The sequence below is a fragment of the Notolabrus celidotus genome, chromosome 4, assembly GCF_009762535.1.
Source record: "Notolabrus celidotus isolate fNotCel1 chromosome 4, fNotCel1.pri, whole genome shotgun sequence".
In the NCBI taxonomy this organism is placed as follows: domain Eukaryota; kingdom Metazoa; phylum Chordata; class Actinopteri; order Labriformes; family Labridae; genus Notolabrus; species Notolabrus celidotus.
In genome coordinates, this window is record NC_048275.1 from 14,975,523 (window position 1) to 15,223,052 (window position 247,530).

Below are 247,530 nucleotides of genomic sequence, written 5' to 3' on the forward strand. Positions count from 1 at the left end.
CATATTTCATTGACTTTTTATTCCACACTTCTCTTCAAAGAAAAGAAGCAGACCAATCACAGCCTTTTATCCCAGTAATGGCAAACAGCACAGTTTATTGTGCATTGTTGTTAGCAGCAGAGAGACATAACATGCACACAAAACCTCCTCACAATGGAGCCGTATTTGAAGTAAAGCCCCTTTATAGTCAGCCCATTTCATTAATTTCCCCCCATAATGGACTGAATTGATTGCTGGAAAACCTCTGAAGCTCAAAGCATCAGGGCTATATGACCGAAAGCTCAGGAGTCGGGAGGATAAGCAAACGCACAGACAGCAGACTAATGCACAGGGGACGCTTCTCTGAGGTTTACTTGATGAAAGCAGCATCCCTGCAGTATGTTTTCACCCACAAAAGTACAAACAATCAATTTGGTCCAGGGATAAGACGAGGACAGAGGAAGGCCTCTCTCTTCGACCACACCATTTCTCTTAAAAGCAGTTTGTCTTTTCCTGCTAAGTGCTCCACTTTGGAGACGTCCTCGCAGAGCCACAATCAGAATATGTTGTGTTGTTTTTTATCCCTCCACCCACTTGTAGTGCATCTTGATTTTGCCCCTCGCTGCTGTCAAGCCTTTAAGAAATTTATGTAAATTTGGAACCAATACTGTGTTTCTTTTCTCTGCAGGTGTTTGCATCAGATAATTTCTAATGGATGCATGAATATATTAATCTTTAATCTAGTGAGAAATGAAAAAAAAGAGTCCCACTTTATGTCTATAGTGGCGGATGAGCTGTAACACCAAAGTTTGAGTGTTTTTCTCAATCCCATTTGGCTCCACAAACAACATACTCAGTTTTCTTCCTTTTCTTGGCTGCCGATCTTCATCCTTAATATTACAAGAAATTAAAATGAAAGTGCTATTCTACATTGGACCTTTGAATATTCTCAGAATGGGCAAGAGATCCAGGACATTAATTAGTTGGTTGACTTAAGAAAAACAGTGTTTGTCAAATTACTCCAGTGACTCTTTCTCGCCCTTGGCTTCTGTCTTGCTTTCCCTAATGAAGTTGAAAATGTAATGAGCTTAAGAACAAATGAAACTGCTTTTATTTTTGTGTCCTCGGGATTGAATCTGTGAGAATGTGCCAGTGAAGTGCAGTGCAGTGAGATGAACAATGGAGTCCCAGCCTGCTCTTTTCACACTGAAATGCCAACTTTTGGTGTCTGATAATGGCCGGGATGCATTGTGGGGGCTCGATGGATCTGCATTATTTGGTAGACTTGGCTCTATCCATTGTGTGCTACGTTTTTCACCCTGAATCCTCTTTCAAGCCACTTCTTCTGCTTTTTATTCAAAGCATGATGGCAGGAGTCAATTTCTGTGTAATAGGCAGTATTACACAGGTATGAGAAATTATGTGAAATCTGGGCATTTAACTCTGCTGCCCTGTTACAGGATCTACTGCTTCCAGATTCAAAATTATAGACACACTGTGATCATTATTTTGGTTTATGTCACTATTATTCAGACACATTTGTTTCTCTACCTCTTTACTTGCACTATTCCTTACAATTCCCATTTCACCAGGTTCATCCATGTTACAGTATCACTCTGCAAGTCTGTGTTTAAGCCAGGCTAAAAACACATTTTCGAGTTAAAAATTAAAAAAAAAAAACATCAAAAATATCCCTTAAATTTCACACAAAGTATACGGCCTTGGCTACTGAAACAAGTTGTGAAAACTACACATACCACCACTTTATAACGTGAAACTGAAAACTTGTCAGCAAACAGCTGTGAAGTTTACACATCCCCAGTAAACCGTGTCATTCATTTGGATTTTTTTTTCTTGTCTGTTGGCCTCTACTAGCTCATCGAGGACATATCTGTAATGTTCGCTCTTTGCTCAGTTATGTTTCTTGGCTAGCCATTTGCTGTTTTTGTCTACTTTTAAAGGCTGGTTTATACTTCTGCGTCGCCCCTACGCAGCAGTAGCTCGGACATGAGCACTACATACTTGTGCAACGATGTGTCCGTGTCGTGCAGCAATTCTCCGCCGAAACGCTTGAGGGCAGTGTGGTCTCTCTGATAGCCGGTCGCCTGTTTCCGGCCCCGCTACGATCTCTGTTTACTTTTCCACAGCGATTCAGATCGTTTTATGTTAATCTACAGCTGATACATGTTGCTGTTTATCATACAGACATGATTACAGGGAGGAATAGAAAGGAGGAGATGAAATACACAGACGATTTGCGGGAACTCGGAAGTGCTGTAAATGCGGGCGGACCAATCCCAGGATTTGCGGTCCGCATCAATTCTACGGGTAGTTAGATTTTGGAGGAGGTGCATGTCAGCTACATGCATAGGCCTCTGCGTAGGTAAGGGAGCTACGCGGACCCCTGGCGTAGGCTATGCCAACGATTCAATGCAGAAGTATAAATCAGCCTTAAGTGTTGGCATCCAGTGAATGGTCTATTTTCAAAACTTGTTGCTCAAAGCAGCTGAGTCTGTTAAGACTGAACCAGATCAGTAGAGTTGCAGAGTGGGCAACAAATAATGAGCTGAAATTAGTAAGCTAGCTAGCTAGACAGCTAGCAAAGGCAAACATATCTCCAGATTCAGGTAATTACTCTCTGTAGATTTGTCTCTTTCACTTTGTCTTCACATTGAAATTTGATGTGATATAAGAATAGTAATTATAACTACTATTAGATTACAAACAAGTCACTCTTATTAGTGTAGAAAAAAGCTTATTATTGCTCTCTGTTTTACTACTTTTTAACATTTCAAGGCTTTCAAAGGCTTACAGGGTTGTAATTTTGTCCTTCAGTGGACGGCAAAAACAAAGATTTTGGGGAATGCTGGTCTACCTGAGCATGGCAATTGTTGTGTATATGTATTGTGCATGTGGGCTACTATTTTTAATTCGCCACTCCGTACACAGTTTAAATAATGCTGTTAACAATTACAGCTTGCTAAATAAGACACATGCACACAATGAACCACTATGGTGTTTGACATGACTGAATGAATACATACGTTTTCTGGCCTGGTATGCTTATGCAGGTGTTTGGAACAATTTCCGTGCTGTCATGTGGTCAGAGAAATATTCAAAAACATCTGTGGTTGGACAGGGCTCTTTTTTAATGTGAAGATGAAAAACTTCTATGAGTTGATGTCTACTCGTATATAAAAAAAAACTACTACTGCTAGAAATGTAGCTTTGTCCAGTTGTTAGTATTAGCCATTTACAACACAACAGGTACCAGAACTTTGAAAGGACCTTTCTGAAAATGTATTTGTTAATGCAGTTGGACACCTGTTAAAAATGTAAAGCAGTATTTGCCAAACTGAAAGTGAATTCTGTCAAAACAGCTGCCATTGCCACTATAGTTCCCCACTGAGGGAAATCTTATCTCTGCTTCTGCTGGGAGCTGCACCTATAATCATTTTTTACTGTAGCTCCTCTGAGAATAAGGTGGAAAGGGCATCTTCAAAGAGATGATTGTCTTATAAAGAGAATACTTTTATATCTGTAAATTTGCACAAAGCTTAGTCATAAACAAAATGCATCTTCAACCAGAACTTGTCAGGTTATGTTTCATTAAATTACTTAATGGATTTAAAACAAAAAACACATTTAATCTGTTTAGAATATCAAATAAGGTCACGCAATCTGACCTCAGGACAGCTGACAGAAAAAATAGGCCGTATTTGTGCAAAATTTCCTTGTAATGTAAGCCCATCTTTTAGAAAAAAGATTTAATTACAGTCGACACATTTCAGTGAGCTGTCAGACATTTTGATGATGTGGTTGGACTCAGAGGAGGTAAATAGACAAGGGTGAGTCCCAGGAGATGGCTCTGTGTGTGGATGTGTTTACCCCACAGTGCAATATTCAAAGGCGTATGTGTATTCATGAGGATGTAAATGTGTATCATTCCAGTGGTGAACTTTTGACGGAAAGTTAAAGGTAAATGAAATAGAGATAATGTGTCAGTGCTTCTCTTAGCCGACTTATTACAAAGAGCCTTACATCAGTCACTGTTATCAACTTTGGGGTCCCTTAGAAATTAATTTAGATCCTTCAGTTATCCCCTCTGGTTAGCTTCAAAAACAGCGGCAGAAACATGAAAGTGGCTATACTTCTCACATTTCTGATGATTATTCCTCCTCCTTCATCATGTGTTACTCATGAGAAGAAACAAACCATAATTTGGAGGTGTGATTTTTGAGCAAAGGTCCCTTTTCCCCTTGGCTACCCAATCAGACAAATTATATTTGAACTGTGCCATGCTAATGATGCTTTACTGGTGGTGGAGCAAGCAACAGGTTCCATTTGAAGCAGGGATTTAAAAAGCACAAAAAAACGTGCAGATGTGGAGAAACAGCCCTTGTATTAATAGCCGTACTGCTGTAAAGCACACAGAGATGATTCATATCTAAATTGCGAGCTGTGTAGAAAATGTTCAGCCCACCAACATGGTGTTGAGATGCCCATCACGTCCCACTGAAGCACTTTAAACATTTCTCTTCAAAAAACCAAAACAGATTGATATGGAATTTCAAAAGATCGGATTTGGTCCAACAGTCTGAGTCATTGAGTCTGTAATATACACAGTGCATGCTTGAGCGCTTGTGCAAGTGGAGTGTGTAGGGCTGCCTGCAAGCTGATACAGTATATCACAATGACAATATGGCTGCATAGAGGGGGTCTACTTAGGCATCAGAAAGAGTTAAAATCTCAACCTGGCCAAACGGCACCCCACGGAGATATGCCTTTGTAACATGTCCCCTTTATGAATTAGCTCCCTTGCCAAACAAACGTAAGCCTGTTTGATAGGAGATAAAAGACAATAGAAATAGGAAAGAAAGAAGGAAAGAAGGAAAGAAAGAAAGAAAGAAAGAAAGAAAGAAAGAAAGAAAGAAAGAAAGAAAGAAAGAAAGAAAGAAAGAAGAAAAGAAAGAAATTAAGGATAGAAAGAAGGATAGGGATAAAGAGAGAAGAAATTAAGGAGAGAAAGAAGGAGAGAAAGAAAAAGAGAGAAGGATAGAACGGAAGAGAGAAATTAGGAATGGAAAGAGGAGAAAAAAAGGAAAGAGAAAGAAAAAGAGAGAAGGATAGAAAGGAAGAGAGAAATTCAGGATATCTAGAAAGAAAGAGAGAAAGAGGGAAAGAAGGAAAAGGGAAAAGGAAGGAAAAGAAATAGAAGGATAGAAGGAATTTAGGACAGAAAAAGAAAGAAGGATACATCGAAAGAAAGAAAGAGGGAAAGAAAGAAAGGAAAAAAAGAGAGAAATAAAGATAGATAAAGAAAGAACTATTAACTTACACTTGGAAAGAGCGGAAGAACTAAATACAAGTAAGAAAAACAAAATGAAGTAAGCAAAAAAGACAACAATTAGGGGAAATGTAGGAAGAGAAGACAGAAGGAAGGAAATAGAGATGGAGTTAAGTAAGTATTCGGGTAAAAGAAGGCCAGAATGAGGCAAAGTAAGGAAATGAGAGGAAGAAAAAGAGGAAATTAAGAGAGAAAGAAAGATAGAGAAAGAGAAAAAGAAAAAGGGAAACCAAAGAAAGGAAAGACAGCCCCCCAAAAAAAGGATAAAAGGATGACTAAACCCAACTCCTCGGAGGGTGGGAACCAATCTGAAAAATGATTGGTTGGCTTTCCTGGGGCAAAGCTCTCTTTGCTCACATCAATAAAACATAAACATGAATAAATGCGCTGCTTTTGGCCTTCCAGGGTCCTTACTTAATTTCATGTATGCAAGTGAGTGATGATGTGCATGGAAAATTATATTTACCTAGGAGGCTCCAAATAATTCTGGGAGCCATTTTGTGTTTGTTTGTTCTCAGTACTCACATAAATGCACCACTGCACCATGAACTCTTTAGATATGCGTTAAACGCTACTTCATTTGTTGAGTCTTCACGATGTATCTCATGCATCTGACGTGCAAGTTATGACCCTGCTGGTCGCGGCATTAGCATGTATAGCAGTTTCTCCTCATTGACTTATGCCACGGATGCACATCCTATCAATAATGTCGAGGACGTGGGAACACACAGTCTCCAGTGATGTACTCTTGATGTATCCACTTAGGGACAAATCATCCAAACAGTCATTTGCCTCACTAGTCTGTTGGTCCCTGAGGTGGATCTTCACTGACCCAATTCATTGGGTCAGCTTTCGTTAATGAGCCAACTGCACAAACACGTTGACGCCAGTTAAGATGGAGCTCCTAACGACAATTACAGCTTGGTTGCTAAGAGGCTTTCTGTAATCAAGTTTTGTCATGAACAGCTGTTTTTAGAGGTTGCTTGACATTCTCGACGAAATCTGCGAACATTTGATTAAATTGGATCCACGTGCAAAACGTTGCAAATGGTTGAAACCCAATTGAAAACACATTCATGCATTGTTCACGCAGTTAATTTGCTGTGTTAGATATTTGAGTCCCTTTGATGAGGAATGAACTGCCTCTGGTTTGACACTGATGAAATCAATTCCAGATTCAATTTACCCTGTAGTATTTGTAATGTCCCATGACACAGAGTCATTGTTGTAAGCAAAACTAGAACTGAGGAGACAAACGATCAACAGTTTGGAAGAGTTTTTCTCTCCTATCTATTTTTCAAAGAAGGCAATTAGGCCTTACATCACAGCCATTTAACTAAGTCGGTACTGCAAATTGATTCAGACTCCAGCGTCGGACCTTGCAGACATGGTGCATTTAGTTATGCAAATGCTTATCTCTCTGTGTGATTGGTTAATTAACCTGTAATGCAGATAGTCCCAGCCATGCACATTGCCTGTTTGATGGCTAAATTGTGGGTCAATTGGGTTTTTAACATTTTCAAAGCAGACTCAGAGGCACGTCTTTTGTTCCTCAGAGTCTTGTGTGGCTTTTCTCGGTTTAATGACTGGCTCCGCCGGTCCCATAAGGTTAATGCGTTTAAACTCACTGTAATTGAGCTTTTGACCTATCTTTCAGGCTTTTTAAAAATTCGTCATATTATGCCATGTTCCTGCTCCTTGATTGTTATTATCCACCGCTCCTTTCTCTCTCCTTAACTCCCTGCCCTGCCCTAAACTTCCCTCCTTTCCATCCTGAGTTATGAGCATCCCCGTGGGAAGTCATTTATAATGCCATTGGAGTGACAATAATTCGTTTGCACACCATTTCACTCTGCCCTCTGTGACTTGGCAAGCTTTTATGGGCTACATTTTTGTTTCCCCCGAAACACATTGTCCAACCATCCTCAGAGAACATGCAAAAGCATTTAGCCCAAACTGGACCTGGGCTTCTTCCAGTGACTGAAGTAAGTGGCATTATGTCTTCCATCAACAGCTGAAATCAACATTTGTTGGTGCTGCAGCTGAACTACCTCAAAGGTAAAAGAAAAGCGAGAAATAAAAGAAGGGGATGAGAGAGGGTGGTGTGGTGCAGCAACTGTTGGATTGACTGCATTTCTTTTCAATGTTCACTGAACAATTATGTTCAGATTTTGCTGTCATGTAGGTATCATTCCACATGAGGTACAAACATAGTTCTTGACAGCTCGCATGGATTTTTTTTTCACATCCTGCCACCAGCAGACATTTTTTGGTGACATGAGGATCCCTTGTCATTGGCATTACACTCTGCACGAGGCTGATACTTATTAGTAAAAGGATGTAGCAGGCATGTTGAATTCATTCCACGTCATTATGTATGCTTGTGTATGCAAAGGTTTTTAAGTGCTGACTTTGACATGTAATCACACATACATGTTACTGTTATGTTGCAGGTGATCCTGATCTTGACTAAGCTGTATGACTTCAACCTGGGGGCTGTTACCGAGAGCTCACTCTGGAGGTAAGGTTATTTCCAATCATTCTTCTTCCCCATCTAAACAGAAAGGTTGCGGAATTATTGTGAGAATTTTATAAAAATGCAAAAGCACAACCCCAAAAACAATAAGCATAATGTATTCATGGAAGATGCAGTATACTGTAAGTTTGATTTATAGTGTTCCCCTTGCAAGGATATGAGCAATCAAGTTATACTGGAAGCCAATATAAAGTATGTTTTAATAAAGCAATCTGGAGTAGTTCAAAATGAAGCATCCTCCCCTTTGCAGGTCCATAAATAACACAACTGAGAGTGAGACAACCTTTTAAAAAAAGACCCAGACGTGTGCTCTGTCCATCATGAACAAAAAACTCCCCAAAAACACTGTTTCTAAAAGATGAAACACAAGACTTATCTGAGGGATCCTTTGTTTGGCTCTCTCTTTTCTCTGACCTAGAAACTTCCTGATGGAGTTTTTGATTGATTGTCATCTATAACCTTTTGTCTCAGAAGCAATTGACATGCGATTGCCACTGTATAGCTGTAGTAATTCCATTCAGTATATATTGAGAGGTGAGTTACAGTGCCCTGTCAGGTCATAAATAAGAATAGAATTCATTAAGGATTATGCCACAGAGCCCTATCCAGCCTCCGATATGCCTTTTTTCCTCACCTCTCCCATTGCCTGCAGAGAACTCATTTCATTCTGAAATACACACGAAAAAGAGACCATCACTCCGCCAAGCATACAGTTTCAAATTAATATCTGTTTCACCAAAGGCGCTGCTAAGATTTACACCCGACTTGACACGTTTTGAAATCCCATATTGTGTACAGGAGGTCTTCCATCATCAAGGTGTCTGCTTAACAATGGCACCGCGAGTAAATTAGAGTGTACCTCGGGGGCCACGCGAAGCCTCTTAGTAGGGGTATTAGGAAAGCACAAATTTGAATGTTATGAAAAGAAACAGGAGTAAATGATTTTGGCGATAACACAATACATGATTTATGGCTACAGCTACAGGCCACTGTTGGTGGCAAAACGTATTGTGCAGATCAATGGGGGACCTGCAGACACCAACTAAGCTCACATCAAGTCACTTTGTGTTTGGAGATAGCTGCAACAGAAAGCTTCACAATCTACTTACACTTCTTTGGAGGCTTTCTGGAGCAGGAGAGAGAGACAGGCCAATGGGAAGGAGTACTTAAGCACAAATACAAATGTGTTATAGGGGGGAAAGTCTTTGAAAACAATGTCAACAGCAAACAGCACGATTCAGATTAATGCACAGACAATGATAGCAGACACTGGGTATCTATCCAATTATGCAGTGAAATTACATTTGGAGGCACTCAGGTAGAACTGAGAGCGAGGAGAAATATGAAGATTGGGATGACAAACACATCTACCCTTGTCACGGGAGGCGCAGACTTGTAAGGAACAGGCAGTTCTGTGAAGTATCTTTTCATGTCGCGACAGACCCTGAGTGCCTTATTTTATTTCAACACGGGCTGTTTAAGTAATAAGGGCCAAGAAATGGGTCATTTGTTCTCATAAAAAGGAGATAAAAAGCAGAAAATGAATCACATAATTCATCTTAAACCTGTAGTTATAACCTTCATGTTGCTAATTTGTTGCATCACAGCTACCGAATACAAGAAAATGAGGCTAAATAAAAGAAACGGATAAAAACAAAAGGTAATTTTGAGCACTTTTTTGTAATAAATCCACTGTAAAAACAGTTTAAAAGAGGATTTCAAAAGCCAGTAAACCTGGTATATTGTTACGCTGACAATGTGTTCATGACTCAGTGTGTTCTTAGGACTACACTTACACTCTTATTTTTTTGCCCTTTCGACACAAATTACATTTACTGTATACACTGTACTTCTGATTTCCCAAAGCATACCTGAAGCTTACAAATTAAACTCTTACCTTTCAGGCCAGCTGCTGTTTTCATTACATGTCAGTGTAGCATGAAAATCAGCTTTCAGAGACTTGACACGTGTAAAGTGGATGTATAGTCTGCATAATGGGCTTGTCAAGGCCACATTATTCCTAACTGGTGTTTTAGTTGAGAAAAAAGGAAATACCTAATGAAGATGTCAACCTTTTTTTAAAACAGAAAACTTCTCCTGACGTCTGTGTTTTCCACTTGGTTGTCAAACTGTGATGTCTACTCTCTATAAATGCATTTCTTTTGTTAGCAATTCTTTTACAGTGCTCAGCACGGAGGAGTTTTTCAGATTATCCCCTGTGTGCCAGTGCATTACCACACAATCATAAAACACTTTTTAAACAATGTTTTACAACACCAAAGGTACCCTGTGGAGTTTTACCCGTAAACACAGTTAGTATTATTATTTATTACATCTATTTACAGACAATTTCTCTCCTCCCTCTCTCATAGAGCTCTACCCGCATGAAAATGTGGGAGTCTTGGGAGGTAGAGCGTACAGCCGAACCCAGGTGGTGTTTAGCTAGCCTTAACAGGCTTCTCACCCTCAGGCCATCCCATTGGGATGAGTTAAAAGTCTGGCTGTAGATTTCTTTATTAGTGCCCTCAAATGTGAGTTTGAGTCAAAAGGAATAACAACTTTTTAATACTTTAATGAAAGTAGGTTGTGAAATCAAAAAGGGTAAATGTTATTTATTAGTAAATGCACTGGCCACCCCTGCCTATGTGAGAGCCTCAGTTGGGCCACCCCGGTCTGGACACGCCCCTGATCACCCTGACTCTGCGTTGTGACCTTATTTCTTTTCTCTTTCTCTCTCTTTCCCTCCTCTCTACCTTCATGAACATGTGTTAGTCTGGGAGGTAGAGTGTACAGCCTAACCCACGTGTTGTTTTGTTAGCCCCAAACAGGCTTCTCACCCTGGCTTTGCCTTGCCTGTGATCTTTCTTACCTATCTTTCTCTCTCTCTCCCCCTCCTCTCATCTCTTGTAAAAAAAAAAAGAGGATTTGGGGAAGGTAGAGTGTACACCCTAACCCATGGGGTCACACTCAGACAGGCTTAGTGCCCTGGAACTTCCTTCCCTGTCCTCTTCCTAACACCTTTCTACAGTCTTCTATCTATTTTCTGTTTCCTTTCCATGTGTTGGTATAATGGGGGTAAGAAAGAGCTTACATGGTTTTTGGACGCCAACTGTCGAGCCTCCTCGAGGTGTCATGGACCCAATTTGACAAATCACCTGTGGCGAGAGGTGCCCACCTGTTGACCCTGGTGATGAGCTGGCTCCCTGCTCCCCATCTATCCCTACCTATCTTCATGTTTGGATTGTTTGGGACATTAGAGGCTAAGTGGTAGGTTAAGTGACTTATCAGTAGAGCACAAGTATTGGGATGAGGGTATAGCCAGATGAGCATTCACCCTATCATCATTAGAGCATAGATACTTTGTGTTTAATTCAAAAAGTGTTTAATCACCAAACTGCATTGAGTTTATCCTTGAGGCCCTTTAAACCTGTTGAATACATCTCTATCCTCATAAAACATGCAGAGTTGATCCTTTTAAATCTTTGCAAAACAGCATTGTTTACATTTTTCTACATTGTTGCTACATTCCTAGCCAGGTTTTTAACCACTAGTTGTTGATCAGTGGAATAAACTGAAGGATGTCCTTTAGTGTGCCCTTCCCTCTCATTTGACAGACACGGCTAATCTCTGAGGTAAACGTATTTATTTGCTTTCAGTGCTTCTTAACCTTCCACCATTGACATTGTCCTTCTCTGAGTCTTATGCTCCCTGTTTATCCCTTTTCTCTGTGTTTTACAGTTGCACACCTTACAGTATTCATTTGCTTTTTATGCTTGATATGTATCTAATTACCTGCTTGTTTGTTGATGTATGTGTCCTCCAATTTACCAACAGAGTGTTGAATGTGTCCAGCAATGTATAGGGAAGAGCATATCTCCTCTAATCGGAATAGAGGTGCAATTGACAACGTTTGTCTCCAATGTATCCAGGGTATAAGACATTTGAAATTATAGATACATGCACATTGGTATTATGGTAAAAGCTTGAAAAACAATGGCAGCTAAGAGTAAAGCTGCTTAGAAACTAGTTTAGATGGTTTAGCTTGACATCAATATATTGATGCTTTCTGTTTAAAATTTGAGGCAACACTGCCAGAAGAGCACAAGATAGAAACACAATGGGAACCCGCTTATCAAAAAATCTCCCATCAGTGGTCAGAAACTCCCAGGGTTCTTTATTATATCATCCTGTTTACACATAAGAATATCTCAGTAACACAACCTCACCTGGAGAGAATTATTTTATTGATCTTCCACACTGTTTGAATAAATAGCAACATCTTCCATAAGTGTGCTTTTTTTCTGGTTTTTCATATTCTGTCGTTTAAAATTGGAGCATCTATACATGTGAATGATGGCAGGTGTAGTAATGACAGCACATTTTATAGGTATAGTGTATTTCTTTCAGGACATCAACAAAGCATCGTGCAAGAGCGGCAAACAAAGTAATAACATTTGCATGAGGCTAGTCTGTCTCTGCAGGTTCATTTAATAGGCACGATGTTGCCTGAGTGGTTGAAAATCAATCTGAAATGTATGGTGTGCTTTAGAGATGCAGTCACATAAAGAATAACTGACTTGTAGTTAATGGGCTAAAACATGCCACACCACTGATATGGTGCTTTGAAATCAGTCTGAGGCAGGTCTCTAATGGATTTTTTCATCAAACATGCAGTATGCATTTTGTTTGTGTCCAGATCGACTGATTACGGAAGCACCTACACCAAGCTCAACGACAAAGTGGGCTCAAGGACGGTTTTAAGTTACCTGTACGTCTGCCCTACCAACAAACAGAAGGTCAGCATTTCTCTCTTTCCTTTAATCTCTCTGTCTGATCTCCGGAAAGCTTAGTCCCAACATCAAATTACACCTTTTTTAAAATTGCTGCCAAATGACGGTATCTCTGTCTCTCTCCCTCTTCTAATGCTATATCCCTCGTCTGGCTCTCTGTACTTTAGATAATGATGCTTAGCGACCCAGAGGTAGAGAGCGCTGTTCTCATCAGTTCAGATGAAGGGGCAAGCTTTGAGAAGCATACCATTAACTTCAATATCCTGAGCCTGCTCTTCCACCCTGCACAGGAGAACTGGATACTGGCCTACAGTCATGACAGCAAGGTAGCTTCTGACAATGGACCTATTACAGGAAAGAACACTATGTGAAAATAACCTAAGTACTGAAGCCCTGCCAAGTGGAGATGCATCCATACATTTTTAACTCAGTTCTCTTGTAATGACGAGTAGTCCTTGCTTGTTTTCTTAATATTGCTGCTTTATGTCAAGTGATACTCATATCTGCAGAGTTGCAAAAGCACAGAAGAAGTACTGGAATAGACTGACTGTACCTCATTAGTGTGGGTAATGGCAACATGGCATGTCATGGCAGTCAGCAAACCATTGTTTAGTTTTCTAGATCACCAGAAAATTACCCACCTATCACTAGAAAACAAGCTTTGAGAACGTTATAATCATTATCGTCCTATTTTGGGATCCAGAGGATAAGAAGGAAAGTAAGTCAAGATCTCCAAAAATCAAGTGGAATTAACTCGTTATCATAGGAAGACAAAGTGAATAAATTGTATGGATGCTTGTCTGCTAAAGGGCAAATAATCTGTTGTACTGTGTATTTTTGATTATTTATTTTAGGAGTAATTTTTACTTGACTGCGTGAGTATATCCTCTTGACAAAGTCATAAAGAGTGCGTGCTTTCTTTTTTTTTAAAAGAAAACATCAGTAGACCAAACTGTGGCAAAACACAATGTTTTCCAAAACCATAGAAAATACAGTGCTGTCTGATGGTTGAGCAACTTGAAATTAATAAGCAATTAGCATCCATTGAGCTTGTATCATAATGTTACGATGATACACATTTAAAAGGTAACCAATTAACTAGTTTATGTTAAAGGAGACCTATTATACTCATTGTCACCTTTCATTATGTCTGTCTGGGACACCCATAGGGTAGCTTTACATGAATGGCAGCTCAACAAACTTCTAATTTATCTTATACAGATGCATGATTGCACCTCTGCCTTTTCACTGCTTTTCCAGTGATATGAAGTTAGACGCAGCTTGTGGGTGTTACTTTTCACACCGCTTTGTAGTCATGAAAGACCATAAAGTTATGCCTTTAAAGATAACGTCAGAGGCTAGATGTTAGTTGTTCTGTTTTTTTCAAGGAACAGACCCAGGTTGAGACGCGAATCCAGTTTGTATTGACCTTTGTTTAGGAGAAGGAGTCATAGGTGAAGTGGTGAGCATAAACAGTTCTGTTTTGGCTGTTGTCGTCCCAGAAACATGAAGACTTCACTCTTTTTGTGGTGCCTTCGTCTTTGGGAAAAGAAAATAGTTTCCTTCAAAACCAAAAGAACACATGAACTTTTGGAGACATACTGAATCAACAAAGTGCAGGATGGAGGAAAAAGCTGAGTGGCCAAATGGACTTTCCAGCTTCTGGATTGACATGTCCTTGACTTGTTGACAGAGCTGCTGGGTGGGCATGTCCTACAACATTGTTTTCACTAGCAAGGACCACGCCACACAAGGATATGAATTTGAACATGTAATGATTTATTGTGCGTTGTGTAGCCCAGCAGATGGAGACTCAGGATGAGGGTTACGTCTCAGCGTTATCCTGCCGGAGCTGATCTTGATCCCAGGCAGTACCTGGAATTAGACAAGGGCACAGAAGAGCAAAGACAAGTTGAGTAGTAAGGGGATAAGAAAAAGGGTAATTGAAGCAAAGCAAGGTGAGGGAGGGTGGGTTGAAGAGTAACAGATGAACGGTTGAGTAGGCTGGCTACGTTTAAGTAGGCTTGTCAGGGGATTGAGGGTGTGGTTTAGGCGTGGTCCTGCTCCCGAATTTAAGTTAGTACCTTAACTTCATATAATGTGGGCTCAGGCCAAGTCTTGCAAAGTTCTCATAAAGAGCTTTACAGGGAAGCCGGAAAACCTGGGGATTACGCCTACATCTTTGCATCTCATGTTATGAAGCTTTGTCTAGGTTTATTATGGACAACAAACATTGTAACAATATATGTATTTATATATGCATAAGCATAATAGGTCTCCTTTAATTATAGTTACCTGCTGCAATCTGTTAGACTTTTTTTTTTTGCTGAAACTGAAATATAGAAATGAAATATAAAAAGAAGGCAATGTTTAATTCATTTTCAGTGTAAAGTTTACCTCAAAAAATAAAAAAGTTTAACATTATTGAACTTTTAAATTACTAAAGTAATATATGATTGAAAGAATAGCAATGTTTGATTTACTTGTTTTAGCTCTTACACTAGTTCACTCCCTTTATGCCACATAAGCTGCTGTCAGCTCAGCTCTCAGAGTCACACCATCATTCAGCCAAGGATGCTGTAAGATATGAATTACACCAAGTCCATAATGTGTTTTTGAATGAAGGTTTCTGCTGTGGTTGTGATGATGATACTTTAAGTGTAATGAAGATCATCTTAATTTTATCTTGCAGCTGTACAGCTCAATGGACTTTGGGAGGAAATGGCAGCTTGTGCACGACAACGTGATGCTGGGCCGATTCTACTGGTATGATTGCGTGGATCCTATCTCCGAACTGTTCCTCGCACAATGATTGATTGTAATTTGCATAATGATAGTGTTTGTGACCCTGTGCTGTCAGAAGGATCCAGTGACCTCTTGTCAAAATCAGATCTCCCTCTTTGCAGTCAAGCACAAAGCTGATTATATCCGTATCACGTAGGAGGAAGCAATATTGTGCTTCTTTTTCCATAGCCCAAACATGACATGCTGTTTTTTGTTGTCGCTGTCATTTAGTAATCCAGACTGCTTGAGCACAAGCCGGTGAATATTGATGTGAGCCCGTTTATCCCTGTTTGTCATGTTATGTGTCAAATCCAAGTGTCTTTTTTTTTCGTCGGGTAAGAAAGGACACTGGATGGAGGACATCCTCTCCACATGCATGAACAGTGAGACGTTTGATAAATATGACAGCGCAGCGGGAACAGGGGTGCCCGAAACAATGCATTACTTGTGCTCTTGAAACCATCCCTTCACACGCATTATGTCAAATAGTTATTTTTCAGTAAGGTGCTGCTGCCACCCACAATTCCATAACGACACACATTTGTTTTGGTAGATATTTATGGGGAGAGCTGGTGTTTTTCCTCCCCCCTCCCTCTTGTTGTTTTATCTCTTGATGTTTTGCTGAATTGAGATTAATTGCCGCTGGTGTCGTACATTCTATGCACTGACTGATTTACAGCAGATAAAAACATCTTTCAACGGCTCTCACACAATGTCCACCTACAGCTGTGATTCTCACCCCAGCCTCCCTCTTCTTTCTTATCTCATTTTCTTTTTTTTTTTTTTCCCCCATCTTCCTTCACCTCTTTCTACTCCTCTCCATCTTCTCCTCCCTCCCTCCTCTCCTCCAAGGGCGGTAATGGGGCTGGACAGAGAATCTGATGTGGTCCACATCGAGACGCGCATCGCAAAAGGCCGTGAGTGTGCTCCCCTCCTGTCCACTGCAGTAGCAAGACCCACAGGACCCCCTCGCCTCTCATTTAGAGCGAGGTCACAGGGAAGATGAGACCCGTTCTGCTGCTCAGATTGGTCCCTGAAGTCTAGTAAAGCAGAATAGGTGTCTTCTGACAAAAATGGAGAGTTTTAGCGGGTTGATGGATGTTTCTTCTCTTTAATCTATCCCCTGTGTCTCATAGACAAACCTCAACTCTCTCCTTCTAAACAGCATTCTATCAAACCAATTATAGGGTTTCCTGCATCAGAAAATATGCTCATATGCCTCCTGTGGAGAGAAAGAAAGTGTCTGAATTAGTATTCAAACTTTTTATGCCTCACAATTCTAACACAAAAAAAATGGGACACACCAAAAGAGTTCAAGACCACCACAAGACTTGACTGGTCTGATGTCAGCTGATATGAGATGCAAAAGGTCGACTTTGTGTGCTTGTAACTTTGGTTGAATATCCTCTTCATTATTCCTACAATTGCTCAAGCTTAAAGTTTTCTCAGAACTGTGAACTATTTAGCATATGTATACTGTATAGCAGCTCCAGCGCATACAAAGTACTCTTTGGAGGTAAATGGTTGTAATTTACTTTTGATCGATTTCCTTTCACCTCTTTCCAGGCGCCCAGTACGTGAAGTGCAGAGCCCAGCGCTGCACAGAAGCCAACAGACAGTACCTCTTTCCGGGACACGTGGACACTAACTCGCTGGTTGTGCAGGATGAATATGTTTTCACACAGGTTTGCATAGTAATAGAGTACTTCTCTTGATGAAACTAAACCAGATGTCTTCACCTTTTATTTCTCAGAGGCTTGTGTGTCTGTGATTTTCTCAGGGTTTTGTTTTTATTTTATTTTTCTCTCCTGTGCATCCAGTCCATGCTTTTCCATCAAAACCCACATAATGGCTTTCCCTAACACACCTGTTCCCCACCGGCCCGATGTGTGTTTTGATTATGTTTTGTCTGGTTCATGTCAAGGCACGCGGAGTGTGTGAGTTTCCGCACAGACAACACTCACTACTGGAAAAATGTGTTTGTTAGCTGAGAACACACAGCAAAGGAGCTGTGAATAGACAGGTTGGTGTCCTTATTACCGTTCCCTCTGACTTTGACTCCAATTAGACAGCAGCAGTCAGGGTCATTATTAGAAATTTAATTTCCAAATGCCCTCCTCTGTCATTGATTTCCATCCACAGTGAAGTAATTTTCTTTCTGCCGGTCAGCCTTGATGCATTCGGTCATCCCTGTTAGACTCAAGCCAAGTTTCAGCGAAATAGAATATCTAATTATAGTCGTTTTCTTGAGCTCACAGTTAGAAGTAAACAAATCCACACTCCTTCGTTTAGAATAAACACCTCAGAATGTTTTCTGTTTTAATTTCTAATTTATTTATCCGCAGATTTAATCTTTTGATATGATATGATGTTGCAGCAGCAGCAATACTTTAGCGGTGACCTAGTTTCACTTTCAACACACTTAATCCACAGACTTGATTGGAATGGCTGCGATGTAAGAAAGAAAATGTATGAAAAAAATATCACAGTGGGGTTCAGAAATGGTGATTCAATAAAACGCCCAAATTGCATTTAGCTGAGATGAGATTGACCGTCAAGGCAGAGGCAGACATGAGGAAGATGCTGGTGAAAATAACTGGACCCGGGGAGTGTCCGTGTGCAGCTGCGGCGGCAGCAGAGATGACTTTCTTGTGACTTTCATTGCTCGGGGCAGTTGGATTTAACTTGACAAAGAGTAATGAGGTTATCGATTGGGCTACAACGAAATAAGCAGTCTTCAACACCTCCAAAGTCTCTTGGGAGAGAAGGAACAGCCAAGTGCAACATCCTCAAAAATGTGGCCTGGGAAAATGCAGCTCATTGATTTTCGATAGATTATTCCATTAGAGCCCTAATGTAGTGTGTTGGGGGACAAACACCATCCTTCTAGTTGATTAGAAAATAAGCAATCAAGTCGCATTGGCCTGGCTGTAAGTGGATGGGGAAGTGGCAGTGCATTAAGATCTTCAAGACACTGTAGATAAAGCCAACACAATTTTCAGTGCCTCTTAGTTTAGGACTAATTGAGATAATGATAATAATTTCTGTTGTGATTGTAATTTTAATCTTCTTTCAACACTCTGGAAAGCGGAGTAAAAATCGCTAGCGTTTTATCAACTCAGTCATGCATTGAGAATTAATATACCTCCTTCTCGAGAGGTTTGAGCTTCATGTCCTCATTTCACCGCAGAGTCACATTTGGGATGGTGATGGTGTCAAATTCTCTCCCTCCCATCCCACCCCACTTTTTTTTTTAAATTTTCTGGACAGTCTGCATAACTCTGTCTATGCGGGAAAGACTCACTCCCATGAATTTAATCAAAAATGAAATGTGCAAATAAGAGTCACTGACCCAAATGGAGAAAAACAAGGTGCTGGTTAAAGTGACACTAAAATATGTACATGTGGCCTATTTAAAGAGTGATGGAGCTTCTTTGACTTTACTACTCAGGTAACAAAGTCAGGACGAGCCAGCTACTTTGTCTCCTACATGAGGGAATCATTCAAGAGGATGAAATTACCTAAATATTGTCTGCCAAAGGTAAGCACCAAAGTGTCAAAGATGAATTCTCACACAGAAATGTGATGATTGTTTTTGTTTGCATCTCTTTTCTCCCCCTTTTGTTGCAGAAATCAATCCTTAGAAGGTGTTATTGTGTGACGAAATATCACCCGTTATTCAGAAGCACCTCAACACCGAATGGCCTTTTTTTTTTTTTTACCTCCCATGAGCCTATCTTTCTCACCTGTTCTTCTATTACACTTCTCTTTCGCTAATCCACACCCCACTACAGGACATGCACATCATCAGCACAGACGAGAAGCAAGTGTTTGCAGCAGTCCAGGAGTGGAATCAGAATAACACTTACAGCCTGTACATCTCCGACTCTCCGGGGGTCTACTTCACCCTGTCATTAGAGAACCTGAGAACCAGCAGAGGACCTGCTGGCAACCTCCTCGTAGACTTTTATAAGGTGTGTCTGAAGTCTTGTTCATGGTCTGCTGCTGTCATTTCGCATAGAAGAAGTAGCACTTGTCAGACATGTCTGTCACATTTTCAGAGCCCAGGCTCATGTACTTAATAATTTAATTTAAAACCTTTTATTTATTCATGTAAAACTCACATTTGTACATGATTCCAGGGTAAATATACAGTACGGCTCTAATTAAAAAAAAGTTGGGATGCTTTTTAGAATTTGAAAATGTTAGAAAAAATTGAATTTGATGGTTTGCAAATCTACACCCTGTATTTAATTGAAAATATAACAAAGACAGCACATCAAATGTTGAAACTAAAAGACTGTTGTTTTTAAGAATATATTTTGATTTCATATATGATGCCAGCAAAACCTTTAAAAAAAATTAAGACAGTTCATGTTTACTATTGTGTGACATCACCTCTTCTTTTAACAATACTCTGTAAACATTTTGAACGAAGGAGAGCAGTTTCTGGAGTTTTTTGGTTATGAAATCTTATCTGGATCTTGCCTGGTGTAGGATTTCCACGGCTTGGTAGTTTGGGGTCTCCATTGTTGTATTTTTTGTTCCATGATGCCCCAAATGTTGTTGTTTTTTTTTACTTTTTATTTATAATTTTTTCAATGGACACACAACAAGCACACATACAGGAGATGTATTCCCTTTACACTTAATCTTTACATATCATTAATGGGACAATTTCCTATAACTAAAATCTTTGTCGCTAAGTTCTTATCTTATTTCACAATATACATTCATTGGTTATAATGTACATTACACAAGTGTATTTAGGGTAAAATAATGAACTGAAATCAATAAATGCCCAAAATGGTATCAATAGGTGACTAGTCAGGACTTGAGGCATCCTAATTTAGCACTCAGACCCCTATACGGAGCCATACTGTTGTACTGTACTATGTGCAAAATGTGGTTTGGTATCCTCTAGCTGTATAATGGAAGGTCTTCACTGAAAAAACTATTAGCTGGATGGTAGCATATGCTGCTCCAAACCCTGTATATATTGTTCAGCATTAGTAGTGCCTTCCCAGGTGTATAAACTACTTATGCCCATACCATCACAAATACTGGATTTTGAACTCTGCACTGATAACAAGCCAAGCGGTCCCTCTCCTCTGTATAGTGCTGGATGTGGTGTCCATGATTTCCAAAAAGAACGTCAAATTTAGATTTTTCAGACCATTGTAAAGTTTTCCACTTCAGCTCAGTCCTCCTTAAATGGCCTTGAGCCCAGGGAAGTTGTCAGTAATTCTGAACTCTGTTTGTATATATTTTACATTATATTTTTGGTACAGTTTGAACCTGCACTTTGGGATGCAGTGGTGGACTGTTCAGAGACAGTGGTTTTTGGAGGGGATTTTTAGCCCATGCAGTGATTTCCACTACAGAGACATGTCTGTTTTTAATGCAGTGCTGCCTTAGAGCCCAAAAATCCCAGTCAGTCAGTATACGTTTTTAGACTTTTCCCTTTTGTACAGAGATTTCTCCAGAATCTCGGGATCTTTTAATACCATTATGTACTTTAGTTGACGAAATTTCCCAAAGTCTTACGCCGATGAACATTATTCTGAAATGGTTGAACTATTTGCCCACGTAATCTCTCACAAAGTGATGAACCTCTTACTAACTTTACTTCTGAGAGACTTCCTTTTTATATAACCAGTCATGTTACAAACCTTTTGCAAATAAACCCAAGTAGTTGGGAGATGCTCCTACAGATGTTTTTTTTTTTTTTTTTTTAGCATTACACATCTTTTTCAGTGGTCTGTTGTCCCTGTCCCAACATTTTTTGAATCGTATTACTAGCATGAAATGAAGAGTTCATGCAAAAGCAATTAACTCACTTTTGAAAAATTGAAAAAATGTTTCAAAAAACATATTTTTTTCTAATATTAGCTTTTGGTATGATCAATCAACTGAGGTTGGGTGGCTTTGACTAAGTCAAAATGACTTTTCTAATCAGAGATATCTTGAAAATGTAACTTTATTAGGAAAATATAACAAAAAGAAATATGTTTTTTGAAAATGTATAAAAACAGTTATCTATTTTTGCAAATGAACTCTTCCAATTTAAAATGAGCACACATTTTTCATGAAACAATGACATTTTCATGCGATGTTGTCTTTGCACTATTTTTAGATCTAGGGTTTAAATAATTTGCAAACCATCAAAATATTTTTATTATCAACATTTTACAGGGTGTCAAAACTGTTTGGAATCGGGGCGGTATTTAAAATGTAATTATCCCTTATGCTATCAGCATTCTACATTTGTATGAACCTCATTTTTAATGTTCATTAACATTTTATTCATGTGGTTACACCTGGATGAACTTATTGGCATTCTTTGATCCTTTAAAATGAGAAAATCTTAGAATCATGATTTTTAAGGAGCAGTTTCAAGGAACTCTTCATTTTGGTTGCATCAAAAGCAATGTAACCATTTTTCCTCACATTCTTTACCTCAGGAACAAACATCCAACCCAATATTTCAATTAATGGCAAGGTTAAACATTAACATGCTTATATAATAATTATTTAACTGAATAATTCCATTGAAGGTTACGTTAGACTCTGTGAACTGGAAATACTTGGATCCTGTTTATTTGTAATTAAAATATTTGTTATAATAATTCACATTTGATTGAACATTTCAATTAACAGTAAAGTATAGGCAAACATTAGTCTGCCTATTTGTTAGAATTCTTATTAGGTGAACATTTCCAATCACAGCTAAGTTAGACAAGATGAATAGGTCTTCTGTAGGAAAAGAAATGTTGTATTTTTTTCTCACTGAGCTCTCTTTTTTCCTCTGAGCTTTACAGTTGGCACACCTTTAGGACTAAATCAGGCAAAAGTCACAATTTCTAACAGTGTTGCTATTATCCCCACCGGGATCGGTACCTTAGTGATCCTCTCACCTGCTCAGCTACCGTTGCCTGGTTTGCAGGTCGGGATCAATATTAAAAATATCCATGTTGTTTAGCCTACCAATCCAGCTTTTGATTTAGGTGAGGACAGCATCTCCAATATGGTGACCACTATAGGCGTCTAGCCCATTTTTAGGCATGCTGAAGCACCTCTAAACTGAATCCAAGCACCCCTAAAATTTGAGAGATTTCTTTCCTTTTTTTTTTTTTTTTTTTACTGTAGGCTATGTCCTTTTTAGTAAGCTACAAAAGTTTCAAAACCATACAGTACTTGGTTGAAACGCAATATTTTAACAACAAAAATACAGCAGCTCCACCGCATTTTACATGATGTGCATTGCATTTCAAATGAAAGTCCAAAAAATAACTCCAATGTCATTTTTTTGTATTTTTGGTACTCACTATAGGGGGCTGGTTTACTCCAGAAACATACAAACCGTTGTGTGTATATGTTGAGGAGCAGCTGTATCAAAATGAGTTGTCTTTCTTCAGAAATTAGGGTTACCATACATTTCTTTTATGATTCCAATCCATTTCTCTTTTGCTGTGGCTCAGCATTTAAATAGCCTTTATCAGATTTGATGGTTTAGTCACAGACTTTCCCAAAAAGTGTAATACTTTTATTTCACAAATGTGGGAATGAAATTGCATTAGAATGTACAAAACAGTGAAATGTATCTTGCCCAGCTCAGCACCCCTAAACATCCTATCCTAGAATCGCCCCTGGTGACCACCATTGTTTGGCTGCAGAAACCAATGGGAGACATTATTGAGATCACGTTCATGTACTAGACAGTGTATGTCAACAGCATGCTCGCTAAACCGCCTTTGCTTACATTTTCGACAGCAAGAATTCACAGCTTTTGATTCATACACAGATTCATACATTTGACTGTTTGGATGAGATTTTTAAAAAACTTTATTTTCAGGACCAAATCAAGTTTAAGATCAACACAAACCCCAAACCCCTCGCTTTAAGCTGTTCTCTAAAATTAAAAATTGATTATCATGGATTTATATTCTTTGGTCAACTAACTGAGTTTTTCTTCTAGCTGTACTAAACATTATGAATTTGATAGATATGTCTGGAGCATCCCTGAGACATAATTGCATTTCTGCTGTTTTCCTCCATAGGTCGAGGGGATAAACGGCATGTATCTTGCCAACAAACTGGTGGACATTCACATCAAGACTTTTATCACCTACAACAAGGGACAAACATGGGCCCTTCTGCCAGCTCCCGCTGCTGATGTTGTGGGAAATAACCTTCACTGCATCCTGGTGAGCCTTTGGGCAGGAGTGAATAAATGCTTTTATTCATGCAGAATGAAGCTTTTGACACATATCATTCGTCAAATGTTTCAACCTCATCAGCTGTGCTTTGGATACTCTTGCTTTCCGAGCCGTATTTGCTCAGGGCGAAGTGCCAGCTTCAGCATCAGCATCGGCTCGCCTCTTTAAACCCCCTAAACAGCAGAGGAGATGCTTGGCTGGGATGTTCTTATTATGGGTGTGAGCCACAGAGTGTCATTGCCTTTAGTTTCAGGGGTCCAGACTTTCCATTAACCTCTGTGATTTCAATTTACTACCTGTAGTCACACAAGACTAATGAATGTTAGATTACACAGAATCACATTATGAGGCTGTGTTGTTATTCAGCAGGTATGATAGTCACCTCATTCAGTCAGCATGTTCCTTAAAGATTGTTTGAAATCATGCTGCTTGTTCCGTTAATAGCAGGTTACAGTTTTTCTCTGTGTCACACGGATGACCATAATGCTCTTGTCTGCTTTCTGACCCTCCCTTCAACTGCTGCTGCTTGAAAAGCCTTATTGATGTTTTTCACTGCTTCAGTCTGAGAGATGAGTGGAAATGATTTGAATCAATTTCTCCAGTTTTATCAGTGCATCTTGGGGAATTTTAATTACATGCCTTGTTTGCTTTAGAATGAAACAATTCAAATGCCCTTTGTGTCCTCTCAGCCATTTCAGCCTTTTTTTCCAGAGAGAGAGGAGATGAGAAGAACAAAGTATCTTTGTTTTCCATAAATGGTGTCTGAAAGTGTTAGCGCTTTTCTCTCAATGGGGAGGAGAGTTTGAAGGCAAAGCTAATTATAATTGCGCCTGTAAAGATCCTCCTGATACATATTGTCTCAACCTGTTCTGCATTGAATTCTGTTGTGTTGACAGCCATTTTGCTCGCTACATCTTCATCTGGAGATGTCGGAGAATCCCTACACATCCGGACCCATCACCAGCAAAAAGTCTGTGCCGGGCATCATCGTGGCTACAGGTAGAGTTACCCCAAAGGACGGGCGTTTGATTTACAAATTAAGCTGATCAGATTAGAGCTGACACAAGCGGAGGACCTTTGCTAATTTTTCATCGCCAGAGCTCTCAGATAAATCCTTGTCCCAGTGCAACCAGAAAAAAAAAAAAGCTAATCACACAGTGTCCTTTTTCTGTCATTGAAATCAAAAACGGAAACTGCAACTCCTAAATCTCATGTTTTGGGTGGGATGATTGGGCTGCAGGAAGTTATGACGTGCCCTCTGGTGGAAAATGAGGACACACAGAGATTTCAGAAATAACAATTCTATCAGTTGATTGTGCATATAGGTTTGTTATGGAGTCTTTGCTATGTAAATACACACTGAGTGAAATTATTCATGTTTTTGTACTCAGGGAATATCGGAACAGAGCTGTCCTCTACCAACCTTGGGATGTTTATATCATCAGATGCAGGGAATAGCTGGAGACAGGTGAGACCCACTTAAGGTAACATGTTTACCTTAAACAGATTATGTATTCATATGAAAAGTGTGCTGTCATGAGAGGAGCAAACAAAGTACAGAGTACAAGTATTTTATCAGTGTACTTAAGGAGACTTTTCAGCCATCATTACTTTAATAGTTTTCTGACAACATTTTACTTTATCTCCTTTACTTTAACACAAATATCCTCACTTTCTTCTCTTACATTTTAGAAAGAAAGAAGAAAGAAAGAAAGAAAAATACTTTATTAATCCCCAGGGGGGAAATTCAATTTTTCCAGTTGTGTTATTTTTTGGTCATGCTACACGCGCAGTTTGGTGTATATACATACACTTTTATGTACAAACATGCAGTGGACATGCACTTAGGGAGAGATGTCAGAGTGAGGATGCCACCTCGACAGTGCCCAGGCAAGTGAACCAGCAAAAAAAGATTTTAAAAATGATTTTGTAGAGTTGCACATTTAGAATCTGTCTTGATGTCTTGCAAATTTAAGGCAGTTTACAAATTGTAGAAATAGATTAGTGCACTACAGGTGGTAGAACACGTATGTGTCGTGTCTGAAAATTGTGCAAAAATGAATGGGCTTTCTGATGACAAAGTGAAGTGGTGAAAATTTCCAAATAGAGTGTACACTTACACTGAGAAAAGTACTTTGGTTGGAGTTGGTTAAAATCAGCTAAGTTATGTGATAGAGTTAACCCCATCTCCAGCGGGTGTTAGCCTCGCTTCCGTTCCAGCTCTCTGGCCGGTTTCTAAACAAAGGGGCCAAGCTGACTGGCTGGCATCCCCTGTGGCTAATACACTATTGACCAAAACCTCATTCAAGCCCACTTAAAAATATATGTAATTTCCCTCTAAAGCCCCATATACAAAGGCTAAACTCTTTGTTGCAGCGGTTGCTGGTTTTACTCCCAGCTACGTCCCCTTACTGCATGTCATCACCCACTCTCTCTACTACCCACTTTCTTCAGATGTCCTATCTGATAAAGGCTAAGATGCGCAATTAATTACTTAAAAAAAAAAAAATTAACCAGCCAACATTACCAACAAGAAACATCAGAGTATTTGGGGGTAATTATTTTGTTTGATTTGAAGTTTGAATGCTGAGCCATTTGCCTGTCTAATACAACATAAGAGTCACTTAGCCTTGCACAGAAAACACAAGAGGCAATGTTCTCCAGTGGGCTGCTTATTTCTATACTTTGAGTGCATTAAGAATCCTTGCTTCCTCACTGTTGCTTCAGTGAAATAATGAAATAAGGACTCCAACCTTTTACCATAGGCTTACAGAAACAGGCCTCTTTCTTTGTGTTTGAGTAAAGAAACTTTTTTTTACCTTTGACCATTGCAGATTTTTGATGAAGAGCACAATGTCTGGTTTCTGGATAATGGTGGAGCTTTGCTGGCTGTGTTGCATGCAGCCACACCAATCCGACACTTGTGGTAGGTGTATCTATTGTTCAACATTGGCTGATGACATCATTACTGTAGGCAGGGACTGTAGGTGTTGAAGTTGTTCTGCAGTGGGAAATTACCGGGGTATAATTTTATTTTCCTGGGTTTGATGGAGCTTATGATTACGCCTAATGTTTTGAAATGCTGATGGGCAAAGTTTGCCTGATTGCTGTATCAGAACTGCAGCTTCAGAGCTGTCAGAATCATTTCCAATAGAAGAATGTCTGTGTACTCGTGGATGGATATGATGGTTTGAGTGCTTTTATGTAAATGAAAAGTAGAGTCGGGTGGAAATATGAGCCTGAGAATGCCCTCATAAGTTGCTCATATTGTTGGAGCTTTGTAACACCATCCACTTTGATGTCCCTGCTCACTACAGCCCTGTCAGGAGTGATTAAGCTCAGAGAAAGGTGATTTGAGTCCCCCCACCCTCAATCTATTTGTAATGTTACAGCCTGAGTCACATCTTTCTTTCTGTTGTTTTGTCACCTTCAAAAATTTACCTGCACTGGGGAACATTTGTTCTATTGTTCAGTCTGCTGTCGAGATAATTTTTCACTTTGAAGAGAGTCCAAGGCGCTTCATTTTTCAACTCTGGCAAAAGCTAAATGACCTGAAATCTTTTATCATATTTCATTGTGCATTGTTTTTCACTGCTCAGCCTGACTTCTGGTAATGTTTGATGTTGTATGCAAAGAGAAAGCAATATATTTAGCCACTACTGGCAGATAAACATGGACAGATAGGCAGACGGACAGACAGATGTTCTTGCACTGACAGCTGTTGTTTGTTTGTTTTTACTCAGGATCAGTCTAGACGAAGGAAAGAAATGGGACCGGCACAGTTTCTCCCTGGCTCCTCTGTATGTGGATGGAGTTTTAATGGAGCCAGAATCTGACAATCACATTATCACGTAAGTAGAGACGAGTACAGACCAGCAGGAATAAAACTAATACCAGGCTTACAGAATTGAATGAAAGATCCATCTAATTTCCTACAATGAATAGAACTTTTTGTCAAGTGGGTGTTATCTTCTTTGTCCTCATGAATGCCAGAACTAGTATTTTCAGAACAAGATGTTCTGATAATTTGTTGCCACAACATCGCCTGCAAATGTTGTTTCCCTAAATTAGCATTTTGGTAAATTACTTCCAGTTTCTTTGGACACTTCAGTCATCGCTCTGAGTGGCAGCTGATCAAGATCGACTACAAGGGTCTGTTTAGCAGGAGATGCATGGATGGAGATTACCAGACATGGCACCTGCACAACAAGGTAACAGGAATATTCAACGTTATCGATTTATTGTCAACTTCAAGAGATGCACGTTTGCTTGTTGTCACTGTAAACACTGTAGGCATGCTGAATGCATGAACAAATATCCTTCAGTCTCTCTTTCTGCAGAGTCCCCCTCCATCTGGGGATAAAAATAGATCATCTTTTTCTCTCTTTGATAGGGGGAGCTGTGCGTGATGGGCGAGAAGCAGATCTATATGAAGCGAAGGCCAGGGAACCGTTGCATGCTGGCCCAGGACTATTCAAGAATTTACTCCTCAGAGCCCTGCCCCTGCACATCCTATGATTTTGAATGGTAAATGACTTCCACTGACAAGTCTCTGAACTTTTATCAGTAGTGGTCTTTAATTTCTGTCATTATCTATTTGTCTAACAGCTCATTTCCTTTCACTGTCTCATTCAATTGTTCCTAATTGCAGCTTTTTGTAGACATTTGTAATGAAATACAGAAGTTTCAGTTTGCTGAACTTCATCTGCCTCAACATCCCTCTTACAGTGCATATTTACTGGATAACTAATATGACTTTATTCATCAGATCTAATTATAGTTTTTAAAATTGTAGATGGGAGTTAGAAACTTTTCATCGAGCTACTGTAATTTGCATAATGTCAAGTGACTTATTAGAATTCAATTAATAATGAATCACTAAATGAATTTTGAATATCTTTTATCCATCTGTCTGGAATTCTGTTTGATCCTGTTTGTCTGACAATCATGTCTCTAGTTATGGTCTTAAAATATGCCATGAAGCTCAAACTGTGCCTCACTACAAAAGCTTGTACATGCCAGATTATTTGAGTAGTGCTGTTTATCATTTTATGAAGTGGTGTGTGTTTTTTGGCAGTGACTACGGGTGGGAGCGCCAGGTGGATGGGAAGTGTTCCCCTGCTTTTTGGTTTAATCCAAATGGGGCAGCTAAGAGCTGCAGCACCAGCCAAAGCTTTCTTAACAGCACAGGGTAAGTGGCCCTCGATGTTCAATCCATCACAAAACTACGTTATTTCATTCCAACTTGTTTGTCATGTTGTGTAGAACACAAACAAACATAAAAATGCGTTCACTTCCTCAATGGTTCAGAAGAGAAAAAGAAACACTGAAGGCTGGGAAGCTGGAAAAGTAACCTTGACTGTGTCCCAATTCCATAATACATAAAAATGCAAAGTGAGCTTGACTATGCACAACAATTATGATAATAAACTTGCAGATAGATTTATATTGTACACTATACAGGATGGATACAGAATAACAAGTGAGCTACTTCAGTCACGCCCAAATAGGTGTAACCTCAGGCATCTGCTCCTCTTTGCCATAAAAGATATAAAGTAACACAAAGCACGACATCTTCACATAAACATCTGGCTTTCTCTTTTTAATGTGTAACTTACAGAAGCATTGCAAACTTTCTGCCCTCATCTGTTTAAGGAAACCCTGAAATACAAGGTGCATTGTTTTTCCACAATGAAGATTAGTTCTAGCTTATGCTTCATGCCAGGAGTATAAATTTAATGAAAGTGTGAAATGACACTTGTTTGTCCTCTAATTTTATGCTTCCAAGGTATCGTAAGGTTTTATCCAACAACTGTAAAGAAGGAGGGAGGAACGTGTACTCACCAAAGAGGCAGGCATGTCGTCCAAGACCGCCTCGAGGACTCCGGCTCTCCACCAGTCAGGGAGAGCTCAGTGCCAGTGTTGGAATCAACGTTACCTTCATGGTGTACCTAGATGATGTGAGTCCAATCAGCTAAAGGTCACTGTGGTGTTGGTAGAGGCTGTAGTGATGGGTTGGTCCGAAATGTTGGTTAGACTAAAAATATGCACACTGTACACAGTGACAATGCTTCTATGCTGATATTCAGCTGGCATAGTGTCATACCATGTTTACCATCTGGTATCGCAGGATAGCATGCTCACATTCTGTGCAGCCTAAAAGCCAGATCAACAAGGCTAAGGTGTAGCTTCTTTCCAGGAGCTGTGAGAATTGTGAACTCTCTGACCTAGTCTGTGAAGGTTCTCAGTCATCCAGGTCATGGTAATCCAAAGCTTGATCCGTAAGGCAACTGGACTGGTAGAAATTCTTTAAGACGTTTCACCTCTCCTCCGAAAGGCTTCTTCAGTTCTGACCTGACTGGGGAAGAGCTCGAAGATATAAGCCACTAACAGTCGTGGGTGTGTCCAGGAGTCACAAAGGGTCCTAAGTGGGGTTGTTAGTCTAGTTTCTGACAGTCGTTCAGTACCTCATGACAATCGTTAGCCTAGTTCCTGACAGTCGTTAGGGTGATGGGTCAGCTGTGAGTCATTAGTCATATGGTCTCTGGTGTGAGTATGGTCTTACTTGTTTTGACAGAGAATTCAAAACAGCATTGTATGTTGGAAACAAATGGTGTCTTAGTCCACCACCTCTGTTAAGAGAAGGGTGTTCAAGCTTAACATAGATGGCTTCCATTACACTTCTCTGACCTAGGTCTGTTCTCTGCACATTACTGCTGTGACTGCATGCACACATTAATGCACTTTCTCACTGATTTTAAACTACGTTTTTTCAGTCAATTGGCATAGTCAGATCTGTTCATCCTCAGGGAACAATGAATGTCTGTTAAAAATTTTCGACAACTTATCATGATGATACATTATCTGTTATAACACTGAAGAGTTTGAAATCTTGAAAATCAGCTTTTGATACGACATATGAGATCAAGGGTTCCTGATAATGATGATGATTCCTCCTCAGGGGACCTTGAATGTTTGTACCCAATTTCATTGTAACCCATCAAATATTTGTCAGGGTGTTTAACAGTGAGCTAGAAATGCAGCCTTGTGGTGGCCTGACAAGAACAGCCAGTGGATCATTCAGGTACATCCCATGGGAGCCATGAATGTTCACATCAGATAGTTGAGAAATTACTCTCTGGAACACATTTGTGAATTGACCCGCCTTTAGATGATTACTGCCATCTCTGGGGCGACAACATAATAAGCCATTAATTTGTTTTTGATTGCTTGGGTTTTGAGATATTTCTCAGATTTCTGTCTTCTGTCCATTTAATAGGAGTAACTGGAATTTTGTTTGTGCTGGATTAAATAAATCAAAAAGGTTCTTTGCTGCAGCAGTCCTTTGATCTTAGATGTGCGAACACTTTTAATTGGAGCTATTTCCTTCTTTAGAAGATGACCTCTGTAAAACCGTAGAAGGGGTGCTGCGAAGATCTCTGGGACACTCTCCCTGTAAAGACAAGGTGTTACTGATTCTTTGAATGTATCTTTTAATGATATCAACAGTACAAATGGGGCCTTATTGGGCTTTGAACTGTAGTTTTGCAGCAAAATTTCTAAAGGAACAGATTTATAGAAGCACGAGTGAAAACCAAATATATTTGCATGGCTGGACGCCATAAGGAGTTACTAAAATCATGTTTTTTCTTTGTAATGAGTCTAAAAAAACACATCAATAAGGGGAGTGTGTTTGTGATGATTTATCAGTTGGAAAATCACCAGATTCTAAACAGACTCTTGTTACTTTGGAAGCCCTTCATTCGTGACCTCTTTTGCCTCCATTGCTCTCCTTTTACTTTTCCTCTTCTTTTCTCTGTTGAATTTGTGTCTCCTTTCATTCATATTCACCGACAAAGTGCTTGTGACACCTCATAAAGGACATCTCAGGCGGAGCACTTTAGCAGTGGACAGTGCTTACGTCACTTGTATGTGGTGTAATTGAAGTTTCCTGACTTAAGCCGTGGTGACAGAGGCCGTGTCTTCCGGTGTGTCCCTCAGGGAGACTCGCTGAGGACCAGCATTCAGCTTGACTTCGGGGATGGCATCAAGATCACATACTCTAACCTGAGCAGGACCGACGATGGCATCAAGCACATCTACAGAACAACTGGGATTTACCGAGTGTCAGCTTCTGCGGAGAACAGCCAGGGATCTGACAGCAGCACAATATTTTTACACATCACCAGTATGTGAATAAGAAACACCATTACTCATTCCCGCGGCAGCGCTTATAGCATGAACCTCGTTTCTTTCATGGATAGTCACGTCCCCTATCTGCTGAATTTCATTTTAGTCATGGTTGTATTGTCTTTATGCCTTTTAGCCTTGAAAAATGCAAAACTACACACCTGGAGCTAAATCTACATTATCTGTGATAGCAATAACACTATGTATTCCACCTATGTGTGTGTGTGTGAGTGCATATATATGAATGCACACATGTTTGCATATATGTATGGATGCGTTACTGTGCGTGTGTTCCTGCCTCAGGTCCAGTGGAGCGTGTTTATCTCTCCGCTCCTATCGTGACCATCAGGGGGAAGGAGGCTAATCTGACTGCCGTGGTTTGGCCGAGCCACACCAGAATATTGACCTTCTTCTGGTGGTTTGACAACAGCTCCGAGGTGAGAAGCTTCTCCTCCCACTCCTGTTGTTGTTCCAGCCATTTCTGTTCTCCCGCTTTTCTTTTCATTATCCCCGTGCTGTTGTTTGCAAAGTGTAAATCCACAGCGCTTTCACACAAATCATGTAAAATGTGGCTGCACGTGACTATCCGGTGTCTTTCTAGGGGTATCCAGCTAGCAAGGCTGGTCATATTTATTTATCATGTTGATTGTTTTCACAGCAGCACCACCTCATTATGCAGTATGTCAAGGGCTGCATGTACGCAATACTCTATACCAGGCTGAGAGTATGCAGGGTTTTTTCTCTGAAATTCTCTGTGTTTTTTCCTTTTGAAATCCAGCCCATTATAACCTTGGAGGGAAGCATCTCATACACGTTTCAGAAAGAGGGGAAAAACAAGGTCACGGTCCAGGTTGCTTCTGGGAGCACCATCATACAGGATTCAAAAGTTCTAACTGTTAAAGGTGAGTGGGGGAGACAGTCTTCAAAGCTCTTTAATTGGTACGATGCACGTTACATGAATATGCAATACGCTATCTCACAGAAAGTATGATGCCTCTCGGTCCATCCTGCAAGCAGCACTGTGTTGGTGTCAACGTGGACTTATCTAATGAATAAAATGTCATGGTAGGCGAACACAAAATCTTGAGGAGCAATTAACTTCAAGGCTTATGTTGCCAAATGAAAAAAGACAAAACTGCACATCTGATTAATCAACATGGAAACTAGATGTAGCACTCGTACTCTAACAGACTACACATCCCTGTTTTTTCAGAGTTCTTCAGGTCCCTGCTGTTGTCGTTCTCGCCAGCTCTTGACGAGCACAATCCTGACATCCCTGAGTGGAGGGAGGACATAGGGCGTGTGGTACGGACAGCTCTGTCACAGGTACATCACGGCTCTATTGCTCTGAGATCTTTCTCCGAACTATCATCACCCTGTGGCTCTAAGGGTTATGACTATTTTATAGATATGTGCAATACTCATCCCACAGTCATGTTTTATGGGCCATGCAGGAAATATTCTCTTTTTTAAGTTTTACTATGATGTCAGTAAACCCGACTCTCTTGTCAGGTGTGAATTTAATCGAAACAGGTGTCAAAATATTTGCAGTGGAAGAATGTCAGTGTGGAAGTTTTGCCTTCATTGTTATACATTTTTAATTATCAGGTGTCTGGAGTCTCTGAAGATCAGCTGCTGGTGTCATTGTACCCTGGTCTCCCAAGTACAGCAGAGCTCTTTATCCTCCCTGATGAGCATATGTCAAGTGAACATAAGAGGAGCAATGAGGAAGCCCTAGAGACGGTAAGAAACATGATATCTAAAAAATACTAAGTTACATATCATGTGAATATTTATCAAGAATTTTGGTGCCACTCATACGCAATATCACTGTTAGCAGATCACGAACACTAGAAAACTACATTGGTTGATGGCTGATTTTTAGCTCTGGTCAATAGTTAATATGACTTTTTTGGTAGTAGTTGCCACTCAAAGAAGATGTGTTTTTGAATACTCCTCTCCACATATCAACACAAGAACGGATGAAAACGCCTGCAAAAGTGTGTCAGGCCAGTAGGTGGCAGTAATGTGCAGTGATGTCAAACACAATAGAAGATTATTTGGCGCAAGTGTATTGAGTGTCTTCTCCAGCGGCAGTTATTGTAAACACTGTTCTTTAAACCAGGATCCCTCAATGTGGTTAAATGTTGCTTCACTTCACTTCATTTACTTCATACTTCAAATTAGTTTACCTACATGCACATGTGGCTGTGTTTCCTGTGCTGCAATGAATTAAACTGCTGCTACTGATCATTTTGTTAATTAACTGTTAGCTAACCCTAACCCTAACTTTAGAAGTCATCTGGCAACAAAGAAAGGCAGAAAACTAATGAAATACTTATTTGCAGGGTTTTACTTATACTATTTTTGTCTATATTTTTCCAATAATGGGTAAAATAAGCACATTTAGACTACTTAAAAAAAAATAAAAAATCTGGAAGACATCTCGTGACCCCCCAGGGGGTCCTGACCCACTCTTTGGGAACCCCTGCTTTAAACTGTGTATGGAGTGGTAAATTCAAAACTATTGAACTTGAAAAATGTATCCACCATCACACCTCGTTTTTAATAATTATCCCTCTGAACATGCAATCAAGCGTAACTCTGCCAAGCAGATGTAGACAAACCTGTAGCCATCTTGGTGCATGCATAGTACATACAGTATAAACAAAAATTGCCATGCGCAAGTACATAAGCAGTTCCCAAAACTTAATTTCTGCTGTCCACGTGAAAACGACAAAACTGAGTTTTCAAAAATCTCCACCTTTGAATGCATTTTTGAAAACCTTAATTTTCAGTGATCCGAAACCCTTCTAACATGAGGACGTAAAACGGAGAGAAAAAAACCATGTTTCCAAAAATATCCACATACGTATGGAAGATATGTACGGGGATATTGGCTCAAAGACTAAACATATGAAAGCTCTACAGTTAACAGAATACTAACCTACAGCAACAGTACTAAATGGATGTTGTCGAGATTATTTGGTACATGAAATAAAAGTAATAAACAGGAAAAGGAAAAAAAATTAAAGAACAATTTGTTGAAGTTATACATATTTTGTTGAGTGTGTGTGAACCATAGACTGTAAATAAAAATGGACAGCATTGCTCCCCCTCTTCCCGTTGTACGGTTCTGAAGCCAAAAAATCCCTCTCCTGGGCGCAGCCATTGTGCAGCCAGAGACTGTGAAGCCTTTGTAATAAGCTCCGCCCTACAGCGTAACGTCACAAGACGCTGTGTGCCCTTTGAAGTTTCGTTCTAAGGCGGCTGTGAATCAAAGGAAACCCGGAAGTAAAACCCCGTTTTTAAACTCTAATAACTAACGAAAAATAAACTTTTCAGAAAAAAGAGGCCTTGGACACAAAACAGTCAAATACTAACTACATATAATTACAGCATACGGATGTGAGAAACATTCGCACGACGTGTATTTATTTTTTAAAGTTTGACTGCTCCCCCATTCAAATGAATGGGGGAGACAGATTTTTTGACCTATACTGCCGCCAGCCACCAGGGGGCAGTCACACTGCTGAAAGCCTGACCACCAGGGCCGTATCCGGCACGCTTGGTGTGAACATGTTTGAATGCTTCCTCTTGTATTGACTTCTTTACTTATGTTTTATGATATGAACACATTTGTGTGAAGACAAAAGGTGTAAGCGTAATTGTAGTAATAGGACAAATTAACTTATTGACAAAAACAAAAATGTATCATAATAAAATCTTCCACTCGTAACAGATATGCCTCTGTGTGAAAGTGTTCTTTCGAGGAAAGCGTTGGTCAGGAATGCCAGTTCATGATTTGATTTGGGCGTCATGGGGATGAACTCTTGGGAGATTTATTTTTATAAATGTAGACTAAATGTCTTCTTTTTGTTTCATTTTTTAAAACAGATATCAAATATTTTTGTCACTGCCCTGAACCAAGGCCTGATCCAGTTTGAGCTGAAAGCTGATATTCGCATCATTGTGTACATGACTCAGCAAACTTTGGGTAAGTTTGTTTGTTATTATTTTCCCTATGATCTGTGTTGTTTCGTTAAAAACCTTTTCCAGGTGTCTAAAAACATAAAGTTTGGATGCGTTGGTCTTAATTTATGCTAGTTCAGTAAAGTTTGTCCACACATCAAAAGTGAATTTGTTCTGCCTGCTGATGCACAAAAGATAAGCCATGTGTATTTCATGGGATTGTGTGACATTGAGTTCTGCTGTAAGACTGAAAAAATACAAAGACAACAGTATTCCCTGAGTGAGATCAGTGTGATAAAGTATATCACAGGATTTAAATATCTTTCACAGTGAATCAGTTTTGCACCTGAGGCTGTGAGACAGTACCTCTCTTTGAAATCATTCGATCAATGAAATGATTGACAAAGAAGTCATTTCGTATGCGCTGAGGTAATCGGCGGGGTCACCGGGTCATTAGCATATCGCAAAAACGTGTCGATCAAGCCCGCGTGGCTTTACCCTTTTCATCCACCAGCAGATCTGTCTTCATTTGTGTCTGCATACAAAGGTCTGGGTTGCCTTTAAAATGATTCAGAAAGGTCACACATTTCATAGGCTTCTCTCTGAAGGAGACAAAGATGGCCGACAAGGGGAAATACTTTGAATATTGCATCTCAGCATTTAGAAAGCCATGACTATGCATAAGCTAACTGCATGACGGTCCCCAGGGAGAGGCAGCAGACCTCCTAAAGGTTCTTTTTAATACCCTGAGGGGATAACACTCAGAGAGCAGCTCTTCAAACTGTACCTGCTGTTGTAACATGACACAGGGTAATGAAAGTCATCTCCTTGAAATAAGACACGGTTCAGACTGGGGAAAAACTGGTCTAACACATTTATCATGTCTGGGATTTGACATGTCTGTGTGATGTGCTTACCTTTCAGCGCCACTTGTGGATTCAAACTCCATCCACAGTGGGTCTGCCATGTTGATGCTGCTCACGGTTGTGTTCGTTGGTTTAGCAGCATTCTTCATCTACAAGTTTAAAAGGTGCATTTGCTTTAATAAGAGGAAAGACTTCACTGTGATTTAGAAATCTTTTTTCATACAAGTAAACCTCACACAGCTTCTCCTCTACCTCTGTGTCAAAAGAAAAATCCCATGGATCCACGTTCAGACTGAGGACAGTCAGGAGAAGGATCCGGAGGTGATCAGTACAGTCGGTCAGAATGACAACATGACAAAAGTGAAGCTCAGCGAATTTCCCTCGCCAAAAGAACTCATGGAGAAAGAGCTGGAGGCCAGGAGCCGAGGTACACCTGTCATGAATTTTCCATATTCAACATTTTTAGGTTGAGAATTATAACAGCCCAGAATTTTACCACACGTAGACCATACTTTTTATCCATGTGAAAGTGACACCCTCTATCAACAATAATCCCCTCCCTGCTCTGAACCCTTGCTTACATAGCACATGGTGACTGATGCATGCTCTGCTGCAAGTGATCTAAGAGAGAGAGAGAGGTCCTACAGTATCTCCCTACTGTTAATGCGTCAATCGAAGTGCGGTGTCTCTTGTTAAAGACAAACCCTGTCGTGCTACTGTTGTAAAAGTTACATGCAGCTGGTTAATGCCAATGTCATTCTACACCATCTTAGTTTTAGATTGTTGCAAAATACTAAGCTACCATCAAGTCTCATCCATGTGCTGATCACCGGTTGTGATAATGAAATTTTGAGTGAAGATTAGTTTTGTCAAAACATGTGTCACATAGGGGAGAACGGGGTTGGTTGTCACATGGGTTGGTTGGCACACTCGTTATATCTCACCACCAGAGGGCGCTGTCTCTCAAATTGGGGTATGGACATTTCCAGAATTAGGATCAGAGCTCACCTCCATAGTCTTCTCTGGAGTAAGACAGCTGAAGTTGAGGTGAGAGGACTTTTAGTGTTTTTCATGCCAAATTGTAAATATTCAGCTCCTCAGTATTTTTCTTCTCAGGTTTTACACGATGGGGTTATAACAAAACAAGTGTTACCCTTACAAAGTGTGAGGGGAAAGCTTTAGTTTAGATTTTTATTAGCTAGCTAAATAGTTGTTAGATGGTTGTTAGCCTTGATGCTAGCAAAAAATTCCAGTTGGGGTTGGTCGTCACATTCTCTTCAGGGAATTTGCCATCACTTTAACTCAGTAACTGTATGTAGCCTAGTTGAGTAGGCCATTATTATTAGGCTCATTTATTTTGTTCTTTATGTTGTTATATAGGCTGGCCAAAAGATGTGTTTCCTGTTCATGTTCCTTGCTCATTTTATGTTTAAATGCATTAAGTTATGTAGGCCTATCACTTGTCAGTGCAATTAAACATTCAAATTTAGTTCTGCCTTCTTGCCTTCTTTGAAAGATTTTTCCCATTAAAATAACATTGTGACAACCAACCCCATAGTGTGTGACAACCATCCCCCTGATGGGGTTGGTTGTCACAATGTGTCAGAGTGTCTTTGATAGTTAATTGCCTCTTTGTTACAATGAGTTGGAAAATGAGAGGGATACACATTTCAAGCCAACACCTTAAGCTTCAATTTAATGTAGGAATGCCTATTGAAAGATGTTTTAATGATGAGCGATCATCAAAACAGTAAAAAGTGTGACAACCAACCCCGTTCTCCCCTACAGGCAGAGAGAAGCAATAAGAGGTGGTGCGGGACATGACGCTGTGTTTTTGTGCATCATGTGGGAAACACTTGTTACCTGAGTTTGTTTTTTTGGCTTACTTCAGTGCATAATAGCTTTGCTTCAAAATTCATACCAAGACTCAAACTTTAATATCTGTGTTCTACTCAGACTCATAAAACAGTATTTCAAGGATGAGTGTCACTGTGAGAGATACTAATTAACATTTAACTGCCCTAAAAGTCATGACTAAATTCTAGCTACATTCAGTGCAGACACTGAAACTCTTCCAGCCTCTTTTCAAATGAAGTCTCCTCTATGACAGAGGTTATTGTGTGCTGAAGTGTAGATGTTTTTGCAAATTACACACCGCGGGCACAGCTGCAGCATAGTAACCAGATATCAGAATGTCAGGTTAACTTTTTTGATGTCTACAGCTGACATTCGCTGAGACGTCTTTTAGATGAGAACTGTTCATTCCCTGCACACTGCACAGATTACTTGACAGTAGTAGCATTGCTATGCTCCTGACACAGACATGTGGGCTGCAGGCATTTTTTCTGGTCACTCAGCACTTTTGGCCATTCTTCATTTCTCAGCTGTTTTCACCTTTTCCAGAGTTCTTGCTGCTCTGAAACAAATTAACTCTGTTTTGGTTACTTCTGCAATGGTTCATTTACCAAAGGGCAGAGCAGGATAGGACCCTTTGATGTGGAGTTTGATTAAATAAATGTATAACCTGCTGTTTAATGGTTCTATTATTACACTGAGACTCGAGTGTTTATTTGTCATGCACTCTGATTTGAGCTTGAAGACAAAAACACTTTTATTTGAATGTTTAGCTTACTATTAAATCCTAAACACGGACTTTTAGATTAAGTTGTATTACCTATGGACAGAATTCCCCTCTGTGATACATTTTACAAAGGAAAGATGAATCTCTAAAGCCTGTAGGGGTCTTGTTCCAGACAGTTGGAAACATGCCCCCTACCAGAGGCAAAAACATTAACCACTTTTAATTTAATTAATGTCTGGGTACAGTGATTTTATGTGATCTCATTCTAGTCTAATGGCTTTAGAAGCTCTAGGAAGAAGTCTCATGCTCATTGATAGTTTGATCAGTGCAGCAGGAGCTCTGAAATAAGAATCACAGACAAAATGTAAAAAAAAGTTCAAACTAAGTTTGATCATTGAAAGTAAGATTTGACCTGTAGTGCAAATTAAGTCAGAGAGCATCTTTTTTTTACTTTTACATGAATTAATTGTGATTGATTTACATGTCAGCTCACATTTGCACATGCTTCATATAATACATGCAGGGCACTACAAAGTTAAAGAGGTCAGTATTTCCCAAAGTGAAGGACACAATAAAAATGATGAAAAATCTCCTGCTTTATAACCACAGCTCTCTCACAGACACGACTCAGTGTCTTGCCAGACCCCCTCTGAGGCTCATGAGCTGTGAAGGAGAGACGGCCTTTTTTTTTAATGAACCTCGTTTTGATGTAAGCCAAATACATTTAGGACTGATCCTGTATGCACTTATCAAACCTCAAAGAACTCTTAAGATGCTCTGCAGAGACGTTTTAGGGGTAAAACATTCCTTAGTTTGAAGAATATAAAACACATGAATTTTGCAGCTTGCTTCCACTTTCAGTAATGTGTGAGAGTATAGTGTTTAAGAGCAACTCTCAAGTAATCACATGATAATTGCAAGATTGCTTGAATTGCACTTACAAAAAAAACAGCCAATCAGGGACAAGGCTTTACCGCATTCACACCCGTGGTTATACCTTAAAAATCCTTACATTCCACTCAAGAGTCACTCTCTGAGGTCATTTAGGAATAGAGAAACTGTATATCCTCAAATGGCCACTTGAGACTGCCTCTATAATTAAGGCAGTCTGCTTAAACCTTCCTCTGGGCTGAAGTCATGCATGATTAAATCCATGGTAGCTTTAAATGACAGGTGGATGCGGCTAGCTGGCTGGAAGGCATCACCTCAGCTGGTTGAGTATCCCTCCTCACTCATATATGGTCACTTTTAGCAAAAAAAATCCAAGATGGCAGACAAAATCCACTCCTTATATACAGTTTATGATTTTACACTTTGATGCTATCTAAAATATTTGCAACTCGCAGTTTTACTTGACATGCATTTAGTGACCGCAATACATTTTGTGTATAAACAACATATTAGCTATGCTGTTATGTTGTGGGTCAAATTGACCCCTTTTCAAAGTCTATTTAAGGCAATACATGTCTTCCAAACCAGCTAAATGCAGCATAAAAATCTGAGCAGCATGTGACAGAAGAGGTGTCGTGTTAATTTATCAACATCACTTATTAAAAATAAAAATGAATCAAAGTCATGTAAAACTGTTGTATTTATATTTAGTGCTTTCCAATGTACATTAAAAAAAAGTTTTAACATGAATTTGAATGAAAAACGAGTGAGTTATCCTCATTGAACCATGATCTGTGAGAATTAAAGAACACCAATGGACTAAATCTTGATTTAAATGGTTAGTAATGGAGTTAAAAATTAGGTTTAAATACAATGTGGAGTGGGATTTTTTTGGAGTTCTGACACTTTTGGATAATTGAATATGCCCCGGGTCAAATTGACCCAGGTACATTATTGCTGTTCCAGAGAAACAAACATAACAGGAGGGTTAAACAACACTGCAAAAGTTATATGTCAACATAAAAACCAGTAGTGAAAAGTAGACCTCGATATATCACCTCCGTCTGCAGCACCCTTAGCTCACTGTTTTGCTGTTCATCCAATTTTCATAGAAACATATGCGACCCCAGCAGGAAGCTGTTGTCAGTGAATTAGTTTGAAGAACCCCCAACTATGATCCAGCTGCTTAAAACACCAGCCCAGTGAGAACTAACCAGGATTTCACTTTTGAAAGCAGGCTGAACTTAAGCATTTTAAAATTAATAAGAACAATTTTTCAACTGGTGAAAATATGTCTGTAACTTAACACGTCTCAAAACACAGTTATGTCAAACATTTCAAAAACTTATTCTTTTTAGCAATGAAAGGAGGATGTAAAAATTATTTTGACATCTTCCTGCAGAAGTTGAATTTGTTTTTTATTCAATAATCATGAATACTGAACTTTATGTGTTTAGTGACGTTAACAAGATGTTAAGTATCACTTAACAGCCATCAACACCTCCAACTCTCTTGATTTAAAAAATGTTCCTCTGCAGTAAAAAGTGTGATTATTGGTTTTAATTATAAGTTAGAGAGCAGGAGTGATAGAGACTTTAACTGAGGGTCACATTTTTATTTTTAGCAGTGTGATAAATTCAGGTCAGGTCTCTTTCTCACTTCACTTTTTTTTTTTTTCTTTTTTATCTAGCCAATCTGGACTGGCATGATGGAAAACTTCTGTTGAGAATCATGAGACGTTCAAATCTTTGACTGGAACCTTTTAGCTCTCAATGACAAACTGTATCTTATTTTTTACCTTACCAATTGTGAGTCTGTAGTTTTATTTTTTAAGTGTTCTTTTTGATGAATCAACAGCCACATCTTTACTTTGATACATTTACTGCCAGGTTGTTAGTTTAATGAGCGATCATGGAATCAGTGTCACACTGCTTTACTCAAGTACCTGAATTTAAACTACTGACTCAGTGAAGACTTAAAAATGGCACCGCTGAATAAGTCTGCGTCTGCACAATCTGTACGACCCCACTTGTCACTGCAGTGATCCTATCTTATCGGCTCTCCATCACCAGCTCAGCCCTGTGAGGAAAGGCCGTGTTCCTTTGAGACAACAGGGGGCTTTTCAACAGGAACGCGTGGGACGGGACTTTATAATGAAGCTTAAAAGCTTCTACACACCATCTGATCTTCAAGTCAAAAAGATTAGAGACATTACGATTGAGTTGTTTGGTTGATTTGAAAGTTTTAACTTCTCAACAAAATCAATGTCATGTAGATAAACCCAAAACATGAATGACTCTATCTCTGCATTCTGTCTGTAGCAAAACAGGCATCTTGTCATGTGCAAAGCAGCTTGCTGTCCTTGTATTAAGCCTTTGTTTATGTGTTTGCATGTTTTCAGGTGGAATTGGGAGAAATATGGAGAGAATTGTCACAAGGGAGTTTCCAAACTGTACTAATGTCTAAGACATGAGCTGTCACTCAGTAAGTACAGATTGTTGTGTTACAGTTGTGCTGAACTTGTTTGCTTTGCTGGCATTGTTTATTTATTTTTTTGATTTATTTCACATATATAGCTGCTATTGTTCAAAGTCATGTTTTTACTCACATAGACTCAATATCTACTTCACAATACTTGATGAAGATCAGTCCTTTGAGCCAGGCTCCAGGGCCTCTAGTTTGAGGGCGGTGAAATGAAGAAGTTAGTGAAAGTCTACGGGTACCCAGAATAAAAATTAGCTACTTAGCTGTACATTGAAAACATTGTTGTTGTGTTTTTACAAATATGTTATGGTATTTCATGAGATTTTGAAAAAAAAAAGTCCAATTGTGGCTCAATGTTTCATTATTCCTCTTCTAACAAAAACTGTAGAGGAAAACCACAGTGGCCAGCTAACCGATCTGCAATATCTTGAACAATCTTCATCAGGAGAAATGTGCTGCAAGTTAAGAAACGATGCATGCAAGAGAACAAAACAAACGCATGACAGAAATGTACTGCAAATTTTAACATATTTGGTATACAAAGAGTCAAAACAGCTGCACTGGCAGCACACACACTCTGTGTATTAATGATGCAAATTCAGAAAACGTGCTAAAGAAGCATGCTGCAAATCAAGATAAGAAAATGGAAGTGCTCCAGTCCTCTAGGAGGTGCTCAATGGAACAGTATATTAACTTTTTTTTCTGCAGGCCTGCTCTCCATATACAGAGGCTTTGGCCCTTGACGCAGGTGGACTGTGTTCGAATCTATCCTAAAGCTCTGTAATGCATGCCACCTCACACTGTCCTACCTTCTAAAAATAAAGACATAAAGGCCTCAAAAATAAACTTGAATTAAAGTTTTTTAGACTCTGAGTAACATTACAATAACAGAGTTGAGCTTGCTCACTCACTCTGTCCCATCAATACAAATCAATAGTAAATGTTATGTGTTCTAAACTGTTCCACTAAGTGCCCCTAAAGGCCTGGAGCACTTCTTGGTAACGTCTTGATTCGCTGTGTTTCTTCTGTTTGTGTTTTCTGTGTTCTGCTTTGTGTATGTATTTGCAGCATGTTTGCTGTTCATGCAGCTCTTTTTCATGTGTTTCTGACTTTGCATCGCTTCTGGATTTGCAGCACAATTCTCACAATGCAGATTGTTTGGGCTGTTGCTGGTCGGTTAGCTTTATCCACCACCGTAGAGAAATCAAACTTAAAAAGCATTTAAAAGCAGCATGTTGCTGTTCTTCATAAAGTCCTTATCTAAATGAATAAGTACATACAACTCTCAGTACACATAGAAAGGCTTGGTGAGCTTAACTTCATGTATAAGTTTGATAAAGTTCATTTGAACTCAAGTTTAGCCAACTAAGCTCAGAGTGCTCATTTTTTGTAACCAATGTAGTTAAGCTGAACTTTGCACACATGGGCAAGTTTGTCTAAACCTGAGGTGTGTTCAGATAAATTGTCTGTAAGTGTATGTTTTATCTTTTGACAGCAGAAAGCAATTGCACTATTGACTTATCCAAACTAGTTATAAAGTCAACAGTACAGTATTCTCCTGCACTTTAAATGGACCATTGTTCACATGGTCATATGCATTCATTCTTCATAAGACTCTTCATAAGGGTTCATAACTCTTTGAATGTGCTTGAAACACAGTAGAGGACCCTCAAGTTGGAGTGAAGTAAGGGTTCATGATTGAACAACAGTAACCTTGTATTTTGTTTGTATATCTTGTGAGATTTTTTGTACCCTGAAGGGAAAAACCAACCCTTAACAAAAGTAAAAAGAAGCAAAGCTGGCCGTTTAAAGGCAAGAACAAAGTTAATAGATTGTTTAAGTTTGGTCAATATTCCGCTCTGTTGGGTAAGACCTCTCTCTGATCACCCTCTGGAAGAACAACATTTACCGCCCTCAAACTAGAGGTCTTTGAGTTGTAAATATAAACTAATGAATATTTATCAATACATTAAACTGTCAACATTTGACTTTGTGAATGCTCATGAGAAAGACACGTATAGTTCTGCTCTGTAAGATAAAATGGTGCTCTCAATGACTGTTTCTCAGATGATGTTACTCAACACTAATGTGAAATAAAGGACAGGGAAGTCTGGCCTTAGAGGTGGAAACTTTGAAGTAAAAAGCTTGTACATAAAAAGAGATGGAATGTAAATCTATACAGTAGCTTCATCCCACCTTATTGTAAAGTCAACTCACTGCACAGACAGAGTTTTCATGACTTAAAGTGTCACAATGAACTGTTTCTTTTCATTTATTTATTCAATTTCTAACAGTGGCATGCCCTGATAATCTTTGATACCAGATTTAAGACTATATTAGGGTGAGCAAGTGCTGTATATACTCCATGGCTGGTTTTGAAGTTTACTTGACACATTAAACATATAAGTAAACACCTTGTCTAATAGTCTAGTCGTGCAATTGCCGAAAGTTGTGCATGATCTATGATATTGTTCATTTTTGTTGATGATATAAAAATCGTCTTGTTTTAAATCATATTTCTTACTGTGAACAAATTGCCATTTTAAAATTGTTCAAAATAAATGTATTTTTATATGGATCTGTTTTTTCTATGTTCCTACCTAACAGTCTGTGTTGTTGAGGAATATAAGATTATAACATGGTACACACTAATAACGCCTCCTGTCCTTGTTAGAGGATGTCAGGACAGACTCATTTGGCTGTCATTAAATGAGACACATGCGTGTTGTCATGACTTAAACCGGAGGACAAAAGGGTTCATTGAGCTTTGTTCTTACACCACATCCTCAGTCTTATCTCACACACAGGTGTCTCGTAGCAGCCGGTGTATCGGTCTCAGCAGAGCACTTTAATGATTCCACAGAGGCTCTGAAGCTAGCTTTAATGGGCACAAGTGTGATAACACCCATGTGAAGATTCCCATCTGACACTCACACTGAGCTTCATTTCACTCTATCACTTGATCACTCAAGTTGCCAGATACAGATTTAATTGGAACAATTACTGAGGCTGTAGTCGAATGATGAGGAACTGATGGTTTGTTAAGAATGAATGACATTAGAGCGGCTACGTTTCCTTCATCAGATCTGTAAAGAAACAGAATTATCACCCTTCAGCTGGTTAACGCTGCCGAGTAGTGAAGTAACACTTCACTGTCATGTCTGTCCAGCTCTTTGATATTGTGAATAAAGACTTCTAAAGGAACTCTATAGAGGGGATCAAGTGTATGTTTGGAAAAAATATGTTTCATTATACGCTGATGATTCCAGTATGGATTTTGGAGATGTGCCGTGCCTACTTTTAAGGTCTAAGTTTACTGATCAGTATATATGACTGATAGTAGGAGTGATCAGAAAGAATGGGGAAAGAGTTTAGGAACTTAAAGCTGGGGTTGATAGTAAGATTTAGATACACTTTTTGTTATACGGGTTAAATGATCTTTATGTCCAGATGGTAATCAATACATAATGTGTTCTTAGAAAAAGAGTGGAAAAAGCTGCTATCTACAGCCGGAGTAAACCTGGGAAAACACCAACCAATCACCACTTTTGGGTCCCAAAATTTTAAACCAATCAAATCCCGTCCTGCCGTTCTGCCCGCCTCCTGCATGTACATTTCCCCGGCGTGCACTCCCCGTCTCCTGCTTCTGCTTCCCCTGACTCTATTTACTGCCCCTCTCGCTCGACCTCGGGCCTGTCCCCTCTGACCCGATGAGGTGCTTTGCTCTGGACTGTAGTCCGGATCAGAGTCTAAAAAGCTCTCACCACGGGGGCTCTGACAAGCAAAATAATTAATGACATTTAGTAAGTCCTACAGAAAATGTATATGTGTTGTAGCATCCGTCCGGACGCTGTAGGGATGGCGAGCCGATTCATGAACACATTGATCTTTAATAACCGGTCACTGTCGACCGTGACCACGACAACCAACAAAGCAACAATCAATGTTTGAATGAATGAAAAACTTCTCCTCTTGTCTCTCCTCTCTCCCACTCACACACTCTACACCTCTCCTGATGCCTTCACTGACTGTCAACACTGTAGGAATTAAGAAGATCTTCACTGAACACATTTAACAAACAGTAGAGTTGTTACAGTATTATGCGTTACAACTTTTCTCCTGATATCGTGTCACCAGTACAACTGGATAATGCTAGTATGACAGTTGTGAGTACTAACAATAGCCATGTTTGTTTGTGTTTTTATTTTCACTAAGATAATGTTTTGGTGAGGACTGGTTTTGAATCAGTCACGATCATATGTTCATGAATCAGCGGTGCTCGTGCATGTGAGCTCGGGCGTCGTTTTGGAGGAGCTCCAAGGGGAAGGTGGGAGGGGTTAGACGGAGTCTTGAAGACTTGCTATATTCAAATTCATGCTAGTTTTACAAGCCTACCAAGCCCAGCTTTAAACCAACAAAATTGAACAAGTTCATTCTTAAATCAAAGTGGACTTAAGTCCCAAATTGAAAGTAATTCCCCAAAGAAATTCATGAGATATTTTGTTAAGAAGGACGATATAAACAGACGACCCACATTCATGATCATCATTTTATCCTGTTGGCAAAAATGTATGGCCAAAGACCAGATTGATGTGGTCACAGTAACTTTGTCTTTTAACCTGTGGCAACCAAATTCCAACCTTTTCTTCTTCAGTCCATTAAGTAGGTTTGTACCAAATTTGAGGAAAGTCCCACAAGAGGATGAAAAGATATCATCACTAAGACTGGCACAAACAGTGTGGCCAAAATTCATAGTGCCTCCTGCTCAGTCTACCACAAGCATGAAGGCATAAAAGCTGTGCACATTAAAAAGACAAACAGACAGCAAGGTTGGAGGACAGGACTGTACAGCTGATTGGCTGAAACAACTCTTCAAATACAAATCTGTGGCATCAATGCCCTTGTTCCTCTGTTTTGCATTTTGTTTGCCACTTCAACAGCTCCATATCGCACACCAATCTTCATCACTTCAGCAGCCATCAACGCCCCGAGAGTCTTACTCTCGCTCCTGCTCTCAGTCTGAATTAACACCAAGGCCTTTCTCTAACTGCCCTGGGATGTTCAGCGGCGCACAATCAAATTGAACGGTGACAATCACTAATGGATGATTCGCTGCAGCCAGACACCGTAATGTAGCACTCAATGAAAGGAAACATGCTCATCAATTTCACACTGTGGCTAACACAATATTGCTGTGGGTTATTGTTGTGGGACATTTTTCATTCAAGGTGCTGCCCAGACTGGGAAAATCTTCCCTGATTGTGTGCGTGTGTGTTGATTTCCTGGAGAGGGGGGTAATTAAATTGTTGCTCAGTGGGAGAGCCAAGAAACCAGCCCATTAGAATCACTCCAGGCTACTTCTCATTGTCCTGCCGCTGGGCCCCCGTTGTATCATGCAAATAGCTGCAGTGAAACTTCTAGCATGCTAAGCAACACTTGTTAGAGACAAAGAGGAAAAAAAAACTAATTCGTCAAAGGGAGAGAATAGCTGTCGATCAAATCTAGCTATCTGAGTCAGAGTAGTGTAATTTCTCCCTTTATGGAGTCTGTTGATTGACTAAATCAACCCAAACAAAAGTAAAAGCAGCTTTCAGAGACATTGATTTTAACAGACTGAAAAACAGCCAGAAATCTGCTTTTTTTGATTTTACAAATGAGTTTACAAACCAACCACGCTGCATTAATGTTGTGTTTCTGCTTTATTCTGCAACCATGGTTACCTCTGCAAGATCAAATGAAAGACACAGAAACAACCCACTGAATAATCACGTCACTTGTAATGAATGAGTTCTCTAGCTTCAGAGAAACCAAAGAAGTACCAAAGCTCACGTTTCTACCATTTCATTTTTTTTTCCTAATAAAGACAAATTTCAAGTATCTTAAAAGAGGAAAAAAATACATCATGCAAATATGTTCACAATCGTATTCACAGGTTGAATATTGGGATTTAACAGAAACTTTGTTCAATACATAACAAGCACAAAATAAAACTCCTCCGATGTTTGGTGCAGAGAGAGAGAGAGACAGCGTTCACCTGATGACGAGAGCGAGTTTATTTATGCTTCAGGCTCGTTCGCAGGACTGGAAGGGAAGAAGTATGGAGAGGCCTCTAGTCAATTTGTCTTTCTGACATATGATGCTGACAACACTTAAAAAGAAAAGTTTGATGAAGAAGAACTTCAGTACTTATCCCAAAGAGACAGCAGCTGACCAAAGCTCTGCGCGTAGGCTGAGCCTTGTTGACAGCAGATACGTCTTCTCTATCTCCGTGTCCCTCGCAGCCAAGGAGATGAACAAATCCGCAGCCTTTTGTCCGCCGAGTCCTTGGGGGCAAACCTCGAACAGACTGCAGGATCCTCTGCATCGCTGTAAACTCAGGGAATGCCGTGTGGAGATGCTGGTGTCATCATGGCAGATAAACAGTCCGGAATGAATAAAAAAATAAATACAAGGTTGTTTTTCTGACCTATAAAAAGAAATCAATTGAAACTTGGTGTAGTTCAGAGCTGTTGTACTTTCCTCTTTCACAGTGAGATCAGCTGGATGAAAAACAACAATATGAGCAGCATTTTAAACCAAAGAGCACAAGTCTTTTGAATTTATGATGCTATTAAGACAAAAAAAGGTTAATAAATCTTCATAAATAATGAATTAAAATGCAGATCTGACCATTTTTTTACTGCATTACAGCCAAACTTTACTCCTTTAACGCTTGGCTTCTTCAGAAAATGTAAATGAGACTCACTTTTTAGAAACCAGAATGTACAACAAACGCTCCCAGCAACACAGATATGATGCACAAGTTTAAAAGTCATTGCATTCAACAGTCTGATGGACAGTTGCTCAAAAATAAAAAATGAGATGTGGCAACAACAATCCAGAAGCACAGCTTATAAAATGAGGGTATGATCAACAATTATAAAGTTGATTCCAAAGTCATACATAGGCTCATTTGAGTCTCCTGCACAGAAATGACGTCTGTATATACCTATCCAATACATCCACTTTCATTTTCTCTTCTTATTTTTGTACGACATGTATAACATTTTGAGCGGCAGGCGTGATGGAATACACAGATCTGGGACTAGGAGCCCTCCCTCATCTCCTGGATATTGCAAGCTTTCATTTGATGCAAACGTGGTGATAAGATTTACTGATTGTACAGAGCTTAATGAATCTGCTTCCCTCACTGTCTTGCTCAGATAAGCTGTTTCCACAGAGTTAAACAAAGTAAACTTCACAAACACAGGCCCAAAGAACAGAAACAGGAGCATATTTAGAGATAATATCATACATAATGTCCGTTTCTGCCGCTTGATATTTTCATATTTGAGCAGATGCAGCTGTAACCAGCTGAGACAAATAACTTTTACGTCCTCCATTATGGATGTACATTATTTACATAAAAAGATCAATGTCCTTGCAAAAATACAAGTATTTTCAGTCAAAAAGTGTCCCTTTTTTTTTTCCAAGAAGCGAGTAGAAATCTGTACAATCTCCTCAGAGGGATTAGGCAGCACAGTGTGAACTGGTCCATCCATGCATGGGTAGCAAAACACTCGAGACCATTCATTGTGACCGTGGTTTCATAGCTTGCTGGAAGTAACTGCCAAAGAAGATGTATTGCTTTCGAGTCGGTCATAGACTCCCAACATTAAAACACATGGGGCGCTTCATCAGAGAGCTTGATGTCTGTGTGAGATGGCAGGTAGCCTGGCAAGGGAGAAGAAAGGAAACAGACAGAGAGGGAATTTTATGTTGCTATTTGCATACGGGTGTATTTTTGCAGGCAAACACATTTATCTGGGATGGGTCGATTGTTTAGTCGCGGCTGGAGGTAAATCAACTGGAACCTCATAGATATTTCTTGATGAAAATGCTTTCACCACTCCGCTACTTTCCTGATGCACTAATTATTTTATTGGGTCAAATAATTCACCTCGACATTCTCATCACTTTGGCTGGCACTTGATTGTGCTTCACTTACCTTTGAATACTAATACCTTGCTGTGTCAAACCCGGAATGGCAAATGGATAAATATACAGCACATAATAACAACTGTATCCTGGCAACTCGTCTGATAATACTCAGAGAGGGAGAGCAACAGGGGCACTTAAAATAAAGTGAATATGTGGTGTCTCTTCCCTGTCAGCGAGACTCTTTTTCTTGTTTTTATTTGACAAAATAGGTTTGATATACTGTCACCACTTCCTCTGCTGCACTAAAGGGACAATTCACACAATTATAAAAGCAAAACTTCACATTTGTGACACACTCTGCAGATTACTTTGGTTTAATGCACTGAGGTTGTGGTAAATCAATTTCTGGGAATTCTGTCGAAGTGAAATCTAAAATGTAACCACAGAATTGGATTTGAAATATTCCACAACGCTTTGGTCGGAGGTATGGCCACATTAGCACTCTGTTCAGTCAAGCTGGCCTCCATAAGAGGATGTGTTGACACAGTTTTGTCGGGTAATGAGCCTTTTCAGAGCAATCAGCAAACTGTGGTTGTTTTTTGAGGGCCATGTTGCTGTTAGCTATCTTTTAGAGCAGAGTAAGTGGATGGAAAATTGAGCAAGCTAGTTTTTATTTACATGTCATCAAACAACCAGCCAAGAACCAACTATATATCAGGATCAGCATCTGGATCAGCTTTCAAATAATAAATGTTAAGGTGCAAAACTTCAAACACGTTGTACAGCACGAAGCAGAAAAAAAAAATGAAATGCTTGAGGCTGAAAGTTGATCCTGGTTACAGGGCTTCTTTCTCTTATCTCCCAGGCTTCCTCCAAGTTTTTGGCTAACCTAAATGTTTAGTATGAGGAAAGCCAACTCATTCTGCTGTACTAATTAACAAGAAAAATGACTACATTTCCAAACACAGTCCGGCACTGTGTTTCTGCAAATTAGTGAAGAAAAGTTCCCCAAAAGTAAACTCCTCCCTGAGAGTCTGCCAGAGCTGGCAGGAGAAAAAAAAAGAGGTAGAGCATCCTTGCATTAATTATGTTTACAGGAGAATGGGCCCCAATTGAAGATAATGAAATGATGGAAGTGTAATGTGATCATACCTCATACCGGCTGTGAGAACTAAAAGGAGTTCTAAAAGGAGAAACGTATAACTCTGTTGCATTCAGTTGTCTAAAAACATCTTACCATTTAGTAAATATTTTACTATTGAGTGAACTGAAATCATCCCAAATGTTTCCATCAATGTTAAACCCAAAGACATTGTCATTTTTTCAAAGGTAAAAGTGAGTTTCATTTTGTCCTCCCCTGTGTAAAACATTGACTGTATATTAATATGGACAGCGCCTCCATCTCCTCCCATTGTGAGTAGTGAAGCCAAAATACTGCCTTGATTGACATTTTGCACTGGTGGAGCCAAAGGCATTTTCAGAAGCAACTTGGCTGGTGCAGCTGCAAGACTGACATCTCACCCCTTCTGCTAACCGAACACTTAACTCATCAATAAAACAGGAAGGATCTCACAGCAGAACAGATTTTGTGTTGATTGGAAGCAGACACTCATGGCTATGGAGGGTTCAATGACTCTTATGTTAGTGGTTGATACATTTTATCTTGCTGTTTCTCCTCCTCTTTGCTAATCTGGAACAGAACACTGCAAGAGCTGCATTTGTTTGCAGAGCTGTCAATCAAATGACTAATTCAACTAAAATTGCACAAAAAATGAACATTATCACATAATTCAATAGATAAGAACTAACTGATGTCATAGAAAGCATGTTTGAGAAAAGTTTATGTGATTTAAAAAAAAAAAAGTTTTAATTTTCAAGTTTGACTCATGTTTGATCTGTTATAATGAAGGAGGTGAGCTTTATGAACTATATATTGCAACATAAACACAATAAAAGAGAAGCACTTTTCAGTGTTAGTAAAAGATGTTTTTCTTGCCGGACCTGAGTCACAATCACTCTGCAGTTGCTTTTAGGCCGCTACAGGGTTGCTTTCAGGCTGCATGTGGCCCACTAATTGAATAGGGCTGGTCTATGGTGTACACCTAAAACTTACAGTATATGCGATCCAAACAGGTCGAGTAGATAATAGGAATGCAATCTACTTGACCTGTAGCCTGCCATCTTGGAGAAGATATGAACAACAATTGCTACTTGCATGTTTAGGTTGTGAGGTCAGTGTTTCCCAAAACTTCAGTTTGTGCTGTTGATTACAGACCAAATGGAGTTTTTAAAAAACGTCTCCTAGGAAGGCATTTTTGAAAACCTACGTTTCAGTGACTAAAAACTCTATTTACATTGGGAGGTAAGACCAAAACACAGTGAAAAAACCCTGTTTTCAAAAATGTCCACATTCTACGTGTGAATGGGGTCAAGTATGGTGTCACTTTTTAGAGTTGAGTACTTCTGTATGCAACTCTGTATGTATACTAGATAAATGTGTACTAGATCGGCCTGAATTTTTAAGTAAGAGATGGAAGCTCACTATTCATAATCAAGCGCCCCAAAATACATCACAATTCTTCAAACTAGAATAGCTGATCTCGCCTGCCAGCAACATGTACAATACAAATGTAATATATTGAAATAAATACATAGCTATTTAAGTAAGAAATGTTTGAATATTGTTGTTAAATTCTTTATACGGCCCAAAGAGCAAGCTAGCTTAGTCATCGTAACTCAGACCTGATTGTGACTGATGAAGTTGTGTGACGCAGACAGGAAGTGCACTGGTGTGTTGTAAGCAGCATACTCGCCATACAGACAAGTTAGTTTGCTGTATGCAGTGCACACAGTTTGAGTATTTAGTAGCTATCATGTCAGTACATGGATTCGGACTCATGCCATGTTCTGTTAAGAAATACCTCCATGATAATTAAATAGTGTGTTCTGAAGTTATTTTAATAAAATCCCATAAATCTCAGAGATAGATCTATAATAAAAGTACTGCCAGTCAAAACCACTAAATGTAATTAACATTGTGTCTATGGAAATGGAAAAGGCTCCTGTCTACCGTTCTTTCTAAGCCCTCAAGTAGATTAAGGATTATGTGAGGAAGTGTTTTATCAACCCAAGTAATTCTGTAGTCATTTTGAGCAGCACACAAACATTTTGTTTCTCCTGTTTGTTGCTTTAAAAGCTGTTACCACTGACTGTGTGATTACTCTGACAGAATACAAGAGCACATCAAGAACAGATTTTCATTGTCAAACAAAAGAGTCTCAAAATAACAATGTGAATGAACCCTGAATGCTGGAGGAATAATAACCGTATCCTAGAGGAAGAAGCGTTAATACCTCGGCTTTTGGAGTCCAGCTGTACATCCACATGATCCAGTGAGGTCAGCTTGTCCCCCTCAGGATTTGGGACTGCGATCGAGGTCACTGTCGGGATGACCTCTTGTTCTTTGTCAGGCTGCTCCGCCGTGTATGTGTTGATGCCGGGAATCTTCCTGTAGGCCGAATAAAGAAGGAAGAAAAAAAAACATAAAGAAAAAAAGGGGTTTTAAAAATGGCAAGTTAATGGAAAGCTGCCATCAGGTCTGTTTCACTAATGCTTCCACTATGCATAATGTGTCACACACTATTTTTAACTGCTAAAGATGGGAGAGGATTGCTTGAAAGCTTGAAACTAGGGCATTTTGCGTTCCACTGGGCATTGCTCTCTCACTTTCATATTGTTCACCTCAGTTTTCAATCAATTTTTCATCCCCTTCAGATGCACCCGCAATTCTACTTAAAACTAACATCTTGCATTTCTAATTTCAGATCCTCCCCTCGTGATTCTGTGCAGCAGCTGGTGATGTGACATTTGAGGCAGCTTTAGGATCCCAAACTTGATTTCTTAATGTAGTAATTACATCCCAAAAGTTAGAGTTAAGCTATGTTTTACTTTATAATGAGTAAAAATTTAGCAAACACAGAAAGCAAGCCACCCCCCTGTGATTGGCATGGGATTACCTGCAGCACTGGATGCTATTTACTGTATGTCCCTCACTGTATAATATATGTTGTCTCACGACTTATCACCTCAACCTTTCCTGCCATTCTGCAGAGTATGCCTCACCTTGGATGGCTGTGTTTAGCATTTCCGAAAGGTCAAGCCTCACATTGTCAGATAGATGAATATTGATAACTGCAGGACTCTGACACCCATTCAGCTCCGTGGGAGAATTGATTAGACTGTCATTCCCTGTAATATTCTGCAGATTGAGACAGAGGGGAATTGTCTTATTCCTCCAGCTATTATTGTGTCGCCAGTGTCCATAACTCAGAGATAAATGGAAGCTGGATTCCTGTGGAAAGTTTTAAGAGTTCAGCAGTGAGGTGCTCGCCTGCACATAATGGGGCCGGCTCTAAACAGGGCCATTATGCAACACAAACACATTTAAATGAAACAGCAATAACATTTATATTATCATGGATATCTGCAACGATGTGAGTATGAAAATGAGAAGATTCATTATTACACATTTATTCAAACAGTTTCCCTTTGTCTCAAATGTGCCTCTGTACAGTGTTGTGGTACTCAAGTCCAGGACTTGGACTTCAGTCTGACTCGAGTCATGATTTTCATGACTCTTAACTTGACTTGGACTCGGGCATTGATAGAATAGAATAAAAAACAATAGAATGTACTTCATTCATCCCCAAGGGGATAATTCGATGACTCAGACTTGGTCATTGACTGCATTTGGACTCAAGATGGAGAGGAGAATGCTGACTTTTTAATAAATAAACACTTTTATTGTTTGGTTGTTTCTAATGAGCCACAGATAATTGAACAGGTTCCTGCTCAGCAACAGTTCCAGTCAGGATACCCAAAGAGACGTCACAAACCGTGTGTTTTGCTCCCAAAGATTTTAGAGCAAAATCCTGCAAGAGCAGTGAAACATGTTCAGTATGTAATAGAACCTCCAGGAAGAAGACGAGGACAACCTCAAACTTTCACAGACATCTGTCCAGGAAGAACCCGGAAAAGTAAGTGGGATGCTAAAGCTAGCCTACTAAACGGTTGATTATGTTCCTGTTAGCAAGCTAAAGGTAGTGCTAGCAGCTTATGTTAACCCCAAGCGGCAACCTCCGGTCTAATATGAGTGCCATGCAGAAGTGCTAAAAACTGCAGTTCCCAGAGGATCCGCTTGAGGCTGGCTCCGGAAGTACCGGAAACCACATACACACCAATTCAAAAAAGACGATCGTTACAGCAGAAATAAACATGTTTACAGCCTGGTACAAAAGATGAGTGTAGTCTGGATAGCTCATTTCTCGATTGGCACACACTGTACGGGGGGTTCAATTTTTTTCTAAAGCAGCAATTTCGAAGATATTGAGATTACGAATCTTCCAATGAGAGGCACAGCTGACTTGATCAACAGGCGGGAACACTGTAGCTGTTGGCTAGGAGGCTAATACTCCGCCTATTTACGTCACAATCACTCGACAGCAGCAATATGGCTGCCGCCGCCGATTGGCCTCAAAACAGCGCTTCAGAAACAGATGGGTGACGTCACGTTTCCTACGTCCATATTTTATACAGTCTATGAGTGAAACATGTTCAGTATGTAATAGAACTTTCAGGAAGAAGACGGGGACAACCTCAAACTTTCACAGACATCTGTCCAGGAAGAACCCGGAAAAGTAAGTGGGATGCTAAAGCTAGCTTACCAAACTGTTGATTACGTTCCTGTTAGCAAGCTAACGTTTACGCTAGCAGTTTATGTTAACCCCTGGCTCCAAGATGTTATGTTAGTTAAAATACTGATGAACAGTGGGTGGGTAGCAGGTATTTTTTTAGTTAATTGGACGCCTCTAGTGATCTAATCACAGCAGAGACAATGAGTGTGTTTCCCCATTAAGAGGGACGTGATGGTTTCCCTGATATTCTGAATCTCCAGACATGTTGACAGGATCGGTCACAATCTAATGTTAATGAATGAAATGTGTTTTCTACACATCCAAAAGGTCCCGCATAGTCAGCTGAGATTCATAAGGTCATTAGCTTAGAGTTAAACAGTATGATGAATAATAAATTAGTAACAAGGACTCGGCTGAGACTTCGGGTATACTGCTTATTCTTTGAACACGGAAGACTCGGATTGATCTAAAACTTGAGGTTTGGTGACTTGACTACAACACTGCCTGTGTAATATCTTACGTCTAGTACACTCTACCTTTTGAATTTATATACCACAAAGACTGCCAAGCCCATCAGTACGACTGACACCAGCATGATGACTGCTGTGCTGCTGTGGCTGCTGTCGCTGCTGTCCACAAGAGGAGCTTTGAAGGAGAAAGAAGGAAAGAAAAACAGAGTGCACATCAAAACTAAATGAGGACAAATGTGTTTTTCTTATTTTGCAATAATGCAAATTGTGTGACAATCCTATTAAATGACAATGGAGAATAATTGCTGTGTCATTTTTACTGCAAATATTCAAGAAAAATGTCATGAGAAAGTCAACGTCCAATCAACATTTTATGGTTTAGTTCTCTATATCAGGGATGATCCAATCACAATCAGGATGGCTCTCCAGGGAGCCCTGAGCATGTATACTAAAAACAAACAATAAAACATTTGAAGGGTTTTATATTTTCTAGAATCATCAGACAACTTCATCTTCAAACTTAGAAGCAAAAAAACAGGTTTTAATGGAGCCCCATTTGTCCAGGTAGGTGTGTTTGTCAGAAGCAACAGGCTCACCTGGAGACAGCTGCGTGGCGTACACGTTCACCAGCACCCCTGGCTTGAGTGTGAACTGGATGAGGTCTTGGTTCAAAGCACTTAGCAGAACCTGGGAAAGCTGTGAGGAGGAGTGACAGAGCAGACGGGGACTGTTAGCGGTGGCTGCACAGCAATATTCCATAGTCATCAATATTTTAGCCTAAGTCATTTCATACCGCAGCCTGAATTATGAATCAGAATTTTTGCTTCCGTCTAAAGAGGAGCAAACGCTGATATGACACGGAAAACCAAACCTGCTGCTCCGAAACCCCAGCCTGCTTTTAAGAGCACTGGTAACCATATCAGGTAAAGAGGGAGCCAGTGGCTTTTGAAGGAAAAAAATCTGTAGCTGCTTCCATCAAAATCAGGATTTTTTTCCCTTTTTTCATTCTGGATGTACTTATTTTATAGAAGAGGTTTAAAAGTTCACTTAGGCAAAGCTTTTAGAAATTAAACCATGTTCTAAAATCACCAAATTGCTGTTTTAATTTTTCTCCCTTAAGTTCCGCTGCTTTTCACACCTAGATGAAGCAGTCATTTAACAAGAGACCAAAATGCCTTCCCAGAGCCCATTTGAGTCCTTAGCCATGCCTCACTAATTCCATCTCGCTCTTTCTAAAATCTTTCCATTGGTTAAAATTAGACTGCTCTACACAGTATGAATAATTACTTTTTGTTCTAGTGGCATATCAGGGTCAGTAAATCTATTACACATTTTAATAAGCTGCTTCACACACACTCAGCACATGCATGTGTGTGTGTGTGTGGGCACACGCTGACTTAATGCAGCAGTGCTGCAAGTCATTCACTGGAGATGAGAACAGTGAACTGAAGATTTATTACCCTATTGTCTGTGAGGTTCTGCCAGGTAATCAGACAGGCTTTAGATAAATACATCTCTTTAATTCCCAATCCAGGCCGCATGCCCCAGTTTGCCTCCTTTCTCCATGGTGCCAATTATATGATGCATCAATGTAATTAAATACCTATTAACTTAGTTCAAGACTGACTGCGAGCCAGCAAAATGATGTTTACTCGGGATACGTTGTGGCCCTATCCGTTATGATGAATAAATGAGCTTGTTTAGCCAGAGGTTTTAAAAGGAGCTCTGTGTTACTGTTTTTTTCTAATAGCTTTCTATAACTCTCTAAAATATAAGGAGTCTTGTTTTGCTGTAGGAAATAGAACACCGAAGTAGCTTGAAGGTTTATGACAGTCTGTTAACTTCTTAAAGGTGGCATGGAGTCCATAACGTGTACTGAGATGCTCAGTGAATATAATTTCTCTGATGTGCACAGTTTTAAGGCTTTTACATGGGAAGACATTGCCCTCTAGTGTTAATTCTATGCATTACTCTGCAGGGAGCATCACATTCTAAAGTGCATATCTAAGAAAAAGCCTCACACTAAGACAATAAAGCTGCTTTGTTCCATTGTTTGAAGCCTTGGCCTGCACAATGAATTCAATTGATGCTTTGTTTGTTGGCAGAAGAACTCAATTTAAGTTTGTGATGTTTGATTAAACTCTTATAAATCCATAGATACAGTTCTTTGATTGAATGACTCCATAGGGAATCAAAGATTTTCTATTCTGTGATCTAGAGACTAAATGAAATCAATATGTTATAGAGCTCTATAAGATAGGATAGCTGCTGTGTGCCTGCATGCTAATAACAATGCAGCTATTGAACACATACCTCTGTTTTCATTTTAAACCACACCAGAGTTGTATATTTTATCCCAATTACAACAAAAAATGTCCTCCCCTCATTACTGCTGACCTTTTCCAGGGAATAACATAGTGTTTCTCCTGCCTACCGTGCAGCCCGTGGTGTCCATTCATTTCACTGCGGTATGAAAATACATTTGCACAGACGTTAAACTTGGTCGACTTGGGTAATCCATCACCATGAGCATCATGTCTGCATTTATTTTTGTCAAAGTTAACCTTACTGTTGCATGGCAATGAAGTGCAATCCAGCCCTTAAAACGGTGATACCATGCAACGATAATGTAACTCTGACAAGAATAGACACAGACATAATGCTCATTGTGATGTATTGCCACACCAAAACAAAGTTTAAAGTCTCGGCAAGTTGATTTTCATACTGCAATGATATGCATGGAAGCCAATGGCTGTGAAGAAAAGGTTACACATTTAACTAGATTATAAAAATCAACATAGAGGACCAGGAAACTAATCAGTTAAGTAGTAAAGTCAAGTATCTACTCTGTGTGTTTTTATTATGGGGTGAACTCTCAAAGCAACAGCTGGAATGAAAACTTATTCTGAAAGAACTCTTCAGTAAAACAAACTATGCAGAATATCTCCAGCTCATTTGGTCAACATGTTGATCATTGAAACATAAGATTAAAGACAAAAGACAATAATCTCATGATTATACAACTGAACACATAGTTCTAAAGCTTTACTTGGGCGGCTGTGGCTCAGTGGGTAGAGTCGGTCGTCTATCAATCAGAAGGTTGGCGGTTCGATCCCAGCCCCAGCAGTCACATGTCAAAGTGTCCACTGAACCCCAAATTGCTCCCTCTGTTGTTCAGAGGTGTGTGAATGTGAACGAATGAGATTAGCTAACACTGATGGTCCCTCACAACATAGCAGCCTCTACCATCAGTGAGTGAATGGGTATGAATGGGTGAATGTGACAAGTAGTGTAAGAACGCTTTGAGTGGTCAGAAAGACTAGAAAGGCGCTATATAAGTACATGTCCATGTCCACTTTACTTTACAGGCATGCTTCAGCCTCTACATTAAAGCCACTTGATGCCATTTTTCACTCTGAATTGCATTTTATTACTGGTGATAGTTACAGCACTCATCATTGCATACTTTACAAAAGGTGGGTTGGTCTTCTCTGGCTGAAAGGCGTGATTTGCATTTTTACCTGTTTATTTATAAAGCGCTTGTTAGGATGTTACCATCATTCTTATCTTCAATGCTAGTTTGGTCCTCTGGAGCAAAACACACCAACTGATTGGCTCACTCTCCAGGTTCCCAGTGTTCATTCTGAGCTGGGTAGATCTGCCTTTTGAGTTTTTGCACCATCTGCATGGAACTCACTTCAAAGCACTTTAAAAATGAGTGCACTGGTTTCTTTTAATCATTTTAAATCATTAGTTTTAACAATTTTAACCTCTGATTGTACCTGTTTTAACTGACTTTGTGTAATATTATTTCAATGGTTGTAACATTACTTTTAATCGCTGTCTGTTTTTAATTGATCATCATTCTTTTAGGGTTACATCTTTTATTTGCTTGTCATGCATTTTAATGTTTATTTTATATGCTCGTCGTCATTGTAAATGAGGGCTTGCTCTCAATGGTTTTCGAGTTTGAATAAAGATAATAGAGAGAGATGTTTCATTTTTAAACAAAGAGCTTCTTGGATTTGTCTTTTAACTGTTTCATGAAAAAAGAGATTGCACAAAAGATGACGGAAGTATCCAGAATAAAAGTTTTTTAAATCAGCGATTTAGCAAATCCTCTGCTAAAGACAAGAAGACTCTTTCTGTGAAACAGATTACAAAACTATAATATTTGAAGAGAATGTAAAATACTCCAAAAATGGATTTTGTGCTGATTAGATCTCACCTATAACATCTGTTCCTGGAAAAAATAGTCCCTCTTCCACATTAACCCTAACAAGCCACTGAAGTCCCATAAGGTGATCATTTTCACTATGTACGCACAAGTTCTTATCATGTGTGCACAAGTTACTAACCTCTGCTAATGGTTCCACTCACCATCAATGCCCATTATTTCTCATTAAATGTCATAATTTCCTCTTAATTAGCTTCTTGGATGTGTGAATGCTTTTTGTAATGTACTTTAGAGAGTGTAACGCTGAGACTGCTGTTTTGTGTGTAACATAAATGCCCTCTGCTGGGCAGAGTTGAGGAGAGTGTCATTGTGTTTATATATAATTTTCTCTAATTAACTACGTTTGATTAAGTCAGTTTTCTTTGTGAACGTGTGAAAGTGTTTTTTTATCCTTGTAGTATGTTTGATGAGCCGTGGTATTTAATATAAAACACCTTTTTGATTGCATGGGTTTGTTGTGGAGGACTTTCTACTCACCATGTGATGCTTTGCGAGCTAGATCCCAACTAATCTCCAATTATACCAATTTATCTCCATGGTGTAGCAACGTTAGCCAACAGTAAGCTTAATTAGTGCCTTCTGTGTTCAAGTATTTTCATCAGCTTATTACTACTACTAAGAAAAGGGACCTAATATGCTTCTGTTGTTATCAGAACAAACATAGAGACCCAAAGGTGAATGTTCACGGCTGTTTCATCACACATGACAAAAGAAGAGTGAACAACAGCTTCCCAAACAACTTATTGTCTAACTTGGGTGCACAAGATAATAACTTGTGTGTACCAAATGATAACTTGTGCACACTCAATAACACTGTCACCTTTGCAGGACTGCAGGACTGCTTTGTGAAACTCTTCAATTTGGCTTGGAAATATATATAACAATAATCATCTCAACTCAAAAATGTAAAAAGTACTCAGAGAGCACCGAGGGGGATTGCATTGATAAATGCTGACTGACAGATTTCCAAAAGTTTCCGTTTTTAAACAAAGGGATTACTGGATTCGTCCTTCAACTTTTCACATTGGGGAGAGATAGCAGAGAGGATGATGGAAATATCTGGAACAGAAGTTGTTATTTTATATCAGGGTGGGATTTTGGATGAACTCTTGGTACAGGATAATTTTGGCTGGGAGCAAGAGAGCTATTACGCAAACTGCTGCAGGCGAAACCTCCAGTTCAGGACAAAAGAACTGCTTTCTATGAAAATTATTGTGAGGAGAAAAGACTACAATAGAGCAATATGTACAGTATACCTCTTATTAAATGGACTTTGTGCTGATAAGATGTTATTTTATATCCTAGTAAACGAAGAATCTGTTTTCCTGCCAATCCACTCACTAAGTTGAAAATATTTAAAACAATAGAAATGCAACACAAGGTTTAACCTTCAGGTGAAAGAAATGTTTAAACATGTTCTCTTAAAAACACAACAATAAAGCTTGAACAAATAACCCAGCACTGTTGTATTAAAGTAAAGGACATATTCTCCAGGGAGGTTCTCTCTGGAGACAGTCTTTGACTTCCTCAGCTTTCCTTTGTGCTGCTTTAATTATCATGAAAGGAAAAAAAAACCCACACTGAGCATCTGCCAGGGCCTGTTAAAGTGATGTGACAAGGCCGTACCTGATCCAGGTGCGCCCACTTTTCATCCATGGCTCCATGTCTCGCCCTCTTCTCAGGCACAATGAAAATCTCTGCTGTGGTTGGCACACCTGGAAGCACAGTGACCAGGAGCTGATCCTCACTGATTCCTGTGACCTTTAATACAAAACAACAACAGCTCATTAAAAAGGTTCTTTAGTGCACACTGTTGGAGGTGATACTGCGAAAAAGATCCTGAGTCGTATGTATTAATGAGTAAATTTTGTTGCCTTTCTGCTTCACATTTCATTAGCCTCAGCAGCAGTCACTGTCAGGATGTAATGCATGGATACACTGAAACATGCAAGTTCAATTTGACAGTCTTTGGTAAAGGCCAGGGCTTTTAGTGCAGTAGTGCCGTAACCAGAGGTCTGTTGTCAGTTTTCTGGTGTAAACCGAGGTAATATCTGACAAGACAGAAGGTCAAAGTGAATGTTTCATACTGAGGGTTACCGTAGGATATATATAGAGCTCAGTATCCAGGTCTTTTACATAACCTGGTGTAGCTGAGTAAATATTTCATCTTGGAATATTATGCTCTTTAATTCTGGTGAGTGTTCTCAAAACCTGAGTGCAATAATCTCAGCCATACAAGTCAAAGCATTGGGGTATCTAACTGTACTTAAACCTTCTCTTGAATAGATGAGTGAATGTGTTACACAGAGTTATGGTTTAGCTGAACATTTTTTTCAAAACAGCTTAGTTTTAGTTAAAGCTCCAGTAAGGAGTTTTGGTCTGGTTATAAAACTGACAGGGATTTCTAAAGGAAGCAAACAAGACCATCAGAAATAGGACTGGTTATTTCTATATATTTATTATATATGTCTGTCACTCCTGTCATCAGGTGATGTGATTGACAAGATTGCAGGAACAGCCTATATAAGGCAGGATGAACACATGCATGACTTAGACATATAGAGTACAAAACCAGCAAGAGATACATTTTTATTCAACGTTGTGTTAGATATAGGTTTTTCTGAGGGCTTTCACTGCAGCTGACCATGATGCTAGAAAAGAACCAAGTGGCAACCTCCAATGTTGAAAATTTAAGCTAATGAGAAAGTGCACAAAACTGCAGTTCCTCTAGTGTCCACTGGAGGTAATCTTCAAAAGCCGCGACATCCCCATTAGGTCTCATGTAAAAATAAAAAAACAATGAAACTAAAACTAAACATATTTGCAGCCTGGTTCACAAAACTGTTTTGGTTATTTGGCTCGTTTATTTGTGCACACTCAATATTCAGGGGTTAGATTTTTTTCATAGTGCATCTGTTATGTAATGGCTAAAATGTATAAACGTAGCTGCTTTGTTGGGCCTCCAATGTCTGTAGAAACCAATGGCTGACGTCACCGAGAGTACCTCCAAATTTTATGCAGTCTATGAAAGGACACTTTGTTTTTGTTTTCTTTGTTTGTTTTTTTTAAGTTTCTTTATTTGATAGGACAGACGAAGAGAGACAGGAAATGTGGGGAATAGAGAGCATGGGAAGACATGCATGAGATGGTCACGCCCGGGAATCGAACTGGCGACCCCTGCGACAAGGACTGCAGCCTCTGTATGTGCCGCTAGGCCACCAGCGCCCCATATGAAAGGACACTTTGGACATAAAGACCCGTGATGTCAAGTGTCGCCATCTGCTGGTGAAAGATAAACAGAAAGATAAATCTAATATCCACCTAAAATACTCTGCAAATGTATGAAATATATTTTAATAGATGATAATGAAGGAGTTTTAACTAAAAGTTATATTCTTTTAAGGCCTGTTTTTTCGTTTTAACTTACACTCACATGCTAGCTTTTTGATGAACTCATTAATGACAATAACCTTGGTAGCAGGGGGGCTTTAACGTCTGACGCAAGTGACTGGAAAATGATTGACGGGATCTGTGATGTGGAGAGAAGTAGAGAGTAAAAGAGAGAGAAAGAGAGAGAAAGCGAGAGAGGGGGGGGGGGGACTTGCCTCTGCCTGTGTACGTGCATGCTGACTGTGCCCTGTACCCTATTTAAAGAATAACTGCAGATCGTGATTACTGTTGTGGGTGACTCTCCTCCGCTTATGTCTGCTACACTGCTGCTTTTTTCTTCTTTTCTGTTTTTTAACATCTGCATAGTATCTGAGAGGGAAAACTCGACACACTTGAGCACAGTTAGTCTCTCTTCACTGAAGGTTTTGGTCCTCTGGCGATGGCATTCAGCTCTTTAGAGTGCAAATGGCATCTGTCCCTTAATGGCCTTCAGTGTTTTGACAAGTTCAGTTCAAAGCTTGGACTGGTAATAATGATGGTGGGTGATGAGGCGTGTCAGCGTGTAGAGGTTAACAGCTAATTACACAGCAGGGGAGGTCAAAAACACTGCAAGAAGTGAAGTGCAGCACTCAGTAGAAAAGCACATGCATACATTTCACGTGTAGTTTAACCAATAATGGAAATCTCACAGGCTCACTAAAGCAAGAAAAACACCACAAGATGATCCAGCTGAGCCCAATTCCCCCCCTTTGGACAAAGTCATGAAAGGCCCGGTTATGTGACAGCTCTTTAGATTACCTTGCCAGATTTCCTGTGGTGTGAGGTGTGTTAAGAGTGATTTTTTACTTTCCCCCCAACTGCTTGGAATACAATCGGGAGTGTAAGGATTTGAGATTGTAAATCAACTTGTTGAATTTGGCAACAACATGTTTACACAACTGTCCTGTAAAACATACCTCAATCAGAGTGACAAGGAGAGGAGTTGTTCTACCACAATGGATGTACCAGATAGCTTATCAGCATTTATTCCGTCATGTTTATTTACTCTGAAGTCACGTTTGACTGCAAGAGATTTTTTGAGATTTCCAGTTTTGAGAGTCAGGACTCTGGCTTCTGTTAGTGTGTGTTGTGCTGGGTTGACCATAGAGATGCACGATATTGGATTTTTTGCCGATATCTGATGTGCCGATATTTTACAACTCATTTAGCTGATTACCAATATCGATTTTTTTTTTTGGCACACCTAATTGCAGAGATCATCAATTCTCTTCTGTATTGGAATTAGCGTTCGGTATCATGGTGATACTCTTATCACATTTGTTGTGTAATATTCATTTCTTGTGAAAAATAAGAAAAATACTTAATACTGCATATTTATTCATGACAATAGCTTTCAAACAAAATTTATACAAAAAGATGCAGCTTAAAACTTGGATGATGCTCTCCCTGAGACAATCATAACAAAACCCACAACCAGTGCAAATTTGGCCAATTTCATATTTGAAATTGTAAGTAAACCTAACCTCTGTTCACAGGGAACATGTGAAAAGTGCAACTATACAGCAATTTAACCCAAATTAAGTCAAATGGTTTACTCCTTGACAGCAAATGTGCCTAAATTAGTCAGCTACATGTACCTTACAGATTGCTGCTTAGATTCAAATCTAACTTAAAACATGTGTGCAACATGTGTGCAGCAGCCCATTATTTTATCAGTTAATTATATCGGCTGATATCAGCATGTTGGCCGATATCCGCTAGTTCATTTTAAAGCCAATATCTGCTGATAATGTGCCGATAACAACGTGCTCCCCTAGTTGACCATATCGTTGCACTCCACAAACTATAAGAACAAAACTGTTAAATCTGTCATTATTTGTCATCATGTGTGAGGTCTCTCACATTTTTTAAAATCCGTTAAGGTTTTGAAAATCTTTCAGTGTGCCAGGCTTTAGGCAGACACTTGAGTTTTCCTCAGCTGCTAATTGTCAGAAGCTAAGAGAGGTCTTCTAGAGTCTTTAAACAGCGTCACACTCTTCTTCATACTGACCTGAACTGCACAGCTCTTCACCACTCTGCCGATGTCTTCCCTCCACTCAGACACCCCTGGGTTCATCTCATCCAGATTAGAAGAAAAGGCCAAAACCTGGGATCGAAAATAATCTGAAACACAGGAAGAACTCTTACTCAGACATATTGTGCCTCTGCTGTTCAACAGAATAACCAGACACCTCACTCAACTCTTTTAAGGCCACCTGCAAAGAGTGCTTCACCAGAAAATATGGAGGCTTGGCTGGAATGGTAGTGTGTGATTGCCAAATTAAAATTGAGGAACATGACTGGACTTCTTTCTCTCTCATTGTTTGCAGACTTTCATTACATTTTTTTACTTCAGCTGATCATTTTAAAGCAGCTGCATCAAATATATTACACCCTCAAAAAGATGTACAGACTGAATTAAGAGATTTCTTCTCTACCTTGGCGATGTACAATGCAAAAGTGCTTTCTTGCATATATATTTGAGTCCCTCTAACATCATTTTCCACTATTATCTACTGCTTAAATCTTAACTCTGTTCATTTCACAGTATGATATTGATTTTGCACTATAGGCAGCTATGAAATGCATTAATATTCAAGAGAGATGAACTCTTTTATCTACATCAAAGAGAAGCCCAAAAGATATAAAACTTATATTTTGTATTGATCTAATTTCTTGAAGTATTTGGAAAGAATTTAAACAAATTCAATAATAATCTGCTGATTTAGTGTTGACTCTAGTCTTCATCATCCCCTTGATCTCTCCATGACACCCTGTACACCACATATCGTGTAATGTGTGCCTTTTGTGAATGCTTCAGTGTAGCTTGAACTCCTTAATGAGCTCAGTGACCTTGTACTACAGGACTAGTCTATGATGAGAACATAACCACACTAAAGCCTCCAGAATGAAGGATCCCTATTCACCATGAAAGTCGCAGCTTGAGCCTCCTTCAACAAAACCATTTAAACTTGTTAAAAACAGCAAGGTACAAAGCAGATCATTTTTCATTTTCATTTTCAAAGCCCACAACTTCAAGAAAGAGCAGCTTGCTAGGCAACAGCTGTCCTTAAACACATACCTCAAACCAGAGAATACGCACAAATCCACCTTGAGACCTGCTGTTTGCTGGTCACATCACCATTAATTTGGTTGGTGAATTCATACCGACAGAAATCATTTTTTTCCTCCATGGTTGTTTGTTTCTATGCAACAGTTAACTTGCTGTCACACAAAGAAGGTGTGCCTCTAAACTAATCTGATTGGATGACAGGGTAAAAAAAAAGCAGATAGATTCTATTGGTGTGCAGAATGCTTCCTGCCTTAAGAGAAAAATAGGAAGAGAAGACTCCTCTCACTGCAGAAACTGCACTTTATCTTATCGGGGCCAAAATATTTTGTTATTTTATTATTATCAAGATGGAAACAAATTAACTCCACCCACTGATTCAGACTGCAAAAGCTCCAGAAAGTAAAACAAGTACATCTAGGTTATTTTTCTTTAGTTCCAAAGTGCTGATCAACAAAAAGTATTATGGATTTCAAAGTACTGCTCCACTCTCAGTAAAAACAGTCATGTTTGACTCATAGACTGTATAAAATATGGACGTAGTATCCACAACGTCACCCATCTGTTTCTGAAGCGCTGTTATATTTTTGGCCTTTTTGCCTTTACTTGATAGGACAACTGAAGAGAGTAGAGAGCGGGGGGAGACATGCAGGAAATGGTCAACCGGCTGGGAATGGAACCGGCGACCCCTGCGACGAGGACTACAGCCTCTGTATGTGGGGCGCTTAGACTGCTAGGCCACCAGTGCCCCATGAAACGCTGTTTTGAGGCCAATTGTCAGCGGCAGCCATATTGCTGCTGTCGAGCGATTGGGACGTAAAGAGGCGGGCTTTGAGCCTCCTAGTCAACAGCTACAGTGTTCCCGCCTGTCAATCAAGTCAGCTGGGCCTCTCAATGGAAGACTCGTAATCTAAATATCTTCAAAATTGCCGCGTTAGAAAAAAGTTTGCCCCTGTGCAGTGTGTGCCGATTTAGAAATGAGCTATCCGGACTACACTCGTCTTTTGAACCAGGCTGTAAACATGTTTATTTCTGCTGTAAAGATCTGCTTTTTTGAATTGGTGTGTATGTGGATTCTGGTACTTCCGGAGCCAGCCTCAAGCGGATCCTCGATGAACTACAGTTTTTAGCCCTTCCGCATTGGACTCATATTTTTAGACCGGAGGTTGCCGCTTGGTTTGACTACATGATCTATATGTTATTATCCTGTTTTGATGCCGTGTAAGTGAATACAATGTGCAGCTCACCATAAACTGCGACGGTCATCTGATCCTGATGGACAGCATTTCCCACTGCAGCCTGAACAACAACAGTGTGACTCCCCACTGCAGAGAAAGTGAAAGACATCGCTCCATCCAGGGTCACCATAGGCTAAAAGACAGAGACAGAGAGAGAGAGATGAACCGTGATGTGTGAATCTACTGAGTCATTCAGTTACAAGGCAGCATGGTGGAGAATGAGAAAGTAAGGCTTGCCTCTGTTTTGTTACCAAACCACCAGTAATAGGTGACTGTTCCCACATTGCTCGGGCGTAACACTGTCGTGAGGTTCACTGCTTTGTTCTTGACGACCACTGACGGGGCCAAGAGCTGAACCTGCTCAAGTTGACCTTTAGAGAGAAATCACAAAAACAACATCTTCACATTTTCTTAAAAAAAGGCCACATACTGCTTAAAATAATGCTCAGAATTCCATCTGGAGCCACGTATACAGTGATATTTTTGGCCCAACAGTGACCGTCTGGCACACACTGAGTTTGTAAACAGAGGGGGTTGATAGCACTGCAGGAGTGGTTTGACAAGTATCTGTGGATGTTCTGAAAATGTCACATTTGGTATCCATTATAATGAGCTCAATTGAAAGTGGCCACCGCTGATCTTTTCTGTCAATAAAGAGAAGACAAATAGCAGTCTCTGGGGCCAACACAGAGTGAGTCACACTCAAAACTTAGGGTGGGTCTCGCTTTAATGAGCCAATTTGAAGAGATTTAATAAGAGATTTGTGAGCATATTTGCCAGGGGGTTTCGCATTCTTGTTGTCTCTTTTTTCTACAACTTTAGACAAAGGAGAGACATAAAAGAGCAAACCCATTTCTAGCACACAGGTAAGCCTGAATTTAACTGTGTTTTGTTTTGAAGAGGCCTAAAGGGGACAGAGCATTTATTGTGAGGGCTCCAAAACTCTGGAACGATCTCCTCGAGGAGACCAGATCATCAGTTGATACAGTGATCTTCTTGAACCGTACCTTTATTCTAAGCCTCTCCTGTTATTACCTGAATTTTAATTATCTCTTCAATTGAACTCGTTCAAGAGAAATGTCTTTATGAGTTCTTTTAAGTTTTTATTTCTGAAGAATGACTTTGGCCTTTAATTTTATGACCTGTTTGATTTTCCCTGTCTTTGTGAAGCACTGTCACTATTGAATATAACTCTGTAATAAATAAAGGTAAAAGGACTGGCACCAAATAAGTTCAACTTAATACTTTTTTTGATTGTGTCCTATTAGATACTTTATCTCATTTTCTCCACTAGACAGTCACCTTAAGAAAAACTCCATCAAGTGTCCTACACTTAATGGTCATCCAAGAGGACACATTTTCTCCACTGAAGGGGCAACCAGGAAGACACTTTATCTGGATTTCTCCTCAGGAGGGGCAACTTCGAAAGTTTTCTCTGACAATACCAATCTAAAGTTTAGTTCTTTCAGTTTTCTCCACTAAAATAAAGTCAGCCAAGAGGACACTATGGTTTTTCTTCACTGGAACGACATCTTTAGTAGAGTCTTTTTTTTTGCATTTTCTCATTTGAAAGAGCACCACAGAGTGTACTCTGTATGCTTTTCCCTTGAAAGGCTGTTTTAAAGTAGATTTATTAAGATTTCTATAGACAAGCATAACTGTTTTTTTTTTCTTTATAATAAATGGCAATTTAAAGTTAAAGGTTATACACAATGTAAAAGAGACTTTGTATCTCAATGGGACTATTCCTGGTAAAATAAAGGTTAAAAAAAAAAAAAAAAAATGATTATCATAATGAAGCGATAACTTATGAAAGCCCAGTTGTCTCAGAATAACCCATTAAAAGGTATTGGAAGTAAGGATGTACATTTTAGGTATTTTCCGTGATCGATTTTTGGAAATGTTAACGATCAATTATCGATTAATTGATAAAAAAAAAAAAACATTATTATTCTTACGTCAAAAACAATACCAAATAGGTTGTTTTCCCCTTAAATTGTATTTTCTACAGCAACAAAATGCATAAAACTGACTGGATTAAATACGGGCACACGTTTGACACGCAGAATATCAACGATCAGGCTCATTAAAATATTCCCCGCGGACATAATCTTATAAAGTGAAGGCTCATAATACTAACAGAAAAGTACTTCAGACTCACAGCGTCCAGATTTCTGTCTACTCGTTCTTATTGAGAAAAATAAACATATGTATTCGGTCAGGTGTCAGCCGGGAGCGCAACCGGGTCATAATCAGTCCCGCTGGAGAAAAGCCCAGACGGCTCTGATGTTGCTGGTCTGCAAACATAGTGTACCTGAATTTCCCACCTGTCTGTTGCCTTCGTATCCAAAGGTGGGAAATATCCTGTTTAAAGCTGTCAACCTTTGTGTCCGTGTTGTTGTTGGCAGCAGTTTCGTATTAAAGCGCACGTGGAGACCTGACGCACAGCCGCAGCCGCCAGCTGAGCGTCTCCGCTGTGCGCAACACCTTTAGCTGATTCACATCGAAACATGCTTTAAACTTAAAACACCTCCCTGATAGATGAGTGTAATATGAGACCACATGATGTTTGTTCCACGTGACGGAAAATTGATAACAAAAATGTGTGTTTCGAGTAATTTCTTATTAATCGATAATCGATTAATTGTGGTCATCCCTAATTGGAAGAATGATCATATAGTTGTTTTCACTCACAGGAGACGTGGAGGTAGAGTATCACCCTGTCAAAGCCCAGAGTGTTGGCAGCTGTCGCAGAAACTTGGTAGATGCCAACTTTATTGTAGATATGCTTGATCCCGTCATCGATGGAGCTTATGTTTACAAAAGATATGGAGGTCCCATCGCCAAAGTCTACAGTAATACTTGTGGTGGAGCTCAGACCCTTCAAAAAGGAAACAAAATACTGTCATTCATGTTGTAGCCTCAGATGTTTGTCAGCATCCTTGCTGACACAGAACAGCATGCATTTTCTATGATATCTGCAAAAAGGAGGTCAAGTGGTAACTCATGTCACTGCACATTTACTTGACATGCTCCTGCCTGTGCTATGTCTCCGACAGGATCTTAATGTACATATAACACTGAAAAAAGATGTTTCACTCTGTAACAGACAGTATTGTTACTGGATTCATGTGAAGTCAGCACCTCTTCCAGGAAGACCAGGAAAGTGACGTTCCTCTCCAGGGTTGCCACCAGTGTTCCCTCGCTGGTTAGGAGCTGGAGGCCCCTGGGTGCCTGAGTGGGACACTTTTGTCGCCTGGGGCTATACTTCAGCAGCGTTCCCTCAGTGCAGTTGTTAGACAAAGCCTTGCGATATCTGAAATTCATTAAAGACCCCCAAAAGACATGGATGAGTGTAAGAGCAGACATAAAACAAATGAACACACAGGGAGAGATTCATAGACAGTATAATAAAGTGTTTTTCTCTACTTACTCCCACAGCTCTGTCAGTTCAATTAGCCTTTTATCAACAACAGCCATCAGTTGAGAGTGGGCTCATTTGAACTGACTTGGAATTAAACGATATTTAACACCAGCTATGATATAAAAATGAATACCATTACAATCTATCTGTCATTCAAAACACACTTATACTTTTAGAAACTTTGACTTTTTAAATGTTTTTTCAACTGGCCTTCAAACACTGTCAAATACAACATGTGGCATTCAGGTTCAGTTAGTTATTGTGGGAAAAAATACATTCTGTTCAGCCATACAAAAATAAAAGATCTCTTTTGTGTTTACAATTTCATCCTTAACATTACTAGTGGTTCAAATGTTTTCATACAGCTACATTAACCACTGTGAACCTCAGTGGGTATATCTTCCCCCGATAGAGAACTAAAAACATGCATGTGAATATTTTTCACCCATCTTTGCAGATGGTGGGCACTCTGCAAAACACATTTTGACACAGTGAAAGATACTGATGCTGCTAAAGAATACTACAAGATCATTTACACAATAGCCTGTTGATAGAAAAAGTGCTTTCAGAGGATATTAAAAAAAATGAAACTGATTTTTCAATCCTTGTTTCCCCTGGCAGGCTGTTCCACAGTACAGGTGCCCCTATAGATAAGGCACAGTCACTTTTTGCCTTGAGCCTGGACTGTGGAAACAAATTAGAGGGCCATGCTTGACATTTTAAAAGCAGTGCAGAGAAGAAATGTCTTGTTCGTGGAGCCACTACCAACCTATACACATCTCAAATGCAACAAGGAGCCACAAGCAGACTCTTTTTATTGAGTGGAAAAGAACAAACAAGGTATAGAAGCACTGGTTAAATCTTTAAAAATGTGTTCAATCTTTAAAAGTAACAAGTGGATGAAGCTTTCAATCAGGTTTGGTGACATTTAAAGGAACAATGTTTACCTCTGTATGGCTGCAGAAAGTGGATGAAGCACAAGTACCTGATACAGAAGTCAAGGTTCTTGGTTACTTTCCATCACAGCTCTTAAGTATATTAGCACACCTACTTCTCCCTTAGCTCATGCCTATACAAACATATCAAGCGTACCCTGTGGTGTTCAGGAAGCTGTCTCCAGTGGTGCAGTCTCTGAATGTTGCTGAAGGAACGAACCAGAAAGACGGAGTGCAGCTTCCATCAACCTGCCTCTCAAACCCGTAGTCGCTGTTTCAATTGGAACAAGAAGCACAGACAAAGAGGGAGTAATTGGGATTTGTTATCATTTATTTAAAATATCAAATATAATTACAAAGCTCAAACAGAATCATACACAGTAGAGGTGTTCCCTGCTGCAGAAAGTTGCAACAACCCAGCAGCTCGGAGTATTTGAGATTTCATGTTTTATGTATCAAACTCCTGAAGCAGAAAAGGCGTTGTGTGTGTTAGCACACTCTGCAATTATTACCTTGGCAGAGTCAGAGGGATCTGTCAGATTCCTGTCATTGTGTTCAGAGGAAACACAGTCTCAGGAGCCAGAGTTGGAAAGTTTAATACGCCTTATAGTAATTACGTGGTGTTAAGCTTGTTTAATATAGCTGTGAGTGGTGCTCATTTAACACAGGCAAGATCAGAGAGATAAAAGAAAGTGTGAGACAGTGAAGGGACGTACAAGAAGTTCTGACTCATTAGAGACAGAGGAAAACGTCATATCGCTGTGGAAATATTTCACTGATTGTTAAGGATAGACTCAATGTCTTCTATAATCTTTTCTCCGTGAATTTGTGATGTGCTTTCATGTTTTGTAAAATTAGGTTTCCCAGATTATTCCATCCTAATTGTGGCTCAAGAAAAAAAAAAAGTGACTTTCTTTTTGTGGAGAAATTTGTGTCAATCATCAAAGACATGAATCAGTGAACTTTATTACTCCCACTAGGGGTAATTAAAATAGAACATCTTGTGCATAAAAACATAAAAATATGATGTAAACTATGACAAATTTCAATACTTTGAAGCCAGTGGTGTAGTATTTTAGGTCCAGAGGGAACGCTTGAGTCTGATTCAAGTACTAATTTTCAGGACTCGTGACTCTTATACTCGAGGATTGACTGCTTTCTGGTTTTGGTAGATGGAGAGGACCCAAAAAGTATTCAGTGATAAAGACTAGTTTTAATTATAAGGCTCTGATTATTAATTCAGTTTTGAGCAGGGTTGGCACGTGTGTTCACCTGCATGTGTGCTCACATGGCGTATTGCTCAGCAACAGCTCTGATGCTAATAGAGGCTGGATGTGCCTAAACGACAGGTTACACTGGAAAGAAAGTGATTAGATTTTACTTTCACTTTATTTGATTTTCATTTCATTTTTCCCCTTTGAAAAGATATATTTTAAATACTTTAATTTTTTTAGAGTTCTATTGAAGGAATTTTGTATCTTGATCTTGCCTTGTGCGATTTTGTGGTATGCTTGTTAAGTTTTGCTGCACACGTAAAGCACTTTGCAACCTGTTTTTTGAAAAATGCTCTATAAATACAAGTCATTATTAATATTATTATTCTAATGATAAAATGACTTTGGCTGTTTTCGAAACCGCCTACTATACTAGCAGTGCCCTGATTTGGGCAAAATTCAGTATGTAGTAAGTAGTATGTGAACAAGAGATAAATCTGCAGTATGCCAAAACTCCCTGAATGTCGTAAGAATTCGGGAAAATTTCACAGTATGCATCGGACCAGTCTGCCTCGCGTACTGTTTCCCATAATGCACAGCGCTTGTTCCGCTTTTTCTTTTTTCTTCTTTTTGACATTGGGAACTCAGTTTTTAGGTGCTGTGAAAATTATTAAATTAATTATAACCACAAATCATTAGAGAATGCTAAAGAAGCACTTTCTCTATCAGCATGGCTGTTGTTTACATCCGCATTCCAAAACCAGAAATCCAGTGACGTCTGGCTCAGCGTACTGCAGACCAAACCCAACAAAACAGTCATACTACATACTAAATTCAAATGCAGTATGTAGTAGGCAGTACCTACTGCATTACTGAAATCCTCATCAATAGTGGTTTGGGATGCAGGTAACTGAGAGTGCAAGAGAAACCTGCTGTCATCCATCACAGCATAATTGATGAACGCATCTCCATAGTAAGAGAGGCGAGATGCACATTTATGCACATCGCACAGCGCCGTAATTTGATTGATAATTCAAATCTACAGACCTGCTGACAAGATCAGTCAGGATCTAGAGTTAATGAATGAAATGAGTTTTCTAGACATCCAAAAGGTCCCGCAGACTTGGATAATGGGGTTGGACTCAGATACTGAGAGCTCAACTCAAGTTCTTCTTCGATGACTCGGACTCCACTTACGCTTGAACAGCGGAGACTTGAAACTCAACTAGACTCCATGTTTGGTGACTTGACTACAACACTATATGATGCAATAGCAAGTTAATTATTCCTATGCAATTATACTTGCTACAATCACAGTGAACTATAAGATCCTATAGAAAGATACCAGAAATATGATTAAGAAGTTGTGAATTATAAAATATAAATCTTCAAACACTCCTCTTGTTGTGCCTTCGGTGTGCCTTGCAGTCTCTGCCTCTGGAGACGTATAAAGCGTTGTGCACTAGATTTAATGAAGTGAAAGGAGAAGCTGCAGAGCGGGGAACTCACCACTCAAAATCTGCCTCTGTGCACGGGCAGGAGTCTGACATCTGGGAAATATACTGATCTCTGGCCTTGACACACTGAACGTTTGCTTTCAGCTTCTGGAAGATTCTCTTCATTCCCATGATGCACGATTCGTCCTGTGATTAATAATGGATCAAAAACATTTTCAGAGGTTCTTATTCTCTCTCTTTTTTTCTTTTCTTTTTTGGTGCCATCTGGCTTTTATTGTGTGACTGAATCAAAGAGATTCAGTGGAGTTTAATCAATGACAAGAAGCCTGATGTTAGCACCAGTCAGGGAGGAGCAGTATCCTCTTACCCCATTGTGTAGCTGCCATGTCACATAATCTTCAGATGTGCAACGATGTTGGAAAATGGACCGGAAGTCAATTTTTACAAGTTGCCACTCAGATCGATGGCTGAAATGACCAAATATCCTGCACAAACAAGTCAGACAAACAAGGTCAGAAGTGTTTAGTAAAGGGGTAAATGTAGTGGAAAAAGGCTCTGGACATTTGGATAATTCAATGCTCTGACTTTGATCAATGTCCTCATCCAAGTTGGGACCACTCTTCTACATCGTAGGCTAGTGAAAACCCTTTCAAAACCTCATTAAATTAATCCATGTACACTTCTAAGTCATCATCTAGTTTATATCTAGTTTCTTAGGGTGGTAATTAACAAACTGGAGACATTTCAGCTCTTTATGTTTTCTTTATATCTTACGTCATAATTAGGGTGTCCTCTCCAGGCTCCCCGAGCACCCCGTCAACATAGAGTGGAGAGGAGGTGAAGCTATATTTGTCCCAGTTTCTGCCCTCATCAAAACTCAGCCTGAGGGAGAGAACAATGGTTAGATCACAAACAGACCAGCCAAAAGTCAGAAGGAAAAGCCTCGAGCAGGAAAACAATCTCAGCCCGTTTCAAAGAATGTGTGTAGTCCCTGAAAACGATGCGCTCCATCCTCGGAGATCCTTACCAAATATGCCTAATTGGCAGAGGTGTGTGTCTTATGGCCACCAGAGATCCTCCTTGATTCAGGAAAAACACACTGTACTCCTCCTGAAAAACCTGCAGACACGACCAGCTTCACTTTGTCACACCAGAAAACACATTTAAGTCTATACACACAGCATACATCAGTGACAACATAAGGAACATGCATCCTCACTCCTACACACTGAACAAGCAGAAACCATAAATGTTCTTCACACAGGAGTCTCAGTTGTGTGAGTAAACAAATGCATCAAGCAAATGCTGCTTGCTTTGTTGGTTTGCGGAGCTTTTAAAGCCGATGGCAAGACTCTGTATGCTCTTTTTGGTTTATCGGTTTTACAGATCAGAGATGCACATATCTCACACAACAAGCCTTGTGTGTCAAACCTCAATTCTTTAATCCTCTGTAACTGTGTGAAGCACAAGAGCTAAAAAGTGAGTGCTGAAAGTTGGCATTGAAGCCTTGACAGGTTCTGCGTGTTTTATTCACCTATCCTTTATTCAGATGATGCTAGACGAATTTTTCAGCGTGTTCTGTATTAAATCTGAAGTTAGTTCAAGGCTGAGACAACATATAACAAATTAATAAAAGCTCCCTTAGTAAAAAGAGAAACCTGATTGTACTCAGCATGATTCCAAACTTGCAGTAGCGCAGGTATTGTTCAGGTAAGAGGATAAGCACTTATACATGCAGCACTAGATATTATACTGTACCTCTTTCCAGGTGTTTCCAGCATCAGATGTGATGAAAATACTGACATTAGTGCTGGTCAGCTCAGGTCCAACCACACCTGCATACAAAGGTTAAACATGAACAAAGCACATCAGTGAGGTGTATACTGTGTGTGCTTGTTGTTCTTTCCTCTGACAAACTATGGAACAGATCTGCAGGAAAGATTGATCTGATTTTGTTTTGTAACCTGCTGTAAGCTGAAAAAGACAGAGCACAACTTAAGAAGTGGGAGCGATATGACTGAAAGTAAACAACAGTATGGATGTGAAAATCGAAGGTGCAAATCAAATAATCTCCTCACCTGATGCTATTATAATTCCTGGAGCTGTATCTTTGCTGACAATGTTCCCCGAGGTGTAGGGATTCTCTGAGACATGCAGGTGGAGATGTAAAGAACAGTAAGGCTGCAACAACACAAAAAACAAAGCAGATTAATTTGACGTGGTCAAAATGAGATGACGAAAGGTTTGAGACCAAATAACATTTCATAACAGAGAAATGTTGAACTGAGATGTTTTACTGTTATGTCAGAGAAAACTGGGAAAGGAAGTGTTCACAGTTGAAAATATTACAAATGTATTACCATACACCATCAAGCCTCCATAAAACGAAAGTGAAGGAGGTGAATTGTTGCTTTTTATTTTCAATATCAAAGTTTAGATGAATACTTGTGCTCAAAAACTGAAGTCACCAAAGTTCCAGGAGTTAGGATTGAGAATATTAGATCCTCCAGATACATTTTGAGGAGTTATAAAACAGCTAAAGCTACAGAGTGAGAAGAGTGAGGTGGTAAAGATAGGATGTACTGTATATAAGTGCATGTGTACCATGTACATTGAGTTTCAGTTTAAATTATGACATATGTTTGTATGACCCATTTAAGTATATTTACATGTTAAAGATTTTAATCATAGCTGAAGCATGTTTTAGGACTGACATGATCCTAGTTTTAATCATTGACCAAATGTCAAGGTCCTCCTTGTTTTTATGATCTCGTATAACTGTTGTTGTTTTTTTTACTTTCCTAAGATATGTTATTTTTGTGTTTTCTCCTGTAAACATGCGATAAAATAAAGCTTTTTCCTTTCTGCTATGCAAAAAAACCCCAGAAGATAATTCTCTCAATAATAAACAAGAACACATTTACCTGATCAGAATATCATTATTGTATTGATGGTAAAGGGGAGCTTTGAAACAAATATTTGAACTAATTTAACATCTTAAAAATTATGTTGGGGCGCTGGTGGCCTAGCGGTCTAAGCGCCCCACATACAGAGGCTACAGTCCTCATCGCAGGGGTCGCCGGCTCAACTCCTGGCTGGTCGATCATCTCCTGCATGTCTTCCCCGCTCTCTACTCCCCACATTTCCTGTCTCTCATCAGCTGTCCTGTCAAATAAAGGCAAAAAGGCCAAAAATATCACTTAAAAAAAAAAAAAAATTAAGTTGGGTTTTCCAGACAAGAATTGTCCCCAAATACTAAATACTGTCATCGTTCTGGTGTAAGGATTTGAAGTCAGTGAGCGGAAGTATACCAAGCACTAATCTTTGGTTCACAAAACATTGTTAAGTCATGTGTCACTATGATAAAATAGCACAACATAATTTAAAATGGAAAGAGCTCATCTCTTATAGAATAGTGGGATAATAAAGAAACCTTAACACACTATGTTATATTTATAAATGTTACCGCAAATGTAAACGCCTGTTTCAAGATGGCAGCACACACTGTTGCAGCGGCTCTTTGCTGTCCCGTTTTATCGAAAGTAAATAACTCTCGTCCCTTGCTAACTGTAAATATTGGACGTTTGTTTTTATATTATATCCTTTTGTTTATATTTTCTACCTTTTTTATTGTTCTGTTACACACACCTACAATGTCAAACAAAGGCAATTCTACTCTACTCAATAGTATTTTTTAAATTACTGAATTGCTGATGTATTTTATTGTGTCTTTTTTCATCTTGTCTTTATTTTTGTCTTTTATGAATCAACAGATTGCCTGTTTCTTTTGTTGCTGTTAGTTTATATTGTAATGTCATGTTTCTTTTAGTTCTGTTGTCAGGTGATGCATTATTTTTGTCTTTAGTTAATAAAACAAGGCAGAGTAACAGATGTTTGATTCCATTTCATAAAAAAACAATAAAAATATGTTTTATGTGTGCCATATGTTTGATATTTCGTAACCCTCCTGATAGTTACAATAGAATATGTTATTCAGTGCAGCATACAACTATAAGCAGTATGGTCAAATTAAATATATACTCCTTGTTAAACTATTAAAATACATCTACTGCTGCCACAACTTCTTACTGTGATAAAAATAATAGAACAAGTTGATCTAATAATGTCATATTTTTGGATATAGCGTATGTTTTGAGTGTTTTAATAGATTTTTGAAAAGGTGTAAAAATGTACCCTGAGAGATTTTGCCCTCAAGTAAAGTCAATTTGATCTTTTTTACTCAGTATCACAAATATACTTTAGGAGGCTTTACAACCTGTACAGCATGAGACAGCCTCTAACCTTAAACCCAAAACCCTTGAGGTATGTTAAATTATTTGAAAGGTCTCCGCCGCTCCTGACGTTTTCTGGGCTGTACTGATGTGAGACACCGTCGTTGACCATACCATAGCAGGATCCAGTGATGTATTTGTTTGAGCAGATAACAGAAAACCAAATAAGCAGATATTTCTCCTGTCAGTGGCCCACTTACTTGTTCACAATAGACCTTGTTTCCCTGGAGATCGGTTGTTGGAGCCTGAAGAAGGCGCCAGTCTCTCCCCTTGTTGTATGTGATATAAGTTTTCACTTGGTTCTCAACAACTTTATTTGACAGGAACACCCCTTTAATCCCAGCAACCTGCAAACATGAGAGAAAGAGAGAGAGAGCGATGGAGGGAAAATAACAAAAAAGGGATGGAAAAAAACAGTGAATTATTCAGACTTAAGTAAAGCTGAAGGCCTAGTTCGTAGAGGAAGAGATGTCTGAAAGTGATAGCTTTTCTGACAGGGAGCACTATTTTAGACCATCTGTAGGACTCTGCAGAATCAAAACAACATATGGCGCAGCCCTGAGATATTTCTTGCTCTTTGTTTTTATGCACAGACACGCAGTCTCACGTGCAGGGTTCACATTTCTCCCCCATTTAAAGAGCTTAAATCTTTTGTCAATGGCAGGATGACTGTTTTATATTTTCTGCTGGTCAGGTCATTGTTGCTAAATATTTCAGGGAATTTAATGTGTGTGTGGGTCAGTGAGCAGCTACAGTAACCAACGCTGATGGCTTTCAAAGGTGTTTGTTAGTAACAATGTGATGCTTTTACTGCTGGCTGCAGATGAAGGTAATCCAGAGTGATGCATACATGTGCGGTCACTGCAACCTCGTGGTACCTCTGTCCTCTACGCATATAACATATGCAGGGCACGAGTTAAAGCTACTGTTATGCCTGCGTTGTGACTACAGGCTTTAAGTGATGCTGGTGTTTCCTGAATTTATGTATAGATGGTGTGATATTGTTAAGACTGAACCAACTTAATGTGCCTTTGCTTGACACTTTGGCATGAAAAGGATAATAAAAACAGGCAGGAAGGGGATCGGAGAGAGGGACTGCAAAATAAAACGCAATGTAGCAACATCTGTTCCATTATGTGGGGACATCCAAGACATCTGAGCGCAGGGTACACTTAAGGAAAACATGCCAGAAAAATCAAGATTAACTCTTAGAAAGTTTTACGCTGTCTGTTGGTTCTCCTCTTGTCAGAGTCTGTTTAAATTTGTATGGAGCTGTTACTTGAGAGTAAAACCAGCAAAAGGGAACTGTATTCTGGCATCCCCCTCCCCCTTGTTGGAACCACTTTATTCTTATAGTCCGTGATAAAAAAAAAAATGTGAGGAGCACTGGAGTCTTTAAATTGCATGGGAATGTGATTTGATTGATGAATACTGCAAAGAGGTACGTTATTCAAGTGTACAAAGAGAACTATTTTCATTATTAATCAAGCTGTCAAATATTTTTCTCTTTAGTAATCCCAAAAAGCCCAAAAAATAGCCAATTAATTCCAAAACGACATAGTGAGCTCTTCAAAATCAATCAAGAATTTGTTATTCATTTAATTATTAAAGTCCTTTTTTTTTCAAGGAATCATTCTGAAAAAAATCCCAGTTAATGCTACCTGAATGATTGGGTTGTTTTTTTCTTGACTTTATTTTTAAGTATTTAAGTTTGTCAAACATAATCTTAGAGCTCTTGATAATTAAAGCTGACATTGACAAGTATTAAAGGATACATTTAATTATCATGCAGCTCTACTCTCTTTTCGGGAGTTTAAACTCCAAGACAAACAGATAGATAAAAATTTGCAGCAACAAAAAACAGCAGATCTTCAGAGATGACCTTGAAAATGTTAAGCATGCAGAGGGTTAGTGAGGGGTTTTCTTAATCACCGATACTCCAATTTAAATCAATAACTAATCAAAAATACAATCAGTTTTAACTAATGCATGCAGAATTGAAACATACAGAATATGTAGACATGAGTAAAGAACTGCAAGAAAGTGTGTAAGGTTAGCAAAGAAAACATTCATGACCATGAAAACTGTCCCATAAACTGCAGCCGTCACACAACAAGACCAGTGATATCATTGGGACCAGTGTCCCTGAATAACAGCAGGTAACATGATGACAGCACCACCCTAACATCACTGTCGCTTCCCACCTCATAAAGGTCGATCATGATGTTACCCTCGGGTCCTCCGCTGCTCACAACGTCCTCCAGCATCAGGGTGAAGAACAGCCCTCTGGACTCAGACATGTACAGGTTGTACGAGTCGTTCTGGTGCCAGTCCTGGATCGCTGCCACCACCTGGTTATCATCTGTGCTGATTATCTGCAAGTCCTAAACACATTCAGGTCATCAGTAGAAGTCTGTGAGTGGAGAAGACAGCGAGGCAGCCAAAAAAGTAATGATTTAAGGGAGTTCTTTCAATAAAACAGTGTAGGAATGAGTGCACAGAGGCCTCAGAGCTCATGCAGCTAGCTAGCGATTTGTCACTTCTTGACAAGATTCAGTCAGGATCAGCAGGGATTAGACCTCAGGCGTTTCATGCCATGCACTAAAAATGAAGACAGGCTCCATTTAATTTTACAGAACCCTTTATCCAGTGTGAGGAGAGGTAGTGTGTCCTACTCAGGGAAACTTTGACAGAGTACATGGATGGATGGATGGATAGATTGATCGTCAAAACACTGCAGGCTCTAAATCTCTCCTATTGACATGAAACGGCCACTTAAACCACAAAGCCACCCTGCTGTGCTTTTACTGAATGAAAACTGGTGCCAAACAATGTTTTTGTGCAAATGTATGGGACTTTTCTTCAAAGAAAAGCTCTTGGGAGCACAAACTGTGCAACACCAGATTTATTTTCATCAATTCAGTATCTGTTGATACAGAAGGGAGGGCAATTGATTAAAAACCAAGCATGGCTCTTGAATAAACATGAGATCTGAAGATATAATTATGAATGAGCAAATCAGTTTTCAGGAGGGTAATAATGTGGAGTAAACAGTTTAATGGATTTGTCAGCAAACATCATGACTAACTGAGAACAAGCCTACTTAAAATCATTTGAAAGAGTGTTTCACAGCAAAATGAGAGCTGCACTTGTTCTGCAGATTGTCTCTCTGCATGTGCTCGGCTCTCCAAACACTGCTCGCTCTGCAGCAATCTTCTTACCTTTGGCAGTGTGTACTTGGGAAGCTTCATGGGGTAGAAAGCGTTTCTTTTATAGGACACATAATGGACAGACTGGCCACCTATTGGCACCTAGAAAAGCATAATAGCGCAATTTGAGGCTCATCACAATTCAGGTAAATATTCATAAACTTCACTGGGTGTACCAATTGCTGGCAGCATGTTTTAAACAATTAAAACCACCATAGAAACTCTGAGTTTGCCGCTAATTAGGATGTTTTGCATTATGGCAGAGTTTTAGTATAATACACGACACTGTGAGTTCCCTTCCATGCCATCCTTTCCCAGGATAATGGCCCCTTTTAGTTAATGAAAAACATGACTGTACATTAAGATGCGACTGAATGCAGTGGTTTTACGGCTTTTAATTGTCTTTTAATGAAGCCAGACCTTGTAATAAAAACCCACCTGGATGAAAACGTATTCATCCTGAACCACCAGGGAATTAGGGATGATAAATCCAGGGAAAGGCTTGCCCTTGTTTCCATCAGAGCAATTCTGAAGTTTACAAGTTATGTACTGTGACCCTGTGGGTAAACAAGAGATGGGTGCTAAAAATACAGAAAAGGGGGAAAACAGACAACCTTCTGTAGCTCAAAATCAAGGCTTTGCATCACTTATGCTGGTGGTAGTATCCATGGAGGCAACATTTTAGAGGCCAATTCTTATTCTTGCTAATAGATAAAGTAGATAGTGCTGTCCCAGTGCGTTAGCATCAGCCAAATGAGGCAGTCCCCCGAGGGACAGGGCATTAACACACGAGGCCTTATGGAAGAACCCTCCTCTCTGCACTGTGGCCAAGAACAGAGCCAAGTCACAACCCAGCCCTTAAAAAATGAATTAGCTTAATCGTATGAAGAGTCTCCATGAAGCCAATTCAAATGGGGATGTGGTTTTTAATTGGGTTAGCAAAAAGATTAAATCTCTCACCAGTTTTTTAAGGCAGGGTTTTAGGAATTGCAACAAATGTTGGGACAAACAGTACAAACACTATGTTTTCACTTACGTCCATCTGCAACGGTGATCTCCAGGTGAATCATTCCCTGCTCTTTGTCTAAACCCAGTCTGGACCTGTAACATCAGGACAAGTGCAAGAGGGATCAGTTTTCTGCTTAAAGGAAGATGTAAATTAAAGATGACTTCTTGTACATTAATAATACAATCATTTACCCACATTTAGGTTATATATTCAATCTTTTTAGCTTGAGACCACTAAAATAAAGAAGTGCCTTATTTCAGTCATCATCATAGCCTAGCCAAATATTGAGAAGTAGTTTTTTGACTTAGATCTTAGCCCATTATACAATTGATGAAATGCAAATATAAGTAGATAATAGCCGCTTTTATAAATTAAAAAAATTCTAGTTTCTATGTAAAGTAGGCTAAGTGACACATAAAGACAGTATTAACACGTAGTAGTTAACTTCAGGTGTAAGTGTTGCCTAGCTAAATGCACTGATGAGCTAGCATATTATACATTTGTTTGGCTAGCTATGTGTCGTATTACAACTGAAATAATCGTTTTTAAAAGAATGTCAAATTACAAATTACATTCACAAAAGTAACATAGGTGAAAAATTATGAAACAACACACTAAACCAACAGGCTAGCTAAATAGCTTTAGATAGATTAGCTCAAACGCCTGAAAAGCAGCAGCTTGTCAGAAACTAAGTCCTTATCATTTCTACATTTAACAGATAAGCAATTAAATTTACTATACAGCAAACAGGAACCTGAAAGCATTAACTTTCACATCTATGTTCCTTAACTGAGGCCTGTAACGGTTTCAGTGCAACCTGAAGTTTAAGCAGCATTATTCAGGAGCTAGCTTAAAAATGGAAAGTTATTTACAGACAGGGCTGCAAACACAAACGGAGACATTGATTTATGAATACCTGGTGCAACACTGCCCTGAAGGGATTAAAGTATTTCACAAAAGAAATGAAAATACGAGAATGTGAGAGAAGTCTGGGTTATTATTTTGGGATAGAGGACTTGTATTAATTCATCATCATTTTGTTACCTATTGATTTATCGACGGATTCTAGGTTTTGACACCCGGTCTAGGAACCACGAGCATGAAGTACCTCTACATAGGCTTTTAGAGCTGATGGAAAGTACTTGTCTTATTTCTTGTCAATCTCTTGTTAATTATTTTGAACATTAAATGGCTTAATAAGATATCAAATAAAAAGCTTTAACAAATATTGTGCTGCTGTCCTGAGGCATATCTAATGAAGCAGTGCTGTGCAAATAATGATAAAAAAATAAACTAAAAATTACAGAGACAGTTGATAGAATAATTTACCTCACAGTTTTATTTTTCTATTATCTGAACTGCAGTCTAAGTGTTTCACATTAGAGTTTGATTTTCATTTTGACTTTGTGAGGAGACATGGGGAATAAAAGATCTTTACGGTTCTCTGAGGAGCAATAATACAACAAGCTTATCTTTTAACACTGGTCTGACGGACATTTGACCTGCACTGCACTTTATGGCTAAGGTGTACTTAGCCATTTCATTCTCTTTTTTGTAGAGATTCTTCAAGATAGTGGTTAAGTGCAGAGGGACAGGAGTGACCACTTGTATTAATAGCAGCTGTTGTGACAGAAGATGGGTTTCTTCTCATTTTCCATACTGTGTCTGAACTATAATATAGAAAGCCCCCATCCTGCTTCCCTCAGCACTCTGTAATTGCCTCACAGCTCCATCTCTTTTAATGGACTTTCTGTCAAATACTTCATCCAATTCTATCAGCGAACAGCGGGACCTCGCTCTTAAATAAACGCCTGCAGTGTAGCGCTGTGTTCTTCACATAACTAACCCTATGTCTGACTAGCAAGGGTGCCTGTTAACATGTTTTTGTAAATCATGTTTGTCAGATTTCTTCAGATAAGATGAGCAGCAAATGGTGAGATGAAAGTATTTCTTTCAAAGCAGATCTCTGGTGATTTTGGGAGCGTTTTATTCTGGCATGTTTGACTCGGGGTTTACTTATTTCCTCAGACAGAAAGGAAGTACATGTTTGAACATCAGAAATTGGGGTTTTGATTGATCATGCTTTACCAGTCAGGATGAAGCCAACACTGGAGGCGGTTGCCAAAACAACTGCAGACAGTCTTGACTGAATAAATCGACTCTCAAATAATAAATAATAAATGGAAATGTATGGTGTATATTCATGTTTGAAATACTGCTAAACTTTAAACGCACAGCACATAGACTGTAATTTTGAAAATGTCTGAACAGCAGCTCATTACAAAGGTTTTTAGCAAGGGAAATTGTGTATTCCTTGAACAGGGTAATATGTATTTGATATGATTGACTGATTCTTCTTTTAAACACTGTACTGTCAAATCTGTCATGTTGTGAAGGCTGTCCCCTGTGTATTAGAAAAATGATTTGTTGATGTGTTGCAAACCTAATCAACAGACTTGTAAAAGCAACAATCTAGAGCTTTGTGTGAAGCAGATTGTTCTAAAAAAATCAGAGATCAAGGTAGATATCAGTTATCCACTGAAACAGATTTAATTGTTTCCCTGCAGAGAACCAGGCTTTGTTTGTCGTGTGATTGAGGTGAGACTTCCAGGCAACACCCCCCCCATCTATTTCTGATGGGTTATACTTGTTAAATCATAATGCACACTGGAATTGTCTTGTTATGATAGTAAGCTGTTTCTGCTTTTGTCTGACAAATGTTTCCTCACTGCAAGTATACTTTGAGAGTCTTATGAGTCCACATGGAATGGGAATTTGTGTGTGCATGACCCTTTAGATAATAGAATTAACTTTGGATTGATGTCATGCAGCTGTTTTAGGCCATGCAGATGTTCCATGCTTGTAAACTATGGTACTGTTAGGCTGAATTTGACCACAGAATCAAATACACTGAAACAAACAAGCAAAATAGAGAATACTCCTCAACCCCTGTCAAACAAATGTCATCACGTCTTCTCATTTTCTTCACTGTGATGTTGTTGGTGAAGCATGGGGTCACCGTATGCCCCACAGCCTCATGCAAAATCTGCAGAACTATGTACAGCAGGTCACTTTTGTGCTTTTAGTCATGGTTGGAAAAAGGATTTTGTAGCCAACAACGATTAAACAACCATAAATTAAACATTTACTCTGGGCTGTAATCCCTGAACTAGCATTTAACATTTAATATCACTAAAACACTCAAGAGCTCTCTGCCATATCATCAGGCCTGATCCTGTGCACAAGACATCAGGTATCATATTAATAAACTTGCATTGTGTGATGAGATTTGCAATATATGGCGGTATCTAGACACGTTATATATTTTTTTTAAACAGAGTTATTCTATTGGATTAAATATTCATTATGTGAAGCATTTTGTAAAAAAAAAAAAAAGTACAACCTCTCGCACAAAATAGTCATAAATCTGCATCATTAAAATAAATCTGGGTGAAGAATTCAGTAATGAAAGAAACTGTATAAAAATAAGGAGCTGATTTGACTTACTCAGCTTGTTCCTTTACTATAATCAGTAGAGTTGAGAAATAACTGAATACAAATGCTCAAATGCTGTACTCAAGTCTAATTTTGATGAATTATGCTTCTTCACACTTCAACTCTGATGAATATCACCGCAAATTATTGCCTTTTGTGCCACTACATGTGAGTGCTGTTTAATGAATTCTCTTATAATTAGGAGTTTGATTTAACTTAAAACACTTGGGAAGCTCAGCTGAGACCCCCTGCACAAAACAACCTTACTGCACGTGTGCACTGTATCAGTAGTTCACACTTGCTGCAGATCAACCAATAAAACATTACATTTCAACTCAGCATGAACGTGTCAATACCGACCGGAGCGAATGGAGCGACGCCTGTCAGCTAGATCAGGCAGAAAACTCCAGCTACACTGATTTCACACTTATAACATGGGTCATTCTCACAATCACCTGACGAACATTTCCTCCCAATTTGGCGGCCTATGTAAGATGATAGACTTGTCTGCTGTGCTCAAACCCCCCAGCCTCCACCTGCAGACTCAGACCAGGGGGTTTAAGATATTATGTCATCTCTCCTTGAAATGTTGTATGTAAATTTAAACTGCGAGGAGTGATGAGGTCTGAACCTGGACGCCAAACACAAACAATGTTCTCCTGCTGCAATAAATATTTCAAACCATCACAACGTGGAGTTGTCCGACTGAAATGTTATTTATGATAATCTATAAAAGAAAAGGCGCAGCATCTTTCATTTTTGAAACTTGAAGGACATCCGGCTGATAAGATGAATGTGATTTCACCCGAGTTAACATTTAAATACAGGGCTTCTCCTCATGATCAAGTATTTATATTATTGTTGCTGTTTTTATATGGGACAAGGGTTTAAGTATTTCTGGGTGTTTAAGAAACTGCAGACAGTGTTTTTGTTGATTTTACTGTAAATGAGTCGCTGACTGATCAGAAACAGGAAATATTAATGCAGTCTGAGTCTGTGAACCTTTTATTCATGCTACTATCTGATGTTTTTTCTAAGACTTGTAAATATTTACAGACATCTCCCCTCTGCACTACTTCTGTAAACAGACAGCTAAAAATGCATACATATTAATTTATTCATGTAGAATTGTTCCATGCCTGTCTATTATTCATACTGTTTTTTGACTATGTCAAAAAATGCTGCAACATTGCGGCACTTTCTCTCCTAGAAAGACAAACCTCTGCAAAAGACTGATAGTTGAACTCACCAGTAAAATCTGTTGGGGACAACGCTGTCATGCACAAGCTGCCATCTTCTCCCAAACTCGACAGAGACATAGAGCTGAAAAAGAAGAGGAACGCATTACGCAAATGAGTTACAGTACAAGAATATGTTTCCCAGTCAGAATATTCAAGAGAATTATTCCCTGATTTATGTCCAATTGTATTATCAAGCAGCTGTCACATCTGTAGACTTTGCAGCATCAATATGGGGACATTGTTTTGAATACTGCACTGCTGTGCGCATACTTTATGTGAAAATGCATCCATGATGAGAAAATCTGTCAGTTCCTGTAAAGATTCAGTCATACTCTGAAGCCAGGTTTATAATACAGAAAGAGAAAGCAGAGAAAAAAGTGAATTAATGTTGATGCCAAGGAAATGAAGGGAAGGAGGACATAAAAAATATGCTTTCATCTTAAAATCAAAGTGTCTCCTTAAACGTCTAAGTGAGATCTTTAACTAATTGGCATTTTAAAATCACTCATTCAACTGTCATTGTAATCTTCTTTCTTCTCCACAAAGCCATTACTCTCCTTTTTACTGCAAAGTTGGACTTTTGTCCGAGCATTCAAAAGGCCTGTCATCTTGCCAGAATGATTGAGCTGCGAGCATCTTAAGCTGTGAGCTTTACAAGGATAAGCAGCATCATTTTTTACTCATCTGAGAGCTTTATACTTTTAAAAGACATGACAGTCGATCGATAAATGTAAAATGAAACTCAGATTAATTTCAGTTGTGATAAAACCCACGGACGAACTGATGAAATTTCTCTCTACGAAGACGCAGAGAGTGACCGGGAGCCAAATTTCGCCAGAACATGTTCATTTTGACCCTTCGATGGCCTTAAACTAAGCTTTCATCTTCCTCCCTGCTCCATTTATCTCACTTCTTAGACCTTGACTGTGTTTCTCTCTAAAAACCAAGTCCTCCAAATAGCAGCAGGCTGGGGAGGCCGAGTTTGATGTCTGCGGTGCTGAGTAAAGCAGACAGCAGGGTTCTCACACAGAGTAATGGTGTGTGTATGTTTATGCTATTGCAGCTGTGTGTATGTGTGCATTTGTGTGTGAGCGTGTGTTTGCGTGAGTGAGCTTGTGTGAACTGCTTGGGCGTGTCTTCCTTGTTAGCTTTCCCCTGTGCTGTCTAGGACAAATCCTTTCAAAGTAAAAGACTGCAACCAGGCCTTATGACTTTTTAAGGGGAACAGGTGAGCAGCTGTTTGTGTTTCAGCCTTGGTTAGCTTGCTGCTTTTAACAAAATGGATGGTTTACCCAATGAAAACAACCTAGCCTCTTTGTTTTTAAAAAGAAATGAATCTTCTGTCGACCAAACAGACTTGTGAAATAAAATCAAAAGAGATACAATCTGTCAAGCAGCATGTAAGCCACTCACAAAAGCTTACACTTCCATGCAGAGATTTTTTTGATTTGAGGTTTTCCATCACATTTTTCAGATTGTCTTCCATCTTTTTCATGCCATCTGACAGCTACACGTTACCTTTTGGTCGTGGCTGTAAGCCAGGATCCAGTCCTCTTGCTCGGGGTGAAAAAGCAGGCTGAGGATATCAAAGGCTAAGCTGTGTTTCTGATAGGACGCTCCCTCGTCAAGGCTAATGAGCAGACTGCTCTCCACCTCCGGGTCCGTAAGTAACATGATCTGAGACAAGACAAGAAAGGAGACAGGGGAATCAGCGGCCCACCTTGACAGCATCCATTCCACAGGGCTTAGGGTGTTCGTGCTACTCAGAATAGACACACGAGGCAAGCTTCAGCAGGGCTGCTATGTAGTGGAAATGATAATAAGTCTGCTGCACGGTGATAATAATTTATACAATACAGGCAGGATTTTTCATGCATATGGAACTTACCTTTCTTTTGTTGTTTGGACTCACGTACAGGTAGCTCAGGATGGTTTTTAACCCGACTTTCTCATTAAGTTTCTTGTATGTGGTCCCATAATCAGTTGACCTAAAATTCAATTAAAGGGATGAATTTAAAAGGTTGTGGTGGAGAGCAAAGGAGAATAGAGCAACACCTACTAGTTAAGATGCTGATGGTATCATTAAGCATATCAGGCAAGCAGAAAATTGCAACAGCAGAAGTCATGAAGCAATTTGCTAGATGAATGGAGATTTTTTTAATTATAAAAATAAACTAGAATATCCTGTGTGGCATGCAAGCCGAAGAGCAGACCTATTATTCTTATTGTTATTAATGCTATGGGGTAAACACTAATTCTAATCTTTTTGTGTTTTTTTAAACAAAAAAGGATTTGGAGGACACATCTGCCCATTGGCTGAGAAGAAACTTTCTCAACATGTAAAAATGTTGGAGAATAATGGTTGTCCTCCAAAATGGTTCTGCTTTTTGAGCTCATTTTGGATGTCATTCATCCTCTCTCAGATACAATCTGGTCCCAGTTGCTTGGCGACACTTCAGAAAAGAAATTGAGTCAACACATGAGTGGATTCAGGCGGTTTTACAGGTTGTTCTCTTTTCATCTTGAGTATTATGTGGTCATTATTAATTATGATGAATACTTTCAGATGGATTTTCCCTTCTGTTGCGGTGCTATCCTACTCTGAACATTCAACTTTTTCATGCTAAATCTGGATTTCTTTATTATTTTGGTCACTTGGGGGCCGCGATAAAAAGTTGGCTAACAAACTTTACCTTTCAAGTTACATTGCAAACTTGTTAGCAAACACTTGCTCATTTACACTTCCAGCAGACATGGAGCCACATTATCATTCATTTGAAGTCAGCTAGATGTAAGTCCAATTTTCACTCCCTTTTAGCTTTTTTTTTTTTGTCTGTACCAAACCCTGAGGGAAATATCTGGCTTTTAGGCTGATAAATGCTTCACTATGTTCTTTACTTAGCGGCTAACTCTTTCTGTCTCCTGTTAGGTTCTGAACAGGTAGCATGTATTGTGTTTGTAGAGGATTCTCACAGCTGCTTTGACAGGAAATTACACTGTGAACGCTGTAAAACAGAACTAAAACAGGGACGGTGTAGATCTAAAAGCCTAACAATAAGCTCAACTCGCTACAGAGAGCTGCAAAGCCAGTGGGACCTTCAGATTCAGGTTTGTTTTCACATTATCATTTTATAAAATATTTATAATATGGGCTTCAATGAAGGATGCAAAAGAAGAGAATGATCAAGAGGAATAAACAATGTTTTTTTTTGTTCTTTCAAAGAGCCAGGCACAAAGATGCATTTTATGATTCTACGTAACTTTTGTGTGTTTAGAAAGCAGAGCGGTTTAACTTACTGTAAGTGTTCTTTTAAACAACCTGATATAACACCCAGATTACTGTAATCCAAACTGACTTGTTTGGGAGAGTTATGCCAAGAAGTGCTGCCACCAGATATAGATACAGAGCACATAAAAAAGCAAAATTAATTTAAGATGGACAGTAGAGATATGGGTCATGTTTTCAGTAATTATCTTTTCTACATAACGGTAAATTTGGAACATGAGAGATAGCAGATTAAACTATTATATGTTTGAATTAGTGATGCACAACATAAATTGGACTAATAGGTCACTGGATTAATGAAGCAGCATCTTAATATGATTCATTGTCCTGTAATTTTTTTCTTATTATTTGAATTTTGTAATTATAATTGTATTTATTTTATCTTATTTTCTCTCTTTCTTTTTGTCCTTCCTCTCATTCTCATTCTCTGTTTCTTCCTTCCTTTATTTTTCTCTCTTTCTTTCTCTCTATCTTTCTTTCTTTCTTTTTTCCTTCTTTTATTTTTCTCTTTCTCTCTTTCTTCCTTCTTTTATTTTTATTTTTCTTCCTTTCTTTCTTTCTTTCCATAGTGATTAAAATGTGATAGATATTTAAGTATTTTATTTTGAACTGTTGCATTAATAACGTAGGTTGAAAGTATTTCTTTCTTTCTTTCTTTCTTTCTTTCTTTCTTTCTTTCTTTCTTTCCATTTTAACAAGCACTAAAATTCTGTCACAGTAGACGACGGTATACAGAGAAGAAGAGCGACACGTGCAGCCGCAACACTTGTCCTCATCCCCATCTTTGTTGTCACTGTTTTCAGAGGAGGATGTCACATTGCAACTTGTATAGCATGTGCCACAAGTATACCAGGAGGAAAAAGGTCCTCAAATCTTTCTTTAAAATATTATATGTTTGAATTAGTGATGCACAACACAAATTGGACTAATAGGTCACTGGTTTAATGAAGCAGCATCTTAATATGATTCATTGTTCTGTAATTTTTTTCTTATTATTTGAATGTATTGTTTGAATTTTGTATTAATAATTGTATCTGTCTTATCTTTTTTTCTTTCTTTCTGTCCTTCCTCTCTTTCTCTTTCATTATTTCTTCCTTCCTTTATTTTTCTCTCTCTCTTTCTTTCTTTCTTCATATTTTAACAAGCACTAACATTCTGTCACAGTAGGCGACGGTATACAGAAAAGAAGAGCGACACGTGCAGCCGCAACACTTGTCCTCATCCCTGTCTTTGTTGTCACTGTTTTCAGAGGAGAATATCACATTGCAACTTGTATAGCATGTGCCACAAGTATACCAGGAGGAAAAAGGTCCTCAAATCTTTCAAGTCACCTGAAAAGTTTTCATTACAATGAAGATGTATTGATGAAATATGAAGCAGTAGGAGCTTCAGCTAGCAGTTAGCACATTCACAATCTGATCACATTCACAGTCTGATCAACAACAATGTCAGAAACATACGTTGTTCTTCTGACGTTGTCCTGTGAGTATTAGTTTGAGGGCTCAGCACTTAAACATGAAAAAGACGCTGTTGCATGCACAGGAGTGCTACGCTTTACTCCAGAGTCAGAGCCGTTCTTGTCTGTGTGTAAACAGCAGTGATTTCAGTTAGAATTGGTGAGTATAAAATATTAATATAAGCTCACTAAATCTCAGCCTTCTTACCCTCAGATGGGCACACACTGCACATTTTAAAATCAAAGATGTAAAATTATCAGGGATTAATTGTGCAATTTTTGTAAATGATATGATTCAATGTCATCACCCTCGCTAGTCAATACCAGAATTATAGTTGGTTAAATGAGTTATTAATATTTTAGTAATTCAGGCCTGAAAAGGGGATATGATATGTCTGACTAGCCTGAGCAGTAGCTACAGTTAATGATGACTGCTACCAGTTGTAAACAATACAGATGACAGACGGTATCTCGTAGTGCAGCACAATTTGATCTAGAAAATGGAGTTAAGTTGTATGAACGCTGTGTTTGGTTAACCTTGGAGTGATGTGTAGAAGAAGTTACAAAGCAAGCTCAGTCCTGGACCCTGTGGAGGCTGTGTGGTGGCTGACAGGAGAGTTATGGCCAAGCTGTTGTCTCTGATGGACACTTTTTTCTATATATATTCTTGTTGGAATTCTTGTACTGTACACCTTCTTGTTTGCTGCTGTAACTTTGTGAATTTCCCTGTTGCGGGATGAACAAAGGAGTATCTTATCTTATCTTATCTTATCAAACACATGCATGTAGAGATTAACGTGCAGGTACCGAAGGCTGGTGATGCTAGCTCTACTAACAATAGCCACATTCAGTTGACATCGTTTACCCCCAGACACTGTTATCAATTTTTTTTTTAAAGTTATATTTTTGGGGCTTTTTGCCTTTATTCCACAGGACAGCTGAAGAGAGACAGGAAATATGGGGAGCAGAGAGTGGGGGAAGACATGCAAGAATTGGTCGACCGGTTGGGAATCAAACCAGCAACCCCTGTGACGAGGACTGTAGCCTCTGTATGTGGGGCGCTTAGACCGCTAGGCCACCAGCGCCCCACTCTGTTATCAATTTTGAATGAGTTTTTGTTGCCTTTAGACTAATCAGCTAGTTGGAATTTTAATTTCTGTTTATACGACTAGGACATTAGTTGCTTTGGAACATACCTAAAAATAACACCTACAATCTTATCAGTATCAGCAATCAAGAGCAGGTTATTAACAGTTACAAATGTGGGCTCAAAAGAATCCATACTGTGAATCCCTAGGTTTTATTCTATTAATGACAAGGCCACAAACAGAGCAAAGGGGTAAAGTGACTGCAAATGGTTTTAATAATGTATTACATACATGTATTTGTTCTTCTCTTTGTAAAATGTAATACCAGTGTGAAGATCTTACCTCCATAAAGAGCTCTCCGTCACTCTGCCAGAGTTGAAGTCGTAGTATTTGGTCAACATGAGGATCACCTGTGAACAGAACAGAAATGTGACTGTTTTGCAGCAGTGCATAATAAGTGTTGGGAACAGCTTTTATGAAGTGTCACATTGTGAAAAAGAAGTGCACAGTCATCCATGCACACCTATTAAAATCCACTGACAGCTCCACCTCAAATAGAAGCAAACAAAGCACTGATGACATGCCTTGTTTTTCATATAGCTATAAACCTTGTACACGTTCTCTGAGGATAAGCTGATCAACACATGCATGCTAGAATGGGTTTTAAGACCCTGTGGACTACAGGAAACGCTAGCACTAGTAAGCTATGACTATATGAATAAATAAGTCTGCATTAAAATTCTTTTCAGGCACACAGAGACAGACATCGTAAATATCAGGGACATGTCTTCTGAAGCGGATCGTAAACAAGTGTCTTAGATGTATGTGGTTTACAATACACAGGGCTTTACTTAATGTGCATAAAAAGCTGAGGATTTTAAAATGTCTTGTAAATTATAGCTGACATCAAAAAGTGGCCACTGTGGACATTTAATATGAAGAGAAACGATTATTTCTCTGCAGATCTCACAACCTAGATCACATTAAGTGTGACACTGTATGCATGTTGTGAATTTTTGCATGCATCTAACTTGTTTTGAATGTGTACATGAAAAAAATATGTGAACTTCTCTTCAACAGAATGCATTTTCTGCTCTGTTGATGCCATTTAGTCAAACCTTGTCACTCCTTTATACAAACACTGTTGTTCATATTGTGCCCTTCACCACGTACACAAAATGCCTGCATGGTGCAATCATAAAATCTACATTACATTACCCTCTTGGGAAGCCTCTCTTGGCATCTTGTTCAACTATCGTCTAATTATCAAGTGTTATGAGTGTTTGGGGAAACATTTCCTCTAACAAGTACGAGCTCCATCATGTAAACAAGAAATCTGAACTTTTAAAAAACCTTTTTCAGTTTGCAGATATTCTGATGGCTTTCACTAAAAATCAAACAAGTCAGGGCTCCTGATCTCTGCTGGATAAAAGCTGCCTCCTCTTTTGAAACTGTAATTGCTTCAGTGAAACAAAGCTGTAGCGGACACCTGCTGTGCACACATGAGGCTCTCCAAGGTCGCTAATGTAAGGTCGACACCAATATTTAGCTGTTAATACACTTTCAAAATCAAAAAGAGTCTTTTCAGAGCTAAAGCAGTCAATCAGTGTGCAGTGATAGGTTGTACAAAACTGTAAGTCAAAGTGATAAACACAGAACACTCTATCCTCAATACACGCTACTCTCTTTCTTTTTAAACTGACACTGTTAATTTCTGTATAGCTTTACAGGAACACAGTAAAATCTAAATAAGCCTCTACATTTTTCCGGTACATTAAGACACTCTAATTACTCAAAGTATAAACCTTTTATCACGTATACACTTTATTAAGTCGGGCTGAAACAAATGAGTGTTTTGCATTAAATAAATTGGGCTTTGAAAAATCTAACAGCCAAATATTTTAAATCAAACTTCTCAGACCCAAGGTTTCATCTTGTGATGTGTTTTGGATTTTAATACAAATAAAGTATAAATCAACTCTGAGACATGTATTTAAAATGACATAAAAAAACAGAAAAACATATGAAATTTCAAAAGATGTTCTGGTTTGCCTTAATAAAATACTGAAGTAAAGAAAAAAAGCTTTGTTTTTTTACTGCTGAGGTTTCATTATCATTCACATCTACAATTTGCTGAGCTCTTACATTTAGAGGAGTGTCCACGGGTGGCCTTGGGTGGCTTAGGCCACCTGAAATATGACTGGCCTCCCCAGATGCCACCACAAAATCCTATATTCTGATTAACTCTTTGCCCGCTCACAGATGTGACTGATGTATCGACTTACACCAATTTTTAGACTGCTTGTAACTTTCGTGGTATCTTATTTAGCACCATTTCTTTTCTTGGTACCTTAAACTATGACTGTTAACATCTTTAAGAACAGAACATTCAAATGTCCTCACTCTGATGTCTGTAGTTTTTAAAAACAGAAATGTAACTCTGATAGGGCGTCCACACCAAACGCGAATAAAATCATTCGGACGAATTAATTGGATGCAAAGTCAATGCAAAGGCGTGAATCCCACGAATAGCGCTATTCACTTCATTCGCACAAATGAAACGAATTATATGTGCGAATAATTCGTAAGAGTTGATAAATCTGAACTCCAGCGAATCTATTGCGCTGCGATCATCCGTGACGTATGGTGTGATGTACGGACCAGCAGTGATTCATTCATCTGGGATATATGGGACACATTGATTATATCTCTGTGCGGTTTCCTAGAACTTTGTGACTCTGACAGTTTTTATGGGATCAGGAATAAACAGGAGCTCGCTGTGAGGAAAGTGAGTGAGGAGGATTATCTGGTAAGTTGTGAAAAACTTTGTCTGTCACTTGATTCCAGCAATGGGTTATACTAGGTAGATAGCTCTGCCCCTTTAAGCATAAACAGCTTCCCCATCCAATGTCCGCAAGCCCAGCCATGTTTGATAGCAACAGACTGGTGTGGCGTAATAAATACAAAACATTCTCGTGTTTGAATTTGCACGAATAGCGCAATCGTTCGCGTCTTGTGTGAACGTGACATTAGGCGATGGACTGTGTTTATATAGCGCTTCTCTAGTCTTCCAACCACTTAAAACACTTTTACATTACATGTCACATTCACCTATAAACACATCACACACTGATGGCAGGGGCTACTATGTAAAGGGCCCATCAGTGTTAAGTAATCCCATCAGCACCTGAGGCAGTTAGGGGTTAAGTGTCTTGTCCGAGGACACTTCAGCATATGGACAGTGAGACCCAGGATCAAACCACGACCTTCCAATGGAGAGATGACTGACTCTACCGCTTAACCACGACCGACCTGCAAATGTGACAACTTAATGTTGCTTGTGATGTAATTATCAGAAACAGAAAATGTGTGGAAAAGAAAAAAGCCTTTGGGTGTGTGTGAGCACCATAGACTATATATATCAATATGGACAGCGCCTCACTTTCCTCCCTGTGAGATGTGAAACCAAAACGCCACCTTGACAGGCGCTGACATGTTGTGCAGGTGGAGCCAGGGCGGAGGCGATCTGGTCGGTGGAGCCATGGGACAGACGTGACACTTCTTCTGCTAACCAAAACATGCATTTAATGAAGCTATAAACTATCAAAGATCCTCAGGTCAGTACAGTCCACAGCAGCACAGATCCTCGTGTTGATTTGAAGCAGACACTCTTGGCTATGAAATATTCAATAACTCTTGTTATTTTCTCTTACCGCTCTCTGCTCTGAAAATCAGGTAACGAATGCTACAGGAGAGTTGCAGCCTAACGGAACAGTCAATCAATCATCTTTTTAACATCAAATAAGAAAAAAACTGAACTTCTCCATTAAATAAACATTTTCTCACGAAACAGCATAAGACATTTTGTTAGGAAGAACCTTTTGATTCCTCAATGATGATTGGCTTGTGGCATGTGACCCAGTCACCAGAGGGTATCTAAGGCTATGTTCACACTGCAGGCAAAAGTGGCCCAAATCAGATTTTTTGGGGGTCAAGAGACCAGATCAGATTTTTTAAAGGCAGTGTGAACACTGGCCCAAATATGATTCTTTCAAATCAGATTTAGTCCACTTCCATATTTGGTCCTGAATCAGATACAGATCAGATTTTTTTCAATGCGACCTCAGTGTGAACAGCCAACGCAGATTTGATACTTTCACGTCACTTTATAGCGACACGTTACAATTCTGCGCGGTGGTAACCTTGCAAAAATGGAGAATAGCAAAGGTGGAGCAAGTAAATGGAGGGACAGCGAGGTCTTGGACCATATAAGTATATGGGGTGACACTTCCATACAAGCAAAGCTTGAGGAATCATACCAGTCTGTGTTTGAAAGTATATCGAAAGAACTTTCAGGACGAGGACACAGAAGAAAATGAAAAAACGCTGACTTCCTCCATGTTCACGTTTGAGAAACAGCTGCATGTGACGTCACTGATACTGTTCTTTTGCACATGCGGGGCAGTTCGGAGCCGCAAACAGTTCACATTGAAATCGGATACAGGTCACATTATAGATGGTAATGTGAACAGGCAAACAACAAAATCGGATATGAGCAAAAAATTCGAATTGAGCATTAAGCCTTGCAGTGTGAACGTAGCCTAAGAGTTCTGGCTTCACTTGGGATGGCTGTTGTTCTGTCCATTGTTTTGTACAGTCCATGGTGTGTGCACTAATATCATCCTTCCTTAAGTAGGTGCCCCAGATAAGCCACACCAGTTAAGAAAAAAGCCTAAACAAGTCTCTGCTTACATGAACTTCAGCATTTTACGCGTCTGCCTGCACCTTTAATGCATTCATTTATATAAAGTCAATATTAAATCATGTACCACATAACTTTGTTCTAATTGTTAGTTTTTATGCATCTGTGCGACTGCTTGTCTGTGTCTGTTTTAACTGTCACTGTCTGTTTCACAGTGTCGTATCATGTGCCTCATTTCCCAAAAGCCTAACAAGAGACAAGGACTGCAAATTAGCCACAGCTAGAAGTCCAATATACACTGCAGCGATTGCACTTTAATTAGATGTAACAATGCCTACATGTATTCTCCCTGTCAGATAAACTGATAAATAAATAAATAAACAATGTGAACACATTTTTCTACAGAAACTCTTGCTGTTAATAATGTAATAAATTGAAAGTCATCAGTCTTACTTTATATCCAAATGATTTGCCCTCTTTGTAAGCAGACCAAAAAACTCTGACTCTGCTCTAACTTTGTGCTGAACGTATGAAATCCTTTATGAGCGCTAGTTCAGAGATAACCCAGGTAGCTTGTTAGAAACTATGGTGTCCAGACTGGGCTGCAGAGATTTATGGACCTCCTATAAAATGGCCTTTATTCCTTTGAATGTCTCACCCCTCATGGAGACTGTCATACACAATAAAACAACCCAGAGCAGTCGGAAAAATAGGCCAAAATATCTTCCCATTCTGTAAAGCAATTAACTTTATGCATTTACTTGGGACAGATCCAGGGTTACAGTCAGACATAATTTTGCTTATTTCCGGCAAGAAAAGTTTCCAGGAGATGCTAAAAACTGAAAGTTAAAGCTCTAAAGTTGCAGTTATCAATCCAGTGATAGAGCATTCACTTTGTAGATTTTTTGTGTTACGCAGGTGTTTGAAGTGCAGCATGTCTCCTGAGCTTTTAACTTTCTAATTGAAATCTCTGGACAAAAGCTCCTCTTTTCATAATTTCCCAGTTCTCCAGATACTGTCCTAAGTTACCCTGGGAATTTAAATAACAATGCCATATATATTTGCATATTTTCCTCTGTGAATTACTACAATGGTGTCATATTTTGAGGCCAGAAACGACAGAGTGCACAGCCCATTACACTGCAGTGGCGCCAACATATCCCCCCAAACTGGATTACTTGACATCCAGGAGCAAGCAAATTGATTTTTCAACCTCTAATCCTTTGTAAATCTTAAACCTTGGAGGTAAATGGACTGGGATGAATTTGATCATTATGTAAGAATGAATAGAGGCTTAATGGTGACTTTAAGGGCTTAGGGTGAGGAGATTACTGTTGAAAAATGAAGGTGTTGTATAAAGAGGAGAGGTATCATGAAACTAGGGGAGGAGGAGGGGAGGAGGGGGGTTTTGTTATTGAAGGATGAACACCTGAGACAAATGAAAGCAGCGACACATTACCATTCATTCCCACTCCCAGCAACCCCATGATCCAGCCTTATCAGCTGTTGGTATTAAGTTGCCTCATCAATAAAACTGTCATCACATTTAGCCACTGCAATTAAACAGATGGATGATTCCATGAAAGCGATTGTTACAGGAGTTACTGACTGGAATATTAATGGTACAAACAAATCTATCAACACCTGTCACATGTCTGAGGTGCACACCTGACTTTTGCAAAATGCTAAAATACTTAACTTTGGCCCTGACCAGCAATAAATAATAAAAATAAATACACCAAAAGTAGTTCAAGAAAGAAGGAAAGATGGTGAACTTTATTTTTCCCTGGAGTGAATTTCATCCTGCTTCTAAAAGAAAAAAAAAGCCCCCACAAAATAAATGGTTTGACACAATGCAAGACAGTTTCTTCACAGACTAACATCTTAAAAACATAAACGACACATCTGACTACACATTTGACATTGACAACACAATGGCTGAGAGAGAAACTGCAAGAAAGAAGATGCAAAAGAGCTGCTATATTTATAGCACACTGCTCCTGTGCACTTGGGTTAAGAAGCTTGATGGAGGCTGGAACAAAATATAGCCTCAAGCAGTTTGACTTTAACTTTGGCACACTGAGTTTTGTTAGTTTGTTTAAAAAAAAACAAAAAAAACAAGACCAGTGGTGTTAAACTCACTGTCAAAGCCCGTGGATAATCCAGATTAATGGGTGCACAGTATCAAGAGGTGAGGTTTATTTTTAATCTGGGTGAACCAACCGTTTGACATTTCCAAACTCACCAGTCAGCAGGGTAACTGAATCGGAAAAAAGCTCACCTCTTGTTGCAGTGCAAGAAACTGTGAACACAACACAGACCTTATCAGTAGAAGATTATATGGTTGAGTTAAAAAAAATACTGCCTCTAATGTTGTGACAGGTAATGGTCATAAACTGTGTTAAACATGGACGGAACAACAACTCCCCTGAAGTGAAGCCAATACTTTTAGTGCTCCCCTTGGTAACTGACTGCAGAATAGGTCTTAAAGCCTGCCTCCTCTGTTAAAGCAGATGGAACATGGGTTTCAACTAGAAAATTTAACTTCACACAAAGCTCTTACTCTTTGTCAATGCAGTTTGTCTTATCAGGCTGTTTCGAATGCAAGAGTAGCAGAGGAATGGTGAGAGAAGACTAACCAACACTAACACAAGTCATAGAGCTCTCCACTACCAAGAATGTCTGCTTCAAATCATCACAAAAATCTGTTCTGCTGTGGACAGTACCAAGCTGAGGGATCATTGACATTTTATTGGTCAGTCAAATGTGTGAAACTTCACCAGCCAGATTCCTTCTGTGCATGCCTTTGCTCCAAATCAGCAGTATTTTTGGCTTCGATTTTTTGCAATGGGAGGAGATGGAGACGTGTTGTCTGTATTAGTACAAAGTCGATTGTGTAGATGGGCCTGTCAATGTGTTATTATAAATACCTAGATTTAATTCTTCTCCAAAAGCACAGCAGAATATACACTTCAGCTGCAGCTAGGGTTGCCACCCGTACCGTAAAATACGGAATTATCCCGTATTTCACAATTATACATAGCGTCCCGTTTTGAATCAATGTGGGACGCGGTTTGTCCCGTATTTCCAATTTGCCTTGAACGCAGCACCATTCTGCCCGGATTCAACATCAGATAGCTCCCGCCTACTCATAGAGGCAGTTTCTCTGTTTAGTTGGTTGATTTTAGGCATGAGGAATAAGTGCTCACCATTGACTGAGTTAGTGAAAGTCATAGGAAATCAGATGCAAACATGTCTGCGGCTGCACCTGGTACTCTGCCTCGTGCCTCATTGAAACGCAAACGGATGCAAAAACACAGACGTGAGTGGGAAAATTCGTACCTGAAGCATCTGTGGAGGCAGATACAGTAAGCTTATTAATAACTAATAATATATGATTGTTTTGGAAAACCTTGGTCACATGCGCCGTGCTGGGTTCCCAAAACACAACTGGTGGGTGTTGACGGACGAGAGAGCACGGAGCCGGACCGCAGTGAATCGGAGACAGACCGGACACGGATCTGTTGGAAGTCCCATGTTAGGGTTACTCATCAACAAAACTGAAGGTTAGAGATCTAAATCTGAACATGGAAGGTAACATCTCATCAGGTGTATAAATAATCTGTTAACATGATAGCAAGCAACTGGCACTTAAAAGCAATCCTTGAAAGATAAATTTGATCATTTTTTCAGTCTACTTTGCTGCCAACTTAGTTTGATCTTGACCCGCTGGTTTCACCAGATAATACGAGCTGACAGTATCTGCCTGCAACACCTAGAGACTTTACAGATGAGAGCAGTGACAGTGTATCAAAAAATTGCAGTACAGGCAAAAAAATTACAAGAAAAAGTGGTAATAGATACTAAAATGTTTCATGTTCAGCATTCAAAGATGAGGTTATAGCTGATCATAGCAGCTTTAATTTATGTGGATTTGATCTGAAAAGGTATATTGGACTTTGAAATATTGGACTTTGATATATTGCATTAGGACATTCAAAAAGGTAATGCTTTGTGACATTAAATGTCACAACCTAGGCAAATTAAATGGGAGAAAAAGGGTGCTGAACACCTGCTGACAGGATAAAATACACCACAGAAGTGTTGACCAGGTGGCGATGGAAGCCTTTCAAGGAAAAAAAAAACAACACACAGCTTAGCAAGCAAATTCAGACCCCATGGGCCAGAGTGGCAAAAACTATGAAACCCCACTTTATAAAATTTCCACATAAAACAGAATCTAATACACCTTTTATATGAACTGAACTGCTCGTTTCTATTTCATTGTCCATGGCCCTGCGACTCGAGAGCCTGCAGGGAGGCACATCCTCATATAGTTCAATACCACCTCAGTGAGAGACATTATGTACAGAGGCTTTTGTCTGCCACATCAATTAATATCACTTCATTAACAAAGGCAACATTTCCTCATGGACCAGATGTTGTGCTGAAGCGAGGCTGTTTGAAGTCAGATCTGTGGGCTCTGCCATGCATAGCAGGTCACTGCAATCATTAATTATAAAGCAGTGGAAAAACTTTACATACAACATAATGTAAGTTAATGAGAAAAGAGCGAGGAGTATCCTGTAAAATAATGAATTGTGGGTGAGTAGTTTCCAAATGGCTGATTTAATAGCAGATATAATTTACTAAGGAACGGACAGGGATTGACTCTATTCATAAATCATTCTTTTATCATTACAGATTTAGGATTTGGGAATCAGAATTATTTTCTTCCTGAGCAACTCTTTAACCACCACTAATTTATTCCTGCTGGCTTCATCATGACTTACTTATTTGCTACACCCTTGAGTGAAGTCATACATCATACTGAGCGGTTAAAAAGGAGTCCCTAACTTCTTCATAGTTTTCTCTCCACTGGTCACCCTTTTACATATTAGATACTTCAATAACTACTCTTATTTTTTTAAACTGTTTCCAAAGTGACTTCACACCATCACTTCGAGGAAAATGGCTGTCACTCCAATGAACACTAAACCATAACAGTGTCATACCTGTCACATAAATACTCTCTGTAAATATACATGTAAATATACAATGTAACAATTCTCCAAACAGAATTCACATATTTTATTTATTTTATTATTTAACTATCACCTACATATACTTTTTTTTTTAATGTAAAAACGACCTCTGCTACTCTCCACTGCACTATTATCATATTATTTTAGTCTGTACATATTAGTCAAGCCTGTTTGTTGTTCTTTGTATTTATAGCTGATGTTATTGTTATTATTATTATATTTTTATTTTTACTTGTATCCCTTATTCTTATGCCTTGTACAAAGAGAGCACAGTTTACCAAAGTCAAATTCCTTATGTGTTCAAGCCAAGCGGCAACCTCCGGTCTAAAAATATGAGTCAATGCGGAAGTGTTAAAAGCTGCAGTTCATCGAGGATCCGCTTGAGGCTGGCTCCGGAAGTACCGGAAGTCACATACACATGAATGGGAAAAAGACGATCTTTGCAGCATTAATAAACATGTTTACAGCCTGGTACAAAAGATGAGTGTAGTCTGAATAGCTAATTTCTCGACGTCCTCTCACTGTGAGGGGGGTGAATTTTTTTCTAATTCGGCAATTTCGAAGATATTGAGATTACTAGTCTTCCAATGAGAGGCACAGCTGCCTGCAGTAACACTGCAGCTGTTGGCTAGGAGGCTCAAAGCCCGCCTCTTTACGTCACACTGGCTCGACAGAAGCAATATGGCTGCCGCAGCCGATTGGCTTCAAAACAGCGTTCAGAAACAGACGGGTGACGTCACGGATAGTACGTCCATATTTTTTACAGTCTATGGTTCAAGCATACCTGGCCAATAAAGCTGATTCTGAAATAAACTGTTGATGTCCTGGTAAAACGGGATAAGTAAAAACAAGGAGGAGAGAAATGTTCTGAGGAATGGAAATGTGATATGGAAATTTCACTTCATTTGTTGCTTGAAGCACTTGTAGGTTATTTAAAGGACTCCAAGTTTTAAAAACATGTAATTCTTGCCTTTATAAAGCCCTGCTTCAATGTGACTGAAGGCAACATTGTGCAACTATGCCAGATGGTAATACCATTGATCTGTGAACATCAAATAACCTGCATTTTGAATGGACAGCAAGCGGATATTTTGGAGCAGAACGAGCCAGTGTCTGACTTTAATGGACTCCTCGTGTCGAGACAACGGCCCCGTGTGGAAGCAGCAGCTCGGTTGATAAGTCATCTGAAACGACTTCCTTCTTCTTTGGGCTTCTACTCCGGCACCGTTTGCCTCCTCACCATAAATGAAAGGCACAGACTAGTTCAGCAGCTAGGCTATGGCGGCCCGCTGGGCTTAGAAGCTTCAGAATGCATGAGGAGGGGGTCTGATCAATGCAGGAGAGATTAGACAGCGAGTAGGTCGGTTTTTAAACTCAACCAAAAAAAGTCGTCCACCGTGCGAGGATTTATTTTTTCAAAAACTGCTCCTAACTCTTGAGCACCCTGTTTGAAATTTAGAAGTGCTGAGTGTGATAGTAGGAGATAAGTTGCAACCTCCTAATAAAAGTGCATTTCCTCTGACATAAATAAAGTAAAACAGCTGATTAGATAAATATGCTGGGGAAGGTTTTATCTCACCCATATGTCTTGTTAAGCTCAACAACAGTGTTTGGAACCTCCTGATTGCCAAAATGCATCTCTATAAATTTAGCCAGTGAATAAGAGTTATGGTTTTGAATGCGATTGGGTTCTCAAAGCAGCCAGGTCTTGTAACTCATACTGAATAAGCGAGTAATGCAGGTGGTCACTGTAAAATGAAAATGTTCTGTAGCACAAAATGAGGTGGCAACTAAGCAAAGGCCAATAAAAGAGTATTGACAACATGAACCCACAGGAGTTTCTGATTAGCAGATGGAGCACCGAGACACGGACTGAACTGGTTTCAGCTGGGTTACATTTCAAAAAATACAACTAAGGTTTTAGTGTTAGTTTTTGAGACACTGGGAAAACAGTGAGAGCACACACTACAAAGATAAATACTTTTACAACACACAGAGTCTGGTCTATATATGTGTTGGCTGATATTTGATCCATACAGACCTATCACAGTGAATAATTTCAGACCATAGGATATATGTTTTTCCAGAACAGAATATATAATGCAGAAAAAAATGCTGGGGTGGTTTAAGAACTGTGTTTTCACCAAGTTTGTCTAGCAGAGCACTCTTCAACTCCATACTTCAGCCTTAATCTCTCTTAACCTAATCCCTAGTGCAGTAACAACGAACTCGACTCAGCTCAACTCACAATGTGAGGTTCACAACTTGATATAAGAAATCTAGTTGATGTTCAAGCTTCAGAGAAGAGATGCCTTTAAAAGTTTCATTTGATTCAGTCAACTCAAGGTGTATCAGTCAGAACAGCAGAACATTAGATGGGTTTGCATGAACAATTCTAATCAGATTATAATGGGAAAAATGGTCCAATCTGAATAAAATGACTCATATAAACACTGCAACACAGAATTAAACTGCAATTTTGATTTTGCTCATTACTCATCTCTTGTGACTCGAGAATAGATCTCGTGAGAACACTTCAAAACTAGTTGGAGAATGAAATGAGGACCCATTAGACATTTTAAAAGAATGAATCATTGTTTATTAAACATTGTTATTAAACATCATCAATGATATATGCAACAAAACAGTCAGCTTCTCGCCTTCTCCACCACATTGACCTCAATAATCTGAATAGCAATTAATAAGTTGTCATGTTAACTCACCTACTGTTTGTGTTTATCACTTAGGTTCCAAACCTCATCAAACCTTGCTGATTAACTTTACATGCCGATATTGAGGAGTAATGAGATAATATCTTCAGCCCTCTTTAATCAGAGCCTGCAGGTGGGTGCTGTTGAGGTGGTGGGGCTGAAAGTTTGAGCGCAGATTCGAGAACAAAAAGGGACAAAGTCTGGCTTGAAGGTCAAAGTTCTGGTTTATTTGATACAATACACAGCTTTTAAACACTTAACAATACGTCATGCAATCTCAGCTACGTGATGGTCTCCATGATCACCAAGTCAATATTTGGCACATCCTCATCCACATCATTGTCCATTTTAGGCAATGTCCTGGTCCATTGACAATACTGATTAATATTTTACGTCCCAGTTTGTGGCCTTAGACGGATCTGATCCCCACAACATATTCAAAATCCAACAATATATTGAATCTCCCAATAAAAGTTTGAGCGCAGCACTAGTACGAGGCAGCACTGGTATGGTACAGCAGTGGCATTGGCAAAGCAAATGCAGCTGAAATCCTGCAGCTTGAATAGGCTGTCCAATTGGGAATGGCTCCATTTGTGATGTTTTTATTTTGCCCATTTCACAGCCTCACACCTGGGTTACTTTATTTGCTTTTTGATAAGAAAAGGATTGCAAGGGGATGCAAAAGGTACTTTCGCTAGATCTTTCATATACAGGAGTAAATTGAAACAGCTAAAAGAATATCAGCATAATTGTAGAGAGCAATCATCCACTAGTTTATAGATGGTGGACAGCAAACTTGTATGGATTTATGCTGCAACAGTTAGCAAATATACCTTGTCCAGCCCATGCATTGTATTTTTGTGGGAGACACCATAACAGCAAAATCTTCACCTGCTGCTGCCATGTTTGTACACATTTAGCTACAGACATAAGAGACATGAGGTTGTCCAACAAGAGGAGTCGAAGGCAGATAGAAGCACCACTGTTGTTTTAAAAGGGTATCGATTTACATTTTTTATCTGGCTGATTTGAATTGTTCCTTGTTCACAGATTTCCAGGTTTTAAATTTGAGTGCTCCAGCTTTCAATTGTTGTCCATGTCACTCGTCAATTAGCTTGTTAGCAGGCATTGTGGTGAAACGCAATCCACTGTAACACAATCTTAGAACCCACTAGTAATCATCTCACAACATAGTCATGGTCATAAACAGACAGCTGCATGCAAGTACTACCACTACTATCGTATAATCCCCTCTTAGATATAATTTCTCAACATCTACTGCCTTGTCGTCTCTCAAGTTGCAGGTTGGATTGTAAAATATGGCATGCCATGGAAAAATGCGGTAATGACAACTCTGTTTGAGGCCCCTGAACGCATCACAGCTGTGCAGACAGTGGTTCCCCAAAACAGGCTGATAATGAATGATAATTAAGGGGAAACATTTTTTTAAAGTGTTTTCGTTCAAGAAAATAGTTGTCTGAGCAGAGTTTCATAGTAATATATGTGGAAATTTGCCATGTCTGCTGGCACATCAGTAACCATGAGTTTTTGTTCTGTGAAATCAGTATTAGTCTCAAACCCCTCATCAGTAAGGCTCTTACGCATATTTGATTCAAGCAAACAAAGAGTCCCTGCATCAAAAACACAAAGATGACTGTGCAGTGCATTGTTTGAGCCAAACATCCAGGTCCAGGATAAAATCTTTGGCTGATTTTTATGGAATTTATGCTACGTTAGACAACGCTCAGTGAACAAGAAAGGGAAATCCAGGAGGGGAGCACAGCTTGCTTAGAAAAAAACACACACTGCAGGATTTCAAGGCGTGAGAGAACCTCGCCACAGGATGGCTTGGTGGCTTGGCAGAGCTGAACTCAGCCTGCTAGTAGTTTCAGCACAGTGCTGTGCTTTAAATACCAGACGCTCTGTTTATCCATGCAATGAAAGCAACGCCACGTTCAGGAATTCTGTCAGGAAGAATCAATTATTTGGGTTTGGTAGGCTTATACATTGATTTGTGGTGTTGCAGTTCTTATAATGTATTTCATGAATTTATTTATGTTGCTTTAGCCCAATGTGTGATGTTCACTGCCCGAGACAAAATGCTACAGCAACCATCCATCCCCCATTCCCCTCTCCCCTTGCAAGCTGTCCATCATAGCCTTCCACCCAGAAGAGAGGGTAGATGGTGAAGTCCATGTTGACAGTATCGGCCACAGGGTTGTCTGAACATGTCAACATGCTGCATGCAGGAGAATGTATATATCACAGTGTCCAGAATACTGTTGTTTGTGATTGCATGCTGAGGAGGCAGAATCGAGGTGGGTGAGGGAGGAAACTAAATTGAGGAAAAGGTGTTAAAATGAAATTCAATTTAACTATTGATCATATTGAGTCTCCTCTTGCTCCCCCTGAGGTACAAACAAGAGAGGCTGGGGCTGAACAAGCATGATTGCTGATGGAATGGACTGAGTGTCAGCCAAATTAAATGTTGCTGCAGACAGGCTAAGTACAGTTTGTGTGGCAAATATCACATAACTCTTTATGCTAGAGGAGGAACGTTCAGAAGCTGACATATATAGGCACCAAATATTTCATATAAATGCTTTGAAAAGGAGAGCATTTTCTTTAATTACAGTGTACTGCATGCATTCAACACTGCAAAACCATCTATGTTTACCCTGCAGAATTCAGCTTGGACAGATTAGAGTGTTATTTGAGCAAACATGCTTTCAACCTCATTACTGACTCAAAGAGAAACCAAAGAGATAGCAATCACAAAAACTAATTATTTTTTGATGAGTGTCTTTTCAATTTTAATTCTGTTTTTTTCAGGTGGGAGACATTTTGACAATACGACTGCTTTGTTCATTCCTTTGGTTAACTCTGTTCAGAACTTTCACAAATTGTTCACATGTCTAACAATTCTGCGTGTGTCATGATTGCTGAGAAAGACTTGTATTTATTCCGCCTTGATAATGTCACAGCTGAAAGGAGCTTTCAGTGTTTTCATAAAGGAATGGTTAAATGTTTTGGGAAATATGATTATTTGATATCTTGTCAAGAGTTAGATCAGAAGAGGGAAAATGGTAATGGAATTTTATTTGGCTTGTTATATTTTCCAAACTCTCACAAGTTTGAAAGGGCTTCAAGACATTTGCACATTTTTTTTTACACATCATTGTCTGCAGATATTTAACAAAGTTCTACATTTAATACTTCCATATTTTTTGAACAAAGGGCATTTTGCACATCAACATTTTTCTTTTGGTAAGACCAGCTTCCTCCTCAAAAGTAACACAAGTCGGGGTGCTGGTGGCCTAGCGGTCTAAGCGCCCCACATACAGAGGCTGCAGTCTAGGGATGCACCGATCCTACTTTTTAGTTCCCAATACCGATATTGATACCTGGGCTTTGGTATCTGCCAATACCGATACTAGCCGATCCAATCCTGGTATTGATTTAACCATCTCTATTCCATAATGTGAGGATAGAATCATGTTTTGGCAACTTCAGGCTTTTCTGACTTGATGGTGAACTGTACCTGGGTTACAAGTACTAAACCAGAGGCTGGAAATTTCAAGGATCCGGAACAATTACTCCAATAACCTGTCCGCTTTTTCACACTTACTTCTTTGCAGAAGGCTAGCTCACATAAACCTCTTCCTTTGGGCTCCCATTATATTTTTCAGCGCGACTGCCATCCGTTGTAACATTAGCGCTGCACATGTTGCAAGTTTCCGGCAAAGTTGTTAGCAAAAGAAGCATGCACCTAAACTGCAGAGCCTCTGTAGTTATCCTCCATCATATCCACCGGGCAAAAATGCACAGACCGACTGGCGCTGATGACGTAGGAGACACACATGGCTGTTGTAAACACAGAGAAGCATAGAACTGGGATGAATAGATATGCCATATGGATCGGCACTATATATTGGCCCCTTGTCACCGATATCCGATCTAGCTTTTTGAGCTCAATCTAGCCAATATCTGATACCAGGATCGGACCAGTGCGTCCCTACTGCAGTCCTCGCAGCCCCAAAATATAACTTAAAAAAAAAAGTAACACAAGTCTTGTCCACACACTGCTGTTGAACACCAGTGAGGTCCATACAGGATTCTGTGTTGCTCCACAACTTTTGGTTCACTGGTACCTCTGGTGCCCACAGAGCGAGCAAAGATACAACCTTCAACTCCATCACTCCATAACAAATTGATTTCTTTGGCAGTGGATTTCCATCTTTATTTTTTACTGCAGCTCTGTATACCTTACTAATGCTTTAAAGGCACTGTGAGGAACTTTCATGTTGTGTTGATTCTGGTACTGTTGTTAGGGTATGAAGATTGTATTTCCCATGAGCACTATCCCCCACTGTTAAAAAGATTTGACTCTTACCAAAGAGGGAGTTTGTTGTAGGATCAAATGAAAGGAAAACCGATCTTCTTTTTAACACTATTTTTCTTTGTTCAAAAAACATTTTGCAGGATGCAGAGTGATGAGGCAATGTATTGATCCGTCCAAAATCTGTGAACTCTGATTTGTCACTCAGCTTATAAAAGGTGACCAGATGTTCCTGTTTAATATGAGCCATCACAGCTCTGATTTCATTATGTGTGCTCTGCTGTACCAATAAATGTCTGAATACAGTAAATGTCCTCAAAAAGCAGTGAGGTATTGAATCCTTTTTAAGGCTTGTTTACCTAGCAAAGCCCTGGTTGTAGAGTTTCTTTGTCTAAATAATACTTCAAAAGAAAAAATGTCCTTTTGCTAATTCTCCTCCAGAATCATCCGAGTAGTCATCTGAGTAGGGCTGAACTATCAATTGCATTTACGTTAATATCACAATATGATAAAAACAGGTTTTAACCACAAAGGCTGTGATTACACTCAGGTCATGTGACATGCAAGCAAGAGTAGAGCAGTTTGCTAAAAGAGGAAGCAACAACTTTTCACACCACACTTTAACCTGTTGTACAACGGCCTCAGGCTCTACAGAACCTGGCACGAAGAATACTTAAGTGTCAACGAGGAGGAGGATGTTGGTTGTGTGGAATTATTTTTGCTCTAACAAAGAGATGCTGCACAGTTTGCAGTTAGTAAGTTAAACCAATCAGTCATAATACTCAATGTTCATTTCCTGTTCCTTCAGTGTGTGTTAAATTAAAAATACACAAGATGAAGAACTTAAAAAATCACTTTAAATATTGGTAAAAAATAATAATAATAATGCAATGAGATTATTTTCCCAAATTGTACAGTACAAAACATTATGTAAAAAGAAAATGACCAGCTGTTAGCAAGAAGAATAATTCTGCTGAACTGGAAACAAAAAAAACTCAAATTTATCTAGCTTAAATGAATGATGTAATGAAGCATTTGCAGTTAGAGAAAATAAAATTCACCCTGGGGGGAAAGATAAATATGTTTTACTCAATATGGCAGCCATTTATAGACCACTATAACAAAAACAACCAAATGAAAAAATAATAACTTCGCAAAATCTAGGGCACTTAACATCCTACAAGTTGTATTGTTGTATTGTTGTAGTATTATTACTATTTAAATCTCATTTTTATGTTATTGTTTTGGTATTTTATTTACTTGTGTTTTGTATTGGTTTTCATACATGTTTAAGTTTATTTGTATGCTAGTTTGAGGCATGGATAATAATGTCTCAGACTTTTGCAATCTGTATGTGGAAAAAGAAAAAAAAAACAATAAAGAGATTTAAAAAAAAAAAAGAAAAGAAAAAGAAAATTACCGAAGAAAAAAAACTAATTCTGCTTACTAACTTCTCACTGCCAAACTTCACCAGCAGAGTCACATTGGGGTAATTTCTGAATATTGACCCAGCTTCTTTTTTTTTTTTTCAGGAAATCCAATCAAAAGGACACAGGCACTTTAACTCAGTATAAAGAAAAAAACAATCTTGTTACTGATGAATGGGAATCAGTATAAGAGTAGGACTATTTCAAACTCAGTTACAAACTCCACCAGTTTTAAGAACAAAAACAAACTCAACTCGTCAACAATGTTAAAAAATGTGTTTAAGTATAATTGGCTTTGGCAGTACTTTTATTTTTTTTATTGACTTTAACACTGACCTTATTTGCATGAAGTCCCAATCCACACATTTTACGTGGAACCATCTTATTGACTTAAAAGAAAGTTACTTTAAAGGCCCTGTGAGGAGTTTTGAAATGGCTGAGAAACAGACTGAAAATGACACCGATGCCTCTTTATAACCTTCAATAGCAAACAAGACCATCAGCAGCAACACTGGCACCTTCTCTGTTGTAATTTTTAATGCCTGAAACTGCCCTGGGAGGGTAGGTGTCAGTCCAGATGATGGACATCTTGCTTCAGAAACAGCCTTTATTTGACTGTTTTCATGGAAAATAATCACATTGCCTGATAAAGTTGACAGTTGAGCACAACAGGATAAGGCTTTTGTTGAAAACACTCCTTTTGCATGTATAGGACAAGAGATAAGAGTTATCACTTTGTCCACAAAGGGGGCGCCAGAATCGATACAAAACAAAAGTTCCTCACAGCAGCTTTAAACTAATTTCCAACTTATAGTTTTGACCGGAGTTTCTGACATCAATTAATCCTGGCTGCACTTTGACAGCAGAATGCTGAGCATGCAGTCATTATATTTATCCCTCCAGTGTTTTTGTTTGGGCACTCAGAGTCAACATCTGACATCTGCTAATGAGCTAAAATCATCTTTCCCTTCATAATGAAATAAACCTTTGCTCTGTTTGATCTTAAACTGTCTGTTTACCTCTGTTTGCCTGAGACCAACATTAGCTCTCACAAACTTCAATGTCCCTGGATTACAGCAGCAATAACAATATGGCATTTTGTCCAAGTAGCACCAAGTGTTATCTTACATGGACTTTTCTCAAGTGTGTGTAGTAAATGAAAGGGACATATTGTGTCTGCTTTGAATGGCGAAGAGGAGATCTTTCAGTGTTCTCATCACTGAGAACTTGAAGTACAAGCCTTAAAGATGTTCATGATGATCAGCTTCAGCCAAGGACTGACTCAAAGGATGTGGACTGTATAATTAAACCCATCATTTTTTACTTTTATCTTCTGAACGTTATAGGTTTCTAATATCTCTGCTGTACATTACAGGACACAAATTCCAAGCTCACAACCCAAGTTAAAAAATGTAAACATTTTGACTACGGTTTGGTTTCACAGCAAGGTATTCTATTATCCACCAGAACAAGTTCCCTCCACATTATAAACTGTACAAGAAGCGGTTGTAGCCCCTGTTTGAAAAAGTAGACCCCCCCTTTCAGTTTATTTGTTACCTCAATTCCCATTTTCTTAACGAGTGTATCATCTCAATCACTTGTTTCACTTCCTTTCAATTTATTATGAAATCTCAGCAGGGCATGGCTTCTTCTGACTGACAAGCTGCTACAGCTGGAACTAGGGATGCACCGATCCCACTTTTTAGATCCTGATACTGATATCGATACCTGGGCTTTGGTATCTGCCGATACCGATACTAGCCGATCCGATCCTGGTATTGATTTTACAATCCCTATTCCTTAATGTGATGATGGAATCATGTTTTGGCCACTTGAGGGGGAGTTCCAAGTGCTAAACCAGAGGGTGGAATCCCTTTATTTCAAGGATCTGGAACAATTAAATCCAATAACCTGTCCGTTTTTTCACACTTTGAATCCATTAATAGAGGGTTTCTTTCTTCTTTGCAGTTGGCTACAGCTGACGTAAACTTCTTCCTTTGGGCTCCCATTATATTTTTCAGCGCGACTGCCATCCGTCGAAACATTATCACTGCACATGTTGCAAGTTTCTGGTGGAGTTGTTAGCAAAAGAAGTGTGACATGCAGCTAAACTGCAGAGTCTCTGTAGTTACCCTCCATCATGCTCCACCGGGCAAAAATGCACAGACCGGACGGCGCTGATGACGTAGGAGACACACATGGCTGATCTAAACACAGAAAAGCATAGAACTGAGATGAATAGATCTGCCATATGGATCAGCACTATATATCGGCCCCTTGTCACCGATATCCGATCTAGCTTTTTTAGTCCAATCTAGCCGATATCAGGATAGGATCAGTGCATCCCTAGCTGGAACCTGTCAACAAGAATAGAGACATAACAATGGGACTCAACTAGGGGTGGAATGGATCACTAATCTCATGATTCAGTTCAGATCTTTAATAAAGGATCATGGTTGGGTTTGTTTTCAAATCAGTGACCTAAGAAAAAAAAAATTAAATTTAACTTTTTACTCTTTGCTTAGCAATGACCCAAACTGTGCACTTCAAGGCACAATGGGTTAAAATGCACCTCCAGGCATCTGTTACTCCCAAAAGCCTTGAGGGCTTTTTACTAACAGGATTCTACAAAACCTTAGAAAGCCTTATTCAACAACGATTACATTATATTTTTAGGACTATTTCAATGCTGCTTTTACATTGAATCATTCAAAAAAACATATGCTAATAAAAACTTAACTCAAATCCGGTATAAACTCAGCACCGGTCATCTTTGTGCGTTTGAATGTCAGAGCTCCAGGTGTGTGCACTCGTCTGCCATGCTAGGTGTTCATTGCTGCGTCTTAATGTCCTTGTATTCCTGCTGTGCTTGTGTTTTGGGAATAGTGCAAATTTTAATTACTGTCCCCGCTCCCACTGAAGAGTTTGAGTGAGGAGTGACGATTTGTCTTTGACCAGAGGACCAACATGGTGTAATTCATGTACAGTATAGTAAATAGTGAAGCTGTCCATCTCGTTACTTCATCCATAGAAGTGCTTCATGTGCAGGCGTTATGTTGCTGTTACCAGTGTTTTCCAGTGTTGTCTAAAGGAACCCGCAATGACAAATGCATTTCTTCTCATTTTCATTTATTTTGCCAACATCTATGGAACACTGAAGCTTGCGCCCGCCTCCCCTCAGTCGCACACTCAGAGCATGCAGAGGGGGGGCTGATGCAGATGGACAGCCATTATTCTCATGCTCATGTTTGTCTGAAGCGGAGGTAAGTGCTTCAGGAAAACAGGCAAGGCAAGCAAGTTGCAACTTTTTATTGCACACCATGATGATAAATCTTCCATTGATCCTTGTACCGACATGGCCAGAACGATGGGGGGGGGGTACAGACGGATCATAGAACAGCTGGGATCCATTGAACCACTAAGATAAACCGTGTAAACCGAGTAAAGGCCCTTCTGGTTTCAAACAACCAAGATGGCTTAAGGCCAAACTGCCAAACCAAAGACTTCGAGAGGGGAGCTCAAAAACCAATGGACACCATTATTGTGGCTACTTCCATTTCATCTATACAGCCTACTGTTGTGCAGTGTCATCATTGCTGCGTCATCAGCATAATGATGTGAAAGCGATCATGATTGGTTGAAATACAAAGATAACAAGAATGGTTTTCTCTGTGCAGGATTATAATAGGTCCAGTTCTTACTTCAGTGTTGGCACAGTGCTAAAGAGAAGTGCGAAGACAAGTCTGGCAAAGTGAGACTACTCCACAGGTTTTCAGGCACCGAGCTTTTTGAAGACCTTGATAAAAAATCTCAAAATAGAAAATGAGAATGCCAGCAGATACAGCATTTTACCTAAAGTTGAGCTGGTGAGTCATAGACGTGACAACTGCATACCTGGCCTGTCTCCAAGTTGCAGAGGCAGATGAGACGATAAACAAAAGTCTCAATAAACTACCTTAGGTTTAGCTATACACCAGGGCACCAAGCACTGAGAAGAGGAGGATGCCCTCTACTGGAAAATGGAGCTGGAAATACAACAAAACAAAGCAAACATGATCTGGGCAAAATCCTTCAATGGCTGCAGGATTGAGGAGGTATTTTGAGAAGCGGGAAGAGAAAATGGTCTTTGCCAAAGATGGAGAAACTCAGCAAATACCCAAGACATAGAAAGTTTTGAGTCCCAAGGGAGCTGGCCATTCAGCTTTAAGATGGAGAAAGATTATGAGGGCTCTTTTGCCAAGAAACGGAGAACTGTAAAGAAAAAGACACTCAGGCTAAATACCCTCAATACTGCAGAGCAAGCTGAAGCTCAAGGCCAGTGAGACATAGACAACGGTGTTCCATCAATAGGTTGATTTTTCAAAGGACAAAAAACTACTGAATGTTGAAAGGATCTTCATCACGCTGACTACAACACAAAAGAAGAAGAGGAAAAGGGAGAAGATGGTGTTAACTTTTTAACAAAATTCAAACCTGGGAATCATTTTCTTCTGTAAAACCTCTATTGCCAGTGATATCTCTTGAATTATACAGAGTGCTGCCTGTACACTTTTTCTGTGGAGAATTTTAAGTGACTAACATAATTTGCAATGCATTTAAAACAGCTGGACAGAGTGGAAATTAAACAGGACAATGTTCAAGGTTATGATGGGGTTGGAGTCTGCACGGGGCAACACCCAGGACAGTTTGAATGTGTCACAGAATGACAAACACATTCACACCTACAGGCAATTTAGACCCTCTGATTCACCTTACCAGCATGTGTTTGGACTGTGAGAGGCAACCAGGGCCATTGAATTAACAACATCCAAAAACAAGGGGTATCAGATTTGGCAAAATACAAAGACTGAATGAAAATAGAACAAATAACTCATCATTTTAACCCTAACCACATGGACCAATCTTTGGATATGTTGCAGGACCTGTAGTGCCTAGGTAACCCTCAATTAAACCACACCTAATAGTTATCTTAATTGCCTTAATTCTGATCTTGAAAAACATTTATCTTCTTTCTACTAAATTCTGACATTATATATGTTAATTTTTCATGAATTACAAGAACGATACATGTTCTACACTATTGGCAATCAGACAATTTTCTGTTTAGAAATTCTGGCTAGATTTTTGCAGTTTGAGGAGATCCACTGACTGTTTTCCCACATGGCTGCTGCCAAAAGATTACCCACAAGCTGCCATAAGCCTGTTTTAATATCCCTGGATTAATATTTTACATGTTTTGGCAGCTTTAGTCTTCACTGAAAACGTGCTAAGATTCCAAGATATCTGAAGATAGCTTGGAAACAGACCAAACTGTATTGTTTCCAACCATGCGTGGTTCAGTAATTCTTTTTAAGTATTGAGTTTTGTGTTTGCTAAACTTGAGGTTACATGTCAACTTAAAGTGTGATGTTCCAGCAGGATAATGATAGTCGTGTAGAGACAGAAAAGCAAATTAAGGTCTGCAGCTTGGTATAACCTAACTAAAGGCCTTTTCACACTACTGAAACTACACTGAAAATGACATTCCAGAGTTGTTATTCACACGTTTTTTACAGCGTGAAGTTTGTCTTGTTAGACAAGGGGGGTGGGGGTTGACTTAGGGGGAGATTACATGATATTAAAAAGACTCTGCAGTATTCTCCCTGCAATGTTGAGATATCTAAGATGGTGGCGAAGAAAAGTGCAACACTATGACATTGGGGTTTTTTGCCTTTTTTATTGATGCAATGTGTAAATGGATGTATTCACAGCTTCATTGCGCACATGAAGATTGCAACAATCCCACACCGAACACACAATGCAAACCTCCCCTCGATGAAGTTTTGATGACTTTTGGCTACATTAGCTCACCCTGGCTCCTTGGGATATTTTACTAGGACAGGCAGGAAAAAGGCTGGGTGAAGTCAGACTGAAAGACTGGGCCTTTTGCGAAATGTCTGGAGTTAAGTGCATATGTGAATTAGGGATGTATGCATTTAGTCGACTTAACAAATGTCACCACCCTTGCTAGTCAGCACCAGTTATTAGTTGGTTATGATTGATATTTGTACAAGTGTAGGCCTGAAATGCTGGTCATATGTTGTGTCTAAGCTGTAGGACAGCTACCTGCCACCAGCCAGAGCTGTAGCTTGGTTAATGGTTGCTGTCATGGTGCTATAATGCTCTACCACCCAGATGTAAACAAGCACAGATGAAGATGGCACGTCATAGTACCGCTTGTCAGTATTTTCTATTTTGACAATTGAAATAAAGCTGTATATTGGCTTTGGTATGTAACCTCTTAACCAGAGCATTCCCTAACTAGCAGAGCTATGTGGATGTTAACCTGCAAGGAGGACAGATGGCAAGTGGTGCTAGCTTTGCAATTGTTAGGCAAACATGGCAAACTAATTTCGCCTTGCTTATCCTCAGACGCTGTGATCCAATTTGTGCTCATGTTGAGTAAATTAGTGCTTTCTTACCCTCAGACTGTTGACTAGTCTGAATTTAAATCAAACTTCTAGGAAATTAGTTGCTTCAGAACATCCCTGGTGTGAATACAGCTAAAGAGTAATAAACCATAGCATCCACCAAATTGAAGTAATTTTACTAAGTCAGGCCACAGCCTCTGATCTATGCAGTTAAATACAAAATGCCTCTTTATATTTCTTCTTACATTGTTTATTGCTGGCTTCTACACTCTGGATTTTTGAAAGCATCAGAGCATCTGGTTGGCCAGCAGGAGTGTATGTCATAAATACCCAGCACTGGAGTACAAAGCCTGTTTTGCTTTGATCATATCAATATAGATGAAGATGCAATTTTTTCCTGATCTTTTCAAACTGTATTTAGAGTTTCATTTAAAAGGGACAAATACTGCAAACCCAAAGTTAATTGTTTGCTGCACTCTAATCGCCATTGGACATTTTAGCCCTTGCACATCAGGCTGTTAAACATGCTGTGCCCTTGGTTCACAGCTCATAAAGCCCCAGCAGATCTTCAGTTAACATCCTCTGCCACACAAGTTAATTGAAATTATGAATCTGTACTGACTCCTGTAGGGAAACCGCTCAAGGCTAGAACACTACATTACAGCTACATTCAAGCTCTGTGCAACACAAACACTGCAATACTCAGAAACACAGTAAGCTCACCAGCTTTACACGATGTAACACACTTTACTTCATTGTATTCTAATCCTTGAACTATCAGGTTGACAACCTTTCAGAAATGCTGTTATTTACCCCTCTGTGAGGACTTGTACACAAGAGGCTAAAACTGTGACTAATGACTGACAATGACCTCATAAATCAATGTGCAATTACAACTGATTTTCTCTGCATTTTCATTGGTTTTCTTCTTAATTTAAAAGCAAAATGAAAGCACAGCTGTGATAATTTGATAAATGATATAAGGAAAGTGCATGAGCTTCTGAAACCGGACTGAGGAACTAAATATCACAACAAAACAAAGCTCACACAAAGGGATGCACAAGCTGCTTATACAAGCTGGCAGGTGTCCTGTAGGCCAACGCCGGAAAAACACATATCAGTTTTAAGAAAAACATTTTAGCAGGCTCAACAATATTGTTTACTAACACTTGTCTACATTTTTTGAGGAGTGTGGGCAGCCTGACAACTTGTTCCGTGTATGACAAAGTCCTCATGTGAGGACACAGCCTGAAGTGTCAAAACAGAGCCGCACTTTCCCACGCAAACTGAGTCACGCTAACAAGCCACAGAAGATATCACGTATATGAACACTGTAAGCGTTCAAAACCCCTAAAACCTTTGCCTCCCTTTTTCTATTAGGTGACCGGTAAATCTACTTCTTCTACATTTTCCAAATAGTCCCCCTCCATCAGTTGCCTTGAAACACGAGTTGCCCAATGATGTGTGACAGGCTGCTAAACCTCCTTCAGACCTATACTAATAGGCAGCCATTAGGAGTGAACTGTAAGTGTTAACAAGTTAAACAGACATTTAACCTGTTAAAGAGACACTGGCTCATTATTTAAATAGAATGCTACTTTAAAAAGGTTTCTAATAAAATTACACCAGCTGTAGACCTGGAAGCTTACTGACCACCTGGCCTGCACCTACGCAGAGAGAGAGAGAAAGAGAATGAGAGGGAGAAAGAAAGAGAGATAGAATAGAGAGAGAAAGCGAAAGAGCAAGAGAGAGAGAGAGAGGGTGTGGCACATAAGAGGAGCAACAACACACATATGAGTAAGTGGGATGTGGCACTGTGCCAGTGGGTTGGGAGCAAAGCTGGCCTGGAAGCTTTGTGATGTTTCTGTGAAAAGGATTGTACTAAATTCTGGTGATAATGACTTTAATCCACGGCAAACAGATTAAGGAGCATAATTCATTCATGCATGTTGACTGTTACTAATTAGAATTACCTGTTTTAGGATGTGTGATAACACTTAAAGCTGTTAAGCTATGTTGTAATTCTGTACAGTAACTCCAGGCTACAGCCACAATAAGGGCCTGTGTCCACTAATGGCATTTATTTTGCACTATTTTCTGTGTAAGAGCAATACGGTGCAGTGTTTTTACTAGAAAGAAACACCCTCGGAGTCAGCGTTTTTTTGTTGCTGCGCGAACAATACTTTGATAAAAGCTGTTAAACTTTTTTGAGCACTGCAAGTAAAGGTCACTCCCGTCAATGGCCAATCAAAACCAAGAAGGGTAGGGACTTCTAATATCAACTTGGTAAACAACAATGGCGGAGAACTGAATGGGAAAGAAACTTACCACACTCATTTTTTAAGGACCGGGTATCCAAACCCAAACCTACCACCGCACTACTGCAGTGCCTGTTGTATTTTTGGTAAATTACTTTAATAAGGGCTATATTTTTTTAATCTGGCTGATATATTTATTTATTTTCTTCCCAAGAGTTAGAGAAGAAGATTAATGCTACTCTTATGTCAGTATGATAAATATAAAGCTATAGTAGCATGTGAATAGCTTTTAGCTTACCATGTCAAATGGAAGTTGGGAAACAGCTAATGAAGCCAAGAAAAAGTTAAATTTCACTGCCTTTTGAAGCCGATCCATTCTTGTTTGTGTACAAATAAAAAAATAAGATAACCATGTCTAGTCAGGTTGGTCCCTGATGGCTCTCAGTCTGGAAATTATGTTAAGCTAATAGCATTTTTGGCTGTTGCTTAATTTTGTATGCACAAACTTGTGAGTGGTATCTTCCTCTAAAGCTTTCCATAAGAGATAAGTTTATTTCCAAATGTCAAAATATCTCTCCAAGGAATGTAGAGTCACAGAAAAACAACTTATGCTCTTTTGGAGTTTATTTTGGTGCTTTTTTATTATTTATTTGCTTCTGTTTACAACTTACCATTAAATCTGTTGTGTTTAAAAAACATTCAAATTCATCTCTGGTTCTTCCGGAGGAAGTGATGCATGAGATGCATTTGACTGCAACATTGTTAGCTGGGCTTGTTAATGGGTTGGTTTTACTGAATGTGTTTTGCATTTGTTTCATTTATACATGAGTGGGGGGGGGGATTAATGCAATTTCAGTGGCTTATGTGTCTGAAAAATTTAACATTTTCTTGTTATTAATTGGAAAAGCCATCTCTGTTTCATCCTCCTGCTAATCTATATGCCAGCCAGAGATAATGTCATAATTATGTCAATTTCCATAGCCATTATGCTGATGACACACAATTATACATATCTGTATAATGAAGCCAAATGTGTTAAACTGACTCACAGTCTGTCTGCACTTTCTAACATAGACAAGTCATAACTTCATGAAACTCAATGAAAGGCAAATAAGGCATAAATACTTTTACTTAGCCTGAGGCCAAAACAGATGTGCTATCTTAGGAACCTTGGATCTTGGGTTCTCCAAATCAAGCCTTGGCCCTGTGTCATAGTGTGTTAGACTCTGATTCCACTAATAAATCTCATCCCCAAATCAGCAGGCCCTCATCTCAGAAATATTGCCAGAGTGTATTTCAATCCAGCAAGATGTCGAAAAGCTAATTCATGCTCAAATTTTAAGCAGGCTGGACTACTAAACATTTCCCTGGTCTTACTGAAAAGTCTATTTAGAGACTAGAAATTATTCAAATTCTGCTTCTTGACTCATGATCAAAAACAAGAAAGAGACAGCATACCAGTGTGGTTTTAGCTGAACCCTACAAGGCTCTGAGTATCTTTTAGAACTGATTTCAAGTCCTCCTGCTTGTAAAACTGTAAATGGCTTGGACCAGCATGCATTGCATACCCCCTGTTGTTTTTGGAGCTTTCCCATACACTCACATCCTAGGCTGTGGGTTGTTGGATGTTCACAGCAACAAAAATTACAGAAGAGGATGTTCCCAAACTCGGGAATGCCAGTTCCCTTGATATCAGGGAAGCAGCTTCGATGAACATTTCTGAGGAGGAGCTTGAAACACATTTCTGGATGCCTTTAAACTTGGGGTGCTCATCTCTCTGTATGTTATAGTATTACTGTGATGATATTTACTGCTCCATTTCTCTTTTTATAGGCTGTTTATTTTTAACTTCAAGTTACAGTCTTGGAACAAAAAGAGGGTGAAATTAGGATATTTCTATTAATACTTGAGAGTCAGTAATCCTGGTATCATGACTTTGACTTTTACCCTGCAGCGGCTGTGCTCTCTGACGTAGATTAACGTCTGCATAACTTTGAGAACAGTGCACCAGTCACTATGCTGTATGTTTAACCTTTAATATAGTCTCATCCATCTCTCTATTTATGAGCAAAGCAGATGAGGCTCGAGCAAGAAGATAAGGTGCATAAAAAGGTTCATTGATCTCGTTTATGGATGAAAAATATGCCCACAGCCAGCTGCCAGAATCAGTGATTCGACCCAAAAAGGGAGAAAAAAAACAGCTCAATTTGCCTTAAGAGTGAGAGTGTGGATGAGTGAAGGAAATATATGGGAAAGAGAAGACAATCATTTATTTTGAGCGCAATGTCCGATATCAAACTTGTGTTACTTAGACTTTTTTTTCTTAGAGGTTCATCCTACCCAAGGCAGCTAATCAATAAATAATAGTTGATGGTGTGTGCGTGTGAGAGAGACTGAGAGAGACAGAGAGACAGAGAGAGAAAGAGAGAGAAAGAGAGAGAGGGGAGGGTGAAGCAAAGCAAGACTGATACCCTGAAACTCCGCAACCTCTCAGCAGTCTCACATTCATCTCTTTCAAGCCTCATTTACTCCATCATTGCCAGTCAGAAGTACATGCTTTTAATGACGTAATTAAGCCTTGTAATTAAACACTGACCACACTGCGTCAAAAGAGATCCGTGCGTAAATCTGGTACACATGAACTACTTACGCTGCTGTTCTGTCCGGACCAGTGCACCATCGCCTGGTTATGCGCTGTGTCCCCGGTCAGTGCAAATGTAGAACTTGTGAGCTCAGCCTCCTCCTGGTCCGCAAGCGAAGCATCCTCCCCGCCCTCCTCGGGTCTGTAACCGGACCATGCCTCTGCGCTCCTCGCGCTGCGTGTTCGTCTCCAACTGGGCACGTCCCCGTCATCTTCCTCAGACACATCAACCTGTGCCCCATTTTCAGCATATACGCGGTTATTTTTTACCTCTTGGGTGAAGTCATCGTTAACAGGAGATGAGGCAGCCGTGCGTGAAGCACTCCCAGCAACCACTTCCTGCTGGGAAAGTTTTTGCTGACCGTTAAACGCGTCCTTCTCCAGGCAACTCGTGTTATTTCCCCCCAGCCGTGGCTGCACTTTGGACGAACTTTCTTCCCTTGCTGATAATTCCGCAACGTTGTGCTTTTCGTCTCCTTTGGCGGTGGGTTTGGCTTCTGGTGACCCCTCGATAAATCCAACAAATTCCCCAACTGGTGCCTCGTCTAAAGCAGCCAAATCCAGCGCCGAGAGTTCCCGGGGAAACGCGTTGATTAGCGGCAGCTGACACGAGGGAATGCACCTCACCTCCGCTTTCGTTCCGCCCAGGATGGAAGTTAGGGTGAAGAGCCAAATCCACTCAGAGAAAATGATGAAAAGGCAGTGACCAAGGCGCGTCTCCATTCTCCGTCAATTCCCGACTTCGGGCGTGTTAGAAACATAGCATGTTTGCACTCTTGAGCGCGTGTCTGCCGTCACCTGGCAAAGTGGAGTCCGTGAATGCACTGTGGGGAGGTGCAGCAGCGCGCGGACAAGTGTTCCCAAGTACTGATGCAAACGATGCATCAGAGGAGGAGCTGGAGGCTGAATCCTGGACGAGTGGGGAGAGGGGGCACGTACCCCCGCAACCCCATCTCAACCTGGATGAACAAAACAGGGCGCACTCTCAATTAAGTTATATTACTGGAGAAGCACATGGTCCCTTAGTGGTTTTTGATCATCATTGCGCCATATTTCTGCAGGGACCATGATCCTATAGATAATTATGCATTGGATTAAAACAACCTGAGAGGTCTTGAGATGTTGGGGCACCCTGGGGAGAGGTGCAGCAGAATTATTAGATGTGCCCCTGCCCGTCTTTGTGTGGAAATGTTCCTGACATAAGCTTTATGGAAGATACAATGAGCCTTTGCATTTTCCATTAGCAGGGGGCTAGGTAATCAATTAACAGGATTGCCTGTGTTCACTGTCAATTATGCCCCTGCAGGTAATGACTCTGTAGTGGCCCGTCTGCAAAATGACTCAGAAATTGTTTCACTCCGGCTGCACTCCTGTATTATCCATTCAACACAGCTGAATGGACAAAATGCATGTTTCCAAATATCCTTTTTAGTGTGCCCTTTTCTCAGGTTAATGGATGGTTGTTCGACAGAGAATAATGCCAAAGATTCAAACTAAAAATAAGCATGTAAACACAAGCACTGTCGCAGATGCTGTGGTAATAATTGAAAAGCCATTATTGCCATGCAATGCAGGCTTCCTGGGATATATATTGTGATATTTCTCTATACTTTGGGCTTTGTTCCAGTCAGCTAATGGTAAACCATTAGGAGAACTAGGGCCCGTCCAAACCCTGTGATTAGATTCTATTTCTGGGCAGTGTTTCGTCAATAGGATGAGGATGCTGTTGACTGGTGACTGATGCCGAAGAGGCTCCTTATATTGAGCTGTGTTCTCCCCATCGCTCTGAGCTGCGACGTGATCCTGTTCCACACACGGGTCAACTGCACAGAGATGTCTTTCATTGGCAGCCATTAGTGATGCAGTGAGCAAGAGCTGTCTCAATCTGTTTCAGTTAGCCCCCACCAGACAAGGGGAAACCAGTCTATAATGCAGATTGATGGCTGACTGAGAATTTCAATCATGGAGAACATTGGCTGAAAAGCTCAAGTCTTGACTGTAATGCAAAGCTAGAGCTGAGTCCATCTATTACAGAGCAGGAGACTCCTTTAAAGACACTAATGCCCGTGTCTGCGGCACCTGTACAGCTTTCTACATGTATTTTTTACTAGCTGTGACTTTGTCTGGGATACATCTGCGATGACATTGTGTAGCCATAATAATGGATTTTTGCTTGAGCTGTCTGCTTAGTTTAGGCATGGATGGTTGTGCACAGCATACATGGGTTTGTATAGATGTGGCTTGTTTTGTTTTTTTTAAACTTTGTCACTTTTAATATTTCTGTGTGTAGAATCATTTCCCAAAATGGATGCAAGGACAGTTTTTCTCTTGTATAATCAGTTTAATCTGATTCATTTTTATGAACAGATTAATCATTGAATGTCAGAAAATGGTGAGAAAAAAAGCCCCACACGGTTTCCAAGCAAATAATGTGGCATTTAAAAATGTCTTTCCTTATCTGGAACACTGTCAAATCTTTAATGTATAATATTTACAATGATCATAATCAGCTAACAAGAAAATTGTAACATTTAAGAAGCTATAAAAGCAGATTGTGAGGCAGTGTTGGTGTTGCTAAAGAAAATGACTCTACTAGTGAACCAACTATCCAAACAGCTCCACATGCTTGTTCTTCATCGGTCTACAGATAAAATAGATTTCTCTTTGATGCCACTGTAGGAGGATGATATTCTGTAAATGCAAAATCAATAGCTGATTAAAAAAACTGCAGGTATAAGAGTCACATGTCAAAATAAATCCTTCTTCTTCAGAGAAAATTACAAGACGACTTTCAGAGTTGTAAAGGGTGCTTTGAAGAATCAAATATCCATGAAGGATCTTTCGACTTCTTCACAGACTCTGTGAGTTGACAGATTTCAGGACTGATGTCGTATAGCACATTATTGTGCAAAACATGGCAGCTGAGTAGAATCATTGTCTTCTGGCAGACAAGATTGCTGCTTTGCTGCCTGTCACACAGACTGAATACAAACCGCGTTCTGCTCCCCGAGCTTATACTTCTCTGATGGAAACTTGTGAGCAGACGGTGTGAAAAGCACACAAAAGGAACGAGAGGACAGCGATTCATGTTGTTGGATTATTCTGTTTTTTAATTTAATTGAATTCAGCGGAGGAAGAAAAGAGCAGTGTATAGCCCAGTCTCTGAAATTGGACCTTTTCCACACTGATGTCTGGTTCACTTTCACAACCGTCCTAATTACTCTGGTGATCATAAGAGTGGAAAAAAAAGAGCAAAGACGCTCAGGACATTAGTCATGCACAGTACATTGTGTCGCCCTTCTGCTCCAACTAAAAAGCTAACATCTGCCTTTACTGCTGCTGAGCACTAAGCAGAAGCAGCAGCAGTGTGTGTGTGTGTGTGAGCAGGACAAAACCCACACTCACTTGCAGTAGAAAAGTAATCTATCTTTTCACCCTTCAATAATTATGTACACCCAATCCGCTCCTATGAGAAAGAAGCAGAAAAAAAAGTGCGAGACTTCTATAGCAGGTTTTGTGATTTGGCTCCACGCAGATGTGTTAGAGAACCACACTTGCTGAGTTAGGAGGCGTTGAGGTAGCAGTACGTAGACACCTGAGACATCCACTTCAATTAGTGCTGAACACACCAGCAGGGCGGCGGGAGAGAAAATCGCCCTTTTCAAATAATGATTTCAATTACGTTATTGAGAGATACGGTGAAATGCAATACAGACAGCAGGTTAAGTGCTCTGACCTCTGTGAAGAGCTGAGGGTTATATCTATTTCATATCACAAATCTTTTAGTAACTTTTTCAAATATGAGGTTTAAAGCCAGTGGAGCAGATACTCGCTGCTACCAGAAAAAAAGAGTACAATGTTATAAAAGGTTACAGTTCAAATAAAATAAATATCCTGCTTTCATCTGCTTTCTTTTTGCATGTTATTTTCTGCTTATTTTGTGGTACAGTAGATAAGCTTTCATTCATTAACCTCCAGTTCTGGCTCATGACGGCTGATTCAAAACCGTAATACATTTAGCACAGATACAGTAATCAGTGAGGAGGCGATTCAGCTAATCTTCACTCTCTATAATCATTATTATTATTTTGCCCAACCTTCAGCTTTCAGACTTTGCCTCTGTGCAGCTTAAGACAACAACAGCAGCCTTGTACGATTACAAAATTACCTAAAAACCAATGTTTTTAAAGAGCTTATTCTCAACAAAATGTGCTCTGAAATGAAAGTTTTCAGCTACAGGGCATGCATTCCTTCTCATTTCTCCACTGCCAACAAGCTGAGATGTACTGATGTTGCACAATCTTTGCTTAACTGCAAATTGAGTGCGGCAGGTGTGAGCACATTCTTGGCCTGTCCTGCCTGAAGAAATAAAACTATAGCTTACTGCAGAGCAGTGAACTTTTTATACAATAGCAGAATGATAAAACTCAGCCAGCTGTGCATTTTGAACCACAAGTTGCTTAATTGGTTTGCTTTGAAATTTGTTACAAGTGGCATCTTTTTAAATCGTACCTGTACTTGTAGAAACACATCGAAGTAGTTGAGTTTCCACTGCAGTTACTCTCCCCAGGGATGAGAGACTTTCAGAGGTACTCAGTGTGTTCTGACTGCAGGCACCAGGGATCTAAATAAAGTCGTGGAGACTTTCTTTTACCCCCCCTCAAGCGTTGTACTTTTGAAAGTACAATGACTTAAAGAGTGGGCTTTGCAGATTTCTGAATATTTGAGTATTCGCCACTTTCAGAAGGCGGGCAGAGCAGCAAGTGGTTTGACTGTCTGGATGTGTTGCCAGACCATGCTTAAATATTTACAACGCTCTGAGGAAGTACATGCTGTCAAGTTGACCATTATGCACCAGTAAGCAAAGAATTTAGAACAGGGGAGAGTGCATGATGTAAAATAAGAAATGGTCTTTATGCTGAGTTGCAGGTGATGTTAATAAGAGAAGGCAATGCAGCATGAAAAAATGCATGCGTGTAAAGCCTGTGTGGCTTTTCAATATGAGAAATTGCCCCATCTTCCCCATTCCCTAAATCTAAGCAGAAACAAAGATGCTAATCAGATGGAGGAAACCAGTGTGCGCCCCATGTGAGAGGATGCAGTCCTCAGTCCAGGTTCTTATTCTGACCCACTGCCCTTGACCGTATTCATTCCCCACGCTCTCTCCCCAGTTTCCTCCTCTGCCCACCACCCTGTCTCTAAAATAACGACATACAAGCCCCACATATTAACCCTCCTGTTATGTTGCGGGTCAAATTGACCCATCTTAAAATTAAATTATTATTTTTTTAAACGTTAAAAGTATTTGTTCGCTCTGAAACTTCTTCTGCTTGGCTTAATTAGCATGAACAACATAAAATGAAAATGGTTCATTTCACACATTAGCAACCCCCCTGCCTGTTTATATTACATAGATACTGTTCGTGGGTCAATTTGACCCTGCAGTCAAAGTGGAGGCTAAAAGGGGTCAGAATTGTTCAATATTAAATGTTTCTTTGCAACTCTATGACATATTTCACCTCAATCACTTTCCAATGCACATTAAAAAAAATTTAACATGAATTTTCATAAAAAACAAGTGAGTTATCCTCATTGAACTATGATCTGTGAGAATTAAAGAACACCAATGCACTAAATGTTGATTTAAATGGTTAATAATGGAGTTAATAATGAGTTTTTAAAAATGTTTATTGGGATTTTTTTGGGGTTCTGACACTTTTGAATCATTGTATATGCCCCGGGTTATGTTGACCCAGGAACATTATTGTGGTCCATAAGAAACGAACATAACAGGAGGGTTAAAATAAATTCAAATGACAAGAGGAACCTTCCAGTCCCTAAAAAACGAAACTCCTGGAACTCAAAGTCTTGGCTATTTTTTTTTTTTAAGAGAAATGTGTTTTTGGTATTTTAATGGGACTGTGCAGCACATATCTCTACGAATAGCTTACACATGATACACCCTCAATCCTTTTTATAAGGCAGTGGCATTTTCTCCATGAATCCAATGGAAGCCAGGTTTCCCCATGTTTTTATTCAGACTAAGATTGTCATTTTGATAAAACACTACTTATTTTTTTGTAGCAGTTCAGGTGATTCTACTGCGCTGCCATTTCTGATCCACATTTCTCATAGTATGATGAGTGAAACATGCCTGCTGTAAATGTTACGAGGTAGATGTGTGGTAGAATGGGACTGGGGGATACAGCAGGTTTTTTAAGATATGTCAATTTATTTCTGAACGGGATGCAGGGTGAGATAATATTGTTTGTATCAATATATTCTATGTTGCGTTACAATAGTGTTATGGGGTGCTGTTGGGCTACCAGTTTAAGCGCACACCCCTTATACAGAGGCTATAGTCCACTGGTGCTGAATGTCCTCCCCCACTCTCTACTCCCCACATTCCCTGTCTCCCTTCAGCAGTCCTTTCCATAAAAGCAAAAATGCTCCCCCCAAAAAACGTCAAAAATAACATGATACATTTCTTCGCCAGTTCTCTTGTCACTGTTCCTCTTCATCCTGTCTCCCCGCTCTCCCCCTGGGCAGAACTAAAACTCAAAACCCTCCCCCACCATACTGCTAAAGACATGGTCTCTGATGCAACTGTGGAACAGGACGGCTTTACACAGCTGCTAAAAAACATTGACCCAAGGTACCAGTTGCCTTGTCACAAGCTTTGCAAGAGAAGTACTGCCAAAACTGTACACTGAAGTCAGACAGAGCCTTGCTGCATGGCTCACCGATATGTAGTCCAGCAGGACCTGTGAACCATATGAGTGTGACAGAACATTTCATGGAAGACTGGGAGATGAAAAGTGCAGATCTCCAAACCTGCTACTTTCCCCAAGATCACACTGGAGAGTAATAGATGAAGTCCTGCAGGATGCCATCGCAAGCTGGAAGCTCAGCATAACAGGACTGAGTGCTATATCAACTGACAAAAGGAGTAATGTTGTCAAAGCAGTGCAAGTCAACATGTGGCAGAGGATGCAGTGTTTTGGTTGCAGACTTCATCTGGCCAAAGGTGAGTGGAATTTTGAAATGATTCGAAAAAAAAGATGGATGGCAGGTCTAATGCTCGGTTGAGAGATTGTTCACATTAAGAACCTCTTACAGTGTGACGCTTATTGGGCAAAAGATGATTGATGTGAAATGTGAAGGCTAAATGGGGAGTTTTATTTACAAAAAAGAAATATAGATCAAAGTATATAACACGTATCGACATGCAGCCAGGGAAAATCTAGATATGATATTTGGTCTGCATCACCCAGCCCTTTGGTACAACTGTGATAGCTGTAATTTATTCTTCCTCTGTCACATCTCACAGGAAGCAGGTAAAGGGGGCATACCATGGTGAGAAAATAAATTGAGGAGTAAGCAATCCGGTGAGAATATGAACATGCCTCTGCCAAGCTGTGATTAGTCCAAGCTATGCCAAGGGAAGCCATCAGCCCATTGGCTTCACACCATCAGATCATAACAACATAAACACTGCACTTTTAAGCACCAATAGAACTCTGTTGAAATGACCAACTAACCTTGGGTACACTGTTGGCTTAACACAGTAGACATACACTCACAAAGTATTGTTGTAACTGTTGCAGGATCTGTGCCGGAGTTTGCCTTGAAGTTGCTTGTGACAAAATTAAATATATATTACGATTGTAAATGCAAATGTGGATGAAAAAGTTTTGTACCTAGAAATAAAAACATTACTAAGAGTATATAAACTTGAACAAAGTGCTCCAAAGTCCTTGTTAAATGTAAAATTACTTCTTTAATTTGGTTCTAAATGTTGTGAAATGTATTTCTTTTACAACTAAATGCTATTACTGTTGCTTTGTGAAAAACGATACCCACTGTGCAACCATTCTTAAATAACTAATAGAACCATCATTGATATGTGAATCCCTTGACGTCTTCTATTAAAGTAAAACCTCTTTTAAAGCAACACTTCACTGCTCTGTACAAAGGATAGATCCATCTTTGCATCATGTTCCAGACTGATATCCGTTTTCAATGAAAAATGCGTCAATCTTCAGAGATGAGATGTTCTTGAACAGTATTTTTATGGACCTGTACTTTAGATCTGGAGAGACGTGAGTGCTGGTGGTCTTATCTGTGGGAGAGTACAGTGTTGTCTTACAAATGTGATTTCTATTATGTGCCTTTAATAAAAGCTAGGAAGGACTCGTTTGAGAGACCCCGGGTATAGTTGATTTATGGGTAACAAATGCACACCACTTTGCACATTATGGCCCCATGTCTCATTGTTTCCTCGTTCTAAAAATGGACACCTGGGGAAATGATGGTGAAGTGATTCATCCCTCTGTTAGATTAACAAATTTGATTCCTGAGGGAGGACTTCAGGTTCTCAGAGACTGCTCTGAATCTGGGAGGAAAAAAAAAATTAACCTGTAACTGAAGAAGACACCCTGGCAGTAAACATTAATATCAGAGAGAAATATTGAAATGTTGGCACAGCGAACTTGAAGTTTCCCTGAAGTAGCTTGTAATTAAACTTTTAGAAGTCCATTGTGTCCACTTTCTGACTGTGTGATAGTGGCATGAAGCCTGTTCCACCCCTCAGAAGATTTCCTCATTAAAATGTTATTTTTCTTCTTTAACAGCTCACGTTGCAGATTATTACAGCAATTTGTTCAAAAGTGAGAAATCTTCAGATTCTTAAGTAAAAGCCTCATTTATAAATATTCTGAACAAACTGGATAAAGACTAATAAAGTGTTGATACATGGGCACCTGATCCTCGTTCTTTAATTTGACGAGTCAATCTGTTTTCAGCACAGTTGGACTCACAGTTTATATCAACTAGTCATTACCCCACAGCGGCAGAGTCACAAGCATGACGCGAAGACTTGTAATTACCAATTATAAATGTCCCCATTTAAACCATTTCTTCATTTTGCAAATGACAAGAGCGGCAAAACACAATACTTTGTAGTGCTATTTAATGCTGAATATTAATTAAAGCAAGTCTTGTTGTGAAAATTACTTTGAAATATTGCTCAGATGTAAATTTGTCAATTTAATTTTCTTTTTATTTGTCTTTCTGCCGTTATGTCTCTCAAGTCCTGAACTTCACTGCAACAAACTGACAATTTGAAAGCACAGAACACATTTAATTGCAATACATATCCATCTAACATTGACCATGTCCTCACTGCCCAATGACACCCAAGCACTGGCTCCTACGGTACATTTTCATAATTTGTCTGTTCCTTCCATAACTGCAGATATTCAAAAAGTTCTTCCCTTTCATAATGAGACAAGGTTATTTTTAAAAGGTTGATTGAAGTGAGGCAATTATTTAAAAAAGAAGCTTGTTTAGACTTAGGTTAAAGGTGACATATCATGCAAAATTGACTTTTTAATGGTTCTTTACCTGAAATATGTGTCCCTGGCATGTCTACAAACCCCCCGAGAATGAAAAAAATCCATTCTGCCCGTTTTGATTTCTACACCTTTCTGTAAATGTGTGTGAAACAAGCCGTTTCAGACTTCCGTGTTTTTGTTACGTAACAACAATATCCGGCCTGTCACGGAGTCAGAGCTCGGAGCTTGTTCAGCCCATAGACTGTATAAAATAATACTGATTCCCTCCTCCGTTTTTCATTACCTGCACAAATGTGTGGTAACAAGGAGCTTAGGAGGGAGGCATGCTAGTTGTAGGCTGTCTTAATAAACACAAAGGTCGGTTTTACTCCCCACGTCTGCAGATTTGAAGATCTAGTGGATGATTTTTATTTGTCATGGATAAGTGCTAGCGCTAGTTAGCATAGCCACATAGCTACATGTTCGTAGCTGTGTACCAAGACACACGTCTACATATTGATAAATAAAACAACAAGAAACACTAAATCTATGACCAATCGTTCAGAAAGGTCCTGCTACAGGCGCCTCTCCGTCAGGATCAGATTCAGAGGGTTGAAGTAACGCGATCTCTGAGCAGCCGTGTATATTCAGCCAACATGTAAACATTAGATCAACGTGCTGGAGAGCCGAGGCACATCCACTTCCGGGGGGGGCGTGGTTAGAGGGAAAACAGAGTGTTCTGAGGAGGAATGAAGAAGAGGACTTTTCAGGCATGCCAAAATCTGATTTCAAAGTGTTTTTTTGAGCATAAACTTTAAAGACATGTTTTGGGGACCTCTTAGACCAATATATATTGATGAAAAAAGCGTGATATGTCCCCTTTAAAATGCAACCTCAACAGGTGACAAGGGAAGCCAAAATTGAAGTGCAAGAACTTCCTCCAGTGTCCACTTGAGGCTGGCGGTGAAAGCCAAGGAATCTCCATTAGGTCTCATTAAAAGCAGAATAAAACGTGTTTACAGCCTGGTTGGAATAAAGGTTTTGAGTATGTGGCTAATGTACTTATATGTACTCACTGCTCATAGTTATTTGTAACCTAGTGTTTTCTCTCCTGCTCTCCTGTCCAACATCCCCAAATACTGTCCCCTCTGGCTTCAAGAAAACAGGATGGTGATGGCTGTGATGCTGAACTTGAATCAATAGCAGAGCAGTTCACAGACCAACGAGGGATGTCACGATGGCTACATCTGCCTCTTATGTACAATCTCTGGTTTGGAACAAGTTTATTGATTTCGTATGATACTCATTCTTTTTTTTCTAAAAATAAGGGGCCTTTTCGATGAACACATGATTAAAACTGCAAAAGAACTTTGGCCATAGTTTTAGAATATCAAGGAAGGATCAGTGACCTGATGACTAAAGTATTTGGCCCTGCTGACACATCCATTCTCTGAGACCTCCTGACAGCATAGATAATCACCTTTTCCTCCTTTGCTCTTGTCATTATTGCTACAGCTACAACAGGGCCTTGTCTGTTGAATGAAAAATACCTCAAATGGGACTCTGGTTGACACGACAGATGCCGCTGTTAATCTTGAGGGGAGATTCTCACTAATTTGCTTTCTTCCAGAGTTAGATGAGAGAGGCAATGCCACTTCCTGAATGGTTAATATGAAACTAGAGCCAGCAGGTGGTTAGCTTAGGTAACACAAGCAAGTGGCCTGTCCCTGTCTTAACCAACAAAATATTTCGCTTCTTTTACGTTTGGTTTTATTTTTTTGACAGAGCTAGGTTAGCTTTTTAGCCATTTCCCCCCATCTCCAGTCTTTTTAACAGTCAGACTTCATGGTCACTGACCATTTTAGCCTTTTCCCATTACTCCATTCTTAATATTACACTTGCCCAGGAGGCTGCTGGCTGGCTATTATGGTTTACCCATAGACTGTATAAAATATGGACGTAGTATCCGTGACGTCACCCATCTGTTTCTGAAGCGCTGTTTTGAGGCCAATCGGCGATGGCAGCCATATTGCTGCTGTCGAGCGATTGTGACGTAAAGAGGCGGGCTTTGAGCCTCCCAGCCAACAGCTACAGTGTTCCCGCCTGTCAATCAAGTCAGCCGTGCCTCTCATTGGAAGACTCGTAATCTAAATATCTTCGAAATTGCTGCGTTAGAAAAAAATTGAACCCCCCCTGCAGTGTGTGCCAATTGAGAAATTTGCTATCCAGACTACACTCATCTTTTGTACCAGGCTGTAAACATGTTTATTTCTGCTGTAAAGATCCTCTTTTTGGAATTGGTGTGTATGTGGTTTCTGCTACTTCCTGAGCCAGCCTCAAGCGGATCCTCGATGAACTGCAGTTTTTAGCACTTCCGCATTGGACTCATATTTTTAGACCGGAGGTTGCCGCTTGGGTTTACCCTGTCTCTAGTCTAGGTATATGCTAGGCTAGGCTAACAGCCTGTTAGCTGTAGCTTCATATTGATGGACCAGAGAAGTAATTGTCTTTTGATTAACTTTCATGAGGAAAGCAAATGATGATGTGCCCCAAAAAGTGACTTTTCTAGAGTTGGATTGCACACCCCTCTGTTAGCCCTCATCACAGTATTCACATGTCTCTCTTGGCAAAACAGTTGTCTTCAAGTCCCTGTTGCCCAAACTTAATTAGCCGTAGAGAGACACATATTAGAAAAAAAAGAGAAGGTCATCTTTGTTGTTTAGCATACAGATAGAAAGTACAGGACACAGATCACTAGCTTCATATGCTAGCCAGTCAGCACTAATGAGGTCAGCACAAGCCTTACCAGTCTAAAGGCCATGGCGCACTTCAAAACACTGAACTTTGCACAATAACGAGGGAGCAAGGAGGGTGTGGGAACTCCCACACGGTGCATCAGCAATTCACAAAGAGAAAATTTCATCCTCCAGAAGACCCCCCTCTTATTTTCAGGAATGTCATTTTTTGAGTCATATGAAGGAGCTAGAGAGAGACATCCTTCCAGACATCAATTATTAACCAAAGCTTATATCACAACCTCACAGATCAAAAACAGCAAGCTTGTACAATACTAGAGGGCATCTCATATATTTAGCGCTTCCAGAGAAACATAAACCTTGCACAGAAAGGTTAGGTGTTTGAAATCTGACGCGAGCTCACGAGCCTTTGTAATTTCCCTGACAGGTACACGATGTGGCACAGGAACACTGTAGGGTATGTGAGTCTATCTTTGTACTTCTCCATCAGAGGCAGAGTATTTTGCACCACCACAGAATAGGGTTCCTGTGAAAATGAATATTTTATGATATTGCTACCAGGCTATGATTGGTAGCATAAGAGTAGATTTGCATTCCAAACTGCCTGTTGTGCAAAAAAACATTCATCACTACCCAGCTTAGATAAGTCTTAATGTACCAAGCAGTCCAGGAACCTGTGGTGTTGTGCTTTGTATTGTCTCCCCTGAGGTTATAACACCAAGGCAGGTAAAAATATTTACCCTAAGTTAAAAGCAGATAATTCAATGACTCATTAAAGCCACATTTAGCACTGGGAAGCCTAACTCGTGCCCTGCTTCATCTGCTGCCTCTACTATTGATAAAAAGATCTTTTCCTCATCGTGGCTGCCTTTAGTAGGAATGAGACACAACTGCCATGCCTTTTTTTGTCTCTCAGAAAACACTATTTTTTCAGATGTTTTTAATTCAATTAATGAACTACTTTCTTGATGAAAGGTTCCAGTTGAAAGTTTAGGGACAGGTCCTGCTCTCTTTTCAGAACTGTTGCCAAACAAAGACATTAGGGGTGATATGAATAATGTAGAGTCATTTCTCAGAAAGAAGTCCGGACACTTGCCCCAAGGGGAGCTGCGTCACTCTCTGAGCCCCATAACCTATATTTGTGTGAGTCGGTTTTAACAGCCCATCGGGGAGCACAGCTCTCCAATACAACAAGCTCGCAACGTGAAAACAGATGATTCATCTTTGTCCTAGTGCTGTGCTGCAAGAATATGATGCACTATATTTAACCACAAAACTCAGTTGTGAAGTTATTTAAAATGTATTTTTTTATAATTTTTTTGGTTGCTGTCACAGAAGTGGAAAGTGCTTTGTAACTGAATCCAGGAGAAGCAAAGCCTATGAATCTGAATCTGTTTGAGAGACAAACGCAAAAATAGCCTTGCAGCAGCTGCATTCCCTAAGCCTACTCCATCCTGATGCAAAGAACCTGTCAGTCTCCACCTTGTGACAGAAACAAACTGGAACCACCTCAGGTACTCAATGCTCATTTGCATATTGTATCAAGTTCCTTGGTCCGACGCCAACACGAGCATAAAAAGCTCTGCTCCCCAGATATGGAGGCCCTGATTGAAACTGTAGGCAGCATGGAGGCTCTCTCTGTGTGCTCTCTATATAGAGAGCTCATTAGTTGGAGAGACCTGTGTGCATTGTTCCAAGTCTGCAGAGTCAGCGAGGGAGCCACTCATCACTCTGCACAATCCAGACACTCGCACATCTGGTCTGTCAGCTTCAGGGTGACCTGCACGCACACGCAGGCACGCATATGCACATGCAAATTTTTGCCATGGAAGCAAACATAAACATTCACTAGTGCACAAAAGAAAACCTGGATACCAGCAAGCATAATCTCCTGGATGATCACATATACATTGTGTGGATAGACTAGCTCTAGATTGAAATGAAAAAGATTGTACACTTATTCTTCTCCACCCTTCAAACATACACACACACACCTTCACACAAGAAGCGTACTGTATCGCCTGTGATTTAATGGCCATTTTACACTGAGCTGAGGTGGCCACCTCCAGCGCTGACCCTGCACTGCAGCTCAGGGCCGCAGGTACAGCACTTGGCAGCACTTCCCAAAGAATCCCCAAGCATATAAGGCTGAGCTGTCAATCTGTACTTATGAAGGTTTTAATATAGAGGCTTGAAGGTCTTAAATGCACAGCTCCTTTTTAAATAGGCAAGTCTCCACTTCCCTGCTATTCGAATTTCTCAGTTATACAATAAGCAGGTATGCACTGCAGCAAGCTTTACCAAACTCCGGCTGCTCTGGGACTGAGAATCAGTAGGAGGAAATCATCGGCATGCAGGTGACTATCATGAATGACATATGAGTAAAGAGAAATTGAAGTAAATCTATTCCTCACCAAGAGAGAGGGCATGCCTCTATTGAGAACATGTCACAGTGAATTCTATTGACAGACCCGTTTTATCTGGCTACGTTATTTCCAAGACATGCTGAGCGGTGAGTGGAGGAAAAAGTTGCCCGAGAAAACTGAGAACAATAGTGCAGAAGACCGCATATTGAGTCTCTGTATCAGTATAAAAGAAATATATTTACTGGACCCATGGCTGCCATTTCAAAAGACAAAATTAATCAATGGAGTTCACTGGAGCAGCTCCCTCATAATGGTACTCACGGAGAGCTGTCATTCAAGATTAAAACCCCCATTTGAAATCGATGCTTCAGACTCTTCGCTTCCGATGCCACTGGCAAGATGCAATAGCAGTGGCCGATCAGCGTGGCCTGAGAAGTACAATGAGATCACTTCCATGCACCCGATGTGGTGTGAGGGAAAGATGAGGTAATGTTTTATCAAATCATCAAGTTAAAAGAAGAAAGTTTGACCTTCTGGGAAAAACACTTATTCACTTTCTCTCTGAGAGTTTGTCAAGGAGGTCCACACCACTCATGTGTCTGTATCTCGGCTAAATATGACTCCATCCTACTAAGCTTAGCACAAAGATAAGACACAGGAAAGAGATGAGGTTGGATATCTTGTATTTTTCAACATGAGCTCTCTATCATGGAAGTACCTGCATTATTTTCCCCTCCTCAAGGTGGGGTACAAGAATATTGCAATGAGTTGTAGTCTATGTGCAGGAAGGAAAACTTTGTCCAACACCAAAACTAATAATTCATATCTCATGAGTCACCTGACAATACAAACATGCTTCTAGTAAACTAGTTACCAGAGAGCCAGGCCCCAAACAAAGTTGACCCAGGTGGTGCAGATCACGTTCGTTCTGCAGACGAAGGAGCAGCAACTCCATACAAACAGCCAAGGCTTGATTTTGAATCACTGCCAGCTCCACAATCTGTAATCCAGGAAGGACTAAGAGACTGATTGCAAGTGTTGTCGAAGACATGCTTCCCATGTCAGCTTTTGAGTCTGCTGCTGTCGGGGAACTTGTTAGCAAAGTACTGGTGAGATGAGAGGCAGGGTGAATTAACAAGAGCTCTAAAGTAAAAAGAAGACAAAAGTTTTTCTTTTAAAATGCTGTAACTCAGACAACTCAGTTAGGGTTTGATAGCAATAACTACTCACTAATATTACATAACTTGCCCAACACTGGTTGCTACATAAGAAGCTTTACATTTGAAAGTTATGTTGTGTATATAGTGTAACAAAAAGAATATTAGTAACTGGACAGGGATTTTGGTTTAACAGAGAGCATGAACATTCACCCTTGGGGTGAGTCCTGCGTTAGCTTGACCCAACAATCCACACCAACCTCCTTCCTATGCAGAGTTTCTTGTTCCTTATGCTAGACCCCCTGCTTCATTCATTTCTGCTGTCATAAGAACTTCCACCTGGGGTGACTGTCAACAAACAAACTAAATGGTGTCATATCATGGCGATACGACACCATGCAATGCAGTTTGATACAATGTGATAAGATATGATACAACATGATATGACACGAGACAACATGGTAGGATATGTGAGCAATGTGATGCAATGCGATAAGATGTGTTGCAATACAATGTGATACGATATGATCTAACATATGACACAATACGGCAAAATACGACACAATACGATACAATACAATACAATGCAATACGATGCGATACGATACGTTCAAGCGGCAACCTCTGGTCTAAAAATATGAGTCCAATGCGGAAGTGTTAAAAGCTGCAGTTCATCGAGGATCTGCTTGAGGCTGGCTCCAGAAGTACCGGAAGTCACATACACATGAATGGGAAAAAGACAATCTTTACAGCATTAATAAACATGTTTACAGCCTGGTACAAAAGACGAGTGTAGTCTGAATAGCTCATTACTCGATGTGCTCTCACTGTGAGGGGGTGATTTTTTTTCTAACTTGGCAATTTCGAAGATATTGAGATTACTAGTCTTCCAATGAGAGGCACAGCTGACTGCAGGAACACTGCAGCTGTTGGCTAGGAGGCTCAAACTCCGCCTCTTTACGTCACAATCGCGCGACAGAAGCAATATGGCTGCCGACGACGATTGGTCTCAAAACAGCGCTTCAGAAACAGATGAGTGACGTACTAATACTACGTCCATATTTTATACAGTCTATGGATACGATGCGGTGAAATACGATCCAATACGATACGATGCAATACAATGTGATAAAATCCGATACGATGCAACACGATGCGATACAATACAATATGATGCGATGTAATACGATGCAATGTGATACGATGCGATACAATGCGATACAATGCGATACAATGCGATACAATGCGATACGATGCAATACGATACGACACAATATGATATGATTTGATTTATTGTCCCCAAAGTAGATCCTGAACTCCAGTTTTATTATACATGGCTTCCATTGGTGACCTTCAGTGTCTGCATCTCAAAAACGTTGATACCATGTGTATTGAAACCCTTCTTCTTGTGCCGAACTTCTTTCACATTAGATCTGCAACATGTTCACACTTTTTGGCCTCTTAGAGGGATAGAAACAAGTCTTTTTGTGGCAAGTATGGTTTGGTTTGTTGAGTGAAATAAAAAGTGTGTTAAGTCCCAACACTCAACATGACAAGCTTTAAGATCTGTAAAAGTTCTTAATTGAAAAATCTAATCCATACTTTGCTCATTGTCTCCATTCAGATTATAGTAAATGGGGTCAAAGCACCTCTCTGAATTAACAGCACCAATCTGACACTTCATTTTCTGCTGCTTGTAGCTAAGCTGTGCAAGTTCCACCATCTCAACTCTATGCAGGTGTTATTTGTGACTGGTCAGTGTTTTCTGGCAAGAGACGGTAATTTCAGGAGGGACTTTAAAGCAGCTTTGACAGATGTGTTGTAAGGATTAAGCCACCCTTGATACAAACATGCCCAATCAATTATTGCTGTATTTTATTTCACATAGTTTTCTGGATTATCATCAAGCTTACTATTATCTTTGTTAGTAACTGAGAATGCATTCAGATGTGCTTTAACAACTGTAAATTGTATTCCCTGGCTGTCACAACACCTCTTCAGAAAGCTGCTAATTGGGAAGACTCAGCCTATTCTCAGTAGCCGAGGGAAGAAAAAAAGAAGACAAAGAAAAGAAGAAAAGTGCGAGACTTCGACGTCCCAGGCTTGACTGTCATAGAACAACGTGCCGCTGCTCCTCAGAGATTTGCCTCTGTGAAAAGCACACACAAAGGCTTACAGACTCCTCAGTTGAGTTTTATCGGAGGTGTGAGAGAACAGAGTTGTCAAGGCCATCAGAAATGTATTCACAAACCTTACGGAGGTTCAAATTAATCCGAGTGAGGAGTGGTACGGTGACGTCAATACACTGTCTATTTATGGCATCATCAGTATTCAGTGTTGGGGTGATGGCACAGATACTTTATTTAACTGCGTGACCTCATCATCAACCAGCTTTGCTCCCTATGCTTTGTTGTGAAAGACTGAAATAAGAAACATGTCAAATGAGGTACAAGAATCTCACATGGGAAACTGTCAGAGTTCAGTGGCTTCTCAGAACATTTTTGATGTGACAGCATCGGAAATACTGCCGGCATCAAAGCTACAAATGTGGGGGCACTCTTTCTAATGATGAATGAATTTCAGCCATTCTGAGGTTTCACAAAACCCTTAAACTGTTCTGGAGTCCATGCGACATAAAGGTTTTCAAATAAAAATTTGATCGTTTTTTATTTGATTCTTAATTGGGAGATTAATTCATAACTCTTCTGATCCCAACATGAATCCTCAGACACCTGTTAGCTGAATTTTTTGTAGAAGAAAGTTGCTTTATCTGTTGCAGAATCTGTCTTTGAAGGAGTCTTTTTCCCCTGCAGAGAAAACACAAACATTTTCTGCAAGGAAGTTACAGAAGTTCGAAAAGTTACTGTTTAATAAGTGAAGACCCGATAAGACGTAGACTCGTTTGCATGGCGTTCCTTGTAAACAGTGTTTTGCACGCTTCTCGTATTCCATGACAGCCTCGTGTTTTTGCAGAAGTGTTCTGCATGTTTTCACTTCAACATAGAACAAAAGAACACTTACTTCATTTGTGTTTTTCCCAAATGCCCAATTAAAGGAAGAGGTACAGAGCTGTGAGTTTATATCACAGTAAAAGCATGGTTAGGCTGAGGACAGGTGATGCACTGGATGCCTAGCAACGATTTCAATACAATGTAGTAATTATTTTTTTCTTAACTGTAGGCTTAGAAAAAAGAAATTACTGGAAAAAAAATTCCGTGTGATGCCTCTCACATTCTGCAACCTGTAAAGACTCCTCTATCTGATCAACCCAGCTGACATCTGGTTCAAACGAACATGGAATCTAAGTGAATAGCTAGTCAGATATGGTTATTATAGACATGTTGACCTCGCTCATATGTTTTATGAATGGAGTTAAAAGGTCTTGTAGGGGTCTAAGACATATTGCCATTTTTGGATATGGAGGGGCTGTTTTCAAACTTTTAATCTGAAATGAAATAATTAAATACAGTATGTCTAAACCCTGTATTCTAAAAGGAGCTGAAACTTTTATGAGCACCGTCCTTTTTTCCCCCCTTTTTTTTTTTTTTGTAGCTTGACGTAGGAAGCTGAGCCTTCTCCGTGGCACACTTTTCAGACTTTATAAATAAAATATGACATTCACATGGGTCTGCTTAAGCGACAAAAAGAAATGCTGTCTTGGATGTTCTACAACAGTTTCATATGGACATTTTGTGAAGAGAAAATCAAAGGCATCTTCTCATTCAAAGCATTTTTTCCATGATCAAAGCGTCTGTGGGTAATTGCCCTGTAATAGAGAAATCAATCAAAAGTGCGGTTTCTTAGGGTTCTGATCTCATTATTTTGGTATATGAGAGCCCTAACTATGGTTTAATTGCATTGGGTGCGGTCTAAATTGATCCATTTATTTGTTAGATTCCAGACCGGTGGTTGTTAAGATAAAGCCATTTACAGATGGCTAACCCATTAATCCAGCTCATTAAGATATCAGTCAGAGCAGCTGTCGTACTCTGTAAGTCATGATGGACAATAACAAGGCTAACACTATGCTAAACCACATTACAAAGGGTTGGTGGGATTACTCTTGAGTGTGTGGATTCCATGGGTGACATCAATAAGACTGCACCATCTTAATAATTGTCTGCAGTACACATGTGATGTCAGTGTGATTTGTAAAGGCAATATGTGTGGTCCTTTCATGCTATGGCATTAGCAAAATATTGTATTCTCAGCTGGTTAGAATGTCTGACTTGGGTTATTTTCTGACATAAAAAATTCCACATTCAAACTTTTAAATTGTCAAAAAGCAGATTGAATCAATTTAGCAGACTCTAGCGTGATAACATGCTAAATAAAGAGGCATTGCTGTAGACTGTAGTACCTTCTGTGGTTATATTGAGGATTGCAGAGAACTTGGTCCACTCATACTAATAGTTCTGGAACTGCTCTGAAAAAAAATTAAGTCTAAGCAAAACTTTATGTCTAACTTTGGTTATCCTCAAAGCTTCTCCAGAAGTTCAATATTTCAACTGGTAAATACCTAAATTAATGGCTAAAAGGAAATTGTTAGCATGATGGCTAATTCAATTTCTTAAGATGGTGACATTTTGGGCACTCAACATCATGCTAGTAACATACTAGCATGCTGATAATCATATCTAGCTTAAAACACTTCTTTGTTGAGCCTCACATGGTCACATTAAGTCCTATGGGAATCTCTGTGGTAATAAGTATGCCTGCTGAGCACCTACCCAATGTAATATTTTGATCTGGAATTTGCCTTGAGGAGGTTCAAACAATTCAGCTTTTTGCTTTGTAACACTGACCATATGTCAGAGTGACAACTAGGGTTGCCAACTTTCTCACCACTAAATAAGGGACAGGTGCACGGTGCCATGCTGGTGTGAACATGATGTGTGAATTCATATTCTGATTCAACTGGAAATGCAGAAAGTGTGTATATTCCCTTTAATCCTTACTGTATCATTATGTAACCTCATATGAATAAACCTCAAAGAAACCATAATTTGTCTCTTTACATCAAAAAACAGGCAAAAGAAAAATTAAATGCAGAAGAGGAGTATGACTCACCAAATGTACTTTTTCCATGGATACTTTTTGCTGCTCTTCAATGACTCAAGCAGTCTTTTGTCCTTTTGCACAGCCAGAGAGAAGTTCTTACATGACAAGTCACAGTTTACAGATATTTGAAGTTCATTTTTGATCAGCTCTGTGCTGCATCTCTTTCTTGAGTCTGACAATGTCATGGCCATCAGAGAGAAAATCCTCTCGACACTTTTTTGCAGGACTTGGCGCATTTGAGCTGTAGGTATACAACTGATGCGTGTGAGGGGGCCTGTGATTGGATGGCAGGCAGTGTGATTGGCACATGATCGGCCATTGCCATTTTATCTGATCTAGGATCTGTAGAGCGCAGTCTGCTGTATTTACAAGAGTTAATAGTCAATATACGGGACAATTGAGGTCCTGTATGAAACAAACCAATTTAGCCCAATAAAGGGGATGTGTCGGCTAATACGGGACAGTAGGCAACCCTATGTCTAACTTTGGTTATCCTCAAAGCTTTGCCATAAGTTCAATATTCCGACTAGTAAATACCTAAAATAATGGCTAAAGAGAAAATGTTAGCATGATGGCTAATTCAATTTCTTAAGATGGTGACATTTTGGGCACACAACATCATGCTAGTAACATACTAGCATGCTGATAATCATACCTAGCTCAAAACACTACTTTGTTGAGCCTCATTTTGTCACATTAAGTCCTATGGGAATCTCTGTGGTAATAAGTGTGCCTGCTGAACACCTACCCATTGTAATATTTTGATCTGGAATTTGCCTTGAGGAGGTTCAAACAATTTAGCTTTTTGCTTTGTCACACTGACCATATGTCAGAGAGCGTAGCTAACAGCACGCTTGCTAGCTAACAGGCCATTTTCTTTAATTCAGTTGCCTACACTGATTGTCACGTGAGTTTGTACGAGTAAAAACATTTAGTGAACACAGACTGTGAATCTGAGAGATTTTATGCAGCTACATTAGAAACAGATTGTTTTATACGTTTGATATGAAATACAGGCATAGTAGTAAGTGGAAAAAAATTAGCCTCTCCCTCACAGGTAGTTTCTATCAATGGTAAAGAAATGCATTCCTTACATCTGGACATTAGAGGCATCATCTGTATATTTACAGATCTGTGGACACCAGTCACATACACAAGTGGAAACAAGACGTTAGACATGTGGTTATATTTAGGGACGCAGTGTACTTGGTTAGGTAAAGAATGTGGTCTTTGAGTAAATGTGACAGCGACTTGAAGCAGGAGACAAGAATCTTTAAATTATTAACATTTAACTGAAACTCTCTTTTTGTTCCCCTGATCTTGGCAGGGTGAAATCAGGATGTGAACTCCAGTCCATGGGGCTAAGGTTCTGTTCTTTTCCGAGCCAACTATCCGCCCTAATGCTTTCCTTTTATGCAGTGCTACAACTTATTCTCTAAACCTGAAATGTTTTGGCTTGTTTGGAACATTATTCATGCAGCTATTAGCCAGGCCTCATTTTATTAGTAAAACAAATTATAATGGGCATTTAAGAGACTGGGATGACATTTAAATGGAATTTGGTATTAGACCTCATGCAATGATTATCTTAATAAGGAAAGAATAATTATTTGGGGGTTATTAGAGTACAATGTGAAAGTGAAAGGTTCTACTTATGGTGTGTTTTCTCCACTGATAACGTACAGAGCTGTACGGAGTCCAAGCACCACTGGGAATCCTACAGTATGCGTGCCACTTTGTGATTGCCTCTGAGGAGCAGGGAGGAGACCTGGCCCATTAAAGGTGAATGCATCAGAGGAAAAAAAAAAAATCAATGGTTACAACAATGGAACATATTCAGCGTGGACTCTGCAGTGACTTCAGGGACATCTCAGTCAGCAGCGATATGATGAACTCATTAAAATGATTGAAGTTGGTCTTGAAAGAGCCACAGTTCAAATCCCTGGACAGCAAGGGAACATGAATCACAGCCAAGATCCTGAAGTCTTGACCTTAATTCTCTCATTTAGCCGTGTTGGGCTTTGATAATGACAATGACAACCAGGAGCACCAGGTACAGCACGCAACCCTGGCCTATATTTCATGAACCAAAATGGCTTTCATTTCCGTCTATTACATTCATTACTGTGAATTATAGGTTAAGTTCACCTCGGGTTTCTATAGGATCTTTCTTTTTCTATACAGCTTTTACAAAGGAGAGGGGTATAGGAGACACTGTATTAAAGGAGAGCCTTTTAATTCATCTCTATGTACAATCTTTCTTGGGTGAGCATTATACCAAACAGTGAAAAGAAATGCAGGCTGACTACATGGAGACCTGCACAGACAGTACTGAGAGCCTACTCTGTAAAAGTATATTTCAAATGTTGATTGTAGTGAAACCATACTGCTAAGCACTCATGTCTGGAACTTTCTATTTTTAATTGTATTAACTGTGAGAAAGTTTGGTCAAAGCCAAGCATGAACCATTACAGTAGATGGTATTTCTCAATGACAAATATAAACAATACATAGTAAAAAAAAAGAGAACAGAAATAGTTCATTTAACCTCATTACATAATATTTGAACTAGTAAAGTGATCAAGTTCACCAAGGTAGAAGACTAATGGCCCTTTTCCACCGGCCCGTCTTAGCCCTATTCTACTCAACTTGACCCCACTCTACTCGGTTTGTGTTGCGTTTCCACGGGCGCGGTACCTCGCTTCAGATACCAGTTTTTCGTACCATGCTCTGCTCTGGTTCCAAGCAAGCTGAGCAGATACTAAAAGGTGACATCGACGGCCTGCCGGCCACTGATTGGTCAGAGAATGTCGTCACCGATGAGCGTGACGCCCAACACAGGAATCAAACCTGCCATTTAAAAAAAAAAAACGACATCAGTACTGTAAAAAAAAAGAAAAAGCCACAGACCGAGCAGCAAGTACACCACTGCCTCCATGTCCTCCATTGTTTGTGATTGTTGTGTTTGTGTCGCGTTCAAAATGATGTGAACGCAGTTTCGCGCAGCTGTGATATCACGACCCCGCCCACCGTGAGTCGGTACTCGGGCTGGTGGAAAAGGTACCCAAACCAAGTAGAGTCGAGTCGAGTGGAGCCGAGTCGAGTGGAGTACGGCTGGAAATGTGTAGTGGAAAAGGGCCATAAAAGAACTGCAACCCTCAAGTTTTAGATCTTTTCAAACTTGCAAAAAGACATGCAAGTGAAAAGTGGATGTATCAAATTCCCGTTCTTTGGCAGACACAGTCCGCCTATGATTTACAAAAGTTTTGACAAGGCAAGATCAGTGCATTTCTGAAGTACATTTCAACACCAATGCAATTCAAAGGGATTTAGATGAGGCTTGAAGTAAAGTTTTTTTTGGGTAAATGAGGTAAAACTGATTAAACAGGAGAATACCAAGACAAAAAGTACATGGCAATGCAAGCAGCTGTGCAAACTGCTGCTGATAAAGCTGACTCATTGCTCAGCGTTTGGAATATTTATTTTTTTAACCAACTTAGTTTACATTTTCAGCAGCCTAACACTTGCTAACTTAAAAAAAGTAGTACAGCTGAGGCTGATGTGGACATTGATGACTTTAGAAGTATTCATTCTTAAAACAAAGTACTGGACAAAATCACATTTTGATCTGATGTAGGTGCATTATGAAAACCAAGGTATAAATACCACAAAGGCATAAATACCAGCGTCATCAAGGATAGACAGAAAAAGTCAGTGGACTATCAATGTCATAACCCCCTTAAGAACCAGGGATTTGCGCATTTAGTCGACTAAAGGGTTAAACGTTGTCCACTTTGCTAGTCAGCACCAGAATGACTAGTCGTTGAAACCAATTATTAGAATTTCTGGTACCGTAGGATTGAAATGCTGGTAATCTATTGCGTCTCAGTTGTAGCGCAGCCACCCACCACTGGCCGGGACTGTTGCTCTGATTAATGGCTACTGCCATAATGCTACAATGCTCTATTTTTGGGGTGTAAACAAGGACAGATGACAGATAGCACCTAGTGATGCAGCACAGTGTGTAGTATTTTGACCTAGAAAATGGAGAAACAGTTATATGTTAACTGTGTCTGGTTAAACTGGTATATAACTATATGACTGGGGTGATGTGCAACCACACACCATGTGGCATTAACCTGAAAGAAAGACTGGAGGCTGGGGGCTCTAGCTCTGCTAATGTTAGGCACACTTGGCGAACCAATATGACATTGTGTACCCACAGACTCCATGATCCAATGTAGTTGTGATAAATAAATTGTGCCCAAAATGTAATGTTTTCTGAGTGTTTTCTTACCTTTAGAATGGCCAGAAATTAGATTAGTTGTCAGAACATCCCGATTAAAGACCTCAAGTATTTGTAGAAAATGTCATAACATCTATTGAAAAGTTTTCCCGATCTTGCCCAACAAAGATAAAACATAGCGTCTCCCACATGATCACGAAAACTTTTAGTTTTCTGTTAGTGTTTTCTAGGGTTTTGTGATGCATGAAAATTGAAAGCTGCCTCTCTGTGTTCTGATTTCACTCCGGGGAAAAACAGCAAACATGCCCCAGACAACTTAAGAAATCTGGTAGTTTAATAAAATAGCAGCCGATAGGCATGTTTTTGCCCTGAACCATCCAGTGCTATAAAAACAAAACAAACAGCAGCATTTTTAAAATTCATTCTTTGACAGTGCAAAGATTTGAGAACTGGAGGGATGTGCTGCTCTTGTAAGGACCTTAGGAGCAGTGTTTGCGAACAAGCTGATGCTGTCTGATTGAGTCTTTTGAAGAGACCTGAGGGCCCTGCACAACACCAGAGGGTGTGCATTTACATTTTAAAAAACTGTATAATGTATAGTTTGAGCTTTTTGTGGATCCAACTATGATAAATAGCATATACATATTTCCAGAGATTGTCTAAACTGTCACAATCCAGATAGAAAATATCCATGACAGTCATGCATACATGACCTGACTTTCCCAGCAGTGCGCACCACCATGACAGGATTTCATTACGTGTTGAAATGCTGAAAATTGAAAGCATATATAAGAAAGAAGTCTTATCAGCTCAGACTGGAAGAGGGAAGCTTGCATGGCTCTGAACACTGATCCCAGTGATCTAAAAAACATCTTATTATGCTGTTGTTGTCTTGAAATGAAATACCTAAAATACTGATGTACAAGAATATGATGCCAACATCCCAGAGGGCAGGAGGAGGTTTCTGACAGATGATTGAACATTGTCTGATAATGCATCCATATATTTTGACTCAAACTTTATGCTGGGTAAAAATGTCAGACTACACTTCTTTTAGGGTAAAAATAACCTCATGTCCAGTTCTTCCTCGCTTGTCAAAAATCTACTCTTTTACATTGTGAAAAATTTTGCTGCATCAACAATTCTTTATAAATAATGGAAAACTACAGAATATTGGTATTGAACATTTTCACACTTGGTTTAACAATCCCTTCAACATAAGAAAAAAAAATCATTAAGCCTTTTCTTTTATTTCCTCTCGAGTGTGTGCAGCCCCGTGTTGCCAGAGATGAATTGTATCTGAGAATCTAAAGTGTCAGCTGTGGCCAAAGTTAAGTGAAGTTTGAACTCAGAAGACTTTTTGCTGCATTCTGCATTGATGGTCCTTTTTCCCTGTCCTAAAACTATGTGACTCCCTCTCCTCTTTCATCTTTTTAAAGTTGCATAGGCAACAGCAGTACAAAAGTCAGTGTGAATTGGATTACAGAAGCCTGCTTGCACCTCCTCTCTACCAGTTGAGCTCTTTTTGATCAGAGCATGAGCATCCTGGAGAGGAGAGAAGAAGAGAGCAGCACTCAACTTAAAATGACCAACCTTTACTTCCACTTCCACTTTGACGAAGGGCCTGCAAAGACTGTAATTATGGTTTCTTTGCAATGCTAATGGCAGGAACGGAGACTGTCTTCTGGTCGCAGTTTGGTCCAGAAATGTCTCAAGAACCTTCAAAGTGCTACCTTGACGTTGAATACTAACATTAACAATGTCCACAGGCTTTATCTTACTGAATTATTAACATTTCCCTCTTCCACTGAAATTTGGTCTTGCACTTTGAGTGAAATGTCTTCACAAGTATTGATAGCTGGTCAAAAAATTTAATATTCATGGTGCCCAGAGGATATACTAATGACCCTATTGAGCCGCTGGCTTTTTTTGTATGTAGCACCACCCACATGTATATTAATTTCCAGTAAGATATCTCTGAATCTTTAATAAGGATTGGGAAGACATTTGTGCATCCATGGTCCTCAGGGGATTACCGCAAAACTTCTAACACCTTTCATTCCATCTAACAAGTGGGCTGTGTCCTACCTGTGGAACTGATATACCAGTACGCAATGCAGAGAGAGATTTCACGATATATATTCACCCAAGGCTAAAGTTAGCTTTGTTACAGACATGCACAGTCAATGCAGCCGCCCCCATCACCCACTGCATGCGACCTGACATGATTGAAGATGGTTCATTGTGTATAATAAGCAGCTCTGCGCACAGCCTGCTGGAATACATAGTGATGCACATCAGGCCTGTGGCGCCACTTTTCAACCACTTTTCTCCCTCATTATAGTACAGTTATGCATTTAAAGGAAACAATGGTATTTATTTGTGGAGTGCTGGCTTGACTGAAAGACTCCTCAGTATAAGACAACAAGTGACCAGCGGAGGCCTGTGAAGCAAATCCAGGCAAATTGGTTACAAGCAGTGGGTTGGTCCCTCACAACTATCAGAGCTACCTATAGGCTGAGCCTAACTACTGTACTGGTTTCTAGCAATGCAAACTCCACATGGCAAAAACAGAAAGAGCTACACAGCTGCACAGAAAAGGGACATTGTTTTTTCATCTGGGAGAGCCCAAAATTCAGAATACATCTTACATAGCGGTGCACTTTACTTGTATACTCAGTCTAAGCTTGAACTTTTGTAAGAGTGCAGTTAGAACTCTTTACCAAGATTGTAAACCCAGTAAGCATTATACCCAATACATTTTTTTTTTTATTAGATTAATACAGACTGAAACTAAGACTGATGCTTTGATCTGATATGAAACCCTTGGTGGGGGGTAGACAGCAGTTGTAGTCTATAACTCCATGCTGTTGAAACAGCCTTTCTGTACATCTTCCATCACAAAGATCGATACATTTGACTTTGAAGATATAGTAGGGTGAGATATACTGTATAAAACATGGAAATAGGATCCCTGACGTCAGCCTTCTGTTTCTGAAGAGCTGTTTTGAGGCTAATCATCGGCGGCAGCCATATTGCTGCTGTCGAGCCAGTGTGACGTAAAGAGGCGGCGTATGAGCCTCCTAGCCAACAGCTCCAGTGTTCCCGCAGTAAGCAGTGCCTCTCATTGGAAGACTCGTAATCTCAATATCTTCAAAATTGCCACGTTAGAAAAAAATTCACCCCCCATACAGTGTGAGCCAATCGAGAAATGAGCAATCCAGACTACACTCGTCTTTTGTACTAGGCTGTAAACATGTTTATTTCTGCTGTAAAGATCGGCTTTTTCCCCATTCATGTGTATGTGACTTCTGGTACTTCCTGAGCCAGCCTCAAGCGGATCCTTGATGAACTGCAGTTTTTAGCACTTCCGCATTGGACTCATATTTTTGAGACCGGAGGTTGTCGCTTGGTTGAGATTGAAAAGAAAACACTGCTCTCATATGTACAGGACAGAATCAGCATTAGAGGGACCGTTTTGTCCACAGGGGGTGCCAAAAACGGCACAAACCAGAAGTTCCAGGTGTTCTAAAGTTGAAGTATTGATCCAACTCATCACAAAAGAAAATGTAGGAAATTGCTGCTTATTTAATGCACTGCTAGAAATCTGCATATTTATAAGTCACTTACATCTTTTTAGTCATGTTGTGATTGATATGCTTTCGGGGAATCAGTCGGTTAAAATCTCATTTTAATGTTGATGAAGTGTGGTATAATGAATAAAGATAGAACTGATCACAAATTCACCTTTAAACTAAAACAGCAGCTCATATTGTGAAGCTGTATTGAGAAGAGTGTGATAAAAAAAGAGGGTCAAAATGAGGAGCTGATTTTGTCTTTTGTTTAATGTGTAATATTTAGGCTATAGTTCTGGAAGGGGGCTCGGTTCAAGTCCAACCTGTGGCCCTTTGCAAATTGTCATCTCTTTTCCTGGTTCCCTGTATCTACTATCCATCCTCTCAACTAAGGCATAAAAAAGTCAGAAAAAAAGGGAACAGTAAATTCTTGTAAGAAATGTAAAGATTTAAGTTAAAGATATTTGAAAACTAAGACCAGCTAACAGCTGTATGTAAGCATGCAGGTATTAGAGTTTAGCTCAAAACACTGTGTGTGAGTAGTCTAACAGCACCACCATAGACTCTTAATCTTGTTAAATTAGAAACATGAGGCAAAATATGTCTCGTAAGGAGAGTCAGCTCTAACAGTCTATTTTCTAAACTGTTTGTTGTCCTCCCTTGATGCACAACATTGAAAAATGTTGCCATAGCTCCTTGAATAAGTAGCAGTCTGATGAGGGCCGACAAAGGACACCATTACATAAAGGCTCGATAAGAAAATTACGTCCTTGCTCCTTTCACTTGATGCAACTCAGAGCTGAAGAGTTCTGCTTCATTATGTCTCCAGCATATTGAAAAAATCTCAAGTATTCAATGATTATACCATCAAGGGTCTCCCCGGGATCAAGTTCAGGGTAAGTTTGATGGGTGTTGGGGATGCATTCTTATAGCTGAATGGTCTGAACACTCTCCTCAAGGATCCTAGAGAGAAAATAACTATAGGACAAATGCAGAAAGGTTTTCTTATAATTACCTCTGCAGGAACATCTAATTTGAGAATATGGCAGGTGTTTAGGGGACACTGTGCTTCAAATAGTCTAAAGTAATCTGTTTCTATTGACAGAAGAAGTTTTGATCTCTTTGATATGAATTCAAATGACCAGACGTGTATTGTGAATAACACAGCGTGGTATTTCACATCACATATTTGTTTGTTCCTTTGGAAAAGCCCAGGAAGATCAAACAAATAAAGCAGCAACCCGGGGACGCGAAAAGGTAATAAATTAAGCTGTGTGTGAGAAAACTGACTGAACACATCCAAAAACTAAATTCCTCTTCAACATTTTACACTTTAAAGTTTTTGTATCTCTCTAACTCTAACTCTAACTTACATGGCATAGCAAAGTATTATTGCTCTCGGGGGAGTGATCATCCTCATCATCATCTCAGTCATTAAAAGTCAGTGAAAGTAACTTTTAATGACACACTCCCTTGTTATTCGACAAGAAATAACCAGAAAATAATTATGTTTAAAACCAAATGGCAGCAGCCGTCCACTGACCTACAAAATACAGAAAGTTTCTTAGAAGGTTTTAAATATTTATCTCAAATCTGCTCTCATATTACCTACACTAACAAGGTTTTGTCTTCAGCTCTTAGTTATTAGGTTCTGCATGATATCCCAAAATGGACCAAGGGATTTACATGATATTAGCTTGACAGGTGGGCCTAAAGCCAAAGAATATTGATCACAGTTTGGCAAAGCTCCAGAGCCTGGATTCCTTCATTACACTTTTATTGTGTTTAATCTATAACTCTGAATTTGAGGCAAACGGAGGCTTGATTGTGAATGCTGAGGGAATGTTTGCAGGTTCAGGAATCAAATGAAGGATTTAAGAAAGCCTACAAACAATAAACATATAGAAAACATCAGCTACAGCCGGGAGTGTGGCCAGAGGGGCAGCACAGACCGCCCTTGAAATTTGGTTGGCCACCCCAGGTGCATTCAAAAACGATGATTGGCTATTTGCCATGTCAGAGGTGGGACTTAATTTTGAATTCAACCATGAGGACAGTGTTGCAACAGAAAAGTACTTGTCATCAAAATAGATTAAAATATGACAATACATGACAAATTAGAGTAGTGTTCTTTTATTTTAAACTGTGCCATGTCTAACAAAATGAAAAAAATGTATCATGGGGGGACCCTATAAAAATGTTCCAAAAATACTGAAAATTTGGAATGCGGGACCAAAAATTTCTGAAACAACAAATGATGAAACTGGAAACTTGGTGTTCAGACATTTGAGACTTCCTTCCCTGGTGAAGACACAGTCTCCTTGAGACACAAACAGCTGCAGGAGAGAGAAACAAAAAAAGGGTGAAAATCACCCGAACATGTGCCTGTAGGAAAAAGCTGGTGTTGGAGTAGGGAAACACCCATGCCTTTAAAGATGTCAAAGACGATGCTGAAGCTACCCAGGGACCCATGACACTCAGACAAACGCAACATAATGAAAATCATGTGAATGTGTTTGCTTGGATGAAAATCACCCAGCAATGGTGTTCTAGGGTAAATGACACAATCAGGGCTTGCCTTGAAGTTGACTATATTGCTCACCAGTTATTGTGACTCGTGGTTTTCCAGAGTAACTAGCCTCTCAGCATTTTGACTAGCCACTATTTTGTTATTGGGAAACTAGGTTTTATGTGACAAAAGTTGACTTTGGCATGCTCAAATTTACAAACTTGAACTTACTTACCTTCAAAATGTAAATGACTACTTAACACAAACAAATCTGTAACATTACAGGTCATTCAGCTGTGATTATGTGTAAAGCTGCTTTTTTGTAAAAACATGCAGTCTTTTAAGACAAAGACATAAAAAAGAGCAGCTCTTTATTGCATATAATAAAAGCGGTGCAGGGGTGCAGATTAATTGAAACAGCCAAGCAGGACAGACACTGTTTAAATATTTATTAACAGCAGTAAACACTGTAATATAGGTACCCTCTCCATATTGAGTCCTTATTGTCCTACTGCTCTAATTTAGTCATAACTGAGGCTTATACCAAAGATTTTCATGAACTATACTCAACTAAATGTGGGTTCATGATTTTGGCAGCTGGTATTATTTATCTGCAGTCAAGGTCTGATTGAACCGAGATTGGATAGCCTGCAGCCACAGACGCCCCTGGTGTTCTGGTGTAAATGGTGACCCTGTTATCTGTTGACTTTCAGCCAAATGCGTCTTTTGTTTAGTTTTTCATAAAGGACATATATCTGATAAGTACATGTTGACATGATAACAAAAGATAAACTAGGACACAATCACTGGGACTCTTTTCTAGTTTCAACTGTGTTGTAACCATGACAACCACTTAAATAATCAGCTACAACAGGTTGCCAGATTAAAGGGTCACTCTTTAAACCAGCATGCCCGTCACTTTGAAATTGTTGTGATGTCTGAAGTTTGTAGAAACTGTGTGTTGTCTGATCTCTAGTGGTCGTCCCTGGTGTGTGGTGACTTAATTAGCATTATGGGGGTTTTGACCAATCAGAATCAAGTAATTAGCGCAGCTGGGTGTTCAGTGAGACAGTAATAAAATAATATAATATGTATCATACTTCAATGTATGTGTATAAAATAGAAAGAAAGGGTTAATTAATATTTTTTATATGTGTGCACACAAACAGCGCGCCACCCCTGCTTAAGTCAGTGCCCAAGTAGGGCCGCCCTGGACAAAAATTCTATGTGTGGCACACACAGTTTTGAAGACAGGAATAAAAGAATAATGTAAAAGGATTAGCTGTAATAAAAGGTACTACAACACATACAATGCCTAGAAAAATAAATCAGACGTGAAAGAAGAGGGGAAAGAAAAGAAACACTAAATCCATCTATAGAATACAACCACCTGATTCTGCTGACAATTTAACATATAAATGACACCACAGGGATACCGTGGCTGGGTGTTATCAATGGTGAGCTTTTCATCAGTCTTAAATACCCCCTCCTATAAATACTGATCAGTCTGATGCCTCGAAAAGTTTGTGTCTCAGCCAGGTTTAAAGAACTTCAGAACAAGAAAATGATGATCACAGGAGGGGATATGCTTTTAATGCTTTTTATTTTAATGAATTTGCTTTCCTTTCTTAACCACTGCCTCTTGATTCCTTGCAGAAGCTGTAATTGCCTTACAGGGATTGCGAGGAAGCGCAGTTCTCACTGAGACAGTGTCTCAGATACCCATGTATGCCTCTGTTTCTGCTGTAATTAAGGTTTGGAGTCACCTCAGGAGATATTGTGGCAGCTCAAGCTACTGGCTCTGGGAATCTGTTGTGCAGTGTTTAGGTATTCAACGATGGGCAAGGAAAGAGTTCTTGAGTTTGGAAAGTGTCTCCTGAGTGAACCTGTCTGGGTTTATTAGTATTATTTAGGATGACAGAGGAATAACTGTCTAAAAAATGCCACTTTTTTTGCATTTATTATGGTGCTACAAGATGAAATTACTCCATATCTGCAACAGTCATTAGACCATCTTGAGTCATTTAAAGTGTGAGTCCTCTGCCTTTCAAATATTAATGCCATAGTGCTGTCTCTTGTCAAGCAAATTACCTGAAGCACACAGGTAATGCATCTCATTGTAGAAGGGAACAAACTTTGTCTAGTTTTTTAGATATAGAGAGGCTTAATATGAAAAAACAGCACAAGTTATCAAAAATGACTAAAATTTGAGGCATCACTTCTGATTACATCAATAAAGAACAAAATCTATCTATAATTAAGGAAGCATGGCATCCCACTTGGCTCCATCACAACCACAACAACAGTTAATTGCTTTGTGCCTGGGACAGACTGTTCAAGTACTTGGGAATTTGCTCTGACAGCACCCTGTACTTCTTCCAACATAAAGTGAAACCACAGTCGAGGCTTTTTGCCTTTAAGATCAGAGCTATCCCTCTCTTGCTTTGGGGCAAGCCGGGCAGGCACTGAGCCCTGGTTAGTGGAGCCAAGAGCCATCCAGCCGGTCATTGATGGGATTCTGATTAACATTTTCATCCTGATCTGTGTGTTTCTGCAGAAAGAGCTGGTGGCGTAAGTGACCAAAGCAAACGCCTTTTGTCGAGCGCATGAATGACAAGAACAGCAGGCTGCAAAGGCTCTTGAACACAAAGGCCGTAGCTCTTTAGCCCCGAGAGAGAGAAGCTTTGATTTATTTACAAACTGTTAGGCTCTGTGATAAGTAAAAGCAGCAGAGTCAAACAGTGGTGCTGCGTGCTCGCCTTGTTGCCAACATTAGAGGCAGCTAAGAAAGAAAGCCCAACTCTGTACTCCAACGTCTCTTCCTGACAAGAGGCGGCTCATTTGTCCCGCGCTCTGTCTGCCACTGCCTGCGGATCACGCTCATCCTTCCACTGCTAGATTAAGGTGATGCACTACACATATCCGCCTTTCAAAGAGCTGTGTGATAGGTTACATGTTTTGAAGTGATGCATAGGTTTGATGCCAGTGGTTCTGACAAGTCACAGTCAGAAGTACAAATGCTTTCCTTTGTGAAGCTTCAACTAAAAAATCTCTTGACTTGCGCTTTTTTATTTTGACTCCTCTTTAGTTTCATCGCTCTTTCAAGTCTCTCGCATTATGTCTTCTTGTGACAGAAAGCTCATTGAAACACACGTATTCCATCATAATGCACAGGGACAATGTCTGATTTTACATGATGCTTTGTAGGATTCAAATAAAAGTAACAGACCTAGTTGAGAACCCCAAAAATGAATGCAACCCAATCTGAAAACTCCTTGAAAAGTTGAGCTCATCACTGCTCAGTAGTCTTCCTTATGCATTTTAAGGTCACCCGTTCAGCTTATATAACAGTCTAGATTAGACAAAACTGAGTTTTTTTTTGTCATATCTGTTCTATCAGCGTACCTCACATGTCTCCCTCATGGGCAGTGTGTTGTTTTGCCGCAGCCAATTTTTGTGATCATGTCACTGCTTTTGGATGTGACCTGGAGTTGATCCTTCATAGATTGAAGCCATGTTTAAGCTTAAACCTCATGAATGTGATATTCAGGGGAAGGTTTCTTGAAAGGATTTGAGGTAAGAAAAGTGTCCGTAGGGACATTTCCTCAGAAAAAAGAGCACATTGGAATATTTGTGCAAAATATGGAGGAGATAATGTATTGAGTTTTGTATAAGTGCATGTGACAATCCAACAGATTAATTGTACATTTCTATACACTGCTGCAAGAGATGGATTGCCATTTTTTGTTATTTTTGGCCTTCTTTTTCTTTTCCACTAATTAAAATGTCTAAATGGCAAAATATCCAGCCTCTTGAATAACTCAAAAACTAATAACAAACACTCTGGGAAGTTAGATTGCATTTTTCCTGGCAAATCAACACAACATCAACACAAAGTATCTGGCTGACACTCCCATCTGTAGTGAAATTAAAGCCTGTTTTGCCAAATTCTGAAGCACGAAAACCTCACAGCCCAAAGCTACCAGCCACAGAGTGATGTTCCCTGCCTCCGTCGCCCCTAACTTCTTATTTTCTTGATTTTCCAGATAGCTGGTTCAGCCTGTCCAAGAGCAAAATGAAGGAGAGGGCACGAGACTGTTTGTGACAGGAGGAAGACACAGGAGGAGAGGTGGCATGTTTACTGTCATTACATCTGCGGAGTGCTCACTAGATGGCAGTGTAGTTCAGGGAGATAGTTTGACAAGTTTTACAAGATGTGGCATCATTTTAGAAACTTTCTCAGTCCTCCCTCTCACCCTTTCTGTGTGTGTAACCATGTGTGTATCTGTGTGTGTGTGTGTGTGTGTGTGTGTGTGTATGTGTGTGTGTGTGTGTGTGTGTGTGTGTGTGTGTGTGTGTGTGTGTGTGTGTGTGTGTGTGTGTGTGTGTGTGATCGTGTGTGTGTGATCGTGTGCGTGGGTACCTCAGAAAATGCAATAACTGCTCAGAGTCATGCTCGCAGTAATGCCAGTATTGAGGAAGTGTCTGAGCCTCACCGTTTAGATGTTTATTTTAATAACTTGTCTTCATCGTACCGTGACCCTTGACCTTGCTGGGTGGCGCTCTTTGACTGGGGCCGTCCTGTGGGTGTGGTTCAGTGATTGCAGAGAGCTCAGGAAATGAGTGTTTTATCAGCCTGTGCAAAGAAAACAACAACAGCGTTATGGGTGGGAAAATAGAAAATGTCTAAATTTAACTCATCGGAAGCTGCCAACAAAAATAAGAACATGAGTGGAAAGTTTCCTGTGAGCTTCTCCTCCTGGACGTATGGATTCTCATTAGATGGCTAATATCAGTGTTTGTAGCGATCATAAATATTATAGATGTCCTATTATAGATATCACAGCAGAGAATTGCTGGCACATCCACACACTAGGGCATCATATTTTACAATCTTAGTGTTTCTTTGTGGAGTACAAGTGTGCTGTTATTTCAATACTGCACCCCCTGACCCACCCACGCATGCTTTGCTGCCTCCAACATTTACTGTAAGACCATTTGTCATGATTGTGCAATCATTGCTAAGCTCAGTCAATATGGAAACGTGCTTTCTATAGCATGCATTTACCGTGTATGCAGACCTTCGTGCAAAAGCATTCCCCCTATAGATGCCTGGTGTATTCAGGTGGTGCATTACAGAGGAAGAGCAGCACATCCTACTCGCTCACTGTAAGAGTGAGTATGTGGGAGGAGGTGATAGCGGGCAAGCATTCACTGTGTGCAATGTCCTCCTCGACAGCAAAATTTAGAACATGAAGCACGCTCAATATGCAGAGGAAAAATATGCTTGGCAGGAGTCTGCTGCAGTGTTCCTCCTTTTATGGTTTGATACAGATTTGTGAGTTGTTTTTAATGCTTAATAAAACATGGAAGTATTAGCTTTAAAAATATCTGCTTTTGAAGTGCTTTGATATAAATGTGATTTAGGGAAATTGGCCAGGATAAAAGCAAAGGAAGGATTTATAAGCCCATATATATAAATGTTGTGGGTGGGAGTTTGTCCCTCCCATTTCTTTTTCCAGTCCAGTCCAGTCCCATCTGAAAGCTCGGACTCCAGAGCCTCCTCTGACAAGTTTCCTTGCCTTCCTGTGAGAATAGGCAGCCGCTGTCACAGAAGAGCCGGGGGAGTTCAGAAGATCAGAGGCAAAGCAGCAGTTCCCTCTCTTCTGGGAAACCAGATGACCCTCTTCAAAGTGATAATGTAAACAGCTAGAAAGTGGTGGAACTGTGGGAGTCTGAAGTCAAAACTGGAAGAATTCTTCTGCAAGATAAGTTTAAAAAGCAACCAGCACTGTAAGTTATACTCTTTTTTTTTTTTTTTACCTTTTGGTACCTTGTAGCAGGCTTCTGCTGAGGAGTATATAAAAGCAAATTAGTCATGTAGCATGGTGCAATTTTGTGATCTGTGGGCTTAAGAGCTTTGGGAGTTTATTTATAAACACAATGAAACAGATAAATGGCACTTTGTGGTTCATAAGAAAAACTGTTCTTTGCTCAATTTTATTGATTACGTGAAGATTTCCTTTAAATATCAAGATAGTGCGTTTCGAAAACAGTATCATGCTAAAAGGCGTCATCAGACCTTTTCTTTTATAGTATTTTCTAGATTTGCCATTGCAGTAGATCTTCATTGTTAAGTTAGTCTGACTCCAGCTGCACTCTGAGCTCCAGCTGCAGAGGCTTAAAACAGCTGCTTTCAATTAATGTCCCCCCGTAGTAACATTACCCTGAACAAGCATTTGTTGACTTTAGATGTGAGGCTGGAGAAGCACAGGATTTCATAATATGTGTGCCTGCTGATGTGATTTATAGACAGCCATAAAACTGCAAAGGCAGGTCTTGACCCAAATCTTTTTCACCCGTGCGATGGACTGTTGCCATTCCAGTTCAGAATTTAATTCGCTTTTCAAATGGTGAATTTGATGTTGCATAAAGTTTTATGACTTCATCAGCTCCTCACTTAATGAACTTCACAATAAATGGAATTATTTTATTACACTACATTTGGATGTTTGTCAGTAAGTTGTAAATGTAAGGGTTTTTACATGAGGGTTAGTGGTTTACAGAAGTTTTACAGCAGTATTAAATTGAAAATAACCACCTCCTTTTACAAAAGTGTGGGTTACAACGTGAAAACATTTAAGGGATCGGTTAGCCAGACCGCCACCACAGCCCTGAGTTTGAGTGAACCACTCACAAACCACTAGATCTCCAACATGGAGGCCATCCAAAAACAACCACAGTGAGGACTACATCCAGCTCCTCCACTTAGGTAAACAAATTCTGTCTCTTTCCACCCCACTGCAGTGTGTGTGTGTGTGTGTGTGTGTGTGTGTGTGTGTGTGTGTGTGTGTGTGTGTGTGTGTGTGTGTGTGTGTGTCAATGTGGCTCTACACCCAAATCCTGCGAAGGCACAGATCCAACTGTAACAATGTAAATTGTCCCAGGTTCAAAGTGAGCTCTATTGTTGCCACCCACCCTGCTGTGGGAGGGTAACAGGACCAAATTTAGCAAGTCGCTGAGTGATATATTCTGTGTGAAGTTATCAAAACAATGGCATTGTTTTGAAGCAGAAATAAGAACTCTATAGTGCGAGTTCCCTGCTCCTCTCTTCAACCTTTCCTCGCAAGTTGATTCAAAGGTTTGTGTGCGGGGCTGGCTTTGTTCAAATGTGTGTTTTAAGATACAGTACTCCGAGAAAACTACAGCAGGGAAACTCTTGCTCCATGTCAAGGAGTTGCAGCTACATCCAGGTATGCTCAGGCATCTTTAACTCTCTTGGAAATATATATCTTATATAATACTTCAACTATTTTTCCTTTCCAGTATAAGTTCAGAAACCTGGACTTATCTAGTATCCCTCTGAGGGCTTAAAATATACACACTAAGGTGAAAGAAAACACTGATTGTAGATATTTTGCTAGCTTTGACATTGAACATGTGATTTTTGGGGGCTAATAAGTTATCAGTATACTACCTGCCATACTCACAGATGCACAATACCTTATTTTAGGCAGTATAATTTAGGCATGAAGCCAGACTATTGACAGTGTGGACAGTCATTCGTGCCTAGATCAATCAAAAATATTTAAAGACTGTTTCTTGAGGTTGTAGGGTTCATGCAATACAGGTATGTAAAACTGTCTCCTACCTTTAAGTCATGGATTCAGACCACACTGGTATGGTATCAGTGCAGCATTTATTTAAATAATGCATCTAAAAATCAAGATCATAAAGTACTTTTAATTGCTTTGATTTGATTCCTGAATCAAGACACTGGTAAGAATGCTTTGTGGTGTTAATATGGACTTGGAAACTGTTTTGAAATGCAAAACAATGGAATTTGTTTAAAAAAGTGATAGATCCATAGACTGTATAAATAATGGACGTAGTGTCCAGGACATCACCCATCTGTTTCTGAAGCGCTGTATTGAAGCCAATTGTCGACAGGGGCCATATTGGAAGTACTGAACTCAACCTAGCTAATGTCTGTTGAGCTAATGTGAGGTAAAGAGGCGGGGTTTGAGCCTCCTAGCCAACAGCTACAGTGTTCTCGCCTGTCAGTCAGGCAAAACTCGTAATCTTAATATCTTCTGAACTGTCCCGTTAGAAAAAAATTCAACCCCCTTACAGTGTGTGCCGATAGAGAAATTAGCTATTCAGACCTAAGCCATTTTTGGAACCAGGCTGTAAACATGTTTATTAATGCTGCAAAGATAGTCTTTTTTGAATTGGTGTGTTTGTGGTTTCCGGTGTTTCTGCAGCCAGCCTCAAGTGGACGCTTGATAAACTGCAGTTTATAACACTTCTGCATGAGTTTCTTATTTTGAGACCGGAGGTGGCCACTTGGATAAATCCCGATTCTAGGCGATTGAAATCCAGTAATTAATCTTGAATAAAAAATTTAACATGTTGTATCATAACCTAGTGTATCATAGTGTATTGTATCCTATCCTTTTGTACCCTATCGTGTGGTATTGTGTTGTTTCATGTTGTATTGTACGGTATTGTGTCACGTTAAATTACATTGTATCCTAACATATCGTATTGTATCGTATCATATAATATCATATAGTATCGTCCTGTACATTATCGCACCGTATCATAACATATCCTGTCTCATCCTATTGTATCCTATCGTGTCGCATCCGTACCGTACCATACTATATTGTATCGTATAGTAGCGTTGCATTTCGTACCGTACCATACTGCACCACATTGCGCCGCATCATATCTATCCTAACCTATTGTATCCTATCATGTGGTATTCGTACCGTACCGTACCAAACCATACCATATTGTATCATATAGTATCTTATTGTATAGTATCTCATCATCCAAAAGTAACTAATTTAGGCAGCACTATTTATGTGCACCATAAGGGAAAACGGTATAATATTAATTCATGTATGCATGACAAGGTCAATGGAGAAACACAAATGGAGAAACACAAAGATTAGTGTCTAAAGGGTCAAGAACATCGAACTTTGAGAATACTTTGAATGAGTTTAAAATGCACTTTAAATGCTTTATTGTTTATGAACACAGACAGGTGTTTATGGGCAGATCATTTTTTACCACTTTTGGGACAATTAGAGCTGAAATTATTCAGAAAAATTAACATTTTTAATTCTTGAACAAGGAAGCAAAAACAATTGAGGTGATTCAGTTTGCACTCAATGTCAAAAGTCAGGTAAAGCTGTGAAAAGAGAAATAGCAAACAGTATAATTATCATAAATATTTATCAGGGAGTGGGCTGGCTAAAGTCTGAAAGGGGTTGTGAACAATAAGTCAGAGACGTCTGTAGTTGGAGGGGAAACAATTTCAATCTTGTTGGTCATCAACGCAGAATGGCTTTGGTTAATGAGGGAATACAACGACCCTTTAGACTGTGCTCCAGAAACCCAGCAGAACAATCAGTCAAGGAGGCGGAATAACCACTGTTGGATAAATCCTCCTCCGTGTGTTTCCATAAACTGTCAAAGTTCTATTGCTTTTACACGCATTGTGCAGATAACACCCTCGTTTGTAAAAGTGGACGATATCTGGCAACTGTACACTCTTCTCCAATAATTCAGCCTCAGACAAGAGACAGCACAAGTACTGGTTTCCATGGTAACAGTGTTGGTGAAGAAGATGTGAGACAAAGTTGTTTTATTTTTTACCCCTACAGATGAATCATGATAAAATGTACAATCTGTTGCACTGAATGTTAGCAGTACTGTTTGCTCCCAATACATCCTAAAGATGATTTGGTCTGCAGGAAGGTGTTTTTGCTGTGTGTTTTTTTTTTTTGTATCATCCCCATAAGAAAAAGGAAGAGAAAGCAGCTTGTAGCAGGTATTATTCTTATTCTGCAGTGTGAAGGTGAAATCTGTGGTACCCGAGAGTACAGGCTAGACTGTTGCAGTCATCTTGAATTGAAGACTCTGCAGGTTACAGAGAAAGACACAAACTACATTTCAGAGGAGGGATGACACAGAGGTGACTTGATTTAACGTAATGCTTATTATCAAAGCCAATGTACCAACACATTATCACCTAAAGGCTGTTCTGTTGTAGAGAAGTAGTATAATAAATTATCAGACATAAAACCTTGAAATACATAACCTGAGCTTAAAGCAGTCCAGGACTTTCTACAAATCAAAATGAGACATTACATAATAAAATGCTGTTTAGGGTTAGCATAGAGCTTTTAGAGAACAGCACAGCAGAGTGCTTGAGTAGGCTCAATACACTAATCATATGAACTGATGAGAATTATAGTTAAAATAATCAATCAGTCAATCTTTATTTGATTTGATGGAGAAATAACTACATAGAATTCAACATTTTAGAAGGTAACTTTTTTGATTTGACACAATAACTTCAGTTTTTTTCCCATTGAAAACTGTCTGTCTTCAAGCTCTAAAGGAGATTTTGTCAAATGTGAAAAATAACTCAAACTGCGATTTCTCAGTTATCTAACACGTGTAACAATTCACAAAGTCTCAGTTGATGGTGTCTGTACTTCTAGTGAATGCTTTTCATAGGTAGGGAGTAATGAAACATTCCATCAAATTTCATTGGTCGTGTAGGAGCCGGCACTTTAGGATCCACTTGGTGCTATGTGTGCATTTGTCTGGCCCACTTTCAGAAGTCTGTAAACTTTTTAGTTCTAAATAGCACTAATAAATCACTGGGGTATCCAATGACTGAGTTCATTATTTTTTATTATGTAATTAATCCTGTGTTATTTAAAAATAAATTATGAACTGCTTTAAGACATTCTGCTGTTCACTGATTAATACACTCAGAAATATGTGCTTATTTACAGTTTACATGCCATACACACCCCCATAGAGCGCCAACTATGAGTCTTCAGTGACCTCCTCACTTCTTAAAGTACAGGTCATATCATTTGTCAGTCAAAGATCAATAAATCTACAACTTCTCACTGTTCAGAAAAACAAACAAACAGATGAAGCCTGTCACAATCAAAAAGTTGTATAAACTTATACGAGAAGTCTGCCACTTGAACTCGACAGATGCCAAACAGTTGAAAAAGAATAAAAAATACAGAATCTGGAATTGCATTGTGGGTTATGAAAAGTGTCACCCAAGATAGGGCAACTTTGGGTTTGCCTTGTTCTGTATCAAATTCTGAAGAGAGCTATCGAGTCCATTAGGGTGGATCAAGCGGCAAACTCTGGTCTCAAAATATGAAACCTATGCAGAAGTGTTATAAACTGCAGTTCAACAAGCGTCCACTTGAGGCTGGCTGCAGAAACACTGGAAACCACATACACACCCATTCAAAAAAGACGATCTTTGAAGCATTAATAAACATGTTTACAGCCTGGTTCAAAAAATGGCTTTGGTCTGAATAGCTCATTTCTCTATCGGCACACACTGTATGGGGGGTGAATTTAAGGGCATGACTGACTTGATTGACAGGCGAGAACACTGTAGCTGTTGGCGAGGAGGCTCAAAGCCCGCCTTTTTACCTCACACTAGCTCAACAGCAGTTAAGTTGAGTTCAGCATGTCCAATATAACTCCCGTCGGCGATTGGCTACAAAACAACGCTTCAGAAACAGATGGATGACGTCACGGATACTACGTCCATTAATTATACAGTCTATGGGGTGGATGCATGTAACAGCTAGATTATTACCACGGTTTAAGTCTCATTTGAAACCATTAACAGCTTTAATGTTTCACTGTCGACCTAATCATGATGTTTTCCTTACCGTGACCAAAATAAGCTCAGTGTGAGTGTTTCACAATGTGTTTAACACATGGTTAACATTATGAGATGGTTGCAGTTTGGTATGGCTGAAGCCACAAAACAACCTGGCAGGGTTAAGGACAAGAAGATGGCTTATTGCCTTCTGCTGGTGGGCTGGAAAAACAAGAGGTTTGGATAAAAGTTTTTCAAACCAGGGGAACTATCTAGACACAAGCTAGGAGGAGAAAATAAGTATTTTTGACACAATACAATATCTCTGGTTCTGCTGCAGAGTTTTATTAATACAAAATCTATCCATTGTGAGAGCTGTTCTTCACAACAACATAGCTTGTGGTTATCAACTGACTTAAGTGTTTAAATCTTAGGAGAATGCACCAGTGTTGACGAAGGGAAAAAGATAATTTTAAGAGAGTGCATACTCTCATATTGATGTGATATCAAGGAAACTGGTGAAATAAGTTGTTCAGCAGGCGTTCCTCATGATCTGATAGATTTTCATACATCCTATTTTCTTATTCTTTGTTCAGTTAAAGTGGCGCAACAGAACATATTAAGCTTTTGCATTGGATTTGTTTTTTGATACCTCTTGGATTTTCCCCAAAAAGAGTGATATAACAGTGCCCATTTTACCATTCCACATATTTCACAGATTACTTAATTGCTTATCTGCATTGGGAGTTTTGTTGCAACAAGACAAGGTGTGCTTTTTCTGTGGACATCAATACCCCCAGCATCAATCTGTATGAATGAAACATGAACTAATAACATCTGACATTTGGTCAGTCCTTTCAAGACAGACTGCCCTTACTGAAAAGTTCAAATAGTCAACGAGAATGCTGGGGCAAGCGGGTGGGAGGATGTTGTGTGTGTGCGTGTGCATGTGTGTGTGTGTGCAGACATTTCAGCTTGTGTGAGTGGTTTCGGTGGGAACTATGCCAGAAATGGGGAGGCAGGGTTTCAGGGTTTGAGGGGGGTCACACAGCTCCAGAGTGAGAAAGTTCTGCTTTTCATTACATCAACCCATATATCCACATATGTGCTCCGCCTCTCAGACTCCACTTTGTTTCCTGGAATTGTTATATCAGTAGGTGATCCGATCCTTCTTTCTTACTCCCAAAATCAAGATACTTATGTGAGCGTGTCCGATTGTGTGTGATTAAAGGCGTAATAACTCTTTGGCTAGGCTGGGGCCGTCTGCTGAGAAAAATTCCACTGTTGCATTCTCTTAAAATGGCATGTATCTTAATACTGCTGCAGAACTCTCTGGAGAGGATGACCAGCAAGGCAGAAAAGAACTGAGAGGTGGCGGGAAAACAGAGGGAGAATCCCTGCTCTCTTAGCAGGATAAATCTGCACAGCTTTGTGTTTGCTTTAATCTTGAGCTTATTTCCCATGTACAGCAAGAGAATCAATTTAATTCACTCAAAGAGAAGCAGTGTTTTCTTAAGCCACCTAGCGTGATGCTCTACTAAGTAGTGTTATCATCTTTGTATTGTCACTAGATTAACTTGTGCTCTGTCATGTAATGAAAGACAAGCAGATTCAGAGATGCTCATTTTTATTTTAAAACTGGTCAACTTCAGTGTGATGCATATAATACATTTATTTAAACTTACAAGGGATAACAATATGTATTCTTAGTGGATGTGGAATATACTGAGATGGTAAAGCTGCTGTTGGTAGTCGTGATATAAACATCAGTTCGGAGAGAGATTTCGAATGTCAACACTACCCCTCCCCTCTCTGCTCCCGTAACCCCGCCCACAAAAGATTGTTGTGTGCTTAGACATATAAAGAGTAGACGCTGCATTGGCTGCTGGGGCGCAAGAAATATGGCCGCCATCTTGGTCCGGTCATCCGACCCATGATCCTACCTGTAAACATAAACTGAAGCAGCAGAGACTTCAAGATGTCAGAGCAATGTGCTGCAAAATACCTATCATACATCACATGTATCACATATCAGATCATCTATTACTGTTAAGCCCACTATGAATATTAAAATACGCCGAACCATGTGTCCTCTATCATACCTACATGTATGACATTTGCAGAAAAAAAAAACTGCATGAAAATCAGTTTAGTATTCAGCAAGTTATGATTGATTAAATGCACTGACACTGAATTGCGCCTGCCAAACAGATTACACAGAGTGGAGCGGGTGACCGGACCAAGATGGCGGCCCCACGGCTCGTCAGCGCCAATAGGTAGTAGTGGTCTAGTGCGTTCTATGAGGAAGTAGTGGCTTCCCAGCCAATCAGGGCGACGTAGCGGGGCCGCCACTCGACCAATCAGGATGGAGGATTGGAGATTAACTACGATTGGTCCGTCATAATGGGAACGAGGGGAATAATAACATTACTTTATACAAAGGCATTGGAAAACTCAGAGATTTTGCAATAGTCTCAAATCACTCCTATACCAGTGAGTACCAATGGGTATTGTGACCTTTTCTCCAAACCCAGCAGAAAAAACTAAAGTTTTTGACACCATTCCTACCAACAGCAGCTTTAATAAAGGGATTAGAAATGTCTGTCTTTCTCGTGAGAGCATCTGTGTTTCATTCTTTTCTGTGTTCATCTGATATTTTGGAAAACTTCTTCAGTAGGAGGCACTGACTTCTCGCTTTGAAGTCCTCTGTTTTGGTATAGCTGGGCCGTATAGCTTTGATGTTAAACCTCCACTGAGGGGCTGTGGAAACACAGGAGCCCCAGATATTCGTGACACAAAGCTGCAGGAGTTAATGACTCACACATACTGAGACACAAGGAAAAAGATTAATCAAGTAAAAAATCACTGAAGTTGCTTCAAACTCTTTGTAAGAACTACAGCGACGCTAACAAGTTCCTTCTGGGATGTTAGGAATAGAGTGCTATTGAAATGAGGGTGCTATTCTACGAGCTTGTGTGGGAATATTACAGTGGTGGACAAAGTACACAGCTTCATTACTTAAGTCAAAGTAAAGATACTCCATAACAAATATTACTCCAAAACAAGTGAAAGTTGCTCTGTCAAATTATTACTTGAGTTAAAATCCTGGAGTACTTGCTTTTAAAAATACTTAAGTATTCAAAGTACTTCTTAAAAAATCTCAAAACATTGTATTTTAAGTGCAGTCAAGACTACATAGGAGTACATTTGGTTACATTATGTTTATCTAAACCATTACTTGAAATCTCTAAAAACTATACCATATAATAAAAACAGGAACTAAGTTACTCCAAGCACAGACAAATTAGTTTCAAAAGTTCATCTGGAATGAAACAAATGTTACATAGCCCAACACGCTTTCTCAGGTTGGACAGTGAAGTTTTGTACGTTTGGGCAGAGTGGGAAACAGGGAGAACATTTCAAAAGATACATATCATTCTTCATTTCAAAAACCTCTAACACGGGCTGAAGAAATGGCCATGGGTGCTCAGGTGGAGAGTTATAGCCAACATTACCACCTCTAAATGAACTGCCTGATCTGAGTGAAATTTGCTCTCTGTTTGCTCCACGTTCAACCATGGAGACGCACGATATACAGGTATGTCTAAACCACTGAGACAAACAGAACTACAAAAACACATTTTACTGTCTAAGGGATCAGATTTCAGAAAAGAGAAGTAAAGTCATGAGCTGACTTCAAAGCTAAAGTAGTAAGTAACTAGAGCACTGATAGAAACGTAGCGAGTAAAAAAGTACAATAATTGTCTTCTAAATCAGGGGTTCTCAAACTTTTTGGAGCCAGGGACCCCTTACAGGTGAGAACTTTTTCCAAGGACCCCCTCATAATTGTAACATAGATTAAGCACATGCTTATTACCATTTGCACTCTTAGATGCCCTTTGAACTATTTGTATTGTAAAACGTATCAATCTAAATACTTCAGACCTGTTCCATATTGATAAACAGATAACACTTCAATTTGAATCATGTAAACACCACTTGTATACTTTAAAACAGAGGGTCATTTCATGCCTTGTGGACTCAACATTACAGCGGTTATACTTTTCAAGTAACTGATCTTAAAAGCTTTCAGAAAATTAACAGCAGCAAGAGTGGCATATCCCTTCGAGCCACTAAATGGTATCATAACAATGATATATATGCTGTTTTTAATGACACAGCACAATTTTATAATTTTTAAGAAATGTATTTTAATTATTTCACGGAACCCCACGCTATGGTACGCGGACCCCACTTTGAGAACCACTGTTCTAAATGTAGTGGAGTAAAAGTAATAAGTATCCCCCATAAAAATAATACTCAAGTACAGATACTCAAAAAATGTACTTAACATTTTTGACATATCATGCAAAATCGACTTTTTAATGATTCTCTACCTGAAATATGTGTCCTTGGCATGTCTACAAACCCCCGGAAAATGAAAAAAAATCCATTCTGCCCCTGTTCTGATTTCTCCACCTTTCTGTAAATGTGTGCTGAAACGAGCCGTTTCAGTTTTCCGTGTTTTTCATACGTCACAACGACATCCAGTCTGTAACGGAAGTCAGAGCTCGGAGCTTGTTCAGCCCATAGACTGTATAAAATACAACTCAACCCCTCCTCTGTTTTTCATTACCTGCACACGTGTGGTAACAAGGAGCTTAGGAGGGAGGCATGCTAGTTGTAGGCTGTCTTAATAAACACAAAGGTCGGTTTTACTCCCCACGTCTGCAGATTTGAACATCTAGTGGATGATTTTTCATGGAAAAGTGCTAGCTCTAGTTAGCATAGCCACATAGCTACATGTTTGTAGCTGTGTACCAAGACACACATCAACATAGTGACAAATAAAACAACAAGAAACACAGAATCTGTGACCAATCGTTCAGAAAGGTCCTGCTGCAGGCGCCTCTCCGTCAGGATCAGATTCTGGATCAAATTCAGAGGGTTGAAGTAACGCGGGTCTGTTAGCAGCCAACATGTAAACATTAGATCAACTGCTGTAGAGCCGAGGCCACATCCACTTCCTGAGGGGGCGTGGTCAGAGAGAAAACAGCCTGTTCTGAGCAGGGCTGAAAAAGAGGGTTTTACAAGCATGCCAAAATCTGATTTCAAAGTGTTTTTTTGAGCAATAAACTTTAAAGACATGTTTTGGGGACCTCTTAGACCAATATATTTTGATAAAAAAGAGCATAATATGTCACCTTTAAGTACAAGTACTTTTACTCTACTACTGTCCACCACTGGAATATTACAGTGTGGTTGTAAAGAAGAGCCTAAAAAAGCTGAACTGATCCTGAGTGGCCATTCCTTTGTCCCGCTGCATACATAAGGCCTAGTGGGTGGATGAGTGAAGTCACATGGTCACTTTTCCTTTTTCCCACACAAACACACCCACATCCTCCTCCATGCAGCCACTCTCTTCACTCTTCTTCAACTCCACACTATTTACTCGCAGCGGGCAGTCTTCTCCGTCTGGATACTGTAGCAGCATCAAGTTGCGCCCTGCGAGCTTTTCTCTTCCCTTTTTATAAAATGTATGCGGAACGGGAATAACATCCGACTGGGTTTGCTTTTTTTCATCTACATTTCTGCAGCCAGTCCTCTGTCTGGGGGGGAAACTCGACAGCTTGTCGTCTGGGGGGGGAGTTTATTCACGAGCTGGACACTTTGTTTCAGGTAAATTTCAACTTACAGTACCAGTTTTGTCTCGTGAGGTTGTGTTGGCTTTGTGCTCAAATGAGTTTGTTTAGGGGACTTTTAGAGTTCAGCCTCGGCTATATACCCCCTCGCGCGTTTCTTTTCGTGGTTAGAAATGGTTTCAAGATGTAATTCGATGCCTTTTTTTTCAAGCAGTGCTTTGGATAACAAGCTGGCCCTAAAAAAGCCTTATCTGGTTTGTTAAAGTTACAAAATGTAACCCTCCTCCAGGCCTAATGTTAGATAGTCCTAGCACTGTGTCCTGCTGAACCCCTCCACCCCCACATGCAGGTAAGGCGGCAGTACCAAAGGTGTAAACAGCTATTCAAATGAGCTGATTTGCATGAGGCCAACCTTTGTTGACAAAGCTTTGTTGCTTCCGGCTGTTGTTACATTCTTGTCACACTTTATTAGTTGGCCTCCATCTGTGTTGAGAACAAAGACAGAGTGAACTTTTATTATCTACTAAGTGACAGAAAATGCAATGAGAATGAAAGACGTTGGGACTGGGAATGTTATTGATATGCATTTACTTATGTAAAAATGTCTCCATTATGGTGGCAGCAGCTCTGACTAACTCACCCCTTTCTGCACATCAACACTGTATTTACAAAGCAGCATCAATCATATAACAATGTTCTCCTCGTTCCATCCCTCTAATTACATGAGTCACCATTGCACCCCGGCTCTATCTTTTCTGTTCAAACACCCGTTGCCTTGACAGCCTGAATGCGAAATAAGCCTTGATGTTTTATCCTGTCTTTACAGATTCCAGAGGGTGAGTGGGAGGCTTGTGCAGTGACAACATGAGTCTGGTGGATGTGAGACAGACAGCAGGGTCCCTAACCCTGTCCCTGTCCAGCAACGACTCCAAAGAGCGCTATTTTGACCGCGTGGATGAGAGTGACCCTGAGTATCTCCGCAGTAGGAACATGTCGCCCGACCTGAGGCAGGACTTCAATATGATGGAGCAGAAGAAGAGGGTCACCCAGATCCTACAGAGTCCGGTATGTTGCCCACAGCTCCGTATAAGTGCACTCCTACACACAAGCTTTCAGTGTGTGTGAGTAATAAGCACAACCACAGAGGAATACCTTCAGTCAGTAAAGTCTGACTGAAATGCATTCTGTATTGTGCTTGTTTTTATGTCGGAAATTTCATGCGCTCTCTTGTACTTCAGATATTTGATTACATACAGGTAAGCTCATGCTATTGTCGCAGCCAAAAAATAGGAAAAACTATCAAAAGGTGCATTTCGACCAAGAGTTTCGGGGTCTTTTACCCCCCAGAACTACTTTACCCGGAACTTAAAGGTTCCTGTGACCCCATTGTTGTCTGCGTTTCGACCGCGGGCTGAAGTCCCAGGTAGATAGTGCAAATCAGGCCAGTGACGTAAGGAGAAAAAAAAAATGGATTAAATAATATTTTGAAATTTTAATAAAAAACTAAACTAGTGTGCATTCCCAGGAACTCCCTCTGTGTTTCAACAACTGTGTAAACTTCACAAACACTGTTACGTTCAGCCGAAAGTCCCAGGACCTTTGAAAAGTATTACCCCAAAGCAGGGGCTTTTCAGGGGGAGATTAACTACCCCTGAACTGAATTTAGACCCTGGTTCCTCCGGTCGAAACTCACGTAGTTCAGGGGTAAAGTCCCTAGTTCCTGGGTTAAGTTCCTGAGGTCGAAAAACGCCTAAAGACTTATTTGTTTACCTGCACCCCTTAGCATATTTTGTGTCCAACTGTTTCCACGTCTTGCTGATCTCAACAGTTCTTATAGTTCATAGCTTCTGTGAGGAGACGTAGCTGGTTATGAAACAGACTGGGATGAATCCTGATGTTGCCGTATGATCCACAAAAGCAAACAAAACCATCAGGACGAAGATAGACTTCATGTATATAGTAGTTTCTGTCAGACACATTTATTAGCAGCTCACTGCTGAAGTAGAGTTTGTTTGCATTTTACTTCTGCAATGACAGTTTGACTGTGAAAGTAAAGAAAGCTGAGATTTCATCAGAAAACACTGCTTATGCATGTAGGGGACAAGATCAGCAAGGATTTAAAAGGTAATGCTTTGTCCAAAGTCATCATAGCCATCACAGCATGGAAGGTCCTCATGGTAGCTTTAAGCTTACTAAATCAAATACAAACTACTTCTACATTTCATGGGATTGCACATTCTAAGATACTAGTTGGTCAACTACAGTATTAGTTAGTGATCTCAAATCAAGCAGCCACAACCTTAGTAATCTCCTTAAAATGTAGAATATGTACACAGGGTGCAGATTCAAGTTCTGGTTTTTATTTCAGAATCAGAATCAGAAATACTTTATTTATCCCAGGGGGAAATTCAGTCATTAAAGTTGCTCCTATACACAATAATTAAGAATATCAAATAATATTAATAGAAGAAGTAATTAATAAGATATAAATACATTTGCAGTAAGTTTGTAGTGAGTAGCACTGACCTATCATATATCAGCAGGCGTTGGTGTATGTAGGAAAAACAGTCCAGAGTGAAAACAAATGCAAGCAATGCACTCTGCAATAATGGCAACCCTTCAGTGGTAAACAGACACTGATTTATTTTTCTCTATAAACAGAAATCTGCAAAAACTGCAGCAAATACTTAATTACACGTCAAAATCATGAGCTTGGTTGATGAATTTGCTTGATGCTATGTTCCGAAAGCCAAGCAGCGTTAAGATGTCCTGATATGCTAGAATTCATTAGAAATAATCAATCTGCTCCTCAGTCAGTGATTGTATTGATTCATTTTAATATCATTTTATGGGCTGTTTGCTGTGATTGGATTGAACAGCTAAAGACACACAGAAGATGTGAGGAGACAGATTGGGTAATGACATGCACCAAATACTGACATGACCGGGAGTTGAACCTGTGCGAAGAAAGCAATAGCTGGCAGGGTGACTGCTACCAACTCAGCTAAAGTGGTAACAACACATTCAAAAGTGTTAACTTTTATTCATGTTACTTGACAAGGCTTGCATTTTAACAATTTATAAATCTGCATTATATTTTTGTTTTGGCAAACTTAGTTATTTACAGGAAAATGTGTTTCTTTTCTGGGGCAATACTAGATATGTTTCGAAGCGACTCATTACCTAATCCTTTAAACAGACATTTTAATTTTGGCTAAACTGAAAGTAAGAAAAAACAACCTATACCAGTCAATATTGAGCACAATTTAGTTCACACAGCTAAAAACAGGAACACAGAGTCTGAGGGCAAAGGATGTCACATTGGCTAGCAGAATATGGCTTGGACAAATTTAACAGCCCCATGATTCTGATAGTGACGCACTGCTCGAGTCCAGTTTAGCAGACACAGCCCACATACAGCTGTATCCCTATTTTGTGGATCAAAATACTAAACAGTAATGGGATGCTATATGTAATCTGTGCTTGTTTACATCCATGTAGTAGAGAATTGTAGCATTATGGCAGTATCTATATTAATATAATATAATATAATATAATATAATATAATATAATATAATATAATATAATATAATATAATATAATATAATATAGAAATTAAAATGTGTTAAGCTGACTAGTAATGCGGGTGCTGACTAGCAAAGGGGATGGCATTAAATTTACAGTGAAACTGAGACTCACCCCAAACAGATGAACTGATGCTCCTCCAGTGGATGTAATGAACCACAAAACGATGGAATTTATTTTGCAGTCATATCAGGAAGGGCAAGTCTTGCTTGCTCTAGATACTTTGTTGTGATCAGTCAAGAGCTGGAGAAATGTTAAATAACTTGACATGCAAAAATATTTAACATACTCTGCTCCTGGCTTTAAATGTTACAATATTTGCTGCTTATTTTCGTCTTGTGCAACGCTATCTTATTATCAGTTTTTCCTCATCTCCAGATATTTAAATGCTTCAAGGAATAACCCATGATAAAAATATTCTTGATCTTTTTTCAATTCTGCTTCAATAATTGTAGAAATCATCTCTGTGTAAACCAAATGGATGACAACAGAGCAGTGCAGTCTGGTAACAAGAAGTACAAGGCGGTGCAATAAACACACAGTGCCAATGGAGTGCATGGAAATAAGTCGAGCCCACACTCATCTGCGATTGCATAACAGGCCCAACAAGTGGAGCTCATCTCATCACCATGGGAACCGTGCTTGGATGAAGCAGAATGCTGGAGCTTAGCTTCAGCACACAGAGAAAAGTGCTGTTTCAAGATTCACAGGCTGCCCTTGAAGGCAAAAAATTGATAGTCAGGTTTAATGCGACCCCCCTCCCTCTCATGAACCCACTTCTCACAGACATTCAAAGAGGTTTAAAGAGGTCTTTGTGATTTGTATACAGTTGCAATAAGAGGACATCTGAAAGCAAGCTGTGCTGCACCATACTTCCTGAGTAGGTGTTGAAATGATTTAAAGATTAGGCTGGGTATCAAAGAGTTGCTAGGTTCAGGAAGTTTAATGATGGTGTTTGTGCTCCTTCTTCTTCTCCTTACTTCTCACCCCACATTACCCTTTAACAAAATCTCTCTTTTTTTGTCTACAGGTGTTTAAAGACGAGCTGGAAGGCCTGATTCAGGATCAGCTGACAAAGGGCAACACTCCAACCGGTCTCTTGGCTCTGAGACAGATCGCTGACCTGGTCATGGCCAGCACTTTGGGAGGGGCGGGACCCTTGACATCGCCTATCAGTGAGTGGCTCAGTGTGTTATTGTGTGTGAATGTTACCATCTCTCTCCCTTCGGACCTGATCATCATTCAGCGTGTATGCTCTGTTTAAATGCAGGCTGAATATCTTCATTGTCAGACGCTGATTCCTCAGACTCTTGTGACAGCAGACAACCCTGAAACTGTTGTTGACAGCATTCTTTATCAGCAGTGCTTCGATTAAGTAGTCCTCATGATCAGTCCTTGTAATGAATTAGAGCAGTTTGCAATGCTTATTATGTTAGCCTAATGTCTTTGCCTCATGTTTCTGGGAAGGTCACGGAGCATCCTAGAACTGAAAAGATCCAATTTTTAAAAGTTTGACCATGAAGACTGCAAATGCTTGTTATATATATCACTGTCGGAAAGTCACAGGAAGAGAGTTGCTCTTTTTTAAAGCTTAAGTGGCCGTAAAAGATGGGAACTTGTGTTACTAAATGCCCTTATATGGTAATACGTCCAAAAATACCCCAACGTTTCTTGATGGGAATTCTAAGAAGCCTTTTTTAACCTCCAGCTGTAGAGATTCAACTCCCCTGGGACAAATTTAATGTTGTTGCTGCATTACAAGCTACTGATGATGTTATGTCTTGTGACAGGCGTTGGGATGGTGACTCCAGTCAATGACTTGTACGGCATCGAGTCACCCTCCTTCGCGAAAGGGGAGAAACAGAGTCGATGCAAGCTGGCCAGCCTCTACAGGCTTGTTGACCTCTTCAGCTGGGCACGTTTTACAAGCTCCTACATCACTGTGAGTACAACTTCACCATCTCGCTCCACCACAGATCTGCTTATGCATGCCACACAAGGTTTGTGTATCCTTGTGTTCCTGCACCATGGATGGCTTAAAGGGGAGTACTGCTTCATTTTCAGAAACCATATATATTATTTATGGCATCGGAAAGTAAGATTTGTGAATATGTACAACTACTCCCCAGCAGCCGGAATCCACATTGAAATATGTGATGAACAACTGCGATGTCAAGATGTAAAGCTCAGATTTTCCCCCAAAGACGAAGCATAAAAAGTTAGTTTTATCAACCTTCACACTGATTTTTGAGTTACTCGGAGTGAAGACAGCTTCCCTCTGTGGTTCAGAGTTTTCTCTACCCTTGAACTTGTGAAATGAGTCTCCTTGCTGAGTGGCTGCTAACCCAGCTTAAATAACTTTTGTGGAAGTGGAAAGATTTGGTCTCCCGTGGAGTCAATGACTTTAAACAGACTTTTTGACCCTGACAAGTGTGTACTTAGGGGAAAATCACTCCTGCAAGGGCATCATTAGTGTCAGAAATGCCTCTTCATCTCACTCTAAATCCTGCTGCAGCAGCTTAACAAACACTGACAGTACATTGAAAGTAACAAATTATTCCCAATGTTTGCCTTCTTCACATGTTGTTAAAAGTAGATTAATATATGATTCTGCTGTTCTGTTTATTTTGTCCAGGTGCGTGTCAATAAAGAGCAGGATCATGTTCTTATTGGTCCACGAGGTCTCTCCTTCGCTGAAGTGACAGCAGGAAATCTGGTGAGCAAAGTGTTTGTGTGTATGTTGCGTATGTTTTTAAAGTATAAGCATGAACTGCACTGTTTTAGTACAAAAAAAGCTGTATGGCTTTTCCTCTCTCCCGGCGTTATAACACCAGTGCTTTGACTCAAACGGTAATCTTGTATTCTGTACTCATCATTGATGATTTCATTTTCTTGCTAAATTACTGATCATTTTCTAAGCTCTGGAATTACCTGTAAAGATTTCTTTGCTGATCTAAAACAGAAGCTGCCAGTATTATTATGACTGTTATGAAGAAGAAATAATATCTTGTCAAACACACTGATCTTTTTCAGTTATGGTAACAGATCATTGAATAGATTGGTGCCTATTCCAGCGTATGCAATGATACTCACCAACATCGATTCTGCATTTAGGATGCATCATAGGCATCACTGGTGGCAGTATTGGAGCAAGTTTGTCTTGTCTTGTTTTTAAATCCATTCCCTAAATACAGAGGATGTTCCAAAGTGGCTAATAATTTGTCAAACAGAAATGTCTAAAGCAAACAGTGCAAATGGAAGGCAATTCAACACGGCTAAACACGGGATCACAGAGTTTGCAGGCAAACCATATCAAATGGGTTTGCAGAGTATGGCCTAAAGTTAGCAGAGCTAGCACCACTAGCCTTCCATATGCCTGCACTGGTTATGTACTGCTCCCATTCAGAGGTTATTTGCTGGCTTAACCAGACACAGCCACATACAATTTTAACTACATTTTTTACATCAAAATACAGACAAACTGCACCAAGCTACCATATACTATCTGTCACCTGTGCTTGTTTACGCCCGGGTAGTAGAGCATTATGGTTTTATGGCCATAGCTACAACTTATAGGTGTATGACTAACATGTCAGGCCTACAATAATAAAAATATGAATCATTCGCTTATCCTGCTACTAATCATGGTGCTATCTAGCAAAGGCCTACATATTTTAATCTGGTCAACTAAACTGGCACCTCCCTAAGAAATGCTTAAGCAAATATTAGTCCGGTTTATGGCAGCTTAAGTATTTGATATTAAGCTAAATAAATAGACTCAGATTCTACAGCTGTGTCTTTCTAAAGAGACTTGATTGGATTTTTGAATCTACTGTGTAGAATATGTTAAAGTGTATTTCTAATTGTTTGTATGACATGTTTGTGCAATAAAAGGCACATCCAAACACAAGCATTTGGATAACAGAATAAACTGTCAAAACAAAGGGGGAGAACAGCAGTATTTAGCCATCTAGATAGATTTCACTGTTTATCCCTGAGGCCCCTCAGCCCTAAGGGTACCCACTGTTTATTTTTGCAAGGACTTATGTTAAGTAAACAAAACATAGTGTGTTTACAATACGAGTCTTCAAGGATTCTATAGTGGTTTAATCATAAAAGTTGTTATGATGTCGATAAGTGGTTTATTCCTTCTCTCTGTCATGTGTAGGTCAAAGTAAACATCGTCGGTGAGGTGGTGGACCAGGGTTCTACTGATCTGGCTATCGACCACTTCGGGTTTGCGTCTCATGCTGCCATTTACTCAATGCGCCCTGATGTGAAATGCATCATCCACATACATACTCCTGCCACGGCCGCTGTAAGTACACTCCAGACCGATGTGAAATGAGCCGCATCTAAATCCAAACATAAAGGCTGCTGATAAATTCTTCTTCACACCAGAGGAAGAATTAAAGCAGCCCCCTGCATGCCTCGTTAATTTCAATGCAGACAGTCTATAATGGACTTTACATTTCCTTTGAAGCCCTGCTGTAAAATGCACAGCATGTGATGAACGTTACTGTGTTAACTTTAATTCGTGCCCCACAGCAAGAAATGTGCCTGTATTTAGATGTTGGTGTGTCCCAGTCTCAGTTGTTTTTTATCCCATGTTAACAGGTGTCCTCTATGAAATGTGGAATCCTGCCCATTTCCCAGGAGGCTTTGCTTCTGGGAGACGTGAGCAGCTTTGGTTACCATGGCAGCCTGGATAATAAAGAGGAGAAGGTGGAGTTTCAGAAAGCTCTGGGCCCGACTGCCAAGGTACTGTCAAACCAAGGGACTCCATTAATGATAGGCTGACTTTCTCATGGGATAGAGTGGGCCTTTAACAAGTCCTGGGTTATTATAATACAGAATATGAACAACTGGTTATATATGAGATTATTCTTACATGTTGTTTAGTTAATTTGAATTATGTTGAACTGCAATTTGTTACGACTCAAATTGACATCCAGTCATCACACCTTCAAACTTTCAAAATAAGAGTTTAAGTTAGATTTTTTATCACTCAATGCCGTATCCATATGCTTCCTATAGAGACACTTCTTCTTGGTGATCAAATGTAAACTACTGTTGTATGTAAAATGAAAGTAGGGATGGTTAGCAAAGCTTAGTGTAAAAACTTTGAGCCTCAGGGAGCAGCTTGTATTTCTACCTGTTCAAAGAAAAAAAAGGATCTCCCCTGGGGGATCTTCACCAGAGGTGCATTTGGCAAGAGGCAGTAACTCTGTTGTTTTTGTTGCCGTTAGGTTGTCAGGTGACAAACAGGGCCTTAGGAAGTCACTTCTCCCAGCTGGCAAATAGAGACACACACTTTTATTTTGTTATTATGTAACAAACACTACTGGAGAGAACAGGACTAGCTTGTTTTCAACCAAGAGGCAGCTTCAAATGGTAAATGTGAAGCCAAGCTAATGCAGAAGTGCTAAAAACTACAATTCCCTGAGCGTCTGCTTGAGGCTGGCTCCAAAAGCCCAGGAGACTCCATCGACACCCATGTTAAAATGCTCATTTTAATAAACATGTTCATAAGCCTGCTAAAAATGATTTGATCTGAATAGCCAGTTTTCCAACACATACACTACCAGTCAAAAGTTTGGACACACCTTCTCACTCAAGGGTTTGTATTTATTTTAATTATTTGAAACACTTTAGATTAATACCAAAAACATCAAAACTATGAAAGAACATATGTGGAATTATGTAATGAACAAAAAAAGTGTTAAACAAACCAGAATATGTTTTATATTTTAGATTCTGTAAAGTAGCCCCCTTTTTCCTTCATGATAGCTTTGCACACTCTTGGTATTCTCTCAGTCTGCTTCATGAAGTGGTCTCCTGGAATGGTTTCTAATTAACATGAGCCTTGTTAAGAGTTCATTTGTAGAATGACTTGCCTTCTTAATGTGTTTGAGACCATCAGTTGTGTGGTTCAGAGGTAGGGTTAGTATACAATAGATAGCCCTATTTGACTACTGTTGTAATCCATATTATGTATGTAAAACCAGATTATTTCATAGTTTTGATGTATTCAGTATTAAACTACAATGTTGAAAATAATTACGATAATAAGAAATGAATGTGAAGGTGTGTCCAAACTTTTGAGTGGACAGTTTTCATGAGTTTTTCAAATACTCATCCCCTATAGTGATATTAACCCTCCTGTTATGTTCGTTTCTCTGGAATAGCAATAATGTTCCTGGGTCAAATTCAATTATCCAAAGTGTCAGAACCCCAAAAATCCCAATATACATTTTTTAAATCTAATTTTGAACTCCATTCCTAACCATTTAAATCAAGATTTAGTCCATTGGTGTTCTTTAATTCTCACAGATCGTGGTACAATGAGGATAACTCAATCGGTTTTCATTAAAATTCATGTTAAAACTTTTAATGTACTTTTAATGTACACTGGAAAGCCCTAAGTATAAATACAATAGTTTTACATGACATTGATTTTTGTTTATTTTGTTTTAAAAAAGGTATTTTTTATTTTTATGAGGTGATGTTGATATATTAACACAACACCTCTTCTGTCACATGCTGCCCAGATTTTTATGCTGCATTTAGCTGGTTTGGAAGGCATATATTGCCTAAAATAGACTTTAAAAAGGGTCAGTTTAACCCACAATGTAACAAGGAGGGTTAAGGTTACAAGTTTTGTATACTTAGGCATAAACAGAGGCGTGGCTGACTTGGCTGACAGGCAAGTTGTTAGCCAGGGGGCTAATGACCCATCTCTACAAAGCCGGTTTGCCTCTTACTAGGTTGACCAATAACTAGGTTGAGTCAGCATTATCCAATTTGGTGTCTACCATTGTTTGACTGCAAAACTCCACTACAAGAAACCAATGTGTGACACCACTGACACTGCATCCATGTTTTGTGCAGTCTGTGGTCTCAACATCTGCCAGTGTTCATGCCCAGCTCAGCTATCCAGCAGCTGAATGTAGGTTACCCCATAGACAAATATAACACCAATATCCATCTTTTCATTAAACTCTCCACCAGAGAGTAATTAGCATATTAACCTCTGTCAGCATAAGAAGCCTTTAAAGCTGGACCCCCAGTGCTGTTATCACCATATCAATGCTCATATTTTCAGATTAATTAGATGTTATTTGTTTTTAAGTTTGTAAAAACACACCCCAAAGTGATCTGAGTGGTATATGTATCGGTACATGTTGTTCTGAGGTAGATTATTGTCATCAGTGTGTCAACAAGGGAATATTTCTGTACACATTTATTCATGCACATGTTCTGATATGCTGATGTATGAGCTCAGCTGATTTGTTGTATATCATGGTGTTTATGATTGTAGTTGAATTCTTCCCTCTGTTTTTCAGGTGATGATTCTGAGGAACCACGGCCTGCTAGCTTTGGGAGAAACAGTAGAAGAAGCTTTTCACTATGTGTACCACACGCAGCAAGCTTGTGAAATCCAGGTAAAATTTAAAAAATAGCTTGATTTCCAGGCTTTAAACTGCTGCCTCCTTGTAGTGAAATGTAACTGAACTATTCAGGTCAGAGCTGTTTGAAAACTTTGATTTAGCCCTGATTACTTTTTTTTATACAAAAAGCTGACTACATGTGTTGAAATAATTTCATGGCTCTTATCATTTCACCTGTCAAAATGTTTTTCATTCCTTCCATAAAAGAGCCAGACTTGGCTGGGAATTACAAAGTATTACTGCTGTCTCTGAAATAGTAGAAAAGCTGGTGTCTAACTTAAAGTATGCTTGGACAAAGCTTAGTCAAATATGTGCCGGAGAGCAGTGCTCACAGTCAGAGCCAGGTGGAACCCTGCAGTGTTCCTGAGACACCTGTTGTTTTGTGTAAGAGAGGCTGTTGTTTTTTTTTTTATCATATTCTCCTGCTGTGTCTGGGTTTGTTTTTCAGTTATTTTTGCCACATTTTCCCCCTTACTTCACAAATCAAAAAACATATTGAAAAAAATCAGCACTTTAAAAACAGAGCATTTATTGTCACCTCTGTTGTGTTTTGTCCTTAAATGCTGAATTGTAACAAGCTAAGGAAACGTTCAGTGACAGTAAAAATCAGAAATGAAACCAAACTTAAATCTTGTATCACTTTGTTTAGGTGAATGCTTTGAGCTGCTCATCAGACCTGGACAGCTTTGTGCTCCTTGATAAGGACAAGCTCAAACGGCTGACCCAGGGAGTCGCTGCTGCCGGGGTGGCGATAGACAATGAGGTCAAGTGGAAAGTGGGCGAGGCCGAGTTTGAGTCCCTAATGAGGATGCTGGACAACCTGGTAAGTGAACCCTGACCTGTTGCTTTTACCCATGATGCTCTGAGTTTCCTGTCTCTGGTGCTTCCTCTGGAAGTGTCTGATTAGAGAATACAAAGAAAGCAGATATGATTCTGTTCATCTTATCTTTGGAGTTGAATCCTATTATTGTACCTTGGCTGTTACAGTGTGAACGTTTTTCAGTATGGTCAAGTATACTTGTGTAAATATTTTAAGACCTTTTGAAAAGCAGTGATCTGTTTTTCGTCTGCGGCTAACGTGCCGTCTGCTGGTCCACTTGAACCTTTAATACAGCCGTACTGTGTTGAACACATCTGCCAGCTGAAACCTCCCATCCTAACCACGCTGCTAATGGCCAGGCCCTGACATGTTCTGTGGAAACACAAGATGTCAGACTGTGTCTGTTTGAGTGTGCTTCTTGCTAACAAGTGTGGCTGGAGTGGGCTGCAGCTGTGTTAGCTGTATGTGATCATAGCCCGCCCACCCTCTCAATCATAGCTTCCAGATGGAGAGACATGCTGTGGGCAGTTACAGCCGTACAGACCACACTATCACTTAGCGGAAGGACTCTGGTGCACTCAATTTGGAAATCGGATGGCCTTTTCTCAGACTCAGTGCTGGGTGAGAATGCCAGGACACTCACTGCAACAGGAGGAGTGTTGTCTATGACAGAGGGAGGGGGGTTTGCAGGTTGTAAGATGGCATCAAAATCATCCCAAAACACTAAAGGTCAAATCTTAGAAAAGAGGGGGGGTTATGATACGAAATGTTCCAGTGGGTTTCAATAAGCAAAATAAACCATGACGCATATTTTAAAACACCTTTTAAAGCAAGGGTTCCCAAATTGTGGGTCGGGACCTCCTTGAGGGTCGCGAGACAAAAATGGGGGGTCATGAGAAGTCCTCCAGAAGTTTTTTTTTAAAGTTATCTTAAAATAGTACATTTTACCCATTATAGTAAAATATATGGACACAAATAGTAGCTGAAATTGAAATAAAACCCTGAAAATAGAAAATGTAATGAGTTTTCTGCCTTTCTTTTTGCCAGGTTAGTGAACAGTTAATTATCAAAAGCATCAGTAGCAATAGGTTAATTCATAACAGCACAGGAAACACAGCCACATGCTCATATAGGTAGGCTAACTTTCTGCAGACCAGCTAAATGAAGCCACATTAAATCACTGTGAGGGACAGTGGGGGTCGCAAGTCATTGGCACCTATATCTTGGGGGTCGCAGGCTGAAAAGTTTGGGAACCCCTATTTTTTTTGTATGTATTCATAACTTACTGAATTAAACAAGGAGGGGAGATGGAGAAAGAGATAAGGTGCTGATATGTATTGTAATGCTACAACTAATGCATGTCCAAACAGAATAATTTAAGGCATTAGTGCATCTTCAACTTGTTATCAAGTATGTTTTGCCTACCTGGAAGATGGTAACAGACACTGACAGGTGCTAATTGTATTTTAATCTAAACAATATATATGTAAATCAAGCACATAATCAAAAGTACAACAAATCACATTTCACTCTTCAAACGAGAAGCACACACACCCCGGTGGAAACAATGACGGCTTGACTGTGGTTGAGACTGTGGGTGGATTCTACCTCCACAGCCCATCTGGTACAGTCCTACGCTGCCCCAGAAACCCTACACAAACACTGACGTAGCAAAATGTGAGCACAGATCCAAGGTAGAGTTTCTGGGATTGATTATTAAACAGAATCTATTTCGATTAAGGAAAGACCAGCAGGGGAATCTGTGTACGTCAGGGTAGTAAGACTGTAATTAGGGACTTCAGAATATAGAGCACAGAGTAAATTATATATGGTTAATCTATTTGGAATATTTAATGTCTTATTTTGGCTTAATGTCTTCTGTCTTGATCTTATATTTGAATATGCTTTAATGCCTTTGTTTTCTTAATGTCATATTTCTTTGAATCCAGTTGATGAAATGATTGTTTTCTTTTTAACTCTGTAAAGCACTTTGACTTGTTCTTCGTATGAATGGTGCGTTATAAATAAACTTGCCATGCCTTCCCTTGCTCACAGCAGAAATCAAAGCCTAACAGAGGGATTCTTTTCAGTAGAAATCTTGTCATATAGCCTGCGAGAAAATGCCAGTTTTGATTTCTCTTGTACTGTTGTACTGTCGGCTTCAGACTGCACTCTGCTCATGCTGCAAGTTCCCATCAGTTGTCTTTGATGCATTGTTAACAACAGAGTCTTTTAAGCCAATGTTTTATGTCTTCCCTCTAAAACCGGGCACATCTGCAAAAATGCTGTTTGTATATACAGCAGTGGTTAAATATTTAGAAGCATTGTGTGAGTGAATCTTGGGTGGTCCTTTGAATGTTGTAGCGTTTACACTTGATATTCCCTATTTAGACGATTTTGAGGGAAAACTGAACAAAAGTACTGCAAACAAATCCCCCTGTACCTCTGCTGAAGAAAAAATGTTTAGCGGGTTAGAATAATGTTTCCTCTTTGTGTGACCTTGCAGGGATACAGAACAGGTCACTCGTACAGGAACCCCATTGTCCGGGAGAAACCCCGTACAAAGAACGACGTGGAGATCCCCGCCACGGTGTCGGCGATGCCAATAGAGGACAGTGAACTGGGCCTGCGTAGCCCCTTCAAGTTTATGGCGCAGAAACAGCAGAGAGAAAGGACCCGGTGGCTCAACTCGCCTAACAGCTACTTGAGAGTCAATGTCCCTGAACAGTCACTGTGCGGAGATGTAAGCCCCAGGACCAAAACCATGGTATGCTGCTTTTCATATCACACAGCAACAAGACATGCCATGTTCTCATCCTCGATGTGCTGGCCTGTGTAGAAAAGTGTGATCTTTGGAGCTTAAGTTGCTTTATATAAGCCTGCCCTCTTGTGGTCAGTTTGAAAAATGCATGCTTTAAGTCTTAAAGTGAGCAATTTATACTTATAAGTCTTTTTCTATTTTCTTTTTTTCAGTGGATGAAGTCCACAGAGCCAGGCAACAGCACTGGAACACCAATAAAGATTGAGGACCCCAACCAGTTTGTGCCGCTTAACACTGATCCCACAGAGGTTTTGGACAAGAGGAACCGGGTCAGTTCAAACATCATCACAATCTTTCAGGCTCTTTCATTTTATATACACACTGCTGCTTGTCAGATAAATTCCTAAGGGTCATTTGTGTATGATAGTGGATAATGTTGTCATTGCACCTACACTATCATCTGACACAAAGACTTTATTTCACTTACTCTGACTGCCTTTAAAGAACAGATTAAACAGATTAAACATATTTCAAGCTCCAATATATTCTCTGCATTTGATGTATGACAGATACAATGGCACTAGATCTGTTTTTTAATAGCTCAATATTCATAAGGGAACATTATTTCTTAGGACAACTACTGTTTGACTAACTGTTTAACTGCTGCCAAACAGGTTGTGTCAAAAAATCCCAAACTCTGAAATACTTTGAAGTTTTTTTCTGTCATAATAACTTAGAATCCCTCACTTTTCAGTTCAATATTCAAAATTGATTAAAAGTTAATAGCATAATAATTACAGCTGTACCTTTAAGCATGGAAGCTAACTTATCAAATCTCTATTATATATGGAATATCTCATAAAGCTGTTGAATCAGTTAGGAACTATGGTTTCCAACTTTCATTACTCCTCTCACCAGGTGTGAGAAAAATACTATATGTAATATTAACCCTCCTGTTATGCTCGTTTCCTAGGGACAGCAATTATATTCCTGGGTCAACTTGACCTGAAGCATATTTAATCATTCAAAATTGTCAGAACCCCAAAAAATCCCCCTAAACATTTTTTAAATCTCATTATAAACTCCACTACTATCCATTTAATGCTAATTGTTCATGCTAATTAAGCCAAGCACAAGAAGTGTCATGGTGAAAAAAATACTTTTAAATTATTATTATTTTTTTTTTACTTTAAAATGGGCCAATTTTACCCACAACAGGAGGGTTAAGAATTCAAATTTTGTATGTAATATTTTTTTTAATGCTTTATTTAGATCAAAGATCAGCACAGAGGCGACCAGATGACTCCAGGACCGAAATCTCAGTTACTCTCAGGGATTGTTGTGGACACCATACCAGGCCCGGTGAGTATACATGCCAATGATAACACATTAACCACACCTCAGGGAATATATTGTCTCACTGTTTACATTTCTCCTGTTTTTGAAGTTACATTTCTTAAAATACAGTTTCAGATATATAACATCAAGAGCAATCACTATGTTCTGATAATTAATACTAAGAATCACAAAAGTTTATTTGTCCAATAAAAAGCAGCCGATCACTCAAATCTGTTAATTATTTGATTTGGTATTTTATTGAGAGGTACAGACTGTGCCCTCCTCCTTACAAGCCAAATAACCTTGCAGTTGCTGGCACAAGTTAAATCTGTTAATAAAACACAGGCTGAAATTGTCTGTGGAAAATAAGGATGAAGATATCAACTTCTGTTTGATTCTGGTATGAAAGTTGCAAGAGACACTAACTACATATGAAAGGATAGCAAACAGGATTGTCAGCGGGCATGTTTTTCATTTGACAACTGTGAAACGCAACTGGCAAAAAATCATAAACACAAGTGTATAATTATTTTTCATTGTTCCATATGAGCAAGTACCTCCCTTTTTCCCCCTAAAATGCTCATGTGTTTATTGTCTTTATTTTTTATACCATCCTTTCAATCAGGCGTTCATCGATGAAGATGAGGCGTACACTCGCTCTCTTCCTCCCAATCCTTTTGATGATCTGACGGGGAAGGAGCTGGAGGAATACAAGAGCACAGTAGAACGGAAGCAACAAGGCCAAGAAGGTAGTCTTTCTTGAATACGTTTTGTTTTTGAGTAATGTGTTTCATCACCTAAGCATGGAACAGCTTGAACTGTTCTCATTTGGCTACTGACAGGAAATTGCAGAGAACACCTTGTGCTGGTATTTTTTGGGGGAATTAGCTGAAACAGGGCTGCAAGGGAAATAAACCGAAGGAAAGGTGACATGTAACGCTGCGGATAACTGATTACAGCGGATACTATGCAAAGAGTAGAAGATGAGAAATATGAAGAATCTTTTTTCTTTTTTTTTCTGATACAAAACCTCTACTTAGTTTAATCCTACTTGAGTTTACAAAATCGGATATCATCCTATGTAGATTATGAGTGTATCTTGTTTTGGAGTTAATCCCTTGCTGTCAGTGAGGTCATGACAGAGATTAAGTTGCAGATACAAAGTTAATCTCGAGGTCTAACAGCAATCTCAAGCAAAATGGAGAAGAAACTGTAAAGACTGGAGTTTCAGACTCTGTAACATCTCTTAAGTGTTGTGTACTCAAATGAACTTGTTGGGCTGTTAAACTAAGAGGAACACTTCAGATACAATCACATGAATTCAAACCACTCTAATTGTGTGATGATTATGTGGGTCAGAGGCTAATCCTGTGGTTTTATAGATTCCAAAAGTTTGTATTTCCTGTTTATACATAGTGTCATTAGGCAGTAAATTAAAGCGCCTGGTTCTTGCCCAGAGGAAAGATTGTACCTACATTCACTGAAATGAGGATTTTGTATAACAAACGCCGGCAGCAGGAAAACGTCAGTTCGTGGTTTCACTCTTCCTCTGTGTTGTGAAGTCAATTCACAGGGATGGCGAGGGATGAGCTGCAAAGACAGCAGTGTTGTCAACCTACTCATGTCTCTGTTATGACTGTAGGCAAGGACAAAAAAGTGTGTGTAGGAGGGAAGCATCTCTGCTGCTGTTGCATGTGAGAGTAGCACCTTTGTTTTTTTTACTGTCACAATAGCGCGTCGCTGTTCGAGCCTGTTCAATTGTTTTTGTTCTTTAAATGTCGTGCTCGTAGTGAGGGTTCAGGCAGGGCAGGGACGGTTGGTTGATTGGTTGACGGGTCCTACATTTTAACCTGTGAATCGACCATCGACGTCTGTAGGCAGGGTGTAGCTCCGTGACTTTAGTGATCTCCTGACCTTTTGTTTTTAAGTGAAACGCCTCCACAAATATTCCATTGATTACCATGAAACTTGTTTCAGGTCAATCTGTGCTAGAACACTCCATTCTCTGTAGCCTCAGAGTACTCTGAGGTCAGGGCTGTTTTTGGTTTAATCCATCAAATGAAGTAGAACAAAACCTAATGTTCTCAATACGAGTATAGCATTGTTGTTTTTAGGATGTGAGCATTCTGTCTTCAGTATCAAGCTCAATGAACCACTGTGCTGTGACATATGGCCCCTATTTAAAGTCTTCAGGCTAAGGACCAACATCAGAGAACTTGTAGATGTAGGTTGAATTAGTCTCGTACTGCTGTGGGGCTTGAACGCTGCACTTTAACACAGTGTAAGGTAGGGCTGGGTATCACCAGGTCACTGGCGATATGATACTATGACAATATTTTGCTCACGGTCACGATACTATCATGATGCAGCGATTCTGGGATAATCAATATATTGCAAGAAATATCATCCACGATACATCACCATATCTGTGTCACTGAAGAAATTCAGAATTGATTGAATGCACTGAATCAATATCACATGAACGACAGCCAAGTAAAACAAAGTATATACTGCACAGTGGCTCTTATTAACATACACTGACCACAACTTGTCCAGTGTCCTTGTGTTATGTACAAGTCTTTAAGGGAAGAATGATACAAAATAAGGCTTCACCAAAATATTTTCTGCCTGTGCAAATTAACAGAAAATTATAAAAACGAAATGAGTGCAGAAAATACACATTTCAGTGCTAGGATTATCAACTCCTCTGTTAACATTGACAGGGTTCCCACGCGTCCTGGAAAAACTGGAAAACTTGGAAAACAGTTGGCCAGTTTTCAAGTACTGGAAAACACATAGAAACCGGAGAAAAAGTAAAATGTCCTTGAAGATCACGGATTGTCCTGGAAAATGATTCCAACATGACTGTGTGCGATCTAACAAGGTTAAAAAAAACACATCCCCATTCAACATTTGTGGCCATTTTTGTCGTTCAGATCTATGTAGGTCAATTTATGCACTGATCCTCTGATCATTATTATTTATTTATTTCAGTAAGGCAGCTTCCAGATTTCTTTGCTGGCCCTTTTGTTTTTTACTTAGCTAATTTTATATTTTTTGAGAAAAGAGAAAGCTGAGATGAGAGTTGCCCATCATTGTTGCTTGGTTGCACTAATAAAGTGAAGTGCTGTACATCTATGGATGCATTATTCTATTATCAATTTGCCATAATCTTTAAGAATGTAAGAGATGATTTCATCGATAGCCATAGACTGCATATCATCAATGTAGACTTCCACTGAGAGGAACACATTAGAATATTTAGGAACTTAAATTTAGACTGTCATACCAGCTTGATCATCACTGAAAATGTCCTTGAAATGTCCTGGAAAATGATCTCTGGAAAAGAGTGGGAGCCCTGATTGACATATCAGTGCTGCTTAACAAGCAGAATCAAACTTGCAAATTTCACTGGGGCTTTACCAACAGCCAGCAGGTGTGTTCTGAACCTCTGTGTGATGAAAGGACGGTCAGTACCAGCAGATGGCGCTAGTCTTTATTTGTCATTCCAAAAAAAGAGGATCCTGAGGAACTAGAATGGCAGATAAATAAACCCCATTGACACAGACTTTCAACCAACACGCACAAAAATGTCTAAAAAGTTGCCATTTTTAGTTGTGTCATAAGTCTCAGGAAGAAAGAAATAAAAAAAGTTATCTTGAATAGCTTGCATGGTTTCTTCTGTCCTGCTTCTCTTCATATGAACATCCAATCACAGCGAATTATCTCACTGACCGGCTCTGGCGCAAATTCAACATGCTCAATCAGATGAAAAGTGGCCATCAAGGGCCAACTTGTTCCAATGATGCAGGACAAATCATACTAAAGGGCCTACTCTTCTTGTTTGCATGAACAGTAAAATATTGAGTGGTACAAACTGGTTCATCTAGAGCTTCTCACTCATATGAACATACAGGCTTCAAGAAATGACCTCTGCTGTCTGTTCATTTTACAGAGGATGATGATGCCACTGATGCAGATGAGATGACAACATTTGATGGTTCCACTATTTCCCTTTCCCTCTCCCCCATAATGACGCCACTTAAAGATGGTAATTAGCTTTAATATTAGGTGTTAGTTTGTTTTCTGTGTTTCATGTCCCTCTGGTGTAATGTGTAAAAAGGAGATAACTTCCTCAAAATAAACTGATACTGAAATGTATTATTACACCTCTGCCTGTCTGACTGCACGTCTTAACCACATCCCCCTTCACTGACTTGGTTTCCTCTGTTGACAGACGTGATTCCCAACGGGAAAGACCATTTGGAAGAGTTGGAGGAGGATCTGAGCATCGAGGTATCCAAGCTGAGCATGAGCACCTCGGATACTGTGGAAACCTCAATCACATCAAATGAGAAGACAGGGGAGGCTCAGACCCCAGAGAGCCAAAGCAAGTCCCTGAAGAAAAAGAAAAAGAAGTTCCGCACACCTTCATTCCTCAAAAAGAGCAAGAAAAAGAAGGAGGAGAAGGAAAAAACTGAAGCCTGAGGGCATTTACTGTAAAAGCAATTAGTGTTTGGCTAAGAAAACCACCTGAATTCTATTCTGATTGTTCAGCTTGTTGAAGAAGAGTGAGAAAGACCAATGACTATCAGAACGTCTCCTAGGACTGTCCTTTTTACACATCTCTCCTCATTCACAGTTATTATATGTGAAAGTTTTCTCTTAGATGGTGAAACTGATGTGTTTCCCCTATGAATTAATGATTGACCACTCCTGATGGGCTCAGCAGAAGGCTGTCAAAATGGCGATGACGTGGTAATTACCCATATTTTAATGGGGTTTGAAATGGGAACCACAGAACTACAGAGTTGTAGACGGTTACAACAAAAGCAGATACAGATTTTTTTTTTGCACAGTTACCTTATTGAATGTAAACTGAAAGCTCAAAGAATTGTTTAAAAAAATGTAACAATGTCACAAGTAGTAACTCAGTGGCTGAATGATTATGACTTTTAGAAGTTTGGCCTTATAAGAAGTACGATTTGTATCCGAACTCTGCATAGATATATCATCCTGTAATAATATATGTCAGTTTATGCTATAGGTATTACAATATAGTGTTTGATAAATGAATACATGATTTGGTAGTCTTTCTATACTAACTCATATACTAAACATGCTGTGATTGATAGTAATAATTCATGTTTTTACATTTATGTCAGTGGTATTGTTCTCATGGTTCCTGCTTTATTGTGACTGTGAAAAGGAAATTGACGGACAGAGAGCTCAGTGAAGTGATGCTTTTTTTCATAGCGATGTTTATGAGTGGTGAAGAAATGACAGATATCAACCACTTTGGTTCGGATGTTAACGTTAAAAAGTGCAGAGCCTGCATCTCAGAAAGATGAGTGTGATGGATGTTGTGACTAACTTTGCTTGGATATAAAGTTGATGGCGGAAAGCCCGTCTTCATAGCCACCGTCAGAGTTTGATATACAGTATATTAGAGGACCTTATATGAACATACCAGCCAATAATGTGAATGATTTGTTTTGACCCAAAGGGAGTGAACTCTTTGTAAAAAAAGTTTGTTTTTGTGAGGTATTTTGTTACGCTAAACCAAATGTTTAACGATGGGACATAGAAAATGTGAGAGTACAATCTAATATCAATATTTTAACACTTCTTTTATTATGATGTTTTTTTATTGAACTTAATGCGTAGTGCATTGTGTTTACAAACTGCATTTACTTAGGTAGTCTATGTGCCTATAGTGCTTGTATTTTCTCTGTTGTTTACATCGCTATCTGTGTAGCCGCAGGTTTTTTTCCCCCCCCTTTTACATTACCGTCACCTCCCCTCACAGTCGGCCCTCTTAGATTGCCTTTCCTCTGATGTAATAAAAGCTGGCATATGTTTCCATAACAGCTTTATTGCTGCTCTGCTTATTGACTGAAAGATATTTGATGTCATGATTCCTCATCCGTACTCAAATACGGTTTCAAACATGCACCAAATTTTTGATGTTGGTGGATATTTGTTATATCTAAATGAGGAAACAATGGAAGTAAAATAAGATGTTAAAACTCAACACAGGAAATTAAAATCCCCAAAGTAAAATACATTTCTAAGATAATAAAAGGCTAAAATATTAAACCAATAAAAGAACTTAAGATGCCAGACTTAAAATAAATAAATGAGTACATAAATAAATAAAGTAGAATAAAAGTGACTACATTTGAAATAGATAATAAATAAATAGAACTATTAAGAATAAAAATAAAACTTAGTTAAAAGCAGGACTAAAAAGGTCGGTCTTGAGTTTGCCTTTAAAAATATTTATGCTCTGGGCAGCCCTCCGATCCTCAGGCAGGGTGTTCCACAGGCGTGGGCTGTGATAATAAAAAGCTGCCTCACCTTGGGTCTTAGTTTTTACGTTTGGTACAATTAAAAGTCCACTACCTGAAGACCTGAGGGCTCTCACTGGCTCATATGATAAAAGCAAAACTGATAAATAAGAAGGGCCAAGACCGTTAAGAGATTTAAAAACCAATAAAATAATCTTAAAATCTATTCTAAAAGATACTGGAAGCCTATGCAGAGACTAATTACTAGGGATAGACCGATAATACAAATCCAACAGCCGATAAGAGATCAATTTAAAACGGGGCTATTTTGGCTCAAAATTAATAAAATAACGTGGCAGAAATGACACCGTCAGCAGAAACCATAGCCTAGCTTGTGTTCCATTTCTCCCTGCAGTTTCTCATGCAGGAGACGAGCTGAGCAGCATCCATTGTGGCCCCTACAATTACTAGTTATTTAAAACTCATACAACCCCTCTTCAAAAACACTGAAATACCCCCATAAAACAAAGATAAGTGAAAGATTAACATTTCAGTTACATTGACATTTTGGAAAACTTTAGGGAGCTATTTATTTGTTTAAGTTTTCATTGAACTTTATAAGACATGCTGCTGAGCCTGGGAGCTCCCTGCACTTTGTGTTAGAATTTCAAAACAAAGATGTCAATTGTCTAAGATAAAACCTTTAACATGTTGCAAATCTGAAAAGCTGTTTAATAAACATATGCTTGAAGGCATTTAAACGAGGTTAAGTGTTGGAGTTTGTATTATTCAAAATTTTGACGCCAATATTCCCCCTTTTACAGCAAATGAATATCGGCTCCAAATATCGGTTATCGGCCTCCTTGACTACTAATAATCGGTATCGGCCCCGAAAAAACACATCGGTCTATCTCTATTCATTACTGCAGCGACTTCACATTCTGCTGTGGTATGAAGCTCCAGCTATTTATATCCAGCCCTAACTTACTCCATAACACACCTCAAGAATTAAATAAAGCTCTGAAGAAAAATATTTACACAGCCTGCCCTTTTTTTTAAAAAGAAGCAGCGCCTCCCTAAAACAATGCACCCTGTTCACTGATAATTGACCATGTGAAGCTGTATAATCAGTCTTCAGACATGATATGAATGGGGTGTTGTCATGGTAATCCACTGAGAGGGGGCTGTGGAGACAAAGAGGGGATTTGGTGTCTCCAACAGGTGTTCATGTTGGGGGAGTGACGGGATCTGCACCTACACCACCCCCAAACCACAAACACACACATCTCCTGAAAGACGACATAAGGACGAAAGATAAGGTCTAAAGAGGAGCTTTTAACTGAACATACAACAACTAAGCTGAAGAAGAATGAGGAGCGTTTCTTTTGAAGTGAGAGATAACCACATTTCAGGGTTGGTAATAAAGAAAAGCCTTATGCTGATGAAAACGCTCCAGGGGATTCACCTTTCCTTGTCATTGGAATAACAAACATCCTTATTAAAAACTTCTCTCGCTTTATTTCTTGGAGAATAAAAAAGCAAACAAACGCCAACCTCTAAACTAGCTATGTTTAAATTCCTCCCAGTGTGTGGATGACAAAGCTTAGCGCTGAGCTCCTCCTCGCCCTGACACTGCTAAGGAGAGGACGGAGCAGGTGACACATGTCTGCTGTCTTTCTGCTGTGACCTCAGGGCAAAGTGCATCTATTGTTTTAAAACAACAGGGGAGGGCTGCTGCTGCACAAAGCTCCATCTGAGAGCAGCATCTTAATGACCGCAGCATGTAAGAGGATAGCATCAGATAGATGCCCAGAGAGATAACCCTTAATAGAAGATATATTTCTCCTTTCAACTGCATCCAAAATGCTTTATAGTACACTGATGTGTGTGACCAGCGTGGGATGTTTGTCAAATTCTTCCACACTCACACACACACACACACACACACACACACACACACACACACACACACACACACACACACAGACGCTGTGTCACTTCGCCTCCTCTGTGACAGCCGAGCCACTGGTGTAATCCTCAGGCTTTTCAGATTACTCCAGTTGGGGTCACATTCTACACCAACCTACAGTGGGTCAGCTTTCCACGCTGCGGCTATCAGCGTGCAGCACGCACAGTCTCTCTGTCTGCACACGAGCCTCACAGCATAGGGGAGCCTTTTCCTGGTGAAAAGCTGTCACTTTCCTCCACCTCCCTCTGAACTCCAGCTCTGTTTCTGGCTCTATTTATCTGTCATTTCGCAGATACATGGGCAGCAGAAGATGATATCTGAGTTGTGGTGGTGTTGTGGAAGATGCAGCAGAAACATCAGCCTTAATGGAGCTGCATACTAGCAAAAAATAACCTTAATGGGAAAGCAGAATTCAGTTTTTAGGAGATCATGAGTCCTTCTAAAGTATGGATCCTATGTTAAGAGTGCATCTCTGTGTCAGAGTCCATATCGGCACTGTCTGTCTGTCTGTGTGTGTCAGGGCCTTGCCAGGCAGCTGAAATAGACTCCATGGGTGGGTGTGCTCTCTCTCTCACACAGGCGTCCGTTACAGGCCTGGCCACATCTGCAGCGGGCCAGCCATCTGCACCCATTGTCTCGGAGGCACAACACAGCCCTGCACGCATGGCTGGCCTCGTAAAGACAGGCGCTTTTCCCCTCTGTCCTCCTCCGTCCCTCACAGAGTGGAGGATAAAAAATGACTTCTTAATCAGTCAAAGGGGGCAGCAGAAGTGAATCAAGCTAGAAGTAAACTCAATTTCAAGGTTAGTCTTTACAAAGGAGGAGAAACTTTAAGGTTGGTGCGGCACAGGCACTTTCACTATCATGCAAATTCTGTTGTCTACTGAAGTGAGGCAGCCAAAATTGGCCCCGCTCATTCCCACATGAACTACAATTTCTGTACCCCCCCCATGTTTCTGTTCGTTTAGATTAAAAAAGAATTGGAATAGAAGAGCTAAACAGCACACCTAGAGGTGCTAAGGAGAAAGAAGAAACTTCAAGAGAGACAAAGCTTGAGGAAAACAGCTAAATTAAGGCTAATAGGCTCAAACTGCCTCCAAATCATAAGAATAAATTGCTCTCTCGCCTTCACCGCTGAACAATCCTAACTTTGGATGCAGTGGGGAGCACACAGATTGACTTAAAGCCACATTATTGCACAGACCCTATGTCCCATATAACCAGGTTGTGGTGGTAAGAAGACTTGATATTGTACACTGCCATGTGGCCTTGATGCTTTCTGCTTTTTGAAGTCTGCTCAGTTCAAACATAACTGTGTGCACATGAAAAGCAGCTCTTATTTTTCCTGATAATTCAGTTTATGCCAACCTAAATAAAGCAGCATTGTTGCAAATGAAAGCAGGCATTATGGCTGAACAATCCTAACTTTGGATGCAGTGGGGAGCACACAGATTGATGCACATACCCTATGTCCCATATAACCAGGTTATGGTGGTAAGAAGACCTAATATTGTAAACTACCATGTGGCCTTGATGCTTTCTGCTTTTTGAAGTCTGTTCAGTTCAGACATAACTGTGTGCACATGAAAAGCAGCTCTTACTTTTCATAATAATTCAGTTTATGCCAACCTAAATAAAGCAGCATTGTTGCAAATGAAAGCAGGCTGAACAATCCTAACTTTGGATGCAGTGGGGAGCATACAGATCGACTTAAAGCCACCTTAATGCACAGACCCTATGTCCCATATAACCAGGTTGTGGTGGTAAGAAGACCTGATATTGTAAAGTGCCATGTGGCCTTGATGCTTTCTGCTTTTTGAAGTCTGTTCAGTTCAGACATAACTGTGTGCACATGAAAGCAGCTCTTACTTTTCATAATAATTCAGTTTATGCCAACCTAAATAAAGCAGCATTGTTGCAAATGAAAGCAGGCATTATGTGTGTTATTTGTTACTCTCCTGCAGTATTGATAATGAGGATTTATTATGGCACAGTTGACAATGAATGCAATGTGCATGCGTTAGTGGGAGGGATTATCCACCAAGTAGGGCAAGTGGCTGAGGCTAAGGACTGCAATTCCATCGAGCCTAGTTCATTTCAGTCACCCGCTCAGTGCACAGACGGGACAAGGAGAACAGTTTCAGCGCTGCCTGTTTGTCAAAGCCCCCCTTAAAAATATCCTGAAGTGAAAATGGTAAAGTACATGCGACAGCACATCGAGCTGAAACCCGAAGAGGTCCTGTCGGGGTCTGATGCGTCCATGGACCAGCAGGATTTCGGAGAGATGTCCGACTATTCTTTCAGCGACGTTTTATACTCCAAATGTTCCGCAATGGACCAAATCGGCACTTTTATGAAGAACGTGCAAGTGCTGCTCGATGCAGCACATTACATAGAAAATATCGAGAAGAACAGTGGAAGTAAGTAAACACGGGCTGTAGGGGATATTAACACGTAATGCGCCGAGCAGACAACAATAGAGGCGAAGGCGACAAAAGACGCGCAGCGGACAGATGAGCTGGCCCGACAACAGCCAATAATATTTCACCTGCTTCTGGAAAAACTGTCTTATAGTCGAGGATGCAATTTTTAAAATACTATGAAATGGAAAGAAGTTGAAAAAGGTGCCTTCATTTTGAATTCAGGAAGCATTTGCATCGCCTGAGACAGATTTTATTACAATAGCCTGCAGCTGAATGATCTGCTCCCATTAAAGCTGGTCTCATGCAGACCATGGCTGATATCAAAAGGAGCATGATGTGGTGTATTACTAATGATACAAACAGTCACATATGTGGACATTTAGGTTAATACATGTAGATATTATGGTGTTTGAGACTCCAAATTCCACTTTAATCTCATATTTCTGAACTATATCCCGGTGATTCTGTGTAAAATGTCGCTTCCTCTTATGTATATGGCATTAGTGGATGATGTTGCATGAAAAGCTGCACTTTATTTTTAATTTCCACGAAAGAAAGATCCAGTTTTAAGCCCTCCTATCATTCACTGAGGCAGCTGCTGCTTCCTTGTATGTGTTGTTCACATGGTTTCCACATGGAACAAATTGTAAAGTTTTCATTGGTCAGGGCACATGTTCCCAGCACGAGAGTCACCGCAGACAGCCAATCACGCGCAGGTTCAAGTCTGACGTCGTATGTTACTGGGATAGAAGGATCATGGGAAGTGTAGGCTACATTTCTGGACACATGGAGAATACTGTGAAATATATGTGTTTTAAAAGAGTGTTCTTGATTTTATATCATATCAACATACTCTAGCTAACATACAGAAGTGGAGCCTACATGTTATTGATCATATAAAATGAAAAACTCAATCCAAATGTATATTTTGAAACAATCTATCACACTGACTTTTAGTTTTCTGAGCTTAACTCAAACATGTGTTCTTTCTTGTCACACATTTGAAATGTGATTTACAATTCAGGCTAAACAAGGTCACATCTACCATGCAAATCCAAGCACTCACGAGGCCTATTGCTTGTGGCACATTTGTAAAAAATCTGTACAATCTATGTAATCCTCTTGATCTCTTCCATCCACCAGAATGTGAGCACGGCTATGCTTCCACGTATCCTGCAGGCCAGACTGCACATCAACAGAAACAGCGCAAATTCAAGAACAGGAAACTAGACAACATTCACAACAGGTAGGTGCATGAATCCTCCAATTATAGGTCAATGTAGATGTAAATACCATGCCACATTTATTTATATAACTGGATTGGTTTGTGCATACTGATTGTATAACATGTTGCATTTTGCATCATTAAGGCTTGTATAACAGTCTCTATACATTTTCAATTTCAACAGATCAGCACACAATGAACTGGAAAAAAATAGGTGAGTGCTACAGGACTGCAGAAGTTATCTGTGAGCATGTTTATGATAAGAACTTCTGTAAAATGTAGAGGCTACACTGAAGAGAAACACTGAAGAAAGTGTTACGTGACTAGAGCAGACGTGTTAGACTTCTTCTTTCATCTAACATCAATCAACTTTGAAGATGCTTAGCAAGTTAAGTTTGAAATGAGCTCATGCAAAAGTCATACTGAGAGAAAATGGAATTTCTACAGGATGTAAAATACTTTAGCAAATGAGGTACAAATTGAGTTTATCTTTAAGAGCCAGCTGTCTCAAAATGGAGCTTCAAGCTGATAAACCAAAAGCTCTCTGCATCCTGTCACAATTTCACATCTTGTGAGCAGTATTTCATAACTAGATGCCCTGTGTTTCCACATATATATCAGCTTTTGATCATCACAGGACCTCAGAAAAGGCTTCTTCAAGTCAACGACTTGGACATTCCTCTTTTGTATATTACAGCAGTGTGCATTTTGCAAGGCAAATAAAAAGGAGGTGTGATGCAGCTTCAGTGGCAGCATTGTTCCTGGTGGACATGCAGACATCTCCCCAGTCAGCAAATGGGAACCGTCTGTTTCCAGACAACAGGGCTCCTTCCTGAGAGATACTCCACTGCAAATCTTACAGCAGCTTGCTTCTATTGCTCCAGGATGAGGCAGCATCTGCTCTGAGTGGGAAACAAATGTCAGGACACATTTATTCTAAAATTAAATGCCCAGTCTTTGACAGAAAACCACATGTGTGAGAGTGTTGGTGTTAAGAGATGGTGAGAAAAAACACATCTTTGAGAGGAGGGCTGCTTTCATATTGGACTATTTTTTTTTTATAAATTCAAAATGGTGGCCAATGCAGAGAGAAGAGATGACATCATAACTTGACCTACATTTTTACTCCATTATTTGAAGGAGTAGTGAGTGTCCTTTTCTGCATTCATCAGACCACAGGCTCAGAGGCCTTGGTGGATCTGAAACTGGATCTGGGGCCAGAGCGATCCATATATGTACAAATGCAGGAGTCAGATAATGGGGTCAGCTAGCAGAATGGATAAACAGATAAATCAGGTGCTTGAAATCCTCAATTGTTTCATTGCTCATCAGTGGATAAATGGTATAGATCAGGACTAATCCAATTGCTGTTTGGATTAATGATTACAAATCAAATTCAGTGAGCAGGATATATTTAACCATCCCTTTACCAGGATCATTTCAGAGTACGCTTATACATTAGTATGCAAATTCCCACTTAATGTTTCCTGTAATATATTATTTATGTATGATGCACATTTCTGCATGTATTCTATATCACAAGACAAACAACCCTTTATCATTGTGTCTCCTCCAACAGACGAGCACATCTCCGCCTGTGTTTGGAGAGGTTGAAGTCATTGATCCCTCTGGGACCAGACTGCAGTCGCCACACCACGCTGGGACTGCTCAACAAGGCCAAAGCACACATCAAGGTGTGGTAGTCTCAGGCTTTCCTTGTAACATTATACCAGAAATGGGGGGTGAGATCTGAGCTCAGAAGTGGCTACATGCTAATGGCTGAATTGACAGCAGCAGTAGCAACACAGTCATGATCGGTCACCCTGACACTAAAGCAGCTGAATGGAAATCAGCTGTCCTTGAATGTATCATTTACTCATGTGTTATTCCTCTATTCCATTTTTCTAAAAGCATCAGATGCTGCTTTACTGTAAATGCATTTAATCGCACATGCTTGAATGTTGCACAAAAATGTTCTCACATATACTGAGAGATACAAGATATGAAGTGCTGCTGTGAGTTTCAATGACTGAAATCATATTGGCAGTGGAGGATTACAAAGGGTGACTTGGATACCCAAGGGAGGGACAAAAGGTGCATTCCGACCAAGAGTTCCGGGGTCTTTTAGCCCCCAGAACTACTTTCCCCGGAACTAAAAGCTTCCTGTGCCCGCATTGTTGTCTGCGTTCCAACTGCAGGCTGAAGTCCTGGGTAGATGGTGCAAATCAGGCCAGTGACGTATGGAGAAAAAAAATTATATTAAATAATATTTTGAAATCTTAATAAAAAACTAAACTAGTATGCATTCAAAGGAACTCCCTCTCTGCTTCAACAACTGTGTGAACTCCACAAACACTGTTACGTTCAACCGAAAGTCCCAGGACCTTTGAAAAGTACTACCCCCCAAGCACATCAGGGGGGAGATTATGAACTAAATTTAGACCCTGGTTCCTCCGGTTGAAACGCACGCAGTTCCAGGGTAAAGTCCCTAGTTCCGGGGCAAAGTTCCTGCAGTGGAAAAACGCCTAAAGGCTCCTTTTGGTACCTGAATCAGACTCAGTTTAGAGCCATAGTGATGGCGTACAAAAAGCCGTCCCACTCAATGGAATTCCGTTTTTTTCTTTATAAAGTTATATTTCGGCTTTTTTGCTTTTATTGGACAGGGCAGTTGAAGAGAAACAGGAAATGTGGGGAGTAGAGAGTGGGGGAGGACATACAGCAAATGGTTGAGGCTGCAAGTCAAGCCAGTGACTACCGCAACAAGGACTATCTGTACATGGGGCGCATGCTCAAACTGCTACGCCAACTAGTGCCCCAGTTGTTTTTTAATTATTAACAAAACTGCATTGTAGTCTTCTAGCTCTTACACTTGATGACCCACAGTCTCTTGTTCCTCTCTAAGATGCAGGCTGCTATTCTGGACAGAAAGTTTCTGTGATGCTCACAGAGCAGCTCCACTGTCTACACAGATAGATTGATATTTAGACTGCAATTAAATTGAACTTTGATATTATATACACACTTGTTTTGCTGCCAGTTGACATGATATAAACTTAAGATAAGGAGCAGGAAAGTCTGAAATAGCTAGCATGTTTTTGGCGGGTATGGTTCACGTCCAGTTCTAAAACAAACGCTAAGCCTTGTTTGTTGCAAACTAACACCAGTTTGGTTCTTATTAGCTCTCGTGCCTCAAATTGGAGTTGAGTTGGTTGAGTTAGATTCTATTGATGGAGATGAAAAGAAGGGCTTTCACAGGTACTTCTATACAATCAGCATTCATTGAACTGCACCCTGAGGAACTCGTTCTGAGGATATCATGGTACCATTGGGTAGTTTTTGGTTTTCCCTTTGTATGTTGCCAGGCCTTTTGTAGCAGGGTGAGCCTTGGTAAATCTTTTATAGAGGGCTTGTTTTTTTATAAACTAAAAGTTAATGTCAGTAATACTCTGATGTTGATGTTACACCTGCCAGCATGAATGAACCACTTTGTGAATCTATACTACTCAATATCGATGATAGGCAAAATGATATGGGAGCGTCAGAGCATCCACAACTCAACACTTTAGCTTCCCTGATGGCCGCAGTCAGAGCCAGAGGAGCTTTTCTTTGTTGGAAATATTGGCTTTTTTTTTTTTTTTTAAAGCCCAGTCTGTGAAGGCTTCAGCAGTGAGGGGCAGCTGATGGATGATTGAGGGCTGCAACAATCCTAGCATCAGTCTGTGGGAGTTCTTCACAGAGTGGGGTTATGGATAAAACACCCATGATGTCAACGTGTGACTTTGGAGTTCCCTGTTTGAGGTCCAGGAAATGTGGCTCTTGGATGTTGCTGTGTTTTATTTTTGGAACCAGAGGTTGTATATGAGAGTTAAAGGGTGGTGCAGGCGCAGCATTAATGTATGTTTGAAGGGAGCCCCACTTATTAAGACATGTTGACCGTATGGGATTTGCATTAGTATCTTCTATGTGTATGCTGTACAAAGAAATAATTCTCTTTATCTAGACTCGAAAATCAATGAGAGCAAAGCCCTCATTTACTATGACGTCGAGCATATAAAGGAAACACTAAAATGCGAAATAAGAAAATAAATTGTATCACTTAAAAGATTGACAATCAGTTAAAAACAGACAAAGATGTTAAAACAAAGTCAGTATAAACAGGTGTAATCAGATCATCAGGCTTATACACTTTGAGAAACTTAAAAAACTAAATTCACACACGGGCTGAAATTATTGTGCAATGCACTCTGGGTAGTGAAGTCAAATGAGTCTGCATGATTTTTCTTCCCACACCCCTTCTCTGTAGAGATGTCCCTTAAGCCACAGTGTTAGTGAAGAGGATAATAAGGAAGAAGTTACACCCAATGTCGATTGAGGCAATCACAAATAAACAGATTTCAGAAGAGGGACCCATATGACCTCACTACCCAGAATTCATTGATTCATATTTCTAAATATACATATATATATTTTAGAGGTGTGGAAAAATATGGATACAGCAATATATCGCAATACTTTGACCTCCGATATAATATCAATATTTTAACTCTTAATGTCGATTTTTTGTAAAAAGAAATTAAAAAAAATATATTTTAGCCGAGTTGGAACTAAAATACGACTTCAGTATTTCAAAAACAATATAGTGGAAAAGTTGTTTTCAATCAAATAGTTTTGACTTAATTTGTCCTTTCAATTTTTTAGTAATATTGTGTGATTTACATATACACCATCTCTATTTTTTCTTAGTTAACTGTCTAGAATATCACAATATATCACAATATTGTGATATTGTGATACTATTGTATCGTGACCCAAGTATCGTGATGCGTCTTGTATTGTGAGGTTCTTGCCAATACTCACCCCTAATATATATATATATATATATATATATATATATATATATATATATATATATATATATATATATATATATATATATATATATTTTTTTTTTTTTTATTAATTAATTAAAAGGTACTAATGTTGATTCAAGAAGGTCAATATGTGTTAATATGCCAGGCTCCCTTGAGGCACCAAGGCTTTCAAGCACATTTCTCTGTTTGCTCAGACATTTAGAGATTCAACAGGGGAGACAGAAGACATGAGCTTTGAATGGCAGCTAATGCAAAACAGAATATGTCATGGTGAAGAGTCGGACATTTAAGACTTATTTCAGTAACACTGCTATAGCATGAGTCCCCTATTTTACTCGAGTCAAGGTGAAATTAAGTTACTGGTGTGAAGTGAATGGATATATTAATGAGGTTCAAAGTGCATCTTTGGACCTCTACTTTTTCGATATCTTACAAAGCACCACTAGGTAAGCTTTGTGCAGTATGCATGCTTTATATTAAACCTTTTATCGCCACAAATGAACCAAAAATTAGCCAAGAAGGCAGAAATAAATTTTCTATCTTACCCCAAACAAGATCTTGCACTTATATCCGCCTCACACAGAGACCACAGCTATTCCTCAAGAATTCCCACCAGCAGCAACGCGCTTTCCTTGTGTGTTGAATAATGTATCATCTGGCACAGGAGGCGTAACATTTGACAGCAGCTACAACTACACATTAACCTCACATCACTGCATACGAGACAAGCTAACCCGCCCCAATGAGTATAGAATGTAAATCTAGGGAACATCTCGAGAAGTGTAGTCTTAATGGTGACGTTTAATTATATATGATTCATCTCAGCACACAGTGTGGCACATTGATAGGATTCATTTTGTGAATTTTTTAAAATAAAAACAAGTTAATTAACTCTTCTGATTTTCCCTCTTGTCAGAAACTTGAGGAGACGGACCGGAGGAGTCTGCACCAGCTGGAGATCTTAGAAAGGGAGCAGAGGCACCTTCAGAGGCAGCTAGCCCAGCTGCAGACTCATGGAGAGAGGGAGCGGGTCCGTACAGATAGCCTGGGCTCCCACACGGAGTCTGAACACTCAGAGTCTGACAGAGGTGAGTGTGCAAATCAAAGCATTTATCCAAGGGTAAACTTTGGTGTATCATTACGGTTTCTACTTCTAAAGTGTTGGCATAAACGTGAATACAAGCACAGTCATAGACTTGAATGATTCATAAAAACTTAACCGTACTGTTTGTTTGTTTTTTGAGCAGAGGAGATTGAAGTTGATGTGGAAAGCACTGAGTTCTCCCATGGAGAATTGGACAGCATAAGCACCAGTGGTGCGAGTGACCTGGATGACCACAGCAGCCGGCAGAGCTCGGCCAGCGATGAGGGCTACTCCACCTGCAGTCTAAAACTGGCCTTCTCTGCTTAAACCACCAGCCTATACTTTCACTACAGCTGCAGTCTCAATGGCTTTCACCTTTCAAAGTACCAGCCTTCAGCTCCATTCTCCCTCTCAGTTTGTGTTAACCGTCTCCAGAAGAACCAGTCTCAACCCCACCTGTATCCGTCAAATCAAAGGTCTACACCAACCCGTAAACCAGCCTTAAGTCCAACTCAGTCTAAAAGTGAAAAATGTCTCCTTCCAAGAGCCACAGGCTCCTTTGCATCAGTCAACTGAAAAGCCTCAAATTTAACTTCTCTGGCAATAAAAAGTTTCCACATTTCAGAGTTGACTTAACCAATCACCTGAATGACCCTTGACCCATTACCAGCTTGAATTTACTATACCTGCACTCAATAGTGATCCTCTAAAAAGGACCCCGTGATTGCACCAGTGTCCAAACTGAAGGGAAAAGTCAACCTTTAGTGAAGTTAATCCTTTGAAACCAGCAAAAACACTAACACACCCAATACCAGCTAGAAGCTCACCATTGGGAACGTTTGCTCCATTTGCCTTGTAAAAACATTGTCCCTTTTCTTTGGATGATAAATCCAGACAGCACTTCTTGTCAGTGTGCGAGTCAGTGGCAAGGGCTACAATGTCTGCATTCCAAAATGTTTATTACACTTCTATCACCTCTGCTTTAGGAGCCACAGCTATCATTTCTTATTATTATTAACGTGGCATCCCCAGCTCTTGACTGAGACAGTCAATCCAAACAGGAGGTGAAATCCACTTTTGTTCTAATTTATTTTGCATATGATTATAGTATTTATTTTTGGTATATTTAATTTTTCTGTAGCTAGTTCTTGGTCATGCTTGAATGGAAGAAAACCTTTGCTCTTTCCTTGTCATGTTTTTAAAAAAAAAATGTTTACCAAATAATCCCCACGGCTACAAGTTTAATGCATTTCTAAATGATGTTTGTTGAAAGAATAACAAATCTCTTTCACACTGTGCATAAATTCCATTTTATTTAAAGAGTAATAAGCTATCCCGCACTTGTCCAAGCACAAGGCTAAAGCAATAACGCATCTAGTTTTATTCTATCTTAAACGTTGGCTGCGTTTAGCACACTATTTTGTCCGTCCAACACGAAATTGCTGTTTGCTAGTTTTCAACTTGCTCAAGTAGTTATTAATGATCAGCCGTAATATGATTGTAATTGATTTTTAAAAAAAAGAAGCTATGGTGCATGTGTGTTGAATGTAGCTTGTCTAATCATGGTGTAATGTGCTTTGGATTGACAAGTCTTAAAAATGTCTGTAGCATGAAGAACATAAACACTACAGAACACCAATTTTTGGTTTATACTTCAATGTTTAATACTGTATCTTTTATATTGTTGCAGATAAAGAACAAGCTCAAATCCTTGATTTGAAGACTTCCCGTGAGTAATTCAATGTATACTTGACATAGAATTTCACTACTGACCTGTCAAAATCCATCAAAACCAAATAAGACATTTATCTGCATTTTTCTGGTCTAAGTCCCAATCAATTACCACCAAATTGTGTCTTAACATGGGTATATGACTCTTGCACAAAGTTCCTTGTTACAGGTCTTTTCATTCCCCAACCTTTTTTGGGAAACTTTAAAATGCACTATGAAAAAGACTTGTGTTAAGAAGGTATGTCAAAGCACACTCCAGAATGTTTTCTCTTGTGCTCAATCAGCCATCAGAGGTGACTTTTTTGCAAAACGTGCTGCTGGTCCCCTGCTAGTACTTTGTAACAGTTCCTGACAACTGTCCCTGGAATCTCAATAAACCTCTACCACCCAGACATAAAGTAGTGTTGTCCTGTTTTTATCATTTTCTGTTGTTATTCTACAATAAATGTTCAGAAACAAAGTGCCTAGTAATAGTTGGTAGTTGTTTTTCCAGCCTTTTTCAAAGAAAATTTGTCCTATAAAAAAAGCTTTGTAGTCCACAGTGTATTCTAAATATATTAGACCAAGATTATCATGTGACATGAAAAAATAAAACAAAAGGTGACTGAAAAAATGAGTTGTATTAACATTTTCAGCATCCTGCTCAAGAAATGGATGTATTAACAAAAAGGTACAAATGTTTACTGCCACCTACAGGACCTGACAGGACCAGCCTAAATATATAGAATCTGAAACAGGCAAAAAAAAGTGGAAGCAATTACATTAAAAAAACTGAAAACAAAACAATGTTTATTTCGCTGTTGTATATATACAGAAATTAAAATGTAAATTCAGCCATCTCAAATCACCATCATTATAAATACTCAGTGTGTAACGAGCCAGCCTGGAATTTCCACACCTACTCTACAGATGGTTCTTTATACACATCTTAGCAGGTATTTGGCCTCAGTGAAACCTGGACACCAACAAGTAAACTCTACTGCTGTTCAACAACATCACTGCCTGTTTTCACATAACAGGCGTTCCAGGAAAGGCTTATATCCTCTCCATTTGGATTTTTGTTGCTGTACCTACATAATATATAAGAAAACTACATCAATATTTCAAACAATGGTGTGCAAGCAATTCCTTTCGAAGCTTTCTTTACTTGAGAAACTTAAACCATGTATAAACACAATGGAAAGCACCGATACAGCTTGTATTCAGTGGATTATTTTATACATAATAAATCAGGTCACTGGGGCATTAGATGTCTGACGTTGTATTTTGACGTGTCATGGTACTGGGTCATGGGCTTGTCTGCAATACCACATGTTCCTACTCCCACCTTTCCGTTTACACTTTCTGGAGATGCAAATATGCTCCTCTTTACCTGCAAACAGAGAAGAAGTGAGTAAATACCAGTTTGTTACTTTCACTTGAATGCCCACCACCACCACCTCATGTGTTCACATAATGGTCCTTATCATGATAACAGGATAAACACATATTGTATTGTATGTATTCAATCATTGGTACCCCAATGCACCATGGGTTTCACAGTGCTATCCTAAAACAGTCCTCTAAAAACAGAACATACCTGTCCTTTCTTGTTCTTTGAGTAGGCTTTGTTGTTGAACTGTTGCCACTTTGACTTCTGCTCCTCCCTTTCTTGCTCCAGCTCCTTCATCCTCGCGACCTTCTTCTGGGCTTTCTTCTTCTTATATTCTCTCTGCTCTGCTATCTGCTCTTTCCTAAACAGACAGGGAAGCAGCAGAATCTTGTTCATGGAGTACAAAACACAATCACACGTAGTTCTAATATTAGTGATTCCTTTGTAGAATATATATATATATATAACCTTTATCTTAACTGGAACATTAACTGAGGTTACCCTCGTTTACAGGGACGTCCAGTGACACACAAGTCAAAAACAAATTAAAAATTCAAGGTAAAAACAGAGGAAGTTGCACAAAGCAAAAGCAATGATAAAAATCGAGAAAATCCCATAAAACACACGGTGAAGCAAAGACATTCAATTAAAACAGTCGCAGAATGATACACAGTGGTTTGTGATCATGGTTTTGAATTGTATATGGTTTGGAAGACTGTTGATCTGGGGACCTGAAGTGTAAGAGTAATAGTAATATAAGATGGCAGTTTATAAACGAGGACATTGTCAATGAACAAAAGCCAATGTTTCTCACGTCTCTCTGCAAGAGAGGACCAACAATGTTTATCATATAATTGATAATGGTGAGTATCACAGCGATCACCAGTGATGAACCTGAGGGCTGAATGATAGACTGCGTCTAGAGGTTTCAGCTTGGAAACAGCAGCATGGCTATAAACTACATCGCCATAATCAAGAACTGATGAGAATTTTTTCCCCCCTTTTCTTTTCCAAATTTAAGTTCAATTTTAATTCCTTTTTTTTGTACTGTATCTATTTATTATTTTTATTTATTTCTTACTAATATATGATCTTGCTTCCCCCTTTGCTTACTTACACATGTTAAATAAATCTGGACCGACTGTGGAGTTGAAGGGAGGACTGGGTGGGACAAGGTGGGGCATAGAAGGGAAATGGAAACTTTAAATACTGCAGCAGCTGTTCTATGTTTATATATATATATATATATATATATATATATATATGTTTACCAGCAATGTGTGCTGCGAATAAAATGTATTATGGTAAAGTTTATGGAAAACTCAATAAAAAAAGTTAAGAACCGTAAGAAAACTGCTTCAATAATTTGCTTCCTACAGATCATTGGAAAGTTGGCTCTGTTTCTGTACAAGAAGCCAACTTTCCAGTTACAGTTAGCACACAAGATTAACAATATGAGATTTAAATGTCAGTTTCTCATCGAGCCAGATGCCAAGATATTTGTATTCTGTAACTCTTTCAATATCAGACCAATTCACAGTAGTTAGAATGTATCTTGAACAAGAATTAGTGGAACCATCAGTCCACTAACAAATTAAACATGGCTTTAACAGGTTAGCAAATTTCTAGTCAGTATGTAAAGGGTCAATTAGCCCTTAGTGAGGGCTTTGTTGTATTGGGTGCACACATATTGGATCACTCTCCTTGGCATGTATAGAAATTAACAGAAATATGCATCATGGTCCTACTCTTTTTAAGTCATCCCACCAGGAAACAAAACACACATGAGGCACTGTGGGGGTTGCACTTAAAGTGCTCACTTTGATTTCAAGCAACAAAGATTTCCAACCAGCCGTACCAGTAAACGGAGGTGTTGGTGCAACACTGCAAAATCCACTCCATGTAAGAGATATTCTGTCTCCAGAACTGCCATGTTTTCCTGTTTCAATATCAAATTCAGGGAAAACAACCAATGTGCCAAGTGATCAATTTGATCAACCAGGTACTGTTAAGAGTTCAAATCATTAATGTCACTTATTTAATAACCGGGCCAAATGCAAACGTGGGCCGACTGTGTTTGTGTATCCAAGTGTGAGTAGACGTTACTACAGCTGTAGCCGAGGGGTTTCTGTGAACAGGAAACCACGACACATAGAATACAGTACAGTCCCTCAAATTCACACCATGTTGAAGCAAATGCTATGTCATAATACTGTGTCATTATTATTTTTAGTGAAGCTTAGCAAAACTTTAGATCTTTTGCCAAGCTCTGCTATCATCTTCTTTGTTGATGTACTGTGTCACAAGTGATGTAATGTTATGCTGACAGAGCAGGTCCTGGCAGACTAGTTATGGTTTTCTGTGGACTGCAAAACACTCACTTAGGTTTAGTACTGAGAGAATTATGCTGCTACTGGGAACCAGATTGGAACCGAATTGCCTTATTGAATATTAGAAATGTGGAACTGGTTCCAAGTTGGAACTGGTTTTCAATACCAAAGCCTGCTATCTGATGCTAGATACTTTGAATTGAAGTCAAGGTAAAAGGGAGTTGGGCACTGGAACTTCCAAGGACAACAGGTGACAAAAATCTACCTTTTAAGAAACATGGGGTAAAGTACAGAAGACAATAAAGATAGCTTTTGAAGGTAAGAGTAGAAAAACAACTAGGCAAATGGCTATAAATAATGTCATGGAAGAAATGTATCATGGAAGAATATTTGCCACAAAAAACATTGCTCGGTTTTCAATGTTTTTAGTCTTTGGGGCCCTTGGATGGTTTTTTTGAGTTGGTCCATGGAACATTGAACAGGTCTCCAATAAATTGTGTGTTTTCTAAGAAACTGTTGTGTTATACTTGTGCTTGATAATTGTATTTTATGGTCTGATATTATTACAATTATAATATATCACGTATGTTTATAATGTCTTAAAATAGAAGAGTGTTTCTGTAGCAACACAAACAAAATAGAGGTCAGTAAAGTGTGAACATCTTTTTCTTCAGGGGCATTTTTTAAATGTTTTCCTCACTGCTTACTACGAAAAAATGGCATCTCGTTTGTCGTGGGATATAGCAGATTAGGATGCTTTTTTTACATTCCAGACCACCACTTAGTAGCTACAGGACAGATCAGGAGAGATATAAGACACCACTCAGTTCACAGGGACTGAAAATACAAAGACAAATCTGATGTTTTTCAACAAAGCTCTAATTCCAGGTCCACTCTGTCCACATTTTCATCTGAAAACAAGCGTCAGAGATTATGTAGGCTATAGTGTCATCTGGTAATTTCTCTGCCAGTAAAGGCTGATTTATACTTCTGCGTCGAATCGACGGCGTAACCTACGCCGTAGGTCCGCGTAGCTCCCGTACCTACGCAGAGGCCTACGCACGTAGCTGACGTGCACCTCCTCCAAAATGTAACTACGCGTAGAGCCGACGCGGACCGCAAGCTCTGTGATTGGTCCGCTCGACGGCTTTGTCTTTCCCGCATTCACAGCACTTCCGGGGTCCCGGACATCGGCCACACATCGGCCGTGTATTTCATCTCCTCCTCTCTATTCTTCATGTAATCATGTCTGTATGATAAACAGCAACATGTATCAGCTGTAGATTAACATAACACGCTCTGAATCGATGTGGAAAAGTAAACAGAGATCGTAGCGGGACCGGAAGCAGGCGACCGGCTATCAGAGAGACCGCACTGCCCTCAGGCGTTTCGGCGGAGAATTGCTGCGCGACACAGACACACCGACGCACAAGTATGAGGGGCTCATGTCCGCGTCAGCCCCTGCTGCGTAGGGCGACGCAGAAGTATAAATCAGCCTTAAGCCTGATGTGTCTTTTTTCAGACTGGAATGATTGTTATTATTGACACAATAACCGAAATAGAAGCAGCAATAGCATTTATAATATATTTAGTTATATAACATAATATATATAAGTCCTTCCCTCATGCAAACCATATCATAAATAGTCATTCAACAAATTAACCAGACTGCTAACAGCTATTACCGTATCAGTCCAACAGCAAACAGTGACACCACATCTCGATCACACCTTGCCCGTGTTCTTTGAAACTGAATAAGTTGCTACAACTACCATCTGACAAAATCCACTCCGCACTTTGAAGTAATCATTTAATTTGGGTAACTACCCAGTTATTGCAATGCGTATGCTAGCTCAGGTATGCTGATGCTACCATTGTCTTCTCAATATCAAGTTTTAGACAGCGGTGTCCTTTAAAACTCATATCAAAATACAACACCTGGTGCAGAACACACACACACACCCTAAAAGTCTTGATAAGACATGAGCCGTCTTTCCATTTTGACCCAATGTAACTCATGTTTAACAAAGCTTATGTGCGCTTAGGTTGTCTACTTTGTACAGTCGATGGACAGTCACTTCCACTGTCGGACATCTTACCCTGTAGCAGTGATTTTAGGCATTTTAGGTAGGCAGAGTTGATAACCTTTAAAACAAGATTTTTTGTTCATACCTTGATTTCGGCTTGCCACCCCCTTCCTCATCAGAACGTCTCCCCTCTTCCGATGCTTTGAGGTTCTGGAGAGGAATCACTTCAGCATTCCCGTATCCAGCGAAGGTAACAGCTGCAGTGCCATTCTCCCGGTCTATCTCTTCAATCTCGGCCTCATACACCCTGAGAAAGAATCACGTCTGTAAGCAGGTGAGTATGAGCCAAAGACTCAAGCTCTACAAAAATCCTAATTTGCCAAATTCTGACTTTTGGTGTGCAAACAAAACATGCATCAAACAGAGATGACAGTTGGGTTTCTCTCCAGGGTCAAAATGCACCAAATCACTTTCAAGTTTTACATACACCATCAGAAGTGACACAAAGTTTATTTAATCTTGATGAATTTGAGTAAATTATTAAGAAACGTCCGGGACATAGTTCACTAAAATTTAAATCCAATGCAAACACAGCACTAAATTGACATTGAATTACATGCTTTAAGTTGAAGAGGCTGATGTTACTCACTGTCCGTCCTGATTCCAGACAGCCATACACCTGTCCCCCACTTTCCAGCCGAGCTTAACAGGAACTGTTTCTGCGCCATTGGTGCTGGAAGCACTTTCCGCGGGTTGAGACGTCAGGAGATCTTTTGTTAAGTCTATGACTTCCTATGAAAGAAACAGTCGAAAGGGAAGCCAGATGTTCATTGAGTGTATGAAATAATTCCTAAAAGCAGTATATTTCAGTGAACAGTAAAAGAAAGAAAGAAATGGGTTGTTCGTTAATTAAATCATACATGAATCCAGAAAACAGAGAACATGAGCTCCACAATGAACATACACTCAAAAGTGACCCGTTTAACACTAGTTAGGATCAAATAAAGTATTTCTGATCGTATCTTATATCTTAGTGAAAGACCTTAAAGTCAAAGGTTTGATGAATTAGTTATTTTCTATGCATTCTTTATCATGTTTTCTATCCCGACTTAAACTGCATAACTCAAAAAATGGAAGGAAAAACGTTCTTCACTGATGTGTAAATCTGAATGTGTAATCATCTTGTTTTGCAATTAATTTATTTCTGTTTTATATCGTTGTACAACGCTTTGAATTCCATTTGATTCCTAAGAAAGGTGCGATATGAATGAAAGTTGATTGATTGATTGCTGATCAGAATCAGCTTTACTTAAGGAATTGGAATGTGGTTTCACTCTGCGCTCCATGTACAAACCTGTAAATCTTTCTGGAGTTTAAGGAGATCTTCATTGTCCGGGTCGGTAGATAAGGCAACTTCCACTTGTTGTAGCTGAGCTTTGTAGTTGCTTAACTGTTTGACCAAGTCGTCCGACATCTGTGGGTTGTCAATAAAGAGCAGTTTACTAAAAATAAGTTGGCTAGCTGTATTAGCACGTTAGCATTCCTAAATGTAAACATCGTACATTAACATGGTACCGTACATTGTTATAGCCGCATTGCACATTTTCATAATGCGTATTAGCTTATATATAACATAACTAAAGCCGTGCCTACTCAAAATAAAAAGGAAAAGCACGGTTTGCTCAACAACATTCACATTAGCTTAAAGCTAATATGGTTAGCATGGTCATTTGGCCTTCTTCGTCGACGTCAATATATCAGCGAACGCACCAGGGCTGCTGGCACCTCTGAGTAACCGATGGATAGTCCGAAACAAAGAGTTGTTGTTGACCTTACCTTTGTATGAAGGCTCTTAGTTGATAAATACTGTTAGCTACTCGATAATGTGACAAAAAGACTGCCCGAAAGAACAACGGTGCCGTCTCCTTCCTCGAGTACACAAACAGCACACCGGAAACTAGTTGACGACTTCTCGCGAGATCACGAAGAGCGAGAACAGAGAACAGCGGCTCGTGGGCGTCTTCAGCGGCGAGTTCATTAATCCGTGTTATGCAGCTAGTATGCAAGTGTAGGTCAAACTGTCTGACCAAATCAGGCGATTATAACTTTAGCTACACTGAAGGACTTGTTTTTGATCTCGTATCTGACTGAGAATTAAATTTACAATGTATTGATTTCAGATTAATACAGAGACTCTGCAATTTTATTGACCATAGTCTGCTGTCTGCAAATAAATGTATTGCACAAAACTGGAAAGACACTAAACAGACCAAGTACCACCCATTGGTTAAATCAGATGTTGTCAACCATCCCATTAGAAAAAAACATATATCTAGAAAGCCAAAGAACATGTCATTGATAATGTTAAAAAACAATCCAACATTGCAGTCCCCAAATCCATGTACAAATGCAGATTCTTTCATTTTGTCTTAATATATGCCAACTGACCTTGATTTTATTTCTTTCAAATTGAATAGCCTTGTTTGATTTAGAGAAGCTTTGTTCATTCTATTTTGTATTGTTATTATTTTTTTCTTTCATTTTTGTTTAGTTATTGAGTTGTTACAATGTTACAATGTCATTTAGCAGACGCTTTTATCCAAAGCGACGTACATACGAGAACAAGAACAACGCAAGCAAAGATCTAGACAAGAGGAAACAAGAACAGTACGGGTAACAAAGTGCTTCAAGTCCATTTGTCCATGTGTTAAACCTTGAGATACAGCCATACAGCTGTGAAAGTTGGAAAATGATTAATGATAAAGCTGTATTTTTATGGTTATAAACTTCAATAAAAACACTATGGCAAAAAAATATGAGACTGTATTGACACCAGCTCTAATTTCACTAGACTAGCTAAATTTGGAAACTGGTGAGACATCCTAGGTGTCTGGCAAAATAACTTAAGATACATGACCATTTTTTTAATACCAGGCTTAGTATGAAGTGGTTGCAAGCATAAAATATGTTTGATCATCCAGCAGTTTAAAGAAATCATTCCCCTCTCTTTTTATTACATGATTTTGTAGCAAAGTTGTGGTACTATGTATAGTAAGCTTAGCACTTGAGTATACATCCAGGGAACAGAAGCATATAAAATATGGACGTAGTATCCGTGACGTCACCCAACTGTTTCTGAAGCGCTGTTTTAAGACCAATCATCAGCGGCAGCCATATTGCTGCTGTCAAGCAATTGTGACATAAAGAGGCGGGCTTTGAGCCTCCTAGCCAACAGCTGCAGTGTTCCCACCAGTCAATCAAGTCAGCTGTGCCTCTCATTGGAAGACTCGTAATCTCAATATCTTCGAAATTGCTGCGTTAGAAAAAAATTCACCCCCCTCACAGTGTGTGCCGATCAAGAAATTAGCTATCCAGACTACACTCGTCTTTTGTACCAGGCTGTAAACATGTTTATTTCCGCTGTATGGATCGTCTTTTTTGAATTGGTGTGTAAGTGGTTTCCAGTACTTCCAGAGCCAGCCTCAAGCGGATCCTCGATGAACTGCAGTTTTTAGCACTCCTGCATTGGACTCATATTTTTAGACCGGAGGTTGCCACTGGAACTGAAGTCAAGCATAAAGATCTGAACTACCAATGAGAAAATATCATGAAGGCAAAATTTGAAATGTGTGTCCAGTGCTAAAAAGATAAATACATTCAGCCCCCTTAAATAGACAACGAGCAATACAGACCTGCATGAATAAAAGGACAGCAGAATACTAATATATCATAAAATAATTGTATAATTAAAGGTGGAATGCTCAAGTTAAAACATGTTGATCTTATAGACATGTTGTTAGCGGCATCACAAACTATCATAGTCATAATTTTTATTCTGTAACACAGATGGTTTCCTTCCAATTATCATTTAAACATTGCTTGGAAATGTCAGAGGAGCATGTTCTTGATGGTAGAAGATTATAGTGCCATTACAGGAATCCTAGAAAATATCAAACATTTGAGTGATTAAATGTGTGGTTCATCACTAGGAAGTGAGTCAGTTCTCTGGCAGAAGTTTATATTCTTGCAGATAACCACTCTTGTTGTTTTGCAATATGAGTTATAACTCTTCAGTGGGAGGCTCTGATCTCCTTTAGATCCAGACATTATTTCACACATTTTTCCTTTCAGGACATATCTGAACATCTCATAAAACAGAGCGGCAAACCCCATATAGATTGTACTTGTAATCCATTGTAATTCAATAAAACTACAGATATTACTTCTATAACTCAAAGCTATTGTTAAAGTCATAATCAGCCAATGGTCTCAGGGTCTGGGAGGAACACAGAATGCTTTTAAATCTGCAGCAGCACATGAACTCCGCCCATTCCCGTTCTCACTGAAGTGCAGCCGGCATCACAGATCCTCAGCGTCAGATCAAGCTCATATAAAAAGACGCAGCCTCTAGTTCAGCCACAACAGTTGACAAGATCTGCCTGAGCCAGGACTGTCTGCAATGTAAGTCTGATTTATGAAATGTCTTCAGAGGGAGTTAACTGACACTTTTGATTCTAAAATGTTGGTGGATGAAGAATTATTTTTGGAAGAATAGACCTCTTTTTTCATTTCCTTTGTTGTGGAGACTGGGAATACATCTTTGTCACATATTAGTTTTTCACATTTTCATACCAGGAAATATTCTCGCCCTTTTTCTAAGTTGATGCCTGTTTTCTGACTGAAAGGAAATAAGTGAAATCTTCCAGGGATCAAAATGGAAAAGCTAATCCCTCTGATGCAAAGATCTTGAATGTATAATATCCACCTGACACATACGCTGGAATAACTGACACCACAGCTCATCCTGATGGGCTGTCTTAACCTCACCAACAGAAATGAGACTTTGCACAATTGGCACCCTTATACTGTGCAGATCTCAGTGGCTGTAACAATTCTTGTAGTTATCCTCTTCCTCTTAATTATATTTGGCAATGTCATGGTGGTGATTTCTGTAATGACAAGCAGAGCCCTGAGGGCACCTCAGAACTTGTTTTTGGTGTCTCTGGCATGTGCAGACATCCTGGTGGCCACCTCAGTGATGCCATTCTCCTTAGCGAATGAACTGATGGGCTACTGGGTTTTTGGTAAAGTGTGGTGTGAAATCTACCTGGCGCTGGATGTCCTCTTCTGCACCTCATCCATCGTCCACCTGTGTGCCATCAGCCTGGACAGATACTGGTCTGTCACTCAAGCCATCGAGTACAACCTGAGAAGGACACCGCGCAGGATTAAATGTAAGATCTTCATCGTTTGGGTGCTGGCGGCCATCATATCATTCCCTCCGCTGATCACAATGATAAAGGACGAGGGTAGAAAGGAAAGCCCTGAATGCAAAATTAATGAGGAGAAGTGGTACATCATCTTCTCCAGCACTGCCTCTTTCTTTGCACCCTGCGTCATCATGATCATGGTTTATGTCAGAATCTACCAGGTCGCCAAAAGACGAACAAGAGCCCCACCGGGAGAAAGACACAACAAGTATGGCAACACAGAGAGAAGAGATGGAGAGGAGGAGGTCAACGGGCAAGAGGTGGAGGAAGAACCCTCCTCGTCTGACGGCAATGAAACGATGCTTTGTTCTATGAAGAGGAAGAAGGGCATCATGACAACCAAAGGGGCTCAGGTGAAGCCGGGACAAGCCTCTCCGAAGCCCGAGGCGCCGCAGTGTGTGAAAGCGAGCAAGTGGAAGGGGAGGCAGTACAGAGAGAGGCGCTTCACGTTTGTTCTGGCTGTGGTTATGGGAGTGTTTGTTCTCTGCTGGTTCCCTTTTTTCTTCACATACTCACTCACTGCTGTGTGTGACACCTGCTGTGTGCCAGAGACACTGTTTAAAATGTTTTTCTGGTTTGGTTACTGCAACAGCTCGCTAAACCCTATAATATATACTGTGTTCAATAATGACTTCAGGAGGTCCTTTAAGAAGATACTGTGTAAGAGGGAAAGAAGAGTTCAATGAAGATGAAGCATGCCAAAAAGGCTTTTTACTCATGTGCCGTGAAACCTTTATCAGTATAACTGTTACAGTTAGATATTCAGAATACATTGTGCCTGTGTTTTAACATTTGATGTTCTTCTACAACTAACTGTTTGTTTAGTCGTGTTTTTTAAATTAAATTATGCAGACAAACAAATGTACTGTTTGTTTTAACACTGTGACTTTATTCTTTTAAACTGTACAGTTGTGACAGCTTGGATCATTCTAAATGTGTCTTTTGTAACTGTGTTTTAAATGTAACACACCATGAGACACAATCCCTAGTGGTGTGGGTCCATTTCAAATTAAGAGTCCAAATCGTACCAGAAGAGCGTTTTTCGCTTTTTGTTGAACATGATACAAAAAAAAGTGTGATCCAATGAAATGTCATCAGATTTGGTAAACATGGATAATTATTTTGTTGTGACTGAGCGGTGAGTCATGCTTTAATGGCAGCAGTGATTCATGCAGAATCAAAAAAGCTAACATGGTGCACATCACGCACAACAAAGACTCGCTGCAATTACCAACACAAAGGTAAAAGCATAAAAATTGTGAATAAAAAAAAAAAACAACAACAGGAAGACTAAATGAAGGTACATTGTGCCCAAAAATATGTAAGCCCACTACAAACAACAATCTGCTTCCCTCCTAACAGGCATGAGAACAAGACAATTATATGGTGGGGAAAATTACGCCTGGGAGGTGCGGCTAGCGAGACAATATTGAATGCAGTTTATCATGAATTATAGCCCTTCATATCAGGATATCATTAAATCATCCCCTGGAGTCCAACAGAAATCACGCGGCGATAGAAATATGAGTGTCTGCTGCAAATGACACCGGGGGGTTAATATCCACACACATCAAGTGAGATGTGTGCTGATATCTCTGTTAGCACCATCACCTTTCTTTAGATGAGCTTTTATTCAACAATAACACTACTATGAGTCTGTGAACTGGAGACGGAGTAAATGCATCATCCATAACTGAAACCGCCAAGTGGCCCTCGTATTTACAGTTCATAGCGAAGTGATTCCCATGCTGTTGCTCTCTGGGACTGTGGTGTCCTGAAATTCCTGTGGTATACATGTTTGGGTTGAGACCATGTCTCAAAGTCTTAAAATACGACTTTCCCCGCTTACTGCAAATGGTACACTACACAGCTCCTGTATCACTGCTTGAGTTCCCACAAGCGTACTGACATGGGAATTTTCAGATACCACTGCTATGTGGGGAGTTAGGAGAATTGAAGTGAGATGAAGCACTGTATCAATATGTTTTGTGGCCTATAACAGATGTTACTATTTATAGTCATTTCAGGGATATCAGGACTTTAAGTGCCATTGAGAATTTGGAAGACAGTCCTAAATGATTTCCTCCAGGCTCAGATGAAGCATCAATTTGAAGTGTGAAGGATTAAAGTGCAGTCATTGGTATCTGAATGCTTCCTTTAATTAAAATGACTACAAGAATGGAGTATAGTGTTATGCTTGAGCAGCAGGATGCACACGGTAGCATTTTAAACGAGCAATAAAGGGATTTAATGTGAACACACCATAGACAGTATGAATGATGGACGTAGTATCCGTGACGTCACCCATCTGAGTGCTGTTTTTTTTTGTTGAAGTTATATTTTTTGGGCTTTTACACCTTTATTGATAGAGGGAGAGGACAGTGGATAGTGTAGGAAACTGGGAGAGAGTGGGGGAATGACATGCGGGAAAGGAGCCACAGGCCAGATTCGAACCCAGGGTGCCCGCTACATGGACACGCAACTTAACCATTAGGCTAAGTCCGCACCCTGAGCGCTGTTTTGAAGCCATATTGGAAATGTGGAACTCAACCAGGCATAGTGTGACGTAAAGAGGCGGAGTTTGAGCCTCTTAACCAACAGCTATGTGTTCCTGACCGGGAGTCATGTCAGTCATGTCCTTATTTGGGCCAAAACTCGTAATCTTAATATCTTCTGAGCCGTCATGTTAGAAAAAAATTCACCCCCCGTACAGTGTGTGCTGATAGAGAAATTAGCTCCGTAGAGCCAAGCAGTTTATTTAACCAGGCTGTAAACATGTTTATTAATGCTGCAAAGATCATCTTTTTTTTAAATTGGTGTCTATGTGGTTTCCGGTGTTTCTGCAGCCAGCCTCAAGCAGATTCTCGATGTATTGCAGTTTATAACACTTCCACATGGGCTTCATAGTTTGAGACCGGAGGTTGCCGCTTGGAACACACCTACTGTCCAAAATAGGGATGTACATTTTAAGTATTTTTCGTGATCGATTTTTGGAAATGTTAACAATCAATTATCGATTAATTGATTAAAAAAACAGTATTATTCTTACTTCAAAAACAAGGCCAAATACGTTGTTTTCCCCCTAAATTGTATTTTCTACAGCAACAAAAATGCATAAAACTGACGGGATTGAATACGGGTACATGTTTGACACGCAGAATATCAACGATCAGGCTCATTAAAATATTCTACGCGGACATAGTCTTATAAAGTGAAGGCTGAGACTACTAACAGAAAATTACTTCAGACTCACAGTGTCCAGTTTTCTGTCTACTTGTTCTTATTGAGAAAAATAAACATGTGTATTCAGTCGTCAGCCGGGAGCGCAACAGGGTCATAATCAGTCCCGCTGGAGAAAAGCTCAGACGGCTCTGATGTTGCTGCTCTGCAAACATAGTGTACCTGAATTTCCCACCAGTCTGTTGCCTTCGTATCCAAAGGTTGAAATGTCCTGTTTAAAGTTGTCAACCTTTGTGACCGTGTCGTTGTTGGCAGCAGTTTTGTATTGATCCTCTTTAAAAAGCGCGCATGGAGACATGACGCGCAGCCGCAGCCGCCAGCTGAGCGTCTCCGCTGTGCGCAACACCTTTAACAGCTGAATCACATCCGAACATGCTTTAAACTTGAAACACCTCCCTGATAGCTGAACCAAATACGTGACGTAAAATTGATAACAAAAATGCGTGTTTCGAGTAATTTCTTAACAATCAATTCATCGATAATCGATTAATTGTGGTCATCCCTAGTCCAAAACATGAAAAATCACAAGAAATCATCAAGAGCTGACCACAGGATCTCGGCTGACATGTTGGATTCATCGTGTGAAAATGATTTTTCAAAGCCAGTAAAATTCAGTTCTATTATGTCTCACTTCATCATGTCGCTGTAAATTATGGTGAGTTGCAAATTGTAAACAGTTGGTAGCCATTGCTATTCTCAGTGTACGCACACACACACGTCCCCTTTCTCTCTCTGCTGTGACAGTGATTTATCCGTCCCTCTCTAAATGCCACTGTAGACAGTCACGATTTATGCTTGTGACACCGCGGCTGATAAAACTATGCCTTATAAACCGCCCCTGGCAGGAGTTCCCACAACTTTCACACAGCTCTCCAGTCAATCCAGTCCTTCATTGGGCCTTCAAAGTTCTCCCGCCTATTGCTCAATGAGTGCTTCTTTAAAGCTGCGAGTTGTGTATTATAGAAGAGGCTGGGGATCTTTAAGTGCAATTAAAGTCCAGAGAGAGCAGACACACGCGTTGTAAAGGCAGGATCGCTCAGACAGAGACATCCAGAGCACACACACAAACGTATGGTAAATCAAAGTTCATGATGAATAGAGTGATTTTAATTGAATGTTGGGTCATTCATTATGAATTGAGCACAAAGCATTACACACTGGGGCGTATAATGCTTCCTCCCTCCTGAATTGATAAGGATGCAAGATGATCAAATTACATTCTGAGGGATGGAAACAGCAGGAAGATGCTGTTTAATATGCCTCATGCAGACTCTGATACTTTCTCTACTCCTGCTGTTCACCGATACCTCCATAAAAACTTTAATCAGAGAGCAGTCTGACTTCAATCTCAGAAAAACAGGATTCTAACTCCTGATTTTTTTATGTGATGAATGCATCAGTAGTATTTTCTTCTATCTTAAGTATGTAAAGGGTATTTGTGTTTTCTCAATATAGACCCATTTTTACCAAACACATCAGCAGGAAACATGTACACATGGATATTTCAAGAATGTCCAGCAAGGCCACTTTTTTATCTGCCTGCCAAGCTTGGAATTATGAGTACCCATTTTTTGGTCTCCAGTGCTTGAGAAAGGGATTCCTGTGATTAGAATTTAGGATTTGTTTTAATTAAATCTTCTGGTAAGCTTTTAAACTGTCTCAGCTATTCAAAAAGGGCACGAAACTCTCGCCTGAAATGGGTTCAAGAAGACCCAAGAGGAAGGAGAACCGCACTGGGAATTGAGAAAGCCAAAACACAAGGAGGATGTGGGATTCACTGAATCTGGGAAAGGCAGTGTTTGCTCAAAACAGTCATCACAATAAAAGGCAGGAGGGAATTTGACAGTGCCTGTTTCACAATCAATACTTATCTGAAAATGAAAGCAAAAGGAGTGAAAAATGAATGGGTGTCAAATTAGAATCAAAATATGATTGCCAAAGCTAAGGTTTACAATGTTTTTCTCCATTTGATGTCTCTGTTGCATTTTGAGTCACAATAAAACCATGTTATTCAACTTAATAAGTAGTGCATGTTTATTTTGGCTGGACTATCTCCGTCTGTTTGGTCTGTTTTTAAGCATATTAAAAATAAAGTCTGATAATTTGATTTCTAAACAAAAAACCCTCTGTTTTCTGAGATACTCTAACCGTATCTGACCTTTAAGAAAAAAAGGGCCTTTGAGTTTAAGTGTGGGGGAGATGTGGTTAAAGTTTAAAGGCTGAACTTTATCATGATTAGCATTAGTCATAAAACAGAAGTCGTACTCCTCTGTTCACATGACTTTAAAAACCTCAGTTAAAATGAGATAAAAGCTGTTTTTCATTCTTGTCAACATCAAAGTAGAAACAATCAGTCTTCAATCTACAGCAGTTCTCTCTTCGCTCCGCACTGAATCCAAACTGATACCAATTGAACCTCCTGTCACAAACACCATAACTCTTCAGTCACTGTCCTCTCCCGCCCCCACTACTGAAGGTATCCAATTCCAGTGTGACCTAGTCTCAACTTCATACACAAGCGTCTGCACATGCTCCTGGCTGACGTCAGCTACACAAACAGACCTGGAGCAAATACCAACTCCAGATAAAGGTGACCATAATTACCCTTTATCTGTCCTCAACAGCCAGATGCTGTGGATAACAATCGGCCCTCATTATGCTGTCAGTTGAAACACACGCTCAAACAAGAAGGGTAATCTTGAACACAACACATAATTAGCAGTGATGTCCTTGTGGTCACCCTCCCTTTCCCTTTTCAACTATTGTTGTCAACAAGACAGGTGACATCATTCTACCTTTTTTAACAGCATCACAGCACACGGCACAAAGACTACTGACAAGGAGACTGGAATTATCAGTCATAATATATCACACTAAGAGGCAAAAATCTTACATCATAACATCAAGCAGAAAGACTCACATTGATATTTAAAGCTATTATTTTCAGTTAAAGTTATTTGTAGTTTGTTAGGTATGGATGCAAGGAGTCTTTTGCAGTTTCGCAGATGAAATGCTCTATGCAAGATATAAAAACTGAATATTTCTCATTAAAGATCAGCCTAAATAACACCCCTTTGTATAACTACTTATATCATTTCAATATGGATATTACACCTCAAATGTAGTTTTTTAATGTCACAGTTCTGATGGGTATTTAATAGATAAACCGTGTTACAGAAGTGAAATATAATGGTGTGTTTATCCTGCTAGGCAACTTGTCTCTAATTCTAATTATTAAGAATAATGGTTGCAATATATTGGTATCACTGTGGCCCTGAGGTGCATAATCACAACGGTAATTCAGAAAACACAACAGCTGTTTCCGAAACAGCCTGCTACATACTACTTACTAATGTAGTAGGCAGTAGGTATTGCCTACTACATACTGCGTTTGAATTTAGTATGTAGTATGACTATTCTGTTCAATCTGTCATGCAGCATGCTGAGCCAGACTTCGCTGGATTTCCGGTTTCGGAAAGCGGAAGTAAACAACGGCGAAGCCGATAAATAAAATGCTTATTTAGCATCCATTTATGATTTAAAAAGTTAGGAAGTGGTTTATATGTAATTTGATAACTTTCACAGCACCCAAAAACAGATTTCCTCCCGTCAAAAAATGAGGAAAAAGAAATAGCAGAACGAACGCTGTGCATTATGGGAAACAGTACGCGAAGCAGACTGGTCCGATGCACACTGAGATATTTTCCCGAATCAGTAGACATCCGGGGAGTTTTGGCATACTGCAGATTTTGCTCTAGTTCACATACTACTCACTACATACTGAATTTTGGACATATCAGTACGTACTGCAAGTATAGTAGGCGATTTCGGAAACAGCCAGTGACATTAACCAAACCGGAAGAAGTAGGTACCCTCGGGGGACATGACTCTTCGCTGATTGGACTGGTCTATCATTTGACCCGGAAGGACATGGTTTACATGTTTTCTGATTTGCCGTAGTGTTTTCTGATTTGCAGTTGTGATTTGCACTTCAGGGCCACCGTATGATATAGCAAAAGATAAAATAAGATATACTTTATTGGGGGAAATTTCTATTATTACAGCAGCTTACAACACGGGACAGGGGAATACAACAATGTACTAACAGTTAAAAAATATAATAACAGTAATAATAGCAATGACAAGGGTAAAATAAAATAAAATAAAATAAAATAAAATAAAATAAAATAAAATAAAATACAAATAAAATAAAGTAAAAATAAAATAAAATATGGCTCCCACCAGTTGAGAATCCATTATATGGATCGTAGTTAAAAAGAAAGTAAATGAAAAAAAGCTCAAAAAGTATAAAAAACACTAAAACACAGAAAGGGGGGTACGGAGCTGCTGCAACAAGCGACCACACACGCGGCGCCGGAAGTTGCTAAATAATGTATTTTCAGCATTTGTAGGCTATAATTACTACTAACCTGCCCCACATCTCTGTATGACCTTTTGATTGATTTGTATCTCTTACCTGGTCAGCAGACGGCGTTTTATGATCTTTCTCCAGGTGATATGAAGTGACGGGTTTTCCCCATTCTGAAATGTAAAAGGCACATTGAATATGTTTGAACCCTGACAGATAAACTACCGTTTTGAAGTGTATTTGGCACCCTATTTTGGTAGTCCATGGTCCAAACTGAGCTTGACAGAATAGCTAGGAAAATAGTTAAATTTAACAACTCAAAACTTAATTTAAGTAATTTACATGTCAGTTTGGTTAAAACTCCACAGGTGGTTTTAGCAGCATTGTATGCAGTTCAGGATTCCCCCAAGGAGCCTTTATCCCACAAGGACAAACCCATTTTCCTCGAACCGACTGGTGGTGCGGAATCTGAAGTAAGATTCACGTTACTGACATTTGAAAATTGGCAGCCGGAAGTGACGTTTCGCGCAAGATTTTCAAAATAGCGCGAAAATGTTGGGCGTGAACATTTAAATGAGTTTAACTTTGCGCGCATTTGCGTTACATGCAGGGCTAGAAGACCAGCAAGGAAACAACAACATAAGAACATTAAGTTATTTTTGTTCAATGTAAGTGTAGCTTCTGAAAAATGTGACAAAGCTTCTGTTTGGTGCTGAATTACCTGGGACCATGATTTGAAGAAACTTTGATGTGTTCAACAAGTGGTAAGTGTTTTCCAACAAGCTGTAGTTTCTATTTATTGTTTAGTGAAAATGACCTTGCTTTCATGTCTCCAAGTTTTGATCATATACATACTCACTAAAGGTAGCTGATTGCCCCCCCCATCAAAATAAGCACTTGATCGGTTTGCATTGCATTCAAAGACACTAACATTGGTATTATTTGAAATGTTGCAACATATTCTCTGATATTTATTTATCTTGCTACTGCTTGCTACCCTTCAGTCTTGTACAGCATACAATTCAGTATGTTATAGGCATGATCTCCAGCAAGTGTCTGGATCCAAGATACATACAGGGCTGCTCTCCTTCATGGCACAGGACAGGTTGGCTATTCTTTATTTGTGCATATGACTGGTATGGTTCTCTTTGAGATTTACTTTACTTATTTGCCTATTTTGCTGATGAATCTCATGTTATGAATTTCTTCTGCTCTAATACAATACTTCTAATAATGTTAGACATGATATGATGATTATTGCATGCCTTCTTGTTTAGTTTGGTTTAATTGCATTTGGTTAATTGTTGAAGGGCAGGGACATCTTCCTTTGTCTTTAGAGTTTTTTTGTTGTTGCTGGAAATGTTCTATCATCCCTAATTTTCTGCAATTAGATTGGATTTGATTGATACAGTTTCCCTTTAAATACATCAGAGCTGCCTTAAGGATTGACTTCTTGCTCTTGAATGAACATATTGGTGGATATGAAAGCTCTCTTGGTGTACATTTCAGCATGATGGTTGGAGGTTGTATAAGGTTTGAACTATCCTGTTGGTCAGGTTAATGCTTGTTGCTCATAGGACTGTAAAAATGGAGCAAAGTCATTTCTTTTTTAAATGTTGTGCATTATTAATAACAAAATCATTCATCAAATGATGTCTTGAACTCGTGCTATAGCTTGTAGTTAAAATCATAAAGATGACATCTCAATCTATCAGTGGAAGGTTATTATACGGCTGCACGGTGCATTCATTTTGATACGTGTGCCGTCTGTAGGGAGCATCTTTGTTGTGAGAGCTGATGGAAGGGAACAATATTCATAACACTTAACAAAATTACAGCCAATATTGCCTCCATCTGAAATTCTGACAGCACAACAGAAAATCTGAACCATGACATTTAATGTTATTTGAAATATTACCTGTGATCACTTCTTGATCGCACATGCTCTCATAAGTGTTTATTTGTTTTTTATTGAGTGCCATAGGTGCTTTCAATGGTTATTTAATCTGCTGTGATATTTAATCAGTGTTGGAAACAATATTGAACAATGAAGCTATTAGAATACAAAGGCTTTGTTTACAGGTCATATGAGTTTTAACATTGTTTGTCTTTGAAGATAATTGTCTGACGTACAGTTGTTTTAATCAGTGTTGAAAATGGACTTACTGTTTACATCAAGTCCACTCTAAGATATGTCTACAGCTTAAGACAAACAGGTTAGAGAAAACAAAAGTAATGAATGAGTGAATGAATGGATGTATGGATGGATGAATTGATGAATGAATGAATGAATGAATGAATGATTAATTGCAGTAATTAATTTCTGTACAACAAAATTAGTAGTCCATGTTAACCATGGTCTGCCAGGAAGCAGAACACACCCCAGAATAATAAGACCCCTCAATTGTAGAAATAATGAAATTATGCCAGAACAATCAGACAGACAAATCTAAATGGAGGAAAACACAATTACATTTGCTTGCCTCAAATTTGGTTTCCTTCACAAGAAATCATAAACATAAAAACATGTTCCAACCTTTGAAAAAATTAGATCACGAAGAAGTCATGAGAAAGAGGGTTTTTCTCTGTTAATATCTCTCTATGCTTCTCTGGTCAGAATCCGATTAAACTGTAAACAAGAAAGCATTAACCCTGAAGATTATTCTTCGGAGAGAGAACCCTCAGGGAAGTTCCTTCAAGGACCTCTGGAGGGTATGTAAAGTATGCTGGCCTCTAGTTGTTGGTACAGGTGTTACACAGAGTTCATGGGCACACTGATTATACATCCTGAAGGATCTTAATATAGAATGTTGTAAGCTTCTGTCTATATGGTCTTTTTTTATAAAGTCAGCACTAAAATAAGAATTTATACATATTTAAAATATATGTATATGTGTATATCATAGACTGTATAAAATATAGACATAGTATCGGTGACATCACCCATCTGTTTCTGAGGCACTGTTTTGAGGCCATTGTTGGTGGCAGCCATATTGCTGCTGTCGAGCGAGTGTGACGTAAAGAGGCGGGCTTTGAGCCTCCTAGCCAACAGCTACAGTGTTCCCGTCTGTCAATCAAGTCAGCTGTGCCTCTCATTGGAAGAATCGTAATCTCAATATCTTCCACATTGCTGCGTTAGAAAAAAATTCACCCCCCTCACAGTGTGTGCCGATCGAGAAATGAGCTATCCAGACTACACTTGTCTTTTGTACCAGGCTGTAAACATGTTTATTTCTGCTGTAAAGATCGTCTTTTTTGAATTGGTGTGTATGTGGTTTCCGGTACTTCCGGAGCCAGCCTCAAGCAGATCCTCGATGAACTGCAGTTTTTAGCACTTCCGCATTGGACTCATATTTTTAGACCGGAGGTTGCCGCTTGTTACATACATAAATATATAAATTATATTGTACTATTGTAATGTACAGTGTAAAATATTTTCAACAAACAAAAAAAGTTAGTGAAATAAAACAGCTGATAAATAATATTTCAGTTTTCAACATTTGTGTCATATGTTAAACATTAATTTTACTGACATTGTTTCCTGTGTAACTGAAACATGGGAGCTTTACAGGGCAGGGCATTCAGACTCACCAAAGGTGTGTCATAATGTAAGACATGTATTGTCAAAAGCACTTTTAACCCTCCTATTATGTTCGTTTCTCCAGAACAGCAATAATATACCTAGGTCAACTTGACCCAGGGCATATTTAATTATGTAAAAGTGTCAGAACCCCAAAAAATCCCAATAAACATTATTTGAATCTCATTATTAAATACATTACTAACCTTTAAAATCAATATTTAGTGCAATGGTGTTCTTTAACTCTCACAGATCATGGTTCAATGAGGATAACTCACTAGTTTTTTATGAAAATTCATGTTACACCTTTTTTTAATGTACATTGGAAAAACCTAAATATAAATACAGTAGTAGTACACTGATGCCTCTTTATGACCTTCAAAAGCAAACAAAACCATAAACAACAACACTGATACCTTCTCTGTTGTAATTTTTAATGCCTTAAACCACTCAGAGGGGGTAGGTGTCAGACCACATGATTGACATTTGGCTGTAGAAACACAATTTTTCGGCTGAATTCATGGCAAATAATCATTGAGTGATAAATCTGGCTGTAGAAAGACAGCAGGGTGAGGTTTTTGTTGAAAACACTGCTTTTGCATGTACAGAACAAGAGATAAGAGGTATCACTTTGTACACAATGGGGCGCCAAAATTGGTATAAATCAAAAGTTCCTCACAGGAACTTTAACTATTTATTTTTTTAGATTTTTCGAACTTTAAGCTAAGATAAGATAAGATAAGATATTACTTTATTGATCCCCCGGGGGGGGAATTCAGTTGTTACAGCAACCCAGACATAAATACAATCAAGAAGTAGTTTCAATAAGTAAAAATGAAATAAAATTAAAAATAAAATAAAATACAATAAAAATAAAGATAAAATACAATTTAGATATATACAATATTACAATGGAATTTAGATTAAATAGAAGTAATTACAGGCAGTATTCAAAATGATTCAGTAGTGACAGGTTGACATGGTGTGATTATGGTTGGTAATGGCAGATTAAGCAATAAATAAAAAAATTATGGGTATGTAATATGACCGTGATTTGTAGTAAACAATAATAATGTAATATAACATAATATAATATAGCAAGATAATTATATAATATTATATATTATGCATTATAATGCCAGCAGCAGTCAAGAATGTCAGTTCAGGATGAGATGATGGGGTATGGGGTATGACAGACAAGACAGGGATCTGTTCATGGGGGTGGGTGGGAAAATGGATCAATTTGACCCGCAACATAACAGGAGGGTTAATATACATTTTTCTTTTAACTTATAGGCCAATTAATTTTACAGTATTTAAAACCCATGATGTATAGTTATTATCAATGTATTATTTTGATATACAAAGGCACTTTAGAGGAGAGGATGATTTACGAGCTATGACTGCCATCTGCAGACAGGGGTTTGAATCTGCTGTAATAAATAATAGATATAGCTCAACCAAACTGTGAAACAGACATCCAGAGAAAGCCACTGTCTTGTAGTTACAGAATCAAAGTCTTAACGAAGCCCTGAAACTTGGCACTCCTCTTTATTTGGGTATTACAGGAAGCGTGTGAGAGCATGCGCGCTCTGCTGTCCTCGCGAGTTGCGTGGTTGATTCAGGGCCAATCACATTTCAGAAAAACACAATGTTGCGTCATTGTTATTGTGGTAGTTGAAGCTCCAGCTGCATACACAGATTTCACCAACACTTCGCTCATATTAAAGCCTCTAAACCTGTTCTAACGAGTGGACCCGCGAGATCTCCCCTCTACAATGTCTCTACAGAAGGATATTTCCTCGGACGAGAGTTTGCAAGGTAACGTATTTACACAGAACCGCTTTTAGCTAACTACTGTAACAGCTAACACTAGCCAATAGTAATGTAAACAGAAGGATGCTAACGTTAAATTGCTTGAAATGTAAAGCTTAGTCTGATGAGTCTTAAAGCTTCCTTTACAGAATAATTGAATCGATCTTTTAGACGTGAACAGGCCACAAAGAGGACAGCCAGTCGACCTAGTTCACGAGGCTTATTTACAGTGTTGCGAAATCAAATGCCTTCCAGCCAAAATCAGTCTGTGACTGTTTGTTCTAGTCCTCTTGTTGTCCTCTACGTCTCCATTCTAGCCCAGATACCTACCTACCTATATATACCCAACACTGTTTACTATGGACATTAGGTTACATAAGTACACAGAGAGAGATTATATCCATTATATGCAATGAATTCATTATATGTAATGAATATAATATGTTATGTATGTGTATGAATTTATGTGCTTTGGTAATAACATGTCTTTGTTCATGCCAATAAAGCAAATTGAATTGAATTGAATTGAGAGAGTAGATCAAACATAACAGGCCGCATATAAACTTTTAATGTTTGAAGTGTTTGCTGTGTGTTTTTGTTGATTGTTACTGTTCTGTTTTTTGTTTTTAACTCTGTAAAGCACTTTAAATTGATCTTTGTATGAATGGTGCTTTATAAATAAACTTGCCTTGCATTCTAGCCCAGATACCTACCTACATATAGATACCCAATACTGTTTATTATGGACATTAAGTTACATAAGTACACAGAGAGAGAGAGAGAGAGAGAGTAGATCAAACATAACAGACCGCATATAAAATTTTAATGTTTGAAGTGTTAGCTGTGTGTTTTTATTGATTGCAACTGTTCTGTTTTTTTTTTTAACAATTTGAATTGCCCTTTGTATGAATGGTGCTTTATAAATAAACTTGCCTTGCATTCTAGCCCAGATACCTATCAGATTTAAAATCAAACCATTCTGCATTGGATCTAAGGTTCCTGGGTCGAGCTGAACTTCAGTGGCACTAGCTCTCAGACTACCAGTCATCACGGAAGCCAGGAGCAGATCCCGTCGACCAGTCAGGAGTGTGACGTGGAGACGATGTTGCTGGAGGCACAGCACGAGTCAGGAAGGAACAGCTCCAGAGGAAGCTCCCAGTGCAACAGGTTTGGGGAAGCTGTTCACATGTGTTCCCTGTGCTGTTGTGTAATACAGACTGTCAACAAGTTGGGTTCATAATAACAAGTCCCTTCCCTTTCTTCATGTGTTTTCTTCACAACAGCCCACTCAGAGCACAGACCCCTCTTCTCCTGTGGAGAGGCTCAGAGGGAAACAGCTCCCAGGTATGTTTGTTTGACCTCTGAGTGGCATCAAAAATCAATGTATTAGTCAACTTACATAGGTCTGTAAACACGCCTTTGTTTTTAGACATAATGGTGACGTGATTATGTATAATTTCTGTTTGCAGTCGGATGAAGACTTTCAAGAAAGAAGACGGGAAGTTGAGAACATGATGAAGAAAAATGCTGACTGGATCTGGGACTGGTCTAGTCGACCTGAAAACAGTCCCCCAAAGTACGTTGCCCTTAATTTAGTTAGTACTGTCTCTCTAATTTCATACTTTTCATATTTGGTATGATTTTTTTTTATGTAGTTTAAAAAGTTAACCTAATTAAAAAAGAATCTGTATAGATCTGATTAATAAATTTAAGTAATCACAGCTAGCTGGAAGAAAAGATAACCTTATCTTATTTGTCTAAAGACTGAATTTGTAATTTTAATTCATAGAAAGAGAAAAATGTGCCTGTGTGAGTTGAGGTGTCAGTGTGACATTAAACCAGCACTCATTTGTTTTAATGTATTCAACACAGTGAAAAATTAATGTGCTCCTCTGTAGGGAGTTCCTGCTGAAGTACCCTAAGCGCACAACCTCTCTCAGCATCAGGAACACCAGTGTCATGAAGAAGGGGGGCGTTCTCTCCGCTGACTTTCTCAAGCTTTTCCTTCCCTCATTAATCATTTCTCACATACTCGCTGTTGGATTAGGGTAAGTAATATCATCTCATCTCTCTCTAGCAATAATACAGTTCACAATCACACATCATGAATGCAGTACTAACCCTGAAGACTGATACACCCTGATTTTAAACTGCACACAGTTGATGTTCCTACTTTTAAATAATAAGGATTTGACATATAGAGCAAAAATGATTCGGTCTTATTAAAACAATTGCAGAGGGAACTGATTTCCTTCTACTTTGTAATACCACTGGTGCCAACAGACCTTTAATTGCACCAGCACAACATGAATAATTAAGTGGTTGTCTCTGTGTGTTAGCCACCTGCCAATCAGTGTAAGAAGGATAGCTTCCAGTCTTATGTTTAGATTCTCAGAGAGGGGACTGGTGCTATTTACATTTCTTCTTTGCCTTTCATAAACATTTTATAGTATAAACCTATACTTATAATAGAAAACCAATAAAGCACGAATAAATCAAGTAAAATAAAACTTCAAAAGACAACATGAACATACTGATGTTGACCTGTGTGTTGGAAACATGTAATGCTTCCTCTAATGATCTCTCAGGTTTAATGCTCAGGGTTTTGGGCGATGTGAAACACCATGTCACTCTATCCCAACAAAGTAACATTCAAATTAAACTTAACTCTGATAAAGAAGTATTCATAGCCTTTGTTTGTTTTCTGACATTCAATTATTTTTTGTTGATTTTGCTGATCTTAATTTCACGTATCTCTCTTCTTTTAGGATATACATCGGGAAGCGTCTAACCTCCCACAACACCTACTGATTAGAGGGTTGTGTGTTTCAACACCATGTCACCTTTATGTGACCATCTTGGCATGCCTTAAAACGGGACCTTCTGTATATCACGGGGGATGTGGCGGTGTGTGACACTGTTTTATTTTGATTGCGTGCCCCACCTCGGCCACACCAGCTCGGGCAGTTTAGGATCTGTCATTGCTGTTTCATGGTGTAAACTCCTGAACAGAACAGTGACTGATCCTCGGCTCCGTGCTTGGCCTGGCCTGGAGACGACTGATTTGCTGCTTCCTGCTCCTTAAATCTGCACGTTAGGGAACTGATAAATATACTGTGTGTCATTATCTTTTTAATTATTGCAATGAGTGATCACTTTTGATTTACTACACTGACAATTTTTTTTATTAACAGCTATTGATAAAGACATGGTTAGACTTAATTTTTTGTCAGAGGGATCATACGCCTAGCAATTGCAATTCATGTACTTCCATATTGTCACTTTAAGAAAATCAAATATCCTGTTAAGTACTGATATGGTCCATTTTGTTCACCAAACACAATAAAAACAAACAAAAAATGTATTATGGAATAGTGTTGTAGTTAAGACCACATTAACCAAGACCAAGACATGTCCGAGACCAGAGTGCACTGAGACTAAGACATTTAGGGTTTGAGACCAATTCAAGACCAAGACCAAGGCAGGGCAAGACCGAGACAAGACCAAGACCATATACAGTTGTGCTCATAAGTTTACATACCCTGGCAGAATTTATGATTTCTTGGGTAGTTTCTGTTGTCATTATGATATAAAAAAGAGTAAACACAGTTGTTTGATAAAAATTTTGCTTCACCCAACCACTAACCATGAGTGTAAAAAAAGTTTTTCTCTTATTACTCATATTCTCTAAAAAAAAATGGCCAAAAAATCACAAATTGTGCCAGGGTATGGAAACTTATGACCACCACTGTATATCAATGAAAAATCATCATGTTAACAAAATAAAAGACTTCTGTTTATTTTATTTAGGTTTGCTTTGAATACTATTGACAGCAACAAACAAGGTTTAGTTTTGTCTTTGTTGCCTTTCTTTTGACTCCTTAAGTTTAGTTTTTTCTCTCATCATAGTAATGACAGGGACACAGAGTGCATCAGTGGTGGTCTCGACCAGTCTTGATATAAAATACGGAGTCCGCCCAGTCCGAGACCGAGACAAGACCGAGTAAAAATGCTTTCGATTCCGAGATGAGACCAAGACCTGAAATAAGCAACCTCAAGACCGGTCTGGAGTACTACAACACTATTATGGAATAACATTTCTCAAAGAAGTCTCAGCATGCAGATGAACACAATTAAAATTTTATTGAACTTTGGTCAAAATAATAAACAAGTGAATACATTGCCACCATGTTAGGGTTCAATGGACAAAGACAATGCATTATTATGTGTTTTAATGTCATCAGTATATGTTTTGTGTAGTCAACCTTCATTTCTGCATTCACAATTACAGAGATAAGATCCACATTTTGCATTACGCGGTTCAAATTGGGGTGAGATCCCTAACAAATGAATAAGGGCACATGTATGAGGCCTGTCTGAATTTCCTACTTATTACATTACTTGGAGGCACTCTATCACATAAACTGTATGGTGTGCAATTTTCCTCCTTAGTGATTTTCATAGACAGCCACATGTAGCAGCAGTATATGAGGACATAACTCTATAAAATAGGATTTACAAATAATGCACATGAGGTTTGTAAAACGTTTGGGGACATAACTTGTAGCTGTCACTGATAGAAGTAGGTATTAAGGCTGCAGATTCCCTTTGTCCTGGGCTCCATCTTGTGCCATGTAGTATCCAGCCTGCACCCTAAAACATGGTCAAAAACTTTGAAATTAATCTCTTGACACAAACACATCGTCGGTCGTCTCCAACAGTGACTCTGACACTGGTAGCCCCAAATAGTATTTCCATAACAAGTTAGCTTGAGATCTGCTCAAAGACAGTGGTGTGACTGGACATTTTTCCACCTTTCTACAACATAAAAACATGCAAAGCAATAAACATGTTTTAATACATACTTCTAAATTTAAAAACACATCTGTAGTTTTAGTTTCTTTTATTATGTGGATGACAAGGTGTACTTGAGTAGATACAGTCAGTGAAATTATGTCACCGTATTGACTGGGGTAAAGTAAGAGGAGGGAAGGGGAGAAAAGAAAACAGGTCCACTTTCCAAATTCATGGCCTCTTCCACCAGTAGTTTGGCCTGAATACATGGCCAACGGGGGAATGTTACAGTTAGGCTTATTGGCCATTAATCCGTGCTTCAGAGGGCCCAAAATCTTTAAGATGATGTTACAACTTTGACAAGACGTCATTTTGAGGGCTTCCAACAGTTCTGTCGTTAAATCATGAAATGAAGGCTTAAAATGTCAACACAAACACCAACGTTCAAGAGTTTGACCTCTAGGGAGTGCCATTCCATCAATTAGACCCGAATTGGGCTTTCTGGGTCAGGGGGGGCATGTTGATTGCCCTGGTGCCAAAGGCAAAAACAACCTAAGCTCAGACTCAAAATAAAACAGGCCTATGGATCAACCTCCTGTGGCAAAAAAAGTAGACACGTGCTTTCGAATTCTTCACCAGGAGGACAACGAGGCTGTTTCTTCTTATACAGATAGACAAGTAGTAGGCTTAACTACACGGGTACGGTAAAAGCCCTATCCTCTGGAGCCCCAAATCTTCTAGTTGATTTTGTCCTGGAAAATGTACAAGTTGTTGGTGGCTGCCACAGCTATCACGTTATCTTTGGGGTGCCAGGCAGTGTGGAGGATCTTCTTGTTGAAGTCCAGGCTGTCCACGCTGATCTCATCCTTCTTCCTCTTGCCGCCGGTGGACACTTTGCGTGGTTTGAGCGTGGCTCGCGGTTTGCTGCTCTCCCGGGACGCCTCCAGTGTGATGTCCCGCCTGGTGTTGCGGTCAAACATTCGGAAGAAGTTGTTGTAGGAGCCTGTCATGATGGCACTGAGGGGAGAGGGGAAATTAAAATGTGTTTCACATTTACTGGACAAAATTAAGAACGCCACCTGTGGCTGACAATCAAATCTGTAACACAGAGTCACAAAATAATCAAATATACAATACAAATGAACAAATTCATCACAAGCCAGAAGAAGTTAAATGCTTTCTACACAAGGACTCTTACCTGTCACTGCCATTCCAGCAGCACTCAAACTTGTCAAAGATGCAGTCGTTTTCATACAAGGAGCAGAGCTTACTGCGAAGGTATTCATGGACCTGAAACAAAACGTGTAACTTAGTCTTCATGTTCACATAAACCCGACATCTTTATCTTTGTGAGCATGATTTACATTTAAAGGTTCATCCAGCTAAAGCATTTTTAGACAAGTGCTTCTCCACAATGTCTATGTTTGGATCAGAACTGGCCTCAGCTTGCAAGGCCCACCAGAAACACCTGTGAGGCTACTACTTACACTGCATGCCAATCACACTTATATATTTGTATACAACCATTTCATAACTGGCTTAGAAAATATACTTTTGCCTAAATTATGTTGCAAAAACTTGGTGACTGGGGAAAATGTACTTTTGCAGGTGACAGTTATAAATAAGCACAATATGCTCAATGTTAAAGCCTGAGAGGAAAATCTGATGTATTGAAAATCCCAAAGTTTGAAGCCTGGACAAGTTTTTTTTTCTTCAGTCTATCCAGATATCTCATGTAAGCCAAAGCCGTCACTTGAATCATCTATGTAATTTTTAAAACACTGCTGGACCTTGAATTTTCCGACATAAAAGGTCAATGTCATTTTTTAATTTGAATTCAAATGATAAGTGTCTATGCACCTGATACGTCTCCACTGGCCTGTTCTCCATGTTGAGGTCCCAAACTTTGACGGAGAGGTAGTCACGTGTCATCATGTAGCGTCCGCTGTGACTGAACTTCACGTCTGAGATGGAGGAGATAATCTCAGAGAAAAAGGATCTGCTGCTGGGATCCTCAGGCTCCTCAAAGACTGAAAAACAAAGAGAAATTATATTAATATTTGTTTTGTTTTACAAAAATTAAATCCCACCAAAGACGCTGTCAGAGTTAGAGAACTCTGAACAAAAAAAAAGAAAAGTTTTTAGCAGGTATAGCAACAAATAAATCGTATTTTTACATATTTTTATTTTAATTTGCAAATTATATAAAATAAAAGTCTCCATATGTATTCTGCACTAGACAAAAACTAAACAGCATCACTTTTAGGTAATATAGTAAAAATAAAACTGTTACAACTACCAGATTTATAATATGTTTTATAATTTCGACAAAATTCCAAAAGAAAAATGGATCTATTATTTCATGATTTCACCTTGCAGCACCTTGGTGGGTGTACTTACATTTTGAGTGCCTATCGCAGAGTGCTGCTGCTCGCATGTCACACAGGCGGATAGTGCCTTTGCTACTGCTGTACACAAATACATTGCATTGGTGTGGATGGCACTCAGCAGCTGTGATTACTTCTGTCAGTTCCTCCATGTTGGCGGGCTTGATGTCTACAATATCTGGGAACACAGTGTTAAGGAGGTAGCAGTCTTATGTTTCATATTTGAAGAATACAGAGGCTGGTAGACTGTATGCCACACATCCAAGATTATGTAATGAAGGAAAAGGATACTAAAACTTCTGTCTGTGATTTCCAAGTGCCATAGATTTATTCTTAGGTCATCTGCGGAGAGGTACGTTTCATGATCACTATTTACAGAAATGGAATTAATGTGATAGGTGTGCGCATTTGCAAAGATCCTCCTTGGGCTTGCTTCTACCATGAGATCCATTGGCATCAGTACTGGTACCTGAAACATGAACATGTACATTAAGGATAAGATTATAAAAAATATATATTTTTAAATAACCTCAATTTTAAAATGCTCACATGGTTAAACATACCCGTAACGAGGTGATTCTAAAGGGGTCTCTGAGTCTTCCGTCTTCATCTTTCAGGTTGTAACCTTCTGCTCGTTTATCTCTTTCACTTATCTTCCACAATTTGATAGTTTTATCTAAATACAAAAACACAGTTCAATCGTGAGATTATGATGTGCAGAGCAGTCGTCTGATAGGAATCCAGTAAATTTAGAGTAACACAACTTAAAATCTCCAAAGAATCAGAGCATGTTCAAAGTAAAGTCTTACCATTTGTTGAAAGTAGAAAGTGAGCAGCATTTTGTTGGGGTAGCCATCTTATTTTATTAATTTTTTCTTCAATTTCTAAACTTTTCAAATAGTCAAATTCTGGCTCATGACTCTGAAAAGTGCTATAGACGTTGTACTCCCCGCGCAGGTGTGGACGATTCTTGGACTGAAAAAACAAATGGTTGCAAGCTTTATAGACATCATCACCGCAACACAGCAGCACATAACTACTGACACAGTGAATGGATGGAGATACTGTTCTGTCTTACCTCCTGTTCATGTTGAAAAATCACTACTCTGCCTCCTTTATCTCCAGTTGCCAGCAATTCACCAGAATAGTTGAACTCAACAGTTGAGATTATGTCAGCTGAAAGTGACACATCAGAGCAAATTATATCAGTAATAATAATAATAATAATAATAATAATAATAATAACTTTATTTATATAGCAGCTTGAAAAACAAATGTTTACAAAGTGCTTTGACAAACAAAGCATGGTTCAAATAACATAGCAAACATTTCGAACGACAGGAAGGAGCAACTTTAACAAAGCAAAACAAAATGCAAAGCAAGAGGTTAAAAGGAATACACGTCAATTAAACAGAATGAAGTGGTGGGAAATAGACCAGTAAATCATTGTTAACAGGTTTTTCAAGGGTAAATAAATAAAATAAATAAATATAAATAAATAAATAAATATAAATGGATAAGTAAATAAAAGCATTAAAAGTAGGGATGCACGATATTATCATCACATTATCGGTATTGGATGATATTGGCTTTAAAATGAACTATCGGATATCGGCCAACACGCCGATATCAGCCGATATAATTAACCGATAAAATAATGGGCTGCTGCACACATGTTGGGCTCATGTTTTAAGTTAAATTTGAATTTAGGCAGCAGTCTGTAAGGTACATGTAGCTGTCACTAATTTAGGCACATTTACTGTCAAAGAGTAAACCTTTTAATTGATTTGGGGTTTAATTGCTGCAGAGTTGCACTTTTCACATGTTCCCTGTGAACAGAGGTTAGGTTTACTTACTATGTCAAATGTGAATGTGGGTATTGTTATGATTGTCTCAGGGAGAGCATCATCCAAGTTTCAAGTAGGATGTATCTTGTTGTATGAATTTTGTTTGAAAGCAATTGTCGGAAATAAATATGCAGTTTTAAGTATTAAGTATTTTTCTTATTTTGCACAAGAATATAGAATATTACACATAGACTGTATGAAATATGGACGTAGGATCCGTGACGTCACCCATCTGTTTCTGAAGCGCTGTTTTGAGGCCAATCGTCGTCGGTAGCCATATTGCTGCCGTCGAGCGATTGTGACATAGAGAGGCGGGCTTTGAGCCTCTTAGCCAACAGCTACAGTGTTCCCGCAGTCGGCTGTGCCTCTCATTGGAAGACTTGTAATCTCAATATCTTCGAAATTACTACGTTAGAAAAAAACTCCCCCCCCCTCAGTGTGTGCTGATCGAGAAATGAGCTATCCAGACTACACTCGTCTTTTGTACCAGGCTGTAAACATGTTTATTTCTGCTGTAAAAATCGTCTTTTTTGAATTGATGTGTATGTGGTTTCTGGTGCTTCCGGAGCCAGCCTCAAGCGGATCCCCGATCAACTGCAGTTTTTAGCACTTCCACACTGGACTCATATTTTTAGACCGGAGGTTGCCGCTTGATATTATATAACAAATGTGATAAGAGTATCACCATAATACTGTACACTAATTCCAATACAGAAGAGAGTTGATGATTTCTAAATTTAGGTGTGCGGAAAAAATATCGGTATCAGTAATCGGCTAAACGAGTTGTAAAATATCAGCATATCTGCAAAAAATCCAGTATCGTGCATCCCTATTTAGAAGGACAATAAAAGAGGTTTTCAGAATAAGAGGAGGACATCACACCGGGAAAATTAGAAAAAGTGTTCAGGATAAATTAGCAACATTAAAACAATAAAAAAAAAATTTAAACAAAAATAATCATACAATATCATAAATAAGCATACAACACATGACCTCTAACCCTGCCCCACCTCTGTCCTCGTTTTGTTTTATTTAGCTGTTTTATTTTTACTTTTATTCTATGTAAAGCGACTTTGAGTATTCAGAAAAGCACTACATAAATCCTATGAAGATACTTATTATTATTATTAATCAAATGCAATTTATTTGGATAAAAATTAAAATTATAATGAAACAAGTAAAAGTGGTTAGAAAGATTAAATCACATAAAAGCAAGTCTGTAAAAAATGGGTTTTAAGAAGAGACTTTAAAGATGTCACTGACTCTGACTCAAGTTCAGTTATCAGCTAAGATGATGTGACTGAAACACCCCCAGAATATCATTAATATCCTTTATGAATGAATGAAAACAAGCATGATGTCACTAGACAATTTATGGACGCAGCACATTGACGTCATGGACACGGTCGCTCCCCTTTAATAGCCTAGCCACCACTTAGCATACAGCTAGCTAACGACAAACAGTCATTTAGAGAAAAAAGGGGCGTTCGTGCAGTTAATCCACAAACAGACTTTCACCACCTACACCAGCTGTCTTATATCAAACCCCGTCAAATCATCTAGCTACCGTGCATGTTACAGAAAGCCTCCACAGCAGCATCAGCATCAGAACATCTTAGCTAGCTACCCACCGCTGTAGCCTAGCCGTCGTTAGCCACATACCTTCCGCAACATCTTCATCTATCGCTCCTTTCACTTGAGAGAAACACCACTGAAAATCATTTCCTCCTGCAACTCCTGTGGAAAAAACACATGGTTAGTCTGCATCTGCCTGGCGCTCCGTCCTGCGACAGAATGACCTGACAGTGACAGTTTGACAACTTAGCTTAAGCAGCGCTAACGTTGGCTAGCTAACTTGCAGATTCAGGCCATCACACACACAGAGAGAGAGAGAGTGAGGTGGGTCCTTCTTTCCCTCCCTGTAAAAAGTAGCTTACCCGCCATTGCTTCATGTAGCAGCTCTTGCTGTACAAAGCTTCCAGTAGCTTATCAACCAATGCGGCTTGCTCGGGGGAATAGATAGCATCCACAATCAGTGTGAAGACTCGGGTCCCAGATCTGTCAAGACCACGGAAATTATCCGTGATTTTTTTTTTTTTCTTCCAAAATGGCGCACAGTACATGGAGAAATGACGTCATGCACACATGCCACATCCTGGCTCCATCCATCCTGCCGCGCGTCATACTATTAAATGTACATTTAGTCTTTATTTTATTTATTTTTTTGGAACATAGAAGCGAGATTAAACTGCTACAATTACTATTGGTGGCAAGTGAGAAAATAATTACAAGGAGATGATTAAAGCCCGATTCAGCATTCCCACAGAGCATTTTAAAAGCACACTCGAGCTGCTGTCTCTGATGGACATTTTTAAAAAAAATATATATATATATATATTCTTGTTGGAATTCTTGTACTGTACACCTTGTTTGCTGCTGTAACTCAGTGAATTTCCCCATTGCGGGATGAATAAAGGAGTGTCTTATCTTTTTAGTCCCACTTCTAACTTAGTTTTATTGTTAACAGTTTTATTTACTTATTTATTATTTAGTTCAAATTTTAGTCAATTTTATTCTACTTTATTTATTTCTGTACTTATTTATTTATTTTAAGTATAGAATCTTATTTCCTTTTAATGGTTTAATATTTTAGTCTATTTTGGTGATTTTAATTTCCTGTGTTGAGTTTTAACGTATTATTTTACCTCCAGTTTTTCCCCATTAGGATATCATTAGAGCATTTCCTCATTTCGTTAAGCAACTTCTTTTTATTTTTTATTTATTTATTTATTTATTTATTGTTTTTATTACTATTGTTGCATATATTGTGTTCTTAGCCTTAGGATTTTTGGGTGGGGTGGGATCTTTTTCTTAATTTATTCTATTTTATATTATTTAATATATTATTATTATTATATTATTTATTATTATATTATGTTATATATATATATATATATATATATATATATATATATATATATATATATATATATATATATATATATATACATATATATTTTATATTGGAAAGTAATTTGGGTGAAATATGTAACACAGTTGCAAAGAAACATTTAGTATTTGACACTTCTGACCCCTTTTACCCTCCACTTTGACTGCAGGGTCAAATTGACTCACAAACATTATCTATGTAATATAAACATGCAGGGGGGGTTGCAAATGTATGAAATGAACCATTTTGACTTTATAAATTGTTCACGCTAATTAAGCCAAGCAGAAGAAGTTTCATAGCGAAAAATTACTTTTTAACATATTTTTTTTAACTGAAAACCAATCAATTTGTCCCGCAACATGACAGGAGGGTTAAGAATCCAAACTGACAAATTTTACCAAATTTGGAACAACTTGATTATATTTGTTACCCCCCAAGTAGCAGATTTTATTTGATCTCACTGGTGATATTGTTTTGTAATTTAACTATTTAATTTCTGTCTGCTTATTGACCATTTTTTTTGACAGCAGCGGCAGGTGACCACCCTGGTTCATGTTCATAGTTCCATGTACACTGTTCTATCTTTAATTAAGCTGTAACAGAGTTATTTTTAAGTGAATAAGTGAGCCTTATCTGGCAGAGTTTATCCTGAGCAAATTGTCAGGTCTGTCCATATGAGGTCATTGTGTGTCCACTATTATTGTTTCTTTTTCACAATTGCTGGGAAATTAAAGTTATCAGAGAAGTGTGGACACCATAATGGATGAACAAAATCTGATCCATGGTCTATGACCATACCTTCTTCCGACTCTTATTTCAGGGTGGCTGATGTTGTGTTTTTTCTGGACTCAAAACAAACAAAACTGGAAGGACTTTTGTTTTTACTTTTACTAATGTTGCTGTACTGTTGTATCTACCTGTCCATTGCAAAAGTCTTTATTTTCTGTGAAATCGCCTCAATTCAAATACATTACTATTGCAATCTGCTCATTTTTCCCATCTAAGCTAATTCAGATGTTCTGTGATGAATGTGATCTAAATTATCCACTTCTCCGGACGAAGGTATGCTAATTGAAGTTGAAATAAAGCAGAGTAGATTGAAAAATGATCGGCATAGTGCACACAAACTTTTTTTGTAGACTTGTGTTTAATCAAGGTTCAAGGTTCAAGGTTACTTTATTTGTACTCGTAGGTAGATTGTGTTTGCAGTGAGTCAGTCTCCTTTTAACATCAACACAACAAACAGCACAGGACCATACATGACAAACAAAGTGCTTATTGCTTAAGTAACCCGTAATAAAAACAATAAAAACAGGAAATGAGCAATCACTAAGAGCAAAATCAATAAAAACAAGATAGACATAAAATCAACCATTGGTCAATAAAAACAAGATAAAAAGAAAGAAAGAAAGGGCCACCAGTAAAAATCAAGATAAAAAGATCCATAAATACTCAATAAATATGCTAGAACTTGTTTGTAGAGCATCGGGCTGTATTACTGAGACTTGTTTAATAGCCATGCAAGTTATATGTGCATCTGTATTATGGGTAACTGCTGAAACTGTTGCTGTGCAACAAGTCAAAAAACAAAACTTAGCTTTTTTTGTACGGTGTGGAATAATCTTTAATTGGTTTATTTGATGATAATGTTGGATCTGAAGTGTGTGTCAACTCAAAATTGCATTACAGCAATAGAGTCAAGCGCCTTGGATTGTGTTGTGTGGTCAGTGGGTGACATCTAGTGGTGAAATGGTGAAACTCCAGGTACATTTTTGTGCGGCACTTAGAACTGCATAGTAGTCAGTGTGTTTAAAAGACACTAACACATGCTTTTCCATCCAAATGTAGCATTACACTCTGTTATGATTTGGTCTGTAAAACTTCAGTCCACTGAAATACACTTACACACACTTACTTGAGTACTTGATTATCTACATTACCGGTCAAAAGTTTTAGAACACCCCAATTTCTCCACTTTTTTATTGAAATCCAAGCAGTTCAAGTCCATTGAACAGCTTGAAATGGTACAAAGATAAGTGGTGAACTGCCAGAGGTAAAAAAAAAAAGAAAAAAAAAAGGTAAGATTACCCAAAACTGAAAAATAATGTACATTTCAGAATTATACGAACATTTTAATTCCAGTATTCAAATGTTTGGCTTGTAAGAAGAAGGAATGAGTTGCTGTAAAGACCATTCGACCATATCTATCTATCTATCTATCTATCTATCTATCTATCTATCTATCTATCTATCTATCTATCTATCTATCTATCTATCTATCTATCTGTCATTTTTTATTTGTTTCCACCAAAAGTATTACATTTGGGATAAAAACTTTTCAAATTCTGCTCAACCTAATTCAGCTCAGGATCACTTAAATCATTCCACATTACATCTCTATTGTTTGTGCAGTGCCTAAAATACATATTGCAAGAATAAAACACATTATACAACCCATCTGTATAAAATTAGAGGTTGGAGCAGTGGTAGATGCTTTTAGTTTTATGCTTATTTTTCTGCAAACAGCTCTCTCTGTAGAGTTGGGGTTGTCAAGAGTTGGGAGGAGAAGGATCGCCCACAGGGGCTGATTGTGCAATAAAAAAGTTACATTCCAAAATAATACAAATCAGGCAAATGCTGATGAAGTGTGAGAATATGTAATATCTGGGTCACATTTCAGTGGATAAAATAGCATAACCAGAGATATGTTCTTTTCCATCAGTTGATAGAAACACATTATTCAAATATATATATACATACAGATTTTGCTGAATGGTGCAATAAGGTTAGTGAAAGTATTGTTAAAGTCTTAAAACATCTTTGTAGACAGAACAGAGTCCAAAAGAAATGCTTCTTTTAAACTTAATATAAGGTCACATTTGTTCATGCTGTTCACCCGGAGTGACTTGGAGTGACTAATTATGGGTGCATAGTGATGGTATTGTGTCTTGTGGTTTTTAAACTTCCTGCTTGCTGAATCTGCAGATTGTCCTGGAGAAGGAGGGGGGGTCGGTGCAGAGAGGGATGCACCCAGAAAGACCTGGACTGAACCTCACAAAGACCCTCTCGCCGGTATCTCCTGAGCTCCACATCCCTCTCATCACTCACACAGCATCCCAGAGGGAGCAGCAGAGCAGGGGCCTGGAGGTTGGGAGCATACAATACACACACACACACACAAACACACAAAGCCAATATATATATAAAGGTGGACTATCTTGTACTTGTACTTGCTGTGTCTGATAGAGTAAGGCTGTTCATAGAAATAAGGGGATACTTGGAAAATAAACAGAAGAAAGTGAAATTATACAACTTCATGAGACATTTTGGTTGTGCTATTGCTTTAAATTCTACATT

At 39.3% G+C, this 247,530-nt stretch overlaps 8 protein-coding genes across 9 annotated transcripts; 5 read left to right on the plus strand and 3 right to left on the minus strand.

Annotated features, from left to right (window-relative positions):
- The first annotated feature begins 7,618 nt into the window (after positions 1-7,618).
- On the plus strand, positions 7,619-45,217 carry sorcs3b (sortilin related VPS10 domain containing receptor 3b). Its single transcript, XM_034681119.1, has 26 exons — positions 7,619-7,847; positions 12,559-12,658; positions 12,820-12,978; positions 15,345-15,418; positions 16,289-16,353; positions 17,003-17,121; positions 18,888-18,977; positions 19,231-19,410; positions 23,497-23,643; positions 24,552-24,654; positions 25,047-25,123; positions 26,490-26,581; positions 27,399-27,506; positions 27,749-27,866; positions 28,049-28,182; positions 28,733-28,846; positions 29,444-29,615; positions 31,657-31,843; positions 32,149-32,282; positions 32,624-32,747; positions 33,059-33,171; positions 33,454-33,588; positions 35,743-35,842; positions 36,742-36,847; positions 36,950-37,110; positions 42,557-45,217. Exons 1-26 carry the CDS (start codon positions 7,771-7,773, stop codon positions 42,619-42,621), a joined length of 3,054 nt encoding a protein of 1,017 aa, XP_034537010.1. The 5' UTR covers positions 7,619-7,770; the 3' UTR covers positions 42,622-45,217.
- A 3,102-nt stretch (positions 45,218-48,319) lies between these two features.
- On the minus strand, positions 48,320-125,154 carry LOC117811887 (VPS10 domain-containing receptor SorCS1-like). The gene is made up of 27 exons (XM_034682383.1): positions 124,345-125,154; positions 95,145-95,212; positions 90,861-90,960; positions 90,491-90,649; positions 88,981-89,054; positions 84,264-84,328; positions 83,666-83,784; positions 83,240-83,329; positions 82,223-82,402; positions 80,219-80,365; positions 77,805-77,907; positions 77,485-77,561; positions 76,754-76,845; positions 76,501-76,608; positions 76,094-76,211; positions 75,779-75,912; positions 73,213-73,326; positions 71,841-72,012; positions 71,391-71,577; positions 68,934-69,067; positions 68,706-68,829; positions 66,400-66,512; positions 62,586-62,720; positions 57,319-57,418; positions 56,789-56,897; positions 53,913-54,067; positions 48,320-50,352 (listed from the first exon to the last, which is right to left on the minus strand). The coding sequence occupies exons 1-27, from the start codon at positions 125,056-125,058 to the stop codon at positions 50,294-50,296; spliced, it is 3,750 nt and encodes a 1,249-aa protein (XP_034538274.1). The 5' UTR covers positions 125,059-125,154; the 3' UTR covers positions 48,320-50,293.
- Positions 125,155-160,571: 35,417 nt separating this feature from the next.
- add3b (adducin 3 (gamma) b) lies at positions 160,572-194,471 on the plus strand. Of its 2 annotated transcripts, none has more exons than XM_034682384.1 (15): positions 160,572-161,133; positions 173,471-173,709; positions 177,260-177,404; positions 178,020-178,171; positions 178,865-178,945; positions 180,398-180,547; positions 180,847-180,990; positions 183,576-183,674; positions 184,330-184,503; positions 187,007-187,267; positions 187,474-187,590; positions 188,534-188,623; positions 189,225-189,348; positions 192,555-192,650; positions 192,837-194,471. In XM_034682384.1, exons 2-15 carry the CDS (start codon positions 173,509-173,511, stop codon positions 193,085-193,087), a joined length of 2,085 nt encoding a protein of 694 aa, XP_034538275.1. In that variant the 5' UTR covers positions 160,572-161,133; positions 173,471-173,508; the 3' UTR covers positions 193,088-194,471. The 2 variants fall into 2 exon arrangements, with proteins under 2 accessions (XP_034538275.1, XP_034538276.1); XM_034682385.1 differs by lacking the exon at positions 160,572-161,133 and adding an exon at positions 172,404-172,681.
- Positions 194,472-198,926: 4,455 nt separating this feature from the next.
- On the plus strand, positions 198,927-208,615 carry LOC117811891 (max-interacting protein 1-like). Its single transcript, XM_034682387.1, has 6 exons — positions 198,927-199,278; positions 200,425-200,527; positions 200,691-200,720; positions 202,086-202,200; positions 206,294-206,465; positions 206,625-208,615. Exons 1-6 carry the CDS (start codon positions 199,050-199,052, stop codon positions 206,786-206,788), a joined length of 813 nt encoding a protein of 270 aa, XP_034538278.1. The 5' UTR covers positions 198,927-199,049; the 3' UTR covers positions 206,789-208,615.
- A 180-nt stretch (positions 208,616-208,795) lies between these two features.
- On the minus strand, positions 208,796-215,932 carry smndc1 (survival motor neuron domain containing 1). Its single transcript, XM_034682388.1, has 6 exons — positions 215,758-215,932; positions 215,276-215,395; positions 214,571-214,713; positions 214,067-214,228; positions 209,772-209,925; positions 208,796-209,564 (listed from the first exon to the last, which is right to left on the minus strand). Exons 2-6 carry the CDS (start codon positions 215,393-215,395, stop codon positions 209,427-209,429), a joined length of 717 nt encoding a protein of 238 aa, XP_034538279.1. The 5' UTR covers positions 215,758-215,932; the 3' UTR covers positions 208,796-209,426.
- A 2,595-nt stretch (positions 215,933-218,527) lies between these two features.
- Positions 218,528-219,908, plus strand: LOC117811889 (alpha-2A adrenergic receptor-like). Its single transcript, XM_034682386.1, has one exon. The coding sequence runs from the start codon at positions 218,729-218,731 to the stop codon at positions 219,875-219,877; it is 1,149 nt and encodes a 382-aa protein (XP_034538277.1). The 5' UTR covers positions 218,528-218,728; the 3' UTR covers positions 219,878-219,908.
- Positions 219,909-231,994: 12,086 nt separating this feature from the next.
- bnip4 (BCL2 interacting protein 4) lies at positions 231,995-235,559 on the plus strand. The gene is made up of 6 exons (XM_034681090.1): positions 231,995-232,201; positions 233,191-233,362; positions 233,479-233,539; positions 233,665-233,771; positions 234,094-234,243; positions 234,964-235,559. Exons 1-6 carry the CDS (start codon positions 232,159-232,161, stop codon positions 235,004-235,006), a joined length of 576 nt encoding a protein of 191 aa, XP_034536981.1. The 5' UTR covers positions 231,995-232,158; the 3' UTR covers positions 235,007-235,559.
- A 764-nt stretch (positions 235,560-236,323) lies between these two features.
- ppp2r2d (protein phosphatase 2, regulatory subunit B, delta) lies at positions 236,324-243,351 on the minus strand. Its single transcript, XM_034681089.1, has 10 exons — positions 243,161-243,351; positions 242,886-242,960; positions 240,455-240,552; positions 240,186-240,351; positions 239,940-240,052; positions 239,668-239,845; positions 239,390-239,554; positions 238,850-239,019; positions 238,188-238,279; positions 236,324-238,006 (listed from the first exon to the last, which is right to left on the minus strand). Exons 1-10 carry the CDS (start codon positions 243,165-243,167, stop codon positions 237,727-237,729), a joined length of 1,344 nt encoding a protein of 447 aa, XP_034536980.1. The 5' UTR covers positions 243,168-243,351; the 3' UTR covers positions 236,324-237,726.
- Positions 243,352-247,530: the final 4,179 nt, after the last annotated feature.

Excerpts from the sequence above, each read along its gene's own strand:
- LOC117811891 (XM_034682387.1), top strand. The coding sequence starts at position 199,050 with ATGGTAAAGTACATGCGACAGCACATCGAGCTGAAACCCGAAGAGGTC. Across the intron at positions 199,279-200,424 it reads TATCGAGAAGAACAGTGGAA|AATGTGAGCACGGCTATGCT; the intron begins GTAAGTAAACAC and ends TCCATCCACCAG. Across the intron at positions 200,721-202,085 it reads AATGAACTGGAAAAAAATAG|ACGAGCACATCTCCGCCTGT; the intron begins GTGAGTGCTACA and ends CTCCTCCAACAG.
- add3b (XM_034682384.1), top strand. The coding sequence starts at position 173,509 with ATGAGTCTGGTGGATGTGAGACAGACAGCAGGGTCCCTAACCCTGTCC. Across the intron at positions 184,504-187,006 it reads TGAGGATGCTGGACAACCTG|GGATACAGAACAGGTCACTC; the intron begins GTAAGTGAACCC and ends GTGACCTTGCAG. Across the intron at positions 187,268-187,473 it reads GCCCCAGGACCAAAACCATG|TGGATGAAGTCCACAGAGCC; the intron begins GTATGCTGCTTT and ends TCTTTTTTTCAG.
- bnip4 (XM_034681090.1), top strand. The coding sequence starts at position 232,159 with ATGTCTCTACAGAAGGATATTTCCTCGGACGAGAGTTTGCAAG. Across the intron at positions 233,540-233,664 it reads CAGAGGGAAACAGCTCCCAG|TCGGATGAAGACTTTCAAGA; the intron begins GTATGTTTGTTT and ends TTCTGTTTGCAG. Across the intron at positions 233,772-234,093 it reads CCTGAAAACAGTCCCCCAAA|GGAGTTCCTGCTGAAGTACC; the intron begins GTACGTTGCCCT and ends GCTCCTCTGTAG.
- sorcs3b (XM_034681119.1), top strand. The coding sequence starts at position 7,771 with ATGTTGCAGGTGATCCTGATCTTGACTAAGCTGTATGACTTCAACCTG. Across the intron at positions 16,354-17,002 it reads GACGCGCATCGCAAAAGGCC|GCGCCCAGTACGTGAAGTGC; the intron begins GTGAGTGTGCTC and ends ACCTCTTTCCAG. Across the intron at positions 33,172-33,453 it reads TACGGACAGCTCTGTCACAG|GTGTCTGGAGTCTCTGAAGA; the intron begins GTACATCACGGC and ends TTTAATTATCAG.
- LOC117811887 (XM_034682383.1), bottom strand. The coding sequence starts at position 125,058 with ATGGAGACGCGCCTTGGTCACTGCCTTTTCATCATTTTCTCTGAGTGG. Across the intron at positions 75,913-76,093 it reads CATGGCAGCTACACAATGGG|GACGAATCGTGCATCATGGG; the intron begins GTAAGAGGATAC and ends TATTAATCACAG. Across the intron at positions 50,353-53,912 it reads GCTGGACTCCAAAAGCCGAG|GCTACCTGCCATCTCACACA; the intron begins GTATTAACGCTT and ends CTCCCTTGCCAG.
- ppp2r2d (XM_034681089.1), bottom strand. Across the intron at positions 239,846-239,939 it reads TTAGAATCACCTCGTTACGG|GTACCAGTACTGATGCCAAT; the intron begins GTATGTTTAACC and ends TTCATGTTTCAG. Across the intron at positions 239,555-239,667 it reads AATCACAGACAGAAGTTTTA|ATATTGTAGACATCAAGCCC; the intron begins GTATCCTTTTCC and ends CTGTGTTCCCAG.
- smndc1 (XM_034682388.1), bottom strand. The coding sequence starts at position 215,395 with ATGTCGGACGACTTGGTCAAACAGTTAAGCAACTACAAAGCTCAGCTA. Across the intron at positions 209,926-214,066 it reads GGTGGCAAGCCGAAATCAAG|GAAAGAGCAGATAGCAGAGC; the intron begins GTATGAACAAAA and ends CTGTCTGTTTAG. Across the intron at positions 209,565-209,771 it reads CAAAGAACAAGAAAGGACAG|GTAAAGAGGAGCATATTTGC; the intron begins GTATGTTCTGTT and ends CTCTGTTTGCAG.
- LOC117811889 (XM_034682386.1), top strand. The coding sequence starts at position 218,729 with ATGGGCTGTCTTAACCTCACCAACAGAAATGAGACTTTGCACAATTGG.